This window comes from Bufo bufo, chromosome 5, assembly GCF_905171765.1.
Source record: "Bufo bufo chromosome 5, aBufBuf1.1, whole genome shotgun sequence".
NCBI lineage: Eukaryota > Metazoa > Chordata > Amphibia > Anura > Bufonidae > Bufo > Bufo bufo.
Window position 1 is genome coordinate 13,784,117 of NC_053393.1, and position 258,636 is coordinate 14,042,752.

General features: G+C 49.2%; 3 protein-coding genes across 7 annotated transcripts in view; 2 read left to right on the plus strand and 1 right to left on the minus strand.

The window, feature by feature from the left end:
• The first annotated feature begins 43,370 nt into the window (after positions 1–43,370).
• On the plus strand, positions 43,371–71,536 carry RHPN1 (rhophilin Rho GTPase binding protein 1). Of its 2 annotated transcripts, XM_040432082.1 has the most exons (16): positions 43,377–43,443; positions 45,842–45,927; positions 50,209–50,324; positions 58,249–58,377; positions 58,591–58,666; positions 58,877–58,954; positions 59,207–59,331; positions 59,436–59,602; positions 59,697–59,884; positions 60,672–60,828; positions 62,850–62,969; positions 63,071–63,265; positions 69,813–69,889; positions 70,425–70,571; positions 70,660–70,818; positions 71,068–71,536. In XM_040432082.1, the coding sequence occupies exons 2-16, from the start codon at positions 45,859–45,861 to the stop codon at positions 71,266–71,268; spliced, it is 2,004 nt and encodes a 667-aa protein (XP_040288016.1). In that variant the 5' UTR covers positions 43,377–43,443; positions 45,842–45,858; the 3' UTR covers positions 71,269–71,536. The 2 variants fall into 2 exon arrangements, with proteins under 2 accessions (XP_040288018.1, XP_040288016.1); XM_040432084.1 differs by lacking the exon at positions 50,209–50,324 and having other exon boundaries at positions 43,371–43,443.
• Positions 71,537–73,885: 2,349 nt separating this feature from the next.
• Positions 73,886–201,785, minus strand: LOC121000970 (1-phosphatidylinositol 4,5-bisphosphate phosphodiesterase gamma-1-like). Of its 2 annotated transcripts, XM_040431814.1 has the most exons (32): positions 200,627–201,785; positions 174,252–174,401; positions 145,185–145,278; positions 141,984–142,031; positions 118,822–118,906; positions 118,299–118,379; positions 114,335–114,369; positions 110,752–110,824; positions 110,236–110,337; positions 109,317–109,435; positions 106,192–106,277; positions 103,827–103,947; positions 103,583–103,751; positions 103,387–103,506; positions 103,176–103,283; positions 102,405–102,592; positions 101,951–102,151; positions 100,852–100,971; positions 95,398–95,581; positions 94,873–94,950; positions 94,654–94,757; positions 91,854–91,950; positions 91,682–91,766; positions 91,426–91,589; positions 90,437–90,533; positions 84,538–84,762; positions 83,026–83,174; positions 82,503–82,617; positions 82,227–82,388; positions 81,643–81,731; positions 81,355–81,539; positions 73,886–74,629 (listed from the first exon to the last, which is right to left on the minus strand). In XM_040431814.1, exons 1-32 carry the CDS (start codon positions 200,844–200,846, stop codon positions 74,578–74,580), a joined length of 3,906 nt encoding a protein of 1,301 aa, XP_040287748.1. In that variant the 5' UTR covers positions 200,847–201,785; the 3' UTR covers positions 73,886–74,577. The 2 variants fall into 2 exon arrangements, with proteins under 2 accessions (XP_040287748.1, XP_040287749.1); XM_040431815.1 differs by lacking the exons at positions 73,886–74,629; positions 81,355–81,539; positions 81,643–81,731; positions 82,227–82,388; positions 82,503–82,617 and having other exon boundaries at positions 83,162–83,285.
• A 9,742-nt stretch (positions 201,786–211,527) lies between these two features.
• ZC3H3 (zinc finger CCCH-type containing 3) overlaps positions 211,528–258,636 on the plus strand; it is a 108,485-nt gene continuing 61,376 nt past the window's right edge. The window contains exons 1-4 of one of the 3 annotated variants that reach the window (XM_040432046.1): positions 211,528–211,804; positions 212,100–213,102; positions 215,470–215,669; positions 243,631–243,775. In XM_040432046.1, the coding sequence (XP_040287980.1) occupies positions 211,756–211,804; positions 212,100–213,102; positions 215,470–215,669; positions 243,631–243,775 (1,397 nt within the window). In that variant the 5' untranslated portion in view covers positions 211,528–211,755. The remainder of the gene's footprint in view (positions 211,805–212,099; positions 213,103–215,469; positions 215,670–243,630; positions 243,776–258,636) is intronic. The other 2 variants (XM_040432047.1, XM_040432048.1) reach the window with 2 other exon arrangements.

The following is a 258,636-nucleotide window of genomic DNA, read 5'->3' on the forward strand; positions in this document are numbered from 1 at the left end:
AGCTGCATCGGGTGGACTATGCGGAGCTCCAGTACACCGCCATCCCACGTGACAGGAGAGATGGCGCTGCAGCTGCTGTTAGAAGACATTTGCTGCTTGAGCATGTGTATTGCCATAGCAACAAGAGATAAGCAGCTGCCAGACACTGATCACAGCGCAAACTAAGGTGTGTCCCGTTGCCGTATTGCAGACCGCATATTCCCCTTAATGGGTCCGGAAATGCGGAACGGAAGCACTACGGAGTGCTGCTGTGGGGTTCTGTTCCGTACTTCCGTTCCACAAAAAGATAGAACTTGCTCAAACTTTTTGCGGAACGGGCGGATCACGGACCAACTCAAGTTGAATCGGTCTGGATCCGTCCCGGAGGCCGCACGAACGTTCTCCGTGCATTGGGGACCGCAAATTGCGGTTCCCAATGCACAAAACGGAACACATACGTTCGTGTGCAGGAGGACTAATACGTGTGAATTGTAATTAGTGCCCGAGACTTCAGAACTCGACTGACCCCGAAAAACACATCACAGTGACCTCCACAGTGCCCCCATAACAGTGACCTCCACAGTGCCCCCTGTGAGGCAGTGACATCCACAGTGCCCCCATAACAGTGCCCCCTGTGAGGCAGTGACCTCCACAGTGCCCCCTGTGAGGCAGTGACATCCACAGTGCCCCCATAACAGTGCCCCCTGTGAGGCAGTGACCTCCACAGGGCCCCCTGTGAGGCAGTGACCTCCACAGTGCCCCCTGTGAGGCAGTGACCTCCACAGTGCCCCCTGTGAGGCAGTGACCTCCACAGTGCCCCCTGTGAGGCAGTGACCTCCACAGTGCCCCCTGTGAGGCAGTGACCTCCACAGTGCCCCCTGTGAGGCAGTGACCTCCACAGTGCCCCCTGTGAGGCAGTGACCTCCACAGTGCCCCCATAACAGTGACCTCCACAGCGCCCCCGTAGCAGTGACCTCCACAGCGCCCCCATAGCAGTGACCTCCACAGCGCCCCCTGTGAGGCAGTGACCTCCACAGCGCCCCCTGTGAGGCAGTGACCTCCACAGTGACCTCCACAGCGCCCCCATAACAGTGACCTCCACAGCGCCCCCATAACAGTGACCTCCACAGCGCCCCCATAACAGTGACCTCCACAGCGCCCCCATAACAGTGACCTCTACAGCGCCCCCGTAGCAGTGACCTCCACAGCGCCCCATAGCAGTGACCTCCACAGCGCCCCCATAGCAGTGACCTCCACAGCGCCCCCATAGCAGTGACCTCCACAGCGCCCCCATAGCAGTGACCTCCACAGCGCCCCCATAGCAGTGACCTCCACAGCGCCCCCATAGCAGTGACCTCCACAGTGCCCCCATAACAGTGACCTCCAGTGCCCCCATAACAGTGACCTCCAGTGCCCCCATAACAGTGACATCCACAGCGCCTCCATAACAGTGACCTCCACAGCGCCCCCATAGCAGTGACCTCCATAGCAGTGACCTCCAGGACTATCCAGTGGCTCTCACTGAGTGTGAGACACCAGTGCAAACTGGGACTTATGAGCTTGGGGTTGCCGATACCCTCTTGCCGGATAGGAAATTGGGCAGTGCTTTCCCCTCGCTTTGGGAGTTGTCAGGAAATGGAGACACTTCTGCAGTCAGTGATGCAATTTGTACCTGTCCCTTTAAGGGAAGATGTCAAGCTAAATGCATTTCCGGATGAAGGTGTGAAGTTCTGTAAAATATGTAGCGATAATGAAGGTTTATTTTCTTCACCTGGTATTGTTCAAGAAGAACTTTTTGACTTGATCATGATATGATATGACTTGTGGATTCCTGTGAAATGTCTGAGGATGTCAATCCATTTTCTTTGCAGGCTGTGACTGGGGAAAAAGCTTCCGCTGTTGGTAAAAATGTGAAAAATGTGTCAGTGCCAGAGGGTTCTATGGTTAGTGAGCTCGGGTGCAAGATAGATGAAAGAGGTGTGACCTATAATGTGAACCAGGCGCCTGCGCAGGAGACTGAGGGGGAGTATCCAGTGAGAACTGTGATGTTGGGCTGTGATATTGGTAAGGTAGACTCTTCTGCAGATAGTGACGAAACTTCTGCAGAACCTGTACTTGCCCGTTTAAATGAAGGTCTAAGGGAGCTGCACATTGACCGCCATGGAGAAAGAATATTGCCTATTGAAAACAATGGTGCTGATAGGGTGCAAAGCGATTGTGCCAAGTTTGCGGAAAGGCATAATGAAAAGGTGATGACAGGTGAAATATGTGATGATGACATGCACTTTCCGTTGCAGGAGGTGGTCAGGGGAATAGCGCCCCCGGGTGGAAAACATGTGAAGGATGCAGAAGTGCAGATAAATGTTGTGAGCACTGAGTGGAGCAATCCTACTCTGTGAACGTGCAAGAAAGGGTAGCAGTTCTAGAGGGTGTATCACACGTACCAGAGGTGGACATGCAGTCTCCACAGTGTTTTATGGTTAATAAAGTAATGTCCCAGGTAGGGATTAACTCGGCAGTGCCCCTAGAGGTCAGCGTTAATAATGACACGAGTGACATAGGCGATGTATGTGCTGGGACCATTAGCAACTCCGAGAGGGAAGCTACCAGGTCAAGGTATTGCAAAATTCAGGCGGCCACTAGTAGCGACCAGACGACAGTTATACCTGACGTGACAAGAGCTGAGTGGGGAGATGGCAGCCTAGTGTCTGAGACCCATACCCAGGCAGGGGTAGATGACCTGACACGTCGGTACAGCTACAATCCTGAACATTTTTCTCTCTCCACACAGTCCCTAGATATGATAGAGAAGGGACTAGATGTCTTCACAGAGTCACCGAAGAAGACTGCAGTAGGCACAAACAAAGTGCTTAAAGGGACCCTGGGTGGAACCCCCACAGGGCGGCCAAAAGAGAAGGGTGATACTCCTACATCGGCTGCAGCAGAGCAGAGTGAAGAGCATCTGGAACAGGAGGCCCTCTCCTTGGCTCCATCCCTTGAAGAATCGATTGACGAGCGAGATGAATGTGAGAGGCTGAACAAGTAACTCCGAGCAGAGATGGATGATCTCATGAGCTCAAAAGATGATGTCGGGAAGACCGTCTATGAGTTGAAGAAGTCTAAGCCAGAGCCTGTTAAGAATGGGTCTGGAGATGGTGGCGCCGTGGTGCCGACCGAGGCGGAGAAGACGGAAGATCTTTCTGCTGAGCCCCCTGATGGGGCTGATGTGAATGCAGAGGCCAAGAGGCTCGTGGCAATGAGTAGCAAGGACCTGGTCATGAAAGATGTTCCCTCTGACGTCAGTGCCTTACAGAAAGCCAGCGGTCTGCTGGAGAAGAAATACCAGGAGACAGACGACCAGCATGCAGATGGTGTCTACTACTGTGAGATGGCTCTCCTAGAGCCTAAACGATTGGGGAACAATATGCTGAGTGAACCTCTGGAAGGTTTGCCAGAAGGCAACGAGTCTGGTTAAGATCCTGATGTCACCAGTGCCTCCAACCTTGATTAGAAGGAGGAGTTAAGAAGGCAAGGATATGATGCCATGTCCGTGAAGGATGAAAAGGCTAATAAAGTAAATGGAGACTCCAAAGAAATAGAGGCCGAAGAAGCTAAGGCCGAGGTCTTGAAATGGGAAAAAACCTTAGATGTTCCAGAGACCAAGGTTATAGTGGAAGGAGTGACTGCCGAAGTTGGAAAAGCCACTGAAGACGCAGAAGACTCTTAAGCTGGCCCCAAACCCGAAGAAACCCCTGCTGAGAATAATGGGAAAGTGGTCCAGATGCTTGGAAAAGGAGCGAGTCGTAAGAAACCTGCTCTGCTGAAGGAGCCCCACAAGGCAAAAGAGAAAGGGTCAGGAAACGACTATGACTGGGACTAGTTTGGTCCAGAGTTGCCGCAGTCTACAAAAGACGTGAGGAGCATGTGCAGAAGCCAGAAAATTTAGAAAGAGAGTACCGGCTCATGATTTGGGCAAGAAAATCTCATTGGTCTTTTCGGCTCTGTAATAACCTCATGAGGGTGACAAACCAAGCGCTGTTGTCCTGGGTCTGGCAGAATAAGGGGAAGACTGTAGGCCAGGTCGATGCCCGTTCACGAGCATCTGGATTTGATGCTAGTGTTCACCCCTACGGGCTTGAACAAAGGGGGGGGTATGTGAGGCAGTGACAGGCCTCATGGTTGTTAGGGGAGATATATGGAAGGATTTGCTGTGTCTTCCCCACAATCACCAGGTCTGAAGAAAGACCAGGGGCAGTAATCACCTGGGGATAAATGAATCCTCAGAGTGAGGGGGGGGGTCTTGCAAACAGAAGGCTGGAGTGGCCCTGTGGGGTCTGAGCCGGGGGGGCTGAGAGACCACTATCCCCCAAGAGACACTGGTGTGGGAGCAGCCTGGACGTTGGGCTGGGAAAGCCGCATCTCATCACGGGTGTGAACTGTAGTACGCTTTAGGTGAGTCAGGGAAACGCCCAGACGGGCAAGGTAGGTTATTTTGGCTTTGTATGTTTTTTCGTTATGCCGTGTGCCATAATAAAGCACAGTTTGGCCCCTAAATCCTGGTGTCTGTGAAGAAGTGTGTGGTTGCAACACCCGAAAAAGAGCTAACCCCCCACACCCCATAGCAGTGACGTCCACAGTGCCCCCCATAACAGTGACCTCCACAGTGCCCCCCATAACAGTGACCTCCACAGTGCTCCCCCATAACAGTGACCTCCACAGTGCTCCCCCATAACATTGACCCCCACAGTGCCCCCCATAACAGTGACCTCCACAGTGCCCCCATAACAGTGACCTCCGCAGTGCCCCCCATAACATTGACCTCCACAGTGCCCCCCATAACATTGACCTCCACAGTGCCCCCATAACATTGACCTCCACAGTGCCCCCCATAAGAGTGACCTCCACAGTGCCCCCCATAACATTGACCTCCACAGTGCCCCCCATAAGAGTGACCTCCACAGTGCCCCCCATAACATTGACCTCCACAGTGCCCCCCATAACATTGACCTCCACAGTGCCCCCCATAACAGTGACCTCCACAGTGCCCCCCATAACAGTGACCTCCACGGTGCCCCCCATAACAGTGACCTCCACGGTGCCCCCCATAACAGTGACCTAGACGGTGCCCCCCATAACAGTGACCTCCACGGTGCCCCCCATTACAGTGACCTCCACGGTGCCCCCATAACAGTGACTAGTGATGAGCGGGAGGTGCCATATTCTATTTCGCGAAGATTCGATTGAATATTCATCTTATATTCGTCATTTTATTTATCGCGAATAATATGCGATTTAATTATTCCCGTATTGTGATTTTAACTTTCCTATTGGTTGGCTATAGGTGTATTTTACGAATATTCGCTATATTGCTATATATTCTTGTTTTAGAATATGACGAATATTCTAAAAAACAAAGTTATAGCAATATAGCGAATATATTAAAATATTCAGCTTCTTTTTTTTTTTCAATCTGTACTATTATTCCACTTTGGCATACTCCTCCCCGACAAGCGTCCCCGTCTCCATAAAAACGCCTGTGGGTTAGAATATACCATCGGATCAGAGTTTTCAGGATCTCAGGGAAAATTCAGGTCTGATGGTATTTTCTAACTCACAGTCGTTCCGGGGACGCTTGTCGGGGAGGAGTATGCCGAAAGTGATTAACAGTATACTGTATATAAAAAATATATATGTATAATATTCTAAATAACAAATACAGTCCTGATCAAAAGATTAAGACCACTTGAAAAATGGCAAAAAATCCTATTAAGGGCTCTTTCACACTTGCGTTGTTCTTTTCTTCCGGCATAGAGTTCCGTCGTCGGGGCTCTATGCCGGAAGAATCCTGATCAGTTTTATCCTAATGCATTCTGAATGGAGAGAAATCCGTTCAGGATGCATCAGGATGCCTTCAGTTCCGGACCGGAAGTTTTTTTGGCCGGAGAAAATACCGCAGCATGCTGCGCTTTTTGCTCCGGTCAAAAATCCTGAACACTTGCCGCAAGGCCGGATCCGGAATTAATGCCCATTGAAAGGCATTGATCCGGATCCGGCCTTAAGCTAAACGTCGTTTCGGCGCATTACCGGATCCGACGTTTAGCTTTTTCTGAATGGTTACCTGTTTGCCATGGTAAAGTGTAGTGGGGAGCGGGGGAGCAGTATACTTACCGTCCGTGCGGCTCCCCGGGCGCTCCAGAGTGACGTCATTCTGGAGCTCCCCGGGAGCCGCACGGACGGTAAGTATACTGCTCCCCCGCTCCCCACTACTACTATGGCAACCAGGACTTTAATAGCGTCCTGGCTGCCATAGTAACACTGAACGCATTTTGAAGACGGATCCGTCTTCAAATGCTTTCAGTTCACTTGCGTTTTTCCGGATCCGGCGGGCACCTCCGGCAAATGGAGTGCACGCCGGATCCGGACAACGCAAGTGTGAAAGAGGCCTTAGCATGGCTGGATCTTAACAAGGTTCCAAGTAGAGCTTCAACATGCAACAAGAAGTAATGGGAGAGAGACAAAACATTTTTTGAGCATTCAATTTAATGAAAACAACGAATAAAATGAAACAGGCTGTTTTTCAGCTGATCAAAAGTTTAGGACCACAACTTCAAAAAAACACTAAACCCCCCCCAAAACAGAAATCCAACTTCAAAAACATGAACTCAGTAATGAGTAGCTCCGCTGTTATTGTTTCGGCATGCTTGATGCAAGCGTTTCCATGAGGTGAGTGGGAACATTTCTCCCAGTGGTGAAGACGGCTGCACGAAGGCCATCTACTGTCTGGAACTATTGTCCATTTTTGTAAACTTCCCTTGCCATCCATCCCCAAAGGTTCTCAATTGGATTTAGATCAGGGGAACACGCAGGATGGGCCAAAAGAGTGATGTTATTCTCCTGGAAGAAGTCCCTTGTCCTGCGGGCATTGTGTACTGTAACGTTGTCCTGTTACCACACAGACGAGGGCCCTCAGTCATGAGGAATGCTCTCTGCAACATCTGGACATAGACAGCGGCCGTTTGACGCCCCTGCACTTCCTGAAGCTCCATTGTTCCACTGAAGGAAGAAGCCCCCCAGACCATTATGGCGCCCCCTCCACTGTGGCGCGTAGAAAACATCTCAGGTGGGATCTGCTTGTCATGCCAGTAACGTTGGAAACCATCAGGACCATCAAGGTTAAATTTTTTTCTCTTGCAAAGTCCAAACGAGCAGTTCTGTGGCGTTCAAGGAGACGAGGTCTTTGAAGACGTTTTTTGTGTTTGAAGCCCTTCAGTCTCAGATGCCGTCTGATGGTTATGGGGCTGCAGTCAGCACCAGTAAGGGCCTTCATTTGGGTCGAGGATCGTCCAGTGTCTTGACGGACAGCCAATTGGATCCTCCGGCTCAGTGCTGATGAAATTTTTTTGGGTCTTCCACTTGACTTTTTTGTTCCATAACCCTCAGGATCATTTAAGAAATTCCAAATGACTGTCTTACTGCGTCCCACCTCAGCAGCGATGGCGGCTGTGAGAGACCCTGCTTATGCAGTTCAACAACCCGACCACCTTCAAAAAGGGAGAGTTTTTTTGCCTTTGCCATCACAACGTGTGACTACCTGACAGAAAATGACAATGAATCCCCATCTTTGCACAGATTTGGCCTTTTAAAGCCATGTGGTCCTAAACTTTTGATCAGCTGAAAAACAGCCCGTTTCAGTTTATTCGTTGTTTTCATTAAATTGAATGCTCAAAAAATGTTCTGTCTCATTCCCATTTCTTCTTGTTGCATGTTGAAGCTCTACTTGGAACCTTGTTAAGATCCAGCCATGCTAAATATGATTTTTTGCCATTTTTCAAGTGGTCTTAATCTTTTGATCAGGACTGTATATTCGCTATATTGCTATATATTAGTTTTTTAGAATATTCGTAGATATTCCAATAAAAAGAATATATAGCAATATTCAGCCGATCTCTAATAGTTTGATAAACGAAAATTTGGCTAGACGGGCTTAGACGATTTACCTCGGTCAGGCATGCCAAGCAGGAAGAAGCACCAGTACGGCAACCGCCAGGTGCAATAATCGAAATCGTGATTTAGATTTTTTTTTATATATTTTTTTTAATAATATTCGATTTATTATATTCGTTTATAGTTTTTAGCTACTTTAGACACTTACGCCACTTGCACACGATCATATGCCCTTCGAGACATACGGTCCATGAGCATGCCATATGTCCCGGAGCGGCATACAACGTGTTCACTGGAGCGCGCAGTATCATAGGTTACTATGCAAATAATGTATATTAACTATAGGTTACTATTGATGATGTGCGCATCGGCCACCCACCGGACGATTGTCCTGCACTCATATGAGCACAGGACTATAGTCCCACGGGCGGACGATGCGGAGAGTATCATAGTAACCTCTGCTGCTGTGCGCTCCCATGTGCACGATGTATGCCGCTCCGGGACATATGGCATGCTCATGGACCGTGTGTCTCGAAGGGCATACGGTCGTGTGCAAGTGGCGTAAATGTCTAAAGTAGCTAAAAAAATATAAACTACCCCAAAAAATTACATTAAACTGTATTCGAACTATCTCTAATCCAAAAAACACTATAATGACCATAAACGTGTGTAACTTCTGGATTTTGATGTAAATCTGAAGTGTTTATACACCTACTCCACACAATGCACTAATTGTCTGCTAAACTAAATTGCATTAATATTTTATTTTATACATACAGTAATCTATAAATGCCATAAACGAATGGCCGAGTTCCAGAAGGAGCTTCTAAAGGATCAATTGGCTCTCCATAAGCTGCTGCGGCGGGTTTCGAAGAAGTTTCGGAAGATGGATAAGAGGAACCGTCAAATAATGAAAGATATAGTGGATTTCCATGACAAACTAACAAAGTAGCCCGAAAGGACAGTTATTGTTGAAATGTTATTAAAAATATTTATCTGCCACAGATTCGATGTGCCCGATCTTGAAAGTTCTAGCAGTCGAAGGAACGCGTCGTGTCGTGTGTAGCTAATTTTGTACTTCTTTTTATTTAAACAAAAATTTTAGAAAGTCAAATAGTGTATTATTATTTTTTTCATGTTAGCCCATTCCTGCTGCACACTTACAACATGATGCTGTCAGAGGTGTCTTGCTTTATTTTTGGTGCTGTCCTGGTCTGGTGGGGGCCCATTCCTGGGAACAAATTCCTGCTGCACACTTCGAACCTGCTGCTGGCTGTCATGCTGAGTTAGGCCGAGCTATGTGTAGGCCTTATACTGGACCCTGAACATCTACCTGCTGCTGATGCTGAAGTCTGTCCTGACCCTGATGACTTATGTGTGGGCCTTAAACTCCACCGTTACTGATACTTGCTGTTGTAGGTCCTGACACTGCTGAGTTATGTGTGGGCCGTATACTACAGTGTTACCATGTACCTTCTGCTGTCTGTCCTGATCCAGATGAGTTTGACCCTGGAATAAAGTGGTCTTAAAACTAACTTATAAAATTACACCGTAACATTACATTATAAAAATTGAAAGCATGCTGTATCAAAATGATAAACGGTATTTATTAGAGGTGGGACGAATCCAATTTTTTTCAAATCCGAATCCGAAAAGGTTCTCGAATATATCGAATCTTTCGAATCTCGAATCCTACGAATCCTGTACATAAAAATTGTGTGAATGGTGTAAGAAACAATGTCAGACCGTGTCAGTTTGTCTGAACCTCCACCCCCCAGTCACGGTCGCACCCTCTATGACCGCGATCGTTACGCCCCTGCTCCTATCACTACAGAAATACAGGGTAATACAGCGCCACATACCTCTTACATCCAGTGACGTCTCCTTTGATGTACATGGTCTCTTTCCTCATCTTCTCCTTTCAAACCAGACCACCATTTTTCTGCCATTTTTCGTCTCTGCGGTTTGACAAACAAAATCTTAGTTTACTACTTTTCCATCATCCTCGCATCTTCTGGACAAATCATCCTACCACCCCCAATACTATACTGCAGAAACAGATAATACCCCTGATAATACTAGTACCACACAGAGCCCCCCATATAAAATACCTGTCACCGCCAGTTCTGTGAGAAGGTCTGGCAGACGTTCTTATCTACCTCTTGTATGACGTTCTTTGTTTTGGTTTCACTTTGTCATCTCCTTTCCTTCTGCCAGGTGTCATTTATTTAGACTAATCGTCTTCCTTTATATTCCCTCCCATACCTCCTCACTTTGCGGTTTATACTACTTCCTGGATGAAGTGTTCACTGCTGGGGGCTGCTGCTGCTGTTTGCTCAAGATAAGTCTTTTCCTTTTCCTTTATTGTGTTTCCTTGCTGGCTTGATTCTAGGTGACCCTGACTCAGTCCGTATAAAGTGCAGGGAGCCGGTGGTCGTGTCCCCTCACTATTATAGGGTTTTCAGGTGTCACACAGTCTTAGGTACGTGGGCATGCAATCGTCTACCATTGAGACCCTTGCATGTGCATAGCAGTCAGGGAGAGCTCTTAGGGTTTTATAGGGCTCACCTATATGCTCCTTAGTTTGGGATCAAGCCAGTCGGTCATTTATTTATAAGTTCCAGCTATCTGCAACTTCATCCGTGACAATACCCCTTCTTTGTGGCCTCAGTAGATGCCCCCATAGTGCCCCCCAATAATGTGCCAATAAGAAGTGGCCCCACAGTGCCACCCAATAATGTGCCAGTAAGTGTCCCTATAAATGCCCCCCTAATCATGTGCCAGTATAAAGTGCCTCTCTCCTTCCCCCCATGTGCCAGTATCAAGTGCCTCCCCCCCCCCCCCCCCCACATGTGCCAGTATCAAGTGCGGAGTGCCTCTCTCCTCCCCCCTATGTGCCGGTATCATAGTGCCATCTCCCCCCCCAATGTGCCAGTATTATAGTGCCATCTCCCCCCCAATGTGCCAGTATCATAGTGCCATTTCCCCCCCAATGTGCCAGTATCATAGTGCCATCTCCCCCCCCCATAATGTGCCAGTAGCCAGTATCATAGTGCCATCTCCCCCCATAATGTGCCACACAAGGCCCGCAGCCTATCAGAGGAACAGGGAAAGGAAACGCCTCTCCCTCCCCTGCTGCAGCAGCGAAGCGCTCATCTCCTGCTGTGCCCTGCCGCCGCCACCACCAGTCTGGGCCTCACCGGGATTCGTCGGATTCGTATCCGGTAAATTACATCGGGATTCGAGTCCACAAATCCAGCAAGATTCGAGGGATTCGTGGATTCGACGAATCCCCCGTCCCATCTCTAGTATTTACAACAAACATAATAACATGCCTCTAGGGCAACTTTTTGAGCTCCGATAATAGCTCGTCCATTTGGTTAAATCTGAGAAGATACTTTTGCTCCATTTCCCTCTCTTTCTTACTGACTCGCTGCCGCAGCATTTTCATTTCCAGCATGTCTTTTTTATAATCTTTTTAATTTTTTTTCCAAGTGCTTTCTGCACTTGTTCACTACTGAAAAAAAAAACACTTTTTTTTTATTTCAATTATGGTTACTTACAAGACAATTAGTGCATTGTGTGTTGCATGTGTTTAAACACTGCCTATTTACATCTAAATACAATAACTATAGATCTTTACGTTAATTATATTTTGGTTTGCTTAGTGATAGTTCGAATAGAGTATAATGTTATTATTTGGTTCGTTAATAGTTTTTCGGTAGTTTACAGAGTATGTTGCATTTTTTATTTATTTTTCTATTACACTATTTTCTGTTGTCCCCTTATTGTTGCCACTTTTAACCACTTCACGGCCGACCGTTAAGAGTAGGCCTCAGTGGGACGTGACTTGGCGCAGAGGGACAGTCTATTACGGACCAACAGACACCCTGCCCCCAGGCATAAACGTTTGTGAACCGGGGTGCAAATGCAACTCAGCTAAACAGGCAGCCATGTTAACTAAGGGCTGCTATTTTTCAGATTCATTACACATATGCATTGCAGCTCCGGAGATGCAGGGTGGTGGGGGGATCGTGGGATGCTTGTGAATATGTTATGTATATCAAATTATAGTAATGTGTGCACATATTTACCCTCCTGGTGGGGGGTGTAGACCACCTCTCCCTCCTCCTCTTCTGGAGCTGGTGGCTGGGAAGTTCCGGCCTCCTCCGTCTCAACTTCCTCCGTAGCACAAACATCTAGGGGGGGGGGGGGAAGTGGCCTCAATATTTTCTGAGGGTCCTTCATCTTCTCCCTCCGCCTGCCCCTTACACTCCTCCTCCATGGGCACCTCCTCTAATCTTTTTTTTTTTTGTGGTGGCGGACGGAGGGAACGGGTTGACCTGTAATAATGACACAATGTTAAAAATTTAGACAAACAACTCAGAAATCATAACAAAGGTAAAGATCAAGAAACTCCGATATGGCGGAATCTGCATGGGATTATGAATTATACCAATAGTGGATTTGCCTCATTTTGTTGGTAAATAACCAGTGTTATAGATGGGTAGAACTAGTCTAAGTTACAAGGTAGGATGAGGTAACATGGGATTTTTTAGGAAGGTGCCCTGCACGGTATTCTGACTGGGTTATTGACGTTTAGGGAAACCAAACAACAGTTCGGAAATTAGATAAGGGGTTATTGGATGCTGTTATGTTGGGTATATAATTTTTTATGGCTGCCAGCGTTAGACTGTCTGCCAAGCCGCATTTTGAAGATCTGCTGCCAGCCCGCCCGCCCTCCCTGTTGATTGTCACTTTATAATTAGAAGGAGGGGTAAGGGGGCCGGTCACTTTATAATTAGAAGGAGGGGTAAAGTCTCCCCTTTAACAGTGACTTTGATAGTGACCGCCCCTTTAACAGTGACTTTGATGGTGACCGCCCCTTTAACAGTGACTTTCACGGTGACCGGCCCTTTAACTGTGAACTCCACAACACCCGTCAGTTGGCAGTTAGAATTTAAGTGAAAGGCTGGCAAGCTTGTATTGGATAATGCAGGTCATTTTGGGGGAATATCTCTGGAACGGTAGGTCTTAGAGAGCTGAGACCCCCACAGGTAGCAAGGGATGTGTATACCAAGTTTCGTTGAAATCGATGGTTGTGTTTTTGAGTTTTTGTGGAACATACATACATACACATCCTTTTTTATATGTATAATATACAGTTGCAAGAAAAAGTATGTGAACCCTTTGGAATGATATGGATTTCTGCAAAAATTGGTCATAAAATGTGATCTGATCTTCATCTAAGTCACAACAATAGACAATCACAGTCGGCTTAAACTAATAAACTTTCACGAATGTTCGTGAACGGGCGAACCGCCATAGACTTTAATAGACAGGCGAATTTTAAAACCCACAGGGACTCTTTCTGGCCACAATAGTGATGGAGAAGTTGTTTCAAGGGGACTAACACCTGGACTGTGGCATGTCGGAGGGGGATCCATGGCAAAACTCCCATGGAAAATTACGTAGTTGACGCAGAGTGTGGTAAGTTGAATTCGCAATGCGATTATTATAACCTGCATTAATCGCATTGTGATTACAACTTAGAGCTAAGTTCCTAATGGTTGTATTGCTAGAATTGACGAATATAACGAATATAGCACTATATTCTCAATCTTCGTTATATTCTAGCAATACAACCATTAGGAACCCCGCTCTAAGTTGAATTCGCAAAGCGATTAATATAACCTGTATTATTCGCATTGCGATTACGACTTAGTCAAATTTGTGACACTGCAGCTTCCGAATGAATCTAAGATGGATGCTGTCCAGGAGGTGGGAGGGTCTGGGAGGGAGGGTCTGCTGCTGATTGGCTGGAATGTGTCTGCTGACTGTGAGGTACAGGGTCATAGTTTGCTCAATGATGACGTATAGGGGGCGGACCGAACATCGCATATGTTCACCCGCCGCGGCGAACGTGAACAAGCTATGTTCGCCGGGAACTGTTCGACCGGCGAATAGTTCGGGACATCTTTATTGAGATGCTGTTGCATGACCTCAAGAAAGCGATTCACACCAGACATCCCAAGAATATTGCTGAACTGAAACAGTTCTGTAAAGAGGAATGGTGAAGAATTACTCCTGACCGTTGTGCACGTCTGATCTGCAACTACAGGAAACGCTTGGTTGAAGTTATTGCTGCCAAAGGAGGTTCAACCAGTTATTAAATCGAAGGGTTCACATACTTTTTCCCCCTGCACTGTGAATGTTTACATGGTGTGTTCAATAAAAACATGGTAACATTTAACTCTTTGTGTGTTATTAGTTTACGCAGACTGTGATTGTCTATTGTTGTAACTTAGATGAAGATCAGATCACATTTTATGACTAATTTGTGCAGAAATCCATATCATTCCAAAGGGTTCACATACTTTTTCTTGCAACTGTGTGTATATACAAGTGAAACTCGAAAAATTAGAATATCGTGCAAAAGTCCATTTATTTCAGTAATGCAAATTAAAAGGAATTGCATTAATGCAGCTTAAAATTAGAATTTTGTGAAAAGGTTCAATATTCTAGGCTCAAAGTGTCACACTCTAGTCATTAATCCATACCCCTGAGCAAAGGGGACCTGAGATTGTGACTTTGGGCTTTCATAAGCTGTAAGCCATACAGTCAGGTCCATAAATATTGGGACAACTACGCAATTCGAACATTTTTGGCTCTATACACCTCCACAATAGATTTTAAATGAAACGAACAAGATGTGCTTTACCTGCAGACTGTCAGCTGTAATTTGAGGTATTTACATCCAAATCAGGTGAACGGTGCAGGAATTACAGCAGTTTGCATATGTGCCTCCCACTTGTTAAGGGACCAAAAGTAATGGGACAATTGGCTTCTCGGCTGTTACATGGCCAGGTGTGTGTTATTCCCTCATTATCCCAATTACAATGAGCAGATAAAAGGTCAGAGGTCATTTCCAGTCTGCTATTTGCATTTGGAATTTGTTGCTGTCAACTCTCAAGATGAGATCCAAAGAGCTGTCACTATCAGTGAAGCCATCATTAGGCTGAAAAACACAACAAACCCATCAGAGAGATAGCAAAAACATTAGGTGCGGCCAAAACAACTGGTTGGAACATTCTTAAAAAGAAGGAACGTACCGGTGAGCTCAGCAACACCAAAAGACCCGGAAGACCACGGAAAACAACTGTGGTGGATGACCGCAGAATTCTTTCCCTGGTGAAGAAACCACGCTTCACAACAGTTGGCCGGATGAAGAACACTCTCCAGGAGGTAGGTGTATGTGTGTCAAAGTCAACAATCAGGAGAAGACTTCACCAGAGTGAATACAGAGGGTTCACCACAAGATGGAAACCATTGGTGAGCCTCAAAAACAGGAAGGCCAGATTAGAGTTTGCCAAACGACATCTAAAAAAGCCTTCACAGTTCTAGAACAACATCCTATGGACAGATGAGACCAAGATCAACTTGTACCAGAGTGATGGGAAGAGAAGAGTATGGAGAAGGTAAGGAACTGCTCATGATCCTAAGCATACCACCTCATCAGTGAAGCATGGTGGTGGTAGTGTCATGGCGTGGGCATGTATGGCTGCCAATGGAACTGCTTCTCTTGTATTTATTGATGATGTGACTGCTGACAAAAGCAGCAGGATGAATTCTGAAGTGTTTCGGGCAATATTATCTGCTCATATTCAGCCAAATGCTTCAGAACTCATTGGACGGCACTTCACAGTGCAGATGGACAATGACCCAAAGCATACTGCAAAAGCAACCAAAGAGTTTTTTAAAGGAAAGAAGTGGAATGTTCTGCAATGGCCGAGTCAATCCCCAGAACTGAATCCGATTGAGCATGCATTTCACTTGCTGAAGACAAAACTGAAGGGAAAATGCCCCAAGAACAAGCAGGAACTGAAGACAGCTGCAGTAGAGGCCTGGCAGAGCATCACCAGGGATGAAACCCAGCGTCTGGTGATGTCTATGCGTTCCAGACTTCAGGCTGTAATTGACTGCAAAGGATTTGCAACCAAGTATTAAAAAGTGAAAGTTTGATTTATGATTATTATTCTGTCCCATTACTTTTGGTTCCTTAACAAGTGGGAGGCACATATGCAAACTGTTGTAATTCCTGCACCGTTCACCTGATTTGGATGTAAATACCTCAAATTACAGCTGACAGTCTGCAGGTAAAGCACATCTTGTTTGTTTCCTTTCAAATCCATTGTGGTGGTGTATAGAGCCAAAAATGTTAGAATTGTGTTGATGTCCCAATATTTATGGACCTGACTGTAATCATCCAAATTATAACAAAGGCTTGGAATATCTCGCTTTGCCTGTAATGAGTCTCATATATTAGTTTCACCTTTTAAGTTGTATTACTGAAATAAATAAACTTTGCACGATATTCAAATTTTTCGAGTTTCACCGGTGTATATATATATATATACAGGTCCTTCTCAAAAAATTAGCATATTGTGATAAAGTTCATTATTTTCTGTAATGTACTGATAAACATTAGACTTTCATATATTTTAGATTCATTACACACAACTGAAGTAGTTCAAGCCTTTTCTTGTTTTAATATTGATGATTTTGGCATACAGCTCATGAAAACCCAAAATTCCTATCTCCAAAAAATAGCATATTTCATCCGACCAATAAAAGAAAAGTGTTTTTAATACAAAAAAAGTCAACCTTCAAATAATGAAGTTCAGTTCTGCCCTCAATACTTGGTCGGAAATCCTTTTGCAGAAATGACTGCTTCAATGCGGCAATGTGGCATGGAGGCAATCAGCCTGTGGCACTGCTGAGGTGTTATGGAGGCCCAGGATTCTTCGATAGCGGCCTCCAGAGTGTTGGGTCTTGCGTCTCTCAACTTTCTCTTCCCAATATCCCACAGATTCTCTATGGGGTTCAGGTCAGGAGAGTTGGCAGGCCAATTGAGCACAGTAATACCGTGGTCAGTAAACCATTTACCAGTGGTTTTGGCACTGTGAGCAGGTGCCAGGTCGTGCTGAAAAATGAAATCTTCATCTCCATAAAGCTTTTCAGCAGGTGGAAGCATGAAGTGCTCCAAAATCTCCTGATAGCTAGCTGCATTGACCCTGCCCTTGATAAAACACAGTGGACCAACACCAGCAGCTGACATGGCACCCCAGACCATCACTGACTGTGGGTACTTGACCCTGGACTTCAGGCATTTTGGCATTTCCCTCTCCCCAGTCTTCCTCCAGACTCAGTCCACTGCTTCCGCAGGTCCCCCAAGGTCTGGAATCGGTCCTTCTCCACAATCTTCCTCAAGGTCCGGTCACCTCTTCTCGTTGTGCAGCGTTTTCTGCCACACTTTTTCCTTCCCACAGACTTCCCACTGAGGTGCCTTGATACAGTACTCTGGGAACAGCCTATTCGTTCAGAAATTTCTTTCTGTGTCTTACCCTCTTGCTTGAGGGTGTCAATGATGACCTTCTGGACAGCAGTCAGGTCGGCAGTCTTACCCATGATTGCGGTTTTGAGTAATGAACCAGGCTGGGAGTTTTTAAAAGCCTCAGGAATCTTTTGCAGGTGTTTAGAGTTAATTAGTTGATTCAGATGATTAGGTTAATAGCTCGTTTAGAGAACCTTTTCATGATATGCTAATTTTTTGAGATAGGAATTTTGGGTTTTCATGAGCTGTATGCCAAAATCATCAATATTAAAACAAGAAAAGGCTTGAACTACTTCAGTTGTGTGTAATGAATCTAAAATATATGAAAGTCTAATGTTTATCAGTACATTACAGAAAATAATGAACTTTATCACAATATGCTAATTTTTGGAGAAGGACCTGTATAATCTTGAATCCCATGCAAATTGTGTGGGGGATGTATGTACTGGTCGGGGACGTTGACCGGAATACTGAATGATGTTTGCAGGTTATGTAGATATAAACAAAAATACCTATATGTATTTATGTGTGTGTGAAACGTACGAAATCATCCGGTGACATCATACATCAGTACCGTGCTGTGTGTATAACTATATATACGCAATCTCAGCGAGGTAGAGATGTATGATGTCACACCGGGTATTAAGTAATCATTTGAAAAGGGATGAAACACAGATGTAGTAGAGTTAACACACCTGCTTTAAGCTATTTTATAAAAATGGCTTTTGTTTCAAGATTACGTGATGAGTTAAGAAATAAAAAAGATAAAAAATAAAAGATTTGTATCATTCTAGTTCTTATTCGCATACACGAATATTTAGCAACACTCGATCTACATATAAATAATTTAGACGTAGATCGAGTGTTGCTAAATATTGTTCTGCCATGCATGTAATATGAAATAAAACACAGCGCTGTAATACTATATTACTGACAGTGAGAAGAACTTCTTTTTTTTTAAAGCAAATTCGCACCATTTTCACCGATTTTACTTCAGGCAGACTGGCAAACTCCACTGGTAGCAAAAGCGAAACCGAAAACAAAACCAGGGCACATGACACGTGACACGATTACGTCACTCGTAAGATCGCGTCCTCACCCGATCATTCATAACGTTCCCCATTTTCGGCAAAAAATCGGGAAATCGAATAACAAGATTGATTCCACCCTGCTTCTTGCAATATAGCGAATATTCGAAAAAACGAATGTAGAATCGATCGATTTAGCTAATCTAGAGGTATCATCTTCTACTAATAATCGTAACTTCTTTGCAAGAAGCAGGGAGGAATCATGACTTTAGATGTTAAATCACAAATATTCGATATAGCGAATATATAACAATATATTCGAAATATTAGCGAAATTGCGATATTCGCTAAGAAAATTCATTATTCGAATATTCGCGCTCAACACTAACAGTGACCTCCGCAGTGCCCCAATATTGACTTTTCTATTGTTGCGGGCACCCAGTGACTTTTCTATTGTTGCAGGCACCCAGTGACTTTTCTATTGTTGCGGGCACCCAGTGACTTTTCTATTGTTGCGGGCACCCAGTGACTTTTCTATTGTTGCGGGCACCCAGTGACCTTTCTATTGTTGCTGGCACCCAGTGACCTTTCTATTGTTGCGGGCACCCAGTGACCTTTCTATTGTTGCTGGCACCCAGTGACTTTTCTATTGTTGCAGCACCCAGTGACCTTTCTATTGTTGCGGGCACCCAGTGACTTTTCTATTGTTGCAGGCACCCAGTGACCTTACTATTGTTGCAGGCACCCAGTGACTTTTCTATTGTTGCAGCACCCAGTGACCTTTCTATTGTTGCAGGCACCCAGTGACTTTTCTATTGTTGCGGGCACCCAGTGACTTTTCTATTGTTGCAGGCACCCAGTGACTTTTCTATTGTTGCGGGCACCCAGTGACTTTTCTATTGTTGCGGGCACCCAGTGACTTTTCTATTGTTGCAGCACCCAGTGACCTTTCTATTGTTGCTGGCACCCAGTGACTTTTGTATTGTTGCAGCACCCAGTGACTTTTCTATTGTTGCTGGCACCCAGTGACCTTTCTATTGTTGCTGGCACCCAGTGACCTTTCTATTGTTGCAGGCACCCAGTGACCTTTCTATTGTTGCAGGCACCCAGTGACCTTTCTATTGTTGCTGGCACCCAGTGACTTTTGTATTGTTGCAGGCACCCAGTGACTTTTGTATTGTTGCTGGCACCCAGTGACTTTTCTATTGTTGCAGGCACCCAGTGACTTTTCTATTGTTGCAGCACCCAGTGACTTTTGTATTGTTGCAGGCACCCAGTGACCTTTCTATTGTTGCTGGCACCCAGTGACTTTTCTATTGTTGCAGGCACCCAGTGACTTTTCTATTGTTGCAGCACCCAGTGACCTTTCTATTGTTGCAGCACCCAGTGACCTTTCTATTGTTGCAGGCACCCAGTGACTTTTCTATTGTTGCGGGCACCCAGTGACCTTACTATTGTTGCAGGCACCCAGTGACCTTTCTATTGTTGCGGGCACCCAGTGACTTTTCTATTGTTGCAGGCACCCAGTGACTTTTCTATTGTTGCGGGCACCCAGTGACTTTTCTATTGTTGCAGCACCCAGTGACCTTTCTATTGTTGCAGGCACCCAGTGACTTTTCTATTGTTGCGGGCACCCAGTGACTTTTCTATTGTTGCGGGCACCCAGTGACTTTTCTATTGTTGCAGCACCCAGTGACCTTTCTATTGTTGCTGGCACCCAGTGACTTTTGTATTGTTGCAGCACCCAGTGACTTTTGTATTGTTGCTGGCACCCAGTGACCTTTCTATTGTTGCTGGCACCCAGTGACCTTTCTATTGTTGCAGGCACCCAGTGACTTTTCTATTGTTGCAGGCACCCAGTGACCTTTCTATTGTTGCTGGCACCCAGTGACTTTTGTATTGTTGCTGGCACCCAGTGACTTTTGTATTGTTGCTGGCACCCAGTGACTTTTCTATTGTTGCGGGCACCCAGTGACTTTTCTATTGTTGCGGGCACCCAGTGACTTTTCTATTGTTGCAGCACCCAGTGACCTTTCTATTGTTGCAGCACCCAGTGACTTTTCTATTGTTGCGGGCACCCAGTGACCTTTCTATTGTTGCGGGCACCCAGTGACTTTTCTATTGTTGCAGCACCCAGTGACTTTTCTATTGTTGCAGCACCCAGTGACCTTTCTATTGTTGCAGCACCCAGTGACTTTTCTATTGTTGCGGGCACCCAGTGACTTTTCTATTGTTGCGGGCACCCAGTGACCTTTCTATTGTTGCAGGCACCCAGTGACTTTTCTATTGTTGCGGGCACCCAGTGACTTTTCTATTGTTGCGGGCACCCAGTGACTTTTCTATTGTTGCGGGCACCCAGTGACTTCTCTATTGTTGCAGCACCCAGTGACCTTTCTATTGTTGCAGGCACCCAGTGACTTTTCTATTGTTGCGGGCACCCAGTGACTTTTCTATTGTTGCGGGCACCCAGTGACTTTTCTATTGTTGCGGGCACCCAGTGACTTCTCTATTGTTGCAGCACCCAGTGACCTTTCTATTGTTGCTGGCACCCAGTGACTTTTGTATTGTTGCAGGCACCCAGTGACTTTTGTATTGTTGCTAGCACCCAGTGACTTTTCTATTTTTTTTATAATTGTGTTTTTATTAAAGTATTATTGAAAAGCATAATACAATAGTATCATTATACTGAGTTTTTTCAATTATATTTCTGCAAATATCTATACATTAAGGAAGAAGAGAAAAGATACGAACAACAAGTTACTGGTATTAATGTCATCGAAACAGTAACAATGGATCTAAACGACAAACCAGCAACTATCTGCCACATTAAAATGTTACATCGTATCTCTTGACCAGTATATAAATGGCATTGCCATGTTTTATCCACAAGGCACCGAGAAACACATACTAGTGAACAGGCTCGGACTGGCCCTCAGGGGTACAGGGGAATCCCCCGGTGGGCCCCTAGTCTCCCACCCCCTGCACAAGTGGCACATAACACAGTAGACTTACTGCACTACATACAGCACCTCAACCAGCCGACCTTGTTACAGTATTTATTATATTTGAATGTATCCGTACGGTGGGCCCCCAAAATAAATGTTACTGGTGGGCCCTAGGTACCCCAGTCCGACACTGCTAGTGAAACACAACAAGACTGGACACAAAAGGGATAGACACGTCGGGGGAGGGAGCCGTCTAGCTGCCGTTAATATATGTAAAATCAATGTCAAAACGTGTTTTTTCAGAGGTGTAGGCGGCATATTCAATAGGTAGAATAAGGGATCGAAGGGGAACCTAATGTCCAACAGCTGGAATAAGAGATTCTGAATCGATTTCCAAAATGGGACCATTAGTGCACATTCCCCAAAAAAAAAAGTATATGGGAGCCCACCCCTATTCCACATCTCCAGCACCTATCCGAAATATTGGAGTCAAAGTGTCTCAGTAATTGTGGAGTATGATACCAGAACATAAGTATCTAGTACGAATTCTCCTTGTGGGTAGTGCACGTGGAGGATAGTGCGGCTCTCCTCCAAATCAGCCCCCAATCTTTTAGGGAAATAGGACGGGCTAAAATCGACTCCCACCTGGACATATATGAATGTTTATTGGTTGTGGAAGGAGAGGATGAAGACAGTATTACATAGATCTCAGAAATGAGTCCTCTAGTTGAATTCGAAAGTTTGCATAGTTTTTCGAATGCCGTCGGTGTGGAGACCCGTGATGAGCCAAATAGGCTAGTAAGCGAATGTCGTATCTGCAGAATCTGGCAACTGAAATGAGGACCTGAGTCCAGGTTTCTATAATCTACCACATCGGCGAATCTGAACAACTTATTAGAGAACCATGGTTTGAACAAAGAAGCACGCATACCCGTCTGAAATAAGGGGTTAAACAAAAAAGAGGTCATGGAGGAGTTGTCAGAAGTCAAGGGAAACCGTGTTTTGCACCTGCGCCATAAATCATATGTAAAAGACATTGGCCCCAACAACTGTGGTAGTAACGTAGATGGGATAGTTTCACGGATGGTGTTGCAGAAAGCTGGAACTTATAAATAAACATCCGACTGGCTTGATCACAAACTAAGGAGCATATGGATGAGCCCTATAAAACCCCTCGGACGGAGTCAGAGTCACCAAGAATCAAGCCAGCAAGGAAACACAAATAAAGGAAAAGGACTTATCTCAGGAATCAGCAGTAGCAGCCTCCAGCAGTGAACACTTCATCCAGGAAGTAGTATAAACCGCAAAGTGAGGCAGTATGGGAGGGAATATAAAGGGAGACAATCAGTGCAAATAGGTGACAGCTGGGAGAAGGAAAGGAGATGAGAAAGTGAAACCAAAACAAGGAACATCATACAGGAGGTAGAGAAGAACGTCTGCCAGACCTTCTCACAGAACTGGCGGTGACAGATAGGTGACCACAAAAGAGAGTTGGGATGTATAGGAGCCATCCACCTAGAATATGCATATAAAGCTGACCATGCCGGCAACCGCCTAAGATGAGTAGCCCAATAATAACGAGTGATATCCGGTGTCTTAACAGCTGTAAGAGTGCTGCATGCTATTCTATGTCTTTTCCCATTCCATATACATTTTAATATTGCGGACTGAAGTGCTCTCAATTCCTTCCCAGGTACTGGGACTGGAAGGGTTTCAAATAAATATAGTAGCTTGGGCAAAATAGACATTTTGACGGTGGCTATACGACCTAAAAGGGAAATAGGCAAAGACATCCACTTATTTAGGAGGGCTTTAAGTTCTCTAAAAAGGGCCGGGAAGTTTTGAGTGTATAAAGTAGAGTAGGAGGGGGGTCAGCTGCACTCCCAAATAGCGTGAAACCCTATAATTCCATCTGAAGTGAAAGGTAGTCTGAAAAGTAGACGTTAAGTGTCAGTGCTTCTGTTTTTGTGCTGTTTATTTTATATCCTGACAATTTACTATAGGAATCTAGTAGTTTAAAGAGATTAGGAAGAGTGACATGTAGGTCAGTCAAAGTGAGCAAGATGTCATCTGCGAATAGGGATATTTTGAATTCTACCTGATTGACCTTAACTCCATGTATATCAGGGTGGGATCTAATGGCAGCTGCCAGAGGTTCAATGCACAACACGAAAAGAAGAGGTGAAAGTGGGCATCCCTGACGTGTAAAGCGGCTGAGATTGGATATGGGGCATTTTAATGGTAGCCGATGGCTGAGTATACAGAGCGTGCAGAGCAGTAATAAAGGGTCCCGAGATACCATACGGCCAGCTCAGGGGATCAAATGCCTTATCAGCGTCAGGGCTGAACAAAAGGGCCTGGTGGTTATGTTTATTGATAACATCTATATGGTCTATAGTTCTCCTCGTGTTGTCCCCACCCTGACGACCCATCACAAACCCCACCTGATCTTTATGCACTAGTTGCGGTAACCAATACGCTACTAGCCTAATGGCCAGGATCTTGGTGAAGATTTTCAAATCTGAGTTGAGAAGGGCTGTAGGCCTATAATTTGAACAGTCTAATGGGTCTTTACCCGGTTTTGGGTTAAGGGTAATATATGAATGTAAAATAGAAGTAGGAATTGGAAAACCCTGCAGAAAAGAATTAAAAAGCGATAGCATATGTGGAAAAAGGATAGAGGAGAAGGTCTTATAATAGAGGTAGGGCAGACCATCTGGACCAGGGGATTTGTTGTTGGGTAATTGGCTTACTACCTCTTGGATTTCTTCTATCGTTATCCGAGCATTGAGTGACAATAGTGCTTCATTTGTCACCTTTGAGAGATTGCATTTATTAAAAAATGAGGTAGGGGGGCTATTTCTTCCCACCTGGTCAAATGACACTTGTTGTGGAAGGGAATATAAAGAGGTGTAGAAATCCTGGAAGATCCTCGATATTTCTCTAGGGTCATAAACCTTAGTCCCATCAGGACGTCTCAGGACTGTAGGGGATTCCAAAATGTTAGAATCTCGGAGTTGTCTTGCTAACATAGTGTGAGGTTTATTGCCCCAAGTATAAAAACATTGTCTCGAGTATAATAAGAGTTTTTCTGTTTTTGCAAAGGCTATGTCACGTAATCTAGCTCGAAGGAGCACTATGCGGCGTAGCAAGTGATAAGAACGTCGCTTCTCTAACTGGGACTCTAGCTCTCTCAACTGAGTTTTAATAGTTTTGTGGAGTAAAGCACGATCTTCCTTCAGCCTCGAACCCAAAGCAATACAGCTAGCCCTAAACACTGCCATATGTGCTTCCCATAACACAGAAACAGAGGAGATAGAAGGCTGATTAATAGAAAATTATTCGGAAAGAGTAGTTTGAAGTTCTTGTCTGAGTATTGGTGTCACCGCCAGCTCTCTGAGAAGGTCTGGCAGACGTTCTTCTGTACCTCTTGCATGATGTTCTTTGTTTTGGTTTCACTTTGTCATCTCCTTTCCTTCTCCCAGCTGTCACCTATTTACACTAATTGCCTCCCTTTATATTCCCTCCCATACTGCCTCACTTTGCGGTTTATACTACTTCCTGGATTGAAGTGTTCACTGCTGGAGACTTCTGTTACTGCTTGTTCAGATAAGTCCTTTCATGTATTGTGTTTCCTTGCTGGATTCATTCTAGGTGACCCTGACTCCCTCCGTATTAAGTGCAGGGAGCCGGTGGTCGTGTCCCCTCACTATTATAGGGTTTTCAGGTGTCACACAGTCTAGGTGCGAGGGCATGCAATCGTCTACCTCTGAGACCCTTGTATGTGCTTAGCAGTCAGGGTGAGCTCTTAGGGTTTTACAGGGGTCACCTTTATGCTCCTTAGTTTGGGATCAAGCCAGTCGGATGTTTATCCATAACTTCCAGCTATGTGCTATATCATCCGTGACATTTGGCCTAGTGAGTAGAGTCTCATTTAACCTCCAGTGGCACACCCTAGTACGCATTTCAGATGTTTTTATGGAGATCAAGATTGGGGCATGATCTGACCAAGTGATATCACCGACCGCCGCGTCACCTAGCATCCTAAGGGTTGGGATATTACCAAAAAAATAATCAATACGGGTATGCGTGCGATGCGGATGAGAATAAAAAGTATATGTTCTGGCTGTGGGATAATTTATTCTCCACAGATCATATTTTGCAAACTTCCGGATCAACTGTCTGAATAAACGTGAGAGTCTGCGTTGAGAGTGTGGGACTGTATTTCCACTAAGGGAGGTTCTATCCATATGATCTGAAAAAGCGAGGTTAAAACCCCCCCCCCCCTACGATTAACGCAGCAGGAAGATAAGAAGATAGCTTTAGTAATACTTTGTTTAGGAAGGGTATTTGAGCCGAGTTAGGGGCATAGATAATGCACAATATGAGTGGACTACCATTAAGAGTTGTTTTACGTATAACATGTCTGCCGTTTACATCCGAAACTGATGATTCCACCTGCAAAACCCAGAAATTGGATCCAAAGCTGTCACCTCGACCACAATATGGCCAGGATGTCTGAAAGTAGAAATACAGAAGAAAAGACACAAAAGGGAGGAGGGAAAGACACAGTACAATACACATATAAGAGAATCCAAATACCTGTATTATTATAAATACCCAGATAGGGGTTTGAAGGGTATAAAAAACAACCCTAACGTTTCTCCATACCTCTCCCCATCCATCAACAACCGCAACGAAGGGGGAGGGGCAAGGGAGTAAACCCCATCCGTTGGAGCGTGACCGAGCGCCAACAAAGGCCGAGGCTGCAACAACAAAAAAGACGAAAGAGCAAAAAAAAACAAACATAGAATGATGAATAAAACCATCATACAGTTTCTTCAGGTGTTGTAACCGAGTAATAAAGCATCAAGCGGGGGACTTGTAATAGATGCGTTCCCAATGGTGATCATTTTCACGGAGGCGCATCCCGAATTAAGTCTCCCTGTGGAGGGGGAACGATGTCGTTTCTGACGAGCGGAGTCAGGAGCGGACGAAGCTTCTGGAATCTCCAATCATCAATAGGCGGAATAGGAATGTCCAAAGCAGAACAGAAAAGTTGCAGATCCGCATGGCTCCGTAGGAGAGATGTTCCGCCATTCTGAGAGGCCAGCAAGGCGAGCGGAAATCCCCAGCGGTATAGTATTTTCTTATCACCAGACCCGCTAGTAGGGGTTGCAGGGCTCTCTCTTGGTACAGCTGGATGACAGTTGAGCGCAGGGAACGAGCCTTAGCCATGATGGGTTCCTTACGTTGAAAGTCATGTAGGCAACAGATCACGTCACGTGGTAATGCCGAGGTACCTCTAGGGCGCAATGCTCTGTGTGCCCGATCCAATTTAATAGCTATTGGCGGTTGAGACATTAAAAGGTTCTTCTAGTAAGTCGTCCAGGTGTTCGCCCCTAATCCTGATACTGTTCCTGCGCCCCCTGTTATCTAAGTCTTCTGAATGGCGGGAGGGACCTTTACAGCCTGAGATTGACTAGAAACGATTGACTGCAAGTGAGTCGCGTAGCGACGGGTATCGCCGTGATCAGACTGTAGAGTCAACGCGAGCAGACATTTGTTTAACATCTTGACGCAGTGAAGATATTTCGGACTTGCAAGCACTCCTCACCTCGGCAGGGAGGCCTGGGAGGACGGCGCACACTCGGACCCTCTGTGCGGCTCCGTGAGGTCTCCTGCAGCATCACCCCAAGCTCTCCTCTTCTGAGACGGGGTTGCTGCTTGCCTCGTCTGCTTCTGTGCCGTTTTAGGTGGCATTTCAAGTGTTAAAAGGGCCTTAGCGGAGGGCTCTGCCGTTATATCAGCCCAATGTTCACCCTGACCGGGAGGCGAGAGGACGGACCGCCTGATCTGTGGCCTGATCTGTGGCCTGATGGGGCAGGCGGAGTGTCGGAGCGGTCACACTGCTGAGCTCCACAGAGGCCTCGGGCTGAGCTAGGCCGCAAATCGGAGCCGCGAGTGTTGGGCCCCTTGTAAAGTAATTATCCTGCGTGTAGCCGGCCGGGGTCGGGATCGGAGCGTTACCTGGCTTCTTAGGGGGTTATTTTTTCCCCATAGGATGCGTTGATCCCGCTTCAAAGTACCCTTTCGTTCTTTCAGCGGCAGAGCTCAGCGTTCACATCTGCTTAGACGCCCCCGCCACACCCTTGTGACTTTTCTATTGTTGCGGGCACCCACTGACTTTTCTATTGTTGCGGGCACCCAGTGACTTTTCCATTGTTGCGGGCACCCAGTGACCTTTCTATTGTTGCGGGCACCCAGTGACCTTTCTATTGTTGCTGGCACCCAGTGACTTTTCTATTGTTGCAGCACCCAGTGACCTTTCTATTGTTGCGGGCACCCAGTGACTTTTCTATTGTTGCGGGCACCCAGTGACCTTTCTATTGTTGCGGGCACCCAGTGACCTTACTATTGTTGCGGGCACCCAGTGACCTTTCTATTGTTGCGGGCACCCAGTGACTTTTCTATTGTTGCGGGCACCCAGTGACCTTTCTATTGTTGCGGGCACCCAGTGACCTTTCTATTGTTGCGGGCACCCAGTGACCTTACTATTGTTGCGGGCACCCAGTGACCTTTCTATTGTTGCGGGCACCCAGTGACTTTTCTATTGTTGCAGCACCCAGTGACTTTTCTATTGTTGCGGGCACCCAGTGACCTTTCTATTGTTGCGGGCCCCCAGGGGCCTTTCTATTGTTGCGGGCACCCAGTGACTTTTCTATTGTTGCGGGCACCCAGTGACTTTTCTATTGTTGCGGGCACCCAGTGACTTTTCTATTGTTGCAGGCACCCAGTGACTTTTCTATTGTTACAGGCACCCAGTGACTTTTCTATTGTTGCTGGCACCCAGTGACTTTTCTATTGTTGCAGCACCCAGTGACTTTTCTATTGTTGCAGCACCCAGTGACTTTTCTATTGTTGCAGGCACCCAGTGACCTTTCTATTGTTGCGGGCACCCAGTGACTTTTCTATTGTTGCTGGCACCCAGTGACCTTTCTATTGTTGCGGGCACCCAGTGACCTTACTATTGTTGCGGGCACCCAGTGACCTTTCTATTGTTGCGGGCACCCAGTGACTTTTCTATTGTTGCGGGCACCCAGTGACTTTTCTATTGTTGCGGGCACCCAGTGACCTTTCTATTGTTGCGGGCACCCAGTGACCTTACTATTGTTGCGGGCACCCAGTGACCTTTCTATTGTTGCGGGCACCCAGTGACTTTTCTATTGTTGCAGCACCCAGTGACTTTTCTATTGTTGCAGGCACCCAGTGACTTTTCTATTGTTACAGGCACCCAGTGACTTTTCTATTGTTGCAGGCACCCAGTGACTTTTCTATTGTTACAGGCACCCAGTGACTTTTCTATTGTTACAGGCACCCAGTGACTTTTCTATTGTTGCAGCACCCAGTGACTTTTCTATTGTTGCAGCACCCAGTGACTTTTCCATTGTTGCGGGCACCCAGTGACCTTTCTATTGTTGCGGGCACCCACTGACTTTTCTATTGTTGCGGGCACCCAGTGACTTTTCCATTGTTGCGGGCACCCAGTGACCTTTCTATTGTTGCGGGCACCCAGTGACCTTTCTATTGTTGCTGGCACCCAGTGACTTTTCTATTGTTGCAGCACCCAGTGACCTTTCTATTGTTGCGGGCACCCAGTGACTTTTCTATTGTTGCTGGCACCCAGTGACCTTTCTATTGTTGCGGGCACCCAGTGACCTTACTATTGTTGCGGGCACCCAGTGACCTTTCTATTGTTGCGGGCACCCAGTGACTTTTCTATTGTTGCGGGCACCCAGTGACTTTTCTATTGTTGCGGGCACCCAGTGACCTTTCTATTGTTGCGGGCACCCAGTGACCTTACTATTGTTGCGGGCACCCAGTGACCTTTCTATTGTTGCGGGCACCCAGTGACTTTTCTATTGTTGCAGCACCCAGTGACTTTTCTATTGTTGCGGGCACCCAGTGACCTTACTATTGTTGCGGGCACCCAGTGACCTTTCTATTGTTGCGGGCACCCAGTGACTTTTCTATTGTTGCGGGCACCCAGTGACTTTTCTATTGTTGCGGGCACCCAGTGACTTTTCTATTGTTGCAGGCACCCAGTGACTTTTCTATTGTTGCAGGCCCCCAGTGACTTTTCTATTGTTGCTGGCACCCAGTGACTTTTCTATTGTTGCAGCACCCAGTGACTTTTCTATTGTTGCAGCACCCAGTGACTTTTCTATTGTTGCAGGCACCCAGTGACCTTTCTATTGTTGCGGGCACCCAGTGACTTTTCTATTGTTGCTGGCACCCAGTGACCTTTCTATTGTTGCGGGCACCCAGTGACTTTTCTATTGTTGCGGGCACCCAGTGACCTTTCTATTGTTGCGGGCACCCAGTGACTTTTCTATTGTTGCGGGCACCCAGTGACTTTTCTATTGTTGCGGGCACCCAGTGACCTTTCTATTGTTGCGGGCACCCAGTGACCTTACTATTGTTGCGGGCACCCAGTGACCTTTCTATTGTTGCGGGCACCCAGTGACTTTTCTATTGTTGCAGCACCCAGTGACTTTTCTATTGTTGCGGGCACCCAGTGACCTTTCTATTGTTGCAGGCACCCAGTGACTTTTCTATTGTTACAGGCACCCAGTGACTTTTCTATTGTTACAGGCACCCAGTGACTTTTCTATTGTTGCAGCACCCAGTGACTTTTCTATTGTTGCAGCACCCAGTGACTTTTCTATTGTTGCAGGCACCCAGTGACCTTTCTATTGTTGCGGGCACCCAGTGACTTTTCTATTGTTGCTGGCACCCAGTGACCTTTCTATTGTTGCGGGCACCCAGTGACCTTACTATTGTTGCGGGCACCCAGTGACCTTTCTATTGTTGCGGGCACCCAGTGACTTTTCTATTGTTGCGGGCACCCAGTGACTTTTCTATTGTTGCGGGCACCCAGTGACCTTTCTATTGTTGCGGGCACCCAGTGACCTTTCTATTGTTGCGGGCACCCAGTGACTTTTCTATTGTTGCGGGCACCCAGTGACTTTTCTATTGTTGCGGGCACCCAGTGACCTTTCTATTGTTGCAGCACCCAGTGACCTTACTATTGTTGCGGGCACCCAGTGACCTTTCTATTGTTGCGGGCACCCAGTGACTTTTCTATTGTTGCAGCACCCAGTGACTTTTCTATTGTTGCGGGCACCCAGTGACCTTACTATTGTTGCGGGCACCCAGTGACCTTTCTATTGTTGCGGGCACCCAGTGACTTTTCTATTGTTGCGGGCACCCAGTGACTTTTCTATTGTTGCGGGCACCCAGTGACCTTTCTATTGTTGCAGGCACCCAGTGACTTTTCTATTGTTACAGGCACCCAGTGACTTTTCTATTGTTGCTGGCACCCAGTGACTTTTCTATTGTTGCAGGCACCCAGTGACTTTTCTATTGTTGCAGCACCCAGTGACTTTTCTATTGTTGCAGGCACCCAGTGACCTTTCTATTGTTGCAGCACCCAGTGACCTTTCTATTGTTGCAGCACCCAGTGACTTTTCTATTGTTGCAGCACCCAGTGACCTTTCTATTGTTGCTGGCACCCAGTGACCTTTCTATTGTTGCAGCACCCAGTGACCTTTCTATTGTTGCAGCACCCAGTGACTTTTCTATTGTTGCAGGCACCCAGTGACTTTTCTATTGTTGCAGCACCCAGTGACCTTTCTATTGTTGCAGCACCCAGTGACTTTTCTATTGTTGCGGGCACCCAGTGACCTTACTATTGTTGCAGGCACCCAGTGACCTTTCTATTGTTGCGGGCACCCAGTGACTTTTCTATTGTTGCAGGCACCCAGTGACTTTTCTATTGTTGCGGGCACCCAGTGACTTTTCTATTGTTGCAGCACCCAGTGACCTTTCTATTGTTGCAGGCACCCAGTGACTTTTCTATTGTTGCGGGCACCCAGTGACTTTTCTATTGTTGCGGGCACCCAGTGACTTTTCTATTGTTGCAGCACCCAGTGACCTTTCTATTGTTGCTGGCACCCAGTGACTTTTGTATTGTTGCAGCACCCAGTGACTTTTGTATTGTTGCTGGCACCCAGTGACCTTTCTATTGTTGCTGGCACCCAGTGACCTTTCTATTGTTGCAGGCACCCAGTGACTTTTCTATTGTTGCAGGCACCCAGTGACCTTTCTATTGTTGCTGGCACCCAGTGACTTTTGTATTGTTGCTGGCACCCAGTGACTTTTGTATTGTTGCTGGCACCCAGTGACTTTTCTATTGTTGCGGGCACCCAGTGACTTTTCTATTGTTGCAGCACCCAGTGACCTTTCTATTGTTGCAGCACCCAGTGACTTTTCTATTGTTGCGGGCACCCAGTGACCTTTCTATTGTTGCGGGCACCCAGTGACTTTTCTATTGTTGCAGCACCCAGTGACTTTTCTATTGTTGCAGCACCCAGTGACCTTTCTATTGTTGCAGGCACCCAGTGACTTTTCTATTGTTGCGGGCACCCAGTGACTTTTCTATTGTTGCAGCACCCAGTGACCTTTCTATTGTTGCAGGCACCCAGTGACTTTTCTATTGTTGCGGGCACCCAGTGACCTTTCTATTGTTGCAGGCACCCAGTGACTTTTCTATTGTTGCGGGCACCCAGTGACTTTTCTATTGTTGCGGGCACCCAGTGACTTTTCTATTGTTGCGGGCACCCAGTGACTTCTCTATTGTTGCAGCACCCAGTGACCTTTCTATTGTTGCTGGCACCCAGTGACTTTTGTATTGTTGCAGGCACCCAGTGACTTTTGTATTGTTGCTAGCACCCAGTGACTTTTCTATTTTTTTTATAATTGTGTTTTTATTAAAGTATTATTGAAAAGCATAATACAATAGTATCATTATACTGAGTTTTTTCAATTATATTTCTGCAAATATCTATACATTAAGGAAGAAGAGAAAAGATACGAACAACAAGTTACTGGTATTAATGTCATCGAAACAGTAACAATGGATCTAAACGACAAACCAGCAACTATCTGCCACATTAAAATGTTACATCGTATCTCTTGACCAGTATATAAATGGCATTGCCATGTTTTATCCACAAGGCACCGAGAAACACATACTAGTGAACAGGCTCGGACTGGCCCTCAGGGGTACAGGGGAATCCCCCGGTGGGCCCCTAGTCTCCCACCCCCTGCACAAGTGGCACATAACACAGTAGACTTACTGCACTACATACAGCACCTCAACCAGCCGACCTTGTTACAGTATTTATTATATTTGAATGTATCCGTACGGTGGGCCCCCAAAATAAATGTTACTGGTGGGCCCTAGGTACCCCAGTCCGACACTGCTAGTGAAACACAACAAGACTGGACACAAAAGGGATAGACACGTCGGGGGAGGGAGCCGTCTAGCTGCCGTTAATATATGTAAAATCAATGTCAAAACGTGTTTTTTCAGAGGTGTAGGCGGCATATTCAATAGGTAGAATAAGGGATCGAAGGGGAACCTAATGTCCAACAGCTGGAATAAGAGATTCTGAATCGATTTCCAAAATGGGACCATTAGTGCACATTCCCCAAAAAAAAAAGTATATGGGAGCCCACCCCTATTCCACATCTCCAGCACCTATCCGAAATATTGGAGTCAAAGTGTCTCAGTAATTGTGGAGTATGATACCAGAACATAAGTATCTAGTACGAATTCTCCTTGTGGGTAGTGCACGTGGAGGATAGTGCGGCTCTCCTCCAAATCAGCCCCCAATCTTTTAGGGAAATAGGACGGGCTAAAATCGACTCCCACCTGGACATATATGAATGTTTATTGGTTGTGGAAGGAGAGGATGAAGACAGTATTACATAGATCTCAGAAATGAGTCCTCTAGTTGAATTCGAAAGTTTGCATAGTTTTTCGAATGCCGTCGGTGTGGAGACCCGTGATGAGCCAAATAGGCTAGTAAGCGAATGTCGTATCTGCAGAATCTGGCAACTGAAATGAGGACCTGAGTCCAGGTTTCTATAATCTACCACATCGGCGAATCTGAACAACTTATTAGAGAACCATGGTTTGAACAAAGAAGCACGCATACCCGTCTGAAATAAGGGGTTAAACAAAAAAGAGGTCATGGAGGAGTTGTCAGAAGTCAAGGGAAACCGTGTTTTGCACCTGCGCCATAAATCATATGTAAAAGACATTGGCCCCAACAACTGTGGTAGTAACGTAGATGGGATAGTTTCACGGATGGTGTTGCAGAAAGCTGGAACTTATAAATAAACATCCGACTGGCTTGATCACAAACTAAGGAGCATATGGATGAGCCCTATAAAACCCCTCGGACGGAGTCAGAGTCACCAAGAATCAAGCCAGCAAGGAAACACAAATAAAGGAAAAGGACTTATCTCAGGAATCAGCAGTAGCAGCCTCCAGCAGTGAACACTTCATCCAGGAAGTAGTATAAACCGCAAAGTGAGGCAGTATGGGAGGGAATATAAAGGGAGACAATCAGTGCAAATAGGTGACAGCTGGGAGAAGGAAAGGAGATGAGAAAGTGAAACCAAAACAAGGAACATCATACAGGAGGTAGAGAAGAACGTCTGCCAGACCTTCTCACAGAACTGGCGGTGACAGATAGGTGACCACAAAAGAGAGTTGGGATGTATAGGAGCCATCCACCTAGAATATGCATATAAAGCTGACCATGCCGGCAACCGCCTAAGATGAGTAGCCCAATAATAACGAGTGATATCCGGTGTCTTAACAGCTGTAAGAGTGCTGCATGCTATTCTATGTCTTTTCCCATTCCATATACATTTTAATATTGCGGACTGAAGTGCTCTCAATTCCTTCCCAGGTACTGGGACTGGAAGGGTTTCAAATAAATATAGTAGCTTGGGCAAAATAGACATTTTGACGGTGGCTATACGACCTAAAAGGGAAATAGGCAAAGACATCCACTTATTTAGGAGGGCTTTAAGTTCTCTAAAAAGGGCCGGGAAGTTTTGAGTGTATAAAGTAGAGTAGGAGGGGGGTCAGCTGCACTCCCAAATAGCGTGAAACCCTATAATTCCATCTGAAGTGAAAGGTAGTCTGAAAAGTAGACGTTAAGTGTCAGTGCTTCTGTTTTTGTGCTGTTTATTTTATATCCTGACAATTTACTATAGGAATCTAGTAGTTTAAAGAGATTAGGAAGAGTGACATGTAGGTCAGTCAAAGTGAGCAAGATGTCATCTGCGAATAGGGATATTTTGAATTCTACCTGATTGACCTTAACTCCATGTATATCAGGGTGGGATCTAATGGCAGCTGCCAGAGGTTCAATGCACAACACGAAAAGAAGAGGTGAAAGTGGGCATCCCTGACGTGTAAAGCGGCTGAGATTGGATATGGGGCATTTTAATGGTAGCCGATGGCTGAGTATACAGAGCGTGCAGAGCAGTAATAAAGGGTCCCGAGATACCATACGGCCAGCTCAGGGGATCAAATGCCTTATCAGCGTCAGGGCTGAACAAAAGGGCCTGGTGGTTATGTTTATTGATAACATCTATATGGTCTATAGTTCTCCTCGTGTTGTCCCCACCCTGACGACCCATCACAAACCCCACCTGATCTTTATGCACTAGTTGCGGTAACCAATACGCTACTAGCCTAATGGCCAGGATCTTGGTGAAGATTTTCAAATCTGAGTTGAGAAGGGCTGTAGGCCTATAATTTGAACAGTCTAATGGGTCTTTACCCGGTTTTGGGTTAAGGGTAATATATGAATGTAAAATAGAAGTAGGAATTGGAAAACCCTGCAGAAAAGAATTAAAAAGCGATAGCATATGTGGAAAAAGGATAGAGGAGAAGGTCTTATAATAGAGGTAGGGCAGACCATCTGGACCAGGGGATTTGTTGTTGGGTAATTGGCTTACTACCTCTTGGATTTCTTCTATCGTTATCCGAGCATTGAGTGACAATAGTGCTTCATTTGTCACCTTTGAGAGATTGCATTTATTAAAAAATGAGGTAGGGGGGCTATTTCTTCCCACCTGGTCAAATGACACTTGTTGTGGAAGGGAATATAAAGAGGTGTAGAAATCCTGGAAGATCCTCGATATTTCTCTAGGGTCATAAACCTTAGTCCCATCAGGACGTCTCAGGACTGTAGGGGATTCCAAAATGTTAGAATCTCGGAGTTGTCTTGCTAACATAGTGTGAGGTTTATTGCCCCAAGTATAAAAACATTGTCTCGAGTATAATAAGAGTTTTTCTGTTTTTGCAAAGGCTATGTCACGTAATCTAGCTCGAAGGAGCACTATGCGGCGTAGCAAGTGATAAGAACGTCGCTTCTCTAACTGGGACTCTAGCTCTCTCAACTGAGTTTTAATAGTTTTGTGGAGTAAAGCACGATCTTCCTTCAGCCTCGAACCCAAAGCAATACAGCTAGCCCTAAACACTGCCATATGTGCTTCCCATAACACAGAAACAGAGGAGATAGAAGGCTGATTAATAGAAAATTATTCGGAAAGAGTAGTTTGAAGTTCTTGTCTGAGTATTGGTGTCACCGCCAGCTCTCTGAGAAGGTCTGGCAGACGTTCTTCTGTACCTCTTGCATGATGTTCTTTGTTTTGGTTTCACTTTGTCATCTCCTTTCCTTCTCCCAGCTGTCACCTATTTACACTAATTGCCTCCCTTTATATTCCCTCCCATACTGCCTCACTTTGCGGTTTATACTACTTCCTGGATTGAAGTGTTCACTGCTGGAGACTTCTGTTACTGCTTGTTCAGATAAGTCCTTTCATGTATTGTGTTTCCTTGCTGGATTCATTCTAGGTGACCCTGACTCCCTCCGTATTAAGTGCAGGGAGCCGGTGGTCGTGTCCCCTCACTATTATAGGGTTTTCAGGTGTCACACAGTCTAGGTGCGAGGGCATGCAATCGTCTACCTCTGAGACCCTTGTATGTGCTTAGCAGTCAGGGTGAGCTCTTAGGGTTTTACAGGGGTCACCTTTATGCTCCTTAGTTTGGGATCAAGCCAGTCGGATGTTTATCCATAACTTCCAGCTATGTGCTATATCATCCGTGACATTTGGCCTAGTGAGTAGAGTCTCATTTAACCTCCAGTGGCACACCCTAGTACGCATTTCAGATGTTTTTATGGAGATCAAGATTGGGGCATGATCTGACCAAGTGATATCACCGACCGCCGCGTCACCTAGCATCCTAAGGGTTGGGATATTACCAAAAAAATAATCAATACGGGTATGCGTGCGATGCGGATGAGAATAAAAAGTATATGTTCTGGCTGTGGGATAATTTATTCTCCACAGATCATATTTTGCAAACTTCCGGATCAACTGTCTGAATAAACGTGAGAGTCTGCGTTGAGAGTGTGGGACTGTATTTCCACTAAGGGAGGTTCTATCCATATGATCTGAAAAAGCGAGGTTAAAATCCCCCCCCCCCTACGATTAACGCAGCAGGAAGATAAGAAGATAGCTTTAGTAATACTTTGTTTAGGAAGGGTATTTGAGCCGAGTTAGGGGCATAGATAATGCACAATATGAGTGGACTACCATTAAGAGTTGTTTTACGTATAACATGTCTGCCGTTTACATCCGAAACTGATGATTCCACCTGCAAAACCCAGAAATTGGATCCAAAGCTGTCACCTCGACCACAATATGGCCAGGATGTCTGAAAGTAGAAATACAGAAGAAAAGACACAAAAGGGAGGAGGGAAAGACACAGTACAATACACATATAAGAGAATCCAAATACCTGTATTATTATAAATACCCAGATAGGGGTTTGAAGGGTATAAAAAACAACCCTAACGTTTCTCCATACCTCTCCCCATCCATCAACAACCGCAACGAAGGGGGAGGGGCAAGGGAGTAAACCCCATCCGTTGGAGCGTGACCGAGCGCCAACAAAGGCCGAGGCTGCAACAACAAAAAAGACGAAAGAGCAAAAAAAAACAAACATAGAATGATGAATAAAACCATCATACAGTTTCTTCAGGTGTTGTAACCGAGTAATAAAGCATCAAGCGGGGGACTTGTAATAGATGCGTTCCCAATGGTGATCATTTTCACGGAGGCGCATCCCGAATTAAGTCTCCCTGTGGAGGGGGAACGATGTCGTTTCTGACGAGCGGAGTCAGGAGCGGACGAAGCTTCTGGAATCTCCAATCATCAATAGGCGGAATAGGAATGTCCAAAGCAGAACAGAAAAGTTGCAGATCCGCATGGCTCCGTAGGAGAGATGTTCCGCCATTCTGAGAGGCCAGCAAGGCGAGCGGAAATCCCCAGCGGTATAGTATTTTCTTATCACCAGACCCGCTAGTAGGGGTTGCAGGGCTCTCTCTTGGTACAGCTGGATGACAGTTGAGCGCAGGGAACGAGCCTTAGCCATGATGGGTTCCTTACGTTGAAAGTCATGTAGGCAACAGATCACGTCACGTGGTAATGCCGAGGTACCTCTAGGGCGCAATGCTCTGTGTGCCCGATCCAATTTAATAGCTATTGGCGGTTGAGACATTAAAAGGTTCTTCTAGTAAGTCGTCCAGGTGTTCGCCCCTAATCCTGATACTGTTCCTGCGCCCCCTGTTATCTAAGTCTTCTGAATGGCGGGAGGGACCTTTACAGCCTGAGATTGACTAGAAACGATTGACTGCAAGTGAGTCGCGTAGCGACGGGTATCGCCGTGATCAGACTGTAGAGTCAACGCGAGCAGACATTTGTTTAACATCTTGACGCAGTGAAGATATTTCGGACTTGCAAGCACTCCTCACCTCGGCAGGGAGGCCTGGGAGGACGGCGCACACTCGGACCCTCTGTGCGGCTCCGTGAGGTCTCCTGCAGCATCACCCCAAGCTCTCCTCTTCTGAGACGGGGTTGCTGCTTGCCTCGTCTGCTTCTGTGCCGTTTTAGGTGGCATTTCAAGTGTTAAAAGGGCCTTAGCGGAGGGCTCTGCCGTTATATCAGCCCAATGTTCACCCTGACCGGGAGGCGAAAGGACGGACCGCCTGATCTGTGGCCTGATCTGTGGCCTGATGGGGCAGGCGGAGTGTCGGAGCGGTCACACTGCTGAGCTCCACAGAGGCCTCGGGCTGAGCTAGGCCGCAAATCGGAGCCGCGAGTGTTGGGCCCCTTGTAAAGTAATTATCCTGCGTGTAGCCGGCCGGGGTCGGGATCGGAGCGTTACCTGGCTTCTTAGGGGGTTATTTTTTCCCCATAGGATGCGTTGATCCCGCTTCAAAGTACCCTTTCGTTCTTTCAGCGGCAGAGCTCAGCGTTCACATCTGCTTAGACGCCCCCGCCACACCCTTGTGACTTTTCTATTGTTGCGGGCACCCACTGACTTTTCTATTGTTGCGGGCACCCAGTGACTTTTCCATTGTTGCGGGCACCCAGTGACCTTTCTATTGTTGCGGGCACCCAGTGACCTTTCTATTGTTGCTGGCACCCAGTGACTTTTCTATTGTTGCAGCACCCAGTGACCTTTCTATTGTTGCGGGCACCCAGTGACTTTTCTATTGTTGCTGGCACCCAGTGACCTTTCTATTGTTGCGGGCACCCAGTGACCTTACTATTGTTGCGGGCACCCAGTGACCTTTCTATTGTTGCGGGCACCCAGTGACTTTTCTATTGTTGCGGGCACCCAGTGACTTTTCTATTGTTGCGGGCACCCAGTGACCTTTCTATTGTTGCGGGCACCCAGTGACCTTACTATTGTTGCGGGCACCCAGTGACCTTTCTATTGTTGCGGGCACCCAGTGACTTTTCTATTGTTGCAGCACCCAGTGACTTTTCTATTGTTGCGGGCACCCAGTGACCTTACTATTGTTGCGGGCACCCAGTGACCTTTCTATTGTTGCGGGCACCCAGTGACTTTTCTATTGTTGCGGGCACCCAGTGACTTTTCTATTGTTGCGGGCACCCAGTGACCTTTCTATTGTTGCAGGCACCCAGTGACTTTTCTATTGTTACAGGCACCCAGTGACTTTTCTATTGTTGCTGGCACCCAGTGACTTTTCTATTGTTGCAGCACCCAGTGACTTTTCTATTGTTGCGGGCACCCAGTGACTTTTCTATTGTTGCAGCACCCAGTGACTTTTCTATTGTTGCAGGCACCCAGTGACCTTTCTATTGTTGCGGGCACCCAGTGACTTTTCTATTGTTGCTGGCACCCAGTGACCTTTCTATTGTTGCAGGCACCCAGTGACTTTTCTATTGTTGCAGCACCCAGTGACTTTTCTATTGTTGCAGGCACCCAGTGACCTTTCTATTGTTGCGGGCACCCAGTGACTTTTCTATTGTTGCTGGCACCCAGTGACCTTTCTATTGTTGCGGGCACCCAGTGACCTTACTATTGTTGCGGGCACCCAGTGACCTTTCTATTGTTGCGGGCACCCAGTGACTTTTCTATTGTTGCGGGCACCCAGTGACTTTTCTATTGTTGCGGGCACCCAGTGACCTTTCTATTGTTGCGGGCACCCAGTGACCTTACTATTGTTGCGGGCACCCAGTGACCTTTCTATTGTTGCGGGCACCCAGTGACTTTTCTATTGTTGCAGCACCCAGTGACTTTTCTATTGTTGCGGGCACCCAGTGACCTTTCTATTGTTGCAGGCACCCAGTGACTTTTCTATTGTTACAGGCACCCAGTGACTTTTCTATTGTTACAGGCACCCAGTGACTTTTCTATTGTTGCAGCACCCAGTGACTTTTCTATTGTTGCAGCACCCAGTGACTTTTCCATTGTTGCGGGCACCCAGTGACCTTTCTATTGTTGCGGGCACCCACTGACTTTTCTATTGTTGCGGGCACCCAGTGACTTTTCCATTGTTGCGGGCACCCAGTGACCTTTCTATTGTTGCGGGCACCCAGTGACCTTTCTATTGTTGCTGGCACCCAGTGACTTTTCTATTGTTGCAGCACCCAGTGACCTTTCTATTGTTGCGGGCACCCAGTGACTTTTCTATTGTTGCTGGCACCCAGTGACCTTTCTATTGTTGCGGGCACCCAGTGACCTTACTATTGTTGCGGGCACCCAGTGACCTTTCTATTGTTGCGGGCACCCAGTGACTTTTCTATTGTTGCGGGCACCCAGTGACTTTTCTATTGTTGCGGGCACCCAGTGACCTTTCTATTGTTGCGGGCACCCAGTGACCTTACTATTGTTGCGGGCACCCAGTGACCTTTCTATTGTTGCGGGCACCCAGTGACTTTTCTATTGTTGCAGCACCCAGTGACTTTTCTATTGTTGCGGGCACCCAGTGACCTTACTATTGTTGCGGGCACCCAGTGACCTTTCTATTGTTGCGGGCACCCAGTGACTTTTCTATTGTTGCGGGCACCCAGTGACTTTTCTATTGTTGCGGGCACCCAGTGACCTTTCTATTGTTGCAGGCACCCAGTGACTTTTCTATTGTTACAGGCACCCAGTGACTTTTCTATTGTTGCTGGCACCCAGTGACTTTTCTATTGTTGCAGCACCCAGTGACTTTTCTATTGTTGCAGCACCCAGTGACTTTTCTATTGTTGCAGGCACCCAGTGACCTTTCTATTGTTGCGGGCACCCAGTGACTTTTCTATTGTTGCTGGCACCCAGTGACCTTTCTATTGTTGCGGGCACCCAGTGACCTTACTATTGTTGCGGGCACCCAGTGACCTTTCTATTGTTGCGGGCACCCAGTGACTTTTCTATTGTTGCGGGCACCCAGTGACTTTTCTATTGTTGCGGGCACCCAGTGACCTTTCTATTGTTGCGGGCACCCAGTGACCTTTCTATTGTTGCGGGCACCCAGTGACCTTTCTATTGTTGCGGGCACCCAGTGACTTTTCTATTGTTGCGGGCACCCAGTGACTTTTCTATTGTTGCGGGCACCCAGTGACCTTTCTATTGTTGCAGCACCCAGTGACCTTACTATTGTTGCGGGCACCCAGTGACCTTTCTATTGTTGCGGGCACCCAGTGACTTTTCTATTGTTGCAGCACCCAGTGACTTTTCTATTGTTGCGGGCACCCAGTGACCTTACTATTGTTGCGGGCACCCAGTGACCTTTCTATTGTTGCGGGCACCCAGTGACTTTTCTATTGTTGCGGGCACCCAGTGACTTTTCTATTGTTGCGGGCACCCAGTGACCTTTCTATTGTTGCAGGCACCCAGTGACTTTTCTATTGTTACAGGCACCCAGTGACTTTTCTATTGTTGCTGGCACCCAGTGACTTTTCTATTGTTGCAGGCACCCAGTGACTTTTCTATTGTTGCAGCACCCAGTGACTTTTCTATTGTTGCAGGCACCCAGTGACCTTTCTATTGTTGCAGCACCCAGTGACCTTTCTATTGTTGCAGCACCCAGTGACTTTTCTATTGTTGCAGCACCCAGTGACCTTTCTATTGTTGCTGGCACCCAGTGACCTTTCTATTGTTGCAGCACCCAGTGACCTTTCTATTGTTGCAGCACCCAGTGACTTTTCTATTGTTGCAGCACCCAATGACCTTTCTATTGTTGCTGGCACCCAGTGACCTTTCTATTGTTGCGGGCACCCAGTGACTTTTCTATTGTTGCTGGCACCCAGTGACTTTTCTATTGTTGCGGGCACCCAGTGACCTTTCTATTGTTGCTGGCACCCAGTGACTTTTCTATTGTTGCAGCACCCAGTGACTTTTCTATTGTTGCTGGCACCCAGTGACTTTTCTATTGTTGCGGGCACCCAGTGACCTTTCTATTGTTGCGGGCACCCAGTGACCTTTCTATTGTTGCAGGCACCCAGTGACTTTTCTATTGTTGCGGGCACCCAGTGACCTTTCTATTGTTGCTGGCACCCAGTGACTTTTCTATTGTTGCAGGCACCAAGTGACTTTTCTATTGTTGCAGGCACCCAGTGACTTTTCTATTGTTGCGGGCACCCAGTGACCTTTCTATTGTTGCAGCACCCAGTGACCTTTCTATTGTTGCAGGCACCCAGTGACTTTTCTATTGTTGCGGGCACCCAGTGACCTTTCTATTGTTGCTGGCACCCAGTGACTTTTCTATTGTTGCAGGCACCAAGTGACTTTTCTATTGTTGCAGGCACCCAGTGACTTTTCTATTGTTGCAGGCACCCAGTGACCTTTCTATTGTTGCTGGCACCCAGTGACTTTTCTATTGTTGCGGGCACCAAGTGACCTTTCTATTGTTGCTGGCACCCAGTGACTTTTCTATTGTTGCAGGCACCAAGTGACTTTTCTATTGTTGCGGGCACCAAGTGACCTTTCTATTGTTGCAGGCACCCAGTGACCTTTCTATTGTTGCTGGCACCCAGTGACTTTTCTATTGTTGCAGGCACCCAGTGACCTTTCTATTGTTGCTGGCACCCAGTGACCTTTCTATTGTTGCTGGCACCCAGTGACCTTACTATTGTTGCAGCACCCAGTGACTTTTCCATTGTTGCAGGCACCAAGTGACTTTTCTATTGTTGCAGCACCAAGTGACTTTTCTATTGTTGCAGCACCCAGTGACTTTTCTATTGTTGCAGCACCCAGTGACCTTTCTATTGTTGCAGCACCAAGTGACTTTTCTATTGTTGCAGCACCCAGTGACTTTTCTATTGTTGCAGCACCCAGTGACCTTTCTATTGTTGCAGCACCAAGTGACTTTTCTATTGTTGCAGCACCCAGTGACCTTTCTATTGTTGCAGCACCCAGTGACCTTTCTATTGTTGCAGCACCCAGTGACCTTTCTATTGTTGCAGCACCAAGTGACTTTTCTATTGTTGCAGGCACCCAGTGACTTTTCTATTGTTGCAGCACCCAGTGACTTTCCTAGCAGGAGACACCTGTTTCCATGCATTACCGCACCGCTCCAGTAGATGGCAGCCTCACACTTATTGCTCACACCACCTGCTTGCACAGTTCTGTCCTCTGTTCTTAGCCCCGCCCCCTAGCGTTCCAATCTTCTCGTTGCCAGGGAGACCGGGTACTCTAAACCTCAGCGCTGTCTTTTAAACCCCGCCTCCTTGACGCTGATTGGTCCCTGCTCATTGAGCTTTTCGTTTGGATTGGTGAAGGGCTGAGCATGACGTAATGGCACAGTGAATGCCCCGCCCCTCTGCCTGTTATTCGGACACATGTAACGGGATGAGCGGTACCCGGAGCATCGAGGAGACGGGGCAGCGACGGTGCGAGTAGGCGGAGCGGCCGGAGGAAGTACGGAGCCTGTAGCTGGTGGTGTGTACAGGGCTGTGCGGTATATCAGGGCTGTGTACTGGGATGTGCGGTATATCAGGGCTGTGTACTGGGATGTGCGGTATATCGGGGCTGTATACAGGGATATGCGGTATATCGGGGCTGTATACTGGGAGGTGCGGTATATCAGGGCTGTATACTGGACTGTGCGGTATATCGGGGCTGTGTACAGGGATGTGCGGTATATCGGGGCTGTATACAGGGATATGCGGTATATCGGGGCTGTATACTGGGAGGTGCGGTATATCAGGGCTGTATACTGGACTGTGCGGTATATCGGGGCTGTGTACAGGGATGTGCGGTATATCGGGGCTGTGTACAGGGGTGTGCGGTATATCGGGGCTGTATACAGGGATGTGCGGTATATCGGGGCTGTGTACAGGGATGTGCGGTATATCGGGGCTGTGTACTGGGATGTGCGGTATATCGGGGCTGTGTACGGGGATGTGCGGTATATCAGGGCTGTGTACAAGGATGTGCGGTATATCGGGGCTGTATCCTGGGGTGTGCGGTATATCAGGGCTGTGTACAGGGGTGTGCGGTATATCGGGGCTGTGTACAGGGATGTGCGGTATATCGGGGCTGTGTACAGGGATGTGCGGTATATCGGGGCTGTGTACAGGGATGTGCGGTATATCGGGGCTGTGTACAGGGATGTGCGGTATATCGGGGCTGTGTACTGGGATGTGCGGTATATCGGGGCTGTGTACGGGGATGTGCGGTATATCGCGGCTGTGTACGGGGATGTGCGGTATATCGGGGCTGTGTACTGGGATGTGCGGTATATCGGGGCTGTGTACTGGGATGTGCAGTATATTGGGGCTGTGTACTGGGATGTGCAGTATATTGGGGCTGTGTACTGGGATGTGCGGTATATCGGGGCTGTGTACAGGGATGTGCGGTATATCGGGGCTGTATCCTGGGGTGTGCGGTATATCAGGGCTGTGTACAGGGGTGTGCGGTATATCGGGGCTGTGTACAGGGATGTGCGGTATATCGGGGCTGTGTACAGGGATGTGCGGTATATCGGGGCTGTGTACAGGGATGTGCGGTATATCGGGGCTGTGTACAGGGATGTGCGGTATATCGGGGCTGTGTACTGGGATGTGCGGTATATCGGGGCTGTGTACGGGGATGTGCGGTATATCGCGGCTGTGTACGGGGATGTGCGGTATATCGGGGCTGTGTACTGGGATGTGCGGTATATCGGGGCTGTGTACTGGGATGTGCAGTATATTGGGGCTGTGTACTGGGATGTGCAGTATATTGGGGCTGTGTACTGGGATGTGCGGTATATCGGGGCTGTGTACAGGGATGTGCGGTATATCGGGGCTGTATACAGGGATTTGCGGTATATCGGGGCTGTGTACTGGGATTTGCGGTATATCGGGGCTGTGTACTGGGATTTGCGGTATATCGGGGCTGTATACGGGGATGTGCGGTATATCGGGGCTGTGTACTGGGATTTGCGGTATATCGGGGCTGTATACGGGGATGTGCGGTATATCGGGACTGTGTACTGGGATTTGCGGTATATCGGGGCTGTGTACTGGGATTTGCGGTATATCGGGGCTGTATACTGGGATTTGCGGTATATCGGGGCTGTATACGGGGATGTGCGGTATATCAAACATATAGGTGATATATAATATAATATATAGCAGCTATATATGGTGTGTGTGTGTGTGTAATATATATATATATATAGTTGTATACAGGGTATATATCGTGGCTGTATATATAGCAGCTATATATGGGGGTGTATGGTGGTTGTATATAGGGTGTATATATAGTGGCAGTATATATAGCAGCTATATATGGGGGTGTATGGTGGTTGTATATAGGGTGTATATATAGCGGCTGTATAGGGGATATATAGTGGTTATATATGGGAGATGTATATTGGGATGTATAGCAGCTGTTTATGGGGAATATATATTGGGTATATATGGGGGATGTATAGAGGCTGTATATAGGGGATATATGGGGATATATTGGGTATATATGGCGGGGGTATATGAGGGATGTATAGCGGCTGTATATATTGGGTATATATGGGGATATATATTGGGTATATATGGCGGCTGTATATGGGGGCTCTATAGCAGCTGTATATAGGGTATATATAGCGGGGTATATGGGGATGTATAGCGGCTGTATATAGGGTATATATTGGGTATATATGGGGATATATATTGGGTATATATGGCGGGGGTATATGGGGGATGTATAGCGGCTGTATATAGGGTATATATGGGGATATATATTGGGTATATATGGCGGGGGTATATGGGGGATGTATAGCGGCTGTATATTGAGTTTCTCCAGTATATGATGTATATCTTCCTATCTCTCTCAGGAGATCCGGGGTGGATAATGGAGGCCGTTGCCAGTGATGGGGACTCTTACCCTCCGCACCAGGAGACAGGCGGCAGCGTCCGCAAGGTGAGCAGTGACCCGTGTCTTCCGCGGCCTCCTTTGCTGGTACTTGTGGTGACTCCGGATGCCGGGCGGCTCTTATGGCCGTGCCCTTATGACTGGTCACCCAGCTGTTACCACAGGTCCAGAACCTTCATCATGTCCAAGTGAGGAATGTCAGTGAGGACTGCGGGGGCTCTAACAGAGGGTCTGGGCGGCCGGGGGGCAATTACTTTTGCTTATTGTGCTTTTCTAGTGATGAAGTCTCAGTGACTCGTCCCGGACAGTCCGGTCCTGTGTCCGTATGGACCAGAGGGTCCGGGGAGGAGCGGCCGGATCCGCTGTGATCTTCTCTGCACGCGGGAAATCACCCAGAATTCATTCACCTTTAATTGGAAAATCCTGTTAAGGTGTTAAATCTTTTTCTTCAATTAGGTAAAGGGCTTAATTGTGCGGAAAGTGCCATAAATCTCATCAGGGAGTAAGAGGGAACGAACACGTGTCCAGCCCCGAGCACCGCGTGTTACACGTGACATTTACAGTACATGTAACCTGTGTACATGCATCTCCTGTACTGATCCTGAGTTACATCCTGTATTATACCCCAGAGCTGCACTCACTATTCTGCTGGTGCAGTCACCGTGTACATACATTACTTATCCTGTACTGATCCTGAGTTACATCCTGTATTATACTCCAGAGCTGCACTCACTATTCTGCTGGTGCAGTCACTGTGTACATACATTACTTATCCTGTACTGATCCTGAGTTATATCCTGTATTATACTCCAGAGCTGCACTCACTATTCTGCTGGTGCAGTCACTGTGTACATACATTACTTATCCTGTACTGATCCTGAGTTACATCCTGTATTATACTCCAGAGCTGCACTCACTATTCTGCTGGTGCAGTCACCGTGTACATACATTACTTATCCTGTACTGATCCTGAGTTACATCCTGTATTATACTCCAGAGCTGCACTCACTATTCTGCTGGTGCAGTCACTGTGTACATACATTACTTATCCTGTACTGATCCTGAGTTACATCCTGTATTATACTCCAGAGCTGCACTCACTATTCTGCTGGTGCAGTCACTGTGTACATACATTACGTATCCTGTACTGATCCTGAGTTACATCCTGTATTATACCCCAGAGCTGCACTCACTATTCTGCTGGTGCAGTCACTGTGTACATACATTACTTATCCTGTACTGATCCTGAGTTACATCCTGTATTATACTCCAGAGCTGCACTCACTATTCTGCTGGTGCAGTCACTGTGTACATACATTACTTATCCTGTACTGATCCTGAGTTACATCCTGTATTATACTCCAGAGCTGCACTCACTATTCTGCTGGTGCAGTCACTGTGTACATACATTACTTATCCTGTACTGATCCTGAGGTACATCCTGTATTATACTCCAGAGCTGCACTCACTATTCTGCTGGTGCAGTCACTGTGTACATACATTACTTACCCTGTACTGATCCTGAGGTACATCCTGTATTATACTCCAGAGCTGCACTCACTATTCTGCTGGTGCAGTCACTGTGTACATACATTACTTATCCTGTACTGATCCTGAGGTACAGCTTGTATTATACTCCAGAGCTGCACTCACTATTCTGCTGGTGCAGTCACTGTGTACATACATTACTTATCCTGTACTGATCCTGAGGTACATACTGTATTATACTCCAGAGCTGCACTCACTATTCTGCTGGTGCAGTCACTGTGTACATACATTACTTATCCTGTACTGATCCTGAGTTACAGCTTGTATTATACTCCAGAGCTGCACTCACTATTCTGCTGGTGCAGTCACTGTGTATATACATTACTTATCCTGTGCTGATCCTGAGTTACATCCTGTATTATACTCCAGAGCTGCACTCACTATTCTGCTGGTGCAGTCACTGTGTACATACATTACTTATCCTGTACTGACCCTGAGTTACATCCTGTATTATACTGCAGAGCTGCACTCACTATTCTGCTGGTGCAGTCACTGTGTACATACATTACTTATCCTGTACTGATCCTGAGTTACATCCTGTATTATACTCCAGAGCTGCACTCACTATTCTGCTAGTGCAGTCACTGTGTACATACATTACTTATCCTGTACTGATCCTGAGGTACATCCTGTATTATACTCCAGAGCTTCACTCACTATTCTGCTGGTGCAGTCACTGTGTACATACATTACTTACCCTGTACTGATCCTGAGGTACATCCTGCATTATACTCCAGAGCTGCACTCACTATTCTGCTGGTGCAGTCACTGTGTACATACATTACTTATCCTGTACTGATCCTGAGTTACAGCTTGTATTATACTCCAGAGCTGCACTCACTATTCTGCTGGTGCAGTCACTGTGTATATACATTACTTATCCTGTACTGATCCTGAGTTACATCCTGTATTATACTCCAGAGCTGCACTCACTATTCTGCTGGTGCAGTCACTGTGTACATACATTACTTATCCTGTACTGATCCTGAGTTACATCCTGTATTATACTCCAGAGCTGCACTCACTATTCTGCTGGTGCAGTCACTGTGTACATACATTACTTACCCTGTACTGTCCAGGATAGAAGTCCAGTGGGCGCCAGTATCGTCTGACCCGTCTCCGACTGGTGCCCAGTATTAGGCACAGGAGTGAGCTATAAAGGAGCATGAGGCTGTGGGGGGGTCGTATGAGGGCGGTGTGCTGCGGAGCTGCGGGCCGTGTAGTTGGATTGGTCTCGCCCTGTGGGGCTTTACTATTCTGTGGCACAGAATGACGCCAATATTATTAGCACTGGAGGGCGGTATAGTTTGGGCACTGTATTATTGGGGTACTCAGAGTGGCATTCGCTGGTATGTCTGCTCTGTTTTTGGTATTATTGGGGTACTTTATGAGTGGCGGTATTTGGGCCCTATGACTGTACTGATCAGAGGGCCCCCCGTGCCCTCACCCTTCTCAGCGGTGCCGACACGGACATCCTCTCCCCTTGTACAATAAACCTTAGTTTCTGATTTACTCTTTGGTTGGATTTCTTCCCATTTGAAAGTTCTCTGCTTGCTGTCACTGAATGTGGACACAGACCTGAGGGTTTGGCAATATTCTGTGAGCCTGGACTCCGTAGCAGTACATTGTATAGAACAGATAACCCCCAGGGTGGTGGATCCTCACCCGCTGGTGTTTTGGAGCATTGTGTTCTTCTTGGCGATGACCTGTGAGCGCGCACCCCCTCTATATCAGCCCTGTGTACAAATGTGGCCGTGCCTGGTACTGCAGCTCATGCACTTGTTTGGGGACAGCCGCCCTTTAATATTTTCAAGATCTCTGCTTGCTGTCAGTGAGTGAGGACATTGTGAGAGGATGCACGCGTCCATTTGTTGATCCCACATCCCGGGGAAAGCACTTTTTCATATTTTTTTTTTTTCTTAAACCTTGGAGGGGACGCCCATACCTTTTTAGGATTTCTTCCCGGTCGCCCCTTGTGCCGGTCTGTGCGTCGTTCCCGCTGTTTTGGTTGCTCTGATGACTATGAGGGTATTTTAGTGCCTCGTGTCCCCTCTTATTGCAGGCAGAGCCCCCCCCATTCCCGTCAGTCTGTGGCCCCCAGTATTGCTCAGAGGGCGCTGTCAGGCCGCCCCTCCTAACTCTGCGGTGACAGATTTGTTGTCTTCGCCCCTCTCTTTGTTCTCGCCCATCCACGCACAGTCCCAAAATCTCAGCCCCCGATTGTCGGACACAAAGCCCGAGCTCACGTCATCTCTGAAGTTGCAGAGAGGGGTCTTTGTTTCGCAGGCGAGGTTTTTGGAGATTTCCATAACAGCAGAGGAGGAGACGGGGGGGGGGGGGGGGGTTGATTTCATTGCATTGAAGTGCTATACAAATAATAATAAAAATAACTATAAATCAGCATAAAATACAAAATAATGTTCGAGTTTCTCCTGTATATAAAAAATTATAAATTACAAATAAAATAATGGGGGGAAAAAATCTAATAAAAATAATGTATAAAAAAAAGCTAAAAATGTAACATAAGTTCTGTTTACAAATGCCGAAACGACAGCGAATGTCAGCAGAAAAATAAATAAATTGATGCAGAAAAAAATCTTAATGCAAATTATAATAAAACTGATAGACTGCAGTTAGAAGACGAGATGATGGGCTGTAGGACATTTCCTGGGGCAGGTGGGTGGTCCGGAGGCTGTGGACCCCTGGGTGTCATTGCTGTGACTTTTTGTGGTGTGGGGTCCATGGCTCCTCGGTGTTCAGTCTGCTCCTCTCTGTCCTCAGGGATGTGACCCGTTCGCTCAGACGCAGCGCAGTAAACTCCAGCACCGCCGAGCGCGCATCAACCAGCAGATCAACAAGGAGATGAGGATGAGAGCGGGAGCCGAGAACCTGTTCCGGTCAGTACTGGTCACCCACAGCGGAGGAGTCATATCCTCATCATCCTCCTCTGTATCATTCCTCTCCTTACATAACTCCGGGTAACACTGCTGCCTTATCCCTCATAACACCCGCTATAAATCCCGCTGATCGCTCCGTCACCGGCCGCTAATCCTCCGGACACAGCGCAATCCAAAGGGATAATGATCACAGGACTGTCCAACTGCACAGATATGCAGTCCTATGTAACACCACAGATAACAGTGATAACTCTCTGAGTACAGATAATGTAGTAGATGTCACCTGCAGTCCTATGTAACACCACAGATAACAGTGATAACTCTCTGAGTACAGATAATGTAGTAGATGTCACCTGCAGTCCTATGTAACACCACAGATAACAGTGATAACTCTCTGAGTACAGATAATGCAGTAGATGTCACCTGCAGTCCTATGTAACACCACAGATAACACAGTGATAATTCTCTGAGTACAGATAATGTAGTAGATGTCACCTGCAGTCCTATGTAACACCACAGATAACGCAGTGATAACTGAGTACAGATAATGTAGTAGATGTCACCTGCAGTCCTATGTAACACCACAGATAACAGTGATAACTCTCTGAGTACAGATAATGTAGTAGATGTCACCTGCAGTCCTATGTAACACCACAGATAACACAGTGATAACTCTCTGAGTACAGATAATGTAGTAGATGTCACCTGCAGTCCTATGTAACACCACAGATAACACAGTGATAACTCTCTGAGTACAGATAATGTAGTAGATGTCACCTGCAGTCCTATGTAACACCACAGATAACACAGTGATATCTGAGTACAGATAATGTAGTAGATGTCACCTGCAGTCCTATGTAACACCACAGATAACACAGTGATAACTCTCTGAGTACAGATAATGTAGTAGAAGTCACCTGCAGTCCTATGTAACACCACAGATAACGCAGTGATAACTGAGTACAGATAATGTAGTAGATGTCACCTGCAGTCCTATGTAACACCACAGATAACACAGTGATAACTCTCTGAGTACAGATAATGTAGTAGATGTCACCTGCAGTCCTATGTAACACCACAGATAACACAGTGAGAACTCTCTGAGTACAGATAATGTAGCAGATGTCACCTGCAGTCCTATGTAACACCACAGATAACAGTGATAACTCTCTGAGTACAGATAATGTAGTAGATGTCACCTGCAGTCCTATGTAACACCACAGATAACACAGTGATAACTCTCTGAGTACAGATAATGTAGTAGATGTCACCTGCAGTCCTATGTAACACCACAGATAACACAGTGATAACTCTCTGAGTACAGATAATGTAGTAGATGTCACCTGCAGTCCTATGTAACACCACAGATAACACAGTGATATCTGAGTACAGATAATGTAGTAGATGTCACCTGCAGTCCTATGTAACACCACAGATAACACAGTGATAACTCTCTGAGTACAGATAATGTAGTAGATGTCACCTGCAGTCCTATGTAACACCACAGATAACGCAGTGATAACTGAGTACAGATAATGTAGTAGATGTCACCTGCAGTCCTATGTAACACCACAGATAACACAGGGATAACTCTCTGAGTACAGATAATGTAGTAGATGTCACCTGCAGTCCTATGTAACACCACAGATAACACAGTGATAACTGAGTACAGATAATGTAGTAGATGTCACCTGCAGTCCTATGTAACACCACAGATAACACAGTGATAACTGAGTACAGATAATGTAGTAGATGTCACCTGCAGTCCTATGTAACACCACAGATAACACAGTGATATCTGAGTACAGATAATGTAGTAGATGTCACCTGCAGTCCTATGTAACACCACAGATAGCACAGTGATAACTCTCTGAGTACAGATAATGTAGTAGAAGTCACCTGCAGTCCTATGTAACACCACAGATAACGCAGTGATAACTGAGTACAGATAATGTAGTAGATGTCACCTGCAGTCCTATGTAACACCACAGATAACACAGTGATAACTCTCTGAGTACAGATAATGTAGTAGATGTCACCTGCAGTCCTATGTAACACCACAGATAACGCAGTGATAACTGAGTACAGATAATGTAGTAGATGTCACCTGCAGTCCTATGTAACACCACAGATAACACAGTGATAACTCTCTGAGTACAGATAATGTAGTAGATGTCACCTGCAGTCCTATGTAACACCACAGATAACACAGAGATAACTCTCTGAGTACAGATAATGTAGCAGATGTCACCTGCAGTCCTATGTAACACCACAGATAACAGTGATAACTCTCTGAGTACAGATAATGTAGTAGATGTCACCTGCAGTCCTATGTAACACCACAGATAACACAGTGATAACTCTCTGAGTACAGATAATGTAGTAGATGTCACCTGCAGTCCTATGTAACACCACAGATAACGCAGTGATAACTGAGTACAGATAATGTAGTAGATGTCACCTGCAGTCCTATGTAACACCACAGATAACACAGGGATAACTCTCTGAGTACAGATAATGTAGTAGATGTCACCTGCAGTCCTATGTAACACCACAGATAACACAGTGATAACTGAGTACAGATAATGTAGTAGATGTCACCTGCAGTCCTATGTAACACCACAGATAACACAGTGATAACTGAGTACAGATAATGTAGTAGATGTCACCTGCAGTCCTATGTAACACCACAAGTAGTTGACTTACGCCTGAACTTTTCTTAGATACATGGGTCCTACACTTGTGTCCTAGCTTAGATACATTGGCCATACACGTGTCCTAGCTTAGATACATCGGCCATACACGTGTCCTAGCTTAGATACATCGGCCATACACGTGTCTTAGCTTAGATACATCGGCTATACACGTGTCCTAGCTTAGATACATCGGCCATACAAGTGTCCTAGCTTAGATACCTCGGCCATACACGTGTCCTAGCTTAGATACCTCGGCCATACACGTGTCCTGGCTTAGATACATCGGCCATACGCGTGTCCTGGCTTAGATACATCGGCCATACGCGTGTCCTGGCTTAGATACATCGGCCATACGCGTGTCCTGGCTTAGATACATCGGCCATACGCGTGTCCTGGCTTAGATACATCGGCCATACGCGTGTCCTGGCTTAGATACATCGGCCATACGCGTGTCCTGGCTTAGATACATCGGCCATACGCGTGTCCTGGCTTAGATACATCGGCCATACGCGTGTCCTGGCTTAGATACATCGGCCATACGCGTGTCCTGGCTTAGATACATCGGCCATACGCGTGTCCTGGCTTAGATACATCGGCCATACGCGTGTCCTGGCTTAGATACATCGGCCATACACGTGTCCTGGCTTAGATACATCAGCTGTTTTTGTGGTACCTGTGTGTCTGCTCTGCGGTGTCGTTACATTGTGTCTTCCCTCACACGGTGGCTGTTATTTCATATCTGCCCATAAAACATTCAGCAGCGGTGCGCAGGACAATGGCGTCAGCGCGGCGTCTGTCACCGTCCATTGTGCTGCAGATAACAGCTCCGGGAAGTGATTCATTCCAGTTGTTGGGGTCTTTGTGCGGCTGAATGACCCCGGTCGTGTGTTATAGACCTCGCTGCTGCCCCAGACAAGAGGACAACACTCACCCCCGGCCCTATCAGCAGCCGCAGGCTACACGGAGATCAGTCTGTGATCGATGGGTCCTGGAGCTGAACCCTGCATCGGGCTGATAGGAAGGACTGAGAGTGAGGAATCCATCTGCAGTATACAGATATATATTCACTGATGGATGGACGGACACCTCAGGGGCGGGGTCAGCACAGGGATGTCTCTTACAGTCCCCGTCCATGCTGTGCAGAGGGAGGTGGTTTGGTGATATGCTCATAAAGCGGAGTGCTGACTGTATCTGCAATGTGTATAGATACTTTATATACACACAGCTGGACGGATACCGTGGGGGCGGGGCCAGCACAGGGATGTCTCTTAAAGTGCTCGTCTGCTTACAGTCCCCGTCCATGCTGTGCAGATGGAGGTGGTTTGTTGATACAGTCAGCACTCCGCTTTATGAGTGTATCTGTAATGTGTATAGATACTTTATATACACACAGCTGGACGGATACCGCGGGGGCGGGGCCAGCACAGGGATGTAATATGCATAGATACATTATCTTCACCTCTGGATGGACGGATACCGCGGGGGCGGGGCAGTACAGGGATGTCACTTAAAGGTGTCAAACTGACAAATCCCGCTAATCATCATACAAAATGTGTGTTTCAATTCTTCAACATTTCAAGATCCCTGCTTCCTGTCAGTGAGTGGAAAGTTTTGTTATACAGTCTGAGGTTGTAAGGTTTGTTGCAGTGTGCCAATGTAGTCAGTCAGTTCACTGCTGGGGAGCAGCACAAATCTCTTTCCTACCTTAAGGGTTTGTCACAATGTACCAGTGCAGATGGATGTATCATGGAGCCTGGGTGACATTAACTCCTCCGACCCTGGATCGAAGTCTTTATGGCCTTCTGAAATCATGTGTGAAGCCTGGTGCGATGGAGCGGTCTATAATCTGTATACTACACCCTGGTATATAGGTATCCGACATATACAGGAACACCAAGGACTGTAGGACAGGAGAATACAGTCTATTGCCCCCTGTTATCAGCCATTTCAGGGGAGAGGATGACTGTAGGACAGGAGAATACAATCTATTGCCCCCTGTTATCAGCCATGTCAGGGGAGAGGATGACTGCAGGACAGGAGAATACAGTCTATTGCTCCCTGTTATCAGCCATTTCAGGGGAGAGGATGACTGTAGGACAGGAGAATACAGTCTATTGCCCCCTGTTATCAGCCATTTCAGGAGAGAGGATGACTGTAGGACAGGAGAATACAGTCTATTGCCTCCTGTTATCAGCCATTTGATGCTGGGGAGAGGATGACTGTAGGACAGGAGAATACAGTCTATTGCTCCCTGTTATCAGCCATTTCAGAGGAGAGGATGACTGTAGGACAGGAGAATACAATCTATTGCCCCCTGTTATCAGCCATTTCAGGGGAGAGGATGACTGTAGGAGAGGAGAATACAGTCTATTGCTCCCTGTTATCAGCCATTTCAGAGGAGAGGATGACTGTAGGACAGGAGAATACAGTCTATTGCTCCCTGTTATCAGCCATTTCAGGGGAGAGGATGACTGTAGGACAGGAGAATACAGTCTATTGCCCCCTGTTATCAGCCATTTCAGGGGAGAGAATGACTGTAGGACAGGAGAATACAGTCTATTGCTCCCTGTTATCAGCCATTTCAGGGGAGAGGATGACTGTAGGACAGGAGAATACAGTCTATTGCCCCCTGTTATCAGCCATTTCAGAGGAGAGGATGACTGTAGGACAGGAGAATACAGTCTATTGTCACCTGTTATCAGCCATTTGATGCTGGAGAGGATGACTGTAGGACAGGAGAATACAATCTATTGCCCCCTGTTATCAGCCATTTCAGAGGAGAGGATGACTGTAGGACAGGAGAATACAGTCTATTGCTCCCTGTTATCAGCCATTTCAGGGGAGAGGATGACTGTAGGACAGGAGAATACAATCTATTGCCCCCTGTTATCAGCCATTTCAGAGGAGAGGATGACTGTAGGACAGGAGAATACAGTCTATTGCCCCCTGTTATCAGCCATTTCAGGGGAGAGGATGACTGTAGGACAGGAGAATACAGTCTATTGCCCCCTGTTATCAGCTATTTCAGGGGTGAGGATGACTGTAGGACAGGAGAATACAATCTATTGCACCCTGTTATCAGCCATTTCAGAGGAGAGGATGACTGTAGGACAGGAGAATACAGTCTATTGCCCCCTGTTATCAGCCATTTCAGGGGAGAGGATGACTGTAGGACAGGAGAATAGAGTCTATTGCCCCCTGTTATCAGCCATTTCAGGGGGAGGATGACTGTAGGACAGGAGAATACAGTCTATTGCTCCCTGTTATCAGCCATTTCAGGGGAGAGGATGACTGTAGGACAGGAGAATACAGTCTATTGCCCCCTGTTATCAGCCATTTCAGGGGGGAGGATGACTGTAGGACAGGAGAATACAATCTATTGCCCCCTGTTATCAGCCATTTCAGGGGAGAGGATGACTGTAGGACAGGAGAATACAGTATATTGCTCCCTGTTATCAGCCATTTCAGGGGAGAGGATGACTGTAGGACAGGAGAATACAGTCTATTGCCCCCTGTTATCAGCCATTTCAGGGGAGAGGATGACTGTAGGACAGGAGAATACAGTCTATTGCCCCCTGTTATCAGCCATTTCAGGGGAGAGGATGACTGTAGGACAGGAGAATACAGTCTATTGCTCCCTGTTATCAGCCATTTCAGGGGAGAGGATGACTGTAGGACAGGAGAATACAGTCTATTGCCCCCTGTTATCAGCCATTTCAGGGGAGAGGATGACTGTAGGACAGGAGAATACAGTCTATTGCCTCCTGTTATCAGCCATTTCAGGGGAGAGGATGACTGTAGGACAGGAGAATACAGTATATTGCTCCCTGTTATCAGCCATTTCAGGGGAGAGGATGACTGTAGGACAGGAGAATACAGTCTATTGCCCCCTGTTATCAGCCATTTCAGGGGAGAGGATGACTGTAGGACAGGAGAATACAGTCTATTGCCTCCTGTTATCAGCCATTTCAGGAGAGAGGATGACTGTAGGACAGGAGAATACAGTCTATTGCACCCTGTTATCAGCCATTTCAGGGGAGAGGATGACTGTAGGACAGGAGAATACAGTCTATTACCCCCTGTTATCAGCCATTTCAGAGGAGAGGATGACTGTAGGACAGGAGAATAGAGTCTATTGCCCCCTGTTATCAGCCATTTCAGGGTGAGAGGATGACTGTAGGACAGGAGAATACAGTCTATTGCTCCCTGTTATCAGCCATTTCAGGGGAGAGGATGACTGTAGGACAGGAGAATAGAGTCTATTGCCCCCTGTTATCAGCCATTTCAGGGTGAGAGAATGACTGTAGGACAGGAGAATACAGTCTATTGCTCCCTGTTATCAGCCATTTCAGGGGAGAGGATGACTGTAGGACAGGAGAATACAGTCTATTGCCCCCTGTTATCAGCCATTTCAGAGGAGAGGATGACTGTAGGACAGGAGAATACAGTCTATTGCCCCCTGTTATCAGCCATTTGATGCTGGAGAGGATGACTGTAGGACAGGAGAATACAGTCTATTGCCCTCTGTTATCAGCCATTTCAGGGGAGAGGATGACTGTAGGACAGGAGAATACAGTCTATTGCCCCCTGTTATCAGCCATTTCAGGGGAGAGGATGACTGTAGGACAGGAGAATACAGTCTATTGCCCCCTGTTATCAGCCATTTCAGAGGAGAGGATGACTGGAGAGTTATTCACTGGGATGAATCGTCAGGAGTGCAGTTCCTTCCCTGACCCCCATGATTACTGCTGTGTATCACATATGTGCAGTGCAGAGGACCCTCCATGTACGTGGTATATACAGTATATGACTGATATCAGCCGCTCATCTTGTAGCAGGAGCCAAGTCTGTGATTTGAGATGCAATCCTCTACTATGGCAGGAGCTTTATTAAAGGGGCGCTGTCATGGAAAAGCATGGAGCCCATCCGTCACATGTGATAAGATGGATCTGTCATCCCTCGTCTGCAGATAAAGACGGGCCCGGTCTGGAGTCACTGTAGAGGTGACTGCTCCTTTAAATCCGGCGGTGCCGTCACTATCATGTCTCCGCTATTCGCAGGTCATTTTCCAGCTGTTCGTCGGCTCTGCTCTTCCTGTTTTGGGAAATCAGTTGTTTTTCTTTTTACTTTTTGATAAGTCAGCGCCGTCCCTGGAAATACGATTATTATCATCGCGCGCGCGGCTTTTCAGCGGCGCTGGTCTGTAATTTTCCGTTGTCCTGTTTCAGGGCCACCACCAACCACAAGGTGAAGGAGACGGTGGCGCTGGAGCTCAGCTACGTCAACTCCAACCTGCAGCTGCTGAAGGAAGAGCTGGAGGAGCTGAACAGCTCAGTGGACGTGTACCAGAACGAGAGGTAACGGGGGGGCGCATACTGCTCAGGACGCACCGATCGAGGACTGCAGTGGGGTCCTTGCGTCCTAGAAGCCCTGTGCTGTTTGTGGGGTCCTCGCACTGTGTCGTATTGCAGCGCTGCAGTGTCACTGTCCTGCAAACAGCACCCCAGATCTCAGCTTCCATTAATTGTGTGCAATTCTGGGGAAATTCTGAAAGGTGCTTTGTGTTCCAGTGAAGCCATCAGCGTTCCCATGATCCCGCTCGGCTTGAAGGAGACGAAAGATCTGGACCTGATGGATCCTCTGAAGGTAAGCCCCGCCCACCACGCCATGACGTCACGCCTCGTTATGAAGCTGATTTGTGGGGGTAGTAGTCTGCGACTTCTCCCACAATGCAGTGCAGCTGTGCCGTCCTCTGAGACATGGGGCCCTGGTGTAGTAGGGGCCCCTCTACCAGAACATGTGGGGTGTGGGAGTCCAGTAGAGGATATTTGGGTGACTCGTCTGTTTTTCGCCCAGGACTTCATTGTGGAGCACTATGGGGAGGACGCCGCTCCATATGAGAAGGAGATCGGAGAATTCATGGATCTGCGACAGGTCAGGAAAAGCTCCGAAATCCTTCATCTCCGTATAGCTCTAGTCGTGTCCACAGCTGCATCTAGATGTTCTGCTCCATCATGTCTCGCACTCCACTCGCCCCCAGAGCTGCAGTTCTAATTCTACTATTACATCATGTCTCATGCTTTACTCACCTCCAGAGCTGCATTCATAATTCTGCTGTTACAGCATGTCTCGCACTGCAGTCGCATCCAGAGCTGCTTTTCTAATTCTGCCCCCCTGTCCATCCAGGCCATGAGGACCCCGAGTCGCAGTGAGTCCGGCCTGGAGCTCCTGATGGAATACTACAACCAGCTGTACTTCCTGGAGCAGCGCTTCTTCCCCCCACACCGCTCTCTGGGCGTCTTCTTTCACTGGTCAGTATCGCGTCAGCCGTACGCCCCTCTGGTCACCCTGGGGTCAGTGGTGGGATCAGACTGGTCCATAGTGTCTGTAGTTCATAGTTGGCGCCTGTTTCCAGGTACGACTCTCTTACGGGCGTTCCTTCCTGCCAGCGGGCTCTGGCTTTCGAGAAGGGAAGCGTGCTGTTCAACATGGGAGCCCTGTACACCCAGATCGGGGCGAGGCAGGATCGTCAGTTTCTACAAGGAGTAAAGACAGCCATCGATTCGTTTCAGAAGGCGGCGGGTCCGTGGTCATGTGACATCAGGGGGGTGTATTTGGCGGTGAGGTTTGGACGTGGCGGGGCTTGTTATAACACCCACTTTTTATCGCCCTCTAGGATGCTTAAATTTCTTAAAAGAAAACTTCTCTAACGCCCCGAGCCTGGACATGAGCACGGCGTCTCTGAACATGCTGGTGCGGCTCATGGTGGCACAGGTCCAGGAGGGTATCTTCGAGAAGTTTGTGTTGGAGAACACGCATAATAACTTCACCAATCAACTGCAGATGGCACAGGAGGCGGCCAGGGTGAGTGCCCCCTAATGGAGGATGTAGGCGAGATACTATCATGAAAGCCCACCTGTGGTCAGGGTCTCCTCTGCTAGTGCCCACCTGTGGTCGGGGTCTCCTCTCCTAGTGCCCACCTGTGGTAAGGGTCTCCTCTGCTAGTGCCTTCCTCTGGTCGGGGTCTCCTCTGCTAGTGCCCTCTTCTGGTCGGTGTCTCCTCTGCTAGTGCCTTCCTCTGGTCGGGGTCTCCTCTGCTAGTGCCCTCTTCTGGTCGGGGTCTCCTCTGCTAGTGCCCTCTTCTGGTCGGGGTCTCCTCTGCTAGTGCCCTCTTCTGGTCGGGGTCTCCTCTGCTAGTGCCCTCTTCTGGTCGGGGTCTCCTCTGCTAGTGCCCTCTTCTGGTCGGGGTCTCCTCTGCTAGTGCCCTCTTCTGGTCGGGGTCTCCTCTGCTAGTGCCCTCTTCTGGTCGGGGTCTCCTCTGCTAGTGCCCTCTTCTGGTCGGGGTCTCCTCTGCTAGTGCCCTCTTCTGGTCGGGGTCTCCTCTGCTAGTGCCCTCTTCTGGTCGGGGTCTCCTCTGCTAGTGCCCTCTTCTGGTCGGGGTCTCCTCTGCTAGTGCCCTCTTCTGGTCGGGGTCTCCTCTGCTAGTGCCCTCCTCTGGTCGGGGTCTCCTCTGCTAGTGCCCTCTTCTGGTCGGGGTCTCCTCTGCTAGTGCCCTCTTCTGGTTGGGGTCTCCTCTGCTAGTGCCCTCCTCTGGTCGGGGTCTCCTCTGCTAGTGCCCATCTTTGGTCAGGGTCTCCTCTCTCCTCTCCAGGTTGAGGACGTCTACACCCTTGTATACAGAACCATGATGTACCCACCCGTTAAAGACTATGTCCCCTTCTCCTGGACCACCATGGTTCGTGTAAAAGCCGAACATTTCAAAGCTCTGTCCCATTACCACGCTGCCAACGCCCTGTGCGACTTCTCCAGTGAGTATCTCCAGATCCAGACTCCCCCATAGAACTGTTCACCTCCCTATAGAGGAGGCCATTTCTGTTTCTTTATAGCGGTTGGCATTCCAAATCCTGTATATAGACATTCTCATGATGGCATTCTGTCTGTCTGAAGTCACCACTAGAGGGAGCTCTCTACATACTGTCATAGAGTTCTGTGTATATGCATTGTGAAGTAATCTCCTGAGCTCCTTCTAGTGGTGGCTGTATATATCTGTATGTAGTAATCTCCTGAGCTCCCTCTAGTGGTGGCTGTATATATCTGTATGCAGTAATCTCCTGAGCTCCTTCTAGTGGTGGCTGTATATATCTGTATGTAGTAATCTCCTGAGCTCCCTCTAGTGGTGGCTGTATATATCTGTATGCAGTAATCTCCTGTGCTCCCTCTAGTGGTGGCTGTATATATCTGTATGCAGTAATCTCCTGAGCTCCCTCTAGTGGAGGCTGTATATATCTGTATGTAGTAATCTCCTGAGCTCCCTCTAGTGGTGACTGTATATATCTGTATGTAGTAATCTCCTGAGCTCCCTCTAGTGGTGGCTGTATATATCTGTATGTAGTAATCTCCTGAGCTCCCTCTAGTGGTGGCTGTATATATCTGTATTTGGTAATCTCCTGAGCTCCCTCTAGTGGTGGCTGTATATATCTGTATGTAGTAATCTCCTGAGCTCCCTCTAGTGGTGGCTGTATATATCTGTATGTAGTAATCTCCTGAGCTCCCTCTAGTGGTGGCTGTATATATCTGTATGTAGTAATCTCCTGAGCTCCCTCTAGTGGTGGCTGTATATATCTGTATGTAGTAATCTCCTGAGCTCCCTCTAATGGTGGCTGTATATATCTGTATGCAGTAATCTCCTGAGCTCCCTCTAGTGGTGGCTGTATATATCTGTATGCAGTAATCTCCCGAGCTCCCTCTAGTGGTGGCTGTGTATATCTGTATGCTGTAGTGTCCTGAGCTCCCTCTAGTGGTGGCTGTATATATCTGTATGCTGTAGTGTCCTGAGCTCCCTCTAGTGGTGGCTGTATATATCTGTATGCAGTAACCTCTTGAGCTCCCTCTAGTGATGGATTAGGAGCTCTGTTATTTTTAGGGAGGGGTTTCGTCAGCATAGGTCATCAATATGAGATGGCTGAGGGTCTAACCCCTATACCTCCGCCAGCCAGCTGTTTGAGGGGGCAGCAGCGCTGGGAGAAGGGCTATGGCGTCTTCTTGGTATACTAAGCACAGCACCATTCATTGCATAGTGGCTGTGCTTGGTAATGCTGCTCAATCTCCACTTGAATGAGAACAAGCTGCAGAAGGGTCATTGACCTGTCGACACAGGATGAGGAAGAGCCCCCCTCCTTGTCCTAGCGCTGCAGCCGCTTCCAGCAGTTGTGGAGGTGCCGGGAGTCGGACCCTCTTCAGTCAGACTGTCCTGAGGATGAACTGTCAGTATTTCACTCCCAGAGAACCCCCTCTATAGAAGCTACTGAGAAATTCTTTCCCCTACTTCTCCACTCTGCCTGATGGGCAGGGCTCCCCTTTAGCCTCTGCCACAGTTAGCTAGATATATCCGTAACCTATGTGGGTGTAAGCAGGCGTATACCCGTCACTGCCAGGCAGCGCAGGCGTAGCCCCGCCATGCTGAGCACTGATGCAGTTAACGACCTCTTACATCCTGGATAGTACTGGCCCAGGCAACAATAACCCCCATTATTTAATGTCCGGGTCCAGGCTCCGGGCCTCCTGGACCACAGCAATAATCCCAGATTGCGGCTGATAATCTCTTTATGTGAATTCCTTCCATCATGTGTGTGTGTGTGTGGGGGGGACGCTGAAATTACAGTGCGGGGGATGGGTGATAGTCATGGAGGTCTCCACGTTGCTCACTGTCTTTGAGGTTTTACTTCTATATTTGATACCAGATTCAGGGTTGACCCGTATTTTTCCCTGCACGCGTCATAATTTCGGTATTACGTATCGGTACGTTATATACGGTCTTGTTTTGTTTCAGCTTCGCCAGGACTGGAGCTCATAGAACACGAGAAGCTTTTCCTGCAGTTCCACACCTCACCACCAGAGGGCCCCACCATCAGCTTGCTGCTCCAGGATCGTGAGGAGAGGAGGAAGCTAGGTAACAGGCTGCCTTCCCTGACCCATTATACCCGGAGGGGGTGACTTGGTGTGACTTACCCGCCCCGCTATATGTATACCTACCCGCCTCTGTACTTGCAGGTAAAGCGCACTTAAAGAAAGCCGTGATTAAACACGAGGAGGCGATGAGGATCCACGGCCTGTGCAAAATCCTGCGTAAGATGGATATCCTGCAGGACGTGCTGACCCTGGCGCACAAGAGGTCGCTCAATAAATACTCTGACATCGACCACGAGGAAGATTTCTTTGAGACGGGCGAGGCCCCCGACATTCAACGTAAGATTATAACCACCGGTGTATATATCTGTATGTAGTAATCTCCTGAGCTCCCTCTAGTGGTGGCTGTATATATCTGTATGCAGTAATCTCCTGAGCTCCCTCTAGTGGTGGCTGTATATATCTGTATGTAGTAATCTCCTGAGCTCCCTCTAGTGGTGGCTGTATATATCTGTATGTAGTAATCTCCTGAGCTCCCTCTAGTGGTGGCTGTATATATCTGTATGTAGTAATCTCCTGAGCTCCCTCTAGTGGTGGCTGTATATATCTGTATGCAGTAATCTCCTGAGCTCCCTCTAGTGGTGGCTGTATATATCTGTATGTAGTAATCTCCTGAGCTCCCTCTAGTGATGACTGTATATATCTGTATGCAGTAATCTCCTGAGCTCCCTCTAGTGGTGGCTGTATATATCTGTATGCAGTAATCTCCTGAGCTCCCTCTAGTGGTGGCTGTATATATCTGTATGTAGTAATCTCCTGAGCTCCCTCTAGTGGTGGCTGTATATATCTGTATGTAGTAATCTCCTGAGCTCCCTCTAGTGGTGGCTGTATATATCTGTATGCAGTAATCTCCTGAGCTCCCTCTAGTGGTGGCTGTATATATCTGTATGCAGTAATCTCCTGAGCTCCCTCTAGTGGTGGCTGTATATATCTGTATGCAGTAATCTCATGAGCTCCCTCTACTGGTGGCTGTATATATCTGTATGTAGTAATCTCCTGAACTCCCTCTAGTGGTGGCTGTATATATCTGTATGTAGTAGTCTCCTGAGCCCCCTCTAGTGGTGACTGTATATATCTGTATGCAGTAATCTCCTGAGCTCCCTCTAGTGGTGGCTGTATATATCTGTATGCAGTAATCTCCTGAGCTCCCTCTAGTGGTGGCTGTATATATCTGTATGCAGTAATCTCATGAGCTCCCTCTACTGGTGGCTGTATATATCTGTATGCAGTAATCTCCTGAGCCCCCTCTAGTGGTGGCTGTATATATCTGTATGTAGTAATCTCCTGAGCTCCCTCTAGTGGTGACTGTATATATCTGTATGCAGTAATCTCCTGAGCCCCCTCTAGTGGTGGCTGTATATATCTGTATGTAGTAGTGTCCTGAGCTCCCTCTAGTGGTGACTGTATATATCTGTATGCAGTAACCTCCTGAGCTCCCTCTAGTGGTGACTGTATATATCTGTATGCAGTAATCTCCTGAGCCCCCTCTAGTGGTGGCTGTATATATCTGTATGTAGTAATCTCCTGAACTCCCTCTAGTGGTGGTTGTATATATCTGTATGTAGTAATCTCCTGAGCTCCCTCTAGTGGTGGCTGTATATATCTGTATGCAGTAATCTCCTGAGCTCCCTCTAGTGGTGGCTGTATATATCTGTATGCAGTAATCTCCTGAGCTCCCTCTAGTGGTGGTTGTATATATCTGTATGCAGTAATCTCATGAGCTCCCTCTAGTGGTGGCTGTATATATCTGTATGTAGTAATCTCCTGAGCTCCCTCTAGTGGTGGCTGTATATATCTGTATGTAGTAATCTCCTGAGCTCCCTCTAGTGATGACTGTATATATCTGTATGTAGTAATCTCCTGAGCTCCCTCTAGTGGTGGCTGTATATATCTGTATGCAGTAATCTCCTGAGCTCCCTCTAGTGGTGGCTGTATATATCTGTATGCAGTAATCTCCTGAGCTCCCTCTAGTGGTGGCTGTATATATCTGTATGCAGTAATCTCATGAGCTCCCTCTACTGGTGGCTGTATATATCTGTATGTAGTAATCTCCTGAGCTCCCTCTAGTGGTGGCTGTATATATCTGTATGTAGTAGTCTCCTGAGCCCCCTCTAGTGGTGACTGTATATATCTGTATGCAGTAATCTCCTGAGCCCCCTCTAGTGGTGGCTGTATATATCTGTATGTAGTAATCTCCTGAGCTCCCTCTAGTGGTGACTGTATATATCTGTATGCAGTAATCTCCTGAGCCCCCTCTAGTGGTGGCTGTATATATCTGTATGTAGTAGTGTCCTGAGCTCCCTCTAGTGGTGACTGTATATATCTGTATGCAGTAACCTCCTGAGCTCCCTCTAGTGGTGACTGTATATATCTGTATGCAGTAATCTCCTGAGCCCCCTCTAGTGGTGGCTGTATATATCTGTATGCAGTATTCCCCTGAGCTCCCTCTAGTGGTGGCTGTATATATCTGTATGTAGTAATCTCCTGAACTCCCTCTAGTGGTGGTTGTATATATCTGTATGTAGTAATCTCCTGAGCTCCCTCTAGTGGTGGCTGTATATATCTGTATGCAGTAATCTCCTGAGCTCCCTCTAGTGGTGGCTGTATATATCTGTATGCAGTAATCTCCTGAGCTCCCTCTAGTGGTGGTTGTATATATCTGTATGCAGTAATCTCCTGAGCTCCCTCTAGTGGTGGCTGTATATATCTGTATGTAGTAATCTCCTGAGCTCCTTCTAGTGGTGGCTGTATATATCTGTATGTAGTAATCTCCTGAGCTCCCTCTAGTGGTGGTTGTATATATCTGTATGCAGTAATCTCCTGAGCTCCCTCTAGTGGTGGCTGTATATATCTGTATGTAGTAATCTCCTGAGCTCCCTCTAGTGGTGGCTGTATATATCTGTATGTAGGAATCTCCTGAGCTCCTTCTAGTGGTGGCTGTATATATCTGTATCTAGTAATCTCCTGAGCTCCCTCTAGTGGTGGCTGTATATATCTGTATGCAGTAATCTCCTGAGCTCCCTGTAGTGGTGGCTGTATATATCTGTATGTAGTAATCTCCTGAGCTCCCTCTAGTGGTGGCTGTATATATCTGTATGTAGTAATCTCCTGAGCTCCCTCTAGTGGTGGCTGTATATATCTGTATGTAGTAATCTCCTGAGCTCCCTCTAGTGGTGGCTGTATATATCTGTATGCAGTAATCTCCTGAGCTCCCTCTAGTGGTGGCTGTATATATCTGTATGTAGTAATCTCCTGAGCTCCCTCTAGTGGTGGCTGTATATATCTGTATGTAGTAATCTCCTGAGCTCCCTCTAGTGGTGGCTGTATATATCTGTATGTAGTAATCTCCTGAGCTCCCTCTAGTGATGACTGTATATATCTGTATGTAGTAATCTCCTGAGCTCCCTCTAGTGGTGGCTGTATATATCTGTATGCAGTAATCTCCTGAGCTCCCTCTAGTGGTGGCTGTATATATCTGTATGTAGTAATCTCCTGAGCTCCCTCTAGTGATGACTGTATATATCTGTATGCAGTAATCTCCTGAGCTCCCTCTAGTGGTGGCTGTATATATCTGTATGCAGTAATCTCCTGAGCTCCCTCTAGTGGTGGCTGTATATATCTGTATGCAGTAATCTCATGAGCTCCCTCTACTGGTGGCTGTATATATCTGTATGTAGTAATCTCCTGAACTCCCTCTAGTGGTGGCTGTATATATCTGTATGTAGTAGTCTCCTGAGCCCCCTCTAGTGGTGACTGTATATATCTGTATGCAGTAATCTCCTGAGCTCCCTCTAGTGGTGGCTGTATATATCTGTATGCAGTAATCTCCTGAGCTCCCTCTAGTGGTGGCTGTATATATCTGTATGCAGTAATCTCATGAGCTCCCTCTACTGGTGGCTGTATATATCTGTATGCAGTAATCTCCTGAGCCCCCTCTAGTGGTGGCTGTATATATCTGTATGTAGTAATCTCCTGAGCTCCCTCTAGTGGTGACTGTATATATCTGTATGCAGTAATCTCCTGAGCCCCCTCTAGTGGTGGCTGTATATATCTGTATGTAGTAGTGTCCTGAGCTCCCTCTAGTGGTGACTGTATATATCTGTATGCAGTAACCTCCTGAGCTCCCTCTAGTGGTGACTGTATATATCTGTATGCAGTAATCTCCTGAGCCCCCTCTAGTGGTGGCTGTATATATCTGTATGTAGTAATCTCCTGAACTCCCTCTAGTGGTGGTTGTATATATCTGTATGCAGTAATCTCCTGAGCTCCCTCTAGTGGTGGCTGTATATATCTGTATGCAGTAATCTCCTGAGCTCCCTCTAGTGGTGGCTGTATATATCTGTATGCAGTAATCTCCTGAGCTCCCTCTAGTGGTGGTTGTATATATCTGTATGCAGTAATCTCATGAGCTCCCTCTAGTGGTGGCTGTATATATCTGTATGTAGTAATCTCCTGAGCTCCCTCTAGTGGTGGCTGTATATATCTGTATGTAGTAATCTCCTGAGCTCCCTCTAGTGATGACTGTATATATCTGTATGCAGTAATCTCCTGAGCTCCCTCTAGTGGTGGCTGTATATATCTGTATGCAGTAATCTCCTGAGCTCCCTCTAGTGGTGGCTGTATATATCTGTATGCAGTAATCTCCTGAGCTCCCTCTAGTGGTGGCTGTATATATCTGTATGCAGTAATCTCATGAGCTCCCTCTACTGGTGGCTGTATATATCTGTATGTAGTAATCTCCTGAGCTCCCTCTAGTGATGACTGTATATATCTGTATGCAGTAATCTCCTGAGCTCCCTCTAGTGGTGGCTGTATATATCTGTATGCAGTAATCTCATGAGCTCCCTCTACTGGTGGCTGTATATATCTGTATGTAGTAATCTCCTGAGCTCCCTCTAGTGATGACTGTATATATCTGTATGCAGTAATCTCCTGAGCTCCCTCTAGTGGTGGCTGTATATATCTGTATGCAGTAATCTCCTGAGCTCCCTCTAGTGGTGGCTGTATATATCTGTATGCAGTAATCTCCTGAGCTCCCTCTAGTGGTGGCTGTATATATCTGTATGCAGTAATCTCATGAGCTCCCTCTACTGGTGGCTGTATATATCTGTATGTAGTAATCTCCTGAGCTCCCTCTAGTGGTGACTGTATATATCTGTATGCAGTAATCTCCTGAGCCCCCTCTAGTGGTGGCTGTATATATCTGTATGTAGTAGTGTCCTGAGCTCCCTCTAGTGGTGACTGTATATATCTGTATGCAGTAACCTCCTGAGCTCCCTCTAGTGGTGACTGTATATATCTGTATGCAGTAATCTCCTGAGCCCCCTCTAGTGGTGGCTGTATATATCTGTATGCAGTATTCCCCTGAGCTCCCTCTAGTGGTGGCTGTATATATCTGTATGTAGTAATCTCCTGAACTCCCTCTAGTGGTGGTTGTATATATCTGTATGTAGTAATCTCCTGAGCTCCCTCTAGTGGTGGCTGTATATATCTGTATGCAGTAATCTCCTGAGCTCCCTCTAGTGGTGGCTGTATATATCTGTATGCAGTAATCTCCTGAGCTCCCTCTAGTGGTGGTTGTATATATCTGTATGCAGTAATCTCCTGAGCTCCCTCTAGTGGTGGCTGTATATATCTGTATGTAGTAATCTCCTGAGCTCCTTCTAGTGGTGGCTGTATATATCTGTATGTAGTAATCTCCTGAGCTCCCTCTAGTGGTGGCTGTATATATCTGTATGCAGTAATCTCCTGAGCTCCCTGTAGTGGTGGCTGTATATATCTGTATGTAGTAATCTCCTGAGCTCCCTCTAGTGGTGGCTGTATATATCTGTATGTAGTAATCTCCTGAGCTCCCTCTAGTGGTGGCTGTATATATCTGTATGTAGTAATCTCCTGAGCTCCCTCTAGTGGTGGCTGTATATATCTGTATGCAGTAATCTCCTGAGCTCCCTCTAGTGGTGGCTGTATATATCTGTATGTAGTAATCTCCTGAACTCTCTCTAGTGGTGGCTGTATATATCTGTATGTAGTAATCTCCTGAGCTCCCTCTAGTGGTGGCTGTATATATCTGTATGTAGTAAACTCCTGAGCTCCCTCTAGTGGTGGCTGTATATATCTGTATGCAGTAATCTCCTGAGCTCCCTCTAGTGGTGACTGTATATATCTGTATGCAGTAATCTCATGAGCTCCCTCTACTGGTGGCTGTATATATCTGTATGTAGTAATCTCCTGAGCTCCCTCTAGTGGTGACTGTATATATCTGTATGCAGTAATCTCCTGAACTCTCTCTAGTGGTGGCTGTATATATCTGTATGTAGTAATCTCCTGAGCTCCCCCTAGTGGTGGCTGTATATATCTGTATGCAGTAATCTCCTGAGCTCCCTCTAGTGGTGGCTGTATATATCTGTATGCAGTAATCTCCTGAGCTCCCTCTAGTGGTGGCTGTATATATCTGTATGCAGTAATCTCCTGAGCTCCCTCTAGTGGTGGCTGTATATATCTGTATGTAGTAATCTCCTGAGCTCCCTCTAGTGGTGGCTGTATATATCTGTATGTAGTAATCTCCTGAGCTCCCTCTAGTCGTGGCTGTATATATCTGTATGCAGTAATCTCCTGAGCTTTATTGACATAGGACTGGAGCCGGCACTTTAACAGATTTCCAGCTAATGCCAAAAAAATAAAGGGTTAATATTTCCCTGGTCCAGGTTATTAACATTTACCAGCAGAGTTGCACTGGAAAATCTGGTGCAAGAGTAGCGCTGCTTACATCCTCTGCACTGCGGCAGAAACTTAGCGCCTCTTATTTTACTCTTGTTCTTCTTTTCAGCAAAAAGCCATCAGAAGCCGGAAGTGACGACCCCAATGTTCTCCAGGGTCAAAGTCAAGGAAATATTCCACCGACTGGTGAGCGGCAGCAGAGGTAGTGGGGGTTGTTCTTTTAGCGGTTGCCCTGTCTGAGGGTTTCCTCTTCTGGGTTGTCCTGCTGGTAGTTGCCCTGTTGGTGCCTCCACTGTTTGGAGTTGTCCCCTTTTTCCTAGAGGCTGGGGATCTTCCAATGCAGAAATCTGTATTTGTCTGTAGGTAATAGCGAGGAGGACAACTACTCCACTCATCATCTCCCTATAACGAGAAGTCCCTGTGTAAATAACCTACATATAATCTTACACTCCACTCACACCCAGAGCTGCATTCACAGTCCTGCTGTTTTTCTCTTGGTTCTTAGACGGCAGGACTTTCCTGCTGGTGCATTGGCTTTAGATGATGGGAGTTGTAGTGTCTGCATTAAGGTAGTCTGAAGAAGGCAATGTCCTCTCCCTGGATGCAGCGCATCTATTTGAGGATCTCCACTGTCTGTCAGCACTGAGGTTACCTGTAAATGCAGCTCTGGATGTGACTAGAGTAGAAGTAGTAGATGACACGTCCTCTGTTGGTCTTGCAGGGTCCAGTCTCCGTCTTTTCGGCTAAGCACAGGTGGCGGCCGGCGCTGAAGGTTCACCTTGACCCAGGAGATGACGGCTTCGGCTTCACGTTGAGAGGCGACTCGCCGGTTCTTATAGCAGGGGTGGTCCCCGGGGGCTGCGCTGCCGTACGTACAATGTGACAACCAGTATAACCACCATTACAGCTCCCATGAGGTTGTCAGTCCTCGCTGATTGTCCTCCCTTGCGTTGCAGCGGGCGGGCGTGAAGGAGGGGTCTTACATCGTGTCCGTGAACGGCGAGGACTGCAGGTGGGCGAAACATTCACAAGTCGTCCAGCAGCTGAAGAATCCGGGGAAGGGAGGAGCGGACATCGAGGTCGTGACCTTCCAGAGCGCTGACCCCCGGATCACGGTGAGACGTCCGCTCTCATTGACTACTCCCACTTATTTATACACCGCAGAAGCAGTAACTCTCTGCTTATTCCTCTGTGCTGCTGTTAACACATGTGCTGCTTAAGGCGAGCCACGCCGGATTATCGGGTAAATTCCTGCCAATCTGGTGCCGCCTTTAGCTGGATTGGCAGGAATTTGGGACCAGCTCCTGATTCCGGTGTGTGCTGTCGTATTACGCTCCAGTATGACGCGCTTTCTGATTCGCCAGGTGCCAGACAAGAAGTCGTCGATGCTGACGTCCAGCGAGATTCTGCAGGGGAATAAGGAGAACAACAGGAAGACGATGGCGGCCGGTAAACGCTCCAGCACGCTGCTCCTCTGGAAGAGGAACCCCACTAAGAGGAACCCCAACATCAGCGCCCTCCAGCTGCCATTCAGTGCGGTGCAGAGTAACGAGTGCATGTACTGAGCCCTCCCCGGGCAGTGCCCCCTGTAGGAGTGCCAGGACCCGCGGCCGAGAGAGTCCGCCTGTACATAACTGTAAAAGATAATTTATAACGGACGCGACCTAGAGAATAAACGCTTGTTCCGCTGCAGACCTCGCACTGTTCTGTACCGCAGGGGCGGGGATTGTCCTGCCGTCGTTTTAGGGGTGAAGCCTCCGGTCTGTGCTCTGTGGGGGGGGGCAGCAGAATGAAATGCCCCCCCCCCCCATTAATATCTGCATCCTGCCGGTGGCCATGTGTCCGTGTGGAGGGCTACAGTGAACGTCTGCAGCTCCTGCCGTCATGCAGTGGGGGGCGGTGGAGTGAACCACGTATGGCGGCAGCAGAACTGCACAGGGGCTGCATACACACAACGGGGAGAGTTTATTTTTGTTTTGCAAAGTTATTTTTTTATTTCACCTTTATTAAAATGATTGGAAACGTGAAGGGGTGTGATACTGACTGGGGTATCCGAGCTTCTCATGTGTGATACTGTCCGCTGAGCTGTGTATCTAATCCTATCCTGTGTGATACAGTCTGCTGACCTGTGTATCTAATCCTATCCTGTGTGATACTGTCTGCTGAGCTCTGTATCTAATCCCATCATGTGTGATACTGTCTGCTGAGCTGTGTATCTAATCTTATCCTGTGTGATACTGTCTGCTGAGCTGTGTATCTAATCCTATCCTGTGTGATACTGTCTGCTGAGCTGTGTATCTAATCCTATCCTGTGTGATACTGCCTGCTGAGCTGTGTATCTAATCCTATCCTGTGTGATACTGTCTGCTGAGCTGTGTATCTAATCCTATCCTGTGTGATACTGTCCGCTGACCTGTGTATCTAATCCTATCCTGTGTGATACTGTCTGCTGAGCTCTGTATCTAATCCCATCATGTGTGATACTGTCTGAGCTGTGTATCTAATCCCATCATGTGTGATACTGTCTGCTGAGCTGTGTATCTAATCTTATCCTGTGTGATACTGTCTGCTGAGCTGTGTATCTAATCCTATCCTGTGTGATACCATCTGCTGAGCTGTGTATCTAATCCTATCCTGTGTGATACCGTCTGCTGAGCTGTGTATCTAATCCTATCCTGTGTGATACTGTCTGCTGTATCTAATCCTATCCTGTGTGATACCGTCTGCTGAGCTGTGTATCTAATCCTATCCTGTGTGATACTGTCTGCTGTATCTAATCCTATCCTGTGTGATACCGTCTCATAGATACACGCAACCCTTTGAGGGAATTAACTCTTTATTATCACCAGTTACAATTTTTCCAGTTACACAATTCGCCGCTCGGATAGAACAATTTTCCTCGTCTCCGTGTAACCCAATTAACCCTGCGTGGGGCAAGGCAATAAGGCACTCCAGTGTATTATATGAATGACTCGTGGCGTCCGATAGGTGGGTAAGGCACTGCCAGGGCGGTGGTGACTTACCGTCATGGAGGACATTGACTCTCTAATGACTCCCTGGTGCGTGACGCTGCGAGTTCTTAGCAGTGCATTGTAGGACTTCTGCCCCCAACCTGTGACCAGCAGTATTACACCCTGAGCAGTGACGTCACCGGCAGCTCGCAGATCAGCTGCACGCGACCAAAACTACAGCAGATTTCTTCGCGGTCATCTGACCATTATTTGCGATCTTTGTGTCACATGACCTATATATATATATCTTCCTGAAGTAGAAAAGTGTATATTTATTCACCAATCGCAACGTTTCGGAACCTTTCTCAGGCAGTGATACAAACACTGGGTGCACGGAGCAGATAAAAGGTGTGAACTGGTTAGGGTCACTGGTTTACCCGAGGTGCTGGCGTTGTGTATCGTCCGATGGACGCCCTCTGTTCCGGTAGAAGTGAAGCGCACCTTTGGAACGCACATGGGACACGCAGAGTTCCGGTCACGTGTTTGTATTCTCACGCCAGCGCCTCGGGTAAACCAGTGACCCTAACCAGTTCACCCCTTTTATCTGCTCTGTGCACCCAGTGTTTGTATCACTGCCTGAGAAAGCTTCCGAAACGTTGCGATTGGTGAATAAATATACACTTTTCTACTTCAGGATATCTTGGTTTTATACAATCTTGGAGGAGGATCGCTCCATCAGCCGCTGGCACCCAAGCTTCACATTTTCGGCAGTGCTGTTCACATTTTCTGGACTTTTTCTATATATATCTTTTTTTATCTTTTTGTACTCCAGTCACAGCTAGAGCTGCAGTCATAGTTCTCTGCTTTGCTCCCTGCTGAGCATGCTCTGTTGTATTGCAGAAAATGGGAGTCTGTGCACCAAGCCCTTAAGTATACGGCAGTGCAGTGGCCACTGAGGATTGTGGATGCAGCTCTGGCTGTGACTGGAGCATAAAATACAGTGTAACCGCAGAATTGAGAATCCCGTGTTGTGTGACTGCAGTTCCGTTGCTCACATTTTCAACAACGCTGCTTAGGCTACTTTCACACTTGCGGCAGAGGATTCCGGCCGGCAGTTCCGTCGCCGAAACTGCCTGCTGGATCCGTAAAAACGCATGCAAACAGATGGCATTTGTCAGGATCCTGATCCGTCTGACAAATGCATTGAAATGCCGGATCCGTTTCTCCGGTGTCATCCGGAAAAACGGATCCAGCATTTTATTTTATTTTTTCACATTTTCTGCGGTCTGAGCATGCGCAGACCGCAATGCCGGATCCGTTTTGCCGGAACACTTGGGGCCGTATCCATGAATCTCCAGGGGGGTCGGTAAGTTCCTGTTACACTTGTGCTATTCTATCTCCCATATTTGGCGCCTCCTCTCCGGTGCGGCGGTCAGAAAATGTCTCATTTGGTTGTTTTATCGCGTTTCGGGGTGTCGGAGAGCCGTGTTCGTCCCCCACCACATCCATCCACGAGTCTACGCCGTCCTCAGGACCGAGCTCTCTAAGCGTTAAAGTGCAGTTCTACGTAGCGGATCCGTCCCGAGCGGCCGCCATCTTTAAATTATATATTATTTGCCTATACATTGTGTTTAAGGTAAAATGCAGATCTGGAGCCCGGACGAAGCAGCAGAAAACCGCAGCGAGCGCGAGAGTGGAGCCCTTGGAGAATCGCCGCCAGCAACTAAATAATGGCGTTGTTGGGTCCGGTCGGAATCTGCGTTTCGCGCCAGTTCTTGCAGGTCTGTGACCCGCGCGCATATATAAGAGCGTCCATGTCCCCGAGGTCCCTACAGACGCTGCAACCAGTGCAGACTTGCTCGACTTCCGTGGTCTCTGGAGTCCCTGATTGCTGACCGCTGTCTGATACCCGCGCGGAGGAGGTCAGTTCCGCTTATTCGCCAGCTGACGGTCTCGCCTCTTCTTTTCCATCAGCCTGGAGGATAATAAAGAGTCTGGGGTCAGGAGAAGTGGACGGGAACATCCAGTGATGGGGGGGGATATATATTTTTTATATTATTATTATTATTTTTTTTTTTATTTCTTTTGGTTTGATTTTCATATAAACAGCCTGCAGTGTAAAGAATGGAGAATTTCTGGTTGACATGGCTACATATAGGTTTGTGTATATCTGTAATTACAATGTATCGTCTTCTCCCTGAAACCCATGGCCCTCTAGCTGGGAGTTGTAGTTTCCCTCTAATGTCTATTAAATTGCGAGATATTCCGGGGGGCGAAGTTTAGGAAGGACAAGGGGGTTTTATTTTTGTAAAAAGAAACAAAAAACGCCCCCAGGTGGAAATGTCATCCCGCAGTCTTAGGGCTCATGCACGTATTTCTCGTACATTCCATTGGGGGACACAGACCATGGGTATAGCCCCTAGGTCATTACTAGGAGGAGACACTATGCAAATAAAGAAGAGAGCTCCTCCTCCCCGGGCTATACCTCCATGCTCCACCGGGAGGACCGCAGTCTTGCTTAGTGTCGGATAAGGAGGTGACATTTTCGACTCTACTCCCGCTTATTTTTTTCAGCAGGGTCGCAATTCTGCTTCCCTGGTCTCTCGGTGGAGCAAGCGTCGGGGTCGAACTGACGTCCCCGGCTACCTCCCACCCTCCCCAGAAGTTAAGTGGAACCGGGCTTGACCTGCAGCTCCGGCGGCCTACCAGATTCGGGGTCACCTTCCTGCCCTCCTCCAGATCACTGCCACTCCTTGTGACAGCTGACTGAGAGGTGACCTCCACACAGATAAGTACACTGCCTCCCCCTGTCTCCCGGTGTGACACTTAGGGCCGCTTGGCGGGTGGTTTGAACGGGGGAAGGATCCCTGTCTGGGGCATCGCTATCAGAAGCGGCAATTTCCTCAGCTCTCCCTCAGCGGTGTCTAGGGGGCGGGCCCTCCTACCCTTCCGGCGGCCGCGTCTGTTATTCTTCATATTTTCCGCGCGCGGGTTTCGCTCCTCCTGATGCGATTTGTGGGCAGTGCCCTATTCTTCTGCTCCGCAGTTCCGGCTCAGCGCTCTCCATACGCGGCTGCTCCCGGCTCCACTCTATCGTGGTAGGATAGTTATTGTCTTGCGTGCTGCAGGAACGGTAGGAGACCCTGACCCCTTCCTTTGCAGGGATTGCTGCCATCATGCCGAAACCTGGGGCATCCCAAAAATCCAAGTTGGCCCCTCGGGCCCCACTGCGGCTATGTAAGGTTTGCGGCTTGCCACTTTCGGTCACGGGATCCTGTGACTCTTGCCTTGCCTCTGGACAGGATCATCCTCTCGACCGCCCTAATCACCGGTTTTCTGCCACGAAATGTATGGATACTCTTTATCCATTTCCTGCAGAAAATGTGCAGCAGTGGTCTTCTCCTCCTAAGGTCGACCCGCCGGTGGCCAGATTGGCAAAAAATATGGCCATTCCTGTCTTGGACGGTTCGTCTCTACGGGATGCAGTTGACAGGCGTTTGGATTCTCTGTCCAAAGCCATCTTCACTCTGGCAGGCACTTTTGCCTCGGCCTGGGTATCCAGAGCGCTTTCCGTATGGTTGCAGCGCCACCATCAGGACCTAGCGGAGCAGGATGCCTCTGCGGACACCTTAAACTTTGTCCTCCAGATGTCTCAGGCGACGAAGTTTCTCTGCGAAGCTTCCTTTGATGTTAGCATTCTCTTTGCGTGGATTTCGGCCCTTTCGGTCACACAGCGCAGAGAATTCTGGTTGAAGGTTTGGGACGCTGGCGCTTCCTCTAAGCGTTCCCTCACTAACCTCCCCTTTTCGGGTTCCAGGCTTTTCGGTGCTAAACTGGACGAGATTATCTCGGACGTGACGGGGGGCAAGAGTACCAACCTGCCCCAATCTAGATCCAAGCGCACCTTTTGGAGGTCGGTCCTCCAGTTCTAGGAACCAGTCCTTTCGTCGCTTCTCCTCTTCCAGATCTGCGGCGTCCCCCTTCCCGGGTGGCTCTCAGGACTCCCGTAAGAAGCCTGCCTTTAAGCCCCAGCCTTCCTGGTGCCCGCGGCCACAATCTGCCCGCCCTGCGGCTCCCAAACAGTCCTCCGCCTGAAGGGGCGCCCCCACCTCTTACGGTGGGGGGCCAATTGCTCTCCTTTCAACAGGTTTGGAGAGCTCATATCCAGGACACCTGGGCCCTGGAAATTTTAACATCTGGTTACAAAATAGAATTCGCTTCCAGGCCTCCGGAGCGTTTCTTCTCTTCTCTGGTTCCGGGGGATCCGGTCCGGGCCTCGGCTCTTTTGCAGGCGGTCTCTTCCCTTTTGGACAGGGGAGTGATTGTTCCAGCCCCCTTGGAGGAGCAAGGCGCAGGTTTCTACTCCAACCTATTCGTGGTGCCAAAGAAGGAGGGATTGGTGCGTCCTGTTCTAGACCTGAAGCTGTCAAACAGGTCTCTGCGGGTCCGGAGGTTCCGGATGGAATCCCTCCGATCCGTTATTGCTTCTCTTCTTCCAGGGGAATTACTCGCGTCGGTGGACATACAAGACGCCTATTTGCATGTCCCTATAGCAGAATCTCACCACAGGTTTCTGCGCTTCGCTGTCGGTGGGCAGCATTACTAGTTTGTCGCCCTGCCCTTTGGGCTGGCTACGGCCCCTCGGGTATTCACGAAGATCTTGGCGCCGCTCTTGGCGCTCCTCCGTACCAGGGGCATATCTCTGTTGCCCTACCTGGACGACATATTGATAAAGGCTTCCTCCCTTCCCCAGGCCAGGGACAGCGTCCGGATCACTGTTCAGACTCTGGAGCAGTTCGGCTGGCTGATTAATGTCCAGAAGTCATCTCTTCACCCCTCACAGAGGGTGACCTTCCTAGGAATGGTTCTGGACACCACGGCAGCTCGGATATTCCTTCCGGGTTCCAAGTCCTCTCGAATTCAGGAGTCGGTATCTCTCCTACTGCGCTCCCGACGACTCTCCATCCGGGAGTGCATGAGGGTTCTGGGGCTGCTGGTGCCCTCTTTCGAGGCCGTCCCCTTTGCCCAGTTTCACACTCGGCCTCTACAGCGGGCGATTCTGTCCTTTTTGGGACAGGACGTCGCGCGGTCTGGACTCTCGAGTCTGTCTGCCTCCTCGGGTTCGGGTGGAACTCCAGTGGTGGCTGTCTCCCCAAAACCTGATTTCAGGGAGATCCTTTCTTCCGATCTCCTGGACAGTCGTCACCAGCCTCCTGGGTTGGGGTGTGTTCTCCAGACCTGGACGGTGCAGGGGGTTTGGTCGGCGGCGGAGGCCCGCCTTCTGATCAACGTGCTGGAGCTCAGAGCAATTTTCCTCTCCCTTTCTCATTGGACTCCTCTCCTGGCAGGTCACCCGGTAAGGGTCCAGTCGGACAATGCCACAGCCATGGCTTACGTCAACCACCAGGGTGGGACCCGAAGCCGGACGGTGATGCAGGAGGCGGAAAGGATCCTCCAGTGGGCGGAGACTCATGTTCCAGTACTGTCGGCAGTGTACATCCCAGGGATCGACAATTGGACGGTGGATCCAGGAGAGTGGTCCTTAAATCCAGAAGTTTTCGAAGACATCTGTCGCCGGTGGGGCCGCCCGGACGTCGACCTGATGGTGTCCAGGCTCAACAACAAGGTTCCCACGTTTCTGACCCGTGCTCGGGACCCGGAGGCGTACGGGGTGGATGCGCTGGTGTCTTCGTGGCGAGGCTTCTCCCTCCTTTATGTCTTTCCACCTCTGCCTATACTACGTCCTTCGCAAAATCACGTCGGAAGGGATTCCGACCATTCTCATCGCCCCCGATTGGCCTCGCCGCGCCTGGTTCTCGGACGTCACTCGGATGCTGGCAGACGTTCCGTGGCCTCTTCCTCTCAGGGAGGACCTACTGTCTCAAGGAACGCTCTTCCACCAGAATTTACGGTCACTTCGTTTAACGGCGTGGCTGTTAAGACCGCCATCCTGAAGAAGAGGGGCTTCTCGGACTCTGTGGTGAAGACCATGATCAAGTCCAGAAAACCAGTTTCATCCCGGATATACTATCGTACCTAGAAGGCCTTTCTTGCCTTTTGTGGGCGTTTTTCCCCTTCGTTTCTCGGTTCCGGTGGTCCTCTCCTTTATCCAGTCGGGCCTTGAGATGGGAATGTCGCTGAGCTCTCTGAAAGGCCAGGTCTCTGCTCTGGCCATTTTCTTTCAGCGATCCCTGGCTCTGCTCAGTCCAGTGAGGACCTTCCTACAAGGGGTGGCGCATTCGGTCCCTCCGTATGTTCCTCCCCTGCCTCCCTGGGACCTAAATTTGGTTCTGTCTTCCGTCCAGGCGGCTCCCTTTGAGCCTCTGAGGATGGTTTCTTTGAATCTTCTCACCTGGAAGGTGGTCTTTTTGGTGGCGATCACCTCGATCAGGAGGGTATCGGAGCTGGCCGCACTTTCCTGTAGGGAGCCCCTTTTGGTCTTCAACCAGGATAAGGTGGTGCCCAAGGTGGTCTCCGCCTTCCACCTTAATGAGGATATAATCCTGCCCTCTTTTTGTCCATCCCCGGCGAACCGCAAGGAGCGCGCTCTCCATTCCCTGGACGTTGTCCGTGCTCTGCTAGCTTACCTGTCGGTTACTGCCTCTTTCCGCCGTACGGATTCCCTTTTCGTGATTCCTTAAAGGGCCTCGTAAAGGTCTGGCGGCTTCCAAGGTCTCAGTAGCCCGGTGGATTTGGTCGGCTATTGCCACGGCCTATCGTGCCCGTGGCAGGGTTCCCCCAGCCGGGGTTACCGTGCACTCCACCAGGGCGGTGGGGGCCTCCTGGGCTAGGCGTAATCGTGCCTCAGCATCTCAACTTTGTTAGGCGGCCATCTGGTCCTCCTTGCATACCTTTACAAAGTTTTACCAATTGCACTCTTTGGCATCGGCTGATGCTGTCCTTGGGCGCAAGGTATTGCAGGCGTTGGTTCCTGTTTGACCGTTGGGCGCTTTCCCCTGGAGGTGCTGGTTTTTCCCACCCCATGGACTGCTCTGGGACGTCCCATGGTCTGTGTCCCCCAATGGAATGTACGAGAAAAGGAGATTTTTTGTGAAACTCACCTGTAAAATCTTTTTCTCGTCTTTTCCATTGGGGGACACAGCTCCCTCCCATTCTTGTCTGTTGCAGGAGGGGTTGGTTTAGTTCTTCGGGACCTGAAGGTTTTCGGTCCGATGGCGGTATTCCTTTGTTCTGGTCTCTATTGCTTTGGTCTCCTTCTCCTACTGCTTTTGCACGCACTGGGGTCCTCCCGTTGGAGAATGGGCGTATAGCCCGGGGAGGAGGAGCTTTCTTTTTTATTTGCATAGTGTCTCCTCCTAGTAATGACCTAGGCTATACCCATGGTCTGTGTCTCCAATGGAAAAGACGAGAAAAAGATTTTACAGGTGAGTTTCACAAAAAATCTCCTTTTTCTTTCCGTGTCTGTTCCGTTTTTTTTGCGGGCTGTATACAGAACCATTCATTTCAATGGGTCCGCAAAGAAGTTACTCCGTGTGCATTCGGTTTCCGTTTTGCAAAAAAATAGAACATGTCTTATTATTGTCCGCATTACAGACCAGGATAGTACTGTTCTATTAGGGGCCAACTGTTCCTTTCCACAAAATACGGACTGCACACGGACATCATCCGTATTTTTTGCAGACCCGTTTTTTGTGGACCGCAAAATACATACGGTCGTGTGCAAGAGGCCTAAGGCTGATATGTAAAGGGTCACAGGTGTGGTCTGATTAGATGCTGGGTCTTGTCACAAGAGGGCGTAAAAGTGCTTCCTCCGCTGCCCTGTAAAAAGGCTCTCAGAGGCTACTTGTGGGTAGTGTACCTCTTGGTTAGAGAACGCTGACTGCCAGACATGTCTTTACGATGAACTGGAAGACATTTTGCCCAGTTGACAGAGACAGAAGGATGGCCGTTTCTATGAATTGCCTTTCATCTTGGCCGTTCTGAGCTCGCTGTTAGGAGATGTTGGGAGTAGTAGTTACACGTGGAACAGGTTTTGAACGGCCCAGACAGACACCAGTAGAGACGATCAAGGGATCCATCAACATGAAGGAGCAGCGCCACAGCTTCGTTCTCCACCATCCAGACACAGGTGACCCCTACATTACCCCCCCCGCGTCTCTGCCCGGACCATTTCCAGGTGTTTAGCAGACGGAAATTCGGTGTCATGGCGTCCATTACGTGTCCTGCATCTGACCGCAGCCACCGTCACCTTTGGATTGGTGTACTGAACGAGAAACAGACTGGAACCGTATTGTCCTTAGTGATGAATCCAGGATCTGTTTGGATCCGGTCGGGTTGGAGTACAGAGGCCTCCAGGTCAGCGATCCTGCCTTTGCTGTGGAGGGCACACTGCCCCCCCCCTCCGCTGGTGTGATGATCTGCGGAGCCATCACATACGACGGTCGGTCACACCTAGTAGTGATACGAGGGACACTAACCGCTCAGGCTACTTTCACATCAGCGTTTTCCTTTCCGGTTTTGAGATCTGGCCAAAACGGATCCGTTTTGTCCCCATTCATTGTCAATAGGGACAACACTGATCAGGACGAATCCGTTCCGTTTTGTGACGGGATTTGTCTAAAGTGCAATGAGTTTACATAAAGAGACAATTGTAAAAGGGATGGAAAGATAACAACCATAACGGAAACCATTCTTTACACTGCAGGCTGCATCAGGAAGAGATTCTATCGCGAGGCTTACTTTCGGTTGCGCACTTCGGTGAGCTCCAGCAGCCGCTCCTGGGCGGCGCGCAGTTCGTCCAGTCGCTGCTGGTATCGGGAGTCGCAGTTATTGGCGCGTTCGTAGCTGGACACTTGGCTGGATAACTCGCTGGCCCGGTCCCGCAGCTGCTGGATGGACGTGTAGAGATTCTCATCATCCTCCTCCTGCAACAAAAACCAAACACGAGATATTAATGGGGCGAGACCCGGTGACCCGAAAAACGGGCCCCCCCCCCCCCCCACCCCATTATAATGGCAGATACTGGACCTTTGCGTTGACAATCTCTATGTGCACCAGCAGGGCGGCGAGCTCCAGCTCCTCACTATAGCTGTTCCGCAAGGGTACAGATCGATAACCTAGAGGAAGACACAAAGGGTCACTGAGGGGGCACACATGCGTATTAAAGGCTAGCTCCGCCCACCTGCGCATAATAAACGGCGTGACAGAATTGTATAATATATGACACATATCCGAGTGGTGCCTGGACCCTCACCCCATCGCTCTCTGATTTGCCGGTGAATAAAATCTCTTCTTTACTAAATTGGTTACATTGTTGCAATGGAGAGATTCCTTAGCTCCTCCTGTTATTAGACTCCACCCCCGAGGATCTGTATTATCAAGTTCTCCCCTGCTCACTGGAGGGCCCCCGGCCCCCCCCCCCCCCCCGAGTACCAATTCATGATCCTACTATTAGAGGGTCTTCTTGTGCTAGTGACCCTACAGCACCTGGTTTTTACTGAGCCCCCTCCCCTATATTTTCCCTGGTAAATACCCTTCAGCAATGGTGGTGTTGGGAGGTATGATAAAGAAACTCAATGAACCAATGGCGGCGCGCGCTGTGCGTCCCTCACCTGTCTTCAAGGCCTTAACGGGGAACGTGGCCTGCGCCAGGAAGTTGGGGTCGCTGAACATGTCCTCCTCATACACCACGAACCTCAAGAAGGAAAACTCGGGATTATTGATGTCGAACACGAACTCCTTCATCATCCAGACTGGGTTCAGGCCGTTATCCGCTGCGGACGGAGAAAATGCCATCAGCTCGTCTCAAGGGGGCGCTGTGCTCGTAGGTTACCGAGATTCTGACTATTTAAAGGGGGATTCCGCCCTGTAAAAAAGATGGCGCTCACCTACGACGTCACTCTTGTTCTTGCTGTTATCGAACTCTGATCCGCAAACCTCCACTTCCACGAAAGGACACACGATGCTGCGGCCATTTTTAGGGAGATGCCTGGCGCCCAGGATCTGGAATATCACAATGAGATCACTACATATGTAAATGAGTCCTCTGTGCTTTACATTGCAGCTCTGCTCCATTAAGACAATTAGCTGTATTGTCTTTTGCAGCCTGGGATCCCTTTCCTGCCTCATTTAGGTTTCTGTCCTGGCCCCCATGCTTTACCCTGCAGTTCTGCTAGTGGACTCCTATCTTCCCAAGGCTCTTCCTGTAGAGTGATATGTGTCCCTTAGGAGCCCGGGGTCCCGCTCTGCACTCTGAGCCCAATGCCACCTTATCACTGGGCTTAGTGGGTCTCTAGATATATGAGTCCCTTATGCTTTACACTGCAGCTCTTCTTTAGCAATGATCACTAGTCTTAGCGGAAATTGTATAATGGTTCAGCTGCGATTATATCATCCCCCGTTATCTCTCACCTGTATCTGCACCGTGATCGGCTCCACAATCTTCAAGCTGCTTTTATCAAAGGGGTCGAAGAAGTCGTCCCTCATGATGTCTGGCTGCAGGACGTACCCGCTCTGCCCCCCCAGCAGGAAGAGCGCCTGGTTCAGCTGCATGGGCTTGTCTGCGGGCGAGGACAGTGAGATGCATATACACAGTAGAGGCAGGCTGGGTCAGTCATCCAGCACAGTCAAATGGGTTCCAGATGGCAGCCAGCAGAATTGTGAATGCAGCTCTTGATGTGAATAAGACATATTGTTTTTTCAGAACTGTGGCTGCAGCTCTGGATCTCACTGGAGTACGACATGCAATGTAATTACGGAATTGTGTCTACTGCTCTGGATGTAACTGGAGTATGATATGTAGCATAATTACAAAATTGTGCCGGCAGCTCTGGCTGGGACTGGAGCATAAGACATGATGGATCTCAGCATCAGTAAAAGACTTAGGCCTCTTTCACACGGGCGTTGTGGGAAAATGTGCGGGTACATTGCGGGAACATGCGCGATTTTTCCGCGCGAGTGCAAAACATTGTAATGCGTAGTTGCACTCGCGTGAGAAAAATCGTGCATGTTTGGTACCCAAACCCGAACTTCTTCACAGAAGTTCGGGCTTGGGATCGGTGTTCTGTAGATTGTATTATTTCCCCTTATAACATGGTTATAAGGGGAAATAATAGCATTCTGAATACAGAATGCATAGTAAAACAGCGCTGGAGGGGTTAAAAAAATAAATAAATAATTTAACTCACCTTAATCCACTTGATCGCGAAGCCCGGCATCTCCTTCTGTCTCCTTCTTTGCTGATTGTAGGAACAGGACCTGTGGTGACGTCACTCCGGTCGTCACATGGTCCATCACATGATCCATCACCATGGTAAAAGATCATGTGATGGACCATGTGATGACCGGTGTGACGTCACCACAGGTCCTGTTCCTACAATCAGCAAAGAAGGAGACAGAAGGAGAAGCCGGGCAGCGCGATCAAGTGGATTAAGGTGAGTTAAATATTTTTTATTTTTTTTTTAACCCCTCCAGCGCTATTGTACTATGCATTCTGTATTCAGAATGCTATTATTTTCCCTTATAACCATGTTATAAGGGTAAATAATAATGATCGGGTCTCCATCCCGATCGTCTCCTAGCAACCGTGCGTGAAAATCGCACCGCATCCGCACTTGCTTTGCGGATGCTTGCGATTTTCACGCAACCCCATTCACTTCTATGGGGCCTGCGTTGCGTGAAAAACGCAGAATATAGAGCATGCTGCGATTTTCACGCAACGCAAAAGTGATGAGTGAAAATCACCGCTCATGTGAACAGCCCCATAGAAATGAATGGGTCCGGATTCAGTGGGGTGCAATGCGTTCACCTCACGCATCGCATCCGTGCGGAATACTCGCCCGTGTGAAAGGGGCCTAAAGGTTTCCAGTCACCCAGCGTTCTGCCCTGCACTTCATATACTTCACACATAGGGGTCGCAGTTACCTGGGGTCTGAAAGTTCAGTGCCACGAGCTGGCTCCCACAGATCCACATTGGCAGTGGGTCGTAGTTGGAGGAATCGAGGCGCTGCCCTCTGGGGTAGACGCGGCTCAGCTGGCGGCGGTTGTACTGCAGGAATTTCTTCCCTTTGCTGCGGCTGGCGTACTTCTCTGCCTTGGTCTCGGGGAATGAAGACATGTCCCGGTAACACGCCTTCTCTGTGCCAATCTCTGCAAACACATCACAGCAGAAGCAACCAGCCATAGGGGCACTGTATGGCGGGGTTATCTCAGCACTCTATGGCGGTATTATCTGAGCTCCGTATGGTGGTATTATCTGAACTCCGTACGGTGGTATTATCTGAGCAATGTACGGTGGTATTATCTAAGCTCCGTATGGTGGTATTATCTGAGCTCCGTATGGTGGTATTATCTGAGCTCCGTATGGTGGTATTATCTGAGCTCCGTACAGTGGTATTATCTGAACTCTGTACGGTGGTATTATCTGAGCTCCGCATGGTGGTATTATCTGAGCAATGTACGGTGGTATTATCTGAGCTCCGTATGGTGGTATTATCTGAACTCTGTACGGTGGTATTATCTGAGCTCCGTACAGTGGTATTATCTGAACTCTGTACGGTGGTATTATCTGAGCTCCGCATGGTGGTATTATCTGAGCAATGTACGGTGGTATTATCTGAACTCTGTATGGTGGTATTATCTGAACTCTGTATGGTGGTATTATCTGAGCAATGTACGGTGGTATTATCTGAGCTCCGTATGGTGGTATTATCTGAGCAATGTACGGTGGTATTATCTGAGCAATGTACAGTGTTATTATCTGAGCTCCGTACGGTGGAATTATCTAAGCTCCGCATGGTGGTATTATCTGAGCAATGTACAGTGGTATTATCTGAGCAATGTACGGTGGTATTATCTGAGCTCCGTATGGTGGTATTATCTGAGCTCCGTCTGGTGGTATTATCTGAGCAATGTACGGTGGTATTATCTGAACTCTGTATGGTGGTATTATCTGAACTCTGTATGGTGGTATTATCTGAGCTCCGTATGGTGGTATTATCTGAGCTTCGTCTGGTGGTATTATCTGAGCAATGTACGGTGGTATTATCTGAACTCTGTATGGTGGTATTATCTGAACTCTGTATGGTGGTATTATCTGAGCTCCGTATGGTGGTATTATCTGAGCTCCGTCTGGTGGTATTATCTGAGCAATGTACGGTGGTATTATCTGAACTCTGTATGGTGGTATTATCTGAACTCTGTATGGTGGTATTATCTGAGCTCCACATGTTGGTATTATCTAAGCTCAGTACGGTGGTATTATCTGTTATTTGGTTACTATGTGGTGGTATTATTTGGAAGCATTTGGGGAAGAAGGGAACTAATAAGTGGTAAATATCACTTTAGTTCTGCCAACGCATCCGTATGTCGGTTCCATAAAAAGATAGAACATGTCCTATTCCTGGCTGCAAAATGTGGACCATAAACCCTTCAATGGGTCCACAAAAAAACAGATACAACATGGATATCATCCATATTTTGCGAATACACATTTTGTGGACCACAAAATACATATGGTCTTGTGCATGAGCCTTCATCTGAACACAGTATGGTGTTTTCTGAGTTTTTATGGCAGTATTATCTGAGAAGTGTATGGCAGTATTATCTGAGCTCTGTATGACAGTGTTATCTGAGCTCTGTATGGCCGTGTTATCTGAGCTCTGTATGGCAGTGTTATCTGAGCAGTGTATGGCAGTATTATCTGAGCAGTGTATGGTATTATCTGAGCTCTGTATGGCAGTTATCTGAGCAGTGTATGGCAGTATTATCTGAGCAGTGTATGGCAGTATTATCTGAGCAGTGTATGGCAGTGTTATCTGAGCAGTGTATGGCAGTATTATCTGAGCTCTGTATGGCCGTGTTATCTGAGCACTGTATATATATGGCAGTGTTATCAGAGAAGTGTATGGCAGTATTATCTGATCAGTGTATGGCAGTATTATCTGAGCAGTGTATGGTATTATCTGAGCTCTGTATGGCAGTATTATCTGAGCTCTGTATGGCAGTATTATCTGAGCAGTGTATGGCAGTTATCTGAGCAGTCAATGGCAGTATTATTTGAGCTCTGTATGGCAGTATTATCTGAGCTCTGTATGGCAGTTATCTGAGCAGTGTATGGCAATATTATCTGAGCTCTGTATGGCCGTGTTATCCGAGCACTGTATGGCAGTGTTATCAGAGAAGTGTATGGCAGTATTATCTGAGCTCTGTATGGCAGTATTATCTGAGCTCTGTATGGCAGTATTATCTGAGCAGTGTATGGCAGTGTTATCTGAGCATTGTATGGCAGTGTTATCTGAGCTCTGTATGGCAGTATTATCTGAGCTCTGTATGGCAGTGTTATCTGAGCTCTGTATGGCAGTATTATCTGAGCAGTGTATGGCAGTGTTATCTGAGCAGTGTATGGCAGTGTTATCTGATCAGTGTATGGCAGTGTTATCTGATCAGTGTATGGCAGAGTTATCTGATCAGTGTATGGCAGTATTATCTGAGCAGTGTATGGCAGTATTATCTGAGCAGTGTATGGCAGTGTTATCTGAGCAGTGTATGGCAGTATTATCTGAGCTCTGTATGGCCGTGTTATCTGAGCACTGTATATATATGGCAGTGTTATCAGAGAAGTGTATGGCAGTATTATCTGATCAGTGTATGGCAGTATTATCTGAGCAGTGTATGGTATTATCTGAGCTCTGTATGGCAGTATTATCTGAGCTCTGTATGGCAGTATTATCTGAGCAGTGTATGGCAGTTATCTGAGCAGTCAATGGCAGTATTATTTGAGCTCTGTATGGCAGTATTATCTGAGCTCTGTATGGCAGTTATCTGAGCAGTGTATGGCAATATTATCTGAGCTCTGTATGGCCGTGTTATCCGAGCACTGTATGGCAGTGTTATCAGAGAAGTGTATGGCAGTATTATCTGAGCTCTGTATGGCAGTATTATCTGAGCTCTGTATGGCAGTATTATCTGAGCAGTGTATGGCAGTGTTATCTGAGCATTGTATGGCAGTGTTATCTGAGCTCTGTATGGCAGTATTATCTGAGCTCTGTATGGCAGTGTTATCTGAGCTCTGTATGGCAGTATTATCTGAGCAGTGTATGGCAGTGTTATCTGAGCAGTGTATGGCAGTGTTATCTGATCAGTGTATGGCAGTGTTATCTGATCAGTGTATGGCAGAGTTATCTGATCAGTGTATGGCAGTGTTATCTGATCAGTGTATGGCAGTATTATTTGAGCTCTGTATGGCAGTGTTATCGGAGCTCTGTATAGCAGTATTATCTGAGCTCTGTATGGCCGTGTTATCCGAGCACTGTATGGCAGTGTTATCAGAGAAGTGTATGGCAGTGTTATCTGAGCACTGTATGGTATTATCTGAGCTCTGTATGGCAGTATTATCTGAGCTCTGTATGGCAGTATTATCTGAGCAGTGTATGGCAGTGTTATCTGAGCAGTGTATGGCAGTGTTATCTGAGCTCTGTATGGCAGTATTATCTGAGCTCTGTATGGCAGTGTTATCTGAGCTCTGTATGGCAGTATTATCTGAGCTCTGTATGACAGTGTTATCTGAGCAGTGTATGGCAGTGTTATCTGAGCTCTGTATGACAGTGTTATCTGAGCTCTGTATGGCAGTATTATCTGAGCAGTGTATGGCAGTGTTATCTGAGCAGTGTATGGCAGTGTTATCTGAGCAGTGTATGGCAGTGTTATCTGATCAGTGTATGGCAGTGTTATCTGATCAGTGTATGGCAGTGTTATCTGATCAGTGTATGGCAGTGTTATCTGAGCTCTGTATGGCAGTATTATCTGAGCTCTGTATGGCAGTATTATCTGAGCTCTGTATGGCAGTGTTATCTGAGCAGTGTATGGCAGTATTATCTGAGCAGTGTATGGTATTATCTGAGCAGTGTATGGCAGTGTTATCTGAGCTCTGTATGGCAGTATTATCTCAGCTCTGTATGGCAGTGTTATCTGAGCAGTGTATGGCAGTGTTATCTGATCAGTGTATGGCAGTGTTATCTGAGCAGTGTATGGCAGTGTTATCTGAGCACTGTATATATATGGCAGTGGTATCTGAGCAGTGTATGGCAGTGTTATCTGAGCATTGTATGGTGTTAGCTGAGCAGTGTATGGCAGTATTATCTGAGCTCTGTATATATATGGCAGTGTTATCTGAGCTCTGTATGGCAGTATTATCTGAGCAGTGTATGGCAGTATTATCTGAGCAGTGTATGGCAGTATTATCTGAGCTCTGTATGGCAGTGTTATCTGATCAGTGTATGGCAGTGTTATCTGAGCAGTGTATATATATGGCAGTGGTATCTGAGCAGTGTATGGTGTTATCTGAGCAGTGTATGGCAGTGGGCAGTGTTATCTGAGCATTGTACGGCAGTATTATCTGAGCAGTGTACGGCAGTATTATCTGAGCAGTGTACGGCAGTATTATCTGAGCAGTGTACGGCAGTATTATCTGAGCAGTGTACGGCAGTATTATCTGAGCAGTGTACGGCAGTATTATCTGAGCAGTGTATGGCAGTATTAGCTGAGCTCTGTATGGCAGTGTTATCTGATCAGTGTATGGCAGTGTTATCTGAGCAGTGTATATATATGGCAGTGGTATCTGAGCAGTGTATGGTGTTATCTGAGCAGTGTATGGCAGTGGGCAGTGTTATCTGAGCATTGTACGGCAGTATTATCTGAGCAGTGTACGGCAGTATTATCTGAGCAGTGTACGGCAGTATTATCTGAGCAGTGTACGGCAGTATTATCTGAGCAGTGTACGGCAGTATTATCTGAGCAGTGTACGGCAGTATTATCTGAGCAGTGTACGGCATTATTTGGAAGCATTGGAGGTAGAAGGGCAGTGATAAGATGTACATATCCCTCTACTGCTGCCCTGGGGTTTTCATGACTGCGCCCCTGGTATCTACCCCTACCCCCCCCCCCCCCCCCCCCCCCCCCCCCCCCCGCGTGTATTAAATACTATTATTACAGGTGGTGCTCATAGCTCTGCTGCCATGAATGACTCGCTCAGGCGATAAGTTGTGGTAGGAAGCATTGTACAGTGACCTCCTATCTGTGCACAGGATGGAACCACAGGAGCTTACAATCAATGGAGCTGTATTATACGGGAGGACAGACGGAGCTGTGTTATATGGAAGGACAGACGGAGCTGTATTATATGGGAGGACAGACGGAGCTGTATTATATGGAGGGACAGACGGAGCTGTATTATATGGAGGGACAGACGGAGCTGTATTATATGGAGGGACAGACGGAGCTGTATTATATGGGAGGACAGACGGAGCTGTATTATATGGAGGGACAGACGGAGCTGTATTATATGGAGGGACAGACGGAGCTGTATTATATGGAGGGACAGACGGAGCTGTATTATATGGGAGGACAGACGGAGCTGTATTATATGGAGGGACAGACGGAGCTGTATTATATGGAGGGACAGACGGAGCTGTATTATATGGGAGGACAGACAGAGCTGTATTATATGGGAGGACAGACGGAGCTGTATTATATGGAGGGACAGACGGAGCTGTATTATATGGAAGGACAGACGGAGCTGTATTATATGGAAGGACAGACGGAGCTGTGTTATATGGAGGGACAGACGGAGCTGTATTATATGGAACGACTCCACCTGACTGTGAAATTCTCTACTTTTACAATCTGTGGTGGAGCCGGCAGTCCTGCCCCCAGTGGTGGTTGCCGGCACTGCAGCCAAAACCTCATTTTCTGACCACAGTCCTGTATGTATATAATAATGGCGCCACTGAAGGCATACACCGTAATCAGGAGTCTGAGCTCTTACTTTCTTCATCGAAGGGCACAGGACGGCAGTACACGACCAGCTCCGACAGCTCCAGGGCGATTTTCTTCCTTCGCTCCATGATCTTCCCCTCCTGCATCTGTAAGAACATCACGTTACACCAGACAGATGTAGATGTAGTGGAGCCGGAAATGTTGTGTGCGCCCTGCAGATTCCTGGTGCGATGTCAGAGATGTCACCTGCGGCTCCCCCGCAGGAAACATGGAGCTTCATCTCCGTCCTCACCTAGTCACACTGTAAATTCTACTGTAGACGGACGCCTCAGAGACAGAAGAGGGTCCTAAACATTTGGGAAAGGGGAACCCCCCCTCCCCATAATACATTATATTACAAAGCTTCATGTATATTTTAACAATAGGCACTCTTTAAAGAAGAACTCCACTCAAAAAACATCCACTGATCTCAAACCTGTGCAGAATTATGTGAGACCCAGGCTCGGACTGGCCCACCGGGGAGCCGGGGAAATCCTCGGTGGGCTCCCGAACCAGCAAGCAGTGGCGTAGCAGCAGGGCACAGGGAGAAGAGCGCTTCCATCGTGGCAGCGCTCATCTCTATAGTCATCTGTAGATGGACAGAGATACAGACGGAAGTGCTGCATAGGGGCAGGGCAGGGAAGAGGCGTCTCCCTTCTCCGTTCCTCTGACAGGCTGCAGGCCTAGTGCCGGCAGCCTATCAGAGGCTGGTGCAGGTGGCGCACCACTACATTTATGGTAGCTGTACAGTGGGCCCCCAGAATCAATCCACTGGTGGGCCCAAGGCACCCCAGTCCGACACTGGTGAGACCCCCAACTGTAAGAGGGTCATATGTTCTGCTCTACAGGGCACAGTACCCAGGAGTCTGCAGAACCCTCCTCCGGGTCACAGAGCTGAGGTCTGACAACCGCGTTGTCCAGGAATAGCAGGAACCCTTTGTGCTCTGCAGAGCCCCCCGGTGTACAGTCCATGTATTGCAGTTTTCTCAGCGGCCTCACCCTGGCATCAGCGTTTTGCGTCGCCTCGCGAATCTTTGCGATCCAGTCGTTCAGCTCCTCTTGAGAATCGGCTGCCACGTCCAGCGCCTGAGATGGGTGCGACATCTGCTGGGAGTGAATCGTGAACATGTAGGGTCGGGGGCCGCGGCCTTCCTTCGATAAGACTGCGGTGAGGGAAGAGACATGGCGTCAGTGCTGTCAGCTGTGCTAAGGGGCGTCTGTCCACATCCAGCAGACTAGTGGGCGCAGGACTCACCGATGTGACAGGACGGGACGTCTATAAAACCCTTCAGGAAGGTCCCCAGGGGGCTGTTCTCGGCAGACTGACCGAAGAACAGCGACTGGAGGGAAAAAGGGGAAGAGGTCAGTGAAGGAAGCCCCCAAAACATCTCCAGGGGTCTGTGCCCATGGTCTAGTCCATGTCTGACCGTGTCCTCCTGCTCCGTGGTCACCGCCCCGCTCATCTCCTCCACATAGTTAGCAGGAAACCACAGCTGCTTCTTCCCACCGTAGTCACCGCGCCACCTAGAGGTCAGAGAGGAGAACAGTGGGTCATAACCATGATACTGTGTGTTACATGGGACTGCAGGTGACGTCTACTACATTATCTGTAATCAGTTATTACTGTGCTCTCTGTGGTGTTACATAGGACTGCAGGTGACGTCTACTACATTATCTGTACTCAGTTATCACTGTGTTATCTGTGGTGTTACATAGGACTGCAGGTGACATCTACTACATTATCTGTACTCAGAGAGTTATCACTGTGTTATCTGTGGTGTTACATAGGACTGCAGGCGACATCTACTACATTATCTGTAATCAGTTATCACTGTGTTATCTGTGGTGTTACATAGGACTGCAGGTGACATCTACTACATTATCTGTACTCAGAGAGTTATCACTGTGTTATCTATGGTGTTACATAGGACTGCAGGGGACATCTACTACATTATCTGTAATCAGTTATCACTGTGTTATCTGTGGTGTTACATAGGACTGCAGGTGACATCTACTACATTATCTGTACTCAGAGAGTCATCACTGTGTTATCTGTGGTGTTACATAGGACTGCAAGTGACATCTACTACATTATCTGTACTCAGAGAGTTATCACTGTGTTATCTGTGGTGTTACATAGGACTGCAGGTGACATCTACTACATTATCTGTAATCAGTTATCACTGTGTTATCTGTGGTGTTACATAGGACTGCAGGTGACATCTACTACATTATCTGTACTCAGAGAGTTATCACTGTGTTATCTATGGTGTTACATAGGACTGCAGGTGACATGTACTACACTATCTGTACTCAGAGAGTCATCACTGTGTTATCTGTGGTGTTACATAGGACTGCAGGCGACATCTACTACATTATCTGTAATCAATTATCACTGTGTTATCTGTGGTGTTACATGGGACTGCAGTTGACGTCTACTACATTATTTGTACTCAGTTATCACTGTGTTATCTGTGGTGTTACATAGGACTGCAGGTGACATGTACTACACTATCTGTACTCAGAGAGTTATCACTGTGTTATCTGTGGTGTTACATGGGACTGCAGGTGACATCTACTACATTATCTGTACTAGGAGAGTTATCACTGTGTTATCTGTGGTGTTACATAGGACTGCAGGTGACATCTACTACATTATCTGTAATCAGTTATCACTGTGTTATCTGTGGTGTTACATAGGACTGCAGGTGACATCTACTACATTATCTGTAATCAGTTATCACTGTGTTATCTGTGCTGTTACATAGGACTGCAGGTGACGTCTACTACATTATCTGTACTCAGTTATCACTGTGTTATCTGTGGTGTTACATAGGACTGCAGGTGACATCTACTACATTATCTGTACTCAGAGAGTCATCACTGTGTTATCTGTGCTGTTACATAGGACTGCAGGTGACGTCTACTACATTATCTGTACTCAGTTATCACTGTGTTATCTGTGGTGTTACATAGGACTGCAGGTGACATCTACTACATTATCTGTACTCAGAGAGTTATCACTGTGCTGTCTGTGGTGTTACATAGGACTGCAGGTGACGTCTACTACATTATCTGTAATCAGTTATCACTGTGTTATCTGTGGTGTTACATGGGACTGCAGGTGACGTCTACTACATTATCTGTAATCAGTTATCACTGTGTTATCTGTGGTGTTACATGGGACTGCAGGTGACATCTACTACATTATCTGTACTAGGAGAGTTATCACTGTGTTATCTGTGGTGTTACATAGGACTGCAGGTGACATCTACTACATTATCTGTAATCAGTTATCACTGTGTTATCTGTGGTGTTACATAGGACTGCAGGTGACATCTACTACATTATCTGTAATCAGTTATCACTGTGTTATCTGTGCTGTTACATAGGACTGCAGGTGACGTCTACTACATTATCTGTACTCAGTTATCACTGTGTTATCTGTGGTGTTACATAGGACTGCAGGTGACATCTACTACATTATCTGTACTCAGAGAGTTATCACTGTGCTGTCTGTGGTGTTACATAGGACTGCAGGTGACATCTACTACATTATCTGTACTCAGAGAGTTATCACTGTGTTATCTGTGGTGTTACATAGGACTGCAGGTGACATCTACTACATTATCTGTACTCAGAGAGTTATCACTGTGTTATCTGTGGTGTTACATAGGACTGCAGGTGACATCTACTACATTATCTGTACTCAGAGTATTACCACTGTGTTATCTGTAGTGTTACATAGGACTGCAGGTGACATCTACTACATTATCTGTACTCAGAGAGTTATCACTGTGTTATTTGTGGTGTTACATAGGACTGCAGGTGACATCTACTACATTATCTGTACTCAGGGAGTTATCACTGTGTTATCTGTGGTGTTACATAGGACTGCAGGTGACATCTACTACATTATCTGTACTCAGAGTTATCACTGTGTTATCTGTGGTGTTACATAGGACTGCAGGTGACATCTACTACATTATCTGTACTCAGAGTTATCACTGTGTTATCTCTGGTGTTACATAGGACTGCAGGTGACATCTACTGCATTATCTGTACTCAGAGTTATCACTGTGTTATCTGTGGTGTTACATAGGACTGCAGGTGACATCTACTACATTATCTGTACTCAGAGCATTATCACTGTGTTATCTGTGGTGTTACATAGGACTGCAGGTGACATCTACTACATTATCTGTGCTCACTCGTTCACACACTCACCAGCCGCCATCTTGCTTGTTCACGTTGTGTATGATGGCCTGCTTACAGAAGGAGAGTTCGTCCTCGCGCTGCGCCTTGTAGTCGTACAGCGCTTTCACCATGCACTGAGAGGAAACACAGATATTATATCTCAACCACAAGCAGTACGGCGGCCATGTTGTAGGGGGGTTACTATTTCTGGTACGGAGGGGTAATTATGGCTGCTCCATCTGTTCTTACCCTGGACGTGGGCATCTTATTGGCTTCCACGTACAGGTGGGGGGTCCGAACCTCGTACAGCGCCCCGTAGTCCAGGTCCTACAAGAGACACTTTTGATGGTTACGTTTCCAAAAGATAACAACAACACTTCTCTGTCTTCTGATCTGCCTCCTCCAGGTGGATTTCTACAGAGCTGTGTAATGCTTCACTTCTCCTGCGGAGGCGCTGCAGTGCATCCTGGCAGTGTGTGTTCACTTCCTCTGCAGCGCCTCCGCAGGAGAGATAAAGCTCTACACAAGGGAACTGAGCACTCACTGGAGATTCCAGCTAAAAGTCCCAATATCTTTAGGTACTATAAGGTATTTTCTGTTTTTGACGACTAATTTACAAAGTCCCTCTTGGTGTCCCCCACCTGGCGGCACTGTTCAGGCTCCTTCTGTCACAAACTACAGATTCGGAGTTCTGCAGCACCCTCCAGAGACCAGCAAGTGACCCGCCATTCCCTAGATGAACAGGAAGGGGGCAGTAGTTAGCTTTTTACTCACCGCCGTCCCCATCTTCTCCAGAGCCTCCTCATTGATGGGGTAGCGCAGCTTCATCTTACGGTACAGCGGGTGCTTCTCATAGTAGCTGACCAGGTCCACCAGACTTTCGAATTCTGCCGAGCTCCCCAGCATGAAGAGGCGCCCCTCCTGCTGTATGCGGCAGTGCTTGATCTTCCCTTCAGCTCTGGAGGAGAATGAGAGAATAAGAAACAGGGGCACAATAGCTCCAGGAAAGGGGGTCCCCCACAAAATATCTATGTAAGGGGGCAGCCTGACCAAGGAAGAGCAATCCAGGGAGAAGGTGCAGCTCAGGAGAAGACTGTCACGGAAGGTGTACAGCAAACTAAAAGACACAAAAGGAAGATCCGACTGACTGGATCCAAAACTAAGGAACCAAAGGGATAGCCCTGCAACAGACCTGGCTCTCTCCCTAACTGCTCAGCCTATGCAAAATTCTCAATGGTAGAAGATCGCATATCCTCGTACCTCGACTGGATAACACCTGAACACCCTATAATAGTGAGGGGACACGACCACCGGCTCCCTGCACTTAATACGGAGGGAGTCAGGGTCACCTGGGATCCAGAAAACAGGAAAATACAAATGAATAAACAAAACTTATCTGTAGAAGACTCAGTAGTAGCATCCAGCATGCATACACTCCAGGAAGTTGTATAAACCGCAAAGTGATGCAGTATGGGAAGGGATTTAAAGGGATGCAATCAGTGCAACTACATGACAGCTGAGAGAGGCTAACGAGATGAGGAAACTAAAGCAAAACAAAAGAAACCTCAAGTGGGAGGTTCTGAAGAACATCTGTCAGAGCTTCTCAGATGTCTGGTGGTGACAAAGACGTGGAGAGGTGGATGATATTCAGAGATCATTATGGTGATACGGTTCGGGAGCCGGGCAAAGAGACCCTATGCAGCAGAGAATTGTGGGTAAGGATGGGGTCTACTGCAGTGAGAGGATCCCCCCCCCATATAGCGAGGTAATATCAGTCCATGCACTGGAGACGGTAAATCTTATGTAAATCCACGTTCAGATGGGGCATTCTACGTCTGGAAACACCGCCATAGCATCCACGGCAGAAGTCTTACTCTGACCCGCAGATTTGCAGTGTGACTTCCATCCAGCGCTCTTCCTGATTGGCTTTCACAGCGGGAAGGGGCAGCGATACTTTTTTTTTTTTCCAACAACACTGATTTCTAATCCACGGTGGAAAAATCTGGAAGGTTGTGAGCGGCCCCCCGCAAATTGTACATTATAATAAATAGGCTGAGGTGTGTGGGTGGGTATCAAAGAAGATTTGGCATCTCAAGGATGAGGACCACTGCCGCAGTCAGCAGCATGGATGGACTCCAAGAACAGAACTTATGGACGACTGGTGGTCATGATTATCAGCATTTATTCCATGGCGCTGTACACATGAACAGGGGTGCACAAATATAATACAAAACATGGAGCCAGGGGAGTCATTTCATTTATTATTTTAAATAGGTCCAGAAATCCAAACTCCCTGCTTCACATTACACAGGCTACCGGCAGACACCACTAGGGGCAGCTCACTACATACATATATATACAGTCACCACTAGAGGGAGCTCAGGAGATTACTACATACAGATATATACAGCCACCACTAGAGGGAGCTCAGGAGATTACTACATACAGATATATACAGCCACCACTAGAGGGAGCTCAGGAGATTACTACATACAGATATATACAGCCACCACTAGAGGGAGCTCAGGAGATTACTACATACAGATATATACAGCCACCACTAGAGGGAGCTCAGGAGATTACTACATACAGATATATACAGCCACCACTAGAGGGAGCTCAGGAGATTACTGCATACAGATATATACAGCCACCACTAGAGGGAGCTCAGGAGACTACTACATACAGATATATACAGCCACCACTAGAGGGAGCTCAGGAGATTACTACATACAGATATATACAGCCAACACTAGAGTGAGCTCAGGATATTACTACATACAGATATATACAGTCACCACTAGAGGGAGCTCAGGAGATTACTGCATACAGATATATACAGCCACCACTAGAGGGAGCTCAGGAGATTACTACATACAGATATATACAGCCACCACTAGAGGGAGCTCAGGAGATTACTGCATACAGATATATACAGCCACCACTAGAGGGAGCTCAGGAGATTACTGCATACAGATATATACAGCCACCACTAGGCGGAGCTCAGGAGATTACTACATACAGATATATACAGCCACCACTAGAGGGAGCTCAGGAGATTACTACATACATATATACAGCCACCACTAGAGGGAGCTCAGGAGATTACTACATACAGCTATATACATCCACCACTAGAGGGAGCTCAGGAGATTACTGCATACAGATATATACAGCCACCACTAGAGGGAGCTCAGGAGATTGCTGCATACAGATATATACAGCCACCACTAGAGGGAGCTCAGGAGCTTACTACATACAGATATATACAGCCACCATTAGAGGGAGCTCAGGAGATTACTGCATACAGATATATACAGCCACCACTAGAGGGAGCCCAGGAGATTGCTGCATACAGATATATACAGCCACCACTAGAGGGAGCTCAGGAGCTTACTACATACAGATATATACAGCCACCACTAGAGGGAGCTCAGGAGATTACTGCATACAGATATATACAGCCACCACTAGAGGGAGCTCAGGAGATCACTACATACAGATATATACAGCCACCACTAGAGGGAGCTCAGGAAATTACTACATACAGATATAAACAGCCACCACTAGAGGGAGCTCAGGAGATTACTACATACAGATATATACAGCTACCACTAGAGGGAGCCCAGGAGATTACTACATACAGATATATACAGCCACCACTAGAGGGAGCTCAGGAGATTACTACATACAGATATATACAGCTACCACTAGAGGAAGCTCAGGAGATTACTACATACAGATATATACAGCCACCACTAGAGGAAGCTCAGGAGATTACTGCATACAGATATATACAGCCACCACTAGAGAGAGCTCAGGAGATTACTACATACAGATATATACAGCCACCACTAGAGGGAGCTCAGGAGATTACTACATACAGATATATACAGCCACCACTAGTGGGAGTTTAGGAGATGACTACATACAGATATATACAGCACCAGTAGAGGGGGCTCAGGAGATTACTACATACAGATATATACAGCCACCACTAGAGGGAGCTCAGGAGATGACTACATACAGATATATACAGACACCACTAGAGGGAGCTCAGGAGATTACTGCATACAGATATATACAGCCACCACTAGAGGGAGCTCAGGCGATTACTGCATACAGATATTTACAGCCACCACTTGAGGGAGCTCAGGAGAGGACTACATACAGATATATACAGCCACCACTAGAGGGAGCTCAGGAGATTACTGCATACAGATTTATACAGCCACCACTAGAGGGAGCTCAGGAGATTACTACATACAGATATATACAGCCACCACTAGAGGGAGCTCAGGAGATTACTGCATACAGATATATACAGCCACCACTAGAGGGAGCTCAGGAGATTACTACATACAGATATATACAGCCACCACTAGAGGGAGCTCAGGAGATTACTGCATACAGATATATACAGGGAGTGCAGAATTATTAGGCAAGTTGTATTTTTGAGGATTAATTTTATTATTGAACAACAACCATGTTCTCAATGAACCCAAAAAACTCATTAATATCAAAGCTGAATATTTTTGGAAGTAGTTTTTAGTTTGTTTTTATTTTTAGCTATTTTATGGGGATATCTGTGTGTGCAGGTGACTATTACTGTGCATAATTATTAGGCAACTTAACAAAAAACTAATATATACCCATTTCAATTATTTATTTTTACCAGTGAAACCAATATAACATCTCAACATTCACAAATATACATTTCTGACATTCAAAAACAAAACAAAAACAAATCAGTGACCAATATAGCCACCTTTCTTTGCAAGGACACTCAAAAGCCTGCCATCCATGGATTCTGTCAGTGTTTTGATCTGTTCAACATCAACATTGCGTGCAGCAGCAACCACAGCCTCCCAGACACTGTTCAGAGAGGTGTACTGTTTTCCCTCCTTGTAAATCTCACATTTGATGATGGACCACAGGTTCTCAATGGGGTTCAGATCAGGTGAACAAGGAGGCCATGTCATTAGATTTTCTTCTTTTATACCCTTTCTTGCCAGCCACGCTGTGGAGTACTTGGACGCGTGTGATGGAGCATTGTCCTGCATGAAAATCATGTTTTTCTTGAAGGATGCAGACTTCTTCCTGTACCACTGCTTGAAGAAGGTGTCTTCCAGAAACTGGCAGTAGGACTGGGAGTTGAGCTTGACTCCATCCTCAACCCGAAAAGGCCCCACAAGCTCATCTTTGATGATACCAGCCCAAACCAGTACTCCACCTCCACCTTGCTGGCGTCTGAGTCGGACTGGAACTCTCTTTCCTTTACCAATCCAGCCACGGGCCCATCCATCTGGCCCATCAAGACTCACTCTCATTTCATCAGTCCATAAAACCTTAGAAAAATCAGTCTTGAGATATTTCTTGGCCCAGTCTTGACGTTTCAGCTTGTGTGTCTTGTTCAGTGGTGGTCGTCTTTCAGCCTTTCTTACCTTGGCCATGTCTCTGAGTATTGCACACCTTGTGCTTTTGGGCACTCCAGTGATGTTGCAGCTCTGAAATATGGCCAAACTGGTGGCAAGTGGCATCTTGGCAGCTGCACGCTTGACTTTTCTCAGTTCATGGGCAGTTATTTTGCGCCTTGGTTTTTCCACACGCTTCTTGCGACCCTGTTGACTATTTTGAATGAAACGCTTGATTGTTCGATGATCACGCTTCAGAAGCTTTGCAATTTTAAGAGTGCTGCATCCCTCTGCAAGATATCTCACTATTTTTGACTTTTCTGAGCCTGTCAAGTCCTTCTTTTGACCCATTTTGCCAAAGGAAAGGAAGTTGCCTAATAATTATGCACACCTAATATAGGGTGTTGATGTCATTAGACCACACCCCTTCTCATTACAGAGATGCACATCCCCTAATATGCTTAATTGGTAGTAGGCTTTCGAGCCTATACAGCTCGGAGTAAGACAACATGCATAAAGAGGATGATGTGGTCAAAATACTCATTTGCCTAATAATTCTGCACGCAGTGTACAGCCACCACTAGAGGGAGCTCAGGAGATTACTACATACAGATATATACTGCGACTACTAGAGGGTGCTCAGGATATTACTACATACAGATATATACAGCCACCACTAGGGGAGCTCAGGAGATTACTGCATACAGATATATACAGTCACCACTAGAGGGAGCTCACTACATACAGATGATACATTATTGGTGTAAGGACACATGGCATCTGTAGCCCCTCCTCTCCTGGCGCTCTGTCTCACCTGAAGGAAATGGCACAGGAGTTTGGTTCATTTCGCTTCCGCACCAGGAAGGCGCCATCTCTGGGCACTCTCATTAACATATGCTCTGCCTGCAGACGGGTGAGGCTGACATGGTACCATCTGAAAGATAAAAGGCTTAGATACACAGCCCAGCAGATAGTATTACACATGAATGGCTTATATACAGCAGCTCAGCAGACAGTGTCATACAGAACAGGATTAGATACACAGCTCAGCAGACAGTATCAAACATGATAGTATTAGATATACAGCTCAGCAGTCAGTATCACACAGGATAGGATTAGATACACAGCTCAGCAAACAGTATCACACATCATAGGATTAGATACACAGCTCAGCAGACAGTATCACACATGACAAGATTAGATACACAGCTCAGCAGACAGTATCACACCTTATCAGATTAGATACACAGTTCAGCAGACAGTATCACACCTTATCAGATTAGATACACAGCTCAGCAGACAGTATCACACAGGATAGGATTGGATACACAGCTCAGCAGACAGTATCACACAGGATAGGATTAGATACACAGCTCAGCAGACAGTATCACACATGATAGGATTAGATACACAGCTCTGCAGACAGTATCACACAGGATAGGATTAGATACACAGCTCAGCAGACAGTATCACACAGGATAGGATTAGATACACAGCTCAGCAGACAGTATCACACAGGATAGGATTAGATACATGGCTCAGCAGACAGTATCACACAGGATAGGGTTAGATACACAGCTCAGCAGACAGTATCACACAGGATAGGATTAGATACACAGCTCAGCAGACAGTATCACACAGGATAGGATTAGATACACAGCCCAGCAGACGGTATCACACATGATAGGATTAGATACACAGCTCAGCAGACAGTATCACACAGGATAGGATTAGATACACAGCTCAGCAGACAGTATCACACAGGATACAATTAGATACACGGCTCAGTATCACACATGATAGGATTAGATACACAGCTCAGCAGACAGTATCACACATGATACAATTAGATACACGGCTCAGTATCACACAGGATAGGGTTAGATACATGGCTCAGCAGGCAGGCGTCTTACTCTTTGCTCTCATGGGCGTTGGGTTGGGGCACCGGGTCCGTCAGACGCATCTCGAACTCGTTGCAGCGCAGCGGCACCTCCCGGTAGTGGCAGATCAGGCCGTACAGACTGTCAAACACCAGGTTGTCTGTCAGGTAGAATTTGGTGGCGCCGGCCTCCTGCCTGGAGTGAATGCGGCAGTGCTGGACGCGGTTGGAACGCCTGGCGGAGATCAGAGACAGAGCGATGTATGAAATCTATGGACACCCCACCTCACCCTACCTGTGGGTGCTGTACGTTCACAGCCGACGGGTCACGTGATCTCTGAGATGTTAGTGGGGGCCTAGAAAGACTAAGATCTGCTCCCCCTGTCAGATCTCTGCTTGCTGTCAGTGAATGAGAACACTTGCTGACATTCACAGGCAGCCACAGCTGATCTGCGGTAAAATCGACATAGCGGATGCAGAAGTCTCACCAGAATGACAGCGTGTAGTCACCCACGAAGGTCTCGCTCTCGCGAACTAGGAAGGTTCCGTCCTTCCCTCCAGTCTCTGTGCAATATTCGTGCAGCAGCTTCTCAGCAATGTGGCGTCCGTCGCGCCCGCCGCCCAGCTTCCCATGGAACCACTTCTCACTGAAGTGCAGCTCGTTATTATTCAATTCCTGAAAGACAATCGTCATTACTGATCTAATCGATGACCTAGGAGAGCAGCGGCGCCATCACTTTCCGAGCTGCAGCTCACACTGTGATACATCACGTTCTGGCCGCTGCGGTATTCACACCATTGTACCTTGAATCATTCACAGTCGCTGCAGTGGGTTTGTTGCAATGTGACAGTGTAAGGCCTCTTGCACACGAACGTTGTGCATCCGTTCTGTGCATTGGGGACCGCAATTTTGCGACGTCCGTGCAGCGGCCGGGACGGATCGAGACCCATTCAACTTGAATGGGTCCGTGATCCGTCCGCACCGCAAAAAAATAGAACAAGTGTGGAGGCGCGGACAGAAACTCCACGGAAGTGCACTCCTTAGTGCTTCCATGGGGTTCCGATCCGTGCTTCCGTTCCGCATGTCCGTGATTGCGGACCCATTCAAGTAAATGGGTCGGCCTCCGTGATGCGGAGTGCACACGGGCCGTTGCCCATGTATTGCGGACCCGCCGTATGCGGTAGGAGGTAGGAGAGTCCGCATTAGGAGGAAAATGTGACAGTCCTGGTAATGGTGACCGCCATAGGGATGTCCTCACCTCTTTCGGCTCGGTCTCCTCCTCGTCCTCACTGGACTGGTACCGCGACGTCTCCTCCGAGTAGTAGATTTTGTTGCTCGTGAGGACGAAGTAATGTGGACTCCAGGTCTGAAGACACAAGACAGTGAGAGAAGTTGTAACTGTAGGATAGTGCAGCACTACTCCCATCACCCCTGGGCTGAAGAGCTCGCGCTCAATGCTGCTTACATACATGATCTATGGGGTCCTCGAGGTACAGGATGCCGTTCTTGATGGAGTTGCTGATGTCATTCTCGGAGTAGCTGGCCGTGGACACCTCCTCGTACAGGTTTCCTTCCACCAGCTTCTTGTGCTGAGGAGAAGGACACGATAGTGAGTTTGCCGTCCCACGCGTCTGACGGGTCACCGGAGGCTCCGCCCACATTTACCTTTATCAGGATCTTCTTCTTCAGCTGATTCGGAGATGGCAGCTCATCGGCGTTGATGTCCACCGGCTTGGTCAGAAGCATGTCCCCAAAGACCTTCTTGAAGTAGTAGGCCATGTTCCTCTGCTGCATGACGCTGCAGTGGTCCTCGATGGACAAGATGACAGGGTACCTGCGGCACAAAACCCTTACTCCATGACCGGACCAGGCACCACAGCAGTAAACGTGACAATTGCATGCTCCTTACTCTGACGTGACGAAGGCGTTGTCCTTAATGGTGTGCAGCACATCCAGGAACTTGATCTTGGACGTCAGGGTGTGCCCATGGTAGATGATCGGCAGGTCGTCTGGCCCGTCCCAGCAATCCACTGGTAATTGGAGAGACTGGTTAAAAGGGCTGCCTGCTTTACAAAACTCATTTCAAAAGGCTAGAAAGACAGTCCATCGCTCTGGAGGACCCGACACATGTAATGCTTCACTTCTCCTGCAGAGGCGCTGCAGGGAAACTGAGCACTTCTTTCACAGTGCAGCTGATCACTGGGGGTCCTATCAGTGGACGATCCAATGATTGGGGAACATTTTACCAAAATGATTGCTTAAAGCAGAGAGCCCATTAGAGGGTATGTTCACGAGGGGCATATTTTGCTGAAACGAATCCACTGCAAATCTGCGTCAAAATCCATTCCGATTTTGACACAAATTTTGATGTGCATTGCAAAGGGTGAAATCCACGACAGGAATCTGCAGGATAAATTGACATCATACTACTCCCGCTGTACAAAAATAATGCATCAAAAAACCCTCTGCATATACGCCCCATGTGGGCACACCCGACGGTGGCCCCTAGAAAATAACGGGTAAAATAGAGTTGCAAGTATATGACCCACAACCAATTTGGGGGTACTATCTCTCCTTGGGGAGAGCGCCTTAATCGGTATGAGGAGACTTATAGGCCATTCATGCCCCTCTGGAATTCTGGGAAGAAAGGGATGCAAATGAGGTCTTAGCAAGCCCCGCCTCTAATGCCACCAGATGTAAGGCAGCTATCCTATAAGTCAATGTTCGGCCCTTTTGTAGGATAGCTGCCTTACCCCTGGAGACATCAGCTCATTTGCATCCCTTTCTTTCTAAAACTGATGTCACATCTGGTTATAATTGGTGACGTGTGGGGGCTATGGTGGTAGGTGACTGAGTCAGGGGGGCTATGGTGGTAGGTGACTGAGTCAGGGGGGCTATGGTGGTAGGTGACTGAGTCAGGGAGGCTATGGTGGTAGGTGACTGAGTCAGGGGGGCTATGGTGGTAGGTGACTGAGTCAGGGGGGCTATGGTGGTAGGTGACTGAGTCAGGGGGGCTATGGTGGTAGGTGACTGAGTCAGGGGGGCTATAGTGGTAATTGACTGAGTCAGGGGGGCTATGGTGGTAGGTGACTGAGTCAGGGGGACTATGGTGGTAGGTGACTGAGTCAGGGGGTCTATGGTGGTAGGTGACTGAGTCAGGGGGTCTATGGTGGTAGGTGACTGAGTCAGGGGGTCTATGGTGGTAAGTGACTGAGTCAGGGGGGTATGGTGGTAGGTGACTGAGTCAGGGGGGTATGGAGGTAGGTGACTGAGTCAGGGGGGCTATGGTGGTAAGTGACTGATTTAGGGGGGCTATGGTGGTAAGTGACTGAGTCAGGGGGTCTATGGTGGTAGGTGACTGAGTCAGGGGGGCTATGGTGGTAAGTTACTGAGTCAGGGGGTCTATGGTGGTAGGTGACTGAGTCAGGGGGGCTATGGTGGTAAGTGACTGAGTCAGGGGGTCTATGGTGGTAGGTGACTGAGTCAGGGGGGCTATGGTGGTAAGTTACTGAGTCAGGGGGTCTATGGTGGTAGGTGACTGAGTCAGGGGGGCTATGGTGGTAAGTGACTGAGTCAGGGGGGCTATGGTGGTAGGTGACTGAGTCAGGGGGGCTATGGTGGTAAGTTACTGAGTCAGGGGGTCTATGGTGGTAGGTGACTGAGTCAGGGGGGCTATGGTGGTAAGTGACTGAGTCAGGGGGGCTATGGTGGTAAGTGACTGAGTCAGGGGGTCTATGGTGGTAGGTGACTGAGTCAGGGGGGCTATGGTGGTAAGTTACTGAGTCAGGGGGTCTATGGTGGTAGGTGACTGAGTCAGGGGGGCTATGGTGGTAAGTGACTGAGTCAGGGGGGCTATGGTGGTAAGTGACTGAGTCAGGGGGGCTATGGTGGTAAGTGACTTAATTGGACCCGGAGCCTGCAGGTGGCATCACTGTATCGGAATACACTGAATTCTCGATTTAGTAACGGATTAAAGGGGTTTCCCGAGATTTTAGCCACGGTCCAACCTGAGGCGAATTCTTGCCCTGTATACATAGAAATTTATCAAAAATGGTCATGCAAACCGAAACTGGCTCACCTGCCCATAGCAACCAATCAGATTCCACCGTACATTTTTCAGAGCTCCTTTGGAAAATGAAAGGTGGAATCTGATTGGTTGCTAGGGGCAGTTCAGCCAGTTTTCCATTACACCAGTTTTGATAAATCTCTCCCCCTGTGTATATTCTGCTCCTTCTATTAACTCCTTCTTATCTAGTGATGGTTGTGGTACTTACGCTCGATGCAGCGGCAGCCCATGCGGAGGCAGCGGGCGTACGCCTCTAGTGAGGACTCGCTGGAGAACTGATCTCCTGTCAGATACCTGGAGAGAAGAGAGCACAGTCACTCCGGGTTATGGCTTCATGTGTGGGGCAGGCCGTTTCCTTTCTGGACTGGAGCTGTGACCCTGCACCCCCCGTCCTCACCGCCTCAGCGGGGGCAAACAAGAGATGGCGAACCCGAGGCGTACAGAGAAATAATCAAAGGAGCAAGACTCGCTGTGAATGGATGACCACTGACTCTGGAGCGGACTCCCACTGACTCCCAAGCGGACTCCCGCTGACTCCCGAGCGGACTCCCCTTGACTCCCCAGCGGACTCCCGCTGACTCCCGAGAGGACTCCCCAGCGGACTCCTGAACGGACTCCCGAGCGGACTCCCGCTGACTCCCGAGAGGACTCCCCTTGACTCCCCAGCCGACTCCCGCTGACTCCCGAGAGGACTCCCCAGCGGACTCCCGAGCGGACTCCCGCTGACTCCCGAGAGGACTCCCCAGCGGACTCCAGCTGACTCCCGAGAGGACTCCCCAGCGGATTCCCGCTGACTCCCGAGCGGACTCCCGCTGACTCCCGAGCGGACTCCCGCTGACTCCCGAGAGGACTCCCCTTGACTCCCGAGCCGACTCCCGCTGACTCCCGAGCGGACTCCCGCTGACTCCCGAGAGGACTCCCGCTGACTCCCGAGCGGACTCCCGCTGACTCCCGAGCGGACTCCCGCTGACTCCCGAGAGGACTCCCCAGTGGACTCCCGAGAGGACTCCCCAGCGGACTCCTGAGTGGACTCCCCCTGACTCCCGAGCAGGCTTGACACCTTAGTGGACACTCACTGAGGAGATTCCCACAGATTCGTGAGGGGACTCCCACAGATTCGTGAGGGGACTCCCACAGATTCGTGAGGGGACTCCCACAGATTCGTGAGGGGACTCCTGGGCTTTGTGCATCTTAATTATATAATTCTTGTCTGCCTGCAGCCACCACTAGAGGGAACTCACTGCATGTGGATGTACACCATGGGTCTGCAGACCGTCGATCGCCATTGACAGCTGATCGCCAGTGGGTCCCACAGGAGACAAGAGCCACTCTAAACTTTATCTGAGTGCTTAGGGTGTGAATGTCGTTCTCCCGTAAGACTGAAGACCTCTCTGGGCCTGAGGCCTACAAGAGGGAAGGTCTGCAGCGTAGGCAAGAGCAATAACATCAGCATGGCGGCCTGCACCGTCCTGCAGAGCGCTCACAAGAGACCTGCACCAATGTGGGCAACATGGGAACAGGGTAGGGTGTTTTTCTCTGGGACATGTTGTTGGCTCTGTTACTTTTAGGAGCACGTGGGGCACAATTATGCCACTATAAGGTCCTTTAACACAATATTTCAGGGCTAATATGAGGGTATCAGTAATGTTGAGGGAACAGCAGGAGCACCATGCCTGGCACTGTTATATTAGGGGGCGATCCCACTGGCACAATTATTTTGGGGGAAATTGTGGACACTTACTGCTGGGAGCATGGTTTTATCTGATTGGTACAATTATTCTGTGGGCACTATGTGGGTACCGTTACTGATTGCTGGCAGGAGATACAGAGCAAAATTACTTTTGGTTGCACTATGAGGCACTCTTATTATTATGGCACTATCTGCTTGGAAGGGTTAAAGAGGTTTTCTGACTGTATAATCTGTATGTTGTGAGCTCCCTCTAGTGGTGGCTGTATAATCTGTATGTAGTGAGCTCCCTCTAGTGGTGGCTGTATAATCTGTATGTAGTGAGCTCCCTCTAGTGGTGGCTGTATAATCTCTATGTAGTGAGCTCCCTCTAGTGGTGGCTGTATAATCTCTATGTAGTGAGCTCCCTCTAGTGGTGGCTGTATAATCTGTATGTAGTGAGCTCCCTCTAGTGGTGGCTGTATAATCTGTATGTAGTGAGCTCCCTCTAGTGGTGGCTGTATAATCTGTATGTAGTGAGCTCCCTCTAGTGGTGGCTGTATAATCTGTATGTAGTGAGCTCCCTCTAGTGGTGGCTGTATAATCTGTATGTAGTGAGCTCCCTCTAGTGGTGGCTGTATAATCTGTATGTAGTGAGCTCCCTCTAGTGGTGGCTGTATAATCTGTATGTAGTGAGCTCCCCCTAGTGGCGGCTGTATAATCTGTATGTAGTAAACTCCCCCTAGTGGCGGCTGTATAATCTGTATGTAGTGAGCTCCCTTTAGTGGTGGCTGTATAATCTGTATGCAGTGAGTTCCCCCTAGTGGTGGCTGTATAATCTGTATGCAGTGAGCTCCCCCTAGTGGTGGCTGTATAATCTGTATGTAGTGAGCTCCCTCTAGTGGTGGCTGTATAATCTGCATGTAAAGAGCTCCTCCTAGTGGTGGCTGTATAATCTGTATATAGTGAGCTCCCCCTAGTGGTGGCTGTATAATCTGTATGCAGTGAGCTCCCTCTAGTGGTGGCTGTATAATCTGTATGTAGTGAGCTCCCTCTAGTGGTGGCTGTATAATTTGTATGTAGTAAGCTCCCCCTAGTGGTGGCTGTATAATCTGTATGTAGTGAGCTCCCCCTAGTGGCAGTTGCAGATCACTGCTGAGACAGTCACACAGCAACCAAGGGGAAGCAGTTGAGTGCTTGCCCCCTCACATTATGGTCCCCCCACTGCATCACATGCCCTGTGTCTATGGTATGAGACTTGAAGGAACTAACCAGGAGTGAGACAAGTATGGTCCTTATGTTTCCCCATGTAACGTTTTTGCTATGGCCGCCCCCCCTCTCTGTATAGGCCCTTCACACGTGTGATAGGAATCGGTAACAAAAAGTGGCGGGCCCTTGACAATGTATATAAGAGTAAGAGATAACCCCATTCTAGCGTTCTGTATTTATCTAAATGAAGCTTGAAAAGCTCTGCAACTTTCTGAAGGGCTATTTAGTTTCCCCACCACTTTCAGGATCTTTGCTTGCTGTCAGTGAATGGAAATGTTCCTAACTAGGTGACACAGGGCCCATTGAAAGGGAGCACTGTACCGAGCCCTTTGTCTGCTGGATGAGGGGCGTTCTTAACATGGACACGCTGAGTATACATTCAGTGCGGTCAGTCTTACGTGTTATGTGAGGAGGAGATCCAGTACTGGGACAGGGGGTAATTCATCTCCTCCGGCACCACGCTCTCGTACTTGGAATCCATAATTGAGTTTTCTTTGGAGAAGAGATACGTCAGGAACTGAGGATGCAAGAACAGAATGTGACCACCAGGGTGCGCTAGACCACTGTGAACGCAACTCCCAGCGCTGCGCTGTCTCCATTCACTGACACAGATTGTGATACTACTGTGCAAATCCCTGAGCATATGACGTCTGACATCGTGTAAATGGTGGAGGGGGGGTACAATGGAAGACAGGATATAAAGTGTGCTTTTAAGGTAGCCTCACATCCAGAGCTGCATTTGCAATTTTGATGTTACATCCCTCTAGCCCCATCCAGAGCTGCAATCACACTTATGCTGTAGCCTCGTATCTTATGGGCCGCTCACATTCACAGCTATAATCACAATCAAGCGGTACCATCAGGTGCGACTGAAGAACAAGACAGGAAGTAGTAGAATTATTAATGCAGCTCTGGGTGTGATTGGAGTTTAAAATGTGATGCAACAGCAGAATCGTGAATGCAGCAGATATAAGAGCAGAATGATTTATGCAGCTCAGGGTGTGAATGGAGTATAATAACTGTACATGATGAGAGTAGAATTGTGAATGCAGCTCTAAGTGTGAGTGGAGTTTTAGATATAATGTAACAGCAGAATTGTAAATGCACTTTTGAGTGTTACTGAAGTGTAGTACAGGATATGGAAGCAGAATTTTGAATACAGCTCTGGATGTGACAGCAGCATTGAGCACACAGCTCTGGATGTAGCAGGTAGGAGTCACTTGACCCATCATGTCCTCTGTGTATTTGTGTGGTGTGAAGACCATCAGGGGTCTGGGGCCCCCAGGCTGCACTGGACTCCACATCTGGCTGACTTACATCGTCCAGCTGCAGCACCGGCTCCGACATTTCCACATCAGTGTCTCGTAAGTAATTGCATAGAAATTCCCTCACTTTACCAAGGTCAGAGGCCCAGGCTTCCTGCAATGAGATTACAGTAATCACATGTCAGGGTGGAGATCATGGGGGTCCCGATGTTTACATCACACGATATAGCAGGATCACCAGCCCTTAAGGCTGCATTACATTGAAAGATTTTGCAGACGACTGTTGGGAGGGATGCGTTCCTTCCTGGCAATCGCCTTTTCGTTAATATAGGAGACCGCTGCTATTAATTACATGCAGCGATCTCCTCCACAGTATGGGGAGGAGCGATCACTAATGCCATCGCTTGTCCTCATACTGACCAGTTGCCGGGAGCAGATGATGCTTGCTTAATTGCATGCTTAAAAACCTGTATTGCCCAATGAATGAGCGGTGGCAGTATTACTCTGCCAGATCATCACTAACGAGCGCTCAGCCAGTGTAATACAGCCCTCAGTTTGCATTTCTTACCTTCTGATCAAATTGTAGGAAACGTTGAAAGTCGTACAGTGAGATTTGGCACAGCGAGGGGCGATCAACATTCCTGGGGAGAAAAGACTGGACTGAAAATCTTCCACACATTGTATATTTATCACTAGAATGCTCTCTGTATTATAAACTGTCCACTAGAATACTCTCTGTATTATAAACTGTCCACTAGAATGCTCTCTGTATTATAAACTGTCCACTAGAATACTCTCTGTATTATAAACTGTCCACTAGAATACTCTCTGTATTATAAACTGTCCATAGAATGCTCTCTGTATTATAAACTGTCCACTAGAATGCTCTCTGTATTATAAACTGTCCATAGAATACTCTCTGTATTATAAACTGTCCACTAGAATGCTCTCTGTATTATAAACTGTCCATAGAATACTCTCTGTATTGTAAACTGTCCACTAGAATGCTCTCTGTATTATAAACTGTCCACTATAATGCTCTCTGTATTATAAACTGTCCACTATAATGCTCTCTGTATTATAAACTGTCCATAGAATACTCTCTGTATTATAAACGGTCCGCTAGAATGCTCTCTGTATTATAAAATGTCCACTAGAATGCTCTCTGTATTATAAACTGTCCACTAGAATGCTCTTTGTATTATAAACTGTCCACTAGAATGCTCTCTGTATTGTAAACTGTCCACTAGAATGCTCTCTGTATTATAAACTGTCCATAGAATACTCTCTGTATTATAAACTGTCCACTAGAATACTCTCTGTATTATAAACTGTCCACTAGAATGCTCTCTGTATTATAAACTGTCCATAGAATGCTCTCTGTATTGTAAACTGTCCACTAGAATGCTCTCTGTATTATAAACTGTCCACTAGAATGCATTCTGTATTATAAACTGTCCACTAGAATGCTCTCTGTATTGTAAACTGTCCACTAGAATGCTCTCTGTATTATAAACTGTCCACTAGAATGCTCTCTGTATTATAAACTGTCCATAGAATGCTCTCTGTATTATAAACGGTCCACTAGAATGCATTCTGTATTATAAACTGTCCACTAGAATGCACTCTGTATTATAAACTGTCCACTAGAATGCTCTCTGTATTATAAACTGTTCACTATAATGCTCTCTGTATTATAAACTGTCCACTAGAATACTCTCTGTATTGTAAACTGTCCACTAGAATGCTCTCTGTATTATAAACTGTCCACTAGAATGCTCTCTGTATTATAAACTGTTCACTAGAATGCTCTCTGTATTGTAAACTGTCCACTAGAATGCTCTCTGTATTATAAACTGTCCACTAGAATGCTCTCTGTATTATAAACTGTCCACTAGAATGCTCTCTGTATTATAAACTGTCCACTAGAATGCTCTCTGTATTATAAACTGTTCACTAGAATGCTCTCTGTATTGTAAACTGTCCACTAGAATGCTCTCTGTATTGTAAACTGTCCACTAGAATGCTCTCTGTATTATAAACTGTCCACTAGAATGCTCTCTGTATTATAAACTGTCCACTAGAATGCTCTCTGTATTATAAACTGTTCACTAGAATGCTCTCTGTATTGTAAACGGTCCACTAGAATGCTCTCTGTATTATAAACTGTTCACTAGAATGCTCTCTGTATTATAAACTGTCCACTAGAATGCTCTCTGTATTGTAAACTGTTCACTAGAATGCTCTCTGTATTATAAACTGTCCACTAGAATGCTCTCTGTATTATAAACTGTTCACTAGAATGCTCTCTGTATTATAAACGGTCCACTAGAATGCTCTCTGTATTATAAACTGTTCACTAGAATGCTCTCTGTATTATAAACTGTTCACTAGAATGCTCTCTGTATTGTAAACGGTCCACTAGAATTTGATGATTTCGGTGCTCCGTTCCGTCTACATGTAAATGGCAGGGTTATCGTCTGATTGTTCAGGCACATTCAGTGTTGTGGGCAGCACGTCCCTGACTACACAAGGCGACAGCCGATATGCTGCCCATAGAGACGATGCGGTCAATGACTAACGAGCCGCTGGGCATGTTGTTTCAAGGGGCAATATTTGGAAGTACATTAGCCTGCTCAATCATCGGCCCATGTGGATCGGATTCACAATCCAAAAGGTATCCGACCCCTGAGGGTGTCTATGGGCCCCTCTGCAGTGTTAGTATATGGTGTCTATGGGCCCCTCTGCAGTGTTACTATACGGTGTCTATGGGCCCCATCACAGTGTTACTATACGGTGTCTATAGGCCCCTCCGCAGTGTTACTATACAGTGTCTATGGGCCCCTCCGCAGTGTTACTATACGGTGTCTATAGGCCCCTCCGCAGTGTTACTATACGGTGTCTATGGGCCCCATCACAGTGTTACTATACGGTGTCTATGGGCCCCTCTGCAGTGTTAGTATACGGTGTCTATGGGCCCCATCACAGTGTTACTATACAGTGTCTATGGGCCCCTCCGCAGTGTTACTATACAGTGTCTATGGGCCCCTCCGCAGTGTTACTATACGGTGTCTATGGGCCCCTCCGCAGTGTTACTATACGGTGTCTATGGGCCCCTCCGCAGTGTTACTATACGGGTCTATGGGCCCCTCCGCAGTGTTACTATACGGTGTCTATGGGCCCCATCACAGTGTTACTATACAGTGTCTATGGGCCCCTCCGCAGTGTTACTATACGGGTCTATGGGCCCCTCCGCAGTGTTACTATACGGTGTCTATGGGCCCCTCCGCAGTGTTACTATACGGGTCTATGGGCTCCTCCGCAGTGTTACTATACGGGTCTATGGGCCCCTCTGCAGTGTTACTATACGGGTCTATGGGCCCCTCCGCAGTGTTACTACACAGTGTCTATGGGCCCCTCCGCAGTGTTACTATACGGGTCTATGGGCCCCTCCGCAGTGTTACTATACGGGTCTATGGGCCCCTCCGCAGTGTTACTATACGGGTCTATGGGCCCCTCCGCAGTGTTACTATACGGGTCTATGGGCCCCTCCGCAGTGTTACTATACGGGTCTATGGGCCCCTCCGCAGTGTTACTATACGGGTCTATGGGCCCCTCCGCAGTGTTACTATACGGGTCTATGGGCCCCTCCGCAGTGTTACTATACGGTGTCTACATTTGTGCCGATCCTCATGGCACCTATTCTCTTGCATCAGGTGAGTCTTTCAGTTAGAGGGTGTCAGTTCCAAGGTGTTAGTTAGAGGGTGTCAGTTCCAGGGTGTTAGTTAGAGGGTGTCAGTTAGAGGGTGTCAGTTCCAAGGTGTCAGTTCCAGGGTGTCAGATAGAGGGTGTCAGTTAGAGGGTGTCAGTTCCAAGGTGTTAGTTCCAGGGTGTCAGTTCCAGGGTGTCAGATAGAGGGTGTCAGATAGAGGGTGTCAGTTCCAGGGTGTCAGTTCCAGGGTGTTAGTTAGAGGGTGTCAGTTCCAGGGTGTTAGTTAGAGGGTGTCAGTTCCAGGGTGTTAGTTAGAGGGTGTCAGTTCCAGGGTGCCCAGGGGGGTCCTTGGCACATATCACTCTGCATACATTAGCAGAGGTGGAGGCACGAGGCAGAAGTATGACTATTGCAGTGCAGCCGCAGATCTCTGACTCACCGCAGAGGGAAGGACAGCTCCAGCTGCTCAATGATCTGGAAGCAAAGAGGAAAGAAAATGAAGTTATATCTAGAACAAAAAACTTCGCACATCATAGACTCCTCCCATCCCACTGGCCCCACCCATCACATGCACCTCCCATCACTCAGACTCCTCCTATTACACTGGCCCCACCCATCACACAGACTCCTCCTATTACACTGGCCCCACCCATCACAAGACTCCTTCTATCACACAGACACCACACTGGCCCTACCCATCTCATGCCCTCCTATCACACAAACTCCTCCCACCACACTGGCCCCACCCATCTCATGCCCCTCCTATCACACAGACTCCTCCTACTACACTGGACCTACCCATCACACAGACTCCTCCTATCACACAGACTCCACCCTTCACACATATTCCCCCATCACCTCCTTCCTTCCATAATACAGACTTGTCCCATCATATCCTTCCGCCCATCGCACAGACTACTCCCTATCCTCCCATCACAGACTTCCACCAAACAGGCCCCTCCAGGAGCTGAGGGACCCCCCACCCCCCAATTTCAGTTTTGGCCCCGGCCTTCTTGTGACCCCCTTTTATACCGCTGCCTCCATTTTATAAGCATTTCTGTATTATGTTCCTTCTTGTTTAGTTCATCTGGATTCATATCACTTTCTAACATTTTTGGTGTTTCAAGACCTCTGCTTCCTGTCAGTGAAAAGAGCTTCATTGTTTATATCCAACTGTATCCAGTCTAGATAACACAAAACCCGGGGGTAATTACAATGTATCGGTGCAGGTACAATGTAACGGTGCAGGTACAATGTAACGGTGCAGGTACAATGTATCGGTGCAGGTACAATGTATCGGTGCAGGTACAATGTATCGGTGCATGTACAATGTATCGGTGCATGTACAATGTATCGGTGCAGGTACAATGTATCGGTGCAGGTACAATATATCGGTGCATGTACAATGTATCGGTGCATGTACAATGTATCGGTGCAGGTACAATGTAACGGTGCAGGTACAATGTATCGGTGCAGGTACAATATATCGGTGCATGTACAATGTATCGGTGCATGTACAATGTATCGGTGCAGGTACAATGTATCGGTGCATGTACAATGTAGCGGTGCAGGTACAATGTAGCGGTGCAGGTACAATGTATCGGTGCAGGTACAATGTATCGGTGCAGGTACAATGTATCGGTGCAGGTACAATGTATCGGTGCAGGTACAATGTATCGGTGCTGGTACAATATATCGGTGCAGGTACAATGTATCGGTGCTGGTACAATGTAGCGGTGCAGGAACAATGTATCGGTGCATGTACAATGTATCGGCGCAGGTACAATATATCGGTGCAGGTACAATATATCGGTGCAGGTACAATGTATCGGTGCAGGAACAATGTATCGGTGCAGGTACAATGTATCGGCGCATGTACAATGTATCGGCGCGGGTACAATGTATCGGCGCAGGTACAATGTAGCGGCGCAGGTACAATGTATCGGTGCAGGTACAATGTATCGGTGCAGGTACAATGTATCGGTGCTGGTACAATGTATCGGTGCAGGTACAATGTATCGGTGCAGGAACAATGTATCGGTGCAGGTACAATGTATCGGCGCATGTACAATGTATCGGCGCAGGTACAATGTATCGGTGCAGGTACAATGTATCGGCGCATGTACAATGTAGCGGTGCAGGTACAATGTATCGGTGCAGGTACAATGTATCGGCGCATGTACAATATATCGGCGCATGTACAATATATCGGTGCATGTACAATGTATCGGTGCATGTACAATGTATCGGTGCAGGTACAATGTATCGGTGCAGGTACAATATATCGGTGCATGTACAATGTATCGGTGCATGTACAATGTATCGGTGCAGGTACAATGTAACGGTGCAGGTACAATGTATCGGTGCAGGTACAATATATCGGTGCATGTACAATGTATCGGTGCATGTACAATGTATCGGTGCATGTACAATATATCGGTGCAGGTACAATGTATCGGTGCAGGAACAATGTATCGGTGCAGGTACAATGTAGCGGTGCAGGTACAATGTAGCGGTGCAGGTACAATGTATCGGTGCAGGTACAATGTATCGGTGCAGGTACAATGTATCGGTGCAGGTACAATGTATCGGTGCAGGTACAATGTATCGGTGCTGGTACAATATATCGGTGCAGGTACAATGTATCGGTGCTGGTACAATGTAGCGGTGCAGGAACAATGTATCGGTGCATGTACAATGTATCGGTGCAGGTACAATGTATCGGTGCTGGTACAATGTATCGGTGCAGGAACAATGTATCGGTGCAGGTACAATGTATCGGTGCAGGAACAATGTATCGGTGCAGGTACAATGTATCGGCGCATGTACAATGTATCGGCGCAGGTACAATGTATCGGCGCAGGTACAATGTAGCGGCGCAGGTACAATGTATCGGCGCAGGTACAATGTATCGGTGCAGGTACAATGTATCGGTGCTGGTACAATGTATCGGTGCAGGTACAATGTATCGGTGCAGGAACAATGTATCGGTGCAGGTACAATGTATCGGCGCATGTACAATGTATCGGCGCAGGTACAATGTATCGGTGCAGGTACAATGTAGCGGTGCAGGTACAATGTATCGGTGCAGGTACAATGTATCGGTGCATGTACAATGTATCGGCGCATGTACAATGTATCGGCGCAGGTACAATGTATCGGCGCAGGTACAATGTAGCGGCGCAGGTACAATGTAGCGGCGCAGGTACAATGTATCGGCGCAGGTACAATGTATCGGCGCTGGTACAATGTATCGGCGCAGGAACAATTTATCGGCGCAGGAACAATTTATCGGCGCAGGTACAATATATCGGCGCAGGTACAATATATCGGTGCAGGTACAATGTATCGGTGCAGGTACAATGTATCGGTGCAGGTACAATGTATCGGCGCAGGTACAATATATTGGCGCAGGTACAATATATCGGTGCAGGTACAATGTATCGGCGCTGGTACAATGTATCGGCGCAGGAACAATTTATCGGCGCAGGTACAATATATCGGTGCAGGTACAATATATCGGTGCAGGTACAATGTATCGGTGCAGGTACAATGTATCGGTGCAGGTACAATGTATCGGCGCAGGTACAATATATTGGCGCAGGTACAATATATCGGTGCAGGTACAATGTATCGGCGCAGGAACAATTTATCGGCGCAGGTACAATATATCGGCGCAGGTACAATATATCGGTGCAGGTACAATGTATCGGTGCAGGTACAATGTATCGGTGCAGGTACAATGTATCGGTGCAGGTACAATGTATCGGTGCAGGTACAATGTATCGGTGCAGGTACAATGTATCGGTGCAGGTACAATGTATCGGTGCAGGTACAATGTATCGGTGCAGGTACAATGTATCGGTGCAGGTATAATGTATCGGTGCAGGTACAATGTATCAGCGTGGCTCAGCCCTTTAACTAATACCCTGTGTTGTATTTGGTTCCTTAGCCTCTGGGTGTGCACCACAATGTTCCAATTCACTGAAAGCAAGCGGAGACATTGAAAATGCAGAGGCATCACAAAGTCTAAGTCAGCAGCTCTTTGCGGTTGCCCTGAGGGCAGGCTCAGCCCTGGCAGACAGATGCCAACCTTACACTCTCCTGTGGGCAGCCTCTGAACATACCGGCCACTTCCCGCTAACCCAGGATAAGATTCGCCATGTGCCGGATTACTGGGAGTTTATCGGAGATTACCGGAATGATCTGCCTGTGTGTGAGGCTTCCTGATGTGTTCAGTGTGATGGCCGGGCTCCAGATCTCCCTCCCATGCGCCAATAAACCGTCGCCCTGCCACTGGCAGCGACACAATAGCTTATTGTCAATGAGAAGGAATTAACATGCAGCCTGGTTACCCGGGAGGAGCGCGAGCTCCTCAGCATCTTAATTCAGCGGACACTTACTGACTTCTGAGCGTCAAACATCAGGTTCTTGTAGAAGAGGACAAAGTGCGTGAAGCTGAGCTCGCTCCGCGCCTCAATCTCCTGGGGTGAGAGAGGAGGGAAAGGGGTTAACACGAAACTTTAATCTACACAATGTCCGCAGGTTGGGGACAGCGAGCAGCTGCAGGAGGCATCACGTGGCGAGACGGCGATAAATGGGCACCATTCACCCTGATGGCATTCTGAAAACAATATAGGTTTGTCGTGGTGCCAATGGGCAAACTGCTCAGATAACAATTCCTTTGTAGATCATCTCTACGGGATTCAGCCCATCTAGATGTTCCCGTAATAACACGCAGAGCGCCAAATACAGAACCGGAGCGTAATACTATCACAATGTAACTGTCTCCGGTTCTATATGTCAGATCCGGCATATTCCTTAAACATTGAAGGTGGGAAGACCCCTTTAATATATGCCTTTGCACTGCGCAGTACCACTTACCTGCACAGTTGTGGTGGCGGACCCCTGAGCGCTGTCACTCACCTGCAGTTTATCGCGCAGGAACCTCATATTAGGCACCCGGTAGTTGACCTGCGGGAGCAGCGCCTTTAGATCCTTCACTGTGACGCTGCAACGGAAACACAGCGAGTTATATCCGCTCCCTCCTCGTGGTGTCCATGCATCAATATGGCGACAAGTCAAGCGCGTCAGACTGGGGTTATCCGTCCTGCTGACCGGCCGGGTGTACTAGCATTTTCTGGCTAAGGCTGGGTTGACCTCACGTTTTAGTTCTACATTTAACATGTACGTTGTAGAAAAAAAAGACGCAGAGCGGAGAACAGCGGTCTATGGCGGTTTTTACAATGACGGATGCCGCTGTGGAATCCGTCGGAGGCGTCCGTTTAATATATACTTTTTTTTGTATATGTTAGGCCGAGTGCATACGGCCATGTTCCGCGGCCGAGAGCGGTCCGTGGTATGCCGGGCTGGATTCCTGTTCAGAGCAGGAGCGCACGGCGTCATTGGTTGCTATGACGCCGTGCGCTTCATGCCGCCGCCACACTACAGTAATACACTCGTATAGTACCACGGACCGCTCTCGGCCTCGGAACACGACCGTGTGCATTCGGCCTTAAACACAGGAAAAACATGAGGAGAACCCAGCCTTACATGTACAGGGGGTGGAGAAGCGTCAGGGAGGATGAGCTCCGCTAGGGTGGGATACGGAGCCTCACCGCACATAGCAGATGAGCGAACGCTCACTCAGCCGACAAATATAACCCCCCACACACACATATAGGCCTCATGCACACGACCGTCCTCATGCACACGTTGTTCCGTTTTGCGTGATTTTCTGCGTTGAAAAATCGGAAAATGCACCGTTTGTCATCCGCGTCCGTGATCCGTGTTTCCAGTCCGTCAAAAAAATAGGACCTGTCCTATTTTTTTGACGGACAACGGTTCGCGGACCCATTCAAGTCAATGGGTCCGGGAAAAAACATGGAGGCACACAAGATTGTCATCCGCGTCCGTGATCCGTGTCCGTTTTTTTCCTATCATTTTCAAGGCAAACTTTTCACTTTTCTTGTCAATCAAGGAAGACACACAGGAAAAAAAACGGACACGGATCATGGAACAACGGAACCCCGTTTTGCGGACCGTGAAAAAATACTGTCGTGTGCATGAGGCCATACAGTGCTGCCCATAATTATTCATACCCCGGGCAAATTTTGACTTAAAGTAACTTTTATTCAACCAGCAAGTAATTTTTTGACGGGAAAAGACATCGGTGTCTCCCAAAAGATAAGAAGACGATGTAGAAGAGGCATTATTGTGGGGGAAAACATTTCTCAGCTTTTATTTACATTTGAGCAAAAAGTGTCCAGTTAGTGTAAAAAAGGAGAAGCCTTCAGCCCAAAGAACACCATCCTCACTGTCAGACATGGTGGTGGGAACCTAATGCTTTGGGGGTGTTTTTCAGCCAATGGACCAGGGAACCTAATCACCGTAAACGGCACCATGAAAAAGAGCAATACATGAGGATTCTCAACGACAACATCCGGCCGTCTGCAGAGAAACGTGGCCTTGGGCACCAGTGGACATTTCAGCATGACAATGACCCGAAACACACAGCAAAAGTGGTGAAGAAATGGTCGGCAGACAACAACATTAACGTTCTGGAGCGGCCCAGCCAGAGTCCAGACTTGGATCCAATTGAGAATCTGTGGAGGGAGCTAAAGACTCCCCATGTCACCTTCACATTCCACTGTCTCCTCCTCATTTCTGTCCTCTCCAGAATCCTCTGTTCTCTGCACACTTCTCTGTCACCCTTCAGACTGCTCTACCCCCTACAGACTCCACAGTCCCCTTCAAGACTCCACGGTCCCCTTTAAGACTCCACGGTCCCCTTCCAGACTCCACGGTCCCTTTCCAGACTCCACGGTCCCTTTCCAGACTCCACAGGACCCTTCCAGACTCCACAGGACCCTTCCAGACTCCACGGCCCCCTCCAGACTCCACAGCCCCCTCCAGACTCCACAGCCCCCTCCAGACTCCACGGCCCTCTCCAGACTCCACAGCCCCCTCCAGACACCACGGTCCCCTTCCAGACTCCACGGTCCCCTTCCAGACTCCGCGGGACCCTTCCAGACTCCACGGTCCCTTTCCAGACTCCACGGTCCCTTTCCAGACTCCACAGGACCCTTCCAGACTCCACGGCCCCCTCCAGACTCCACAGCCCCCTCCAGACTCCACAGCCCCCTCCAGACTCCACAGCCCCCTCCAGACTCCACAGCCCCCTCCAGACTCCACGGCCCTCTCCAGACTCCATGGTCCCCTCCAGATGCTTTTGTTCTCTCCAGAATCCTCTGTTCTATGTACACTTCTCTGTCACCCTTTAGACTGCTCTACCCCCTTCCAGACTCCTCAGTCCCCTCCAGACTTTCAAGGCAAACTTGACTTCGATTTTTTTTTTTCACTTTTCTTGTCTGGTGATCCTCCAAAAATCAAGGAAGACACACAGAAAAAAAAAAGGACACGGATCACGGAACAATGGAACCCCGTTTTGCGGACCGTGAAAAAATACTGTCGTGTGCATGAGGCTATACAGTGCTGCCCATAATTATTCATACCCCTGGCAAATTTTAACTTAAAGTTACTTTTATTCAACCAGCAAGTAATTTTTGGACGGGAAATGACATCGGTGTCTCCCAAAAGATAATAAGACGATGTAGAAGAGGCATTATTGTGGGGAAAAAACATTTCTCAGCTTTTTTTTACATCTGAGCAAAAAGTGTCCAGTTAGTGTAAAAAAAGAGAAGCCTTCAACCCAAAGAACACCATCCTCACTGTCAGACATGGTGGTGGGAACCTAATGCTTTGGGGGTGTTTTTCAGCCAATGGACCAGGGAACCTAATCACAGTAAACAGCACCATGAAAAATGAGCAATACATGAGGATTCTCAACGACAACATCCGGCCGTCTGCAGAGAAACGTGGCCTTGGGCACCAGTGGACATTTCAGCATGACAATGACCCGAAACACACAGCAAAAGTGGTGAAGAAATGGTCGGCAGACAACAACATTAACGTTCTGGAGCGGCCCAGCCAGAGTCCAGACTGGAATCCAATTGAGAATCTGTGGAGGGAGCTAAAGATCAGGGTGACGGCAAGAAGACCCTCCAACCTGAAAGATTTGGAGCTCATTGCTAAAGATGAATGGGCAAAAATACCTGTGGAGACCTGCAAAAAGCTGGTCTGCAATTATAGGAAGCGTCTGATTGCTGTAATAGCCAATAAAGGCTTTTCTATTGATTATTGAGAAGGGGAGGAATCATTTTGGACACTTTTTGCTCAAATGTAAATAAAAGCTGAGAAATGTTTTCCCCACAATAATACGTCTTGTACATCGTCTTATTATCTTTTGGGAGACACCGATGTCATTTCCCGTCAAAAAATGACTTGCTGGTTGAAAAAAAGTAACTTTAAATCAAAATTTGCCAGGGGTATGAATAATTATGGGCAGCACTGTATATAATACAGATAGTTAGTGGGAGATAGTCAGTGTAGGTTATATCCTGATATAGTGGAGCTGATCCAGTGCAGGGTGTTAGGTAGTGTCATAGGTTCTGCTGTCCATACATACTACAGACATAGTGCTGTGATGTCACAACAATACTTAGTGTACCAATTAGTAATATCTACTCAGCCCTGATAAAATTGCGCAAAAAAAATGTGCATCATTAGTGCCGATTTACGCAATCGCGAATATTATGCGAATTTTTTTTGATAAATATCGCAAAAATATTGCGTATGCCACTCATCACTACTTCTCAGTCCCCTCCAGACTCTTCGGTCTCCTCCAGACTCTTCAGTCTCCTCCAGACTCTTCTATCCTCTCCAGATGCTTTTGTTCCCTCCAGAATCCTCTGTTCTCTGCACACTTCTCTATCACCATTCAGACTGCTCTATCCCCTCCAAACTCCTGTGTCCCCTCCAGACTCCACAGTCCCCCTCCAGAATTCACAGTCCCCCTTCCAGACTCCACAGTCCCCTTCCAGACTCCACAGTCCCCTTTCAGACTCCACAGTCCCCTTTCAGAGTCTTCTATCCTCTTCAGATGCTTTTGTTCTCTCCAGAATCCTCTGTTTTCTGCAGACTCGTACAGTACAGACCAAAAGTTTGGACACACCTTCTCATTCAAAGAGTTTTCTTTATTTTCATGACTATGAAGGCATCAAAACTATGAATTAACACATGTGGAATTATATACATAACAAACAAGTGTGAAACAACTGAAAATATGTCATATTCTAGGTTCTTCAAAGTAGCCACCTTTTGCTTTGATTACTGCTTTGCACACTCTTGGCATTCTCTTGATGAGCTTCAAGAGGTAGTCCCCTGAAATGGTCTTCACTTCACAGGTGTGCCCTGTCAGGTTTAATAAGTGGGATTTCTTGCCTTATAAATGGGGTTGGGACCATCAGTGGCGTTGAGGAGAAGTCAGGTGGATACACAGCTGATAGTCCTACTGAATAGACTGTTAGAATTTGTATTATGGCAAGAAAAAAGCAGCTAAGTAAAGAAAAACGAGTGGCCATCATTACTTTAAGAAATGAAGGTCAGTCAGTCAGCCGAAAAATTGGGAAAACTTTGAAAGTAAGGGCTATTTGACCATGAAGGAGAGTGATGGGGTGCTGCGCCAGATGACCTGGCATCCACAGTCACCGGACCTGAACCCAATCGAGATGGTTTGGGGTGAGCTGGACCGCAGAGTGAAGGCAAAAGGGCCAACAAGTGCTAAGCATCTCTGGGAACTCCTTCAAGACTGTTGGAAGACCATTTCAGGGGACTACCTCTTGAAGCTCATCAAGAGAATGCCAAGAGTGTGCAAAGCAGTAATCAAAGCAAAAGGTGGCTACTTTGAAGAACCTAGAATATGACATATTTTCAGTTGTTTCACACTTGTTTGTTATGTATATAATTCCACATGTGTTAATTCATAGTTTTGATGCCTTCATAGTCATGAAAATAAAGAAAACTCTTTGAATGAGAAGGTGTGTCAGAACTTTTGGTCTGTACTGTATGTCACCCTTCAGTCTCCTCTATGTTCTCCAAACTCCTATCCCTCATCCCGACTCATTTGTCCTCTCCAGACACCTCAGACTTCTCTGTCCCCCCATCTCTTATATCCCCTCCAGACACCTCTGCCTCTTCCTCACTCCTATGTCTCTTCTTGATACCTCTGTCTCCTCCAGGCTCCTCGGCCCTCCAATAGACGCTTCTGTATCCTACAGATTCCTCTGTTCCCTGCCTTAGGTCTTTGTACAATCATCTCATCCAATGGCTCCTTTTGAAAACCCAGATTTCAGAGCTGATACAGAAGGCCATGGGATGGTGGGAACCTAAACATCTGGGGCGCAGGTTTCAGAGGACGCCCTCAGCTATCTCCTGCAGCCTGGCTGGTTTATATCAGACCACAATGGGTCTCATATGTTCGGGGCTCCACCATACATCGAGCTTCAATCAGCTTTCATGTGTGGCCCTCTGACTTCATTTCCTGCACTGGAGATCCCCCATTCCTGACACAGTCTTATCACTTCCTGACAGTTTTCCTGTTTACGTCGTGTCAGTATGAGCCTGGCAAACCTGACGAGGTGTCGCCCTGTGCCTCCTCACAGCCGAAACGTGCAGGAACATTATACCGCTTCAGCAGGAAGGGGACTGTAATATATTCTGTATATATGGACACTGCACAGTACCACTTCTCCTGTCCTGTATACCGGGTGTAATCCTCAGTATCTGCTCTTACTCTGTATATATATACACTGCACAGTACCACTTCTCCTGTCCTGTATACTGGGTGTAATCCTCAGTATCTGCTCTTATTCAGTATATATATATATATATATACACTGCACAGTACCACTTCTCCTGTCCTGTATACTGGGTGTAATCCTCAGTATCTGCTCTTATTCTGTATATATATATATATACACTGCACAGAACCACTTCTCCTGTCCTGTATACTGGGTGTAATCCTCAGTGTGCAGGAGCCAGTGGACGGGTGTGGTCGTGTGTGCAGGAGTCAGTGGACGGGTGTGGTCGTGTGTGCAGGAGTCAGTGGACGGGTGTGGTCGTGTGTGTAGGAGTCAGTGGACGGGTGTGGTCGTGTTTGGAGGAGCTCCTGCTGATTGTCCAGCCGCTTCCAGGGATTTTTCCATCTATCCCAGCCCAGGCCCTGCCTCTCTCCCCAGGGAGGTGGTGGGGTCCTGGGCAATGAAGCGACTGAAGACCCAGGATCCTGCTTCCCGGGGTAGGCCGGCGGGAGGTAGGGGAGGTGAGCTACCGGCCTCAGTTCCATCTCCCGCCTCGGGGGTCAGAAGATCCAGCAGGAGTCGTGGTGCAGCGGCCCCTGCAGCCCCCGGAGGTGAAGCCGTGTCCATCGCCGGCAGTTCCAGGAGGGCGGACAGTAGCCCTCCAAGAGGTACGCGGAGTGCTCCTGGGGATGGGACGGTTCCGGTTCAGGCTGACTGGGGCAACATGAAGCCCCGGGAACTAATCGCCGTTTACAGCTCCCGGATCACAGCCTATCTCCGGGAGTACGAGGAAGCGAATAGGACCCTCAAGAAGGTGAGGGAGAACCTGAAGCTTGAGAGGGGGAAGGTGGACAAAGCGGAAAGAAAAAACAGGCCAGAAATATCAAGAAAAATAAAAATCTTAAAAGAAGTCATTAAAGAGCTGCAGGAAAGAATGGGGGCCATTCTGGATAACAGTGGTCCCTTCAAGGAAAAACTCATGAACGATCAAAGGTTTAATGAAATGGCTGGAAACCAAAAGCAGCAGGAAGATGACTCCTCTAGTGAGGAGGAAGAGTCGGACATGGGGGGGCAGCCTGCGGAAACTGGCATCACCGCAGAGCAGGTATGCCTGCCCCCCACTAGCTCTGACGAAGAAGGCGGGTACAGTGAGAACAGCGGAGTTGGGGGGCAGCTTATGGCCGAGATACGCCACCTGGAGTCCCCCAAAATTAGTGAGGACATTTGTTTTGGTGACGAATTGCCTGAAGATGAGCCGATGGGAAAAAAGAGAAAGGCAAAGACATTAAAGCCAGAGGTGAGGTATGTCTATGTGACCCACCCTGCGTGCCCTGGGCCAGCTGAAAAGCCAGCTCAGGGCAGGAACCCCACCATCCTCCCTGGCCCGGTCTCTGCTGTGGGATCGGTGCATAGGAGTGGGGAGACAGACGTGGCAAAGATGGCGCAGGACGCCGTCCCTGTTTGCGGTAACAGGGGCGGTGAGGAAAAGCTGGAGGGGCCAGACAGGAAGGCTCCCGGGGCGGGCGGCGAGGGGGACATGGTTGGTGGTCGGATGGCTCCGCCCGCCTCTGCTGGGGCACTGGACAAGTGCCGGGTGGAGGTGCGGCGGGGCGGTGTGGCTGCCACTGCCCCCCTTGCAGAGGTTGTTGCCGGGATCCCTGTCCTGGGGTCTGCCTCCTCTGCCCCGGTCTGCTTCGCCGCTCCCGTGCGCCCTGCAGCCCCCCCTGCCGGTTTTGGCATGGCGGTGGGGGACAGGGGGGCGGGGGTGGTGGGGACGGCTGTGGGTGGAGGGGGTGGGACCGCGGGTACAGCGGTGTCCCGATCCGGAGTTGCAGGGGGAGGGTGCGAGGTGGCTGCCTCCGCCCCTCCCAGTTTGTATGCCCAAATCCCTGCCGGGGTTCCCGTCTCCTCTGCCCCGGTCTGCTCCGCTTCAGTCCCTTCCGCTGGTATTGTCGTGGCGGCGGGGAGTGGAGGCGCAGTGGGAGTGGTCAGGGGTGGAGGGGGTGGGGCTTCGGATGTCCAGAAAAGAGCTCAGAGCAGTGTGTGTGTAGGCAGAGAGGGAGGGGGCGGTCCTGATGAGAGTGTGGTGCGCACCGCCCCTCCCTCCTGCACTGTCCGTCAAGTGGATAAGGCCGGCGTGGCTGGGACCAGTGGTTCTACAGCCCGCCGGCCCGAAAAATCAGGAAAGACTGAAAAATCAGAAAAGACTGTTAAAAATGTGTCCAGCAAGGAGATGCTGGACAAAACAAATAATGTGACCTCGGTCCCCTCTGGCCCAGCAGTGTGTGTGGGGGGAGGGGAGAGTGTGTTAGTGGCCACTGAAGAAGTGGTCACTTGTGTAAATACAGTTTTTGTTAGTGGTGTTGGTGTTGCCCTGGGCCCTGATGGAGGGGTGAATGTTGGAGGTCGGCCGCCCACTGTACAAGTGGCCGGTGCGCCTCATGTAGCCCCTTCAGAGGGGTCTGGAGTGGCACCTGCTGTAGATAGGTCTGGGGGGGATGGGGGTGGGCCCGGTCCGGCTGCCCCTCCTGCGTTGGTTGCGCCTGGCAGAAGTTATGCTGGTGTGGTTGCCGGCGCAGGGGGGGAGGGGCGGTCCCCATTGTCCTCCCCATTACCAATGTCTGGTGACGGTAACTTGCAGCGGCAACTTCTAGAGGCTCTTAGGAGAGGGGAGAATTCCATTACAGTAGGGGGGCAGCAGGTGGATCTATCCTTCTGGATAGACAGGCATGGCCTGCGTGCCTTCCGAGAGCAAGGCGGGGGGCGAGACCACCTGGTCCTCACCCACAACCGGCCCCGGGTCAACCAGGCGGAATGTTGTCTGTCTGAAGTGGAGAGGCAATGAAGCGTGCCCTACCAGAAAGAGGGTGGCAGAGCTTCTCTTTCGGATGGGCATCAGGGCATGTGACATCTTTGCCCTGATACATCCGTATGGCACCCGGGAGTTTGATGTCAGTTTTGCCCGGCCAGAGGGTCTTGAACTTTTCTGGTCTGGGTATGAACTGGCAAAAGACCAGCCGGACTGGCAGGGGTTTTTTGTGCAAGCGATAACCCGCCAGAATGAGGTCAAGAAGGTGACCGTTCTCACCCGTAACGAGTCACTTTCTTGTGTTGACATCTTGACCTGGTTGAGCAGGTACGGGGACGTCCAGGGTCTTCCTAGCAAGAACCTGGATGAGTTTGGCATCTGGTCGGGTGCCTGGACGTTTCAGATTAAGTTGAAACATTCAGGAGGGTCGGTTTCCCACATACCATCATCTGCTTTCCTTGGTCGGGATAGGATCATGGTGTTCTACAGGGGGCAGCCTAAGCTGTGTTACAAGTGCGGCAGCCCTTCGCACTTCAGCGCCAGCTGCCAAGTGCAGAGGTGCGCGTTGTGCGGGGGTGAAGGCCATCTAGCTGCATCTTGTGGGCAGATTAGATGCAACCTGTGTGGTGAGCTAGGGCACCCGTTCAGTCGTTGCCCTCGCTCTGTCGCCAACGTGGCTCGTGCACGCGCGGAGGCGAGCCGGGAGGCCCCCACCGCCGAGGCGAGTGCTGGCGAAGGCGACAGGGCAGTGGGGTCGATGAAGAGAAAAGACGGCCCGTCCCAGCAGAGACGGAGGGAGAGGCGTCAGATGGAGAGGGGGCAGGTGGAACCCCGTCCTGGGGTGATGCCTGTGCCCTCCCAAGAGAATGCCTCTCCTAGAGCTGAGACCCTGGGGGATATCGAGGGGAATGAGGAACTCAGGAGACTAGACCGTTCCGAGGTGACTCTGTCCTCTTGCTACGAGAGTGCAACAGAGGGGAGTGAGACAGAGTCTAAAAGAATAAGAAGGAAACGTCTGACCAAAAAAAGATCTAGCCCGACTAGAGTGCCTGTGGAAGGCAAAGCCAGCTCCCCCCTGGACCTCTCTAATCCTGACTCTCTTCCCCTGGATCTTTCCAACCGGTACCTCACCTTGGATGAGATCTCCGCCTCCTCTTCTTCTGGGGAGGAGGTTCAGGGTGGGGAGCCGGAGGGGCAAGAGAAGGAGCCTCTGGAAGGGCCCGCGCCTCCCTCCGGTGAGGATGCAAGGTCCTCAGGAGGTGGGGCGGGTCCAGACACTGGGAATGGGAATGACAAGGGTGGTGCGAAGGGGGAGGCGGTGGTGACTAATGAGATGGACACCACTGTCTCTCTCAAAAGAGATCGTGCCACCTTAGGGGGTAGCCCCAAGAGGGGTAAGAAGAAGAACAAGAAGGGGAAGGGAAGGAAGAAAGCCGTCTAACTTAATCACTCTGTATGGCGGCACTCACTCCGTTGACGCTGGCGACCATTAATGTCGCCAGTATTAAATCGGATGCGGCTAGGTTTGCAGCCTTTGATTTTCTCAGCCGGGTTGAAGCTGACATTTTATTTTTGCAAGAGACCAGGCTGCCAGATTTGGCGGCTGTGTATAAAGCAAAAAAGGAGTGGAGGTGTGGTCCATCATATTGGTCTCTTGCGGCTGAGCCGTATAGCGGAGTGGCGGTTCTTTTTACCGCACCAGTAGAAAGCCGACGAGTGATTGAGTTAGAAATGGGGAGGTGTTTGATTTTAGATGTCCTCATGAAGGGTCAAGAGCTTCGCCTGATAAACATCTATGGTCCCCAAACCAGGTGGGATCGGAAGCGTCTCTTTATGAGGATCAAACCTTTCCTTTTTACGAGTCGGCAGGTGGTCTTTGGCGGGGACTTTAATACAGTCACAAGGTCCCAAGACCGGGGAGGCGCCAGAAACCGGCTGGCTTATGATAGTGTATCCCTGAATAGCATAGCTAGCGAGGCTCGCCTGGTGGATGTCCACATTAGGCACACCCCAGGCCACGGTGGTTTCACTTATTATAGAGGTAGTCAGATTAGGTCTAGAATAGACAGGTTTTATTTAAAGGAGGAGACTACTTTTTCACCTTTAGAGGTGGTAGAGGTGGAATTCTCCGATCACTGTCTAATTATGTTCTCTTTGAATGTTGCAGAATCCCCCCAAATGGGAAGAGGCTATTGGAAGCTAAATTCGGCCCTCCTGGAGGAAGCAGAGGTGAGACAATCCTTTAAGGACTTCCTTCAGAGTCAGGTAGAGTTGCTGGATCTTTGTGACACTAAGTCTGAGTGGTGGGAGATATTCAAAGATCGGGTGGCAAAATTCTTCCGCCAGCTCTCGAGCCTCAGGTCCCTGGACAGGTACCGCTTGTATCAGGGTCTGAGGAGGAAACTCGAACAACTGGTCTCAACTGGAGGTAGCCGAGAGGATATCTCCAGGGTGAAATCTTTGCTTAAGAGGTGCCAGTATGATAGGCACACATCTTTGGTTTTTGAGAGGGATTTCGGGAAGTACCGCTCGCCTGACCCTTACAGAAACTGTAAGATGTCAGTGAAAAGTAAGTTGGTGACGGGACTGGTCGATGGTACGGGATCTCTGGATAGGTCCAGATCAGGGATCTTGGAAATCGTCAAGTCCTTCTACTCGTGCCTCTTGAGGAAGAAGGATCTGAATCGGGACAGGATTTCGGCTTTCCTGGCTGAAACCATCCCTGAGTCAAGAGTAGACCTCTCTCTTGGCGTTTTGATAGAAGAAATCAGAGAAGAGGAAGTCAGCCTGGCGATCGAAGGGCTTGCCCTAAAGAAGTCGCCAGGCCCGGATGGCTTAACATCCGAGTTTTATAAGACCTTTAAGGACTCCTTGGTTCCCCTCTTGACTAAGGTATTCAATGAGTGCCTTTCCTCAGGTACTCTGCCGAAGTCAATGAGGAGGTCAGCTCTGATCCTTATATCAAAGGGTAAAGATCCGAGCCGTATTGAGAATTGGCGTCCCATAGCGCTTCTCAATACGGACAGAAAGATCCTGGCCAAGATACTGTTTAAACGGTTGGTGCAGTTTGCGCCCCGGCTCCTTTCGGAGACCCAACATTGCTCAGTTCCAGGCCGAAGCACGTTTAGTGCTGTGCTCGGTGTCCGAGAGGCAGTGGAGCAGAGTAGGGCGGGTAACTGGAAGGGGTACATGCTGGCTTTAGATCAGGCAAAGGCTTTTGATCGGGTTAACCACGAGTACCTCTGGGCAGTCCTTCTGAAATATGGCCTGCCGGGAGGGTTTGTCGATTGGTTAAAGATCTTGTATGCAGGGGCAGAGAGTTTCCCGCTGGTGAACGGTTGGTCTGGCAGCCCTTTTGAGGTCGGGTCTGGAGTCCGCCAGGGTTGTCCATTGAGCCCGCTCTTATACGTGTTTGCGATTGATCCTTTTATTAGGAGGATTGATCGGGGACCGTTAGCGGGAGTCAGGATGAGTCTGGAGGAGCCAGAAGCCACTCTGAGGGTGGTGGCGTATGCCGATGACGTCACTGTTTTCGTGTCCTCGGGAGGGGAGGCGGAATACGTGATGTCGGAGGTAGAACGCTACTCGGAAGTCTCCGGGTCCATGATTAACCGGGATAAGTGTGAGAGTCTCTGGCTGGGAGGGGGTGATCCATCTTTCGGTCTCCCGGACACCCTCCCAGAGCCCCAGTCGTCAGCCAAAGTCCTAGGCGTTCAATTCGGCCATGGGGATTATCCCACCCAAAATTGGGACAGCAGGCTCACGATCGCCGCTCAGAAGGTTGACCAGTGGAAGGGTTGGTCTTTGACCCTCAGGGAAAGGGTGAACCTGATCAAGACTTACCTTCTCCCTTTGCTTATCTATTTGGCCAGTGTATGTGTCTTGCCAGAACCTCTCTGGACTCGGGTTTACAGTCTGTTCTTTCAACTGTTATGGGGGAATAGGCTGAACCTAGTCAAGAGAGAGGTGACATACCGTACGAGGAGATTAGGGGGGTTGGGTATGGTCAACCCAGTGGTGTTCCTTGTGAACACCTTTGTTAAGATCAACCTGGCAAACCTCTGGAAAGAGAGGGCTCCTCCGTGGGTAGTCTCTTGCAGGGGTTGGTTTCGGCCTTTCTTCCAGGAGTGGGAGACAGGAGGGCAAGTGAAGGATTTGCGTACACCTCACGGATATCTTCCGGCTTATGTCACCCCGATTCTGAAGGTGATCCGCCAGTGGGGTTTGGGAGTGAGGGAAATCAAGACCCAGTCAAGGAGATCCCTTGACGAGAGGGTCTTGTTGACCCACTTCTGGAAGCCCCTGGCCCTTAAGGATTGCCCAAGCCGGGATCTAGACAAGGGGTTACAGTTGTTAAATTCGGCAAGGATCCCCTTGAAGTTTTGGGACTTGGCTTGGCGCTGCTTTCACGGGAAGCTGTATGTAAGGGACAACTTGAAGTACAGGAACTCTGATGAAAGGGGTTGTCCCCGGGAGGAGTGTGGCGACATACTGGAAAGTATGGAGCACTTCCTGCTTCAGTGTCCCTTTAATACAGAGGTATACAAACGGGTGGGTGCATCCATTGGCTGGCCTAGGCTAGCCAACCTCTCCTATGCGGAATGGGCTTATGGAGCATTCAAAGGTTTGGGAAGAAGGGACCCATGCACAGCTTTTATAGTTAGCATAGTGATCAGGTACTTCACATGGAACGCACGGTGTTTAGTTTCAACCCAGCAGAAAGTCCTCCCTGTGGAAGAGGTGTGTAGGAACATTCTAGGTGACCTGGCGAAGGTTCGCTCTCTTGAGTGCGAGAAGGTGGGTACGGATGGGGTCTCTTACCTCTGGAGAGGCTTCACCTTTGATGTGCCTTAGCCTCAGTAGCACTTTTCCTGGTGTTGGGCTAAAGCTTTCACATTAGGTTTTTGTTTTGTATTTAAGATGAGTTTTTGAAGAAAGGTTTGCAAATGACTGAACTTGGGCCTTCGGGTGGATTTTAACATTGGTTTGTATAGATTGATATGGTTGTTATAAGATGTATATATTGTATGATAGGGTAAGTGGGGTGTAGTTAGGTTGGGTGGGATGGGGTGGGGGGGTTCATATTTTTGTGTGGGGAGACCTGCATCCAGCCCTGGACTATGCGGACATAGGAGGACATGAGGCGAGGGGCTGGGTGTGGGTGGTGGTGGAAGGGCTGGCCTCATGGAGGGACAAGAGGCGGAGGTTGGCCCTGGGTGAAGGTGATGGGATAGATAGATTGGTAGGGTTAGTATAGGTTTGTTTTCTCATATATGTGTGTAAAAAAAAAAAAAAAAAAAAAAAAAATATAAATAATTAAAATTAAAAAAAAAATATAATAATAATAATAAAAAATAAAAATAAAAATAAAATTATTAGAGTTATTTGATATTTCTGTTATGATTATTTTATGTTTATTATTTTTTATTGTAAGAAGTTGTAATTTAGTTTCTGTTCTGATTAATTTGTATAAATTTGTATATAGTCGGGGCTCAGCCGGATCGGATGTTTACGTTAGGCTAAGTTTCATTTTCTCCATTTTTTTTTAGTAGGTATGAATGAGATAGTATGCATGTAGCTGGGCCAGTAGGGTAAGTGTATATACTTTATACCTTGTTTTGAAAATTTTATGGCAACGTTTTTGTATTTTTGTATAAAATTAAAAAAGAGTTCCTCAGTATCTGCTCTTATTCTGTATATATATATATACACTGCACAGTACCACTTCTCCTGTCCTGTATACTGGGTGTAATCCTCAGTATCTGCTCTTATTCTGTATATATATACACTGCACAGTACCACTTCTCCTGTATACTGGGTGTAATCCTCAGTATCTGCTCTTATTCTGTATATATATATATATATATATACACTGCACAGTACCACTTCTCCTGTCCTGTATACTGGATGTAGTCCTCAGTATCTGTTCTTATTCTGTATATATATATATATATATATATATATATATACACACTGCACAGTACCACTTCTCCTGTATACTGGGTGTAATCCTCAGTGTGCAGGAGTCAGTGGACGGGTGTGGTTGTGTTTGGAGGAGCTCCTGCTGATTGCTGACAAGCTACCAGGGATTTTTCCATCTATCCCAGCCCAGGCCCTGCCTCTCTCTCCCCAGGGAGGTGGTGGGGTCCTGGGCAATGAAGCGACTGAAGACCCAGGATCCTGCTTCCCGGGGTAGGCCGGCGGGAGGTAGGGGAGGTGAGCTACCGGCCTCAATTCCATCTTCCGCCCCGGGGGTCAGAAGATCCAGCAGGAGTCGTGGTGCAGCGGCCCCTGCAGCCCCCGGAGGTGAAGCCGTGTCCATCGCCGGCAGTTCCAGGAGGGCGGACAGTAGCCCTCCAAGAGGTACGCAGAGTGCTCCTGGGGGTGGGACGGTTCCGGTTGAGGCTGACTGGGGCAACATGAAGCCCCGGGAACTAATCGCCGTTTACAGCTCCCGGATCACGGCCTACCTCCGGGAGTACGAGGAAGCGAATAGGACCCTCAAGAAGGTGAGGGAGAACCTAAAGCTTGAGAGGGGGAAGGTGGACAAAGCGGCAAGAAAAAACAGGCCAGAAATATCAAGAAAAATAAAAGTCTTAAAAGAAGTCATTAAAGAGCTGCAGGAAAGAATGGCGGCCATTCGGGAAAACAGTGGTCCCTTTAAGGAAAAGCTCATGAACGATGAAAGGTTCAATGAAATGGCTGGAAACCTAAAGCAGCAAGAAGATGACTCCTCTAGTGAGGAGGAAGAGTCGGACATGGGGGGGCAGCCTGCGGAAACTGGCATCACCGCAGAGCAGGTACGCCTGCCCCCCACTAGTCCTGATGATGAAGGAGAGTACTACGAGAACAGCGGAGTTAGGGGGCAGCTTATGGCCGAGATACGCCACCTGGAGTCCCCCAAAATTCGTGAGGACATTTGCTTTGGTAATGAATTACCTGAAGATGAGCCAATGGGAAAGAGGAGAAAAACAAAGACATTAAAGCCAGAGGTGAGGTATGTCTATGTGACCCACCCTGCGTGCCCTGGGCCAGCTGAAAAGCCAGCTCAGGGCACGAACCCCACCATCCTCCCTGGCCCGGTCTCTGCTGTGGGATCGGTGCGTAGGAGTGGGGAGACAGACGTGGCAAAGATGGCGCAGGACGCCGTCCCTGTTTGCGGTAACAGGGGCGGTGAGGAGAAGCAGGAGGGGCCAGACAGGAAGGCTCCCGGGGCGGGTGGCGAGGGGGACATGGCTGGTGGTCGGATGGCTCCACCCGCCTCTGCTGGGGCACTGGACAAGTGCCAGGTGGAGGTGCGGCGGGGCGGTGTGGCTGCCACTGCCCCCCTTGCAGAGGTCGTTGCCGGGATCCCTGTTCTGGGGTCTGCGTCCTCTGCCCCGGTCTGCTTCGCCGCTCCCGTGGGCCCTGCAGCACCCCCTGCCAGTTTTGGCATGGCGGTGGGGGACAGGGGGGCGGGGGTGGTGGGGGCGGCTGTGGGTGAAGGGGGTGCGGCCGCGGGTACAGCGGTGTCCGGATCCGGAGTTGCAGGGGGAGGGTGCGAGGTGGCTGCCTCCGCCCCTCCCAGTTTGTATGCCCAAATCCCTGCCGGGGTTCCGGTCTCCTCTGCCCCGGTCTGCTCCGCTTCAGTCCCTTCCGCTGGTATTGTCGTGGCGGCGGGGAGTGGAGGCGCAGTGGGAGTGGTCAGGGGTGGAGGGGGTGGGGCTTCGGATATCCACAAAGGATACCTGATGCGAGTGTGGTGCGCACCGCCCCTCCCTCCTGCACTGTCCGTCAAGTGGATAAGGCCGGCGTGGCTGGGACCAGTGGTTCTACAGCCAAACGGCCCGAAAAATCAGGAAAGACTGTTAAAAATGCGTCCAGCAAGGAAATGCTGGACAAAACAAATAACGTGACCTCTGTCCCCTCTGGCCCAGCAGTGTGTGTGGGGGGAGGGGAGAGTGTGATAGTGGCCACTGAAGAAGTGGTCACTTGTGTAAATACAGTTTTTGTTAGTGGTGTTGCCCCGGGCCCTGATGGTGTGGTTGCCGGCGCAGGGGGGGAGGGGCGGTCCCCATTGTCCTCCCTATTACCAATGTCTGGTGACGGTAACTTGCAGCGGCAACTTCTAGAGGCTCTTAGGAGAGGGGAGAATTCCATTACAGTAGGGGGGCAGCAGGTGGATCTATCCTTCTTGATAGACAGGCATGGCCTGCGTGCCTTTCGAGAGCAAGGCGGGGGCGAGACCACCTGGTCCTCACCCACAACCGGCCCCGGGTCAACCAGGCGGAATGTTGTCTGTCTGAAGTGGAGAGACAATGAAGCGTGCCCTACCAGGAAGAGGGTGGCAGAACTTCTCTTTCGGATGGGCATCAGGGCATGTGACATCTTTGCCCTGATACATCCGTATGGCACCCGGGAGTTTGATGTCAGTTTTGCTCGGCCAGAGGGTCTTGAACTTTTCTGGTCTGGGTATGAACTGGCAAAAGACCAGCCGGACTGGCAGGGTTTTTTTGTGCAAGCGATAACCCGCCAGAATGAGGTCAAGAAGGTGACAGTTCTCACCCGTAACGAGTCACTTTCTTGTGTTGACATCTTGACCTGGTTGAGCAGGTACGGGGACGTCCAGGGTCTTCCTAGCAAGAACCTGGATGAGTTTGGCATCTGGTCGGGTGCCTGGACGTTTCAGATTAAGTTGAAACATTCAGGAGGGTCGGTTTCCCACATACCATCATCTGCTTTCCTTGGTCGGGATAGGATCATGGTGTTCTACAGGGGGCAGCCTAAGCTGTGTTACAAGTGCGGCAGCCCTTCGCACTTCAGCGCCAGCTGGCAAGTGCAGAGGTGCGCGTTGTGCGGGGGTGAAGGCCATCTAGCTGCATCTTGTGGGCAGATTAGATGCAACCTGTGTGGTGAGCTAGGGCATCCGTTCAGTCGTTGCCCTCGCTCTGTCGCCAACGTGGCTCGTGCACGCGCGGAGGCGAGCCGGGAGGCCCCCACCGCCGAGGCGAGTGCTGGCGAAGGCGACAGGGCAGTGGGGTAGATGAAGAGAAAAGACGGCCCGTCCCAGCAGAGACGGAGGGAGAGGCGTCAAATGGAGAGGGGGCAGGTGGAACCCCGTCCTGAGGTGATGCCTGGGCCCTCCCAAGAGAATGCCTCTCCTAGAGCTGAGACCCTGGGGGATATCGAGGGGAATGAGTAACTCAGGAGACTAGACTGTTCCGAGGTGACTCTGTCCTCTTGCTACGAGAGTGCAACAGAGGGGAGTGAGACAGAGTCTAAAAGAATAAGAAGGAAACGTCTGACCAAAAAAAGATCTAGCCCGACTAGAGTGCCTGTGGAAGGCAAAGCCAGCTCCCCCCTGGACCTCTCTAATCCTGACTCTCTTCCCCTGGATCTTTCCAACCGGTACCTCACCTTGGATGAGATCTCCGCCTCCTCTTCTTCCGGGGAGGAGGTTGGAGGTGGGGAGCCGGAGGGGAAAGAGAAGGAGCCTCTGGAAGGGCCCGCGCCTCCCTCCAGTGAGGATGCAAGGTCCTCGGGAGGTGGGGCGGGTCCAGACACTGGGAATGGGGAGGCGGTGGTGACTAATGAGATGGACACCACTGTCTCTCTCAAAAGAGATCGTGCCACCTTAGGGGGTAGCCCCAAGAGGGGTAAGAAGAAGAACAAGAAGGGGAAGGGAAGGAAGAAGGCCGTCTAACTTAATCACTCTGTATGGCGGCACTCACTCCGTTGACGCTGGCGACCATTAATGTCGCCAGTATTAAATCGGATGCGGCTAGGTTTGCAGCCTTTGATTTTCTCAGCCGGGTTGAAGCTGACATTTTATTTTTGCAAGAGACCAGGCTGCCAGATTTGGCGGCTGTGTATAAAGCAAAAAAGGAGTGGAGGTGTGGTCCATCATATTGGTCTCTTGCGGCTGAGCCGTATAGCGGAGTGGCGGTTCTTTTTACTGCACCAGTAGAAAGCCGACGAGTGATTGAGTTAGAAATGGGGAGGTGTTTGATTTTAGATGTCCTCATGAAGGGTCAAGAGCTTCGCCTGATAAACATCTATGGTCCCCAAACCAGGTGGGATCGGAAGCGTCTCTTTATGAGGATCAAACCTTTCCTTTTTACGAGTCGGCAGGTGGTCTTTGGCGGGGACTTTAATACAGTCACAAGGTCCCAAGACCGGGGAGGCGCCAGAAACCGGCTGGCTTATGATAGTGTATCCCTGAATAGCATAGCTAGCGAGGCTCGCCTGGTGGATGTCCACATTAGGCACACCCCAGGCCACGGTGGTTTCACTTATTATAGAGGTAGTCAGATTAGGTCTAGAATAGACAGGTTTTATTTAAAGGAGGAGACTACTTTTTCACCTTTAGAGGTGGTAGAGGTGGAATTCTCTGATCACTGTCTAATTATGTTCTCTTTGAATGTTGCAGAATCCCCCCAAATGGGAAGAGGCTATTGGAAGCTAAATTCGGCCCTCCTGGAGGAAGCAGAGGTGAGACAATCCTTTAAGGACTTCCTTCAGAGTCAGGTAGAGTTGCTGGATCTTTGCGACACTAAGTCTGAGTGGTGGGAGATATTCAAAGATCGGGTGGCAAAATTCTTCCGCCAGCTCTCGAGCCTCAGGTCCCTGGACAAGTACCGCTTGTATCAGGGTCTGAGGAGGAAACTCGAACAACTGGTCTCGACTGGAGGTAGCCGAGAGGATATCTCCAGGGTGAAATCTTTGCTTAAGAGGTGCCAGTACGATAGGCACACATCTTTGGTTTTTGAGAGGGATTTCGGGAAGTACCGCTCGCCTGACCCTTACAGAAACTGTAAGATGTCAGTGAAAAGTAAGTTGGTGACGGGACTGGTCGATGGTACGGGATCTCTGGATAGGTCCAGATCAGGGATCTTGGAAATCGTCAAGTCCTTCTACTCGTGCCTCTTGAGGAAGAAGGATCTGAATCGGGACAGGATTTCGGCTTTCCTGGCTGAAACCATCCCTGAGTCAAGAGTAGACCTCTCTCTTGGCGTTTTGATAGAAGAAATCAGAGAAGAGGAAGTCAGCCTGGCGATCGAAGGGCTTGCCCTAAAAAAGTCGCCAGGCCCGGATGGCTTAACATCCGAGTTTTATAAGACCTTTAAGGACTCCTTGGTTCCCCTCTTGACTAAGGTATTCAATGAGTGCCTTTCCTCAGGTACTCTGCCGAAGTCAATGAGGAGGTCAGCTCTGATCCTTATATCAAAGGGTAAAGATCCGAGCCGTATTGAGAATTGGCGTCCCATAGCGCTTCTCAATACGGACAGAAAGATCCTGGCCAAGATACTGTTTAAACGGTTGGTGCAGTTTGCGCCCCGGCTCCTTTCGGAGACCCAACATTGCTCAGTTCCAGGCCGAAGCACGTTTAGTGCTGTGCTCGGTGTCCGAGAGGCAGTGGAGCAGAGTAGGGCGGGTAACTGGAAGGGGTACATGCTGGCTTTAGATCAGGCAAAGGCTTTTGATCGGGTTAACCACGAGTACCTCTGGGCAGTCCTTCTGAAATATGGCCTGCCGGGAGGGTTTGTCGATTGGTTAAAGATCTTGTATGCAGGGGCAGAGAGTTTCCCGCTGGTGAACGGTTGGTCTGGCAGCCCTTTTGAGGTCGGGTCTGGAGTCCGCCAGGGTTGTCCATTGAGCCCGCTCTTATACGTGTTTGCGATTGATCCTTTTATTAGGAGGATTGATCGGGGACCGTTAGCGGGAGTCAGGATGAGTCTGGAGGAGCCAGAAGCCACTCTGAGGGTGGTGGCGTATGCCGATGACGTCACTGTTTTCGTGTCCTCGGGAGGGGAGGCGGAATACGTGATGTCGGAGGTAGAACGCTACTCGGAAGTCTCCGGGTCCATGATTAACCGGGATAAGTGTGAGAGTCTCTGGCTGGGAGGGGGTGATCCATCTTTCGGTCTCCCGGACACCCTCCCAGAGCCCCAGTCGTCAGCCAAAGTCCTAGGCGTTCAATTCGGCCATGGGGATTATCCCACCCAAAATTGGGACAGCAGGCTCACGATCGCCGCTCAGAAGGTTGACCAGTGGAAGGGTTGGTCTTTGACCCTCAGGGAAAGGGTGAACCTGATCAAGACTTACCTTCTCCCTTTGCTTATCTATTTGGCCAGTGTATGTGTCTTGCCAGAACCTCTCTGGACTCGGGTTTACAGTCTGTTCTTTCAACTGTTATGGGGGAATAGGCTGAACCTAGTCAAGAGAGAGGTGACATACCGTACGAGGAGATTAGGGGGGTTGGGTATGGTCAACCCAGTGGTGTTCCTTGTGAACACCTTTGTTAAGATCAACCTGGCAAACCTCTGGAAAGAGAGGGCTCCTCCGTGGGTAGTCTCTTGCAGGGGTTGGTTTCGGCCTTTCTTCCAGGAGTGGGAGACAGGAGGGCAAGTGAAGGATTTGCGTACACCTCACGGATATCTTCCGGCTTATGTCACCCCGATTCTGAAGGTGATCCGCCAGTGGGGTTTGGGAGTGAGGGAAATCAAGACCCAGTCAAGGAGATCCCTTGACGAGAGGGTCTTGTTGACCCACTTCTGGAAGCCCCTGGCCCTTAAGGATTGCCCAAGCCGGGATCTAGACAAGGGGTTACAGTTGTTAAATTCGGCAAGGATCCCCTTGAAGTTTTGGGACTTGGCTTTGCGCTGCTTTCACGGGAAGCTGTATGTAAGGGACAACTTGAAGTACAGGAACTCTGATGAAAGGGGTTGTCCCCGGGAGGAGTGTGGCGACATACTGGAAAGTATGGAGCACTTCCTGCTTCAGTGTCCCTTTAATACAGAGGTATACAAACGGGTGGGTGCATCCATTGGCTGGCCTAGGCTAGCCAACCTCTCCTATGCGGAATGGGCTTATGGAGCATTCAAAGGTTTGGGAAGAAGGGACCCATGCACAGCTTTTATAGTTAGCATAGTGATCAGGTACTTCACATGGAACGCACAGTGTTTAGTTTCAACCCAGCAGAAAGTCCTCCCTGTGGAAGAGGTGTGTAGGAACATTCTAAGTGACCTGGCGAAGGTTCGCTCTCTTGAGTGCGAGAAGGTGGGTACGGATGGGGTCTCTTACCTCTGGAGAGGCTTCACCTTTGATGTGCCTTAGCCTCAGTAGCACTTTTCCTGGTGTTGGGCTGAGGCTTTCACATTAGGTTTTTGTTTTGTATTTAAGATGAGTTTTTGAAGAAAGGTTTGCAAATGACTGAACTTGGGCCTTCGGGTGGATTTTAACATTGGTTTGTATAGATTGATATGGTTGTTATAAGATGTATATATTGTATGATAGGGTAAGTGGGGTGTAGTTAGGTTGGGTGGGATGGGGTGGGGGGGTTCATATTTTTGTGTGGGGAGACCTGCATCCAGCCCTGGACTATGCGGACATAGGAGGACATGAGGCGAGGGGCTGGGTGTGGGTGGTGGTGGAAGGGCTGGCCTCATGGAGGGACAAGAGGCGGAGGTTGGCCCTGGGTGAAGGTGATGGGATAGATAGATTGGTAGGGTTAGTATAGGTTTGTTTTCTCATATATGTGTGAAAAAAAAAAAAAAAAAAAAAAATTAATTAAAATTAAAAAAAAAATAATAATAATAATAATAAAAAATAAAAATAAAAATTATTAGTTATTTGATATTTCTGTTATGATTATTTTATGTTTATTATTTTTTATTGTAAGAAGTTGTAATTTAGTTTCTGTTCTGATTAATTTGTATAAATTTGTATATAGTCGGGGCTCAGCCGGATCGGATGTTTACGTTAGGCTAAGTTTCATTTTCTCCATTTTTTTTTAGTAGGTATGAATGAGATAGTATGCATGTAGCTGGGCCAGTAGGGTAAGTGTATATACTTTATACCTTGTTTGGAAAATTTTATGGCAACGTTTTTGTATTTTTGTATAAAATTAAAAAAGAGTTCCTCAGTATCTGCTCTTATCCTGTATATATATATATACACTGCACAGTACCACTTCTCCTGTCCTCTATATACCGGGTGTAATCCTCAGTATCTGCTCTTACTCTGTATATACAGACACCGCACAGTACCACTTCTCTCGTATTACACCTCTATAGGGGGTCTGCTCTGGATATGATCAGTCGTGTTGTCACTGGACTGTAATGATCGCTGAACGTGCCGAGTCTCTCGTATCCTGAGCCATTTGAGGGGACCAGACGTCATCGGACGCCATAATTTCATTGCTCCCACTACATATAGCAGTGAAGATAAACAGGAGTTTCTTAATGGAAAGCCTCGGGGCTTTGGCGTCAGATATCGCAGCGAGCTCTCCGTCACCCCTCTAGTCCATTTCACGCCACGCTCAGGAGTTTCCTACATATCAGATCATAGAGAGACTTCTGAAAACTCTACACTTCCCTCAATGCAAAAAAGAAAGAATGCAGGAGGCAATGAGATGTGAGGTTCTGCAGCATGATAGGAAAGCAGTAACATTCTGGATGCAGCTCTGGATGTGATTGGAGTTTAAGACAGTACGTAACTGTAGATCAGCAGGGGACAAGGAAGCCTTTACTCAATGATAAAGTCCAGAGACATGAATGTAATATTTTCCCCAAAAATTCACATTAAAAATACAATCGTACCTGCCGTCCTTGGCCCGATCCATTGCTTCGAACTGCATCCTCAGCCACCTGCATGCAAGAAACCGGATGAAAACGGGTCCCCTTCAATTCAGATCACAGGCAGAACTTGGTGCTGGACACTACAACTCCCATGACGCTGTGCAAAACTGTTTCGAAGTGGTGTTGAGCAGGGGCGTGACCACAAAATGCAGGGGTGTTTTGGGGGCGTGACCACAAAATGCAGGGGTGGCTTGGGGCGTGACCACAAAATGCAGGGGTTGTTTGGGGGCGTGGCCACAAAATGCAGGGCGGTTTGGGGGCGTGACCACAAAATGCAGGGGCGGGCTTAGGATGTGCCAGAAAAGCACCAATTCCTCAACAGTTGGGATTATGAATAACCAAATAAAATAAGGATCTCATGCCTTCTAGCTGGGCAGCTGTAAAGGGGCCCTAAAGAAACAAGGGCCCAATACCACCTAAAGGGGAGTGTACTGATGAATCCAGAACAGATATTGGTGATCTACAATAAGCTGGCAGTATCTAAGAGGCCACAGACTGCTCCTGCTCAGGGGCCCCTGCAGGGATCAATGCCATGAACATTATCAGAGAGGAGCGGCGATGTTGACAGAAGCTCCAGCTCCCCCCCCCCCCATTATGTGACAGTCTATTCATCTGTCATCTCCAGTGGCTGCTGCAGAGCTGACAGTCAAAGAGCGGCCGAGAGCAAATATTTATCTGACGTGAGAGGCGGCGAGAACCTGGAGCGCCAAGGGTCTCGGAGTTAATAAGCGGGGACAACAACCCCCAATAAATTACTGATTGTGTATCTAATCCTATCATGTGTGATACTGTCTGCTGAGCTGTGTATCTAATCCTATCATGTGTGATACTGTCTGCTGAGCTGTGTATCTAATCCTACCCTGTGTGATACTGCCTGCTGAGCTGTGTATCTAATCCTATCCTGTGTGATACTGTCTGCTGAGCTGTGTATCTAATCCTATCCTGTGTGATACTGTCCGCTGAGCTGTGTATCTAATCCCATCATGTGTGATACTGTCTGCTGAGCTGTGTATCTAATCCTATCATGTGTGATACTGTCTGCTGAGCTGTGTATCTAATCATATCCTGTGTGATACTGTCTGCTGAGCTGTGTATCTAATCCTATCCTATGTGATACTGTCTGCTGAGCCGGGTATCTAATCCTATCCTATGTGATACTGTCTGCTGAGCCGGGTATCTAATCCTATCATGTGTGATACTGTCCGCTGAGCTGTGTATCTAATCCCATCATGTGTGATACTGTCTGCTGAGCTGTGTATCTAATCCTATCATGTGTGATACTGTCTGCTGAGCTGTGTATCTAATCATATCCTGTGTGATACTGTCTGCTGAGCTGTGTATCTAATCCTATCCTGTGTGATACTGCCTGCTGAGCTGTGTATCTAATCCTATCATGTGTGATACTGTCTGCTGAGCTGTGTATCTAATCATATCCTGTGTGATACTGTCTGCTGAGCTGTGTATCTAATCCTATCATGTGTGATACTGTCTGCTGAGCTGTGTATCTAATCGTATCCTGTGTGATACTGTCTGCTGAGCTGTGTATCTAATCCTATCCTGTGTGATACTGTCTGCTGAGCTGTGTATCTAATCCTATCCTGTGTGATACTGTCTGCTGAGCTGTGTATCTAATCCTATCCTGTGTGATACTGTCTGCTGAGCTGTGTATCTAATCCTATCCTGTGTGATACTGTCTGCTGAGCTGTGTATCTAATCCTATCATGTGTGATACTGTCTGCTGAGCTGTGTATCTAATCCTATCATGTGTGATACTGTCTGCTGGGCCGTGTATCTAATCCTGTCAGATGGGATACTGTCTGCTGAGCTGTGTATCTAATCCTATCCTGTGTGATACTGTCTGCTGAGCTGTGTATCTAATCCTATCCTGTGTGATACTGTCTGCTGAGCTGTGTATCTAATCCTATCCTGTGTGATACTGTCTGCTGAGCTGTGTATCTAATCCTTTCATGTGTGATACTGTCTGCTGAGCTGTGTATCTAATCCTCTCCTGTGTGATACCGTCTGCTGAGCTGTGTATCTAATCCTATCCTGTCTGATACTGTCTGCTGAGCTGTGTATCTAATCCTATCCTGTGTGATACTGTCTGCCGAGCTACTGTATCTAATCCTATCCTGTGTGATACTGTCTGCTGAGCTGTGTATCTAATCCTATCCTGTGTGATACTGTCTGCCGAGCTACTGTATCTAATCCTATCCTGTGTGATACCGTCTGCTGAGCCGTGTATCTAATCCTATCCTGTGTGATACTGTCTGCTGAGCTGTGTATCTAATCCTATCATGTGTGATACTGTCTGCTGAGCTGTGTATCTAATCCTATCCTGTGTGATACAGTCTGCTGAGCTGTGTATCTAATCATCTCCTGTGTGATACTGTCTGCTTAGCTGTGTATCTAATCCTATCCTGTGTGATACTGTCTGCTGAGCTGTGTATCTAATCCTATCCTGTGTGATACTGTCTGCTGATCTGTGTATCTAATCCTATCCTGTGTGATACTGTCTGCTGAGCTGTGTATCTAATCATCTCCTGTGTGATACTGTCTGCTTAGCTGTGTATCTAATCCTATCATGTGTGATACTGTCTGCTGAGCTGTGTATCTAATCCTATCCTGTGTGATACTGTCTGCTGAGCTGTGTATCTAATCCTATCATGTGTGATACTGTCTGCTGAGCTGTGTATCTAATCCTATCCTGTGTGATACTGTCTGAGCTGTGTATCTAATCCTATCCTGTGTGATACTGTCTGCTGAGCTGTGTATCTAATCCTATCCTGTGTGATACTGTCTGCTGAGCTGTGTATCTAATCCTATCATGTGTGATACTGTCTGCTGAGCTGTGTATCTAATCCTATCCTGTGTGATACTGTCTGAGCTGTGTATCTAATCCTATCCTGTGTGATACTGTCTGCTGAGCTGTGTATCTAATCCTATCCTGTGTGATACTGTCTGCTGAGCTGTGTATCTAATCCTATCATGTGTGATACTGTCTGCTTAGCTGTGTATCTAATCCCATCATGTGTGATACTGTCTGAGCTGTGTATCTAATCCTATCCTGTGTGATACTGTCTGCTGAGCCAGTGTCAGAGGATCATCCCCGTGATATAGTACTGCAGGAGGTAAGTGCTCCGGACACAGGACAGTACTTACCGCTCAGCCTGTAGAGGGCTGGGTGAGCTCAGGGTGTCAGTCAGTGCCCAGGTCAGGCCGCTGATCCACAGGGTCACCTCCTCCTCACTGAACGCTGCAGAGACAGAAATGTCCTTGTATATAAACTTACATTTGGATCTATGGGGGCAGGAGGGAGGATACTCTGCAGGAAGGGGAGATGCTCTTCAGGACGGGAGATGCTCTGCAGAATGGGAGATGCTCTGCAGGACAGAGAATGCTCTGTAGGATGGGGGACACTCTGCAGGGAAGAATGCTCTGCAGGATGGGGATGCTCTGCAGGACGGTGGATGCTCTGCAAGACAGGGATGCTCTGAAGGATGGGAGATGCTTTGCAGGATGTAGGATGCTCTGCAGGATGGGAGAAGCTCTGTAGAAAGGAGGATACTCTGCAGGATGGAGATGCTCTGCAGGACAGGGGATGCTCTGTAGGATGGGAGAAACTTTGCAGGGTGGAGAATGCTCTGCAGGACGGGGATTCTCTACATGACAGAGGATGCTCTGAAGGATGGTAAACACTGCAGGATGGAGAATGCTCTGCAGGACAGGAGATGCTCTGCAGGATGTTGGATGCTCTGTAGGATGGGAGACACTGCAGGATGGAGAATGCTCTGCAGGACAGGGGATGCTCTGCAGGATGTTGGATGCTCTGTAGGATGGAGAATGCTCTGCAGGACAGGGGATGCTCCATTGAGATATACAGTGTATGATATGCAGCTCAAAGTCCCCAAACCAAACCTGTGCTCAGGGGGGCTTTCACAGCCTCAAGCTCCTCCCCCAAAGTGACCCCCCCCCCAACACATCAAGCCCCTCCCCCATAGTGTAACTAGTACATACACTGACGAGAAAAAGGGTAACAATGTTTCGAACTTTTGACTTTCAGGCTCCATATCTCAGCGTCCGCTGCAGCTTGGAATGTGAGACTCCCATCATCCTATAGACCGTCGGCTGTCTCACACATACATTGGACTAGTAACTATCCAGCATATGATTAGTTCTGCTCCTGCTGGCGGAACAATCCTTTTCTTCTTGTATAATACAAATCACACCCTGTTCTCACGTACCCTAATTGCTCAGCGTGTTATAAGGGTCCATTCGCAGGTCCGTAGAATGGGTCCGCACCCGTTCCGCAATTCTACGGAACAGGTGTGGACCCATTCATTCTTAATGGGGACGTGTGTGCTGTCTGCATCTGCATTTCCGGTCCGCGGCTCCCCAAAAAAATAGAACACGCCCTATTCTTGTCCGCATTAGCTTTGGTGTGACAAACACGGCGGTGGAGGCGCTGCAACGAGTATTACACAAGTCTGGAATGGTGGCCCGAAAAAAGGTGAAAAAGCCTCGACTTCAATATCGAGTTTACAAAAAAGTATAAACAGTATAAGACTGGAAATGAGGGATTTGGAGCGATGAGACGGAAGGCAAAAGACTGGGCTCTGAGAGTGTAAATGGGTCTGGAAGAAACAAGGGAAAAGGGGCTAACGGATCGAGAAAGTGAAGGAAGTGTCAAGTTCGTTGGAGGACGCCTGATGATATGGTGTTTGGTTTCACAGCCAAAGGCGTTGGACACTTGACCAGGATCGATAGTGGTCCCAGTGCTGAGCTACATGTGAGTATCCTACAAGACGGGTTACTTCCTACACTCGAGTACTATGGATACGAAAAGGACCACATAGTGTTCCAGCAGGACAACGACCCGAAGCAGAACTGGAGATTGGTGAAGAAATGGTTCGAGGACAATGAAGTAGAGGAGCTGGATCGGCCCCTACGGTCCCCAGACCTCAACCCAATCCAACACTTGTAGGTAGAGGTGAAGAAAAAGCTGTATTCCTACCCAAGTGAGGCGACCAGTAAGGACCAACATTGGGAACGTGCAGAAGAGACCTGGGAACAAATTTCGGTGGAGACATGCTTGACCCTGATGGAGACACAATGCCCAGAAGGACTCGGGCCGTGCTGAAAGCCAAAGGTGGATTTACAAAATAGTAACAAAATAATATAAAATGAAAGCAGTAACAATGCAGTTACATGAGAAGAACCTAATAATAAGCTAAACAGCTGCAAGTCCAATGTATGTGTGAAATAACCAAGATGGTAGTCTACAGGATGATGGGAGTCTCATGTTCCGAGCTGTAGTGGGTGGTGAGATATGGAGCCTGGAAGTCAAAAGTTCTAAATATTGTTACCCTTTTGCTCGTCAGTGTATATAATGTACACAGAGGGTTTTCCCATTGGCTTCTGGACATTGTCAGCAGTGATACATTGTTTTCTTTATGTAACATTTTCACTTTTACAGATGTCCGGGGCACTTTAAGGTGTGGGGAATGTGACCAGCCCCCCACAACGCCCATTTCCTTCAAAATCCTGTAAATAGTAAAGACGTCAACAAAACACTACAGATTACTATGTGTCCAGAGTAAGGCCCGAGGCGCAGGGCAGCGAGGTCACTGAGGTTTGTGGTTTACTCCATAAATATAACACATAGTTACAGAGCCACTTACTGCAGAAAGGGGGCTTTATATAAAAACACTGAGCGACCAGCGCCCCCTCTGGTGTCATACCCTGGAGCCAAGAATACCACCTGTTCATAGTCCTCTTCTGCAAGCGATTGGTCCCTGTTATCAGCCATTTCAGGGGAGAGGATGACTGTAGGACAGGAGAATACAATCTATTGCCCCCTGTTATCAGCCATTTCAGGGGGGAGGATGACTGTAGGACAGGAGAATACAATCTATTGTCCCCTGTTATCAGCCATTTCAGGGGAGAGGATGACTGTAGGACAGGAGAATACAGTCTAATGCTCCCTGTTATCAGCCATTTCAGAGGAGAGGATGACTGTAGGACAGGAGAATACAGTCTATTGCCCCCTGTTATCAGCCATTTCAGGGGAGAGGATGACTGTAGGACAGGGGAATACAGTCTATTGCTCCCTGTTATCAGCCATTTCAGGGGAGAGGATGACTGTAGGACAGGAGAATACAGTCTATTGCCCCCTGTTATCAGCCATTTCAGGGGAGAGGATGACTGTAGGACAGGAGAATACAGTCTATTGCTCCCTGTTATCAGCCATTTCAGGGGAGAGGACGACTGTAGGACAGGAGAATACAGTCTATTGCCCCTTGTTATCAGCCATTTCAGGGGAGAGGATGACTGTAGGACAGGAGAATACAGTCTATTGCCCCCTGTTATCAGCCATTTCAGAGGAGAGGATGACTGTAGGACAGGAGAATACAGTCTATTGCCCCCTGTTATCAGCCATTTCAGGGGAGAGGATGACTGTAGGACAGGAGAATACAGTCTATTGCCCCCTGTTATCAGCCATTTCAGGGGAGAGGATGACTGTAGGACAGGAGAATACAGTCTATTGCCCCCTGTTATCAGCCATTTCAGGGGAGAGGATGACTGTAGGACAGGAGAATACAGTTTATTGCCCCCTGTTATCAGCCATTTCAGGGGAGAGGATGACTGTAGGACAGGAGAATACAGTTTATTGGCCCCTGTTATCAGCCATTTCAGGGGAGAGGATGACTGTAGGACAGGAGAATACAGTCTATTGCCCCCTGTTATCAGCCATTTCAGGGGAGAGGATCACTGTAGGACAGGAGAATACAGTCTATTGCTCCCTGTTATCAGCCATTTCAGAGGAGAGGATGACTGTAGGACAGGAGAATACAGTCTATTGCACCCTGTTATCAGCCATTTCAGGGGAAAGGATGACTGTAGGACAGGAGAATACAGTTTATTGCCCCCTGTTATCAGCCATTTCAGGGGAGAGGATGACTGTAGGACAGGAGAATACAGTTTATTGCCCCCTGTTATCAGCCATTTCAGGGGAGAGGATGACTGTAGGACAGGAGAATACAATCTATTGCTCCCTGTTATCAGCCATTTCAGGGGAGAGGATGACTGTAGGATAGGAGAATACTGTCTATTGCTCCCATGTTATCAGCCATTTCAGGGGAGAGGATGACTGTAGGACAGGAGAATACAGTCTATTGCCCCCTGTTATCAGCCATTTCAGGGGAGAGGATGACTGTAGGACAGGAGAATACAATCTATTGCTCCCTGTTATCAGCCATTTCAGGGGAGATGATGACTGTAGGACAGGAGAATACAGTCTATTGCTCCCTGTTATCAGCCATTTCAGGGGAGAGGATGACTGTAGGACAGGAGAATACAGTCTATTGCTCCCTGTTATCAGCCATTTCAGGGGAGAGGATGACTGTAGGACAGGAGAATACAGTCTATTGCCCCCTGTTATCAGCCATGTCAGGGGAGAGGATGACTGTAGGACAGGAAAATACAGTCTATTGCCCCCTGTTATCAGCCATTTCAGGGGAGAGGATGACTGTAGGACAGGAGAATACAGTCTATTGCCCCCTGTTATCAGACATTTCAGAGGAGAGGATGACTGTAGGACAAGAGAATACAGTCTATTGCTCCCTGTTATCAGCCATTTCAGGGGAGAGGATGACTGTAGGACAGGAGAATACAGTCTATTGCTCCCTATTATCAGCCATTTCAGGGGAGAGGATGACTGTAGGACAGGAGAATACAGTCTATTGCCCCCTGTTATCAGCCATTTCAGAGGAGAGGATGACTGTAGGACAGGAGAATACAATCTATTGCTGCCTGTTATCAGCCATTTCAGGGGAGAGGATGACTGTAGGACAGGATAATACAATCTATTGTTCCCTGTTATCAGCCATTTAAGGGGGGAGGATGACTGTAGGACAGGAGAATACAGTCTATTGCCCCCTGTTATCAGCCATTTCAGGGGAGAGGATGACTGTAGGACAGAAGAATACAGTCTATTGCTGCCTATTACCAGCCATTTTAGGGGAGAGGATGACTGTAGGACAGGAGAAGACAATCGATTTCCCTCTGTTATCAGCCATTTCAGTGGAAAGGATGACTGTAGGACAGGAGAATACAATCTATAGCCCACTGTTATCAGCCATTTCAGGGGAAAGGATGACTGTAGGACAGGAAAATACAGTCTATTGCCCCCTGTTATCAGCCATTTCAGAGAAGAGGATGACTCTAGGACAGGAGAATACAGTCTATTGCCTCCTGTTATCCGCCATTTCAGGGGAGGGGATGTCTGTAGGACAGGAGAATACAATCTATTGCCCCCTGTTATCAGCCATTTCAGGGGAGAGGATGACTGTAGGACAGGAGAATACAATCTATTGCTGCCTGTTATCAGCCATTTCAGGGGGAGGATGACTGTAGGACAGGAGAAGACAATCTATTTCCCTCTGTTATCAGCCATTTCAGTGGAAAGGATGACTGTAGGACAAGAGAATACAATCTATAGCCCCCTAATATCAGCCATTTCAGGGGAGAGGATGACTGTAGGACAGGAGAATACAATCTATTGCCCCCTGTTATCAGCCATTTCAGGGGAGAGGGTGACTGTATGACAGGAGAATACAATCTATTGCCCCCTGTTATCAGCCATTTCAGGGGGGAGGATGACTGTAGGACAGGAGAATACAGTCTATTGCCCCCTGTTATCAGCCATTTCAGGATAGAGGATGACTGTAGGACAGGAGAATACAGTCTATTGCCTCCTGTTATCAGCCATTTCAGGAGAGAGGATGACTCTAGGACAGGAGAATACAGTCTATTGCCTCCTGTTATCCGCCATTTCAGGGGAGGGGATGTCTGTAGGACAGGAGAATACAATCTATTGCCCCCTGTTATCAGCCATTTCAGGGGAGAGGATGACTGTAGGACAGGAGAATACAATCTATTGCTGCCTGTTATCAGCCATTTCAGGGGGAGGATGACTGTAGGACAGGAGAATACAGTCTATTGCCCCCTGTTATCAGCCATTTCAGGGGAGAGGATGACTGTTGGACAGGAGAATACAGTCTATTGCCCCCTGTTATCAGACATTTCAGAGGAGAGGATGACTGTAGGACAGGAGAATACAGTCTATTGCCCCCTGTTATCAGCCATTTCAGGGGGGGAGGATGACTGTAGGACAGGAGAATACAATCTATTGCCCCCTGTTATCAGCCATTTCAGGGGAGAGGATGACTGTAGGACAGGAGAATACAGTCTATTGCCCCCTGTTATCAGACATTTCAGAGGAGAGGATGACTGTAGGACAGGAGAATACAATCTATTGCTCCCTGTTATCAGCCATTTCAGGGGGAGGATGACTGTAGGACAGGAGAATACAGTCTATTGCCCCCTGTTATCAGCCATTTCAGGGGAGAGGATGACTGTTGGACAGGAGAATACAGTCTATTGCCCCCTGTTATCAGACATTTCAGAGGAGAGGATGACTGTAGGACAGGAGAATACAGTCTATTGCCCCCTGTTATCAGCCATTTCAGGGGGGAGGATGACTGTAGGACAGGAGAATACAATCTATTGCCCCCTGTTATCAGCCATTTCAGGGGAGAGGATGACTGTAGGACAGGAGAATACAGTCTATTGCCCCCTGTTATCAGACATTTCAGAGGAGAGGATGACTGTAGGACAGGAGAATACAGTCTATTGCCCCCTGTTATCAGCCATTTCAGGGGGGAGGATGACTGTAGGACAGGAGAATACAATCTATTGCTCCCTGTTATCAGCCATTTCAGGGGAGAGGATGACTGTAGGACAGGAAAATACAATATATTGTTCCCTGTTATCAGCCATATCAGGGGAGAGGATGACTGTAGGACAGGAGAATACAGTCTATTGCCCCCTGTTATCAGCCATTTCAGGGGGGAGGATGACTGTAGGACAGGAGAATACAATCTATTGCCCCCTGTTATCAGCCATGTAAGAGGAGAGGATGACTGTAGGACAGGAGAATACAATCTATTGCTCCCTGTTATCAGCCATTTCAGGGGAGAAGATGACTGTAGGACAGGAGAATACAGTCTATTGCTCCCTGTTATCAGCCATTTCATGAGAGAGGATGACTGTAGTACAGGAGAATACAGTCTATTGCCCCCTGTTATCAGCCATGTCAGGGGAGAGGATGACTGTAGGACAGGAGAATACAGTCTATTGCTCCCTGTTATCAGCCATGTCAGGGAAGAGGATGACTGTAGGTCAGGAGAATACAATCTATTGCTCCCTGTTATCAGCCATTTCAGGGGAGAGGATGACTGTAGGACAGGAAAATACAGTCTATTGCCCCCTGGTATCAGCCATTTCAGGGGAGAGGATGACTGTAGGACAGGAGAATACAGTCTATTGCCCCCTGTTATCAGACATTTCAGAGGAGAGGATGACTGTAGGACAGGAGAACACAGTCTATTGCCCCCTGTTATCAGCCATTTCAGGGGGGAGGATGACTGTAGGACAGGAGAATACAATCTATTGCTCCCTGTAATCAGGCATTTCAGGGGAGAGGATGACTGTAGGACAGGAAAATACAATCTATTGTTCCCTGTTATCAGCCATATGAGGGGAGAGGATGACTGTAGGACAGGAGAATACAGTCTATTGCCCCCTGTTATCAGCCATTTCAGGGGGGAGGATGACTGTAGGTTAGGAGAATACAGTCTATTGCTCCCTGTTATCAGCCATTTCAGGGGAGAGAATGACTGTAGGACAGGAGAATACAGTCTATTGCTCCCTGTTATCAGCCATTTCAGGGGAGAGGATGACTGTAGGACAGGAGAATACAGTCTATTGCTCCCTGTTATCAGCCATTTCAGGGGAGGATGACTGTAGGACAGGAGAATACAGTCTATTGCCCCCTGTTATCAGCCATTTTAGGGGAGAGGATGACTGTAGGACAGGAGAATACAGTATATTGCCCCCTGTTATCAGCCATTTCAGTGGAGAGGATGACTGTAGGACAGGAAAATACAGTCTATTGCCCCTGTTATCAGCCATTTCAGGAGAGAGGATGACTGTAGGACAGGAGAATACAGTCTATTGCCCCCTGTTATCAGCCATTTCAGGGGAGAGGATGACTGTAGGAGAGGAGAATACAGTCTATTGCCCCCTGTTATCAGCCATTTCAGGGGAGAGGATGACTGTATGACAGGAGAATACAATCTAATGCCCCCTGTTATCAGCCATTTCAGGGGAGAGGATGACTGTAGGACAGGAGAATACAGTCTATTGCCCCCTGTTATCAGCCATTTCAGGGGAGAGGATGACTGTAGGACAGGAGAATACAGTCTATTGCTGCCTATTACCAGCCATTTTAGGGGAGAGGATGACTGTAGGACAGGAGAAAACAATCTATTTCCCTCTGTTATCAGCCATTTCAGTGGAAAGGATGACTGTAGGACAGGAGAATATAATCTATAGCCCCCTAATATCAGCCATTTCAGGGGAGAGGATGACTGTAGGACAGGAGAATACAGTCTATTGCCCCCTGCTATCAGCCATTTCAGGGGAGAGGATGACTGTATGACAGGAGAATACAATCTATTGCCCCCTGTTATCAGCCATTTCAGGGGGGAGGATGACTGTAGGACAGGAGAATACAGTCTATTGCCCCCTGTTATCAGCCATTTCAGGATAGAGGATGACTGTAGGACAGGAGAATACAGTCTATTGCCTCCTGTTATCCGCCATTTCAGGGGAGGGGATGTCTGTAGGACAGGAGAATACAATCTATTCCCCCCTGTTATCAGCCATTTCAGGGGAGAGGATGACTGTAGGACAGGAGAATACAATCTATTGCTGCCTGTTATCAGCCATTTCAGGGGGAGGATGACTGTAGGACAGGAGAATACAATCTATTGCTCCCTGTTATCAGCCATTTCAGTGGGGAGGATGACTGTAGGACAGGAGAATACAATCTATTGCTCCCTGTTATCAGCCATTTCAGGGGAGAGGATGACTGTAGGACAGGAAAATACAATATATTGTTCCCTGTTATCAGCCATATCAGGGGAGAGGATGACTGTAGGACAGGAGAATACAGTCTATTGCCCCCTGTTATCAGCCATTTCAGGGGGGAGGATGACTGTAGGACAGGAGAATACAGTCTATTGCTCCTTGTTATCAGCCATGTCAGGGGAGAGGATGACTGTAGGACAGGAGAATACAGTCTATTGCCCCCTGTTATCAGCCATTTCAGGGGGGAGGATGACTGTAGGACAGGAGAATACAGTCTATTGCTCCCTGTTATCAGCCTTGTCAGGGGAGAGGATGACTGTAGGACAGGAGAATACAATCTATTGCCCCCTGTTATCAGACATTTCAGAGGAGAGGATGACTATAGGACAGGAGAATACAGTCTATTGCCCCCTGTTATCAGCCATTTCAGGGGAGAGGATGACTGTAGGACAGGAGAATACAGTCTATTGTCCCCTGTTATCAGCCATTTCAGGGGAGAGGATGACTGTAGGACAGGAGAATACAATCTATTGCCCCCTGTTATCAGCCATGTAAGAGGAGAGGATGACTGTAGGACAGGAGAATACAGTCTATTTCTCCCTGTTATCAGCCATTTCAGGAGAGAGGATGACTGTAGGACAGGAGAATACAGTCTATTGCCCCCTGTTATCAGCCATGTCAGGGGAGAGGATGACTGTAGGACAGGAGAATACAGTCTATTGCTCCCTGTTATCAGCCATGTCAGGGGAGAGGATGACTGTAGGACAGGAGAATACAATCTATTGCCCCCTGTTATCAGACATTTCAGGGGAGAGGATGACTGTAGGACAGGAGAATAAAGTCTATTGCCCCCTGTTATCAGACATTTCAGGGGAGAGGATGACTGTAGGACAGGAGAATACAATCTATTGCTCCCTGTTATCAGCCATTTCAGGGGAGAGGATGACTGTAGGAAAGGAGAAAACAATCTATTGCCCCCTGTTATCAGCCATTTCAGGGGAGAGGATGACTGTAGGACAGGAGAATACAGTCTATTGCCCCCTGTTATCAGACATTTCAGAGGAGAGGATGACTGTAGGACAAGAGAATACAGTCTATTGCTCCCTGTTATCAGCCATTTCAGGGGAGAGGATGACTGTAGGACAGGAGAATACAGTCTATTGCTCCCTATTATCAGCCATTTCAGGGGAGAGGATGACTGTAGGACAGGAGAATACAGTCTATTGCCCCCTGTTATCAGCCATTTCAGAGGAGAGGATGACTGTAGGACAGGAGAATACAATCTATTGCTGCCTATTACCAGCCATTTTAGGGGAGAGGATGACTGTAGGACAGGAGAAGACAATCGATTTCCCTCTGTTATCAGCCATTTCAGTGGAAAGGATGACTGTAGGACAGGAGAATACAGTCTATTGTTCCCTGTTATCAGCCATTTAAGGGGGGAGGATGACTGTAGGACAGGAGAATACAGTCTATTGCCCCCTGTTATCAGCCATTTCAGGGGAGAGGATGACTGTAGGACAGAAGAATACAGTCTATTGCTGCCTATTACCAGCCATTTTAGGGGAGAGGATGACTGTAGGACAGGAGAAGACAATCGATTTCCCTCTGTTATCAGCCATTTCAGTGGAAAGGATGACTGTAGGACAGGAGAATACAATCTATAGCCCACTGTTATCAGCCATTTCAGGGGAAAGGATGACTGTAGGACAGGAAAATACAGTCTATTGCCCCCTGTTATCAGCCATTTCAGAGAAGAGGATGACTCTAGGACAGGAGAATACAGTCTATTGCCTCCTGTTATCCGCCATTTCAGGGGAGGGGATGTCTGTAGGACAGGAGAATACAATCTATTGCCCCCTGTTATCAGCCATTTCAGGGGAGAGGATGACTGTAGGACAGGAGAATACAATCTATTGCTGCCTGTTATCAGCCATTTCAGGGGGAGGATGACTGTAGGACAGGAGAAGACAATCTATTTCCCTCTGTTATCAGCCATTTCAGTGGAAAGGATGACTGTAGGACAAGAGAATACAATCTATAGCCCCCTAATATCAGCCATTTCAGGGGAGAGGATGACTGTAGGACAGGAGAATACAATCTATTGCCCCCTGTTATCAGCCATTTCAGGGGAGAGGGTGACTGTATGACAGGAGAATACAATCTATTGCCCCCTGTTATCAGCCATTTCAGGGGGGAGGATGACTGTAGGACAGGAGAATACAGTCTATTGCCCCCTGTTATCAGCCATTTCAGGATAGAGGATGACTGTAGGACAGGAGAATACAGTCTATTGCCTCCTGTTATCAGCCATTTCAGGAGAGAGGATGACTGTAGGACAGGAGAATACAGTCTATTGCCTCCTGTTATCCGCCATTTCAGGGGAGGGGATGTCTGTAGGACAGGAGAATACAATCTATTGCCCCCTGTTATCAGCCATTTCAGGGGAGAGGATGACTGTAGGACAGGAGAATACAATCTATTGCTGCCTGTTATCAGCCATTTCAGGGGGAGGATGACTGTAGGACAGGAGAATACAGTCTATTGCCCCCTGTTATCAGCCATTTCAGGGGAGAGGATGACTGTTGGACAGGAGAATACAGTCTATTGCCCCCTGTTATCAGACATTTCAGAGGAGAGGATGACTGTAGGACAGGAGAATACAGTCTATTGCCCCCTGTTATCAGCCATTTCAGGGGGGAGGATGACTGTAGGACAGGAGAATACAATCTATTGCCCCCTGTTATCAGCCATTTCAGGGGAGAGGATGACTGTAGGACAGGAGAATACAGTCTATTGCCCCCTGTTATCAGACATTTCAGAGGAGAGGATGACTGTAGGACAGGAGAATACAATCTATTGCTCCCTGTTATCAGCCATTTCAGGGGGAGGATGACTGTAGGACAGGAGAATACAGTCTATTGCCCCCTGTTATCAGCCATTTCAGGGGAGAGGATGACTGTTGGACAGGAGAATACAGTCTATTGCCCCCTGTTATCAGACATTTCAGAGGAGAGGATGACTGTAGGACAGGAGAATACAGTCTATTGCCCCCTGTTATCAGCCATTTCAGGGGGGAGGATGACTGTAGGACAGGAGAATACAATCTATTGCCCCCTGTTATCAGCCATTTCAGGGGAGAGGATGACTGTAGGACAGGAGAATACAGTCTATTGCCCCCTGTTATCAGACATTTCAGAGGAGAGGATGACTGTAGGACAGGAGAATACAGTCTATTGCCCCCTGTTATCAGCCATTTCAGGGGGGAGGATGACTGTAGGACAGGAGAATACAATCTATTGCTCCCTGTTATCAGCCATTTCAGGGGAGAGGATGACTGTAGGACAGGAAAATACAATATATTGTTCCCTGTTATCAGCCATATCAGGGGAGAGGATGACTGTAGGACAGGAGATTACAGTCTATTGCCCCCTGTTATCAGCCATTTCAGGGGGGAGGATGACTGTAGGACAGGAGAATACAATCTATTGCCCCCTGTTATCAGCCATGTAAGAGGAGAGGATGACTGTAGGACAGGAGAATACAATCTATTGCTCCCTGTTATCAGCCATTTCAGGGGAGAAGATGACTGTAGGACAGGAGAATACAGTCTATTGCTCCCTGTTATCAGCCATTTCATGAGAGAGGATGACTGTAGTACAGGAGAATACAGTCTATTGCCCCCTGTTATCAGCCATGTCAGGGGAGAGGATGACTGTAGGACAGGAGAATACAGTCTATTGCTCCCTGTTATCAGCCATGTCAGGGAAGAGGATGACTGTAGGTCAGGAGAATACAATCTATTGCTCCCTGTTATCAGCCATTTCAGGGGAGAGGATGACTGTAGGACAGGAAAATACAGTCTATTGCCCCCTGGTATCAGCCATTTCAGGGGAGAGGATGACTGTAGGACAGGAGAATACAGTCTATTGCCCCCTGTTATCAGACATTTCAGAGGAGAGGATGACTGTAGGACAGGAGAACACAGTCTATTGCCCCCTGTTATCAGCCATTTCAGGGGGGAGGATGACTGTAGGACAGGAGAATACAATCTATTGCTCCCTGTAATCAGGCATTTCAGGGGAGAGGATGACTGTAGGACAGGAAAATACAATCTATTGTTCCCTGTTATCAGCCATATGAGGGGAGAGGATGACTGTAGGACAGGAGAATACAGTCTATTGCCCCCTGTTATCAGCCATTTCAGGGGGGAGGATGACTGTAGGTTAGGAGAATACAGTCTATTGCTCCCTGTTATCAGCCATTTCAGGGGAGAGAATGACTGTAGGACAGGAGAATACAGTCTATTGCTCCCTGTTATCAGCCATTTCAGGGGAGAGGATGACTGTAGGACAGGAGAATACAGTCTATTGCTCCCTGTTATCAGCCATTTCAGGGGAGGATGACTGTAGGACAGGAGAATACAGTCTATTGCCCCCTGTTATCAGCCATTTTAGGGGAGAGGATGACTGTAGGACAGGAGAATACAGTATATTGCCCCCTGTTATCAGCCATTTCAGTGGAGAGGATGACTGTAGGACAGGAAAATACAGTCTATTGCCCCTGTTATCAGCCATTTCAGGAGAGAGGATGACTGTAGGACAGGAGAATACAGTCTATTGCCCCCTGTTATCAGCCATTTCAGGGGAGAGGATGACTGTAGGAGAGGAGAATACAGTCTATTGCCCCCTGTTATCAGCCATTTCAGGGGAGAGGATGACTGTATGACAGGAGAATACAATCTAATGCCCCCTGTTATCAGCCATTTCAGGGGAGAGGATGACTGTAGGACAGGAGAATACAGTCTATTGCCCCCTGTTATCAGCCATTTCAGGGGAGAGGATGACTGTAGGACAGGAGAATACAGTCTATTGCTGCCTATTACCAGCCATTTTAGGGGAGAGGATGACTGTAGGACAGGAGAAAACAATCTATTTCCCTCTGTTATCAGCCATTTCAGTGGAAAGGATGACTGTAGGACAGGAGAATATAATCTATAGCCCCCTAATATCAGCCATTTCAGGGGAGAGGATGACTGTAGGACAGGAGAATACAGTCTATTGCCCCCTGCTATCAGCCATTTCAGGGGAGAGGATGACTGTATGACAGGAGAATACAATCTATTGCCCCCTGTTATCAGCCATTTCAGGGGGGAGGATGACTGTAGGACAGGAGAATACAGTCTATTGCCCCCTGTTATCAGCCATTTCAGGATAGAGGATGACTGTAGGACAGGAGAATACAGTCTATTGCCTCCTGTTATCCGCCATTTCAGGGGAGGGGATGTCTGTAGGACAGGAGAATACAATCTATTCCCCCCTGTTATCAGCCATTTCAGGGGAGAGGATGACTGTAGGACAGGAGAATACAATCTATTGCTGCCTGTTATCAGCCATTTCAGGGGGAGGATGACTGTAGGACAGGAGAATACAATCTATTGCTCCCTGTTATCAGCCATTTCAGTGGGGAGGATGACTGTAGGACAGGAGAATACAATCTATTGCTCCCTGTTATCAGCCATTTCAGGGGAGAGGATGACTGTAGGACAGGAAAATACAATATATTGTTCCCTGTTATCAGCCATATCAGGGGAGAGGATGACTGTAGGACAGGAGAATACAGTCTATTGCCCCCTGTTATCAGCCATTTCAGGGGGGAGGATGACTGTAGGACAGGAGAATACAGTCTATTGCTCCTTGTTATCAGCCATGTCAGGGGAGAGGATGACTGTAGGACAGGAGAATACAGTCTATTGCCCCCTGTTATCAGCCATTTCAGGGGGGAGGATGACTGTAGGACAGGAGAATACAGTCTATTGCTCCCTGTTATCAGCCTTGTCAGGGGAGAGGATGACTGTAGGACAGGAGAATACAATCTATTGCCCCCTGTTATCAGACATTTCAGAGGAGAGGATGACTATAGGACAGGAGAATACAGTCTATTGCCCCCTGTTATCAGCCATTTCAGGGGAGAGGATGACTGTAGGACAGGAGAATACAGTCTATTGCCCCCTGTTATCAGCCATTTCAGGGGAGAGGATGACTGTAGGACAGGAGAATACAATCTATTGCCCCCTGTTATCAGCCATGTAAGAGGAGAGGATGACTGTAGGACAGGAGAATACAGTCTATTTCTCCCTGTTATCAGCCATTTCAGGAGAGAGGATGACTGTAGGACAGGAGAATACAGTCTATTGCCCCCTGTTATCAGCCATGTCAGGGGAGAGGATGACTGTAGGACAGGAGAATACAGTCTATTGCTCCCTGTTATCAGCCATGTCAGGGGAGAGGATGACTGTAGGACAGGAGAATACAATCTATTGCCCCCTGTTATCAGACATTTCAGGGGAGAGGATGACTGTAGGACAGGAGAATAAAGTCTATTGCCCCCTGTTATCAGACATTTCAGGGGAGAGGATGACTGTAGGACAGGAGAATACAATCTATTGCTCCCTGTTATCAGCCATTTCAGGGGAGAGGATGACTGTAGGAAAGGAGAAAACAATCTATTGCCCCCTGTTATCAGCCATTTCAGGGGAGAGGATGACTGTAGGACAGGAGAATACAATCTATTGCCCCCTGTTATCAGACATTTCAGGGGAGAGGATGACTGTAGGACAGGAGAATACAGTCTATTGCCCCCTGTTATCAGCCATTTCAGGGGAGAGGATGACTGTAGGAAAGGAGAAAACAATCTATTGCCCCCTGTTATCAGCCATTTCAGGGGAGAGGATGACTGTAGGACAGGAGAATACAATCTATTGCCCCCTGTTATCAGACATTTCAGGGGAGAGGATGACTGTAGGACAGGAGAATACAGTCTATTGCCCCCTGTTATCAGCCATTTCAGGGGAGAGGATGACTGTAGGACAGGAGAATACAGTCTATTGCCCCCTGTTATCAGCCATTTCTGGGGAGAGGATAACTGTAGGACAGGAGAATACAGTCTATTGCCCCCTGTTATCAGCCATTACTGGGGAGAGGATGACTTTAGGACAGGAGAATACAGTCTATTGCCCCCTGTTATCAGCCATTTCAAGGGAGAGGATGACTGTAGGACAGGAGAATACAGTCTATTGCCCCCTCTTTTCAGCCATTTCTGGGGAGAGGATGACTGTAGGACAGGAGAATACAGTCTATTGCTCCCTGTTATCAGCCATTTCAGAGTAGAGGATGACTGTAGGACAGGAGAATACAATCTATTGCTCCCTGTTATTAGCCATTTCAGGGGAGAGGATGACTGTAGGACAGGAGAATACAGTCTATTGCTCCCTGTTATCAGCCATTTCAGGGGAGCGGATGACTGTAGGACAGGAGAATACAATCTATTGCTCCCTGTTATCAGCCATTTCAGGGGAGAGGATGACTGTAGGACAGGAGAATACAGTCTATTGCCCCCTGTTATCAGCCATTTCGGTGTAGAGGATGACTGTAGGACAGGAGAATACAATCTATTGCTCCCTGTTATCAGCCATTTCAGGGGAGAGGATGACTGTAGGACAGGAGAATACAGTCTATTGCTCCCTGTTATCAGCCATTTCAGGGGAGAGGATGACTGTAGGACAGGAGAATACAGTCTATTGCCCCCTGTTATCAGCCATTTCAGGGGAGAGGATGACTGTAGGACAGGAGAATACAATCTATTGCTCCCTGTTATCAGCCATTTCAGGGGAGAGGATGACTGTAGGAAAGGAGAATACAGTCTATTGCCCCCTGTTATCAGCCATTTCAGGGGAGAGGATGACTGTAGGACAGGAGAATACAGTCTATTGCCCCCTGTTATCAGCCATTTCAGGGAATAGGATGACTGTAGGACAGGAGAATACAGTCTATTGCTCCCTGTTATCAGAAATTTCAGGGGAGAGGATGACTGTAGGACAGGAGAATACATTCTATTGCTACCTGTTATCAGCCATTTCAGGGGAGAGGATGACTGTAGGACAGTAGAATACAGTCTATTGCCCCCTTTTATCAGCCATTTCAGGGGAGAGGATGACTGTAGGACAGGAGAATACAGTCTATTGCCCCCTGTTATCAGCCATTACTGGGGAGAGGATGACTGTAGGACAGGAGAATACAGTCTATTGCTCCCTGTTATCAGCCATTTCAGAGTAGAGGATGACTGTAGGACAGGAGAATACAATCTATTGCTCCCTGTTATTAGCCATTTCAGGGGAGAGGATGACTGTAGGACAGGAGAATACAGTCTATTGCTCCCTGTTATCAGCCATTTCAGGGGAGAGGATGACTGTAGGACAGGAGAATACAGTCTATTGCCCCCTGTTATCAGCCATTTCAAGGGAGAGGATGACTGTAGGACAGGAGAATACAGTCTATTGCTCCCTGTTATCAGCCATTTCAGGGGAGAGGATGACTGTAGGACAGGAGAATACAGTCTATTGCCCCCTGTTATCAGCCATTTCAAGGGAGAGGATGACTGTAGGACAGGAGAATACAGTCTATTGCCCCCTCTTTTCAGCCATTTCTGGGGAGAGGATGACTGTAGGACAGGAGAATACAGTCTATTGCCCCCTGTTATCAGCCATTTCAGGGGGGAGGATGACTGTAGGACAGGAGAATACAGTCTATTGCCCCCTGTTATCAGCCATTTCAGGGGAGAGGATGACTGTAGGACAGGAGAATACAGTCTATTGCCCCCTGTTATCAGCCATTTCAGGGGAGAGGATGACTGTAGGACAGGAGAATACAGTCTATTGCTCCCTGTTATCAGCCATTTCAGGGGAGAGGGTGACTGTAGGACAGGAGAATACAGTCTATTGCTCCCTGTTATCAGCCATTTCAGAGGAGAGGATGACTGTAGGACAGGAGAATACAGTCTATTGCCCCCTGTTATCAGCCATTTCAGGGGGGAGGATGACTGTAGGACAGGAGAATACAGTCTATTGCTCCCTGTTATCAGCCTTGTCAGGGGAGAGGATGACTGTAGGACAGGAGAATACAATCTAGTGCCCCCTGTTATCAGACATTTCAGGGGAGAGTATGACTGTAGGGCAGGAGAATACAGTCTATTGCCCCCTGTTATCAGACATTTCAGGGGAGAGGATGACTGTAGGACAGGAGAATACAATCTATTGCTCCCTGTTATCAGCCATTTCAGGGGAGAGGATGACTGTAGGAAAGGAGAAAACAATCTATTGCCCCCTGTTATCAGCCATTTCAGGGGAGAGGATGACTGTAGGACAGGAGAATACAATCTATTGCCCCCTGTTATCAGACATTTCAGGGGAGAGGATGACTGTAGGACAGGAGAATACAGTGTATTGCCCCCTGTTATCAGCCATTTCAGGGGAGAGGATGACTGTAGGACAGGAGAATACAGTCTATTGCCCCCTGTTATCAGCCATTTCTGGGGAGAGAATGACTGTAGGACAGGAGAATACAGTCTATTGCCCCCTGTTATCAGCCATTACTTGGGAGAGGATGACTGTAGGATAGGAGAATACAGTCTATTGCCCCCTGTTATCAGCCATTTCAAGGGAGAGGATGACTGTAGGACAGGAGAATACAGTCTATTGCCCCCTGTTTTCAGCCATTTCTGGGGAGAGGATGACTGTAGGACACGAGAATACAGTCTATTGCTCCCTGTTATCAGCCATTTCAGAGTAGAGGATGACTGTAGGACAGGAGAATACAATCTATTGCTCCCTGTTATTAGCCATTTCAGGGGAGAGGATGACTGTAGGACAGGAGAATACAGTCTATTGCTCCCTGTTATCAGCCATTTCAGGGGAGCGGATGACTGTAGGACAGGAGAATACAATCTATTGCTCCCTGTTGTCAGCCATTTCATGGGAGAGGATGACTGTAGGACAGGAGAATACAGTCTATTGCCCCCTGTTATCAGCCATTTCGGTGTAGAGGATGACTGTAGGACAGGAGAATACAATCTATTGCTCCCTGTTATCAGCCATTTCAGGGGAGAGGATGACTGTAGGACAGGAGAATACAGTCTATTGCTCCCTGTTATCAGCCATTTCAGGGGAGAGGATGACTGTAGGACAGGAGAATACAGTCTATTGCCCCCTGTTATCAGCCATTTCAGGGGAGAGGATGACTGTAGGACAGGAGAATACAATCTATTGCTCCCTGTTATCAGCCATATCAGGGGAGAGGATGACTGTAGGAAAGGAGAATACAGTCTATTGCCCCCTGTTATCAGCCATTTCAGGGGAGAGGATGACTGTAGGACAGGAGAATACAATCTATTGCCCCCTGTTATCAGCCATTTCAGGGGAGAGGATGACTGTAGGACAGGAGAATACAGTCTATTGCCCCCTGTTATCAGCCATTTCAGGGAATAGGATGACTGTAGGACAGGAGAATACAGTCTATTGCTCCCTGTTATCAGCCATTTCAGGGGAGAGGATGACTGTAGGACAGGAGAATACAGTCTATTGCTCCCTGTTATCAGCCATTTCAGGGGAGAGGATGGCTGTAGGACAGGAGAATACAGTCTATTGCCCCCTGTTATCAGCCATTTCAGGGGAGAGGATGACTGTAGGACAGGAGAATACATTCTATTGCTACCTGTTATCAGCCATTTCAGGGGAGAGGATGACTGTAGGACAGTAGAATACAGTCTATTGCCCCCTTTTATCAGCCATTTCAGGGGAGAGGATGACTGTAGGACAGGAGAATACAGTCTATTGCCCCCTGTTATCAGCCATTACTGGGGAGAGGATGACTGTAGGACAGGAGAATACAGTCTATTGCCCCCTGTTATCAGCCATTTCAAGGGAGAGGATGACTGTAGGACAGGAGAATACAGTCTATTGCCCCCTGTTTTCAGCCATTTCTGGGGAGAGGATGACTGTAGGACACGAGAATACAGTCTATTGCTCCCTGTTATCAGCCATTTCAGAGTAGAGGATGACTGTAGGACAGGAGAATACAGTCTATTGCCCCCTGTTATCAGCCATTTCAGGGGAGAGGATGACTGTAGGACAGGAGAAGACAATCTATTTCCCTCTGTTATCAGCCATTTCAGTGGAAAGGATGACTGTAGGACAGGAGAATATAATCTATAGCCCCCTAATATCAGCCATTTCAGGGGAGAGGATGACTGTAGGACAGGAGAATACAGTCTATTGCCCCCTGCTATCAGCCATTTCATGGGAGAGGATGACTGTATGACAGGAGAATACAATCTATTGCCCCCTGTTATCAGCCATTTCAGGGGGGAGGATGACTGTAGGACAGGAGAATACAGTCTATTGCCCCCTGTTATCAGCCATTTCAGGATAGAGGATGACTGTAGGACAGGAGAATACAGTCTATTGCCTCCTGTTATCCGCCATTTCAGGGGAGGGGATGTCTGTAGGACAGGAGAATACAATCTATTCCCCCCTGTTATCAGCCATTTCAGGGGAGAGGATGACTGTAGGACAGGAGAATACAATCTATTGCTGCCTGTTATCAGCCATTTCAGGGGGAGGATGACTGTAGGACAGGAGAATACAATCTATTGCTCCCTGTTATCAGCCATTTCAGTGGGGAGGATGACTGTAGGACAGGAGAATACAATCTATTGCTCCCTGTTATCAGCCATTTCAGGGGAGAGGATGACTGTAGGACAGGAAAATACAATATATTGTTCCCTGTTATCAGCCATATCAGGGGAGAGGATGACTGTAGGACAGGAGAATACAGTCTATTGCCCCCTGTTATCAGCCATTTCAGGGGAGAGGATGACTGTAGGACAGGAGAATACAGTCTATTGCTCCTTGTTATCAGCCATGTCAGGGGAGAGGATGACTGTAGGACAGGAGAATACAGTCTATTGCCCCCTGTTATCAGCCATTTCAGGGGGGAGGATGACTGTAGGACAGGAGAATACAGTCTATTGCTCCCTGTTATCAGCCTTGTCAGGGGAGAGGATGACTGTAGGACAGGAGAATACAATCTATTGCCCCCTGTTATCAGACATTTCAGAGGAGAGGATGACTATAGGACAGGAGAATACAGTCTATTGCCCCCTGTTATCAGCCATTTCAGGGGAGAGGATGACTGTAGGACAGGAGAATACAGTCTATTGTCCCCTGTTATCAGCCATTTCAGGGGAGAGGATGACTGTAGGACAGGAGAATACAATCTATTGCCCCCTGTTATCAGCCATGTAAGAGGAGAGGATGACTGTAGGACAGGAGAATACAGTCTATTTCTCCCTGTTATCAGCCATTTCAGGAGAGAGGATGACTGTAGGACAGGAGAATACAGTCTATTGCCCCCTGTTATCAGCCATGTCAGGGGAGAGGATGACTGTAGGACAGGAGAATACAGTCTATTGCTCCCTGTTATCAGCCATGTCAGGGGAGAGGATGACTGTAGGACAGGAGAATACAATCTATTGCCCCCTGTTATCAGACATTTCAGGGGAGAGGATGACTGTAGGACAGGAGAATAAAGTCTATTGCCCCCTGTTATCAGACATTTCAGGGGAGAGGATGACTGTAGGACAGGAGAATACAATCTATTGCTCCCTGTTATCAGCCATTTCAGGGGAGAGGATGACTGTAGGAAAGGAGAAAACAATCTATTGCCCCCTGTTATCAGCCATTTCAGGGGAGAGGATGACTGTAGGACAGGAGAATACAATCTATTGCCCCCTGTTATCAGACATTTCAGGGGAGAGGATGACTGTAGGACAGGAGAATACAGTCTATTGCCCCCTGTTATCAGCCATTTCAGGGGAGAGGATGACTGTAGGAAAGGAGAAAACAATCTATTGCCCCCTGTTATCAGCCATTTCAGGGGAGAGGATGACTGTAGGACAGGAGAATACAATCTATTGCCCCCTGTTATCAGACATTTCAGGGGAGAGGATGACTGTAGGACAGGAGAATACAGTCTATTGCCCCCTGTTATCAGCCATTTCAGGGGAGAGGATGACTGTAGGACAGGAGAATACAGTCTATTGCCCCCTGTTATCAGCCATTTCTGGGGAGAGGATAACTGTAGGACAGGAGAATACAGTCTATTGCCCCCTGTTATCAGCCATTACTGGGGAGAGGATGACTTTAGGACAGGAGAATACAGTCTATTGCCCCCTGTTATCAGCCATTTCAAGGGAGAGGATGACTGTAGGACAGGAGAATACAGTCTATTGCCCCCTCTTTTCAGCCATTTCTGGGGAGAGGATGACTGTAGGACAGGAGAATACAGTCTATTGCTCCCTGTTATCAGCCATTTCAGGGGAGAGGATGACTGTAGGAAAGGAGAATACAGTCTATTGCCCCCTGTTATCAGCCATTTCAGGGGAGAGGATGACTGTAGGACAGGAGAATACAGTCTATTGCCCCCTGTTATCAGCCATTTCAGGGAATAGGATGACTGTAGGACAGGAGAATACAGTCTATTGCTCCCTGTTATCAGAAATTTCAGGGGAGAGGATGACTGTAGGACAGGAGAATACATTCTATTGCTACCTGTTATCAGCCATTTCAGGGGAGAGGATGACTGTAGGACAGTAGAATACAGTCTATTGCCCCCTTTTATCAGCCATTTCAGGGGAGAGGATGACTGTAGGACAGGAGAATACAGTCTATTGCCCCCTGTTATCAGCCATTACTGGGGAGAGGATGACTGTAGGACAGGAGAATACAGTCTATTGCTCCCTGTTATCAGCCATTTCAGAGTAGAGGATGACTGTAGGACAGGAGAATACAATCTATTGCTCCCTGTTATTAGCCATTTCAGGGGAGAGGATGACTGTAGGACAGGAGAATACAGTCTATTGCTCCCTGTTATCAGCCATTTCAGGGGAGAGGATGACTGTAGGACAGGAGAATACAGTCTATTGCCCCCTGTTATCAGCCATTTCAAGGGAGAGGATGACTGTAGGACAGGAGAATACAGTCTATTGCTCCCTGTTATCAGCCATTTCAGGGGAGAGGATGACTGTAGGACAGGAGAATACAGTCTATTGCCCCCTGTTATCAGCCATTTCAAGGGAGAGGATGACTGTAGGACAGGAGAATACAGTCTATTGCCCCCTCTTTTCAGCCATTTCTGGGGAGAGGATGACTGTAGGACAGGAGAATACAGTCTATTGCCCCCTGTTATCAGCCATTTCAGGGGGGAGGATGACTGTAGGACAGGAGAATACAGTATATTGCCCCCTGTTATCAGCCATTTCAGGGGAGAGGATGACTGTAGGACAGGAGAATACAGTCTATTGCCCCCTGTTATCAGCCATTTCAGGGGAGAGGATGACTGTAGGACAGGAGAATACAGTCTATTGCTCCCTGTTATCAGCCATTTCAGGGGAGAGGGTGACTGTAGGACAGGAGAATACAGTCTATTGCTCCCTGTTATCAGCCATTTCAGAGGAGAGGATGACTGTAGGACAGGAGAGTACAGTCTATTGCCCCCTGTTATCAGCCATTTCAGGGGGGAGGATGACTGTAGGACAGGAGAATACAGTCTATTGCTCCCTGTTATCAGCCTTGTCAGGGGAGAGGATGACTGTAGGACAGGAGAATACAATCTAGTGCCCCCTGTTATCAGACATTTCAGGGGAGAGTATGACTGTAGGGCAGGAGAATACAGTCTATTGCCCCCTGTTATCAGACATTTCAGGGGAGAGGATGACTGTAGGACAGGAGAATACAATCTATTGCTCCCTGTTATCAGCCATTTCAGGGGAGAGGATGACTGTAGGAAAGGAGAAAACAATCTATTGCCCCCTGTTATCAGCCATTTCAGGGGAGAGGATGACTGTAGGACAGGAGAATACAATCTATTGCCCCCTGTTATCAGACATTTCAGGGGAGAGGATGACTGTAGGACAGGAGAATACAGTGTATTGCCCCCTGTTATCAGCCATTTCAGGGGAGAGGATGACTGTAGGACAGGAGAATACAGTCTATTGCCCCCTGTTATCAGCCATTTCTGGGGAGAGGATGACTGTAGGACAGGAGAATACAGTCTATTGCCCCCTGTTATCAGCCATTACTTGGGAGAGGATGACTGTAGGATAGGAGAATACAGTCTATTGCCCCCTGTTATCAGCCATTTCAAGGGAGAGGATGACTGTAGGACAGGAGAATACAGTCTATTGCCCCCTGTTTTCAGCCATTTCTGGGGAGAGGATGACTGTAGGACACGAGAATACAGTCTATTGCTCCCTGTTATCAGCCATTTCAGAGTAGAGGATGACTGTAGGACAGGAGAATACAATCTATTGCTCCCTGTTATTAGCCATTTCAGGGGAGAGGATGACTGTAGGACAGGAGAATACAGTCTATTGCTCCCTGTTATCAGCCATTTCAGGGGAGCGGATGACTGTAGGACAGGAGAATACAATCTATTGCTCCCTGTTGTCAGCCATTTCATGGGAGAGGATGACTGTAGGACAGGAGAATACAGTCTATTGCCCCCTGTTATCAGCCATTTCGGTGTAGAGGATGACTGTAGGACAGGAGAATACAATCTATTGCTCCCTGTTATCAGCCATTTCAGGGGAGAGGATGACTGTAGGACAGGAGAATACAGTCTATTGCTCCCTGTTATCAGCCATTTCAGGGGAGAGGATGACTGTAGGACAGGAGAATACAGTCTATTGCCCCCTGTTATCAGCCATTTCAGGGGAGAGGATGACTGTAGGACAGGAGAATACAATCTATTGCTCCCTGTTATCAGCCATATCAGGGGAGAGGATGACTGTAGGAAAGGAGAATACAGTCTATTGCCCCCTGTTATCAGCCATTTCAGGGGAGAGGATGACTGTAGGACAGGAGAATACAATCTATTGCCCCCTGTTATCAGCCATTTCAGGGGAGAGGATGACTGTAGGACAGGAGAATACAGTCTATTGCCCCCTGTTATCAGCCATTTCAGGGAATAGGATGACTGTAGGACAGGAGAATACAGTCTATTGCTCCCTGTTATCAGCCATTTCAGGGGAGAGGATGACTGTAGGACAGGAGAATACAGTCTATTGCTCCCTGTTATCAGCCATTTCAGGGGAGAGGATGGCTGTAGGACAGGAGAATACAGTCTATTGCCCCCTGTTATCAGCCATTTCAGGGGAGAGGATGACTGTAGGACAGGAGAATACATTCTATTGCTACCTGTTATCAGCCATTTCAGGGGAGAGGATGACTGTAGGACAGTAGAATACAGTCTATTGCCCCCTTTTATCAGCCATTTCAGGGGAGAGGATGACTGTAGGACAGGAGAATACAGTCTATTGCCCCCTGTTATCAGCCATTACTGGGGAGAGGATGACTGTAGGACAGGAGAATACAGTCTATTGCCCCCTGTTATCAGCCATTTCAAGGGAGAGGATGACTGTAGGACAGGAGAATACAGTCTATTGCCCCCTGTTTTCAGCCATTTCTGGGGAGAGGATGACTGTAGGACACGAGAATACAGTCTATTGCTCCCTGTTATCAGCCATTTCAGAGTAGAGGATGACTGTAGGACAGGAGAATACAGTCTATTGCCCCCTGTTATCAGCCATTTCAGGGGAGAGGATGACTGTAGGACAGGAGAATACAGTCTATTGCTCCCTGTTATCAGCCAATTCAGGGGAGAGGATGACTGTAGGACAGGAGAATACAATCTATTGCCCCCTGTTATCAGCCATTTCAGGGGAGAGGATGACTGTAGGACAGGAGAATACAATCTATTGCTCCCTGTTATCAGCCATTTCAGAGTAGAGGATGACTGTAGGACAGGAGAATACAGTCTATTGCCCCCTGTTATCAGCCATTTCAGGGGAGAGGATGACTGTAGGACAGGAGAATACAATCTATTGCTCCCTGTTATCAGCCATATTAGGGGAGAGGATGACTGTAGGAAAGGAGAATACAGTCTATTGCCCCCTGTTATCAGCCATTTCAGGGGAGAGGATGACTGTAGGACAGGAGAATACAATCTATTGCCCCCTGTTATCAGCCATTTCAGGGGAGAGGATGACTGTAGGACAGGAGAATACAGTCTATTGCCCCCTGTTATCAGCCATTTCAGGGAATAGGATGACTGTAGGACAGGAGAATACAGTCTATTGCCCCCTGTTATCAGCCATTTCAGGGGAGAGGATGACTGTAGGACAGGAGAATACAGTCTATTGCTCCCTGTTATCAGCCATTTCAGGGGAGAGGATGACTGTAGGACAGGAGAATACATTCTATTGCTACCTGTTATCAGCCATTTCAGGGGAGAGGATGACTGTAGGACAGTAGAATACAGTCTATTGCCCCCTGTTATCAGCCATTACTGGGGAGAGGATGACTGTAGGACAGAAGAATACAGTCTATTGCCCCCTGTTATCAGCCATTTCAAGGGAGAGGATGACTGTAGGACAGGAGAATACAGTCTATTGCCCCATGTTTTCAGCCATTTCTGGGGAGAGGATGACTGTAGGACACGAGAATACAGTCTATTGCTCCCTGTTATCAGCCATTTCAGAGTAGAGGATGACTGTAGGACAGGAGAATACAATCTATTGCTCCCTGTTATCAGCCATTTCAGGGGAGAGGATGACTGTAGGACAGGAGAATACAATCTATTGCCCCCTGTTATCAGCCATTTCAGGGGAGAGGATGACTGTAGGACAGGAGAATACAGTCTATTGCTCCCTGTTATCAGCCATTTCAGGGGAGAGGATGACTGTAGGACAGGAGAATACAATCTATTGCTCCCTGTTATCAGCCATTTCAGGGGAGAGGATGACTGTAGGACAGGAGAATACAGTCTATTGCCCCCTGTTATCAGCCATTTCAGAGGAGAGGATGACTGTAGGACAGGAGAATACAGTCTATTGCCCCCTGTTATCAGCCATTTCAGGGGAGAGGATGACTGTAGGACAGGAGAATACAGTCTATTGCCCCCTGTTATCAGCCATTTCAGGGGGGAGGATGACTGTAGGACAGGAGAATACAGTCTATTGCTCCTTGTTATCAGCCATGTCAGGGGAGAGGATGACTGTAGGACAGGAGAATACAGTCTATTGCCCCCTGTTATCAGCCATTTCAGGGGGGAGGATGACTGTAGGACAGGAGAATACAGTCTATTGCCCCCTGTTATCAGCCATTTCAGGGGAGAGGATGACTGTAGGACAGGAGAATACAATCTATTGCTCCCTGTTATCAGCCATTTCAGCGGAGAGGATGACTGTAGGACAGAAGAATACAGTCTATTGCTCCCTGTTATCAGCCATTTCAGGGGAGAGGATGACTGTAGGACAGGAGAATACAATCTATTGCTACCTGTTATCAGCCATTTCAGGGGAGAGGATGACTGTAGGACAGGAGAATACAGTCTATTGCCCCCTGTTATTAGCCATTTCAGGGCAGAGGATGACTGTAGGACAGGAGAATACAGTCTATTGCCCCCTGTTATCAGCCATTTCAGTGTAGAGGATGACTGTAGGACAGGAGTATACAGTCTATTGCTCCCTGTTATCAGCCATTTCAGAGGAGAGGATGACTGTAGGACAGGAGAATACAGTCTATTGCCCCCTTTTATCAGCCATTTCAGGGGGAGAGGATGACTGTAGGACAGGAGAATACAGTCTATTGCCCCCTGTTATCAGCCATTTCAGGGGAGAGGATGACTGTAGGACAGGAGAATACAGTCTATTGCCTCCTGTTATCAGCCATTTCAGGGGAGAGGATGACTGTAGGACAGGAGAATACAGTCTATTGCCCCCTGTTATCAGCCATTTCAGGGGAGAGGATGACTGTAGGACAGGAGAATACAGTCTATTGCCCCCTGTTATCAGCCATTTCAGAGTAGAGGATGACTGTAGGACAGGAGAATACAGTCTATTGCCCCCTGTTATTAGCCATTTCAGGGGAGAGGATGACTGTAGGACAGGAGAATACAGTCTATTGCCCCCTGTTATCAGCCATTTCAGTGTAGAGGATGACTGTAGGACAGGAGTATACAGTCTATTGCTACCTGTTATCAGCCATTTCAGAGGAGAGGATGACTGTAGGACAGGAGAATACAGTCTATTGCCCCCTTTTATCAGACATTTCAGGGGAGAGGATGACTGTAGGACAGGAGAATACAGTCTATTGTCTCCTGTTATCAGCCATTTCAGGGGAGAGGATGACTGTAGGACAGGAGAATACAGTCTATTGCTCCCTGTTATCAGCCATTTCAGTGTAGAGGATGACTGTAGGACAGGAGAATACAGTCTATTGCCCCCCTGTTATCAGCCATTTCAGGGGAGAGGATGACTGTAGGACAGGAGAATACAGTCTATTGCTCCATGTTATCAGCCATTTCAGGGGAGAGGGTGACTGTAGGACAGGAGAATACAGTCTATTGCTCCCTGTTATCAGCCATTTCAGAGGAGAGGATGACTGTAGGACAGGAGAATACAGTCTATTGCTCCCTGTTATCAGCCATTTCAGGGGAGAGGATGACTGTAGGACAGGAGAATACAATCTATTGCTCCCTGTTATCAGCCATTTCAGGGGAGGGGATGACTGTAGGACAGGAGAATACATTCTATTGCTACCTGTTATCAGCCATTTCAGGGAAGAGGATGACTGTAGGACAGGAGAATACAGTCTATTGCTCCCTGTTATCAGCCATTACAGGGGGAGAGGATGACTGTAGGACAGGAGAATACAGTCTATTGCCCCCTGTTATCAGCCATTTCAGAGGAGAGGATGACTGTAGGACAGGAGAATACAGTCTATTGCCCCCTGTTATCAGCCATTTCAGGGGGGAGGATGACTGTAGGACAGGAGAATACAGTCTATTGCTCCTTGTTATCAGCCATGTCAGGGGAGAGGATGACTGTAGGACAGGAGAATACAGTCTATTGCTCCCTGTTATCAGCCATTTCAGGGGAGAGGATGACTGTAGGACAGGAGAATACAGTCTATTGCCCCCTGTTATCAGCCATTTCAGGGGGGAGGATGACTGTAGGACAGGAGAATACAGTCTATTGCTCCTTGTTATCAGCCATGTCAGGGGAGAGGATGACTGTAGGACAGGAGAATACAGTCTATTGCCCCCTGTTATCAGCCATTTCAGAGGAGAGGATGACTGTAGGACAGGAGAATACAGTCTATTGCCCCCTGTTATCAGCCATTTCAGATTGGGGAGAGACGATCACATTCTGTTCTGTTTCCGTTCTTAAATATAACCTATAACCTCCTGCTCCCCCAACCATATACACAAAGTATACAACGCTCTAACACATATACAGACAACCCCCCCCCCCCCCCCCCCACACTGATTGGTCACTGACCGGCCACGCTGATGGTCTTTAGTCTGAAGTCCGCCCCATACAAGATGATGAAGCAGAGGGAGGCGTCCAGCTTGCGGGCATCTTCAGGGTACCTCTCGAAATCTCGTGAATTCTTCCCAGGGCGAATCTCTTTGATTTCTCTGATATCAACTAGAAAACAAGAAGAGGATGAAGGGTTAATACCCGAGAGCTGACAACTGCGCACCGGCGTCTACCTGCACCCTGTCAGCACCGCTTTTTGGGAGATGTCGTGTTTCTCTACAGCAGAAAACTGCACAATATCCTGATATGCTACGGAAGCTGCAGCATTGTGTGTGAATGCAGCTCCAGCTGTGAATAGAGTACAGAATCTAATCACTTTTACTGAAGGGTCTACAAAAATCAGCAACAGGGTCAGAAATAAGTGAGGTTCTGCTACCTGGGACTTAATAGGAAAACTGGGTATTGTGGCTGTAATATGGATGCTGCGTAACGGCCTTCTGGATGCAGCCATTTTATAAATAAAGCCGGGCATCCAATTTGTAAAATAAGTCTTCTTCCTCTTTTGCACCATCTCTGAGAGATACAGCCTGCAGTGTAAAGAATGGCGGTTTTCATTCTGGTTGCTACTGAAGTCTGTTACTTCTTATGTCACAGTCCTGTAGTGATCAATATGGCAGCGCGGGTCGGATGAGGGGCAGACTGTTCCCACTTATATCCCCCCACGGAGCAGCCGCTGGACCCGCGCTGCTGTTTGTACAGACACTTTATTTTTTTTTCATTTTCGGCCTGGGCGGTCCATGGGGTCAAGATTTTGGTCTGGATGGTTCCCATGGCAACTTAGTCCCAGGCCTGCGGACTTTGGAGCCGTCTCGCCCTGGCACGGGACCGTCACCGCTGTCACTGCACATAAAGGGTCCGCTGTGCACAAAACCCTACTAAATCCGCCATTAAAGGGCCGGTAACCAGTATCCCGTGAACAGAGCTTAATGGCTGCACTGTATGAAGTTCCACAGCTGTCTAATAGACTTTGTGTTTCGTTCCTCACCATTTCCAAGATCTCTGCTTGCTGTATGTGAATGAAAGCATTTATAGTTACATTCAGAAGCTGAAAAACCTGACCTAGCTCAGTACTGCTTGCACAGCAGATGTATTTGTTACAATGTGTCAGTGCAAGAAATTCACACGTATTCACGGATGTGTTCTGTACGTGTTCTCCATGGACAGCACGCATCCCCAATTATTTTCACACATCCGTGTTTTCGCACGGTCCGTGGGTCCACGGTTTTAGCACGGATCCATGCTCTATTTTGTCCATGTTCACGGATCCATCGCACCCATTATAATCTATGGGGCCGTGAAAATCACGTACGCAGCACGGATGCCATCTGACCATTAGGAGGAGTTGCTGTAAAAATTAATTTTCAGCTGTACAGTGTCCGTGAAACACGGAAGGCAAAAAACGGACACACGGGCCGAACACAGATTCTTCACGGATGCATCGCTGACTGTCATCACGGACACAGACGTGTGGATGAGGCATTGCACTTTAAATTAAGAAGCAAGCAGAGGTCAGGAATATCTCCACGATCAGAAAGCGATGGCATATCTTTGCCCCTTTAAACGGCAGTCCCTGATCCTGGCTCTTTCCTAATGGAGCAGAGCTGCAGTATAAAGCATGGGGAGAAACAGCTGCAGCCTGAGCCTCCAGTGAGGCAGGTGAAGGATTTCTGACTAACTCCAATAGACAATGGCCATCATTTAGAAAGACTGGCATTTTATGCTGGTCTTTGATCCCCCCCCCCCCACCATGCCGTGCCGGACGATGCACAAAATGCATGACGAGGAGTATGCCTGATCATAAATGAGGTGCATCTCTGATGGTCCATGTGCCTGGAATGAAAAACTACTCCATTCTTTGAGTGAAGTCGTTTTTTTGCCAACATTTACGTCTGATTTTCCGCGCACCGCCACTCCCAAGGATGGCGTAAAAAAACGCCTGTGTGACAAAATATTGTCACAAAAGCGTTTAAAAAGTTGCAAAAAGGGGTCTTGCGGCTTTTTTTTATGCCAAAAACTGGCAAGAGAATGTTGGTAAATGACCCCCCAATTATTCTGGAGTCAATAATTAGAGCTGTGTCCTAATGAAGCAAAGCTGCAGTGTAGAGCATGAATGAGTCATATTTATATATTTAGCAATCCAAGTCTTAATGCATGACCCAGGGGGATAGATTTAGGGTTGAGCCAGAGCTGTCGCGCCCAAGGATCGCACTGTATCGAGTATAAAGATGAATGGGGCCATAGGGTGACTCGCACGTGTGCCGCAACCGCGACCCCAGAATGGAAAAAAAATCCAACACTCTTAATAAATGACCCCCAAGCTTGAGTCAGTGATTACGGCTGTGGGGTCTCTTCCCTCGCCCTTTTCAGGGTGTTGAGCTTTAGGACTGTACATGTAGAACCCGCACCCCAAATCACAGACGTGCACCTGGGGTGAGAGGTGAAGAAAAAGTCCCTTTAATGACTTAAGGATGGACGCTCGGCACAAAGTATCCGCAGCTATTGTAACTGAACGCCTCCGATGCGGAGTCCACGGGGCAGAGTTCACTCCGTGCCTCTGGGTGTTTGTCCGGAAATTGTATTTAACTCTGCTTTATCCAGGATGCGCTGCAGCAGCGAGGTGACCACTCATCCGCCTCGTCTAAAACCGCAAGAAACGCGATGAGCCCCTAATGTCCAACCTGCTGCCTCAGAAACATCCATTACGCGACCATCTGCGCGATTCTCTGCTTTTCCATTTTCCTCATGCACACGACCATCATTTGTGTCCGCATTTTTTGTGGGTCGCACATGGGCTTTCTATGCGTGCGTAAAAAATGCGGACAGCACTTGGCTAATAATAGAATGTGTCCTGTTCTTGTCCGTTTTGCAGTTCTATTAGGAAAATGCGCCATGCACGCGGCCGGTATCTAATATCTTGTTGATCCGCTGTTTGCAGACCGCAAAGTACATGCGGTTGTGTGCATGAGGCCTTATAGAAAGTTCTGCAACTTTGTTAGAGACTTTGGGGGTCATTTATTAAGAACGGCATTTTAGACGGCGGTCTTAATAACTCCTGCGCTGGGATCCGACGAAGTGACATTACCGCCACTCTAAACCTATGCCAGCTCCCTTGCTGGCGTAGATTTAGAACATCTTCTACGCCTAAAACAGATGATGGGGCTGCCGTCCGTCCCCTTCCCCGCTCCCTTTTTTTAGGCCTAGTGTAAGCGGGAAAATTCGCAGATTGCGGCGCAAATAACCTTTGGGTAGCAATTCTCGACAGATATGCGCCAGGCGTATATATCTGATAGTAAATGACCCCCTTTGTGTTTCAATTCTTCACCATGTTTTAAGATCTCCGCTTGCTGTCAGTAGATATGACCAGGGCTTGTTACAATGTATCCCTTCCCGACAAATCTGTGTGAGCTAAACACATCAGCATCAGACATCTGTTTCCTGCTCTGATAGTTTGTTACAATGTATCAATGCAGTTTGTATCTGTCAGCACTCCACACTGCTTACCTCACAGCTTTTCAGTCTCTGGATGTATGGATAAATGTTCCTACTCACTGACAGCAAGCAGCGATCTAAGCTGTAGACTGTTTTTATTGTGCAATGTTTAAAAATATATCCCTATCACACTGTGGCCCCCATACCTGAGTGGCCCGCAGTCTCTCCTGCAGCAGTGATAGCAATGTCTCCCTGAATAACATATTCTTTATCACTACAGTGCATATAGATCCTACATACTGTGATGTCATCATATACAGTAGTGATGTCATCAGGCCAGGCAGTTTCCTTACTGCAGTGGGGCCTGGGGGTCTGTGTGCGATGTCTCAGTTCATCTTCATATTTAATACTTTGAATCCATCGTTACAGTGATCTGTATGGTGAGAGCAGAGACCGTCCTTCCTGGATCAGCTCCTGCGACTCCGAGGCATTGTTCCAGCAGAAAAGAGGTTAAAGCGAGGCATAATCCACCTCCTCCCTCCACATGCTCTATTCTGGGTTCATCAGGAAGCTGCAGACTTGGACAAACAGAGATCTAAGTGACATAAAACCAGTTGTGTGTACAGGATGGAAGTAGTAAAAGTGGAGGCCAGGGGTCCAACAGGCAGGGGAGAAGAGGCCCATGTCCAAGCAGGCAGGAGAATAGAGGCCCGGGGTCCACCAGGCAAGAGAATAAAGGCCCGGGGTCCACCAGGCAAGAGAACAGAGGCCAGGGGTCCACCAGGTAGGAGTGCAGAGGCTTGAGGTCCACCAAGCAGGACAGCAGATGCCTAGGGTCCACCAGGCAGGAGAGCAGAGGCCGAGGGTCCATCAGACAGGAGAGAAAAGGCCCGGGGGCTAAAAGGCAGGACAGCAGATGCCCAGGGTCTACCAGGCAGGAGATCAGAGGCATGGAGTCAACCAGGCAATAGAGCAGAGGCCCAGGGTCCACCAGGCAGGATATCAGAGGCATGGGGTTTACTAGGCAAGGCAGCAGAGGCCTGGGTCTATCAGGTAGGACAGAAGAGTCTGAGGTCTACCAGGAAAGATGGCAGAGGCCTGGAGTCTACCAGGCAGGACAGTACAGGCCTAGGGTCCACTAGGCAGGACAGCGGAGGCCTCGGGTCTACCAGTTAGGACATCCTTTAGAAATGAAATTTTTATATGTTAGAGCTCAAATATCAGGTTACATAGAGCATAAGCATAGATATACCCCAGTATAGAGGGGGCACTGATCTCAGCTCAGGATACAGAGGTCTGACTGTACCCCAGTACAGAGGGGGCACTGATCTCAGCTCAGGATACAGAGGTCTGATTGTACCCCAGTATAGAGGGGGCACTGATCTCAGCTCAGGATACAGCGGTCTGACTGTACCCCAGTATAGAGGAAGCACTGATCTCAGCTCAGGATACAGAGGTCTGACTGTACCCCAGTACAGAGGGGGCACTGATCTAAGCTCAGGATACAGAGGTCTGACTGTACCCCAGTATAGAGGGGGCACTGATCTCAGCTCAGGATACAGAGATCTGACTGTACCCCAGTATAGAGGGGGCACTGATCTCAGCTCAGGATACAGAGGTCTGACTGTACCCCAGTATAGAGGGGGCACTGATCTCAGCTCAGGATACAGAGGTCTGATTGTACCCCAGTACAGAGGGGGCACTGATCTTAGCTCAGGATACAGAGGTCTGACTGTACCCCAGTATAGAGGGGGCACTGATCTCAGCTCAGGATACAGAGGTCTGACTGTACCCCAGTATAGAGGGGGCACTGATCTCAGGTCAGGATACAGAGGTCTGACTGTACCCCAGTATAGAGGGGGCACTGATCTCAGCTCAGGATACAGAGGTCTGACTGTACCCCAGTATAGAGGGGGCACTGATCTCAGCTCAGGATACAGAGGTCTGACTGTACCCCAGTATAGAGGGGGCACTGATCTCAGCTCAGGATACAGAGGTCTGACTGTACCCCAGTATAGAGGGGGCACTGATCTCAGCTCAGGATACAGAGGTCTGACTGTACCCCAGTATAGAGGGGGCACTGATCTCAGCTCAGGATACAGAGGTCTGACTGTACCCCAGTATAGAGGGGGCACTGATCTCAGCTCAGGATACAGAGGTCTGACTGTACCCCAGTATAGAGGGGGCACTGATCTCAGCTCAGGATACAGCGGTCTGACTGTACCCCAGTATAGAGGGGGCCCTGATCTCAGCTCAGGATACAGAGGTCTGACTGTACCCCAGTATAGAGGGGGCACTGATCTCAGCTCAAGATACAGAGGTCTGACTGTACCCCAGTATAGAGGGGGCACTGATCTCAGCTCAGGATACAGAGGTCTGACTGTACCCCAGTATAAAGGGGGCACTGATCTCAGCTCAGGATACAGAGGTCTGACTGTACCCCAGTATAAAGGGGGCACTGATCTCAGCTCAGGATACAGAGATCTGACTGTACCCCAGTATAGAGGGGGCACTGATCTCAGCTCAGGATACAGAGGTCTGACTGTACCCCAGTATAGAGGGGGCACTGATCTCAGCTCAGGATACAGAGGTCTGACTGTACCCCAGTATAGAGGGGGCACTGATCTCAGCTCAGGATACAGAGATCTGACTGTACCCCAGAATAGAGGGGGCACTGATCTCAGCTCAGGATACAGAGGTCTGACTGTACCCCAGTATAGAGGGGGCACTGATCTCAGCTCAGGATACAGAGGTCTGACTGTACCCCAGTACAGAGGGGGCACTGATCTCAACTCAGGATACAGAGGTCTGACTGTACCCCAGTATAGAGGGGCACTGATCTCAGCTCAATATACAGAGGTCTGACTGTACCCCAGTATAGAGGGGGCACTGATCTCAGCTCAGGATACAGAGGTCTGACTGTACCCCAGTATAGAGGGGGCACTGATCTCAGCTCAGGATACAGAGATCTGACTGTACCCCAGTATAGAGGGGGCACTGATCTTAGCTCAGGATACAGAGGTCTGACTGTACCCCAGTATAGAGGGGGCACTGATCTCAGCTCAGGATACAGAGGTCTGACTGTACCCCTGTATAGAGGGGGCACTGATCTCAGCTCAGGATACAGAGGTCTGACTGTACCCCAGTATAGAGGGGGCACTGATATCAGCTCAGGATACAGAGGTCTGACTGTACCCCAGTATAGAGGGGCACTGATCTCAGCTCAGGATACAGAGGTCTGACTGTACCCCAGTATAGAGGGGGCACTGATCTCAGCTCAGGATACAGAGGTCTGACTGTACCCCAGTATAGAGGGGGCACTGATCTCAGCTCAGGATACAGAGATCTGACTGTACCCCAGTATAGAGGGGGCACTGATCTCAGCTCAGGATACAGAGGTCTGACTGTACCCCAGTATAGAGGGGGCACTGATCTCAGCTCAGGATACAGAGGTCTGACTGTACCCCAGTACAGAGGGGGCACTGATATCAGCTCAGGATACAGAAGTCTGACTGTACCCCAGTATAGAGGGGCACTGATCTCAGCTCAGGATACAGAGGTCTGACTGTACCCCAGTATAGAGGGGGCACTGATCTCAGCTCAGGATACAGAGGTCTGACTGTACCCCAGGATAGAGGGGGCACTGATCTCAGCTCAGGATACAGAGATCTGACTGTACCCCAGTATAGAGGGGGCACTGATCTCAGCTCAGGATACAGAGGTCTGACTGTACCCCAGTATAAAGGGGGCACTGATCTCAGCTCAGGATACAGAGGTCTGACTGTACCCCAGTATAGAGGGGGCACTGATCTCAGATCAGGATACAGAGGTCTGACTGTACCCCAGCATAGAGGGGGCACTGATCTCAGCTCAGGATACAGAGGTCTGACTGTACCCCAGTATAGAGGGGCACTGATCTCAGCTCAGGATACAGAGATCTGACTGTACCCCAGTATAGAGGGGGACCCCAGTATAGAGGGGGCACTGATCTCAGCTCAGGATACAGAGGTCTGACTGTACCCCAGTATAGAGGAAGCACTGATCTCAGCTCAGGATACAGAGGTCTGACTGTACCCCAGTACAGAGGGGGCACTGATCTAAGCTCAGGATACAGAGGTCTGACTGTACCCCAGTATAGAGGGGGCACTGATCTCAGCTCAGGATACAGAGATCTGACTGTACCCCAGTATAGAGGGGGCACTGATCTCAGCTCAGGATACAGAGGTCTGACTGTACCCCAGTATAGAGGGGGCACTGATCTCAGCTCAGGATACAGAGGTCTGATTGTACCCCAGTACAGAGGGGGCACTGATCTTAGCTCAGGATACAGAGGTCTGACTGTACCCCAGTATAGAGGGGGCACTGATCTCAGCTCAGGATACAGAGGTCTGACTGTACCCCAGTATAGAGGGGGACCCCAGTATAGAGGGGGCACTGATCTCAGCTCAGGATACAGCGGTCTGACTGTACCCCAGTATAGAGGAAGCACTGATCTCAGCTCAGGATACAGAGGTCTGACTGTACCCCAGTACAGAGGGGGCACTGATCTAAGCTCAGGATACAGAGGTCTGACTGTACCCCAGTATAGAGGGGGCACTGATCTCAGCTCAGGATACAGAGATCTGACTGTACCCCAGTATAGAGGGGGCACTGATCTCAGCTCAGGATACAGAGGTCTGACTGTACCCCAGTATAGAGGGGGCACTGATCTCAGCTCAGGATACAGAGGTCTGATTGTACCCCAGTACAGAGGGGGCACTGATCTTAGCTCAGGATACAGAGGTCTGACTGTACCCCAGTATAGAGGGGGCACTGATCTCAGCTCAGGATACAGAGGTCTGACTGTACCCCAGTATAGAGGGGGCACTGATCTCAGGTCAGGATACAGAGGTCTGACTGTACCCCAGTATAGAGGGGGCACTGATCTCAGCTCAGGATACAGAGGTCTGACTGTACCCCAGTATAGAGGGGGCACTGATCTCAGCTCAGGATACAGAGGTCTGACTGTACCCCAGTATAGAGGGGGCACTGATCTCAGCTCAGGATACAGAGGTCTGACTGTACCCCAGTATAGAGGGGGCACTGATCTCAGCTCAGGATACAGAGGTCTGACTGTACCCCAGTATAGAGGGGGCACTGATCTCAGCTCAGGATACAGAGGTCTGACTGTACCCCAGTATAGAGGGGGCACTGATCTCAGCTCAGGATACAGAGGTCTGACTGTACCCCAGTATAGAGGGGGCACTGATCTCAGCTCAGGATACAGCGGTCTGACTGTACCCCAGTATAGAGGGGGCCCTGATCTCAGCTCAGGATACAGAGGTCTGACTGTACCCCAGTATAGAGGGGGCACTGATCTCAGCGCAGGATATAGAGGTCTGACTGTACCCCAGTATAGAGGGGGCACTGATCTCAGCTCAGGATACAGAGGTCTGACTGTACCCCAGTATAGAGGGGGCACTGATCTCAGCTCAGGATACAGAGGTCTGACTGTACCCCAGTATAAAGGGGGCACTGATCTCAGCTCAGGATACAGAGGTCTGACTGTACCCCAGTATAAAGGGGGCACTGATCTCAGCTCAGGATACAGAGATCTGACTGTACCCCAGTATAGAGGGGGCACTGATCTCAGCTCAGGATACAGAGGTCTGACTGTACCCCAGTATAGAGGGGGCACTGATCTCAGCTCAGGATACAGAGGTCTGACTGTACCCCAGTATAGAGGGGGCACTGATCTCAGCTCAGGATACAGAGATCTGACTGTACCCCAGAATAGAGGGGGCACTGATCTCAGCTCAGGATACAGAGGTCTGACTGTACCCCAGTATAGAGGGGGCACTGATCTCAGCTCAGGATACAGAGGTCTGACTGTACCCCAGTACAGAGGGGGCACTGATCTCAACTCAGGATACAGAGGTCTGACTGTACCCCAGTATAGAGGGGCACTGATCTCAGCTCAATATACAGAGGTCTGACTGTACCCCAGTATAGAGGGGGCACTGATCTCAGCTCAGGATACAGAGGTCTGACTGTACCCCAGTATAGAGGGGGCACTGATCTCAGCTCAGGATACAGAGATCTGACTGTACCCCAGTATAGAGGGGGCACTGATCTTAGCTCAGGATACAGAGGTCTGACTGTACCCCAGTATAGAGGGGGCACTGATCTCAGCTCAGGATACAGAGGTCTGACTGTACCCCTGTATAGAGGGGGCACTGATCTCAGCTCAGGATACAGAGGTCTGACTGTACCCCAGTATAGAGGGGGCACTGATATCAGCTCAGGATACAGAGGTCTGACTGTACCCCAGTATAGAGGGGCACTGATCTCAGCTCAGGATACAGAGGTCTGACTGTACCCCAGTATAGAGGGGGCACTGATCTCAGCTCAGGATACAGAGGTCTGACTGTACCCCAGTATAGAGGGGGCACTGATCTCAGCTCAGGATACAGAGGTCTGACTGTACCCCAGTATAGAGGGGGCACTGATATCAGCTCAGGATACAAAGGTCTGACTGTACCCCAGTATAGAGGGGGCACTGATCTCAGCTCAGGATACAGAGGTCTGACTGTACCCCAGTACAGAGGGGGCACTGATATCAGCTCAGGATACAGAGGTCTGACTGTACCCCAGTATAGAGGGGCACTGATCTCAGCTCAGGATACAGAGGTCTGACTGTACCCCAGTATAGAGGGGGCACTGATCTCAGCTCAGGATACAGAGGTCTGACTGTACCCCAGGATAGAGGGGGCACTGATCTCAGCTCAGGATACAGAGATCTGACTGTACCCCAGTATAGAGGGGGCACTGATCTCAGCTCAGGATACAGAGGTCTGACTGTACCCCAGTATAAAGGGGGCACTGATCTCAGCTCAGGATACAGAGGTCTGACTGTACCCCAGTATAGAGGGGGCACTGATCTCAGATCAGGATACAGAGGTCTGACTGTACCCCAGCATAGAGGGGGCACTGATCTCAGCTCAGGATACAGAGGTCTGACTGTACCCCAGTATAGAGGGGCACTGATCTCAGCTCAGGATACAGAGATCTGACTGTACCCCAGTATAGAGGGGGACCCCAGTATAGAGGGGGCACTGATCTCAGCTCAGGATACAGAGGTCTGACTGTACCCCAGTATAAAGGGGGCACTGATCTCAGCTCAGGATACAGAGGTCTGACTGTACCCCAGTACAGAGGGGGCACTGATATCAGCTCAGGATACAGAGGTCTGACTGTACCCCAGTATAGAGGGGGCACTGATCTCAGCTCAAGATACAGAGGTCTGACTGTACCCCAGTATAGAGGGGGAACTGATCTCAGCTCAGGATACAGAGGTCTGACTGTACCCCAGTACAGAGGGGGCACTGATATCAGCTCAGGATACAGAGGTCTGACTGTACCCCAGTATATAGGGGCACTGATCTCAGCTCAAGATACAGAGGTCTGACTGTACCCCAGTATAGAGGGGGCACTGATCTCAGCTCAGGATACAGAGGTCTGACTGTACCCCAGTATAGAGGGGGCACTGATCTCAGCTCAGGATACAGAGATCTGACTGTACCCCAGTATAGAGGGGGCACTGATCTCAGCTCAGGATACAGAGGTCTGACTGTACCCCAGTATAGAGGGGGCACTGATCTCAGCTCAGAATACAGAGGTCTGACTGTACCCCAGTATAGAGGGGGCACTGATCTCAGATCAGGATACAGAGGTCTGACTGTACCCCAGCATAGAGGGGGCACTGATCTCAGCTCAGGATACAGAGGTCTGACTGTACCCCAGTATAGAGGGGCACTGATCTCAGCTCAGGATACAGAGGTCTGACTGTACCCCAGTATAGAGGGGCACTGATCTCAGCTCAGGATACAGAGGTCTGACTGTACCCCAGTATAGAGGGGGCACTGATCTCAGTTCAGGATACAGAGAACTGACTGTACCCCAGTACAGAGGGGGCACTGATCTCAGCTCAGGATACAGAGGTCTGACTGTACCCCAGTATAGATGGGGCACTAATCTCAGCTCAGGATACAGAGGTCTGACTGTACCCCAGTACAGAGGGGGCACTGATCTCAGCTCAAGATACAGAGGTCTGACTGTACCCCAGTATAGAGGGGGCACTGATCTCAGCTCAGGATACAGAGGTCTGACTGTACCCCAGTATAGAGGGGGCACTGATCTCAGCTCAGGATACAGAGGTCTGACTGTACCCCAGTATAGAGGGGGCACTGATCTCAGCTCAGGATACAGAGGTTTGAGTGTACCCCAGTATAGAGGGGGCACTGATCTCAGCTCAGGATACAGAGGTCTGACTGTACCCCAGTACAGAGGGGGCACTGATCTGAGCTTAGGATACAGAGGTTTGACTGTACCCCAGTATAGAGGGGGCACTGATCTCAGCTCAGGATACAGAGGTCTGACTGTACCCCAGTATAGAGGGGCACTGATCTCAGCTCAGGATACAGAGGTCTGACTGTACCCCAGTACAGAGGGGGCACTGATCTAAGCTCAGGATACAGAGATCTGACTGTACCCCAGTATAGAGGGGGCACTGATCTCAGCTCAGGATACAGAGGTCTGACTATACCCCAGTATAAAGGGGGCACTGATCTTAGCTCAGGATACAGAGGTCTGACTGTACCCCAGTATAGAGGGGGCACTGATCTCAGCTCAGGATACAGAGGTCTGACTGTACCCCAGTATAGAGGGGGCACTGATCTCAGCTCAGAATACAGAGGTCTGACTGTACCCCAGTATAGAGGGGGCACTGATCTCAGATCAGGATACAGAGGTCTGACTGTACCCCAGCATAGAGGGGGCACTGATCTCAGCTCAGGATACAGAGGTCTGACTGTACCCCAGTATAGAGGGGCACTGATCTCAGCTCAGGATACAGAGGTCTGACTGTACCCCAGTATAGAGGGGCACTGATCTCAGCTCAGGATACAGAGGTCTGACTGTACCCCAGTACAGAGGGGGCACTGATATCAGCTCAGGATACAGAAGTCTGACTGTACCCCAGTATAGAGGGGCACTGATCTCAGCTCAGGATACAGAGGTCTGACTGTACCCCAGGATAGAGGGGGCACTGATCTCAGCTCAGGATACAGAGGTCTGACTGTACCCCAGGATAGAGGGGGCACTGATCTCAGCTCAGGATACAGAGATCTGACTGTACCCCAGTATAGAGGGGGCACTGATCTCAGCTCAGGATACAGAGGTCTGACTGTACCCCAGTATAAAGGGGGCACTGATCTCAGCTCAGGATACAGAGGTCTGACTGTACCCCAGTATAGAGGGGGCACTGATCTCAGATCAGGATACAGAGGTCTGACTGTACCCCAGCATAGAGGGGGCACTGATCTCAGCTCAGGATACAGAGGTCTGACTGTACCCCAGTATAGAGGGGCACTGATCTCAGCTCAGGATACAGAGATCTGACTGTACCCCAGTATAGAGGGGGACCCCAGTATAGAGGGGGCACTGATCTCAGCTCAGGATACAGAGGTCTGACTGTACCCCAGTATAAAGGGGGCACTGATCTCAGCTCAGGATACAGAGGTCTGACTGTACCCCAGTACAGAGGGGGCACTGATATCAGCTCAGGATACAGAGGTCTGACTGTACCCCAGTATAGAGGGGGCACTGATCTCAGCTCAAGATACAGAGGTCTGACTGTACCCCAGTATAGAGGGGGAACTGATCTCAGCTCAGGATACAGAGGTCTGACTGTACCCCAGTACAGAGGGGGCACTGATATCAGCTCAGGATACAGAGGTCTGACTGTACCCCAGTATATAGGGGCACTGATCTCAGCTCAAGATACAGAGGTCTGACTGTACCCCAGTATAGAGGGGGCACTGATCTCAGCTCAGGATACAGAGGTCTGACTGTACCCCAGTATAGAGGGGGCACTGATCTCAGCTCAGGATACAGAGATCTGACTGTACCCCAGTATAGAGGGGGCACTGATCTCAGCTCAGGATACAGAGGTCTGACTGTACCCCAGTATAGAGGGGGCACTGATCTCAGCTCAGAATACAGAGGTCTGACTGTACCCCAGTATAGAGGGGGCACTGATCTCAGATCAGGATACAGAGGTCTGACTGTACCCCAGCATAGAGGGGGCACTGATCTCAGCTCAGGATACAGAGGTCTGACTGTACCCCAGTATAGAGGGGCACTGATCTCAGCTCAGGATACAGAGGTCTGACTGTACCCCAGTATAGAGGGGCACTGATCTCAGCTCAGGATACAGAGGTCTGACTGTACCCCAGTATAGAGGGGGCACTGATCTCAGTTCAGGATACAGAGAACTGACTGTACCCCAGTACAGAGGGGGCACTGATCTCAGCTCAGGATACAGAGGTCTGACTGTACCCCAGTATAGAGGGGGCACTGATCTCAGCTCAGGATACAGAGGTCTGACTGTACCCCAGTACAGAGGGGGCACTGATCTCAGCACAAGATACAGAGGTCTGACTGTACCCCAGTATAGAGGGGGCACTGATCTCAGCTCAGGATACAGGGGTCTGACTGTACCCCAGTATAGAGGGGGCACTGATCTCAGCTCAGGATACAGAGGTCTGACTGTACCCCAGTATAGAGGGGGCACTGATCTCAGCTCAGGATACAGAGGTTTGAGTGTACCCCAGTATAGAGGGGGCACTGATCTCAGCTCAGGATACAGAGGTCTGACTGTACCCCAGTACAGAGGGGGCACTGATCTGAGCTTAGGATACAGAGGTTTGACTGTACCCCAGTATAGAGGGGGCACTGATCTCAGCTCAGGATACAGAGGTCTGACTGTACCCCAGTATAGAGGGGCACTGATCTCAGCTCAGGATACAGAGGTCTGACTGTACCCCAGTACAGAGGGGGCACTGATCTAAGCTCAGGATACAGAGATCTGACTGTACCCCAGTATAGAGGGGGCACTGATCTCAGCTCAGGATACAGAGGTCTGACTATACCCCAGTATAAAGGGGGCACTGATCTTAGCTCAGGATACAGAGGTCTGACTGTACCCCAGTATAGAGGGGGCACTGATCTCAGCTCAGGATACAGAGGTCTGACTGTACCCCAGTATAGAGGGGGCACTGATCTCAGCTCAGAATACAGAGGTCTGACTGTACCCCAGTATAGAGGGGGCACTGATCTCAGATCAGGATACAGAGGTCTGACTGTACCCCAGCATAGAGGGGGCACTGATCTCAGCTCAGGATACAGAGGTCTGACTGTACCCCAGTATAGAGGGGCACTGATCTCAGCTCAGGATACAGAGGTCTGACTGTACCCCAGTATAGAGGGGCACTGATCTCAGCTCAGGATACAGAGGTCTGACTGTACCCCAGTATAGAGGGGGCACTGATCTCAGTTCAGGATACAGAGGTCTGACTGTACCCCAGTATAGAGGGGGCACTGATCTCAGCTCAGGATACAGAGGTCTGACTGTACCCCAGTACAGAGGGGGCACTGATCTCAGCTCAGGATACAGAGGTCTGACTGTACCCCAGTATAGATGGGGCACTAATCTCAGCTCAGGATACAGAGGTCTGACTGTACCCCAGTACAGAGGGGGCACTGATCTCAGCTCAAGATACAGAGGTCTGACTGTACCCCAGTATAGAGGGGGCACTGATCTCAGCTCAGGATACAGGGGTCTGACTGTACCCCAGTATAGAGGGGGCACTGATCTCAGCTCAGGATACAGAGGTCTGACTGTACCCCAGTATAGAGGGGGCACTGATCTCAGCTCAGGATACAGAGGTTTGAGTGTACCCCAGTATAGAGGGGGCACTGATCTCAGCTCAGGATACAGAGGTCTGACTGTACCCCAGTACAGAGGGGGCACTGATCTGAGCTTAGGATACAGAGGTTTGACTGTACCCCAGTATAGAGGGGGCACTGATCTCAGCTCAGGATACAGAGGTCTGACTATACCCCAGTATAAAGGGGGCACTGATCTTAGCTCAGGATACAGAGGTCTGACTGTACCCCAGTATAGAGGGGGCACTGATCTCAGCTCAGGATACAGAGGTCTGACTGTACCCCAGTATAGAGGGGGCACTGATCTCAGCTCAGAATACAGAGGTCTGACTGTACCCCAGTATAGAGGGGGCACTGATCTCAGATCAGGATACAGAGGTCTGAAAGTACCCCAGCATAGAGGGGGCACTGATCTCAGCTCAGGATACAGAGGTCTGACTGTACCCCAGTATAGAGGGGCACTGATCTCAGCTCAGGATACAGAGGTCTGACTGTACCCCAGTATAGAGGGGCACTGATCTCAGCTCAGGATACAGAGGTCTGACTGTACCCCAGTATAGAGGGGGCACTGATCTCAGTTCAGGATACAGAGAACTGACTGTACCCCAGTACAGAGGGGGCACTGATCTCAGCTCAGGATACAGAGGTCTGACTGTACCCCAGTATAGATGGGGCACTAATCTCAGCTCAGGATACAGAGGTCTGACTGTACCCCAGTACAGAGGGGGCACTGATCTCAGCTCAAGATACAGAGGTCTGACTGTACCCCAGTATAGAGGGGGCACTGATCTCAGCTCAGGATACAGGGGTCTGACTGTACCCCAGTATAGAGGGGGCACTGATCTCAGCTCAGGATACAGAGGTCTGACTGTACCCCAGTATAGAGGGGGCACTGATCTCAGCTCAGGATACAGAGGTCTGACTGTACCCCAGTATAAAGGGGGCACTGATCTCAGCTCAGGATACAGAGGTCTGACTGTACCCCAGTATAGAGGGGGCACTGATCTCAGTTTAGGATACAGAGGTCTGACTGTACCCCAGTATAGAGGGGGCACTGATCTCAGCTCAGGATACAGAGGTCTGACTGTACCCCAGTATAGAGGGGGCACTGATCTGAGCTCAGGATACAGAGGTCTGACTGTACCCCAATATAAAGGGGGCACTGATCTCAGCTCAGGATACAGCGGTCTGACTGTACCCCAGTATAGAGGGGGCACTGATCTGAGCTCAGGATACAGAGGTCTGACTGTACCCCAGTATAGAGGGGGCACTGATCTCAGCTCAGGATACAGAGGTCTGACTGTACCCCAGTACAGAGGGGGCACTGATCTAAGCTCAGGATACAGAGGTCTGACTGTACCCCAGTATAGAGGGGGCACTGATCTCAGCTCAGGATACAGAGGTCTGACTGTACCCCAATATAAAGGGGGCACTGATCTCAGCTCAGGATACAGAGGTCTGTCTGTACCCCAGTATAGAGGGGGCACTGATATCAGCTCAGGATATAGAGGTCTGACTGTACCCCAGTATAAAGGGGGCACTGATCTCAGCTCATGATACAGAGGTCTGTCTGTACCCCAGTATAGAGGGGGCACTGATCTCAGCTCAGGATACAGAGGTCTGTCTGTACCCCAGTATAGAGGGGGCAATGATCTCAGCTCAGGATACAGAGGTCTGACTGTACCCCAGTATAGCGGGGGCACTGATCTCAGCTCAGGATACAGAGGTCTGTCTGTACCCCAGTATAGAGGGGGCACTGATCTCAGCTCAGGATACAGAGGTCTGTCTGTACCCCAGTATAGAGGGGGCACTGATCTCAGCTCAGGATACAGAAGTCTGACTGTACCCCAGTATAGCGGGGGCACTGATCTCAGCTCAGGATACAGAGGTCTGTCTGTACCCCAGTATAGAGGGGGCACTGATCTCAGCTCAGGATACAGAGGTCTGACTGTACCCCAGTATAGCGGGGGCACTGATCTCAGCTCAGGATACAGAGGTCTGACTGTACCCCAGTATAAAGGGGGCACTGATCTCAGCTCAGGATACAGAGGTCTGTCTGTACCCCAGTATAGAGGGGGCACTGATCTCAGCTCAGGATACAGAGATCTGACTGTACCCCAGTATAGAGGGGGCACTAATCTCAGCTCAGGATACAGAGGTCTGACTGTACCCCAGTATAGAGGGGGCACTGATATCAGCTCAGGATACAAAGGTCTGACTGTACCCCAGTATAGAGGGGCACTGATCTCAGCTCAGGATACAGAGGTCTGTCTGTACCCCAGTATAGAGGGGGCACTGATCTAAGCTCAGGATACAGAGATCTGACTGTACCCCAGTATAGAGGGGGCACTGATCTCAGCTCAGGATACAGAGGTCTGACTATACCCCAATATAAAGGGGGCACTGATCTCAGCTCAGGATACAGAGGTCTGACTGTACCCCAGTATAGAGGGGGCACTGATCTCCGCTCAGGATACAGAGATCTGACTGTACCCCAGTATAGAGGGGGCACTGATCTCAGCTCAGGATACAGAGATCTGACTGTACCCCAGTATAGAGGGGGCACTGATCTCAGCTCAGGATACAGAGGTCTGACTGTACCCCAGTATAGAGGGGGCACTGATATCAGCTCAGGATACAAAGGTCTGACTGTACCCCAGTATAGAGGGGCACTGATCTCAGCTCAGGATACAGAGGTCTGTCTGTACCCCAGTATAGAGGGGGCACTGATCTCAGCTCAGGATACAGAGGTCTGACTGTACCCCAGTATAGCGGGGGCACTGATCTCAGCTCAGGATACAGAGGTCTGACTGTACTCCAGTATAGAGGGGGCACTGATCTCAGCTCAGGATACAGAGGTCTGACTATACCCCAGTATAGAGGGGGCACTGATCTCAGCTCAGGATACAGAGGTCTGACTGTACCCCAGTACAGAGGGGGCACTGATCTAAGCTGAGGATACAGAGATCTGACTGTACCCCAGTATAGAGGGGGCACTGATCTCAGCTCAGGATACAGAGGTCTGACTATACCCCAATATAAAGGGGGCACTGATCTCAGCTCAGGATACAGCGGTCTGACTGTACCCCAGTATAGAGGGGGCACTGATCTGAGCTCAGGATACAGAGGTCTGACTGTACCCCAGTATAGAGGGGGCACTGATCTCAGCTCAGGATACAGAGGTCTGACTGTACCCCAGTACAGAGGGGGCACTGATCTAAGCTCAGGATACAGAGGTCTGACTGTACCCCAGTATAGAGGGGGCACTGATCTCAGCTCAGGATACAGAGGTCTGACTATACCCCAATATAAAGGGGGCACTGATCTCAGCTCAGGATACAGAGGTCTGTCTGTACCCCAGTATAGAGGGGGCACTGATATCAGCTCAGGATATAGAGGTCTGACTGTACCCCAGTATAAAGGGGGCACTGATCTCAGCTCATGATACAGAGGTCTGTCTGTACCCCAGTATAGAGGGGGCACTGATCTCAGCTCAGGATATAGAGGTCTGACTGTACCCCAGTATAAAGGGGGCACTGATCTGAGCTCTGGATACAGAGGTCTGACTGTACCCCAGTATAGAGGGGCACTGATCTCAGCTCAGGATACAGAGGTCTGACTGTACCCCAGTATAGAGGGGGCACTGATCTCAGCTCAGGATACAGAGGTCTGACTGTACCCCAGTACAGAGGGGGCACTGATCTCAGCTCAGGATACAGAGGTCTGACTGTACCCCAGTATAGAGGGGGCACTGATCTCAGCTCAGGATACAGAGGTCTGACTGTACCCCAGTATAGAGGGGGCACTGATCTCAGCGCAGGATATAGAGGTCTGACTGTACCCCAGTATAGAGGGGGCACTGATCTCAGCTCAGGATACAGAGGTCTGACTGTACCTCAGTACAGAGGGGGCACTGGTCTCAGCTCAGGATACAGAGATCTGACTGTACCCCAGTATAGAGGGGGCACTGATCTCAGCTCAGGATACAGAGGTCTGACTGTACCCCAGTATAAAGGGGGCACTGATCTCAGCTCAGGATACAGAGATCTGACTGTACCCCAGTATAGAGGGGGCACTGATCTCAGCTCAGGATACAGAGGTCTGACTATACCCCAGTATAAAGGGGGCACTGATCTCAGCTCAGGATACAGAGATCTGACTGTACCGCAGTATAGAGGGGGCACTGATCTCAGCTCAGGATACAGAGGTCTGACTATACCCCAGTATAAAGGGGGCACTGATCTCAGCTCAGGATACAGAGGTCTGACTGTACCCCAGTATAGAGGGGGCACTGATCTCAGCTCAGGATACAGAGATCTGACTGTACCCCAGTATAGAGGGGGCACTGATCTCAGCTCAGGATACAGAGGTCTGACTGTACCCCAGTATAGATGGGGCACTGATCTCAGCTCAGGATACAGAAATCTGACTGTACTTTAGTATAGAGAGGGCACTGATCTTAACTCAGGATACAGAGGTCTGACTGTACCCCAGTATAGAGGGGGCACTGATCTCAGCTCAGGATACAGAGGTCTGACTGTACCCCAGTATAGAGGGGGCACTGATCTCAGCTCAGGATACAGAGGTCTGACTGTACCCCAGTATAAAGGGGGCACTGATCTCAGCTCAGGATACAGAGGTCTGACTGTACCCCAGTATAGAGGGGCACTGATCTCAGCTCAGGATACAGAGGTCTGACTGTACCCCAGTATAGAGAGGGCACTGATCTCAGCTCAGGATACAGAGGTCTGACTGTACCCTAGTATAGAGGGGGCACTGATCTCAGCTCAGGATACAGAGGTCTGACTGTACCCCAGCATAGAGGGGGCACTGATCTAAGCTCAGGATACAGAGGTCTGACTGTACCCCAGTATAGAGGGGGCACTGATCTCAGCTCAGGATACAGAGGTCTGACTGTACCCCAGTATAGAGGGGCACTGATCTCAGCTCAGGATACAGAGGTCTGACTGTACCCCAGTATAGAGAGGGCACTGATCTCCGCTCAGGATACAGAGGTCTGACTGTACCCCAGTATAGAGGGGGCACTGATCTCAGTTCAGGATACAGAGGTCTGACTGTACCCCAGTATAGAGGGGGCACTGATCTCAGCTCAGGATACAGAGGTCTGACTGTACCCCAGAATATAGGGGGCACTGATCTCAGCTCAGGATACAGAGGTCTGACTGTAACCCAGAATAGAGGGGGCACTGATCTCAGCTCAGGATACAGAGGTCTGACTGTACCCCAGTATAGAGGGGGCACTGATCTCAGCTCAGGATACAGAGGTCTGACTGTACCCCAGAATAGAGGGGGCACTGATCTCAGCTCAGGATACAGAGGTCTGACAGTACCCCAGTATAGAGAGGGCACTGATCTCAGCTCAGGATACAGAGGTCTGACTGTACCCCAGTATAGAGGGGGCACTGATCTCAGCTCAGGATACAGAGGTCTGACTGTACCCCAGAATAGAGGGGGCACTGATCTCAGCTCAGGATACAGAGGTCTGACTGTACCCCAGTATTGAGGGGGCACTGATCTCAGCTCAGGATACAGAGGTCTGACTGTACCCCAGTATAGAGGGGGCACTGATCTCAGATCAGGATACAGAGGTCTGACTGTACCCCAGTATAGAGGGGCACTGATCTCAGCTCAGGATACAGAGGTCTGACAGTACCCCAGTATAGAGAGGGCACTGATCTCAGCTCAGGATACAGAGGTCTGACTGTACCCCAGTATAGAGGGGGCACTGATCTCAGCTTAGGATACAGAGGTCTGACTGTACCCCAGTATAAAGGGGGCACTGATCTGAGCTCAGGATACAGAGGTCTGACTGTACCCCAGTATAGAGGGGGCACTGATCTCAGCTCAGGATACAGAGGTCTGACTGTACCGCAGTATAGAGGAGGCACTGATCTCAGCTCAGGATACAGAGGTCTGACTGTACCCCAGTATAGAGGGGCACTGATCTCAGCTCAGGATACAGAGGTCTGACTGTACCCCAGTATAGAGGGGGCACTGATCTCTGCTCAGGATACAGAGGTCTGACTGTACCCCAGTACAGAGGGGGCACTGATCTCAGCTCAGGATACAGAGGTCTGTCTGTACCCCAGTACAGAGGGGGCACTGATCTCAGCTCAGGATACAGAGGTCTGACTGTACCCCAGTATAGAGGGGCACTGATCTCAGCTCAGGATACAGAGGTCTGACTGTACCCCAGTATAGAGGGGGCACTGATCTCAGCACAGGATACAGAGGTCTGACTGTACCCCAGTATAGAGGGGGCACTGATCTCAGCTCAGGATACAGAGGTCTGACTGTACCCCAGTATAGAGGGGGCACTGATCTCAGTTCAGGATACAGAGGTCTGACTGTACCCCAGTACAGAGGGGGCACTGATCTCAGCTCAGGATACAGAGGTCTGACTGTACCCCAGTACAGAGGGGGCACTGATCTTAGCTCAGGATACAGAGGTCTGACTGTACCCCAGTATAGAGGGGGCACTGATCTCAGCTCAGGATACAGAGGTCTGACTGTACCCCAGTATAGAGGGGCACTGATCTCAGCTCAGGATACAGAGGTCTGACAGTACCCCAGTATAGAGGGGGCACTGATCTGAGCTCAGGATACAGAGGTCTGACTGTACCCCAGTATAGAGGGGGCACTGATCTCAGCTCAGGATAGAGAGGTCTGACTGTACCCCAGTATAGAGGGGGCACTAATCTCAGCTCAGGATACAGAGGTCTGACAGTACCCCAGTATAGAGGGGGCACTGATCTCAGCTCAGGATACAGAGGTCTGACTGTACCCCAGTATAGAGGGGGCACTGATCTCAGTTCAGGATACAGAGGTCTGACTGTACCCCAGTATAGAGGGGGCACTGATCTCAGCTCAGGATACAGAGGTCTGACTGTACCCCAGTATAGATGGGGCACTGATCTCAGCTCAGGATACAGAGATCTGACTGTACTTTAGTATAGAGAGGGCACTGATCTCAACTCAGGATACAGAGGTCTGACTGTACCCCAGTATAGAGGGGGCACTGATCTCAGCTCAGGATACAGAGGTCTGACTGTACCCCAGTATAGAGGGGGCACTGATCTCAGCTCAGGATACAGAGGTCTGACTGTACCCCAGTATAAAGGGGGCACTGATCTCAGCTCAGGATACAGAGGTCTGACTGTACCCCAGTATAGAGGGGCACTGATCTCAGCTCAGGATACAGAGGTCTGACTGTACCCCAGTATAGAGAGGGCACTGATCTCAGCTCAGGATACAGAGGTCTGACTGTACCCTAGTATAGAGGGGGCACTGATCTCAGCTCAGGATACAGAGGTCTGACTGTACCCCAGCATAGAGGGGGCACTGATCTAAGCTCAGGATACAGAGGTCTGACTGTACCCCAGTATAGAGGGGGCACTGATCTCAGCTCAGGATACAGAGGTCTGACTGTACCCCAGTATAGAGGGGCACTGATCTGAGTTCAGGATACAGAGGTCTGACTGTACCCCAGTATAGAGGGGGCACTGATCTCCGCTCAGGATACAGAGGTCTGACTGTACCCCAGTATAGAGGGGGCACTGATCTCAGTTCAGGATACAGAGGTCTGACTGTACCCCAGTATAGAGGGGGCACTGATCTCAGCTCAGGATACAGAGGTCTGACTGTACCCCAGAATATAGGGGGCACTGATCTCAGCTCAGGATACAGAGGTCTGACTGTAACCCAGAATAGAGGGGGCACTGATCTCAGCTCAGGATACAGAGGTCTGACTGTACCCCAGTATAGAGAGGGCACTGATCTCAGCTCAGGATACAGAGGTCTGACTGTACCCCAGTATAGAGGGGGCACTGATCTCAGCTCAGGATACAGAGGTCTGACTGTACCCCAGTATAGAGGGGGCACTGATCTCAGCTCAGGATACAGAGGTCTGACTGTACCCCAGAATAGAGGGGGCACTGATCTCAGCTCAGGATACAGAGGTCTGACTGTACCCCAGTATTGAGGGGGCACTGATCTCAGCTCAGGATACAGAGGTCTGACTGTACCCCAGTATAGAGGGGGCACTGATCTCAGCTCAGGATACAGAGGTCTGACTGTACCCTAGTATAGAGGGGGCACTGATCTCAGCTTAGGATACAGAGGTCTGACTGTACCCCAGTATAAAGGGGGCACTGATCTGAGCTCAGGATACAGAGGTCTGACTGTACCCCAGTATAGAGGGGGCACTGATCTCAGCTCAGGATACAGAGGTCTGACTGTACCCCAGTATAGAGGAGGCACTGATCTCAGCTCAGGATACAGAGGTCTGACTGTACCCCAGTATAGAGGGGCACTGATCTCAGCTCAGGATACAGAGGTCTGACTGTACCCCAGTATAGAGGGGGCACTGATCTCTGCTCAGGATACAGAGGTCTGACTGTACCCCAGTACAGAGGGGGCACTGATCTCAGCTCAGGATACAGAGGTCTGTCTGTACCCCAGTATAGAGGGGGCACTGATCTCAGCTCAGGATACAGAGGTCTGACTGTACCCCAGTATAGAGGGGGCACTGATCTCAGTTCAGGATACAGAGGTCTGACTGTACCCAAGTACAGAGGGGGCACTGATCTCAGCTCAGGATACAGAGGTCTGACTGTACCCCAGTACAGAGGGGGCACTGATCTCAGCTCAGGATACAGAGGTCTGACTGTACCCCAGTATAGAGGGGCACTGATCTCAGCTCAGGATACAGAGGTCTGACAGTACCCCAGTATAGAGGGGGCACTGATCTGAGCTCAGGATACAGAGGTCTGACTGTACCCCAGTATAGAGGGGGCACTGATCTCAGCTCAGGATACAGAGGTCTGACAGTACCCCAGTATAGAGGGGGCACTGATCTCAGTTCAGGATACAGAGGTCTGACTGTACCCCAGTATAGAGGGGGCACTGATCTGTGCTCAGGATACAGAGGTCTGACTGTACCCTAGTATAGAGGGGGCACTGATCTCAGTTCAGGATTCAGATGTCTGACTGTACCCCACATTATGATGGTGTGTGTGTGTGTGTGTGTGTGGGGGGGGGGGGGGCAGCATTAATCTAAGCTCCTTTGTATCTCGACTCATAAAGTACGTGGTGTAATAAAGCAGAACCCCGAAAATGAAGGTGGTATACACCACATCACCTCTGTTTGTTGTCACAGTACAGACCTGATACAATTGTATCCAGTGCAGACAGTGAGGACTGCAGACTGATACATTTTACCTGCACTGACACATTGTATCAAACTTTCAGGACACAGCAGAGATTTGCACTTCTGTTTTGTTTCACTCAGTGAGGATTTCCTGGATATATTGTAACAAACCCTCAACTGTGGAAATAGGATTAGGAAATGGCAGGATTATCGTCTCCAGATGTAAACAGGCATATTCCAATTCACTGGTAGGAAGCAGAGGTTTTAGAAATGAAGAGGAGTATATAACCCATGTGCGGCCGGTGGTCTGAGGTTACGCTGACTCATAAGTGTATGGGGCTGTGAGACGGACAGGCGGTAGATGAGGGGAAGCAGAAATCCAGGCTGGTTTCCTGACCCTGACTCATCCCTGTGATATGGAAGATGACAGAAGTGCAGGAAGAGGTGGCAGGGGACGGGGCCACAGTGCTGGGGCCACAAGGGAACTGTTCATGATCACTAGAAATATAGCACAAATCTCAAGTACCAGGACGTCTGTGTCTGACACATGAGCCCCTATATCCTTCACCTACATCAGTGCTAGGCTTGTGATGTACATATTACTACATTATCTGTACTCAGAGTTATCACTGTGTTATCTGTGGTGTTACATAGGACTGCAGGTGACATCTACTACATTATCTGTACACAGAGAGTTATCCCTGTGTTATCTGTGGTGTTACATAGGACTGCAGGTGACATCTACTACATTATCTGTACACAGAGAGTTATCCCTGTGTTACCTGTGGTGTTACATAGGACTGCAGGTGACATCTACTACATTATCTGTACTCAGAGTTATCACTGTGTTATCTGTGGTGTTACATAGGACTGCAGGTGACATCTACTACATTATCTGTACACAGAGAGTTATCCCTGTGTTATCTGTGGTGTTACATAGGACTGCAGGTGACATCTACTACATTATCTTTACTCAGAGAGTTATCACTGTGTTATCTGTGGTGTTACATAGGACTGCAGGGAAAATCTATTACATTATCTGTACTCAGAGAGTTATCACTGTGTTATGTGTGGTGTTACATAGGACTGCAGGTGACATCTACTACATTATCTGTACTCAGAGAGTGTGGTGTTACATAGGACTGCAGGTGACATCTACTACATTATCTGTACTCAGAGAGTTATCACTGTGTTATGTGTGGTGTTACATAGGACTGCAGGTGACATCTACTACATTATCTGTACTCAGAGAGTTATCACTGTGTTATGTGTGGTGTTACATAGGACTGCAGGTGACATCTACTACATTATCTGTATTCAGAGAGTTATCACTGTGTTATCTATGGTGTTACATAGGACTGCAGGTGACATCTACTACATTATCTGTATTCAGAGAGTTATCACTGTGTTATGTGTGGTGTTACATAGGACTGCAGGTGACATCTACTACATTATCTGTATTCAGAGAGTTATCACTGTGTTATCTGTGGTGTTACATAGGACTGCAGGTGACATCTACTACATTATCTGTACTCAGAGAGTTATCACTGTGTTATCTGTGGTGTTACATAGGACTGCAGGTGACATCTACTACATTATCTGTACTCAGAGAGTTATCACTGTGTTATCTGTGGTGTTACATAGGACTGCAGGTGACATCTACTACATTATCTGTACTCAGAGAGTTATCACTGTGTTATCTGTGGTGTTACATAGGACTGCAGGTGACATCTACTACATTATCTGTACTCAGAGAGTTATCACTGTGTTATCTGTGGTGTTACATAGGACTGCAGGTGACATATACTACATTATCTGTACTCAGAGAGTTATCACTGTGTTACCTGTGGTGTTACATAGGACTGCAGGTGACATCTACTACACTGTCTGTACTCGGAGAGTTATCACTGTGTTATCTGTGGTGTTACATAGGACTGCAGGGAACATCTATTACATTATCTATACTTACTTTCACCCTCCACTTTCTCGGGGGACCTGAACCATATCACCTGCCGGGTGTCTAGCTTCAGCTGGAATGTTCTCCTCTCAGGGCGCTGGGACTTCTTCTGGTAAAACAGAGTCAGGACCGTCCCCGTCTCGAGGTGCCTCATAGTCCGGTTAATGTCCCCTGTTTCCATTCTGGGTTCCTCCAGGAATCCGTTCATGTTGACGATTCTGCAGCCGGACATCCTGGAGCAAGGTGCGGGTTCCTCACCGCCTGTCACCCGGGACCTTCCAAAGTCCTGGTCCTGCAGCAACCTGCGGATCACAGAACGGAAGAAGCGGCATCACATGAGCTTTACCATCCAGGGGGATGTCCACAGTAGATCCAGGAGCTGTCCATTCACTGTGTTCAGTTGGCCTAGAAAAACACCCAGTGCATATGAAGTCTATCCTGTGCAATTCCACAAAAGAAGTGTGTGAACTTCCAGTCTAAGCGATGGTGATGTCCCCCTCTCCCCTTGCTTGGGTAGTGTATGGAGGAGAGGGATGGAAGGAGACCACACCTAGATCCACCCTCTACAAGTGCAGATGGGATCTGGACCCCTCCTTCCTTGTCTGTCTGAGGCTGGTCCACTCAGAAGGGGTGGGGGTCAACAGATGGACTACATAAAGCTTCAGATACTGGGGAATATCTGGAGAGAAGATCCTAAAGGGGTCCCCAGGTCTGCAGCTGCATGCTGGACCTTCTAGTATGTGGCAGACCACCGCCTCAGAAGACAGGCTGCACTAATGGGTTAATGAAGACCCTCACTAGTAGCCTGATACAATGAATCCCTGGTATCCAGGATGATCCTCGGGGACCGGTCATGGTCTGGATAATGCTCTTCCTAATAGCTGGATAATATCCAGAGTCATGGAAAGAAAAGGTCTGATGCGAATCACTGCTGGTAATGAGCCTAATCCAATTTCACAGGGATCGCCTGCAGCCTGCGGGGCAGGAGCACACAGCCTGGATGTGAGGAGCTGCTGTACGTCCTGGCCACTAATGCACCAGCCCCACAGGCCCCCTCCCCAGTGCAGAGCTGGATCAGGATGACAGGTCACTGGTGCACAGTACATTCCCCACTCCTTATCTTGCAGCTGCAGCTCCTGTCTCCAGCCTTCTGCAATGGACGCCCAGAGGAAACAGCAATCACACATGGCCGGAAAGAGAACAGAAAGGAATTTAAAAAAAATAAAAAAATATTTGCTGGATCTTGGCTTAGGAAAGAAAAACATTAGTGGAGAGCAGGAAATGCTGTGCGATTGCGCCATCTAGTGTTTGGATGTGTGCAGTGCAGAGCTGCGATGACAGCTCCAGTATTATCATAGAAAAAGAAATCTTAAATGGAGACTGAGAAATATTGGAAAAATAAATTTGGGCTTCAGATGTAAGGGATCGTTCATAGATCTTCATTCTTTCACCTAAATGTAACTTGTACATGTTTTTTGTCACACAATATAATATAAGTGCTACCAAAAAGTGCAGAGTGCCACACATGATAAGTGCACAAGGATGTGGTCTGTTAAAAGTCTTTCCAAAGGGAGAGGGATACACAAATCTTCAGGACCCTTTGAGGAGTCCCCTCCAGACTCCTCTATCCCTCTCCAGACTCCTTTAACCCTCTTCAGACTCCTCTATCCTTCTTCAGACTCCTCTGTCCCTCTCCAGACCCCTCTTCCTCCTCCAGACTCTAATATCCATCTCCAGACTTCTCTATCCATCTCCAGAGATCTTGGTTCCGCTGAAGACTCCTATGCCCCTCTCCAGACTCCTTTATCCTTCTCTAGATATCTCGGTCTCTCTTCAGCCCCTCTGCCCCCTCCAGACTCCTCGGTCCATCTCCAGACAACTCTGCCCCTCTTCATACTGCTCTGTCCATCTTCAGACTCCTCTGCCCCTCTCCAGACTCATCTGCCCCTTCTCCAGAGTTTTCCGCCCCTCTCTAGACTCCTCTACCCATCTCCAGGTCCCTCTGCCTCCAGACTCCTCTATCCCGCTTCAGACTCCTCTGTCCCTCTACAGACTTCTCTGCCTGCATCAAGACTTTTCTATCCATCTCTAGACTCCCCCGCCTTATTCAGACTCCTCCATCAATCTCCAGACACCTTGGTTGCTCTCCAGACTCCTCTATCTCACTCCAGACATCTTGGTCCCTCTCCAGCACTTCTGCACCCTCCAGACTTCTCGATGCCTCTCAAGACATTTCGGTTCATCCTCTGTCTCCCACCGGACTCTTCTGTCTCTCTCCAGACTGCTCTGTCTATCTCCATACTCTGTCCCCTCCATGCTCCTCTATTCATCTCCAGACCATTCTGTCCCTTCCAGATTCCTCTGCCCCTCTCCAGACTCCTCTATCCCTCTTCAGGCCCCTCTGCCCCCTCCAGACTCCTCAGTTCTCTCCAAAATCCTCTGCCCTCTCCAGACTCCTCTGTTCTCTCCAAAATCCTATGCCCTCTTCAGACTCCTCTGTCCCTCTCCAGACTCCTCTGTTTCTATACAGACTTCTCTGCCCCTATCAAGACTTCTCTATCCATATGCAGACTCCTCTAGACATCTTGGTTCCTCTCCAGACTGCTCTGTCCATCTCCAGCCCTTCTGCCCTATCCAGACTCCTCTATGCCTCTCCAGACATCTTGGTCCATCTCCAATCTCCACTACCCCTCTTCATACTCCTCTATCAATCTCCAGACTCCTTTGTCCCTTTTCAGACTTCTCTGTCTCTCTCCAGACTCCTCTGTCCCTCTCCAGACTCCTCTGTCCCCCCTCCCCCATGCTCCTCTATTCATCTCCAGACCCTTCTGTTTACTCCAGATTCCACTGCCCCTCTCCAGACTCCACTATCCCTCTCCAGGCCCCTCTGCCCCCTCCAGACTGCGCTGTTCTCTCCAAAATACTCTGTCCCCTCCAGACTCCTATATCCCTCTCCAGACTCTCAGTCCCACTTTAGACTTCTCCGTTCACTCTAAAATCCTCTGTCCTCTCTGTTCCTCTCCAGACCCCTCTGTCCCCTTCAGACTCCTCTGTTCCTCTCCAGACTTCTCTGCCCCTATCAAGACTTCTCTATCCATCTCCAGACCCCTCTGCCTCCTCCAGACATCTCGGTCCCTCTCCAGACTCCTCTATCCATCTCCAGACTCCTTTGTCCCTTTTCAGACTTCTCTGTCTCTCTCCAGACTCCTCTGTCCCCCCTCCCCCATGCTCCTCTATTCATCTCCAGACCCTTCTGTCTACTCCAGATTCCACTGCCCCTCTCCAGACTCCACTATCCCTCTCCAGACCCCTCTGCCCCCTCCAGACTGCTCTGTTCTCTCCAAAATACTCTGTCCCCTCCAGACTCCTATATCCCTCTCCAGACTCTCAGTCCCACTTTAGACTTCTCTGTTCACTCTAAAATCCTCTGTCCTCTCTGTTCCTCCCCAGACCCCTCTGTCCCCTGCAGACTCCTCTATCCATCTCCAGACTCCTCTGTTCCTCTCCAGACTTCTCTGCCCCTATCAAGACTTCTCTATCCATCTCCAGACCCCTCTGCCTCCTCCAGACATCTCGGTCCCTCTCCAGACTCCTCTGCCTCTCTCCAGACTCCTCTATACTTCTCCAGGCCCCTCTGCCTCCTCCAGACTCCTCTATCCATCTAGAGACTTTTCTATCCCTCTTCAGACTCCTCTGTCCCTTTTCTGACTCCTCTGTCCCTCTCCAGACTTCTCTGCCCCTCTCAAGACTCCTCTATCCATCTCCAGACTCCTCTGCCTCCTCCAGACACTTCAATCCATCTGCAGACTCCTCTATCCATCTCCAGACATCTTGGTTCCTCTCCAGTCTCCACTGCCTCTCTTCATACTCCTCTATCAATCTCCAGACATCTTGGTTCCTCTCCAGACTGCTCTATCCATTTCCAGCCCTTCTGCCCTATCCAGACTCCTCTATGCCTCTCCAGACATCTTGGTCCATCTCCAGTCTCCACTGCCCCTCTTCATACTCCTCTATCAATCTCCAGACTCCTTTGTCCCTCTTCACACTTCTCTCTCTCCCACCAGACTCCTCTGTCTCTCTCAAGACTCCTCTGTCCCTCTCCAGACACCTCTGTCCCCCCTCTCCCATGCTCCTCTATTCATCTCCAGACCCTTCTGTCTACTCCAGATTCCACTGCCCCTCTCCAGACTCCTCTATCCCTCTCCAGGCTCCTCTGCCCCCTCCAGACTGCTCTGTTCTCTCCAAAATACTCTGCCCCCTCCATAGTCCTATATCCCTCTCCAGACTCATCTGTCCCACTTCAAACTCCAATGTACCTCTCCAGACTTCTCAGCCCTCTCTAGACTCCTCTATCCATCTCCAGACTCCTATATCCATTTATAGACTCCTCTGGCCCCTCCAGACTCCTCTATCCCTCTCCAAACTGCTCTGTCCCCTCTCCAGACTCCTCTGTCCATCTCCAGACACTTCTTTCCCTCTCCAGGATTTTCAGTCCCACTTTAGACTTCTTTGTTCACTCCAAAATCCTCTGTCCTCTCTATCCATCTCCGGACTCCTCTGTTCCTCTCCAGACACTTCAATCCATTTCCAGACTTCTCTATCCATCTCCAGACATCTTGAATCCTCTCTAGACTCCTCTGCCCCTCTCCAGACTCCTTTATCCTTCTCCAGATATCTCTGTCGCTCTCCAGGCATCTTGGTCTCTCTCCAGTCCCTCTGCCGCCTCCAGACTCCTCGGTCCATCTCCAGACTACACTGCCCCTCCTTATACTCCTCTTCATACTCCTCTGTCCCTCTTCAGACTCCTATGCCCATCTCCAGACTCCTCTGCCCCTTCTCCAGACTTATCTGCCCCTCTCCAAACTCCTCTATCCATCTCCAGACACTTCTATCGATCTTCAGACTCCTCTGTCCCTCTTCAGACTTATCTGTCCCTCTACAGACTACTCTATCCATTTGCAGACTCCTCTGCCTCCTCCAGACTCCTCTATTTATCTCCAGACATCTCGGTCCCTCTCCAGCCCTTCTGCCCTCCCCAGACTCCTCTATGCCTCTCCAGACATCTCGGTCCATCTCCAGTCTTCACTACCCCTCTTCATATTCGTCTGTCCCTCTCCAGACTCCTCTGTCCGCTCCATGCGCCTCTATCCATCTCCAGAACCTTCTGTCCCCTCCAGACTGCTCTATCCACATCCAGACTCCTCTGTCCCTTTTCAGACTCATTTGCCCCCTCCATGCTCCTCTGTCCATCTGCAGACCCTTCTGTCCTCTCCAGATTCCTCTGTCCCTCGATCTCCAGACTCCTCTGCCCCTCTTCAGACTCTTCAGCCGCTCTTCCGACTCCTCGGTCCCCTCTAGACCCTTCTCTCCAGTCAGAACCCCTCTGTTTCCTCCTCATCCATCTTCAGACTCCTCTGTCTCTCTTAAGACTCATCTGTCCCTCTCCAGACTTCTCTGCCCCTCTCAAGACTCCTCTGCCTCCTCCAGACATTTCTATCCATTCACAGACTTCTCTAGCCATCTTCAGACATCTTGATTCCTCTCTAGACTCCTCTGCCCCTCTCCAGACTCCTTTATCCTTCTCCAGATATCTTGGTCGCTGTCCAGGCATCTTGGTCTCTCTCCAGCCCCTCTGCCCCCTTCAGACTCCTCTGTCCATCTCCAGACTACTCTGCCCCTCTTCATACTGCTCTGATACTTCTCTAGACATATTTGCCCCTCAATAGTCTCCTCTACCCATCTTCAGGTCTATCTGCCTCCTCTATCCATCTCCAGACTATTCTATCCCTCTTCAGACCCCTCTGTCCCTCTTCAGACTTCTCTGTCCCTCTACAGACTTCTCTATCGATTTCCAGACTCCTCTATCTTTCTCCAGACGTATCGGTCCCTCTCCAGCCCTTCTGCCCCTCCAGACTCCTCTATGCCTCTCCAGGAGCCTATGCCCCTCTCCAGACTCCTCTATACACCTCCAGACTCATCTGCCCCTTTCCAGACTCCTCTGTCCTCTCCAGACCCATCTCTCCAGTCAGGACCCCTCTGTTTCCTCCACATCCCTCTTCAGACTCCTCTGTCCCTCATCAGACATCTTGGTCCCTCTCCAGCCCTTCTGCCCCCTCCAGACTCCTCTATGCCTTTCCAGACATCTCGGTACATCTCCAGTCTCCACTACCCCTCTTCATACTCCCCTGTCCCTCTACAGACTCCTCTGTCTCTCACCAGATTCCTCTGTCCACCAGTCTCCTCCATCTCTTTCCATACTCCTCTGTCCCCTCCATGCGCCTCTATCCATCTCCAGAACCTTCTGTCCCCTCCAGATTCCTCCGCTCCTCTCCAGACTCCTCTATCCCTTTCCAGACTCCTCTCTAGACTCCTATGTCCTCTCCATCCATCTCCAGACCCTTCTGTCCCCTCCAGATTCCTCTGCCCCTCTTCAGACACTTCTATCCCTCTCTAGACTCCTCTGTAGGCTCCTATGTCCCCTCCATCCATCTCCAGATCCTTCTGTCCCCTCCAGATTCCTCTGCCCCTTTCCAGACTCCTCTGTCCCTCTCCAGACCCGTCTATCTATCTTCACACCCCTCTGTCCCCTCCAGACTGCTCTATCTACCTCCAGACTCTTCTGCCCTCTTCAGACTCATCTGCGCCCTCCATGCTCCTCTGTCCATCTGCAGACCCTTCTGTCCCCTCCAGATTCCCCTGCCCCTCGATCTCCAGACTCCTCTGCCCCTCTTCAGACTCTTCTGCCCCTCTTCACACTCCTCTGTCCCCTCTATCCATCTGCAGACCCTTCTGTCCCCTCCAGATTCCTCTGTCTCTCTATCTCCAGACTCCTCTATCCATCTCCAGAACCCTATGCCCCTCTCCAGACTCCTCTATACACCTCCAGACTCATCTGCCCCTTTCTAGACTCCTCTGTCCTCTCCAGACCCATCTGTCCAGTCAGGACCCCTCTGTTTCCTCCACATCCCTCTTCAGACTCCTATGTCCCTCTCCAGACTTCTCTGCCCCTCTCAAGACTCCTCTGCCTCCTCCAGACATTTTTATCCATTCCCAGACTTCTCTATCCATCTCCAGACATCTTGATTCCTTTCTAGACTCCTCTGACTCTATCCAGACCCCTTTATCCTTCTCCAGATATCTTGGTCGCTCTCTCCAGGCATCTTGGTCTCTCTCCAGCCCCTCTGCCACTTCCAGACTCCTTGGTCAATCTCCAGACTACTCTGCCCCTTTTCATACTCCTCTGCCCCTTTTCATACTCCTCTGCCCCTCTCTAGACTCCTCTACCCCTCTCTAGACTCCTCTACCCATCTCCAGGTCCCTCTGCCTCCTCTATCCATCTCCAGACTCTTCTATCCCTCTTTAGACCCCTCTGTCCTTCTTCAGATTCCTCTGTTCCTCTACAGACTTCTCTATCCATTTCCAGACTCCTCTATCCCTCTCCAGACATCTTGGTCTCTCTCCAGCCCTTCTGCCCCCTCCAGATCTCTCTATGCCTATCCAGACATCTCGATCCATTTCCAGACTCCACTACCCCTCTTCATACTCCTCTTTCAATCTCCATACTCCTCTGTCCCTCTTCAGACTCGTATGTCCCTCTCCAGACCCCTCTATCCCCTCCAGACTCCTCTATCCCTCTCCAGACTTCTCTGTCTCTCACCAGACTCCTCAGTCTGTCTCTATACTCCTCTGTCAACTCCATGCTCCTTTATCCATCTCAAGACCCTTCTGAACGCTCCAGATTCCTCTGCCCTTTTCCAGACTCCTCTATCCCTCTCCAGACTCCTCTATCCCTCTCCTGACTCTTCTATTCATTTCCAGACTTTTCTATCTATCTTCAGACTCCTATGCCCCTCTCCAGCCTCCTTTATCCTTCTCCAGATATCTTGGTCGCTCTCCAGGCATCTAGGTCTCTCTCCAGTCCCTCTGTCGCCTTCAGACTCCTCGGTCCATCTCCAGACTACTCTGCCCCTCTTCATACTCCTCTGTCCCTCTTCAGACTCCTCTGCCCCTTCTCCAGACTTATCTGCCCCTCTCCAGACTACTCTATCCATCTCCAGACTCTTCTATCCCTCTTCAGACTTCTCTGTCCCTCAACAGACTGCTCTATACATTTCCAGACTCCTCTGCCTCCTCCAGACATTTCTATCCATTCCCAGACTTCTCTATCCATCTCCAGACATCTTCATTCCTCTCTAGACTCCTCTGCCCCTTTCCAGACTTCTTTATACTTCTCCATATATCTTGGTCACTCTCCAGGCATCTTGGTCTCTCTCCAGCCCCTCTGCCCCCTCTAAACTCCTCGCTCCATCTCCAGACTACTCTGCCCCTCTCCATACTCCTCAAACACCCATCTCTAGGTCCCTCTGCCTCCTCTATCCATCTCCAGACTCTTCTGTCCCTCTTCAGACTCCTCTGTCCCTCTACAGACTTCTCTATCCATTTCCAGACTCCTCTATCCCTCTCCAGACATCTTGGTCCCTCAGACTCCCTCTCCAGCCCTTCTGCCCCCTCCAGACTCCTTATACCTCTCTAGACATCTTAGTCCATCTCCAGTCTTCACTACCCCTCTCCAGACTCCTCTGTCCCTCTTCCGACTCGTATGTCCCTCTCCAGACCCCTCTTTCTATCTCCAGACCCCTCTGTCCCCTCCAGACTGCTCTATCCACCTCCAGGCTCCTCTATCCCTCTCCAGACTTCTCTGTCCCTCAGCAGACTCCTCTGCCCTTCACCAGACTCCTCTATCCCTCTCCAGACTCCTCTGCCTCCTCCAGACTCCTCTATCTCTCTCCAGACTTCTCTATCCATCTCCAGATATCTTGGTCGCTCTTCAGGCATCTTGGTCTCTCTCCAGTCCCTCTGCCGCCTTCAGACTCCTCGGTCCATCTCCAGACTACTCTGCCCCTCTTCATACTTCTCTGCCCCTCCTTTGACACACCCCTGCCGATCTCCAGACTCCTCTGCCCCTCTCCAGACTCCTCTGCCCCTTCTCCAGACTCCTCTATCCATCTCCAGACTCTTCTATCCCTCTTCAGACTCTTCTATCCCTCTTCAGACTCCTCTGTCTCTCTACAGACTACTATATCCATTTCCAGACTCCTCTGCCTCCTCCAGACTCCTCTATTCATCTCCAGACATCTTGGTTCCTCTCCAGACTCCTCTGTCCCTCTTCAGACATCTCGGTCCATCTCCAGTCTCCACTACCTCTCTTCATACTCCCCTGTCCTTCTTCAGACTCCTCTGTCTGCCACCAGTCTCCTCTGTCTTTCTCCAGACTCCTCTGTCTATCTCCATACTCCTCTGTCCCTCTCCAGACTCCTCTGTCTCCTCCATGCGCCTCTATCAATTTCCAGACCCATCTGTCCCCTCCAGATTCCTCTGCCCCTCTTAAAACTCATCTGCCCCCTTCATGCTCCTCTGTCCATCTGCAGACCCTTTTGTCCCTCCCAGATTCCTCTGTCCCTCTATCTCCAGACTCCTCTAACCACCTCCAGACTCATCTGTCCCCTTCCCTACTCCTGTCCCCTCCATGCTCCTGTATCCATCTCCAGACCCTTCTGTCTCCTCCAGATTCCTCTGCCCTTTTCCAGACTCCTCTCTCCCTCTCCACTATCCATCTCCAGACCCCTCTATCCACCTCCAGATTCCTTTGCCCCTCTCCAGACCCCTCTATCCACCTCCAGACCCCTCTGCAGACCCCTCTATCCACCTCCAGACTCATCTGCCCCATTTCCTACTCCTCTGTCCCCTCCATGCTCCTGTATCCATCTCCAAACCCTTCTGTTCCCTCCAGATTCCTCTGCCCCTTTCCCTCCTCCTCTATCCACCTCTAGATTCCTCTGCCCCTCTCCAGACCCCTCTATCCACCTCCAGACTCCTCTATCCACCTCCAGACTCCTCTGCCCCTCCCCAGATTCCTCTATCCACCTCCAGACTCCTCTATCCACCTCCAGACTCATCTACCCCTTTCCCTACTCCTCTGTCCACCTCCATGCTCCTGTATCCATCTCCAGACCCTTCTGCCCCTCCCCAGACCCCTCTATCCACCTCCAGACTCCTCTATCCACCTCCAGACTCATCTACCCCTTTCCCTACTCCTCTGTCCCCTCCATGCTCCTGTATCCATCTCCAGACCCTTCTGCCCCTCCCCAGACCCCTCTATCCACCTCCAGACTCCTCTATCCACCTCCAGACTCATCTACCCCTTTCCCTACTCCTCTGTCCCCTCCATGCTCCTGTATCCATCTCCAGACCCTTCTGCCCCTCTCCAGACTCCTCTGCCCTCTGAATATTTTCCCAGCACACAGGGACAGAAACTGATGCTTAATCACAGGACTGATGGGATTACAATGTATCCGCGCAGGTAAGAGGGGTCAGTCCAGTGCAGGAGAGAGATGGTGGTGCTACTGCGCTGACACATTGTTACAAACCCTCAGCTAGGTGAGTAGGACTAGGGCAGGTTCTCAGTCTGCACATAGCAGACAGCACCATTACAATTAGTTCAGCGTATCCATCCATGTTCAGCGTATCCATCCATCCACAGACAAAGAGAGGGGCCCCTCAATTATGGTGTTGGGCCCCATAAACGCAACGCAAAGAGATAAAAAAGCAACAACAACCCGCTTGTGTCTCCTGCGGTTCATATTTCCCATAGACTTTCAGGAAGCATCTGGAGGTGGTGTTTCTACCAGGCAAAAAAAAAAAACACGCCAAAAATGCAAAAGTGCAGAAACCCAAAAGGATATAAAGAGTCTAGGGGAGGGATCTGAAACTACAACTCCCAAAATCCTCCTTTCCTTTCTATGAGAGTCACGTGGGAGGTCACGTGACGCGAGGCCCCGCCATCCTACGTGCAACCAAAACGTCTCACCACACATGACACTTCCGGCTTTCTAGGTTGCTAGGATACCGCCTGCCTGTCAGGCGAGCCGGGCGCGGAGGTGACGCCATCTTTACTGCTGGCAGGAGAGAAGGTGACGGGGTTGTAGAAAGTAGACGCCCGCCGGGCACACAGCGGGCTCAGCTGGAGCTGCCGGGGAGCTGCGGGCATCGCCCTGGATGAGGTGGAGCGGCCAGGCTGAGGTGCTCGGGCGCATCTGCTGCGTCATCACCGCGCGTCCAGCGGCGCCGAGTTGTTTTCCAACATGGCCGAGGAGAAGGAGTCTCTAAGGAGGCAAATCCAGCTGTTACAAGGTGTGTGGGGCCACAGAGGCGGGGGCCACATCCATGACTGACAGTCACTTCCTGAAAACCTGTCCGTTCTAGTCCTGCTCACAGCACTGAGGGTTTGTTACAGTGTGTCAGCCTGGAGTCCAGGGCAGGGGTGTCTGTGTGAGCAGGACTAGGTCAGGACAGCCTCTGGAGGTTAACAGGAATGTTTACATTCACTGTCAGCAAGCAGAGATCTTAAAAATGGAGCCTATTCGAAACTTCCAGGACTTGTTATAATTCGTGGACGATGCGACATTTCACGTTTTTCTCTTCGCAGGTCTGATCAACAGTCATAAAATTATCCACGGCGATGCCCCCGCAAATCCAAGATGGCAGCCGCCGGCCCAGCCCTGTGGAGGATACCGGCAGCCAAATCCGAGCAGCTGGAGGAAGAAGTATTCACTGGTTAATCGGACATCGCAAGCAGCGGACGCCTCCGCGGTGTCTGCGGGTGAGAGCGGCGCCCGAAAAGTACCCTCAGCCATTGGCGTCTCCGAAAAACTGGGGCAGACAACGTTATCCGGAAACAAGGACAAGCCAGCTGACGCGTCCGCCTTCAAATGGCAAAGTGCCGCTGCTCAAGGTGGTCGGGCGCGTCCGAAACCCTCGGTGACGGCCTCTGTGCCATCCACATCTGTATCCATGGGGCCCCGACCCTTAGACTCAGGGGGCCACAAGGAAATCCTCAGGGGAGCGTCCAAGACGCAGCAGAAAGTGTCCTGGACGCCATTGAATAGAAGTTCTCCAGCTCAGGTACCGGCAGCAGCCCAGCCCCCCTTCAAGAAGACCCCTGTGTCCCTCCCCAAGACTGAAGTGAACTGTGCACCCCCCAAACCCAGCGCCGCGTCCTCACACCGGACCCCGAGCGCCCCCCAGAAAAGCAATGAAACCTCCAAAAGTCAGAAGGCGAAATACATCTGGGTGGCGGATTCTCGTAAAGCCCCCCCTGCTGCCAAGAAAGTCAGTCCCAGGAGGGCGTCTGCGGAGGAGAAGTCCCTCGAGGCCACAGCTGCGGTGAAAGGGAAGAAAAATGGCGCAAACCCAAAGGCGTCGGCCCTCAAGAGTCGATACAAGTGGAAAGCCGAGAGCCTTGTGTCCTCCCAAGAAGCTCCGGTCACTCCCGCCTTACAAAGGGGGGCTCCGAGGCCGAGCTCAGCGACTCCCCAACATAGCAAGGCTCCAGCAGTGATGGCGGCCGCAGCCTCGTTCAGGAGCTCGCCACATTCCGGCTACAAGGTGAAAAGCAAAACGAAGATCATTAGGAGAAGGAGCACGTCAAGGTACACGGGTGGGGGTGGGGTGCAAACTGCTGTAACCTACGGTGAACCCCCAGCATATAACAGAGGAGACCGAGACCCCTGATTACCTCATCCACACAGATTAGGAGAGTCATCCTGTGTGAGCGACGGGATCAGAAGTTACATCCTGTATTAGGCCCCTTTCACACGGGCGAGTATTCCGCGCGGATGCGATGCGTGAGGTGAACACATTGCACCCGCACTGAATACCGACCCATTCATTTCTATGGGGCTGTTCACACGAGCGGAGATTTTCACGCATCATTGGTGCGTTGCGTGAAAATCGCAGCATGCTCTATATTGTGCGTTTTTCACGTAACGCAGGCCCCATAGAAGTGAATGGGGTTGCGTGAAAATCGCAAGCAAGTGTGGATGCGGTGCGATTTTCACGCACGGTTGCTAGAAGACGATCGGGATGGGGACCCGATCATTATTATTTTCCCTTATAACATGGGTATAAGGGAAAATAATAGCATTCTGAATACAGAATGCATAGTACAATAGCGCTGGAGGGGTTAAAAAATAAATAAAAAATAATTTAACTCACCTTAATCCACTTGATCGCGGAGCCGGCATCTCCTTGTGTCTCCTTTGTTGAAGGACCTACGGTGAGCATTAAATACAGTTACAGGACCTTTGATAACGTCACTCCGGTCATCACATGGTACGTCACATGATCTTTTACCATGGTGATGAATCATGTGATGAACGTAGTGATGTCACCACAGGTCCTGTTCAAAAAAGGAGACAGACGAGAAGCCAGGCTGCGCGATCAAGTGGATTAAGGTGAGTTAAATTATTTTTTATTTTATTTTAACCCCTCCAGCGCTATTTTACTATGCATTCTGTATTCAGAATGCTATTATTTTCCCTTATAACCATGTTATAAGGGGAAATAATACAATCTACAGAACACCGATCCCAAGCCCGAACTTCTGTGAAGAAGTTCGGGTTTGGGTACCAAACATGCACGATTTTTCTCACGTGAGTGCAAAACGAATTACAATGTTTTGCACTCGCGTGGAAAAATCGCGCATGTTCCCGCAACGCACCCGCACATTTTCCCACAACGCCTGTGTGAACTCAGCCTTATACTCCAGAGCTGCACTCACTGTTCTGCTGGTGCAGTCACTGTGTACATACATTACTTATCCTGTACTGATCCTGAGTTACATCCTGTATTATACTCCAGAGCTGCACTCACTATTCTGCTAGTTCAGTCACTGTGTACATACATTACATTACTTATCCTGTACTGATCCTGAGTTACATCCTGTATTATACTCCAGAGCTGCGCTCACTATTCTGCTGGTGCAGTCACTGTGTACAGACATTACTTATCCTGTACTGATCCTGAGTCACATCCTGTATTATACTCCAGAGCTGCACTCACTATTCTGCTAGTTCAGTCACTGTGTACATACATTACTTATCCTGTACTGATCCTGAGTTACATCCTGTATTATCCTCCAGAGCTGCACTCACTATTCTGCTGGTGCAGTCACTGTGTACATACATTACTTATCCTGTACTGATCCTGAGTTACATCCTGTATTATACTCCAGAGCTGCACTCACTATTCTGCTGGTGGAGTCACTGTGTACATACATTACTTATCCTGTACTGATCCTGAGTTACATCCTGTATTATACTCCAGAGCTGCACTCACTATTCTGCTGGTGCAGTCACTGTGTACATACATTACTTATCCTGTACTGATCCTGAGTTACATCCTGTATTATACTCCAGAGCTGCACTCACTATTCTGCTGGTGCAGTCACTGTGTACATACATTACTTATCCTGTACTGATCCTGAGTTACATCCTATATTATACTCCAGAGCTGCACTCCCTATTCTGCTGGTGCAGTCACTGTGTACAGACATTACTTATCCTGTACTGATCCTGAGTTACATCCTGTATTATACTCCAGAGCTGCACTCACTATTCTGCTAGTTCAGTCACTGTGTACATACATTACTTATCCTGTACTGATCCTGAGTTACATCCTGTATTATACTCCAGAGCTGCACTCACTATTCTGCTGGTGCAGTCACTGTGTACATACATTACTTATCCTGTACTGATCCTAAGTTACATCCTGTATTATACCCCAGAGCTGCGCTCACTATTCTGCTGGTGCAGTCACTGTGTACATACATTACTTATCCTGTACTGATCCTGAGTTACATCCTGTATTATACTCCAGAGCTGCACTCACTATTCTGCTGGTGCAGTCACTGTGTACATACATTACATTACTTATCCTGTACTGATCCTGAATTACATCCTGTATTATACCCCAGAGCTGCGCTCGCTGTTCTCACTCCCGTCTGTCCTGTCCTCCAGGTCTCCTGCAGATAAGAAGTCTCCTGAGGCTCCTCTGATGGTGAAGAGTCGTTACTCGCTGCGCAGGCGGAGCTCTCCCCGCATGAAATCTCCGTCTACAGTGAAAAGAAGTTCCCCCCGGGGTCTGGTCCACATCTCCAAACACCGACTGCGAAGACTGCCCCCTCCTGGCAAGCAGCAGCCTTCCCCCACCCGAGAAGGTAGGAGAATATGGCGGCGCTCTGTATACAAGTGTTGTCGGGGGTCTCCTGTCTGGACGGCATGGCTGACTCTGGGTGATAAGCCCATATCTTTAGGTCATTTGGTTTATTGTCAGCTCGCGGCGCTCCCCTGGCGGCGCTCCCCTGGCGGCACTCCTCAGGTAGGTCTCCTCCTCAGGTAGGTCTCCTCCTCAGGTAGGTCTCCTCCTCAGGTAGGTCTCCTCCTCAGGTAGGTCTCTTGATCCCTGCAGTATCTTCTTGTTGGGGAATGTAAGTTTCAGACAAACTTCAAGATGCTGAAGGATCACGAAATGAAAGTAGAAGAACCGCTGCCTGTACTGCCACCTGGTGGCCACTTGTCTGTACTACAGTCATGTTCATCATGACATCCAGTAACTCCTCGCTCTCTGCTTGGCTTTAGATTGCCCGGCCGGGGTCATTTTTAAAGGTGGGCCTTGCTCTCCCCCTGCCCCCATCAGCATGGTGGCCACTCAGATCATTGACCATGTAACCTAAGGACGGGCCGGATCACCCCCCACCCTGGGAGCCGCTCTCCCTTCTGGCTCCTACGGGGAGATTGCATCTTATGCAGTTTTGTAATAGACTTCAATGTTTTGATTCCATGTTTTCTTGATCCCTGCCCTGCTTGCTGTCAGTGAATGGAGATATTAATTACTATAATATTAATTGCAATAAAAGGAGACCGGTTCACACTGCTGAGGGGCTTGTTACAGTGTAACAGTCTCGGGGGTGCGTTCACATTGACGCTGTCAATCTCCGCGGCAGGTTGTTTACTTTGAATGCCGCTGAATTGAGTGAATCCGCCACGGTTGTAGTCAGCGTCCATCCAGACACCGCGCCTTGAAGGGACATGACCCTGCTTGGCACGGTCGCGGCACCATGCGGCCACTGCTGAGATTTTGGCGCAGTGTCCTCGCCGACTAAAACACTGTGTCATCGTGAAATTTTCTCTGAACCAAACGGATTGGCAGCTGCTGCCCCCCCCCGTCCTGACATAACAAAGTGTGGGTGCTGGTAACACGTGTGCAGCTGCTGCAGCGCCTCTTTCAGGAGCTTCAGGTTAGTCAATCTTCATCTTCAAAGTGATGTTCAGCGGCCCAGCCCCGGTGCCAGCTGACTTGCGCAAGCCAAAATATGCCAAAAAGTGCTGCCCCCCCCAATAAGGGCCCCTATGGCGCCCCTCTGTAGAGTCATTGCTGTGTGTTGTAGTGCGTGCACTCTGCCGTGTGTCCAGCAGGGGGCAGCCTTGTGCCGGCCTCGCTCATTGTCGCCCTCTCCGCGGTAATTGATCGCCTAATTTCGCCTTTATGTGAGAAGAAGCAGATATCAAGTCATTTGCAGCCATAACCCACTAATGCCGGGGCCCCCTATCAAAAAGAGGAGGATAAAAAAATGGCCGCCCCCCTCCCCCGCCCGCCGCGCTCCTTCCCTACCGCTGATAAAACCCTAATATATAATTATCCTTGCAAATTGAATTGTTTTAAATAACTGAATCCCCCGGGTCCCGGAGCCGCCGCCGCCGCCCTGTGAGTTACTGCCGCCGCGTAATGGCCGCCTTCAATCAATTTCCTCGCCATTAGAAATTCCATCACAATCAACATTAAAGTTTATTCGCGGCGGGGGCCGCCCCCCCCCCCTCCCTCGCTGATGGCGAAATGAATCAGGGAGAAGATTTGAGAACATTTACCCGCGTGCGGAGAGGTCGCACGCCGCCGCCGCCGAGCCGCACTGATAAGGAAGGCCTAATAAAAAGAGAAAATTGAATTACTAATGATCGCGGTCAGGGAAGTGTATAAAAAGCTGGGCGGCCGGCGCGCCAAAATGAATCACCGGCGGGGGAGGGGGGTGATCCATCAACAGCGTCACCACTGAGACCTTGGAGAAAAGGTGGAGGTGACCCACATCCAGATCCTGCGCCGTCTGGTTCATGAAGAGAATGTCAAAACTGCAGTACGTACTGACACACAGGAAAACTGTGATATCATGCAGTTTCCATATATTATAATGCAATCATTTAGTGGCTTTGTATAATTGCACAGTGCAACTTTCCGGGTCTGCGGAGAGCTGGGTGACGACGGTATGAGGGGGCGGCGTGAATGCGGGAGGTCACTCTGTATATCTGGCGGGGGGGTCGGGGGTCTGCCGGGGGCAGGGCAGCTGTTGGTGTCTTTATTTGGCACGAGGGTCTCTGAGACCCCCCTGCTGTAAAGCACAGTGGAATTTGTGGGGTTAATATCGCTACCAGCCGGGCCCTAACCTCGCTCATAAATCATTACCTCTCCCTGGGGCCGGGGGTATTGGTGACCGTTCACATATTTGGCCCCGTGCCCACCCTCCATCACGACGGGTACATGACGGGTACACGACGGTGTTCAGTGTCTGCGGAGTCCTTTACAGGTGACGGGATTTCTGGGACATCTCCAGCTAATGGGACCCGGGCCCTAAAAAGTGAAAGGAGCCAGATAATGTAGTAGATGTCACCTGCAGTCCTATGTAACACCACAGATAACACAGTGATAACTCTCTGTGTATAGATAATGTAGTAGATGTCACCTGCAGTCCTATGTAACACCACAGATAACACAGTGATAACTCTCTGTGTATAGATAATGTAGTAGATGTCACCTGCAGTCCTATGTAACACCACAGATAACACAGTGATAACTGAGTACAGATAATGTAGTAGATGTCACCTGCAGTCCTATGTAACACCACAGATAACACAGTGATAACTCTCTCAGTACAGATAATGTAGAAGATGTCACCTGCAGTCCTATGTAACACCACAGATAACACAGTGATAACTCTCTGAGTACAGACAGTGTAGTAGATGTCACCTGCAGTCCTATGTAACACCACAGATAACACAGTGATAGCTCTCTGAGTACAGATAATGTAGTAGATGTCACCTGCAGTCCTATGTAACACCACAGATAACACAGTGATAACTCTCTGAGTACAGATAATGTAGTAGATGTCACCTGCAGTCCTATGTAACACCACAGATAACACAGTGATAACTCTCTGAATACAGATAATGTAGTAGATGTCACCTGCAGTCCTATGTAACACCACAGATAACACAGTGATAACTCTCTGAATACAGATAATGAAGTAGATGTCACCTGCAGTCCTATGTAACACCACAGATAACACAGTGATAACTCACTGAGTACAGATAATGTAGTAGATGTCACCTGCAGTCCTATGTAACACCACACTCTCTGAGTACAGATAATGTAGTAGATGTCACCTGCAGTCCTATGTAACACCACAGATAACACAGTGATAACTCTCTGTGTATAGATAATGTAGTAGATGTCACCTGCAGTCCTATGTAACACCACAGATAACAGTGATAATTCTCTGTGTACAGATAATGTAGTAGATGTCACCTGCAGTCCTATGTAACACCACAGACAGCACAGTGATAACTCTCTGAGTACAGATAATGTAGTAGATGTCACCTGCAGTCCTATGTAACACCACAGATAACAGTGATAACTCTCTAAGTACAGATAATGTAGTAGATGTCACCTGCAGTCCTATGTAACACCACAGATAACACAGTGATAACTGAGTACAGATAATGTAGTAGATGTCACCTGCAGTCCTATGTAACCCCATAGGTAAGATGTACGTTGTGTTCAGCTCTGCTACATCTGTGTGGCTGTGCAGTGATGCTGGATTAGCAGGAGGCGGCTGCTGGTTCAGGATCCTCATGGTGTATACATCTACAGACAGGGGCCCCATCTGGTTCCACCCTGTGTGTTGTACCTTTTAGGGCGTTGTCTGGGGCCCCTGCAGAGTTAGGGCCGATGGGTTATGTCTGTGAATACTCTCCATGTTGACCTCTTGGCCCGGGATGCCGCCCCTGAGGTCCTCATGTTACTCCTTTTAACCCTTTCAGTAGCAGAGCAGACGTCCTCTATGTCAGCGGAGGTCGGTGTGTGCCCTCTATATGCCGCCCCCCCACAGGGGTCAAAACCCCCAGAGTTGTGAGTGCAGCTGTTGTGACAGAATTGGGAGTGCAGCTCTGGATGTGACTGGAGTTTAAGACTTGGATAGAATAGCAGAACTGTAAGGTCAACTTTGTGACTGCAGGTTACGACATGAGCTGATAGCAGAAGTTTGAATGCTGCTCTGAATGTGACTGAAGGGTAAGACAGGATGTTACAGCAGAATAGGAGCAGTGCTGCCGTTACTCGCCGCGTCCACTACACAGCGCAGTGGACCTCCGGCGGCGCCGATCCTGCTCGGTACCAGCTGATCGGCGGGTGACGGACCCCCACAAGTCTGAGATTGATGACCTAAGGGTAAGCCGTCAAAATCCTGGAGAACCTTGGGATTGTGGGAGAAGTGTGAACGCTCTTAACAGCAGAATAGTGAGTGCAGCTGTCGATGTGAGTGGAGTATAAAACATGATGTAACAGCAGAAGAGTGAATGCAGCTCTTGATGTGAATGGAGTATAAAACATGATGTAACAGCAGAATAGTGAATGCAGCTGTGGATGGGAGTGGAGTATAAAACGTGATGTAACAGCAGAATAGTGAATGCAGCTGTGGCTGTGACTAGAGCAGAAGACATGATGTAACAGCAGATTTGTGATTGCAGCTGTGGCTGTGACTAGAGCAGTATAACATTGTTAAGGAGCAGGATTTATGCGCCTCCTCGGCTGGTCCTGCGCTGTAGCCTGCAGCTTGCACTGGCTGTGTGCCCCCTACCCGGGCTCAGATTGCAGGGTGACGGGCAGATACAATGCTGGAGAAGTCATCCCGGGTATAAATAAGTGCGGGGTATGATCGGGATGCTGCGGGCAGCGCGCTGTCACCGCGCTCCTGCGCTGTCACGTAACCCCCGCACCGGGTATCGCATACAATCCCCTCCAGAATTAGAGCTCTGCTGGCTGAAGCCCTGGAGTTAATCCTGAGTGACATCCCCCAGGCCCTGATATTAGGTGTCGCCCTGATTAACCCCTGCTGGCCCCTCATTCACACTGCTGCATGTGATACTGAGCCATCTTCTACTCCAGTCACAGCTGAAGCTGCCAGCACTTCCTGCTTGTTCATTGTCTGCTGCTCTGCATTTTAACCGATTTCATTTATCTACCCCTACTGAGGCTGAGGGTTTGTCACAGTGTGTCACTCCAGGTTGACGGCTCTTACCTGCACTGATGCATTGTAACGAGAGAAGAAGGAGCTGCACGAACAGGACTAGGTCCCAAAGGGGTTTTAACCCCTGGATGTAAAAAAGAAAAATGTTCACTGACAGCAAGCAGAGATATTAAAAGTTACCCTTTATAAAGGGGGTCTCTCATTTTAGGTTAATGACGAGCTCTCCAGCAGGGACGCCCAACCTGCGGCCCTCCTGCTGTTGCAAACTACAACTCTGATAGTTTTGCAACATCTGGAGGGCCTCAGGTTGGGCGTCCCCGCTCTACAGCTTCCTCATGGACTTTTCCCAGATCTCTGCTTGCAGTCAGTGAATGAGAGTCTTCGGAGGCAGTAATCCTGTATGCAGCTGAGAAGCGGATACAATGTATCACTCTAGACAATTCTCTGGATTCCAAACTGATACATTGTAGCAAACTAGCAGAGGGAGCTTGCAGGTCTTAAAGGGGCTGTTCCATTATTATCCGGCAGTCCCGTAGAGGGTGAATGGAGCGTCAGGACCCCCCTTCCCCCCTTATATTAGATCTGTTCATTTATACTTTTACTTCTAGAATACTGGACGCCCCTTTAAGCGCCGTCACCCAGCCTCTGCCCTGCTGCACAGCTCTGCTCTCCCTGCGGCGCCCCTTTAATGGCAGGCCGCCAGCGAGGGGGGTGATTTATGCTGCGAGCGGGCTCTTTATAGATGGGGCCGGTTAATATCATATAATTAGCTGTAATTAAATATTCAATTGGGTTTCTTCATTTATCCCGTCCTTTATTTCTCTGATTTATGGAGGAAAAATAGGAAGGGGTTTGACGGAGCGCGGCAATTAAAGGCGTATTAAAGCGGGGGGCCGAGCACGCGGGCCGGGGTGGCAGCGCCCGCCTGTCTATCTATCAGATGGGTAATGAAAGTCACTGCCGAGCATTGGGCTCGGCGACCTGAGGGAATGACCTTGTGTTCATCCTACCAAATTACTGGGGCGCCCAGAGCCGCTGTGCAGGTGCTTCACTTCATGGGGGAGATATAAAGAGGTCATGCAGGGGTGCAGTATCAGCCTAAGACGTCAGCCCCCCTCTAGGTTCTGGCGCCCCCTTATGGCACACCTGGAGGGCTGACCTGGTCCCCGCGGTGAGCAGCCGATCATTGGCGCTTTCTCCGTTACCGCAGTTGGCGGCCGAGGCTCCGCGTCCTGAGATTCCGCTCATTCCTGGGTGTTTTCTTCTGGCAGGTGGAAGTCCTCACCCCGGGAGGGCGACGCTCCCACCCTCAATCATTCAGCACCTCTAATACTTGTATTGTGCCCTCTGTGGCTGCAGCACTTCCCGGTCTTGTGTATTGTTATCAGCTGTCAGGGCATGCTGGGAGTTGTAGTTTGGTTACAGTTCGGAAGCAATGGGGTTCAGCATTTTTCTCACCCGGCCAGGTTGTTCTGTGCCTCACACCGCGGAGGACGGAGGGGGCAGGCGCCTCCGCATGAAATGCTTCTAGGGGGAATATGGTGACTTGTGAGGTCCCTGCACCCCTCTAATGAGGGGCCCGAGGGGCTCCAGGGGGGCGCATAGTTCACTGCAGATAGCTGTATACATGCTGCAGAGTAATATCCTCTCCCAGAAGAAGGGGAGATCGCCCGAAAGAGCCGTTAAATCTCCTGGTGCTCCATGTACCTACCTCTCCCTGTTCCCGCGCTCCCTCCTCTCCCATGTTCCCCTCTAATCACAGGCTGGACCCTCTCCTCCTGCCTCCTAATCACAGGCTGGACCCTCTCCTCCTGCCCCCTGATCACAGGCTGGACCCTCTCCTCCTGCCCCCTAATCACAGGCTGGACCCTCTCCTCCTGCCCCCTAATCACAGGCTGGACCCTCTCCTCCTGCCCCCTAATCACAGGCTGGACCCCCTCCTCCTGCCCCCTGATCACAGGCTGGACCCTCTCCTCCTGCCCCCTAATCACAGGCTGGACCCTCTCCTCCTGCCCCCTGATCACAGGCTGGACCCCCTCCTCCTGCCCCCTAATCACAGGCTGGACCCCCTCCTCCTGCCCCCTGATCACAGGCTGGACCCTCTCCTCCTGCCCCCTGATCACAGGCTGGACCCTCTCCTCCTGCCCCCTGATCACAGGCTGGACCCTCTCCTCCTGCCCCCTAATCACAGGCTGGACCCCCTCCTCCTGCCCCCTGATCACAGGCTGGACCCTCTCCTCCTGCCCCCTAATCACAAGCTGGACCCTCTCCTCCTGCCCCCTAATCACTGGCTGGACCCCCTTCTTCTGCCCCCTAATCACTGGCTGGACCCCCTTCTTCTGCCCCCTAATCACTGGCTGGACCCCCTCCTTCTGCCCCCTGTGCACAGGCTGGACCCCCACCTTCTGCCCCCTGTGCACAGGCTGGACCCCCACCTTCTGCCCCCTGTGCACAGGCTGGACCCCCACCTTCTGCCCCCTGTGCACAGGCTGGACCCCCACCTTCTGCCCCCTGTGCACAGGCTGGACCCCCACCTTCTGCCCCCTGTGCACAGGCTGGACCCCCTCCTTCTGCCCCCTGTGCACAGGCTGGACCCCCTCCTTCTGCCCCCTGTGCACAGGCTGGACCCCCTCCTTCTGCCCCCTGTGCACAGGCTGGACCCCCACCTTCTGCCCCCTGTGCACAGGCTGGACCCCCTCCTTCTGCCCCCTGTGCACAGGCTGGACCCCCTCCTTCTGCCCCCTGTGCACAGGCTGGACCCCCTCCTTCTGCCCCCTGTGCACAGGCTGGACTCCCTCCTTCTGCCCCCTGTGCACAGGCTGGACCCCCTCCCTCTGCCCCCTGTGCACAGGCTGGACCCCCTCCCTCTGCCCCCTGTGCACAGGCTGGACCCCCTCCCTCTGCCCCCTGTGCACAGGCTGGACCCCCTCCCTCTGCCCCCTGTGCACAGGCTGGACCCCCTCCCTCTGCCCCCTGTGCACAGGCTGGACCCCCTCCCTCTGCCCCCTGTGCACAGGCTGGACCCCCTCGTTCTGCCCCCTATGCACAGGCTGGACCCCCTCGTTCTGCCCCCTATGCACAGGCTGGACCCCCTCGTTCTGCCCCCTATGCACAGGCTGGACCCCCTCGTTCTGCCCCTATGCACAGGCTGGACCCCCTCGTTCTGCCCCCTATGCACAGGCTGGACCCCCTCGTTCTGCCCCTCCCAGTCCGACCATCCAGAGACATCAGTTTGGAGTGATGAAGTTTTCCAATTATCCATGGAGAGTGCTGGTCGGAGGACGGCAGCTGATGCCCCAGTAACCCTATCCACACCTCACTAGGAGAAGAGCAGGACCCCCCCCCTAATCATCTTTCATTTACAACGAGGGTTATTTTAGGAAAGCATTGCCTCTCATCAGGGCTGACGGCGTACGGGGAGCCCGGGCTGCACTTGTGTTTGCTTCTCACCCGGCCATATAATGGTGTCAGGTGGCACTCCGCCGCCTAATGGGAGTAGTCGTCCTGTTATCTGTCCGAGCAGCTTCTCGTCTTCTCTAATCATCAGACGTGATGGAGGATGACCCCCCCCCCATCCCAATTCACCCAGTCTTGTACCCTCATGGTCCTTCATTTAGCCCTTAGGAATAAATGTAGGGGTTAAAAGATTAGAGCCCTGCATATCAATGGGGGGATCTGGAGAAGACCCCAAGATGAATAAATAGGGGTTATAGCCGCAGTGATTTCTATGATCCGGGACATAACGGGGGCTCTCAGCCCCGCTCCTCTTTATAGAGGTCTGACTGTCCTGGGAATGGGTCGTACGGACTTCATCGGGGCACACGTGACCGGTAGTAACATACATGTGCTGGGGAGGCCAAGGCTGCCCGGAGTAAATCTGGGTGGCATCTAGTCCTTGCATCTCTTTCTGGGAAAGCTGGGTCACCACTTTACATAACGACCACCCATATTGCTTCATGGCTCGGCCAATATGCCTTTTTGGTTTCTTGGAAAGTTAATGTGATTATCCCCATGTTATTTATAAGACGGGGGACCCCCGGGGGCCGGGGTATCGGCTTTTATCTCCATGTCTTACTTTTTGTGGATCATTTGTCAGTAAATCCCATAATAAGGAGAAGGTTATACATAATCTTTCTTCTGATCGCACATTCCAGACGTGGCCTCTAGAGGGCGACCTCTGACCACAGACCAGCTGAGAGGCCTCGAGAACCTCAGACTCATCACTTCTGTACAAGTGGAGACGGGAGAACAAGTGCTGAAAGTCTGATGACATCCCCATCAATAAGTCATAATCCTGTACTGTGCCCCGCAGACCTCTGGTACACTGTGCCCCTTCACGCCCCGCAGACCCCTGGTATACCGTGCCCCCCCTCCTGCAGACCTCTGGTACACTGTGCCCCGCAGACCTCTGGTACACTGTGCCCCGCAGACCTCTGGTACACTGTGCCCCTTCATGCCCCGCAGACCTCTGGTATACCATGCCCCCCTCCTGCAGACCCCTGGTATACCATGCACCCCCTCCTGCAGACCCCTGGTATACCATGCCCCCCCCCTCCTGCAGACCCCTGGTATACCATGCCCCCCCTCCTGCAGACCCCTGGTATACCATGCCCCCCTCCTGCAGACCTCTGGTATACCATGCCCCCCTCCTGCAGACCCCTGGTATACCATGCCCCCCTCCTGCAGACCCCTGGTATACCATGCCCACCTCCTGCAGACCCCTGGTATACCATGCCCACCTCCTGCAGACCCCTGGTATACCATGCCCCCCTCCTGCAGACCCCTGGTACACTATGACCTCTTATTACCATCTCTTTTTTTCTTGCCCTCCAGTTGATCATTTCCCCCATTTGCCATCTTTTCTCCATTTTCCCCACTTTCATTGTGTCCTCTTGCACATTGTACCCCTTTTTGCTTGTTGCCCCCTTACCCCCCCCCCCCCCCCCCCCCGTGTGGCCTTTGACCCGATGTCCCCATCAGCCATTTCCACTACAGCTCTGGTGTATTGCTCGTCAGCCCCCTTGACATCGGGGCACATTGAGCACCTTTTGCACACATTGTTCTTTATTTCCTCAGCTCTCCCCCTGTCACACACAGGTTGCCCTCTGATTCTCCCCTTTTGCAGTCCTCCCGACTATCGCTCCTCATCCTCCGGACCATCGCTCCTCATCCTCCGGACTATCGCTCCTCATCCTCCGGACTATCGCTCCTCATCCTCCGGACTATCGCTCCTCATCCTCCGGACTATCGCTCCTCATCCTCCGGACTATCGCTCCTCATCCCCCCCGACTATCGCTCCTCATCCCCCCCGACTATCGCTCCTCATCCCCCCCGACTATCGCTCCTCATCCCCCCCGACTATCGCTCCTCATCCCCCCCGACTATCGCTCCTCATCCCCCCCGACTATCGCTCCTCATCCCCCCCGACTATCGCTCCTCACCCCCCCCGACTATCGCTCCTCATCCCCCCCGACTATCGCTCCTCATCCCCCCCCGACTATCGCTCCTCATCCCCCCCGACTATCGCTCCTCATCCCCCCCGACTATCGCTCCTCATCCCCCCCCCGACTATCGCTCCTCATCCCCCCCGACTATCGCTCCTCATCCCCCCCGACTATCGCTCCTCATCCCCCCCGACTATCGCTCCTCATCCCCCCCGACTATCGCTCCTCATCCCCCCCGACTATCGCTCCTCATCCCCCCCGACTATCGCTCCTCATCCCCCCCGACTATCGCTCCTCATCCCCCCCGACTATCGCTCCTCATCCCCCCCGACTATCGCTCCTCATCCCCCCCGACTATCGCTCCTCATCCCCCCCGACTATCGCTCCTCATCCCCCCCGACTATCGCTCCTCATCCCCCCCCCGACTATCGCTCCTCATCCCCCCCCCCCGACTATCGCTCCTCATCCCCCCCGACTATCGCTCCTCATCCCCCCCCCCGACTATCGCTCCTCATCCCCCCCGACTATCGCTCCTCATCCCCCCCGACTATCGCTCCTCATCCCCCCCCGACTATCGCTCCTCATCCCCCCCGACTATCGCTCCTCATCCCCCCCCGACTATCGCTCCTCATCCCCCCCCGACTATCGCTCCTCATCCCCCCCGACTATCGCTCCTCATCCCCCCCGACTATCGCTCCTCATCCCCCCCGACTATCGCTCCTCATCCCCCCCGACTATCGCTCCTCATCCCCCCCGACTATCGCTCCTCATCCCCCCCGACTATCGCTCCTCATCCCCCCCGAGCAGACTCTTAGATCTCGTTTATTGCCCCCCATTGTGGGACCTCCAGTATGTCATGAGACCTCTGACTGCTTGACATGATCCTCATTGGAGGAAGCTGGTCACATGATGGCACCTGGTAAATCGTGGTTCCCGGACGCTGAAGACGTGGCTTGTATGATCTGCTTCATGTCAGGTGCATGTTCTCCTGAGAGGGGAACCTCAGAGGAATACTACTCACCTCCTATAGAAAAGTAAGTGCCCCCCGCAGCTGATTTCTCTGAGCTGGTCTGTAATTGGTGGAGAGACCCCTGTGTCTGGTGATTGTGGGGTCCACGTCTTTAATCCCGCTCACGTAAGGATATATGGTAAAACGTACAGCACGTACCTGCGTATGACATCACACTCATGTGATCACATGGCCGGTCGGTCTGATGAGGGGTGCATGGGTGAGACGTTTTCTGGGGGTGCCCTTTAAAATTGTGATTCATGGTGCAGGCACACGAGGGTCCCGTGCCCCCGCCGCCCCTAGACATCGCTCTGCTTTTATTCACAAGTGGTGATGGCAAATGTAATTACCCGAGCGTCAGCGCTAATTCAGTTTTACTGTTCATATAACTGGCGGAGCCGTGTTAATAGCGCGACTCGTTTATAGCCGTCGAGCCCCAGTCCTCCCATCATCCCTGTTGTTCTTCGGAAAATTTACCGCGCTAATAAAAGGCGGCGCTGCTCATTAGCATACAGAGTGGAGAATAACGGGGGGCGACACGCTGCTCAGGAGTCGCCCCAACACCTACTGGCACCCGGGTGTGCGCCCCTTACCCTCCATGATCAGTCTGTCACTCCGTTATACGCATTGTGCTTCATTCCTGAAGATCTCTGCCTGCTGTCAATAAATGTTGTAAAGACCTATTCGCAGCTGAGGGTTTGTTACAATTGTATTCACTTCAACCATCCTGGACTCCAGACTGATACATTGTAGCAACTTCATAGGTGGACAGGGAAGACTAGCTGCCAGCAGACTATCTACACCTTATGCAGGGTAGTAGGAATGTTTTCATTCACTGACCCAATTCGGAGATCTTAAAACTGGGGAGGAAGTAAAACGCAAAGTCTGTTATATGCTGCAGAAGTTTTTTTTTCCCTTAGGCCTCTTTCACACGGGTGTTGCGGGAAAAGGTGCGGGGGCGTTGATGGAACATGCGCGATTTTTCGGCACGAGTGTAAAACATTGTAATGCGTTTTGCACTCGCGTGAGAAAAATCGTGCATGTTTGGTACCCAGACCCGAACTTCTTCACAGAAGTTCGGGCTTGGGATCGGTGTTCTGTAGATTTGTATTATTTCCCCTTATAACATGGTTATAAGGGGAAATAATAGCTTTCTGAATACAGAATGCATAGTAAAACAGCGCTGGAGGGGTTAAAAAAAATAATAATTTTTTTTTAACTCCCCTTAATCCACTTGCTCGCGCAGCCGGCATCTCTTCTGTCTTCATCTGTGCTGTGTGCAGGAAAAGGACCTGTGGTGACGTCACTCCGGTCATCACATGGTCCGTCACATGATCTTTTACCATGGTGATGGATCATGTGATGACCGTCACCACAGGTCCTTTTCCTGCACACAGCAAAAAAGAAGACAGAAGAGAAGCCGGGCTGCGCGAGCAAGTGGATTAAGGTGAGTTAAATAATTTTTTATTTTTTTTTAACCCCTCCAGCGCTATTGTACTATGCACTCTGTATTCAGAATGCTATTATTTTCCCTTATAACCATGTTATAAGGAAAAATAATAATGATCGGGTCTCCATCCCGATCGTCTCCTAGCAACCGTGCGTGAAAATCGCACCGCATCCGCACTTGCTTGCGGATGCTTGCGATTTTCACGCAACCCCATTCATTTCTATGGGGCCTGCGTTACGTGAAAAACGCACAAAGAGGAGCATGCTGCGATTTTCACGCAACGCACAAGTGATGCGTGAAAATCACCGCTCGCGTGCACAGCCCCAAAGAAATGAATGGCACTGAACTCAAATGAATGGCAATGAATGTTCAACTCGCGCATCGCATCCGCGTGGAATACTCGCCTGTGTGAAAGGGGCCTTAAACTATTTGGAGGACCCTTTTGATAGTAAAATGCCACAGGCACGCAGCCCAAGAACGAAGCGTAGACACCTAGCTCTGGTCCATGATAGGTTGTCACCGGTGCACAAATCAAAGGGCTTCTCCATGATATTCTTATTAGAATGAAAAGTTTCACAATTTTCTAGTTAATTTTATGTATGAATGACTCAGGGTTTTCAAGATCTCTGCTTGCTGTCATTCAATAGAAAACTTCCCTGACCTGATCATGTGATGGACACACAAGTGAAGGTTACAAGACACGACTGATATCTGTACTTGAAGGTGCACCTGTGCGTCCAGGACATGACCCTTGGAGTCTAGAGAAGGGACATGGAGGGTGTGAAAGGGGGAGGTAACGGAGTCTTGGAGGGGGCAGGGGAAGTCTGGTAGGGAGGAGTGTGGGGGGAGGCAAAGGGAGTAAGAAAGGGGATCAGAGGAGGTATGTTGGAGTCTGAGGGGTCAGGGAGAGTCTGGGTGGGGGGGACAGGTAAAAAGGGGAGTCTGGGTGGTGGAGCGGTGAGCAGGGGGAGTTTGGAAGGGGGACAGCGGGAGTCTGGGTGGCGGAGCGGTGAGTAGGGGGAGTTTGGAAGGGGGACAGGTGAACAGCGGCAGTCTGGCTGGCAGAGTGATGAGCAGGGGGAGTTTGGAAGGGGGACAGCGGGAGTCTGAGTGGCAGAGCGGTTTGAAGGGGGACAGGGGAACAGCGGGAGTCTGGGTGGCAGAGCGGTGAATAGGGGGAGTTAGGAAGGGGGACAGGGGAACAGCGGGAGTCTGGGTGGCGGAGCGGTGGCTAGGGAGAGTTTGGAAGGGGAACAGCGGGAGTCTGGGTGGCGGAGTGGTGAGTAGGGGGGAGTTTGGAAGGGGGACAGGGGGAGTCTGGGTGGCGGAGCGGTGAATAGGGGGAGTTAGGAAGGGGGACAGGGGAACAGCGGCAGTCTGGGTGGCGGAGCGGTGGGTAGGGAGAGTTTGGAAGGGGGACAGCGGGAGTCTGGGTGGCGGAGCGGTGAATAGGGGGAGTTAGGAAGGGGGACAGGGGAACAGCGGGACAGCGGGAGTCTGGGTGGCGGAGCGGTGGCTAGGGAGAGTTTGGAAGGGGAACAGCGGGAGTCTGGGTGGCGGAGTGGTGAGTAGGGGGGAGTTTGGAAGGGGGACAGGGGGAGTCTGGGTGGCGGAGCGGTGAATAGGGGGAGTTAGGAAGGGGGACAGGGGAACAGCGGCAGTCTGGGTGGCGGAGCGGTGGGTAGGGAGAGTTTGGAAGGGGGACAGCGGGAGTCTGGGTGGCGGAGCGGTGAATAGGGGGAGTTCGGAAGGTGGACAGGGGAACAATGGGAGTCTGGGTGTCGGAGCGGTGAATAGGGGGAGTTGGAAGGGGGACAGCGGGAGTCTGGGTGGCGGAGCGGTGAGTAGGGGGAGTTTGGAAGGGGAACAGCGGGAGTCTGGGTGGCGGAGCGGTGAGTAGGGGGAGTTTGGAAGGGGGACGGGAACAGCGGGAGTCTGGGTGGCGGAGCGGTGAATAGGGGGAGTTAGGAAGGGGGACAGGGGAACAGCGGGAGTCTGGGTGGCGGAGCGGTGAATAGGGGGAGTTAGGAAGGGGGACAGGGGAACAGCGGGAGTCTGGGTGGCGGAGCGGTGGGTAGGGGGAGTTTGGAAGAGGGACAGCGGGAGTCTGGGTGGCGGAGCTGTGAGTAGGGGGAGTTTGGAAGGGGAACAGCGGGAGTCTGGGTGGCAGAGCGGTGAATAGAGGAAGTTTGGAAGAGGGACAGCGGGAGTCTGGGTGGTGGTGCAGGGGGAGTTTGGAAGGGGGACAGGGGAACAGCGGGAGTCTGGGTGGCGGAGCGGTGAGCAGGGGGAGTTGGAAGGGGGACAGCGGGAGTCTGGGTGGCGGAGCGGTGAGTAGGGGGAGTTTGGAAGGTGGACAGGGGGAAAGCGGGAGTCTGGGTGGCGGAGCGGTGAGTAGGGGGAGTTTGGAAGGTGGACAGGGGAACAGCGGGAGTCTGGGTGTCGGAGCGGTGAATAGGGGGAGTCTGGGTGGCGGAGCAGTCTGTTCTAAATGCTGCAGCCAGGCTCCTCTATCCATCCAACCGCTACACTGATGCTACTAGTCTGTGCCAGTCACTTCACTGGTTGCCCATCCACCACAGAATACAGTTCAAACTTCTCACCCACAAAGCTCTCCACACATCTCCTCCCTCATCTCCATCTACCACCCTACTCGTGCTCTCCACAGTGCTGCACCTCCATACATCTCCTCCCTGATCTCCATCTACCACCCTATTCCTGCTCTCCACAGTGCTGCACCCCCTACATCTCCTCCCTGATCTCCATCTATCACCCTACTCCTGCTCTCCACAGTGCTGCACCTCCATACATCTCCTCCCTCATCTCCATCTACCACCCTATTCCTGCTCTCCACAGTGCTGCACCTCCATACATCTCCTCCCTCATCTCCATCTACCACCCTACTCGTGTTCTCCACAGTGCTGCACCTCCATACATCTCCTCCCTCATCTCCATCTATCACCCTACTCGTGCTCTCCACAGTGCTGCACCCCCATACGTCTCCTCCCTCATCTCCATCTACCACCCTACTCCTGCTCTCCACAGTGCTGCACCTCCATACATCTCCTCCCTCATCTCCATCTACCACCCTACTCGTGCTCTCCACAGTGCTGCACCTCCATACATCTCCTCCCTCATCTCCATCTACCACCCTACTCCTGCTCTCCACAGTGCTGCACCTCCATACATCTCCTCCCTCATCTCCATCTATCACCCTACTCATGCTCTCCACAGTGCTGCCCCTCCATACATCTCCTCCCTCATCTCCATCTACCACCCTACTCCTGCTCTCCACAGTGCTGCACCTCCATACATCTCCTCCCTCATCTCCATCTACCACCCTACTCCTGCTCTCCACAGTGCTGCCCCTCCATACATCTCCTCCTTCATCTCCATCTACCACCTTACTCCTGCTCTCCACAGTGCTGCCCCTCCATACATCTCCTCCTTCATCTCCATCTACCACCTTACTCCTGCTCTCCACAGTGCTGCCCCTCCATACATCTCCCTCATCTCCATCTACCACCCTACTCCTGCTCTCCACAGTGCTGCACCTCCATACATCTCCTCCTCATCTCCATCTACCACCCTACTCCTGCTCTCCACAGTGCTGCACCTCCATACATCTCTACCTCATCTCCATCTACCACCCTACTCCTGCTCTCCACAGTGCTGCCCCTCCATACATCTCCTCCCTCATCTCCATCTACCACCCTACTCGTGCTCTCCACAGCGCTGCCCCTCCATACATCTCCTCCCTCATCTCCATCTACCACCCTACTCCTCCTTCTCTCCGTTCTGTTAGTGACCTAAGATTAACATCCTCCATAGCTTGTACCTCTCACTCCCGTCTTCAAGACTTTTCTCGAGCTGCACCTACTCTCTGGAATACTCTGCCCTGGAATACTAGGTCAATTCACAACTTCTCCACCTTCAAACGTGCCTTAAAAACCCATCTTTTCATGCAGGCTTATCAAGCTTCCTAAACTGACTATTCCCCGACTAAACCTCTCCCCCACCAACTCCTCTGGCCTGAACCCCATCCTCTAGTAGTCCCAAACCTGAAGCAGATCGGCCGGCACCGCTCCTGTCAGTACAATAAGGGCTCAAATCCTACTTATCACAATCAACTACCTGATGTGTCGCCCCCAATTCCTCTTAGATTGTAAGCTCCTGCGAGCAGGGCCCTGACTCCTAGAGTTTCAGTTGCATATTAGCCGGTTAGTTTTGTTTTGTACATGAACCCTATGAATTTGTAAAGCGCTGCGGAATATGGTGGCGCTATATAAATACATTTTATTATATTATTATTATTATTATTTGGATGGTGGATCGGTGTTTTTGGAGGTAGAGGGGGCAGAGGAGTCAGGAGTCAGCCAGTGGTTTGGAGCAGTAACAAGTCCCATGTTAGGGGATCAGAAACCTTCGGCACTCCAGCTGTTGTAAAACTACAATTCCCAGCATGCGCCATTCATTTCTATGTGAGTTCTTAGAAGAGCAGAGGAAGCGTGCATGCTGGGAGTTGTAGTTTCACAACAGCTGGTGTGCCGGAGGTGGCCTACCCCGGTATAGAGTGATGGCGCTCAGTAGTTTCGGGTCTTCCGAGCTGCCAGTCACTATGGCTGGAGGCCGCCCCGTGTCTCGCCGTTCAGTAGTAATCTGTCCCAGACACCCTCCGGTTGCAGTCTGACCCCCTCCTCACAATGACGTTTCTTGAGGCCGCCCCGTGTCTCGCCATTCAGTAGTAATCTGTCCCAGACACCCTCCGATTGCAGTCGCCACCGCCAGTCTGACCCCCTCCTCACAATGACGTTTCTTGAGGTCGCCCCCAGCCCCCCATTTTTCATATTCCTTCTCCTGCTGTAACGAAGGAACTTCACTTCAATCTGTCAACATCAGAAACCTCGTCCATCAAGAACATCCATTCGCGTTCCTTCCAGGCGGGTTCAGGCACCTCTCTCCGCTCAGACTCCATAACCGCCCCGCCGGGCTGTCAATACGAAGATTTATTACCTGACCGCCGGCGAGGGCGAAAGAAAAATGTATCAAACGCTGCCAAGCGAGACTCCGAATTACTTGTCAAACTCCCAACTTCTTCCTAACCCCCTCCCCCAACGCGGTGACATTACGTGGTAATTGCCGGGTACCGGCTATGAGAAGCGGCGCCGCGCTGTCAGTACGCGGCGTCTTAATGAGATGCTCATCACTCTCCGGAGTGACTGCTCGCCGTCTCGTTTGTTCCGCAGGTGCAGGTATCTCCCATCCTTTCATCCCGGTAGACTTATTATCTGCGGACACGGATCTCACTTAACATTTAGTCGTCACCTGGAGCCCTCGCGCTACAATGCGCCGCTCGTTAGGTAGGTCCATGAGTGTGTGGGGGGGGGGGCTGCTGTACACCCGTATATAAACCAGGCGGAGCGATGGAGGTGCCTGACCCAAAATGTAGATGAAATGGAAATGTTCTGTTCCTCCTGCATGCTGGACTAAAGGGGGGCTCTCACCACGGGGAGAAGCTTCATTGATGGGGGTTCCTCTGTTAGAAGGGTTCACCAGTAGGGGGGCCCGCTGCCCGGGACCTTCACCGATCAGCTCTACTTTGTGGAGGAACTTCGCAGCAAGTGCTCAATTTCCCTGCAGCACCCCCTCAGGAGGAGGGAAGCATTACATCTTTATTAAAGGGGCTTCCAGACTACACAAATCCGTAGGATAGGTCATTAATATCCGATTTGCGAGGGTCCGACACCCCATATCCCCCATCGATCTTTGCGTGCTGAGGGCGAGCCCAACGCTTTAGCCCCATTCATCATGGCAGCCATTGACTCTGAGCCCTCAGGAGGACACTCATATATATATATATTTTTTAAGGGATTATATAGGATTAGAGAAATATGGCCACTTTCTTCCTAAAGCAGCGCCACTCCTGCCCGCCTTCGCTGAGCTGCAATACCAAATACGACCTGTACGCAGGGTGGGTGGCGCTATTTCTGAAAGAAAGCAGCCATGTCTTTCTAATCCTGACAGCCCCTTTAAATACAGAATAAAAACATGGCAGCTTTGTTCCAAAAACATTAGCACGCCTGTCCGCCTTCATGCGGTAGTATGACGACGGTGAGTGTTTGGACGCGGTATGTAGTGTCTGATAGCGCTCCCGGCGCAGTGACAGCTCGCCCCGCTTACGTTGTGGCCTCGCTTGTCGCCGTCTTTCGCCGCAGACAGGATAAGCATCGCGGCGGGATGGATGGCCCTTGTAGAATAATTATAAAAGCCAGGAGTGGCTGTTGTTGGTTGAGTGAGTTTAGAAGGAGCAGGATCTCAATCTTCCCCTAATAGGCCTGTGACAGTCAGCGCGGCGGGCGGCCCCGGGCCCCTCGTGCCACCGGCTGCATTGTCATTAAGCACCAGGTAGCTGAGAACAGGACTCCGGAAGCCCCCAGTACTCGCAGCTTTGACAGCGGCCATTAGTCATCGCCGGGCTACCCAGACGTGTCACACGGCAATCCGGATCCCTGCTTAAAGTGACTTATTGCCCCTGTCTGCGCGCCGCCATTGTGATTTGATAATTGGTAAATGTTTGTCAAAGATGAATTTGCTCCTTTATTCAGCGCTGTGTACGCGGGCAAAATGAAAAGACGCTCGCTGCCACTCAGAGCGGGAGATGTAAGGAGAGCGCGGAGAAAGTGACGAGAAGCGGGGTCTGTCTCATAGCTGTCTGTGTATATACAGTACTTTGCAAAAGTATTCACCCCCCTTGACTTTTTTCATGTTTTGGTGCCTCACAACCTGGAATTAACATGGATTGTTTGAGGATTTGCATCATGTAATTACAGAAGATGCCGACAACTAGGAAGATGTTGTTTTGTTTTTTAGTTTTTTTTTTATTGTGAAGCAAACAACAAATAGCAGAAAAGGTCAATGTGCAGAACTATTCCCCCCCTGAAGTCAGTACTCTGTAGAGCCCCTTTTGTGGCGATCACAGCTCCGAGTCGCTCTGGATAAGTCTCTATGAGCAGTCGCCACATCTTACACTGGGGTTTGTGCCCGTTCCTCCTTGCAGAACGGCTCCGGCTCCTTCAGGTCGGATGTCTGCGCTTGTGAACAGCAATCTTTACGTCTGACCACAGATCTTCTATTGGACTGAGATCTGGGCTGTGACTCGGCCATTCCAACACATTTACAGGTTTCCCCTTAAACCCCTCAAGTGTTGCTGTAGCCGTGTGTTTGGGGTCATTGTCCTGCTGGAAGGTGGACCTCCGTCCGAGCCTCAGATCACGCACAGAGTGGGACAGGTTCTGCTGAAGAATATCCCTGTATTTAGCTCCATCCATCTCTCCCTCCACTCTGACCAGTTTCCCAGTCCTCCCAGTATGATGCTGCCACCACCATGTCTCACTGTGGGGATGGTGTTCTATGGGTGATGTGATGTGTTGGGTTTTCTCCAGACATAGCGTTTTCTTTTCGTTTCCATTTTGGTCTCCTCAGACCAGAGCACCTTCCTCCATACATTTTCGGAGTCTCCCACAGGCCTTTTCACAACCTCACACCGCGCCTTTTTGTTTCTAGCTGACAGTAATGGCTTCTTCTGGCCACTGCCATAAAGCCCAACTCTATGGAGCGTACGGCTTATTGTCGTCCTATGTACAGATCCTCCAGTCTCTGCTGTGGGACTCTGCAGCTCCTCCAGGGTTACCTTAGGTCTCTGTGCTGCCTCTCTGATTAATGCCCTCCTTGCCCAGTCCGGGGGTTTTGGTGGGCGGCCATCTCTTGGCAGGTTTGCTGTTGCTGGAACTCCTGGGGATCATCACAGATTTGGATATTTTTTTATAACCTAACCCTGACATTGTCCCTTACTTGTTTGGAGAGTTCCCTGGTCTTCATGGCAGTGTTTGGTCAGTGATGCCGCCTCTGGTGTGTATATGTAATGACAGATGATGTGACACTTAGATTACACACAGGTGACATCATGTCACTAATTATGTGACTTCTGAAGGTAACTGGTTGCACCAGAGCTTTTTATGGGCTTCCTAACAAAGGGGGTGAATACATACGCACAGGACAACTTTCTGTTTTCTATTTCTAAACAATAGTTTTATTTATATATTTTTCTCATTTGACTTCAACGACTTAGACTATTGTGTTCTGATCCATCACATAGAATTCAGATTAACAAAACATTGAACTTAAGGCTGTAATGTAACAAAACACGGAAAAAGTCAAGGGGGTGAATACTTTTGCAAGGCATTGTATGTGTGTGTGTGTATATATATATATATAAAATATACAGTGGATATAAAAAGTCTACACACCCCTGTTAAAATGTCAGGTTTCTGTGTTGTAAAAAAATGAGACAAACATGAATCATTTCAGAACTTTTTCCACCTTTAGGCCCCTTTCACACGGGCGGGTATTCCGCACGGATGCGATGCGGGAGGTGAAAGCATTGCACCCGCATTGAATCCGAACCCATTCATTTCTATGGGGCTGTTCACATGAGCGGTGATTTTCACGCATCACTTGTGCGTTGCGTGACAATCGCAGCATGTTCTATATTTTGCGTTTTTCACGACACGCAGGCCCCATAGAAGTGAATGGGGTTGCGTGAAAATCACAAGCATCCGCAAGCAAGTGCGGATGCGGTGTGATTTTCACGCACGGTTGCTACGAGACGATCGGGATGGAGACCCGATCATTATTATTTTCCCTTATAACATGGTTATAAGGGAAAATAATAGCATTCTGAATACAGAACGCATAGTAAAATAGCGCTGGAAGGGTTAAAAAAAATTTTCTAAAATTTAACTCACTTTAGTCCACTTGATCGCGCTGCCCGGCATCTCCTTCTGTCTCCTTTACTGAACAGGACCTGTGGTGAGCATTAATTACAGGAACAGGACCTTTGATGACGTCACTCCGGTCATCACATGGTACGTCACATGATCTTTTACCATGGTGACGTACCATGTGATGACCGGAGTGACGTCATCAAAGGTCCTGTTCCTGTAATTAATGCTCACCACAGGTCCTGTTCAGTAAAGGAGACAGAAGAGATGCTGGCAGCGCGATCAAGTGGACTAAGGTGAGTTAAATTTTTATTTATTTTTTTTAACCCCTCCAGCGCTATTTTACTATGCATTCTGTATTCAGAATGCTATTATTTTCCCTTATAACCATGTTAGGCTACTTTCACACTAGCGTTCGGGGTTCCGCTTGTGAGCTCCGTTTGAAGGCTCTCACAAGCGGCCCCGAACTGATCCGTACTGCCCTAATGCATTCTGAGTGGACGCGGATCCGCTCAGAATGCATCAGTCTGGCAGCGCTCAGCCTCCGCTCCGCTCAGCAGGCGGACCCCTGAACGCAGCTCGCAGCGTTCGGGTGTCCGCCTGGCCGTGCGGAGGCAAACGGATCCGTCCAGACTTACAATGTAAGTCAATGGGGACGGATCCGTTTGAAGATGACACAATATGGTGCAATTTTCAAACTGATCCGTTTGCATTACCATGAACAAAAAAAAAAAAAAAAAAATGTATTTTTTTTTTGTTCATGGTAATGCAAACGGATCCGTTCTGAACGGATCTAAGCGTTTGCATTATAGGTGCGGATCCGTCTCTGTGCAGACACCAGACGGATCCGCACCTAACGCAAGTGTGAAAGTAGCCTAATAAGGGAAAATAATGCAATCTACAGAACACCGATCCCAAGCCCGAACTTCTGTGAAGAAGTTTGGGTTTGGGTACCAAACATGCGTGATTTTTCTCACGCAAGTGCAAAATGCATTACAATGTTTTGCACTTGCGTGGAAAAATCGCGGGTGTTCCCGCAACGCACCCGCACATTTTCCCGCAACACCCGTCTGAAAGAGGCCTTAATGTGACCTATAAACTGTACAACTCAATTGAAAAACAAACTGAAATCTTTTAGGTGGAGGGAAGAAAACAAAAAAATAAAATAAAAATAATGTGGTTGCATAAGTGTACACACCCTCTTATAACTGGGGATGTAGCTGTGTTCAGAATGAAGCAATCACATTCAGAATCCTGTTAAATAGGAGTCAGCATACACCGGCCATCATGTAAAGCGCCTCTGATTAACCCCAAATAAAGTTCTGCTGCTCTAGTTGGTCTTTCCTGAAGTTTTCTTAGTCGCATCCCACAGCAGAAGCCATGATCCACAGAGAGCTTCCATCAGAGGGGTCTCATTGTTAGAAGGTATCAGTCAGGGGAAGGGGACAAAAGAATTTCCAAGGCATTAGATCTACCATGGAAGACAGTGGAGACCGTCATCATCAAGTGGAGGAAATATGGCCCAACAGTGACATCACCAAGAACTGGACGTCCCTCCAAAACTGATGAAAAGACGAGAAGAAAACTGGTCTGGGAGGGACCAAGAGGCCGACAGCAACATTACAGGAGCTGCAGGAATATCTGGCCAGTCCTGGCTGTGTGGTCCATGTGACAACAATCTCCCGTATTCTTCATATGTCTGGGCTATGGGGCAGAGGGGCAAGACGAAAGCCTTTTCTTACCAAGAAAAACATCCAAGCCAGGCTACATTGTGCAAAAACACATCTGAAGTCTCCCAGAAGCACGTGGGAAAAGGTGTTATGGTCGGATAAAACCAAGGTTGGACTTTTTGGCCATAATTCCAAAAGATATGTTTGGCGCAAAAACAACACTGCACATCACCACAAGAACACCATACCCACAGTGCAGCATGGTGGTGGCAGCATCGTGCCAAGGGGATGTTGGAACTGGGGCCTTAGTTAAGCCAGAGGGAATTATGAACAGGTCTAAATACCAGTCAATATTGGCCCAAAACCTTCAGTCTTCTGCTGGAAAGCTGAACATGAAGAGGAACTTCATCTCTCAGCATGACAACAACCCAAAGCATACATCCAAATCAACAAAGGAAAGGCTTCACCAGAAGAAGATAAAAGTTTTGGAATGGCCCAGCCAGAGCCCAGACCTGAATCCGATTTACAATCTGTGGGGTGATCTGAAGAGGGCTGTGCCCAGGAGATGCCCTCGCCATCTGTGGGGTGATCTGAAGAGGGCTGTGCCCAGGAGATGCCCTCGCCATCTGTGGGGTGATCTGAAGAGCGCTGTGCCCAGGAGATGCCCTCGCAATCTGTGGGGTGATCTGAAGAGGGCTGTGCCCAGGAGATGCCCTCGCAATCTGACAGATCTGGAGTGTTTTTGCAAAGAAGCGTGGGCAAATCTTTTTTCTTCCCTCCACCTTAAAGATTTCCGTTTGTTTTTCCATTGAGTTGTTTTCCATTGAGGTCCCTGGCGCCGGCCCCGCGCGGTCGTAGACCCTTCTCCCAGAAGCTCGCTCCATGTAACTGCCTCAGTGCGAGCTGTAAATTAACGAGGTCACACGGGGACTACTACCCCCATAAGACCTCACAAGCTGCGTACAAGTATCCTCCAGAGATAAGAACAACTTCAGTGAGCTGCTGTAAAGAGTGTCTCTCGCTCTGGAGGACCCGTCCTGTACTGCATTACCCAGACAGCCCATTGATATGAATGGACGCTGTGTAATACTTCATTTCCCCTGTGGTGGCGCTGTAGGGAAATGGAACACTTACTGCCCTCTTTGTGAGCAGCCCTTTGTCAAGGCTCCCTTCTAACAAGTAAAGGTTCAAAGCGGAGAAGCTCTTTTATTCAGAAAGCTAAGTAGATTGTTAGCAGTCACTTCTTACCCCCTCCCGTAGTGTCCATAGCACCCCTCCCTGGGGGCCCTAGATGATGTGCTCAGTATATTTGGGCCTAATCCACCCTACCTCCTGAAATCTGAGCTGTTTTCTTCTGATATCTCCCCAAATCAGAGAGATTGTTTCCAGCAGTGATGTTGGCTTTACATCACTCCAGCAGCCACTTGGCATTGTGCACTAGGACCTCAGGCTATAGATGCACCTGATGAATGCTATTCAGGGTAGTTAGGGTTATGGTAGTGCACGGTCCGGTGGAGCATGGACGACTTTGATAGGAGAGAAGGGGCCTCCTAGGGCGGCAGTCACTGAGCTCTTCAGTATGACGCGCTGTACTGCTTATGAAGTGGAGTACGGTGGCGCTATATAGGCTCCATGGTCACATGGAGGGGGTGCCAGGACTTTTGCACTGCATGCCATAACTGTAGTTGAGTTTGCGGCAGGCTTGCAGCGCCCTCTTCTGGCCAGTGTCATCAGTGAGGGAGCCAACATGAGATGAATCATGAAGTGTGAGGACTGGAAAAGGCCCCAGGGGAGGGTGCCAGAATGTAATCGTCCACAGTAATCAAGACATATAACACTGTATAAATATCCAAGGCCGGGACGATAACGAGAGCCTGCCATATAAAGCGTCAGGAGGCCATAGAAAAGTCACTCCTCACGGGGAGACGTGTGTAATGTGGGGGTGTGATCCCCTCAGAGTGACCGGTCATCCCAGGCCGGGGGTGGTCACACATCAGGCAGTCCTCGGGGACATCCAGTTGTCAGGTTATCTGTGGCCGTCATCAGTTCAGAGTATGACAAAGATCTAGATGGAGTTTACTGGTTTATCCAGAAGAAGAAGAAGAAGCCGCTTGTTCCCGTGATATGAAGTGACCGAAGCCGTCCCTCTTTGTCACAGGCAAGACACTCGGATGCCTTAAAGGGAATCTCCAGCTTTCTTAATCGTCTTTTTTCTGGGCTGAATAATTTTTAAATAAATCTACTGCAGTTCAGTTTTTCTTTTATATAGAGCCTCAAATTCCCTGCTTAGACACAGAATTACAAGTTAGAATTCTGACCACCACCAGTCACCACTAGAGGGAGCTCAGGAGATTACTGCATACAGATATATACAAACACCACCAGAGGGACGTAAGGAGCTTACTGAATACAGATATATACAGCCACCACTAGAGGGAGCTCAGGAGATTACTACATACAGATATATACAGCCACCACCAGAGTGAGCTCAGGAGATTACTACATACAGATATATACAGCCACCACTAGAGGGAGCTCAGGAGATTACTACATACAGATATATACAGCCACCACCAGAGTGAGCTCAGGAGATTACTACATACATATATATACAGCCACCACTAGAGGGAGCTCAGGAGATTACTACATACAGATATATACAGCCACCACTAGAGGGAGCTCAGGAGATTACTACATACATATATATACAGCCACCACTAGAGGGAGCTCAGGAGATTACTACATACAGATATATACAGCCACCACTAGATGGAGCTCAGGAGATTGCCACATGCAGATATATACAGCCACCACTAGAGGGAGCTCAGGAGATTACTGCATACAGATATACACAGCCACCACTAGAGGGAGCTCAGAAGATTACTGCATACAGATATATACAGCCACCACTAGAGGGAGCTCAGGAGATTACTACATACAGATATATACAGTCACCACTAGGGGGAGCTCAGGAGATTACTACATACAGATATATACAGCCACCACTAGGGGGAGCTCAGGAGATTACTACATACAAATATATACAGCCACCACTAGAGGGAGCTCAGGAGATTACTACATACAGATATATACAGCCACCACTAGAGGGAGCTCAGGAGATTACTGCATACAGATATATACAGCCACCACTAGAGGGAGCTCAGGAGATTACTGCATACAGATATATACAGCCACCACTAGAGGGAGCTCAGGAGATTACTACATACAGATATATACAGCCACCACTAGAGGGAGCTCAGGAGACTACTACATACAGATATACACAGCCACCACTAGGGGGAGCTCAGGAGACTACTACATACAGATATATACAACCACCACTAGAGAGAGCTCAGGAGATTACTACATACAGATATATACAGCTACCACTAGAGGGAGCTCAGGAGATTACTACATACAGATATATACAGCTACCACTAGAGGGAGCTCAGGAGATTACTACATACAGATATATACAGCCACCACTAGAGGGAGCTCAGGAGACTACTGGATACAGATATATACAGCCACCACTAGAGGGAGCTCAGGAGATTACTACATACAGATATATACAGTCACCACTAGAGGGAGCTCAGGACATTACTACATACAGATATATACAGCCACCACTAGAGGGAGCTCAGGAGATTACTACATACAGATATATACAGCCACCACTAGAGGGAGCTCAGGAGATTACTGCATACAGATATATACAGCCACCACTAGAGGGAGCTCAGGAGATTACTGCATACAGATATATACAGACACCACTAGGGGGAGCTCAGGAGATTACTACATACAGATATATACAGTCACCACTAGAGGGAGCTCAGGACATTACTACATACAGATATATACAGCCACCACTAGAGGGAGCTCAGGAGATTACTACATACAGATATATACAGCCACCACTAGGGGGAGCTCAGGAAATTACTACATACAGATATATACAGCCACCACTAGAGGGAGCTCAGGAGATTACTGCATACAGATATATACAGCCACCACTAGAGGGAGCTCAGGAGATTACTGTATACTGTTAATTCCTTGAAGTCAACAACACAGACTACTGCTATCTCTTGAGCTCCCCTTGGTGCTGAATGGAGGTAGGCAGAATTTTATTATGTATCTTTATCTATGCAGGGGATTTGGAGCTCTGTATCAGAAACAAGTGAGCTCTGACTACAATAAAAATGTTAAAACAAAAAAATGAAGTCCCTTATAGGGACTCTGTCTGCAATCACAGTTATGAGAACCCTATATCTGTCAGTGTTATCCGAGTTCGGTGATTTCTGTCTGTTTCGTGGTCAGTAGCTAGGATTTTGGTGGCTGTCAGTATTACAGGGGTCTCTGTAGCCGCAGTCACTGTTGTGGGGGCGCCGTAGCCGCAGTCACTGGGCTGCATTATAGACTCAGGGAGTAACCAGGATTGCACAGCGTATAACGCCCGCGCTCTTCTCTTTCAGCAGGCCCCTCCCCTTCCTCTCTGAGAAGCCCCCCCTCCAGCCGGGTGATAAAAACGCGATACAGGATTGTGAAAAGAAGCACAACTCCGCCACTGGTGACGTCACCTTTCTCTACACTCAGCTCGTCCCTGAACTGGAGGACACGGTGAGTCCCGTTGTGTAGTAATGTCTGATCGCAGTGCTGCAGTTATTGCTCCAATGTGTTGTATCTGACGGGTGAGGAGGTCGGGTCTGGATCTGGTGGCGTCATCTACACTGCACGGTCCTCACATTGTCAGCTCCACTGTCATCTACACTGCACGGTCCTCACATTGTCAGCTCCACTGCCATCTACACTGTACGGTCCTCACATTGTCAGCTCCACTGCCATCTACACTGCACGGACCTCACATTTTCAGCTCCACTGCCATCTACACTGCACGGTCCTCACATTGTCACCTCCTCTGTCATCTACACTGCACGGTCCTCACATTGTCAGCTCCACTGTCATCTACACTGTACGGTCCTCACATTGTCAGCTCCACTGTCATCTACACTGCACGGTCCTCACATTGTCAGCTCCACTGTCATCTACACTGCAAAGTCCTCACATTGTCAGCTCCACTGTCATCTACACTGCACGGTCCTCACATTGTCAGCTCTACTGTCATCTACCCTGCGCGGTCCTCACGTTGTCAGCTCCACTGTCATCTACACTGCACGGTCCTCACATTGTCAGCTCCACTGTCATCTACACTGCACGGTCCTCACATTGTCACCTCCACTGTCATCTACACTGCGCGGTCCTCACATTGTCAGCTCCAATGTCATCTACACTGCGCGGTCCTCACATTGTCAGCTCCACTGTCATCTACACTGCTCGGTCCTCACATTGTCACCTCCTCTGTCATCTACACTGCTCGGTCCTCACATTGTCACCTCCTCTGTCATCTACACTGCACGGTCCTCACATTGTCACCTCCACTGTCATCTACACTGCTCGGTCCTCACATTGTCACCTCCTCTGTCATCTACACTGCACGGTCCTCACATTGTCACCTCCACTGTCATCTACACTGCTCGGTCCTCACATTGTCACCTCCACTGTCATCTACACTGCACGGTCCTCACATTGTCCCCTCCACTGTCATCTACACTGCACGGTCCTCACATTGTCCCCTCCACTGTCATCTACACTGCACGGTCCTCACATTGTCACCTCCACTGTCATCTACACTGCACGGTCCTCACATTGTCACCTCCTCTGTCATCTACACTGCAAGGTCCTCACATTGTCACCTCCTCTGTCATCTACACTGCAAGGTCCTCACATTGTCACCTCCTCTGTCATCTACACTGCAAGGTCCTCACATTGTCACCTCCACTGTCATCTACACTGCTCGGTCCTCACATTGTCACCTCCACTGTCATCTACACTGCACGGTCCTCACATTGTCCCCTCCACTGTCATCTACACTGCACGGTCCTCACATTGTCCCCTCCACTGTCATCTACACTGCACGGTCCTCACATTGTCACCTCCACTGTCATCTACACTGCTCGGTCCTCACATTGTCAGCTCCACTGTCATCTACACTGCACGGTCCTCACATTGTCACCTCCTCTGTCATCTACACTGCAAGGTCCTCACATTGTCACCTCCTCTGTCATCTACTCTGCACGGTCGTCACATTGTCACCTCCACTGTCATCTACACTGCACGGTCCTCACATTGTCACCTCCACTGTCATCTACACTGCACGGTCCTCACATTGTCACCTCCACTGTCATCTACACTGCACGGTCCCCAGATTGTCACCTCCACTGTCATCTACACTGCTCGGTCCTCACATTGTCACCTCCACTGTCATCTACACTGCACAGTCCCCAGATTGTCCCCTCCACTGTCATCTACACTGCACAGTCCCCAGATTGTCCCCTCCACTGTCATCTACACTGCGCGGTCCCCAGATTGTCACCTCCACTGTAAAGAAGAGGACCGGCACTCGCAAATGGAATTTTCACTGCTGTGGTTTATTCAGTCACTCTTAAAGACATAGTGACGCGTTTCAGCACATGGTCTGATGAAAGCACTTTCTATGTGCTGAAACGCGTCACTATGTCTTTAAGAGTGACTGAATAAACCACAGCAGTGAAAATTCCATTTGCGAGTGCCGGTCCTCTTCTTTACATTGTTTGCTGGGACGCCGACCTTTTGACACGTGCACCGCAGCCATCACAAGGCAGTGCCGACCCTTATCTTCAATATGTCACCTCCACTGTCACCTCCACTGCACGGTCCTCACATTGTCACCTCCACTGTCATCTACACTGCACAGTCTCCAGATTGTCCCCTCCACTGTTATCTACACTGCACAGTCCCCAGATTGTCACCTCCACTGTCACCTCCACTGCACGGTCCTCACATTGTCACCTCCACTGTCACCTCCACTGCGCGGTCCTCACATTGTCACCTCCACTGCACGGTCCTCACACTGTCACCTCCACTGCACGGTCCTCACACTGTCACCTCCACTGCGCGGTCCTCACACTGTCACCTCCACTGCGCGGTCCCCAGATTGTCACCTCCACTGTCACCTCCACTGCGCGGTCCTCACATTGTCACCTCCACTGTCATCTACACTGCACAGTCCCCAGATTGTCCCCTCCACTGTCATCTACACTGCGCGGTCCCCAGATTGTCACCTCCACTGTCATCTACACTGCACGGTCCTCACATTGTCACCTCCACTGTCACCTCCACTGCACGGTCCTCACATTGTCAGCTCCACTGTCATCTACACTGCACGGTCCTCACATTGTCAGCTCCACTGTCATTTACACTGCACGGTCCTCACATTGTCACCTCCTCTGTCATCTACACTGCACGGTCCTCACATTGTCAGCTCCACTGTCATCTACACTGCATGGTCCTCACATTGTCAGCTCCACTGTCATCTACACTGCACGGTCCTCACATTGTCAGCTCCACTGTCATCTACACTGCACAGTGCTCACATTGTCAGCTCCACTGTCCTCTACACTGCACGGTCCTCACATTGTCAGCTCCACTGTCATCTACACTGCACAGTGCTCACATTGTCAGCTCCACTGTCCTCTACACTGCTCGGTCCTCACATTGTCAGCTCCACTGTCATCTACACTGCACGGTCCTCACATTGTCAGCTCCACTGTCATCTACACTGCACGGTCCTCACATTGTCAGCTCCACTGTCATCTACACTGCACGGTCCTCACATTGTCAGCTCCACTGTCACCTCCACTGTCATCTACACTGCGCGGTCCTCACACTGTCACCTCCACTGCGCGGTCCTCCGATTGTTTGCACTGTACGCAGTTTCGGTCGTGGGCTGTGACTGGTGATTTGTACAGATTCTCGTCATGACCTTTTTTGCCGCCTCTGATGCTTCCTATGATTTCTTTGCTCGTGCAGCAGCTGCCTGACACTATTCACTGCAGTTTGATTTCGTCCAATGTCCCTTTCAGTGCGGGGTGCCCCCGTTCTGTAGCTTTCGGGTGCTCGCCTCCGGCAGGGCCCGCAGCGTCCAGAACAGGAGCCGTGTGTTTGTCACGGACCGCGCTGAACATGTTTTTCTAACACATTAACAGCTGGAGATTTTGACACGTCTTGGACGACTCCTTCCAGAATGTTAGTCCGGCTCCCGATGACAGAGACCTTGTACGCCTTGTTTTGTCCTCCGCCCTGCGCACATTTCTCCTCGCCCGCTCTCAGGGACTCTTACTGTCTATTAATTATACTCCGAGTTCTCATACTTCGTCTTAAAGGGGAAGTCCAGCGTTGAAACCAGTCTTCTAACTATCCTTTCCTTATAGGGAGTCACGACCCGCAAATTCTGAGGGTGATTGGTCCGGTATGTACCCCGATTCGTTTGTGGGTTGGAGATCTCCTTTAGGCGTAAGGGGCGCTCTAGCCGCGAGCAACTCATTCTGTAACTCCACAATACTTGTAGAAATATCTCTGCTTGCTGTCAAGCCACGCGAATACAGTGTCAGGATAGGAGAGTGGTTTATGCTGCTGATGTGTTTGCCTCCCGAAGGATTGTCTGGACTGATACATTGTAACAAACGCTCAGTTGCCATAGAAAATAGAGAAAAATGCAATTCCCTAATTTTTTATGTCGTTTTATCAGACTGAGACATTCCTGAATCTATTCATTGAGTGCGGCCGGACCCTAATAATGCGGATTATAGCCGCCTGTCGTCACATAGTGGTGCCTGTGCTCCAGGGGGCGCCACTGACAGCTGAGGGTCTCTGACCGGTCTCAGGATATGGTTAGTTATTATATAATGAGACCTCCTGCATCTTGTTAATCTGCTGTTTTCAGTTCCTTTCAAGACATCTGCTTGCTGTCAGTGTATGGCAGTGGCATTATTATTGGTGCTAACATTCTACTCAGGGATTTGTTTCAGGGTCAGTATTACAGGGGAGCTTTTTGGGGTTCCACTGGGGTTTAGCACACAGGATTTTTCTGCACCGATCCATTGTAACGAGCCCATCAGCTGTGTTAGGAGGACAAGGTAAGGGCGTGTAAGCAGTGGATATTTCCATTCATTGACAGAAAGCGGAGACGTTTCCATTCTGCAGGGCTTGGCTGCGGATGATGAGGATGTAGTGCTTCTGGCGAGGTCACTCTGTCCTCGGACTAGATGGCGGTGACTCCTTGCTGCGCTGTGCCCATACTGAACATAGCATCTCTCTAGCACCAGAACAGCTGTGCCCCCTGACATGTGCCGTCGGCATGGCCCCCTCCTCGCTCCGCGTCTCATCTTATATTGCCGATAATAATATTGGGGGTGTGAAGTGTTTATTGAGGGAGGGTCACAGCATGTATGTCCTCACTAGGGGTCATATAAAGGGGGCTCCCACCTCTTCCACTATATCAGTGCAGTCACATTTACTATAGCTGGGTCAAGGCAGAGAAAGTGTGCAGATCTCATACTTTATAGAGTGCTGCTCCGGGGGCATCAGTTCAGTGAGATGCAGCTTATAATATACACAGACGTGAAAGAGGTCCACCGCAAAACTGAGAACGAGCGTGACGCCACATGATGTTATCCTTCTATATAAACAGTCAAGGCTAACACAGAGCGCCAAATCTGATATCCTTTACACAGTCATAGAATGAAGCCTCCACTAGAGGGAGCTCCCTACATACAGATTATACAGCCACCACTAGGGGGAGCTCACTACATAGAGATTATACAGCCACCACTAAAGGGAGCTCACTACATACAGATTATACAGCGGCCACTAGAGGGAGCTCACTACATACAGATTATACAGCCACCACTAGAGGGAGCTCACTGCATACAGATTATACAGTCACCACTAGAGGGAGCTCACTACATACAGATTATACAGCCACCACTAGGGGGAGCTCACTACATAGAGAATATACAGCCACCACTAGAGGGAGCTCACTACATACAGATTATACAGCCACCACTAAAGGGAGCTCACTACATACAGATTATACAGCGGCCACTAGAGGGAGCTCACTACATACAGATTATACAGCCACCACTAGAGGGAGCTCACTATATACATATTCTACAGCCACCACTAAAAGGAGCTCACTACATACAGATTATACAGCCTCCACTAGAGGGAGCTCACTACATACAGATTATACAGCCACCACTAGAGGGAGCTCACTACATACAGATTATACAGCCACCACTAGGGGGAGCTCACTACATAGAGAATATACAGCCACCACTAAAGGGAGCTCACTACATACAGATTATACAGCGGCCACTAGAGGGAGCTCACTACATACAGATTATACAGCCACCACTAGAGGGAGCTCACTATATACATATTCTACAGCCACCACTAAAAGGAGCTCACTACATACAGATTATACAGCCTCCACTAGAGGGAGCTCACTACATACAGATTATACAGCCACCACTAGAGGGAGCTCACTACATACAGATTATACAGCCTCCACTAGAGGGAGCTCACTACATACAGATTATACAGCCACCACTAGGGGGAGCTCACTACATAGAGAATATACAGCCACCACTAGAGGGAGCTCACTACATACAGTTTATACAGTCACCACTAGAGGGAGCTCACTACATAGAGAATATACAGCCACCACTAGAGGGAGCTCACTACATACAGATTATACAGCCACCACTAGGGGGAGCTCACTATATACAGATTATACAGCCACCACTAGGGGGAGCTCACTACATAGAGAATATACAGCCACCACTAGAGGGAGCTCACTACATACAGTTTATACAGTCACCACTAGAGGGAGCTCACTACATAGAGAATATACAGCCACCACTAGAGGGAGCTCACTACATACAGATTATACAGCCACCACTAGGGGGAGCTCACTATATACAGATTATACAGCCACCACTAGGGGGAGCTCACTACATAGAGAATATACAGCCACCACTAGAGAGAGCTCACTACATACAGATTATACAGCCACCACTAGAGAGAGCTCACTACATACAGATTATACAGCCACCACTAGAGGGAGCTCACTACATACAGATTATACAGCCACCACTAGAGGGAGCTCACTACATACAGATTATACAGCCACCACTAGGGGGAGCTCACTACATACAGATTATACAGCCACCACTAGGGGGAGCTCACTACATACAGATTATACAGCCACCACTAGAGGGAGCTCACTACATACAGATTATACAGCCACCACTAGGGAGAGGTCACTACCTACAGATTATACAGCCACCACTAGGGGGAGGTCACTACATACAGATTATACAATCACTCCTAGGGGGAGGTCACTACATACAGATTATACAATCGCTCCTAGAGGGAGCTCACTACATACAGATTATACAATCACTCCTAGAGAGAGCTCACTACATACAGATTATACAGCCACCACTAGGGGGAGCTCACTACATACAGATTATACAGCCACCACTAGGGGGAGCTCACTACATACAGATTATACAGCCACCACTAGAGGGAGCTCACTACATACAGATTATACAGTCACCACTAGAGGGAGCTCACTACAGACAGATTATACAGTCACCACTAGAGGGAGCTCACTACATACAGATTATACAGCCACCACTAGAGGGAGCTCACTACATACAGATTATACAATCACTCCTAGAGAGAGCTCACTACATACAGATTATACAGCCACCACTAGGGGGAGCTCACTACATACAGATTATACAGCCACCACTAGAGGGAGCTCACTACATACAGATTATACAGTCACCACTAGAGGGAGCTCACTGCATATAGATTATACAGTCACCACTAGAGGGAGCTCACTATATACAGATTATACAGCCACCACTAGAGGGAGCTCACTACATACAGATTATACAGCCACCACTAGAGGGAGCTCACTGCATACAGATTATACAGTCACCACTAGAGGGAGCTCACTGCATATAGATTATACAGTCACCACTAGAGGGAGCTCACTATATACAGATTATACAGCCACCACTAGAGGGAGCTCACTGCATACAGATTATACAGCCACCACTAGAGGGAGCTCCCTACATACAGATTATAAAGCCACCACTAGGGGAGCTCACTATATACAGATTATACAGCCGCCACTAGGGGGAGCTCACTCTATACAGATTATACAGCCGCCACTAGGGGGAGCTCACTATATATGGGTTTATACAGCTACCACTAGAAGGAGCTCACTACATTCAGATTATACAACCACCACTAGAGGGAGCTCACTACATGCAGATTATACAACCACCACTAGGGGCAGCTCACTATATACAGATTATACAACCACCACTAGGGGGAGCTCACTACAAATGGGTTTTCACAAGTTGTTTTCAACTCAATGAGAGCTGTAAAACAAATGTACACAGTGAACTCCCCCTAGTGGTGACTGCAGACAGCAGACTCTGTACTAGTTATACATACTTGCCAAAGTTTGAGAAGGCACATCAGGGCTAGAGTCCAAGGATGGGAACAAAAGAAGGGGCAGAATTTTCTTCCTTGTTACCCCACCCATGTATATAAAAAATTCCCACCAACCTATGACATTTAGATCTTAGGCGAGCGAGTTTTCTGCGCGGGTGCAATGCGTGACGTGAATGCTTAGCACCCGTACTGAATCCTGACCCATTCATTTCAATGGGTCTGTGTACAAGAGTGTTTTTTTTTTTTTTTTTTTAACGCATCAGTTCTGCTTTGCGTGAAAAACGCAGCATGTTCTATATTCTGCATTTTTCACGCAGCCCTGGTCCTATACAAGTGAATAGGGCTTCAGTGAAAAACGCATTGCATCCGGAAGCAAGTGCGGATGCGATGCGTTTTTCACTGATGGTTGCTAAGAGATGTTGTTTGTAAACCTTCAGTTTTTTAATCACGCGTGTGAAAAACGCATCAAAGCGCATTGCACCCGCCTGGAAAAAACTGAACCACTGAACGCAATCGAAGACAAAACTGACTGAACTTGCTTGTCACGCTCGTGTGAAAGAGGCCTTACTATCTACCTATGACACCGTGCAGCAGATCCCCAAATCATTACAGGCCACACACCAGACCCCATGAATGCGAACAGACCCCTAAACTAATACAGACCGGACCTCAGCCCAGGCAGTGATACTGATCCACCATGTATGCAGACCCTAAACCAGAACCTCACTTGTTTTCACTCCCTAGACCAGACCCCTGTTTACGGATCCAGGTCCTCTTCTGTTTACGGATCCAGGTCCTCTTCTGTTTACGGATCCAGGTCCTCTTCTGTTTACGGATCCAGGTCCTCTTCTGTTTACGGATCCAGGTCCTCTTCTGTTTACGGATCCAGGTCCTCTTCTGTTTACGGATCCAGGTTCTCTTCTGTTTACAGATCCAGGTCCTCTTCTGTTTACAGATCCAGGTCCTCTTCTGTTTACAGATCCAGGTCCTCTTCTGTTTACAGATCCAGGTCCTCTTCTGTTTACAGATCCAGGTCCTCTTCTGTTTACAGATCCAGGTCCTCTTCTGTTTACAGATCCAGGTCCTCTTCTGTTTACAGATCCAGGTCCTCTTCTGTTTACAGATCCAGGTCCTCTTCTGTTTACAGATCCAGGTCCTCTTCTGTTTACAGATCCAGGTCCTCTTCTGTTTACAGATCCAGGTCCTCTTCTGTTTACAGATCCAGGTCCTCTTCTGTTTACAGATCCAGGTCCTCTTCTGTTTACAGATCCAGGTCCTCTTCTGTTTACAGATCCAGGTCCTCTTCTGTTTACAGATCCAGGTCCTCTTCTGTTTACAGATCCAGGTCCTTTTCTGTTTACAGATCCAGGTCCTCTTCTGTTTACAGATCCAGGTCCTCTTCTGTTGTGTTTACAGATCCAGGTCCTCTTCTGTTGTGTTTACAGATCCAGGTCCTCTTCTGTTGTGTTTACAGATCCAGGTCCTCTTCTGTTGTGTTTATAGATCCAGGTCCTCTTGTGTTGTGTTTACGGACCCCGGCCCTCTTGTGTTGTGTTTACGGACCCCGGCCCTCTTCTCTGTTTACGGACCCCGGCCCTCTTCTCTGTTTACGGACCCCGGCCCTCTTGTGTTGTGTTTACGGACCCCGGCCCTCTTCTCTGTTTACGGACCCCGGCCCTCTTCTCTGTTTACGGACCCCGGCCCTCTTCTCTGTTTACGGACCCCGGCCCTCTTCTCTGTTTACGGACCCCGGCCCTCTTCTCTGTTTACGGACCCCAGACTTTATCTTGACCTCAGTCTGCAACAGGACAGGGAGCAGAGGGAAGTATGGGACCTGGGTGAGGTGAGTATTTGGGGTGCCCAGGGATTTGCCCGACATCATGGTAGAGTTGTCGAGTATCTGTTCTAATGCCTCCCAAAGTGCCTCCAGTCACTCATTTTGGTTAGTTTGAGGCTGGGATCGCCGCTCGGCCCTCCTCAGGTTACGGCTCCGCGTCCTTTCCCTTCACGCCTGACAAATCTCCGCTCCCCGCTCCCCATTACAGGAAATAGATGACAGTAGGATTCCATGATTTTTACAGCGTTTTTTTTTCAGTAATATTTTTGTTTTAAATAGATTTATAAGCGTCTCGGGAGCCGTTCTCCCAAATTTATGAAGATAATTTTCGCTCTGTGGATAAGGTTAAATTTACACCTGCTATTTCCATATTAATTTGCGGGGCTAAGTGGATGTAATTTTCCTGCGCTCTGCTATCTGGTGGACGCGGCCTTTCCTAATGCAATTTCCCCCTCCGTAAATCAGCGCCATCGCCAGTCACGATCAAGTGAAATTAACTTAAATTCATTTACTTAATAAGAGTTCCAGATCATTGTGAACGAGCTGAAGATTTATGGCCGCCCCTTCCGCCTCCGCGCTCATGGCCGAGGCCTATAGAGTAATGGCAGCTACGTGCTTCCTCGCCTCTCCTGATATCCACAAGGCTTGTCACCCAGCTTTTCCAGGCTCCTCACCCGTTTATCCATGAACAGAATTCCAAAATGATAGTAAGGACTGACACTTTAAAAGATGTGCCTCTGCTTGTCATTGTAGCTTTATGGTGCCATTCGGGGTCCGCGGGAAGCTGGCTGGAGCCGTCACGTGCCTGTATACCACTGAGGCCAGCGATTGGCTTCAGTGGTCAGTTGCGGCACATCATGGCTGCAGCCAGGATGACACAGAGGAGAGGATCGGAGCCTGAATGAACCAACTTCTTTTATTATTTTTACCTCCATTTTACATATTTTATTTAACCTCTGACAACCCCTTTAAATCATGTTAATACTCTAGTCACATCTAAAGCGGCACACACAGTTCTATTCAATTCAGTGTAATACTCCGGGTGCATCCAAGGCTGCAGTTGTGCTGTTCACTTTGTATTACCTCAGTGGCATGGAAAACTGCACTCTAAGTTCTGAACTTCAGTCATGTTTGATGCTCCAGTCACATCCGAAGCTGCAGTTCAACAATGTCAGATGGAAAACTGCACTCTCAATAATTCCACCGTTCAGTCCTGTTTTATGCTTGTCACATCTAAAGTTTCACTCACAATTCTGTTTAATCATGTATAGCACTCCAGTCACATCCAGAGCTGCAATCGTCCTCTTCAGCTATGTGTCCCATGAAATCGTATTCCTTATTTTGCTGTTTGGCATCCACCAGTCACGTCTAAAGCTGCATTCACAATTCTGTTTAATCGTAGCACTCCAGTCACATCCAGAGCTGCAGTTGTGCTGTTCAGCTATATGTTAACTAGCAAAAGCAGTGAATGGATCCCGGCACCAGGAGCAGCTTCATGTGGCGCCATTTGTGAGGTTACCCTGGTGGAAGGTTCCATCCCGTCACAGGGGTGTGCTCTGTCCTTGTCATGGCGGCCGGCCTCGTTACCGCGTGCCCACGCTTGTCCCTGTCAGCAGTTCTGGTAAAAGCTGTGAAACCCTCACCGTCGTCACCCAAACGGTGCAAGATGAGATATATCGGCTCTGACCCACTTCACACCCTGCCTCCCATCCCCCGCCCAAGACCACTGCCCGGTCCTCCGCTGGGCGCGGGCACATCCCCGCATCGGGCTGGGTTCCATTACTCACACTTCACCACGTTGGAGATCAGGCTCTGGAGCCGGGCACGCTGGCAGAATACGATCAGGGTCCAACGTATTAAATCACGCTGAATGTACGACACGGGAAGGGATCCATATCCTCCTCACACCTCATAAACACACATGACCTGATGAGGGTTATCCCTCCGGTGATGTAACACACATGATGAAGAGCATTGTATATCTATAGCCAACGACATAAAGGGCGACTCCGTACACACGGGTACAGGTATCTGGTGACAATGGCGTCTGCCGGGGGAGATATATTAGCTGACAAGTGAATGGTCAGGAGCCAAGCAACAAGGGTCAAACTGTGGCGTCTGGATCACTGGGTCAGAACTTCTCTAGAACGGATAGTCTTGTGCGGCACTTACCTGGAAAGAGGACAGCCTAGTCTGAGGAATCACGATACATCATGTGGACGGCCGGGAGGGTGTACATCACTTACCTGGGGAGGACATGGCACCGGGTGCACTATGGGAAGAAGGCAGCCAGGTCTGAGGAATCATGTTACATCATGTGGATGGCCGGGAGGGTGTACATCACTTACCTGAGGAAGAGATGGCACCGGGTGCACTATGGGAAGAAGGCAGCCTAGTCTGAGGAATCATGTTACATCATGTGGACGGCCGGGAGGGTGTACATCACTTACCTGAGGAAGAGATGGCACCGGGTGCACTATGGGAAGAAGGCAGCCTAGTCTGAGGAATCATGTTACATCATGTGGACGGCCGGGTGCGTGTGCGTCATTTACCTGAGGAAGAGATGGCACCGGGTGCACTATGGGAAGAAGGCAGCCAGGTCTGAGGAATCACGTTACATCATGTGGACGGCCGGGAGGGTGTACATCACTTACCTGAGGAAGAGATGGCACCGGGTGCACTATGGGAAGAAGACAGCCTAGTCTGAGGAATCATGTTACATCATGTGGACGGCCGGGTGCGTGTGCGTCACTTACCTGAGGAAGAGATGGCACCGGGTGCACTATGGGAAGAAGGCAGCCAGGTCTGAGGAATCACGTTACATCATGTGGATGGCCGTGTGGGTGTACTAAGGTCTTGTCTGTGGTTAGTGCGAGGGTCGTGGTCCTGTCTGTGGCTAGTGCCAGGGTCGCGGTCCTGCCTGTGGCTAGTGCGAGGGTCGCGGTCCTGTCTGTGGTTAGTGCGAGGGTCGCGGTCCTGTCTGTGGTTAGTGCGAGGGTCGTGGTCCTGTCTGTGGTTAGTGCGAGGGTCGTGGTCCTGTCTGTGGTTAGTGCGAGGGTCGCGGTCCTGTCTGTGGTTAGTGTGAGGGTTGTGGTCCTGTCTGTGGTTAGTGCGAGGGTTGTGGTCCTGTCTGTGGTTAGTGCGAGGGTCGTGGTCCTGTCTGTGGTTAGTGCGAGGGTCGTGGTCCTGTCTTTGGTTAGTATGAGGGTCGCGGTCCTGTCTGTGGTTAGTACGAGGGTCTGAGGGCCTGTCTGTGGTTAGTATGAGGGTCGCGGTTAGTGCGAGGGTTAGTGCGAGGGTCGCGGTCCTGTCTGTGGTTAGTGCGAGGGTCGCGGTCCTGTCTGTGGTTAGTGCGAGGGTCGCGGTCCTGTCTGTGGTTAGTGCGAGGGTTGTGGTCCTGTCTGTGGTTAGTGCGAGGGTCGCGGTCCTGTCTGTGGTTAGTGCGAGGGTCGCGGTCCTGTCTGTGGTTAGTGCGAGGGTCGCGGTTCTGTCTGTGGTTAGTGCGAGGGTTGTGGTCCTGTCTGTGGTTAGTGCGAGGGTTGTGGTCCTGTCTGTGGTTAGTGCGAGGGTCGTGGTCCTGTCTGTGGTTAGTGCGAGGGTCGTGGTCCTGTCTTTGGTTAGTATGAGGGTCGCGGTCCTGTCTGTGGTTAGTACGAGGGTCTGAGGGCCATGTCGACGGCCGGGAGGGTGTACATCACTTACCTGAGGAAGAGATGGCACCGGGTGCACTATGGGAAGAAGACAGCCTAGTCTGAGGAATCATGTTACATCATGTGGACGGCTGGGTGCGTGTGCGTCACTTACCTGAGGAAGAGATGGCACCGGGTGCACTATGGGAAGAAGGCAGCCAGGTCTGAGGAATCACGTTACATCATGTGGATGGCCGTGTGGGTGTACTAAGGTCTTGTCTGTGGTTAGTGCGAGGGTCGTGGTCCTGTCTGTGGTTAGTGCCAGGGTCGCGGTCCTGTCTGTGGCTAGTGCGAGGGTCGCGGTCCTGTCTGTGGTTAGTACGAGGGTCGCGGTCCTGTCTGTGGTTAGTGCGAGGGTCGCGGTCCTGTCTGTGGTTAGTGCGAGGGTCGCGGTCCTGTCTGTGGTTAGTGCGAGGGTCGTGGTCCTGTCTGTGGTTAGTGCGAGGGCCGCGGTCCTGTCTGTGGTTAGTGCGAGGGCCGCGGTCCTGTCTGTGGTTAGTGCGAGGGTCGCGGTCCTGTCTGTGGTTAGTGCGAGGGTCGCGGTCCTGTCTGTGGTTAGTGCGAGGGTCGCGGTCCTGTCTGTGGTTAGTGCGAGGATCGCGGTCCTGTCTGTGGTTAGTGCGAGGATCGCGGTCCTGTCTGTGGTTAGTGCGAGGGTCGCGGTCCTGTCTGTGGTTAGTGCGAGGGTCGCGGTCCTGTCTGTGGTTAGTGCGAGGGTCGCGGTCCTGTCTGTGGTTAGTGCGAGGGTCGCGGTCCTGTCTGTCGTTAGTGCGAGGGTCGCGGTCCTGTCTGTCGTTAGTGCGAGGGTCGCGGTCCTGTCTGTGGTTAGTGCGAGGGTCGCGGTCCTGTCTGTGGTTAGTGCGAGGGTCGCGGTCCTGTCTGTGGTTAGTGCGAGGGTCGCGGTCCTGTCTGTGGTTAGTGCGAGGGTCGCGGTCCTGTCTGTGGTTAGTGCGAGGGTCGCGGTCCTGTCCGGTGGTGGCTAAACCTTTAGTCTCCCATAAAGCGTCGACTTTTCTGTAACGTTCTCGCTTTTTCAAAGTCCGCTGCTGACATGAAATCGTTCTGCGTCCCCTCCCCCCTTCCTCAGAGCCGGGTGGGGGGGGTAACTTGCAGTCTAATAATCCCGGCCGGATGGGAACGTTTAAGCCGCGCTGGAGAAGATGACATCTCATTAAAGCTGAATGGTGAGGATCTGTGACATCCGCAGCGCTCTCTGTGCGCTCTAATCCGTGTAATGAGGATCCCGAGCCGCTCATTGTCTCACACAAGACCTGACATGAGTCCTCGCTAATCTGTCCTCTGTGAGCGTCAGCTTCTGGGGTTCCACACAATGCTCCCTGGCTGTATTGGGGGGGGGGGAGAAGAAAAAGGAAATGTGATAATCTCTCCGAGACTGTCAGCCTCTTCTTCGGCCTGTCACTGGTGACACGAGACGGCCGCCCTCGCTGCCACTGAGTCTTCAAAATTTCCTTCAAGTCACTAAATACTGTGAAATTACTGCTGGGTGCCGGATTATCAGAATGTCCTCATAGCTCTGTTGT

Bases quoted from the DNA above. Each gene is read 5' to 3' on its own strand.
- LOC121000970 (XM_040431814.1), bottom strand. From the start codon at position 200,846: ATGTCCGGCTGCAGAATCGTCAACATGAACGGATTCCTGGAGGAACCC. The intron at 174,402-200,626 runs GTAAGTATAGAT...CTTGTTTTCTAG, and splicing joins CGAGAAAGTGGAGGGTGAAA to TTGATATCAGAGAAATCAAA. The intron at 95,582-100,851 runs GTGAGACAGAGC...ATTCTCCTCCAG, and splicing joins TCCTGTGCCATTTCCTTCAG to AGCTGAAGGGAAGATCAAGC.
- RHPN1 (XM_040432082.1), top strand. From the start codon at position 45,859: ATGGAGGCCGTTGCCAGTGATGGGGACTCTTACCCTCCGCACCAGGAG. The intron at 60,829-62,849 runs GTGAGTATCTCC...GTTTTGTTTCAG, and splicing joins CGCCCTGTGCGACTTCTCCA to CTTCGCCAGGACTGGAGCTC. The intron at 69,890-70,424 runs GTGAGCGGCAGC...TTGGTCTTGCAG, and splicing joins AGGAAATATTCCACCGACTG to GGTCCAGTCTCCGTCTTTTC.